Raw genomic sequence first — 251,177 nt, 5'->3', positions numbered from 1 at the left:
GCTGTATCCTTAGACTTGCACAAAGGGGGAAAATTTTTGTGAGATTCTTTATTCACTTTTATGTCTGAAATTCCTTGTCCCATCTTTTGCCTTGCCTGATCCAAGAGATCTGCTACCTCTTGGAGCAAAAAGATATGCTACAGAGCTGGTTTCCTGAGCTTACGTGTGCAAAGATGAAGAACAGGTATCTCTAACTGTCTTTGAATCACTATCATATTTTGAGCAAAAAGAGAAACTTCCCAGTGTTTATGCCAATGTGCAAGTACTAGAGGTGCTAATATATTATTTCTGATAAACCATAGCTTTTGAGGCTTGTAATATGCTCAGGCATTCTATATTGATCAATGTATTACAGCAGTTGTTCAGATAGAGGGACTAGCCTCATCAAGGGATACAAACAAATGTGGAGACCTGTCAAACCACACAAAGGCCATGGCAAGAGCAGCAGAAGCTCCCTACATATCCTTATCTTGCCTGCAGAGAATGCATGCTTAATCTATTTTGTAAAACATAAAATATGGGCTGCAAATAACACGGGGCTACCAAAGAATATGAATACCCTTAGGGAAAGGGAGCAACAGGTATAACTGTACTGACTCCAGTCCTGCCAATGTTTCTCCAATCCTGCCCCTTTCTTGCTAAGGTATGGCTAGGTTATTCAGCATCATGAGTTTTTTATGCCAACTCTTCATTTAGAGGAGACAGAAGCTGTACTATCATGGGTGGAACATAAGTCATCCCTGGACTTGGCCATTCTGCATCATTCCTCCCATTTTGGCCCATTTCTGCTGTACTTTTTCTCAGAGTTCAACTGCTGTTATCAAGCAGGAGTGGCTGGTATGACCATAATCTGAGACACCATCAACAGCATGAAAACTCTTCTTGAAGGTTTTTATCATTCTATTTCACTCTGTTCACTCAGATCTGAGAACACCATTTTCTGTTTGAAAATTCACTGGACAGCACCCATAAAAGTGCATGAATTGTGTAAAGTGTGGTCTTCACAAGACTCTTCATCAGTGGCATATTTTGCTCTCTATTTTAGGCCACAGCTATCAGAATCAATTAAGAATTAACCAACCATGAACTATGTTTCCTTTGTAACTATGGCTGGTGTGATTCACTTCATACATTATCATCTTTTGGCATTTGCTACCATCAGTGAGTAAGTAAAGTTGGAAGAAAGCACAGTTGATTATCCTTCTAGTCCCTAGAGAGATTTACCTTTTCTCTGGTACAGCTTGTGATTATTACAGCCAAGTTTAAGTCCTACTGCTGATGGCAAAAGACTTCCAGACTTAAGTGACAATGCACTTTATCTCTCCTTCACATTCATCAATAGCTGCAAAACTAAGACAAGTTTCAGAGAAGACTGTTTATATATCTATCAGTTTTTGACCTACCTTGTGCTGGCAAAATAATTAATGGACCAGTGCAGCTATAAACAGAACTTGGGTTTAGATAAAAGTTGTCATGGAAAGTTGCAGTAAACGCAACCTTCTAAAAATTCTCTTACATTTTTCATTTGCCTTTCACACTCATGGAAATCACTGTCTTAGCAATATTGGAAATTAAATCCTGTGTCCATAGCAAAGGTACTGTGAGGGCAATAACAAAAATAACACTCCATACTCTACTGCTCTGACTCAGCTATCATATAGGGGCAGGAAAATTAGACTGCCATGCCCACATAAGTTTTGACATATCTGTTGCAACTACCAACAAAGTTCTTGATTAATGTCACATGAAGAAGGTCTGTGTATTTATTTTCTATATCCATAAGTAATAGAGTCATCTTTCAGCCTCATCCAGTACAATCTGAAAGAATGATTTTTCACTTCCATTATGTAAAAATTTCTGTTATATTCAATGGAGTCACCTGAATGCTCAGATATTTCGCATCTGTTACAACCTACCTGGCCTGGATTTGAATCTTCATGTTAGATCTGGAAGGCTTTATAGATTTTTTTTTTTAGTTTACAATTATATTTTGCTATTTTAAAGGTGGTTTCCCATAGGCTGCATTTTAATATAATACAAACTCAAAGAATAAATTTTGAGTGTTGTCTACAGATGGCCATTCAGCTTTATAGGCATATATTGAATACTATCTCGTAGGGAAGAAATCAACTTGAAATTGGTGGTTTAACAGCTTTGTTGCTGGACAACTATCGCCAATGTGACAGAACCCTCCACCTAAAGAGTCTGGTATGTGGGATAAACACATAGAGGTTGGAATCAGCCTGTGCTACTGTGGGCTAAAGGCAGATTGTACTGGTTTGAGTGCAACCCTGGGTTTGTGGATGGAGCAAAAAAAAACCTGCTTGGCATCTCACCAAGGAAAAGTTCCTGGACTCAGTGCTGGCAAGAAGTGGCTTATGGGCACCAACACTTTCTCCTGCAATTCATCATGCAGGTCTTCTTACATTATTTGTTGAAAACAATGAACAAACCAAACAAGATTCTGTCAAAGTCGACTGACTTTTTAGTCATTCATTTTCTAACAGAAATATCCAGTAACTAGACTTTTCAAATTCAAAAGAAAAGGGAAATTATACAGGCTTTTACCATAAAGTACAATACGTTGATACATCTTTGAAAATCCATCAAAACCAGTAATAGACTAAAGAATCATGTGACTTGTAAAATTGTAATTACGGATTAATAATACTGGCACATCATAATAATATACATTTTAGGCATGTCTACTTTGTAGTTTGAAAATTTGTTTCTTCCACCATTTTTACAGTGCTGCTCTACTGTTTTAACTCCTGCAGAAGCTAACACAATTATAATTTCTTTTTTCCTTTTGTCAGGGATTTTCATGCCACTTTTCAAATTACAAAGATTAATTCTTCAGGTACATGCTGTTGGAGGATACTGTCATAGCCTTTTGAAATACAAATGCCCAAACACCATAAATTCATGTTTGTTTATTTAAGGACTTTGGACACTAATGTCAATGTGAGTTGCAGAACCTTGTAGCAGAGGTCTGTTACAGCAGCTGTATGACCTAACACAGACCAGCTTCTGACCTTTTTTAATATCCCAATGCACGAGAACCCCAGGGAGACCCACAGCACAATGGTGTTGCTGAAGAAGCAAGAAACCTTTTGAAGAAGGTTTTTAGCAAGCCTCTTTCCAACACAAAACCACATTGTGAGCCTGTGCCCTCAGCAGGCACTGTAGATTTTGCGGTGTTACAAGCTCCTTTCCAGATGAGCTTTCTTTGATGCCAAGATCCCAGAGAAGAGATGCTCCAGCCCCACACTACTGTGTGTGTCTGTAACAGCCCTATAGCATGGCTGAGCTGAACCAGCTGCTGTCAGTGCAGCTGGGCAGAGCACCAACTGCTTTCTCCTTCTTTGTGCCTCAGCTTCCAGCCCTGCAGCTCCCTTTGCCTATGCTCTGGTTTGGTGTTGATCTGGCTTTGGTGTTTGTAAGCCAAGTGAGCTTGCTGTACCATTTGCTTTGTTTTGCCTGCCTTCTTCTCAGTTATTTTTGTGTGATAGAGAGGCAAGGGGGGCAGCTGAAAGCGAGCAGTGACAGTGAACCTGGTGAGTTAAAGAGTAAAAGAGAGGAGTGAAAATGATGAGAAAAAAACCCAGAAGAGTTGGGCTAGAGGATGGTGAGGCAGGCTAATTCCACTCATGCAGGAGATGTGGCAGGCATTCAGACACTGTAGCATCAAAATTCCCATTTGCCTGTTACCTATTGCCACTACTGATTGCAGCCAAATATGCAAATGCGGAATTTGTGGGTATCTTAATAGTGTTTACACCCAAGATAATCAGTATCACAGATTCAGAAACAGTGTGTCTGTTTATATTTGTTTCATAACTTTTGAACTTTTTCAGGGAACATGCAAGTTTCTTGTGGCAAACACTCTTGGACACACAAACTTCTCCCCTAGTTAATCTGGCAGGAGCTGCATGTGACAAGGTAAGGGATGCAGGGACCAGCTTTGACTTCATTGTTTAACTCAGCTAACGGTTACTAGGTTTGACCTTTTAACATTTCCTTCAAGAATTACTCAAAGCAATCTTTGATTTTACCTTGTTATATAACATCATTGCATTGTTATAAAAGCAAATTTATGCAGGAAAAATACCAGCAGACCTCTGGAAACTGGAATGGGTTTGATCCTATTTTGCAGATATATGAACAATATAATATATGATACATCATATATAATATTTGTCCAAACACATTATAATTGGCCTGAAATGTGTACTAGTGAAATAAACCAGGTAACATAGAATGACTCAAGATGTATGTCCAGTTACACGAAGATTCCCACAATTGAGGAAACTGGTAAGATTTTGGCAAAGTGATAATGTTCTGTTAAATGAGATCGTGTTTCATAACAAAGCACGTTAGGACAACCAGCTGGAGAATATAGCATTGGAAGGTCAGCTGTGGTATACTTGAGCTGGTGTATGTCATACCACATATACTAATAGCAGATAAAGGAAAGGATCAGTTATTACAACAGGGATCATAGGTGGAAAATGGAGATAAGTGCTTCTCAGTATAGCCAGTAGAGAAAAAAATTCTTTCACAAGGTAATTCAAAGCTCCTGAAATCTTGAAGTCATGTAAATACTGCTTAGAGGTTTACCTCATTCTGTCTTGCTTTACCTCTGCCTTACCAGATAGATAGTTCAGTGAAAAGCAATTGCTTCATCTTGCCCTTTACTGCTTCTCAGCAGGACACAACTGTAATGGATGACTATATTGGGAACTGGGAACTGTAAGAGAGGCACCCACCTCCCCCATACTTTAGCTATGCTTGAATATATCTGAGCAGGTCTGCTCCTAAGCTAAATCTCCAACTATGTAGAAAAACTTACAAGAAAATCTGATTTATTAATTCTAAAGAACCTATTTTTCATTGAAATCTAGCAGAAAAATGCGTTTCTCCCACTTAAAAATGGGAGTTGGATATTTTGCAAGTGGCTCTGCTACAGAGTCAGATATCAGCCATGGGTGACAGTAAGTTAATTCTCTTTGAGAAGTGGTGTTTGGAAGCTGTTCCAGCACCTAGAGAGTCACATAGGGATTCTCCAAATTGTAGCATCTGACTACCTTTACAATATTTCATCCAGAATTTTAGGTGGGAAATATTTCCTTAACAGATATTATTATTAAAATATATATATATATATATATATATATACGTATATATACAAAAAAAATTAAAAGTGCATTTTTATCTTCTCAGACCCTTTCCATTGAAACATTCAGTCACAGGCTCAGCAACAGTTTAGGAGAAGAAAATAAGACTGCTGAGTTCAAAGCAGACCACAACTGTGTGTAGCCTGAAGCAGTATTGTTCAATAAAAAAAATAATGATAGCAAGGCAGCTTCCAACATTTTCACAAAGAAAATTTTCTTAACTGATGGGACTGTATTAATAGTCTTCCTTGGGTATTTTTCCCAACGTGAAGAAAAAGAAATGGACATGGTATATTTAGGTTTAGGGGAAAAAAGAAGAGAGAAGAAAGAAAAAGTGGACAACAGAGGAAATGTATTCCGTGGTCTTTGTATAAGGATTAGCTAAAGCTATGAAGAGCTAGTTTATCCTGAAACTTCCCATTGACCTATGATGATCATAATTCAGGGAAGCAAATGTGGCCCTTTTCAGTTATGAGATTCATGCGTGAGGTTGTGATGGCAGTAGATTATTTTCTATTACTCTCCAAATTTTACAGAAGCTCCAATGCTATATGTAGGGAAAGAAAATAAAAAAGCATTTGCTTCCCCAAAATACATAAGAAAACTTCACTGAAATGCTGCTTCATATCCCAAATTCACACCATATGGAAGGATATTTTTCAGATAAATAATTTCTTTATTTCTTTACTTTAAAATTAAACCTTAAGATTAAGCTTTTTTTAAAAAAAAAAAAAAAAAGAAAATAAGGTGCTAAAGTGAAACACAATTATTGGAATGCCTGTACAGAACAACTGGAACTGATGTGATTTGTATCATCTTACTGACAAGCTGCCATCACAGTAAGTGACCAGAATCAGTTTTGGCGGACTCGAGCCTCTTCAAATCCTCCTGAATGTCAAGTGATTGCCTCAGCCCCTTATCTATGATACTATTAAGGAGATAAACTGACACTGTGAAAGTTGTCAGTGAAGTCTTACTTACTAACCTTCTGTGAAAAGGGGATTCAAATTACCTGATAATCTTTAAATTACTGGCAAGCAATTTAGTTTTTGAGTTGCTGATTAAGCAAGGGTCATAGAAGCCTCAGTGTTCAGACTGAAAGGGTATTATGGTCTAATTCATCTGCATTCAAAAATATATCCAGTTTTGTACTTGAATTCACTTTGATTCACTTTCACCTGGTCAGTATTTTTCAGGTTCCACTACTGCTTTTTGGCTTTGGGGAAAAAAGTAGATTTTGGAGTCTGTTCTGAGGAAACTTTGAACTGTTTCTGGTGTTCCCAGGCTGAAAGCTCTGAGGCTTAGGAAATGTCTTTTCTCTAACTCCTGAAAGTTTCTTATCCTATATGGTATTATATTTGTGTTCTTGATCTCTGTCAATTATTTTCACCGTTTATGCATGAGAAGACAGTGTTTAATGTAACCTGTTCCCAGAGTGGAATGTCCAGGGTTTTGTTCCAACATATTTCTTGCTCACTGGTCACAGTCAGGGTGCATTAATTATCATGGTTGAAAGATCCTCATCTGAGTGGAAAGGATGCAACCTCTAGAAAAAATATGTGTAAAGTGAGATGTATCATTAACTGCAGATAGTTACAGATATGATTGTACATAACAGTCCAGTCTTAGGTTAACAGTTAACTAACTCAATTATTATAGTCAACATGTAAACCATATGTCTACACTTTATTTTTGCTGCATGCCACAACATGAACCACCGAACTGAGTGAGTTGTTACTTGCCAGCTTACATTGCTAATGCTGATTGACATCTCTGCAAGTCTCAAGAGATCCGTTCACATCCTACTGGCTCAATAGCTATTCCACGGTCCTGGTGTCCACATAGGGCAGACCTCTCTGTGGCTATGCTGGTCAGCCATCTGCCTCATGCCCATCATACATCACTAGAGTATGTGAGAGCAATTAATGACCCAGAGTATCATCCTTTCTAGTCCTTCCCTCTGCCTCAGAGATGCCACCGCTCATTGCTGCTGTTTTGCAAGCCAGGCTATGGCAACTGGCCTGATGCTGTTAGATCATGGCAAAGGGGATCCCAATATATCCAGATTTGATCATCATGCAGAAACTGCTCCTAGTGCAGCTGGAAGAATCTGCTGAAAAAATATTCCTTAAAGAGCAGTAAGTTGGGTCCCAGTCTGGCCTTTGGTTAGAGTCCACTGTGGTCCCCTCAGAGTCAGAAAAGATTTTCCTTCTATAAATCTAGGAATGGGACTGTATCACTGTAGCACAAGCAGACTATCGGAGGGGCAGAACTGAAAGCCTTTCATATCTGAAAGCCTCTATTTCTAGCTACTGCCCACGCTTCAGCACCTATATACTCCCCATCATTTATTTCTGTGGAAAAGAGTGAACATCAGCTTGTAGACTTTCACTACTGTCCAGTCATACGTGTTGCTGGCCAGCCAGTTTCCACAATAGTGTAGTCATTGCCATGGTGATCATCCTGGACAGCTCCTGCTACCATTTGGTCAGCATTGGCAGCATCCCCAAGAACACAGTGATGCTCAGTCATTGTAGAAATTCACAGTGGGAAAATCAGTAAAATTTACATTCTTACCCATGTTGTCTCCATCAAACTGATTCATTTATAGGCTTGTGCTGGCAAGTCTTCTGAAATTTTTAATTTTTCAGAGACAAAGAAGCTGACACCCTCTTCCCTCTGGGGTACATCAGCATCCAATGAGCCACTACCTGCAGCATAGGTCTCTCTGCTACAGAAGCTCTGCAATCTTATGTCCAACTTCCTCTAGAGCCAAAAGGGAGCATTTATTCCAGCACTTAATGCTGGAGGACTGAAGGATAAACTAGGTGCTGCTGGTCCAATCCCAGCAAAATCACACCTGCCTATTGCGCTTTATCTATTGCTACTTATTGGCTGCAGACATCCCTTCCCAAGGGGCTGCCCACGGCTGAATCTTAGGGCAGGAGCAGGCCTAAGGAGAGTAAATGTCCTTATACCACCCATGCAGAACTTTGACCCACAAAATCAAACCTTATGGTGTTTGGTACTTGTATAGCAAAGCCTTGGCCAACTCAGCCAGCAAGCAGTGCCAGGAATGTAATACCATACTCAATATTAGTGTAGTCAGCAGAATTAAAGAAAGATGGAACCAAACCAGCCAAGTAAAATAAACAAAGGCCTATGTGTCCCATGAACAGAAAAAGGAAAACAGAAACTTTCTTCTCAAAAGGATTTAAATATGTGTTATATCCTATGTGGCTTCCAAACAGCTGTTCTTGACTCAGTTTGGGCTGTGGAGTGCATGCTCTGGCATTGCCTCCTTCCCAGCTGGTGTGGGTTTAGAAACTTGTAGCAAAACTGTCTCTAGACTCTTGAGGGTCTGAAAGATCTGGTGGCTGCCCCAAGAGGAAGGCTAACACAAGATCAGATTAGGAATCTGAACCTGATGTGTCTTAGCCAGCAAGGTCATGAAGCTCATGTGTCTCCTTCACAACTGGCCTTGTTCTCTTGCCTTGTCTCCTTCTCTTCAGCCTCTTTGTGAATCTTTGCCATGAGTCACCACACTTAAATTTTCATCCCATCAGTGTACACACTGGTAGAGATGGATCATTTCGCTGAGATGGTCTGCTTCTATAGGGCCTGGCCCTTCTTTCATTTGAGATCCTTCTTTCTGTAAATCTACAGAGTGCTGTCTGGATGATGCCACCCAGACATGCCAAACAGCAACTGAACAGAAGTCGTGCAGCCACTAGAATCTATACAAAGGTCTCAAGCTTTTCTTCTGCTGAACTGCCAATGATAAAAGGACTCTGACAATATTTGTGTGACCCAGCTTTGCATTGAGGAGGTTGCCAATGTGACTGAACTGCAAGCAGATGTTTCCCTTTCTTGAAGGACTATGGGGAAAGATACCCTTGACTTAAGTTCCCAGGCTGATCAGGAAATGTTAGTGAAAACAGAGCTGAAAAGAAGGAGAGGTGTTGCAAATACTGCTTCACTGTGTTTTCACTCAGAAGCACAATACATGGCATTCCTTCCAGTTACAACTGGTGTGAGTTCTTCTCTATTTATGCAAAGCTGTTTTCTGTAATCCCAAGGTGCAGTGTCATGCTGGCAGAAGGACGCACATGATTGGGTTTGGGGGACGCATGCATGCCTATACAGACCATTTTTTGTTAGGAAATTACCAGTGTCACTATAAACTTCACCCATAGTCGCCACAAACCCAAGCTGGCCATGCTCTGTAAAGCACAGGAGACTGCCATTAAAGATTTCCATTCTTCTATGACAATGTGATGTCTATAGAAGAGCTAGTCCTGGAAGTTGCTTGAGGTATTCATGCCCTGCCCAGCAAAGGGTGCCTGTGTCTTCCCCTTTCTGTCCTTCCTGACTTTGCAGGGACAGTGGCTGGGGAGGAGGTTAATGATTCAGCTGCTGTGACAGCCTCTCAAAGTAGAAGACATCCTAGGTGGGCCAGAGTTGTGAACCCAGACCTTCACATAAAGATCAGGTGATAAACCCTCCAATGTAGTATCTTCCTTATTGCAGATATGGTATCACAGCTTCTTGTGCTGTGGACATGTTTGACAAGCTACCCCAGGATATCTTCTATGGTTCCTGACCTGCCTTTGTCTTCTTCACTGTGAATCAGAACCCCTTGGTGAGCCTGACATACCCAAAAAAGTAGAAAGCTATTTGGTTGTCTCCTGTCAACATCTCCAGCCCTTTCCTAACACAACTGAGGAACTATGTGACTTTTTTTCTAGTCCCTAGGTCACTCTTCTGTGCCCCATAGGTATCTTCTTTCTCACTGAGAATGAGCAGCACAGCATAGAAAAGGGCCAGATTCTGAGCAGGCTGCTCTCTGGCTCCGAGAGCTGAAGTTTTTTAGCATACTGTTTGGTGATTCTCATGAGGAATGAGGGCATCTCAGGGGTTTCCTGAGAACCGAATGCTCTGGGGAAATGTTGGGATTGTTTCAGAGGGGAAGAGAATAACACTTGGCAATACATATTTCCCCACTGTCAAGTAGTGCTCCACTACAGAGATTTGCTCCCAGGAGTCCCACAGTAAGTCTGAGGTGGATCTGACTCTGCTGTCTCTGATAACATCTGATGGGCAGGGGAAGAGGGAGGAAGAAAGTGCAAAACAAATTGCCAAAGTGACAAGATAGAAGTACTTTTGTGGACTGGTGTTCAGTGAACAGATTACCTGCCTTGTTTCACGTATGTTGAACTTCAGAAATGTCTGCCTGTAATGTTCTTTGTAATGTTCAATATTGCGAAATAGAAGATAAGTTTCAGAGAAAATTTCTCTAATTCTCCAAGTGTACAAGCATAGCTTCTGTATTACAGTCTCTATGATCTTAGAAAATATTTTTATTTAATTGAATTATATGAAGTCTGAATCATGTTGGTGTATTTTGCAAGAGTGAAAGTTCAGCAAGAGTTTGCAGAATCATGAAAGAAAATACTGGGATTCAAGATGACCTTGTCTCTCTTAGATGTTTTGCTTGTTGGTGTTCTCCTTCACTAGGTATCTACTTTTTGTTAGATAAACGCTTTATGGGTATATTTCCCCAAACAAAGGAACTAACTAATATCTTTCATATTCTAGTGACTTTTAAAATTTTAATTCTTAATTCTGTACTTGTGGAAAAATATAGTTATTTTGTTTGTTTGGCTTTTGTTTCCCTTCTCAGAGTAATGCAGAAATGAATAAAAGAAAGTCAAACTAGATGAGGGAAGCACTGAGACAGTAAGAAATATTCCTGTTACATGGGATTTATGAGAGCCACAAACCTCAGAAAATATACTTTGAGAAAAAAAGCTCCTGATATCCTCTGGTTAAACATTTATTTGAAGTGAAACTTCAAAGATCTCAAAGGTCTCTCTTCAGAATTGAACTTTTTTAGCATGACAATTAAAAATTTGATGAATTTAGAAAGATAAGAGGGCCTTCCATTGATTCACTCAAGACTTAGCTGATTAAACAGTGCAGAAACGCACTTTTAGGGAAGACATGATGTTTTTGCTAGGTTGTCACTTATTAACACCCAAGTATATTTGTGAAGGAGATTATAACATTGTGACTATTTTGTGACCATTTTAATGTGACCATCACATTGGGTAACTGATAGAAAAATGTAAGTGGAAGATATGACCAGCAGATGCCTAAATGAAACTACATAGAGTCTTCATTTCTATTTTCTGAATCTCTTTCCATATTTGATATTGGCAAATACATTACAGCAGTGTGTTTCCCAGTTTAAAACCAACCAAACAAAGCCCTTGAGAGCTTATTTAAATAGAAATATGTGAGGTCGAGTAGACTAGAAATCCAAGGTCTGTGTAATTTAGAACCTTGTGTAATTTTCCAGCTTTTAAATCACGTGTGTTTTTTCCTCGTGTCAGTGACCTTGGTTAGATTTTGATATGGCAATAAGTGCAGGAAAAAAACATAATAAACTCTATGCCTCATCATTTCTATAAAATAAAATATTAATGATCTACATTGATTTCCACTGTAAACTCATTTTTCCAGCATTCATTATATTAATAACTCATAAATTAATTTTATTTGCCATATGACACAATACATTACTTTTGACATGAGAAAGTAAATTACAGAGTAAACGGTTGGATTTTTTCAGGCCTTTGAGAAGTCCCCTTGTGGATGCCAAATTCTTCTCTATTTTATGCTCTTTGTTCATATATATTGAAGGGATTAGGAATTCTGTCTTTCATCTGGACAGTTTAACAGGTACTAATAAGTTGTTCAGTCAGAATTTTCTTTTCCTGAATGTCTTTTGTATTTTTAACTAGAAAAAAATTACAAGATTAACTGACTTCTGAGCCAGTAACCCTCTGTACCTGAAAAATGTGACAGCTCCCTCTTCACCAAATGGAGGAGCCAAGCTGCAAAAACTAAGAAGATGCACTGCTATCATGGCAATAAAGGTGCAAGTAGCAGAAGTCTTCGGAAAAAAGGTACACTGAAGTAGCATTATCCAGCAATAAAATGCCCGCATAGATATATATGTAAATCATACTGCTCAAGACTAAGCCCTGCTCCAAAAATTCCTATGGAAGGTCAACCTACCAAACCTTGTTGTTGCAACAAATTTGAGCATAGGTGAGCAAGGAGACATACAGCTTTTCTGCTCCAGCATGTAACAGGGTTATAACAGAGAGTGTTTCTCATAATTTCATCTGTAGTTCTTACAAGCATACTAAGCTTTACAGCACCTCAGTAACTGTAGATCTTGGGGCAGGTATTTTAAATACTATAAAGAAAATGGTAGTATGCCCTCCCCCTATGAAACTCTCACCAAGTTGAACAGGTCCAGGATTCCACCCAAGAAGCTGATTTCACAACACTGAATTAAATCTAGATTTCTACTTACTGTTTTTTGACAGATTGCAATGCTAGATATTTGTTGGTGCCTGGTACACATTATGAGCTTTTTTCCTTGGGAATTTACAGCTGTCATATCACTCTAAGGATGGAGAATGCAGTAGTCAGAGATCATCAGTTAGCATATCAAAAGAATAACAAAACTATGCTTTTTTCCCCATTTTGTAAAATCCATTATCTAGTACTCTGAATGCTGTGAGGTAGTGGGTTTGTTTGTTGTTTGATTTTGTGTGGGTTTTGTTGGTTTGTTTGTTTGTTTGTTTAATTTGCATTTAACAAGGCAGCTTAAGGCACGGGAGTTTTCATGTGCTTGGACTTACTGGCAGTGGTGTGCGAAGTAGCTGCTTTTTCTCTGTGTGATTTTTCCGAGCTATAAAACTTGAGACATTCCTATTTTTTAAAAAGAGAAAACTGGTAGAAAATAACTATATTTCAGATCTTTTCTGCCACTCTTTCTTCTTTTGAATGTAACCTCTGTCATAGAACTAGTGGCAAGTCTGAGACCCCTTTTTAAAATAACTTGCTAAAATTAGCCTTATTTGGAGAATGTGAATAAGAGCAGGATGAAGGCTCCTATTCAGCAGGAGTCATAGCAAGTGCATCAGAGTATTGCTGGGAGTACAGCAAAGTCTCTTCCAAGCTGTATTTTTAAAAAAAAAAAAAAAAAAAAAAAAGTATGTTAAGTAGTGCTAAGAATAGAAAATATGTTTCTGTTATTGTTGCTGGATGATACATTGTATAAGTCTGTTGCAAGTCTTCACTTCTCAGAACAATCTCACACCCTCCTTCACCCAAAACTACTCTTTCTCTTTTAATGAAAGACATTATTTCTTGATTAAGAATCTAATTCTGTGATACACTTAACTCACCCAGGCTCAAGGGGCTTTAAATGGGAGGTTTAAAGTGGGCCAGCACTTTCTGGGGTATGCAGCACCTTACAAGATTGAATCCTGAATAAAAGGCAATTTTTCTTCTCTTCAATAAGTTTGCAGTTAGTACGTCTGTTCCATGAATTAAAATTTCTGAGTTGGTACCTTCAGTGTTATGATACATACAATCTTCGACAACTGTGTCTTTTTATGAGCAGGTTTTACCTAATACCTCTTGCAGTGAGTGCTCAGTGATTGAACCTTATTCTTCAGTCTTTGCATGTCGTGAGTCAGAACAAAAATGAACTTCTCTTTGCAATCCTTACAGTGTGGGAGGTGGGGGCTCAGCAGTCAACTCTTCTGCTTCTGTTGTCACTACCACACTCTTTCCTTTCCAAAAAAAAGGGGCCAGGTTGGAAAGCTCCACAAGTACTCAGTGGAGGCTGGAGGATACATCTAGTGCATCTAAATTACACTGCTGCTCTGACTGACACTCTGGAGGAGCCAGAAGAGGAAGACTAGTTCATTCAGCATCCTGTAGGTCTATGGTATGAATGTCCCATGTACTGTCCCCTCTAGCTTAAAAATGGAGTAACATCCACCCATCTCTCGTGACGTTGTTAAAACACAGTCCTATGAAAGCATTCTGATAACAAGCTAGGCGAGACTTGGCATCAAATTCAATGGGAATCTACTCTCACAGGCTGGAGTGACAGTGACAGCCTGAGCCACTTTTGGATGACCTTCACCACTTTCATATTTCTCTGAGACAAGCGGGCTCCCACATTATTTTAGCATGAACTGCCAGATCCACCCCCACCCCATATGTGAGCATCAGTCCCTGTGGACAAGAAGACTGACACAGCTCGTAGAGGCTAACTATTAATGTGCAGTAACACTTCTTGCTTCTATACCGGGCATGGGAAAGTCCACGCTGAATAGACTGATGTGTTGGAAGCATGCCTAGCAATACAGAAAGTCTTAAATTTTTTTTAGCCTTTTTATTCTATTCTATTTTTTAGCAGTCTTTATTTTTTGGCAAATTTCTGTGTACTCTGGTGGTAGATTTTTCCCACAAAACTGGAGAGTTATAAAAAGTGTAATGGGCAGAAACTTTACCCTGTCTGATTTTTAAGGGTAATTGGTTTTCCTCACTAACATCTCAAGGCAGTGAATGTGGTAGTGGGATTTATGCGGTGGTGTGTGTGAGAGAGAGACAAAAGGGTAGAGCTCTGAAAAATAATTTGGTACCTGAAGTTTTGGCCACTGGGTAGAGGAAGTGAGAACCTTATCTGAAGTGAGCACAATTTCTACTAAAGACCAGAAAATATGCACACAAGAGATGATACAAATGTTTACAAAGCAGGAAAAGTCACACTCCATATTCACTAGGCAGGAACACCTTGCAGAAATAAAACTATAATTAATCAGGTACTGCAAATTTAAAGGCTTACTGCAAATTTAAACCCAGATTGTTGGCTGCTGTCTAGATGTCACAAGAGAAGAAAGCACTGATTTAGTGATGTGAGGAAATAACAGGCCCTTGCAAGAAAATTTTGCCAAATTGTTGGATGTAAGTATTTTTGGTGCTGACATAATGCCTCCTTTTCACTACATTTCACTGTTAGAAGTTATAGGCAGTTTTCAATGCATTTCAGTGTTTGAAGTTATAGGCAGTTTGGTATTGGACAGATTGTTGAATATCACAAAGTGGTTGGAATTTACTTGTTCAGTATGTTCAAAATCTAGCTTCATGCTATTTGGCAAGAAGTTGCTAGAAGAAACATGGCCACAAAAACATCTCCTCTATTGTTGAACCTCCTGAATCCTACCACTGTAGAATGACAGCGGGAGTACAGAAGCATCACACTGAATGATCAAGGTTATAAACGTACAATCTGAAGCAGAATTATTCTTTGTGCTCTAAGAGGACCACGATGAAATCCCAGTTTATAGCTTTTTAATACACAGCTGTCAATGCTACTCTCCTGCAAAATAGCACAGTTGTGGTAGTTTGTATGAATATTAATAAACTTTTGTAGCATCTTAGCTTGTTTCTTAAACACTACTGAGTGTCAGACAACCTTGAGGACATTTGGCTGGGTACTCATCATCTTGCTGCATCTGAGTCTCATTGACATCCACAGATTCCACTGGCTGATTCAGATGCCATCTTGTTTTTATTTTTTTATTTGGTTCCCTGCTCTCCCCACCTTCTTACACATCTCCTGGGTGTGGGCTCTTTTTCTTGTAATCCATTTCTGAGAGTACTAGTCCCCATTGGACAAGGGACTTTTCAGATTCTCCAGTATCTGAGGTACAGCTTTCCTAGAAGTACAAGCCTGGAGGAGTCAGGTTTTACAGTTCAACTGTTTAGTGGTACTTAACAGTTAAAATAGATAAACACAACTTTTGGGATTCTGAAACTAACCACTTCTTACCTTAGGTAGCATCAGGGACATGAAGATATAGATCATGTCACTGTCCAGATTTCCTGCCTCTCCTTCCTCACCGCAGCTGAGGACTCTTTCGACCCCAATAACATTCCTCAGAGCAAGCCAAGATCTCCCTCTTCCTGAACGTAGTTACTTTTTAAACCCAAATTGTCTATCTTCTCTTTCTTTCTCTCTCTCTCTACTGCAGCTAGTTTCCCTTTCACTTGGGTGGTGCCAGAGTTAAAACCTAATGGTTCCACTATGAAATCCTGTTTCTTTTTCAGTTGCCATTACTCAGGTTTTCAGCAATGTTTTCCTACCAAATTTCTGGAGTTCTATCATATTAAATGTTAAGTATTAGCAGTTTGAACTCTTCCATTATTTTAGCATGAACTCACAATTTCTCCCTTTAAGCAATCTTATCTGAAGCTAGGCTTCAATTATCCCCTGGTCTTAAGGTCCTCCTGCTTGAATAAAAGACATAAAGATTTAACCACGCTCCATTTTTCATACTTCCATTAGCTAGTTGTTTATAATATGTAAGAAATTCTCTGCAAATCTGAAATTGCATGTAAAAGGATTAAACCAACTTCCTGAAACTGTAGTTCAGACACAAGTAAGCCAAGGCAATCTTAGTTTGAATTCTGTGTGAAAATATACGAAGTATTAGTGTCCTGTACAAGGCCCTGGTGACCTCCTACATCGAGTGGTCTACAATTTTGTTCATTCACATTCAAGAACAAGATACTAACCTTGAATGGGTGTAAGAAAAGGCTATCAGCTCAATCAGGGATATGAAGAGCTTACCACTCCAGAGAAGACGGAAAGCTCTTCACTTATCAAGCTGGGCAAAATGAATGTGAAGAAAGTGTATTATTATCTCCTGCAAACATATTTGAGGAGGAAAGGGTGAGGGAGGGGGAAAGTTATTCAAGCTACAGAACAGTGTTGATACTAAAAAAAAATTAAAAAAAAATTGTCTGTGGATTCACCTGAGGCTGAAACAGGAACATCTCCAAGCATCAGAGCAGTGAGGTTCTGGAATACCTTTCCAGGGGGATAACTCAGAGCTTTTGTGCTCTGGTGACCAAGAAGCTACTTATATGAATCTGGTTGCAGCGAGTTGTTGTATCGTATCATGTAGCCTGATGTATCTATCTTGAATGCAGTTTCTCAGTTTTCTGGAAACTGCATAAATTCAGGGTTTCTTAGGAAAAGGAGAAGACAGAAGTTACAGGGAGAGGGTTGTACCTTTTCTGATGTGTGCATCTGCAGACATTTACTAGGGGTGCCACTACCAACTGCCTGATTACAAACTGCACTGTAGATATTGCCATTAGCTTTTGCCCTAGAAATCTGCTATTTTTAAGCAAACTGGATACCTCAAAGCTTGGGACTGGAAAGCCTTCAACACCAGGATTAATAGGTCACACTCTATATTAGTTCTGACAGTGAGCAGTGATGAATCAAATTACACTGCAAAGAACTGCCTTTAGACCAGTACAGCCAGTGTCCAACAGTCACTTGCAAAGGTGCTAAGTTCTACGTCTTAAACAGCATTTAGAGCCGAGCTGCTAATCCAGATAGTTACAGTGTTGTTATAACTAGTTTAGTTCTGCTCTGTGTTGGATGTCTTGCTTCTTCAGGTAGTACTAAAACAATCCTTTTCTCTTGCACTCTTTCTGATTGGAAAGAAATCCAATCCACGTGTGCTCATTCTTATAAAAGCCATACATAAAAAATAAAAATACAAATTGTCTCTAAAACCTTATGCTCAGGCCTAATGTGTCCTAGGCAATATTAGAAACATATACAGTGCTCTCCAAAACTACTTTAGTGATTAAAAATATATTCACCCTTTCAGAAAGACAAAGGACCGAAGGGGACCTTCTGGATCATTATGTTTAATCCCAGGTATTGTGAACTATTCTATTATATTATCTTCTTCATAAATTCAGTTAAGTCCATTTTAAAGCCAGCCGCTTTATTTCCTCCCTCCACACCACTTCAACAAAGAATTAGATACTGAGTCATATGTCCCAGTCAAAATGTATTCAAGGGCTTCTTGTGCCAACATCTTCTTTTGCCAATCTAAACATTTTCTGTCTCTCCCCAAAACTACCCTTTGAAATATAGGCTGCAATCATATCTCCCATCAGCCTTCAATTTGCCACGATAAAACCTCTCTTCTGGGAATATTTACACTACAGATTGCAGTACAGCATCTATACATCACAAGGCAGCTTTTGATGAGGGCAATCTTCCCGTGACAGCTGGCAGCTCTCTGCACTCTCTTTCTCTTTGCAGTTTCCATATATTTAGTATGCTTATTACACTGTGTCTTGTTCATCAGCATTTTAACAAATGTAAAGATCAGACAAAAAATAATAAATTCTAATGCAAACTTAGATATACACAAACGTATAATGTATATTATATTATAATGTATAAACATATTTCTTTGTGTTTGCAAGTAAAGTTCACTAAGCAATTAAGCAGGCTCAAACAGTGATTTGATAACTATGTGCAAGAAGATCCATATAAAATATTGCAAACTAATTTATGTACTAAACCAACTTGGAAAGTCAGTGTTGAGAAAGTTAAAATACTGGTGAGGCTTTTCCATATCCACATTTAAAGTCAAGGTTCAATGCTTTCTCCCCTATAGAGTGTTTATCCCTACTGCACAAGTGGCTACAGTCATGAATCAGCTCTGAGGGACACATTCTTCCCCTGAGTTTGACAGAGGTCCTTACGAACGTGAAAATACAGTATTACAGAATGTGCATCTGTTTGTACTGCTGTCAATAGGAAATGTTCCAAATTAAGCCTTTCTCTCTACTATTTGAGTCACTGGACACTTTGCCTTTAACATTAGTACAAGATAAGTGATGAAATAAATCTTATCACATTACCAGAATCATGTCCTCTCCCTTTTCAGTGCTTGCAATTCTGAATTCAAATGAGCTTCTTCCACTCTTGATCACACTTTACATCCAGCAAAACATTCTACTCAAATAAGCTTATTTGGTTAAAACAAGCACTCCAAGTTCTCCCTAGAGTATCAAGTCTTGTATTTGTTTCAGAGGCCAGTAGAAACTTAGGAGTTCACCGGAGTTACCAGGAAAAGATACAGCTCCTCCCGTTTCTCACCATTCTCTTGTATTGATTAATAAGTTTAATCAGTATTGATTAAAGACAGATTTCCCTAAGCATAAAGAATGACATTAGCTCCCCTCGTCCTGAAGGGTAGTAGTTACACAAGTGGGTGGTTAAAGGGGATAAAGTACAAGTATCGACACCATGAGAAAAATAAAGTGTTCTATCACTTGTTGCTCAGTTAAGCTCACCACATTTTAAGTATCAAAAGAAGCAAATAATAATAGGATACGAATCATACTCGTTATTCAAGAAAATCATTAGCAGTGTGAAGAAAGGTGGTGCATACACTCCACCATGTCAATACTACCCTAGATTTACCACTAGCTTTCCTTCAATGAGTTCAAAGAATTTTGCAGGACATATTTTCAATGATCATGTGTCGAGGTTTGATTACAGGGTGACAATAAAACCGTGGCAGATGTATTGTTAACGCTGTCTCCTCCCCCTTCCCCCTTCAGCTCCTCCCTCTCCCCCCTTCCCACTGAGGACAGGCAATCAGGAGGGAAAGAAGGACAGAGAGAAGAGAGTTGGAAAAATTAAAAATGTTTTACTAATGCTACTAATAAGAATAGAGAAAATAATACAAAAAATACAAAACCAATCTTCAAAGTCCCAGGAACTACAGAGCCGGCACCTGAAGTCCTGGACTGGTCCCTGCAGCCAACTGGAACTGGATTCAGTCTGTCACTAAGCCTCCGTTCACAGGGACAAATCACAAGGTCCTCTCCTAATGTCGGCCATAAGGGAAAAGGGACGAGATCCTCATGATCTCCCACTTTTATGTGAAGTATGATGTGAATGGGATGGAACACTTAGTTGGTCAGTTTTTTGTCACTTGTTTCTCGTTGCCCCTCTCGTGAGGTGTGCATCCATTCTTACCAATGACCTCGCATTCCATTGCTATGTCTACCGAAACACTTATCTGGTTCTCCAGGAAAATGCAGCTAATATGAAGGCTTTAGCTGACAGGCAAATTCACTAAAAGACAAACTTGTTTTTAACAAAACCAGGGCATCATGTCATCACTTACTGATGAATAATAATTGCAGGAGTGGAATAATCCAGCCATTTTGTTGGTGGCTGCTCTTACATGGTTCAAAAGAGGAAGTGAACAAAAAGGTCAAATGCAAAAGGGAGTGGCAGCTGTAGGAAGTTACATAGGTGATATTTTTATTTGAAGAAACAAGTTCAAAAGAGCAAAGTTATAAAATACAAAGAGAAATTATATCCAATATCCAAAACACATTGCATTATTCATTACCACTTAAAAATTTAACTTAATCTGATCATAAAGTAGTTTGAAATATGTTGTTCTTTTCATCAGGATCAGAGTACATACATGTAAAATATACACTTGTATAAGTGTATACATATGCAGGGGTATACATATGCAAACGCAGATGAGCAAAGACATAAGCAATGTACCTTGTCATAGAATCTGTGGCATCTCTGTAGTCAATTATAAGCCCCAACTGTAAACATTATTTTCCTCAGGGAATATTTCAGTAATTAATGAATGCTGTTGCTGCATGGAGGTGTAGCAGAGTGTGCTGATATTATGGTTTCCCCAGCAGTATAGCCAGGACTGAATCATTCAGACAACTTCCTTCCCAGCATGCTAGGCAAAGCTGAACTTAAAAATGTGTCAGTATATATTTATACTCCTTCTTCTCCAAGGTCAGAAGGGCTGTTTAAGTCTTCCACATCTGGCTGCTCTCTCCCACCCTTTTCCTGTGGGAAGTTCTCTCACATCGTCAGCCACAGAGAAGGGGAAGAATAGCTGTGTGAGGATTACACAGCAACCTAAAGGTCAGTGGAATCTTCCTGGGAAAGATGATTAAACATATCGCTTTAGTCTGAAAAGTGATTTTGTAAAAATTTTGATCAGTTCTCTGAGTGACAGAGACATGCTGAATCACAGAGGCTGATTTAGGAAAGCTGGAGGTTCTGATAGGTAGGAACTGTAGGATACAGTGTAAAACTGTGAAAAACTAAAACTAATGTCTGTTGAAAGAGCAATAGACTACTAATGAATAAAGACCAATGGTATTGATGTAGAATTGCCTTTTGCATTAAAACTAACTACATGGCTGAAGTGTGTGGAGGAGTTAATGTTTCTCACAATGTGTCCACACGGCACAATTGGCACATAGCGTAGAAGAGCCTGATCAAACTTTGAGAGATCCAAGTTTGCATGTCAGGAAAAGTCTAACAGCAGTGACACAAAGCTCCACATTAATCGTTACCAGAATCCAGAATCAAAGGCTTGTTTGTCAAAAGGTAACCTCAGTATTTTTACATAGAGGTTCATTCTCAAGTGTCAACTTCTTTTCAGGAATCCTGGAAGCTCAGTGAGACAGCATCTGTGTCTGGTTATCAGAGATTTCTTTATAAATCACAAGCAAGATACTTTTTCCTCTCTAAACTGAAAGTTTGAACTCTTCAACACAGCTAAGTGTCTGAGGACACTAAGTCACACAGTCCATGGGCTCTGTTGATGCTGGAAAAGAAGAACAGTTTATGGTTCAGAAGCTATTCTGAGCTTGCAGAACTGATGATGACAATGGTACCCAACAGCATCACTTTTGCAGGGCCATATTTAGAAAGAAGTTACAGTTTAAACCTTTGCATTTAACTTCTGCTGGAACATGCTATTGTTCTTTTTGCTGCTCCCTATACCAGACAAATTTCCATCGGCAGATGCTACTTTTGTGCAGAACTCCATTGAGTCATGTATATCATGCACATATGCATGAATAACGCATACAATTTCTGAACTCAGTAAGCCCTTCTGCACAGATCAGACTGCAAAATTCACATCATGCCTTAGAGAAACTCAAAAACGAAACTCACAACCCCACCCTAATTTGAGAGATTACCTCCTCCACTTTCAGACAAATTAGGGTGTCACTTTGGTGCACAGCTCATGTGGAAGAGTAGAAGAGGTGAAAATAAGCCAGCCGTCACAATCCCATAAGGCACATTTCACTCTTTAGGTGTGCCAAAACTGATGTTGTTTGGTTCAGCTACAGTAAGTCACCTAGTACTTCTTACTGAGGCAACTCATGCGATTCATTCTGGCTAATCAAACCTTAAGCACTTTGGCAAATTCTGACCCAAGAAGAGAATATGTTGAGCCTGTGAACAGTACCTGTCTACAGGAGACTGTAAAGCAGTGGTTAATATGTAAGCAACATGCTGATATCTGTAACAAAAAGTATGTTTTCTGTGCTGATGAGGCTGGGCAATTTTCTTGGCACGTGTGCCTTAGGAGTTTCATTGACGTGGCCTCAGTTGCTCAACAGCTGAGACTTGCCACAGGTTTGCTAGAGGTACTTTTTGGTTACCTCAACGTTGTTCCCTGCAAAATAGAAGATGATTGCAGCTCTCCTGCCACTCCCCATTACACACCCCTTGGTACACCCCCTTGACGTCTCAAATGGCAGACTGCTTTATGCAGCTGAAGACCAAGTCGTGCCAGAACTTTTTTCCTACTGTTATGGGAAAGCAATAATTCATTTCTGACTCTACAAAGCCAAGATCTCCAAAGAAAATAAACCCCCATAACTGTTGGAAAGAATAAAAAATTGTCATCCAATGTTCATGTAAATATACTTTTACATCTTCATACCTTATTTTTCTGCAAATGGGTAATGATTTATTTAGAGACACTACTTTTCTGTGATTTAAATGTTCTTTTTTTGTTCAGTCTAATAAAACACAGCAGTTTTTATTTATTAACCCAGATTTTAAACATTTATTGGTATTTTTTTCCTTTGCAAACGTTTTCCCCTCTGTGTTTGTATTTGAAAAGTTTAAAGGACAATCTGTCCTGCATAATAAAAACTCTTATTTATCTAGTGGCTAAATGTATTCTGGGCAGCTAAAATGTGAAGCTTCTGTTCTGCCAAGTAATTCTGTCATGACCTGATGGGTATTAACCTGTTTGCAAGGAAGAACACCTTCATTTTTATGACATTTGCATTTTGCACAGAGTTACTGGGTATGAATAACATTGCCATGAACTAGGTGGAGAGGAGGCTGGGCTCCAACCTCCTCCCCCAGAAATCACCAGCCAGCACAGCTCACAAGGACATTAAAAGTATCACTAAGTACCTTCCTTCATACAAAATTCCCCTGAAAATAGTGTTAATAGAATTAATTTACCTACCCCCACAGCTGAGTACCTATAAGCAAACTTTATTTTATAAGGTGTGATACCTCTGTTAGGAATATTGAGTTGCTTAGATAAATGAATGCTTTCCTTCTCTTCTTCTTCTTTGCCACCCTGTCTCTCTGTTTTTTTGAGCCTTTTTGTATAATGTATTAATGACCTATAAGTCTATGCTAATATCCTGTATTCTGCTATACACATTAGTTACAACCAGTACCCTGAGCTGTATCTAAAGGCATGTCAGACTCCAAAAATCAGGAGAGTTGTTTTAAAGTCATCAGGTTTTTCAGAGTGGAATTTTATGTTATTTATCTTCAGAGCCTTGTTTCCTGAGCCTCACTTGGATCAAGATATATATTTTACAGGTTTTTCTTTTAATGCAAGAGGATTATTTGTTAATCAAACCGGTCGAAATGGATATGTTATCAGTGGCTGTGAAACCTGAGCATATAACATGATATTAGTACATGCTGCCATTAAACAATGCAATCTGTATGTAGTCTTTGTAAAAATCTTGTTCCACAGATATGTGTAAAAGCCTAATTTAGTGTACCCTGCAGAACATTCAGTAAGAGACTGACAGAGATAAGGGCCCAGTTGCATCCTTGTGTTAAAGAGATAACGGGGGTCTTCAGCACAAAGCAGGAGGAAAACCAACTCAAGCCATTGGAGCCTTGGCCAAACCCAGCGTGCTAGGCCAAATATGAGAAGTGCACAACAAGATAGGCTGCAGCCTTCATCCAAAAGACCCCCGCCCATGACCACCCGGAGACACTGCGCAGGCGCAACAGGAAAGAGCCAAAGGTGACAACTATAGATATAATTCCTTGGAACTCATTTTAATAAGAACGGCCTTTTTGAGGAAAAAGTTATGAATATGTATAGGCGTTCCTAGAATAACCATGAATATGTAATCCTTTACCACATTTAACCAAGCTTGCTGCTACTGGAAAGGTGTGCCGTGGTGGAGCGGAGACTCCCCGGCCGCCCAGCGCTGTTTTGCCCGCTTGCCGCTTGCTGCAATAAATTCTAAGCAATTTATTCTGATGAGTGCATGCTATTTAACATGATCATCTATAACACTGATGTCTGTTAATACAGCACAAGTCTCAAAATCTCACAAAAATCTACAGAGCAGTCTGCTGTTCAGAGGAAAAGACATGGATATCTCTATACATGCCACCTCTACTATATGATTAATTTATTCTCCAGATTTATTTCCTATACTACCACATACATAGGTGACCATTCCATTCTCATTGACTATTATTTTTTCATACATCTATCTAGTTATATAATTTGGTGAAAAACATTTAATTGCAAACTGGCCCACTAAGACTGAAAACTGGGAAAATAAGGCTACTTTAAGTGTTCAAATGGAAAAGTACATGTTTAAACTTCAAGACTTCAAGTTTACTGCATGTGTTCATTAAGTATATTAATACTTATCTTTTCAGCATTTCCTCCTGTCAATACATTTCACAGGAAAATCAATACTCAGAATAGAAACAACTAAAAAAAAAAAATAAAACACACACATAAACCCAAACAGCAACAAAAAACTCTCACCACCTGCTGAAAAACAGAAAGGTGAAAGGAATATGTTAACAAGGGGTAAGACTGTAATTTACAGATAATTGTCCTGAGAATTTAAAAGTAAAAGTAGCCCAGCCACATGGGAATACAACAGGAGTGTTCAGGAGAATGGTCCATGATTTATTCTTCTGCAGATAAACAGAAACTTGTTAATGCCTCTGAGCCATAAGTTCACTTATGTAGTGCAAAGTCACTAAACAGTCACTGTCCAAATATGTTTTTGCCCTTTTGTCAGATTGACCCTCTGCATGATCACATGAAGTAAGAGATTCACAGTATAAGCGCTGAATCAGAGTTATAGATGCTTGACTTCCTACAGATTTTTGGTTCTCAAAGAGTTTCTTTCCCCATAGAAGAAGAAAGGCAAACCCTAGCCAGACTGGAGATGGAATTTGATGTGCTTTTGAAGGATCTATACAATGTGCCAGTCTCAACAAGGACAACAAAGATACTTTGGATATTTCCATACTGCATACCAGGCAGTATATAACAGTGTAGTGATAGCAGCAGAGATCTCATTCACCTGGACTAATTCTTGTCTGTTTACCTGTAGTCATGGCGATAGGGAGCTCACTGCTGACTCCAAACATGCCTAGGAAGCTTTGTTAAATAAACAAATAATTCTTGGGCATGTTTGTAGTCAGCACTGAACTCCATGACTCTACTGGTTTCTGGCCTAGCTGGTTTAAAGCTGGATTGTATGTTTGTGAGCTGCAGTTGCACATTTGACACATTCCCTGTGAGGCTGCAAAACCAGTAAGGACTTTCCACTGAAGAAAAGGAACGCTGTGGCTGTGCAGGGCTACCAAACCTCCCAGAAACATATGTGTCTGTGACACTCTGATGCTTTTTATAAAAGCAGTTGTGGATCTGTCAACATTTCAAAGCCACCGCAGTGACTGAGAGAGCAGGGTAAAGCCATTTCAGTTCTTAACAGAGCAACATAGCCTAATTAGACCTGAGATAATATCTGGCCATTTCTCCTGTTTTAGGTGGAGGCATTTCAAAGCTCCATTTATATTGGATGTAAATATTTAAATTTACATTTTACAGGCAGTATTGATGGAGGAAGACACACACACATGACCACTTCAGGTAGCATCTCCACAGAAGAAAAAGAAACAGTCCTTTGGTCTGATAGCTGAAATTTACACAACTAAATACAAATTACTTAACTGTAAGGAATATTGTTATTCATCATGTAAAGAACTATATTTAAGACAGACAACTCCTTGCCTGAAGAACAAATGGCTTTTAGACCCCAAAAATGAAACAGAAGAGAATATACTCAGTCTGCAAGTCCTCTTCTACAGAAAAGGAGAGATCCAGGGATGCTGAAACTGAGCCAGGTCTTCACAGGTTTTGCCTGGATCCTTGACAGAAGATGGCATTAGCCTCTTCAGGAAACCATAGGGATGTGGAGTGGGTAGAAGCACTGTAAGGCTGGTATAAAATCTTTATGGAAATATGTTAGCTTTATTTTTGGTGAAATGCAAGCTAAGTAACTGCCTTGAACTGATGACTGTTGGCAACAATGTATGATCACCGGTCTTTTACAAATATTATCTGAAGCTAATTTTAAGGCCTGTTCATAACAAATTATGTGAGAGTTTACCCCAGCAGTGAAATGTGAGTTATATGTGGCCCACTGATAGCACAAGGTTTTGGTATCATAATACAAAATTTGTTGGAAAGTTGTGATCTAAGCAAAAGAGTTAGGTTTCAAGATACCACATAAAAAGACAAAGACAATGAATAATTTTCTTCACAAGTCAGCTGTATTGTTAGTTCTGGTGTCCACAGATCAACTTCTGTTTTCTTAAAGACTACAGTAGGGATATATGTATGTGTGTACATGTGTATATAATGTACATTTGCACATATATATGCACATGTGTCATATACGGTGACGAAATACCACAGAAAAAAAGATGAGCAAATCCACAGCCAAAATTTTTGAAGGTATTCCCAGCAATTTGATATATCCAAAGGACTTATGTAAGTAGAATATATGCAGGGAAAAAGGTATTATGATTGTAAGATTTATTCTGGCTATTCTTAATATTAGTTATTCTTAGCATTAGCTATTCTTAGTCTAAGACTATTCTTAGCCCGAAAATGAGTTTTTTTAAGATATCTGGCCCAGGGGAATGATTTGAATTACTGAGGCTGAAAGAGAGGGACGCGCAAAACCTCTGCAACCTGCGGACAAATAGAACTGCCAAGTCCCAGGCATCTCAAACAAGGCTCGTAGAAAAAGGCAGCTTATTAAGCTGTTTGCGAACACTGGAATGAAAAAGAAACAGCATCATACATGTGGTGGTCTGGTGCTGTATCCCATCCTGTGGCACTTTTTGCTGCTGTCAGCCAAATTTTGCCTGTGATGTATCCCAAAAGCAACTTCTGAAGTGTTATCTGTTAGGACAGCTGTAGCGGCTCTTTCCCCTTTGCTCCCACCACTCCCTGGAGCTTCGCGGTGAAATCCCACGTGGAACAGCACATGATGTGCGGCCCCACCACACACTCCCAAAAGCCGCCGTGGAAAATACATCCAGCAAAGCGGTAAAGAGCATTTCAAAAGCATTCGGAACCGCCATTCCTCCTGCCTCCTAACGTGAGGACAGGGGAGGAATCCACTCACTCGCCCCCCATCCAAATCCGTGTGGAAAAGTGTTTCTGAGAGCGGATCGTGAACCTCCCGCAGGTGCTGCCCACGTGCCGAACTGCAGAGCACTCGGGGCAGAATCGGATTAGAAAAGCCCAGTGACTGTTGGGAATGAGAAATGGCAGAGAGTGGTAGGTGGGAGCTAAACGGTCGCTCCTTGACCGTTAGGAGGTGCAAGCAACCGCCGCTGTAACGGCCCTGTAACAGACACGAGAGTCCTGTAACGGCCGGGGCGGTGTCTGTACCGGCTCTGAGGCGGCACCAGTTCCAGCCGCGCGGTCGGGGCTGCCCAGGCTCCCCTCCCTGACGGACACGGCCCGGTCCTCCAGGGAAGACCCGCATCTCCCCGCTGCGCCGCCGCGCTGCTCGGCGGGAAAGGGTGGCCCGGCTCCTGGGGGGAGGAGAAGAGGGGAGGGCGGGAAGGGGGTCGGCGAGGCGGGATAGGGTTAGCCGGCCCCGCACGTGCATGGGGTCTTTCTGAGGAGAGGAGCGCCCCGGCTTTCGCCGCTGAGAGACTCGCCGCTACCACCGCACCTCCGCGCAGCCTGACCCGCCGCTGCCGCAGGGAGCCGTGACCCGGCCCCGTAAGTGGCACCTTCTGTTGCCTTTCCTTTCCTCGGGACCGGGTGGGCGAGGGGTTGCGGGAAGGCGCGGTGTGCGGTTGGAGGAGCTCTGATACCCACCGCCCCTCCCGAAGGGCGCTCCGAGGAGTTATTCTTAGTGCCAGGCGACTTGCAAGGGGTGGGCGGCCAAGGGCTTTGCTGCTGCCTTTTAAAGCCCGCCTGAGGGACGCGGCGCTGACTTTTCCGCGCTGCCCCCGCAGGGTCGCCGTCCCCGCCAGCGCTCGGCTGCTGCAGCCGGGGAGGGGGTGCGGGGGTCTGGGGCCGCGAGCAGAGGCAAGAGTGGGTGCTGGGCACAAGGGGAGAGGCGCTCCTGAAGGCTGCTGGGCGAGGGGCGCGGGTCGTGCTTGCTGGTCCTGGGGTAGGATCTGATACTACTGTGAAGGTTTGGAGGCATGGATGGGTGAAACAACCCCCCTGGGTTACTGACAAGCTCGTTCATGCGCTAACTTTATCTGAAGGTGCTATCCGTGCAGGTTTTTAGAGTCAAAGCAAATAATCACAGCACAACCTCAGTTCTTCGGTGCATTTCGAGAAGTTGGAGAAACCATGCTTCAGTGGAGAGCACAAAGTGGGTGCACGTCCCTAACTGTTGTGAACAAGTGTAGGAAATGTAAGCTTCTTCCCTTCTGCCAACTTTGCATGTTTAAATATAGAAATGTTTGATGTATATGTCATCCAACATGTAATGCTAGTGGCAGCTGAAGAAATCTAGTCCATTAAAATAATTTTTAAAATTTAATGTATCTGAAGCAGCAGAGCAAAATCCTTTCTTTTAAAATGTTAGTTATCACTTGAGATTTATGGTACTGTTTGGAAGATAGAGTGTTGTGAATCTGATGCAAGTCTTGTGTCTGGGTGAGCTCCAGTAAATCAAGGGAACTAAATTAGTCCTGGGGAGGAGGGGAAATCGCACCACTTGGTTCTGACAGTGAGTGGAGTTTCTGTGATTGTTATGCTGATGCTGAACACATCATTCCAGCAAAAGTAACTCACCTGTGAAAGGGACAGAAGTTTCCTGAAGTTTGTCCCAAGCTGTGAAAGGAAGTCCTTCCAGCCCACCCTCTGCTTCAAGTACATTAGTACCTAACATTTATTTATTTTAAAAGCTTTCAAGCACATTTATCTTTGTATTCTTCCAAATTAAAACCAAAACAAATATACTGAGAGGCATTCAGATGTTTCAGGGATGGGGAATGTAAGACAAGGGATCATGGCATACAGAACTTGTATATATTGAAAAAAGCTAATGGTAGTTTGCTTATGCTAGAAAGACCAAATAAAACAAATTCTATGAAAAGTTCATGTAGACACTGTGCAGATTCAGTACACAGTGGATCTTGGATTAGAATTTGTATTACACAGTGTGGAAAATGTTTTGAGTTCTGGTTTGTGTTACCTACTGGTATTAAAACATTGACAGTAAAAATAGGCATAAGGCCTATACAAAAACTAAACTGGTTTTCATTGGCATCTATAATGTACTATACAGACAGAAAAAGACATGGTGCCTGCCTAGCTCCTGTAAGCAGGTGTCCATTGCTGCAGTTGATTCCATTTGACACTACCCCTGTACACACAATACTTCTGAACCCTGCTGGGCTCTGGTAAAAATTGGAACAGGAACAAGACAACTCTACACAGACATAAGCAGCCATAATGATATATTTTGAAAGGTGCAGTGAATTTTGTATGTGTGACATACATTTTTAGTCTTTTGCAACATGTTGTAATTAGGATTATCCATGCATGGAGTATGGAGCATGCATCTTCTGTGTAACTGATGATACTAAAACACAACTTTTGATTCTTCAGACTTGGATGAAGACTGGCGCTTTATGAAGTTTTAATGCAATGAAGTTCTGATCCTGAAGCTCAGTATGTTGGCTAGTGTGTGCGTGCATAAATGGTCTGACCAAGATTCTTGACCTAGAGTAAAAATGTACTTGATGAGATGCATGAATATGCAGCTGCTTCTAGCTTTGTCCGCACTTCCAGATTAAATCAAAATCAGTTTCAACTTTCTTAATAGATTCATTTATTTAGAATTTTTTTAACCTATCTATGTATAAATCCTTTTTAAAGCTTAAGGTTCTAGGTTAACAAGGTACGTAAATACGACAACTAATTTGGAGTCAATGTGTTAAGTTATTGATGCCATTTATTAGCAGCTTTATGGGGATATTTTCTATGTGAATATATTGTCATAATGAGCAGCAGTGAGTACAAAAAGACAGGTAAGATAAAAGTGGAGTAATAATTTAAAACTTTTAAAAAACTTTTTCACTTTCTAAGTGTTTTGGAAACAATGTATTTTTACAGAGGGGGCTTCTGTTTGTAAATCAGTGGTTACAGTTGACTGTTACAGTGACTAAAACCAGAAGAACTTCTGGGTAAGTATGTTGGGTACAAGGATCTAGCAGCTTAGAATTCCTCTAGTTGGAGATAACTGCAAAAAACACCTGCATCTTAAGTGAAAAACATCAAACTTAATTTTACTAGTGTAAGGACCAGAAATGGGACCAAGATTAACTTTGCAACTGTGAGGGAAAAACACACAGCAGCTTAAGTCAATGTGGTCTTTAGCTGGCTTGAAAATGCATGTTGCCTCTACCTGTCAGCTTGCATGCATTGCAGAGTAGTTGAGAAAAGTTGTGACATGTGTTCATTGTAAAATGAGATATATTGAAAGGCGCTGTGAAGATTTAGTTCTTCCTTTTGTGCCTTCGCACATTTTTGTTCATTTTACAGTGGACTTTATATTTAAGACAGAGGCAAACAAAGGGGATCTTGAATTAGAATGCAAATGATCCAAAAAGACCGTAAGCTAAATCTCATTCTGTAAGTTGTCATAGAGCTTATAAGATCATAAAGTTCTTTCAGCTTTTCTCATAGCTTTTGATCATCTTCACCTGTGTTTGTTCTATAGGTATTTTGGCATCTGTCCATCACGATACAGGTATCATATGACACACAAAAAAACCCATACAACAAAACATGCCATGCTTTCCTGGTTTCCATGCTGTCCTGTTTTTAACCAGAATTCTTCCCAGCTCATAGAATGATGTGTTTGAGGGCAGAGGGTAGAACCATTTAGGGAAACTTTCTTTTACATAGGCAATATTAGGTAGGACATTAATGTAAAATGTATCATGCATTGTAGGCTACCAGTCCTGTCTGTGACTTATTGTTCATTTTTGATACTAGAATGAGCAATTTTCTGCCATTCTTTTCCCTTCTTCCCTCAGGTACTGCCCAGGCAGTTAGTGACCTATTAATGCCATGTAGCCAAATATATACAAAATGGTTTGCAATGCCATTTGTGCAAATATTTGTGACTTTAAAGAAGAACTTCATGTATTCACATTAGCTTTTTACATACTAAGATATTAAAATCATTTTATATGCTGCTTAAATTATTAAAAAGTATATAAAAATGTTTGGAGTCATGTTTCCATGTCTAAAAGTTTTCATATATCTGAAAGTGCCTACCTTCATGACACCTTTGCAATTTATCACCTTGTCTTCTATCACATGGGGCTCCCTTAGTGCGACAATACAATTATGATCCTCAGTCTTACTGATTCTTCAACTTTCTGTGCATTGTTCAGCTGAGGTAAGAATCACCTTCATTCCACTAGTTTAGTAGCTAAACAATTTAGTATTGGTAAGTCGAGTTACAGGGCTGTTAGAAGCAAACAGTTGAGCTTTCAGAAAATGACAAATGTGTCCTCCTATCTGCTGGGAAAAGCATTTGTGTAAGTCATCTGGCACTACAACTCCAGTGAGATTTACAAAGGTTACTAGTAAAAGTGGCTTCTGGGATTCCTAAGTTTAGTCATTGCTGATAGTCGTCCAACAGCCACAGTCTTATCTTGCTTGATCTCAAAATTGTAATTTGAGTGGACTTATTCAAAGGGGAGGGTCATTTAGAAACACCCTTAACGTTGTCATTGTCTTCACAACTTCCTGCATAGGATTGCATATGTATGGAATTAGAGATTTTTGAATGTATGTAGGATACTGATGGGAAATGTATCGCATGTGCTTGACCATATGCTGAACAGTTAGCTCAGGACATAGTGTGCTACACAGCTGGAGAAAAAATGTACCGTTCTCTTGAATAACTCATTCTACTTGTGAGATGATTATTGCAGATCTCTTAATGTCAAGATATGGTCTACAGGAACTTTGTACGCAGATATCCTGTAGATCCATCAGTCTCACTTGACCGTGAACCCAGGTAGAAATGAGAGCGGGGAGTTTGTGACAGTGTAAAAAGTCAGTAGGCTAATGGCTGGTGTTGAGTCGGCATTTATTGAACACAACTAGGGGAGAGGTGCTACTGAAGTAGCATACATAGACAATTCTCATATCTATGCTTTCTTTACTGTGACCAATAAGATTCTGTCTTGGACTGCAGAGACTCCCGTAGATGTGTGGTATACACACACACCCCCAACATATGTTATGAAGAACTCAGCATTGAACTAGAATATTAATTATCATTAAATTTAATGACAGAGGCCTCACAAATAAAGTATACCTTAATTTACATATCATAAAGTTAATAGAATCCTGACAGAAGATCTAGCCTCTCAAAATGTAGCCCAGACAACAGACTTGTGTGAACTGTATGGAATAGCAATGCGGAGGACATCACAGCTCTGATAACAGCTAGCTACTCTAGTTTGGGTTATGGCTTCTATGAACAGCATGATACTATCTAAAACTAGTTTATATAAGAATCCAGGCCACTCAATGACCTCTCCAAAACTTATTTTGAAAGAGTAGAATCTCTTATTATTGTCTGACTGGCTGCACACATCCGACAAGTAGAAGTAAATCAGCCACACAGGAAAAAAAAAAGGAGGAAACAATCATATGTAAACTACCGCATTACTGTCATGCTCGTTGACAGACTCTGGTTCTTCTTCCATCTCACTTTTTAAGTTACGTTTTCATACTACATGCAGTAGTTAATGTAGGGGACCGGTAAAGACCTCTGTGCAGGTGCTGTAGAAAGGTGGTGTTTGATGCACTCAGTTCCCTGTGACGACTCATCAGAAGTGCAGAGGAGTGCACACCACAGCTGCTGTTTCTGATAAGAAATCAGAACGGGCAGAATCAGTGTTGGTGATTCAGTGTTACACTGTAGTCCTCTGTGTCACTAATGGCAAGGTGGTTTTGCATCTTTGTGAGAGTAGCATCAGTTTTTAGAAGTCTTGCATGGCTTTTCTCACTAAATTACCTCATTTCTGAAAATTATTTTGTTAGATGTACTACCAAAAAGGGATGGTACTTGGTTAGATTCATCCAATTGTGCCGGTTACTAGACTTTTGGTGAGCAGCAGTTTGTGTGCTGTAGAAGGGTGTAAAATGTAGAAAGGTGTCAGCTGACAAAATCTACAGGGAATTTAACTAGGAGTCAATTGTCAGTTGAGATTGGAGTGAGGGAAAAGACAAACTGTACCAAGCGATTTTGCCAGACTTTACTACTATCTTCTGTGTTTAATGTACAATGTCACTTCATCTGTGCTTTTTGCTTTCCAGAATAAAGTGATTTTGCTTAAATAAATATGGAATAAATTTATTTTTGCTTTAAATAACATTCTTCTTTATGTGACTCTCTTTGTGGGGAGAGAGTTTGATTTAATGCAATTTAATCTTCATTTTCTTTACTGTGAAAACAGTGAGCAATGTGGATAACCTGTTCTGTAGCGGTGTGAGTTCCTGTAGCTAATCCCTGGTCCTAGCTCATTTTGTTTGAGGTTAGGTTGTCTGGAGTTTGATTGCATGCTATTTGACAAAATGGGAAAGCAATTGTGTTTATTTTATTTTGTTTGTGCAGTACCATGTGCATTGTGGTTATGGACTAAATAATAATTGAAATGGAATTTGGAAAGGATTATTTATTGTCCTCTTCTGAGTTTCCTTAAATTGAGAAACATCTCCATATTTGTTAAGGAAATTGTAACATTTGGATATCATGAAGATATCTGATTACTTCCATTAGGACTTAAATTCATTCTTCTGAATTCACTGTTTATGAGTGATTTGGTGTAATATGGATTTTATTCTGCCCTTGAATGTTTTTGAACTATCATGCAGTTGAGAGAAAACAAGGGGATGTGACTTGCCATGAAATACGTTCAGCACTGTGAATTAGATGAAAAGGCTTGTGGATATATATAATTAGCACAAATGTGTGATTCTTTTCAAAGGTACGCTGCTTCAGAGTGCCTTTTAGAAGCAACACTTTAGATGACCAGGCAGCATTTTCGAACCTTGTAATGACAGTTTGACTTGTTTTAAGGTTTAAAGCTAAACAGCTTTCAAGTGCAGTCAGTAGCAGAATTTAATTGCTCTGTTCTGCTGTAAGAAAAGGGGGAACTTTCAAGGGTCGTACTGAAGAAGTATGTATTGCACAACATCAGGTTTGTTCTGTGGAAATTGTAGGCCAGCAAAAATTCGTACATGTTTTTGCAATAATAGGTATATGGTAATTATATGTTCTACTGTTGTTGTTTTCCCTCAACAATATGTTTTTAGAAAATCTGGATGTGTTACATCTACGCACTACTTACCAAACTGGGTTCACCCTCTTTCTATATGTTGACTTCAGGAGTGGCCATTCTGCAGGTGGAACAAGGTCTCCTGTGTGAAGAGAGAATTCCTAAGCTGGGGACTTCCTTCAGGCTCATTTGTAGAAAGTGCCTCTTACATTTATGAATTAATATTTCAAAAAATTAATGTTTAATAAGGCATGAGTATACACTAGGTAAATTGCTGTGCTGACAAATAAGAGAAAAATGACGGTTATGTAGAACTAGATCAACAAAAAGATCCAGTATAAAATTCAGTGATATGAATTACAAATATGTACACAGTGCTTGATTAGAAATACTATAAAATTTGCAATTATAATATTCACTGCCAGATGGAAAAGTCTAGAGAAGTTGAAAGTAATACTTCTTAAAACACTATTGTATCTAATAAACCTGCTTTGAGTTTTCAGTGTTTTAAAGTTTAAGGTGACTGTCCTTTCCATCACTTGAAGCATATCTTAACCTTTCTGTTACATTCTGAATTGGTCCACATAGATACTATGAAGAAATATTAAAAAATCTCTTTTTAGTTACTTGATAAAGTACACAGACTCCTAAGGACAACTCAAAGACATGTTGCTGTTCCTTGTTTTCTCACAGTGCTGCCTTTCCCATTTCCCAACTTATTTTTCTGTGCATTAGAGGCTTCTATACTTCATGTATGTGTCAGTTCGTGTGGAGTAACTCAGTGGCCTGTAGAGATTTGTGCTGGTGTAAACAATGCCTATAGTCCAATATACTGACCATGCTGGAGCTAAAAACATCTTCAGAAATAGACTTACAGAGGTGAAGTATTTTTCCTAAGGTACATAGCTGCCTTCTCCCAGTATTTGTATTTTTCTGCTTTCTTGTCCAGAGCCAAGTGGATTAATTTCATTTGCCCACTTATGTGAAAGCTCTAAATACCTGACAGAAAATAAAGTCAACATCCTTATTGTTTTCCAGTATCCAAATGCTTGAAACCAAATGTAGCAGATATAGTCAGACTCTTCTTGTGGTCTAAACAACTGAGTGGGATTTCAGCACATCAGTCTTGTTTTTTGCAACGTAAGTGGCAACTAAATAAGATTACGAAGCTCTTTGTGGTAGCTTGTTTTTGGTAGTCAATGGTGGCTCAAGATGAGGTGTTGCATAGGGAAGCAATGGTGGTTCACATGCTGTTTGCTCATGAGAGCTGGAACAGGAGTGAGTGACTATCAGTAACTTGTTTAAGGTATATGGTAGAACCCAGATCATCTGAGAACTTTAGGTTTTCAGTCACATTTTGCATAAATTCTTGTGCTGCATAGAACTTGAGTTATGAGCCATATCAGGTCTGTGTTGCTCTCTGGCTTGTATGAAAACTAAGCATGCAATGTAAGTAGAACATTCAGTGCTGGCTAGTTCACATATTCTCAGAACACTAGGAAGAAGAGCATACTTTGTGGTATTTGGTTTTACTCTTGCTGACTTCTTAGCAGAAATTTGCTTGACAATAAAATAAATAGTTTAGAACAATCCCACAGTGGACACCAAAATTATTTAAATGCATACTTTTGCAGGAATGAGTTTTTCATAAATATATTTTCACATATGGAAAGTGTTGTGCCTTCACAATTAATGTGTTCTCTGCTTCTTTCTTTGTCAAGTGTATTTCTTTATATTTTTAAACTAAAAACAAAATAGTATTAGAGTTAGATATTGCTTGCCTGTTTGGCAACAACAATACAAAGTATTAGTATTAGTATTAGTATTAGTATTAGTATTAGTATTAGTATTAGTATTATTTTACTGAAGTACTTGACAGCCATATCAGGGCTTGAGTTCATAGAATCGTTTTGGTTGGATAAGACCTCTAACATCGAGTCCAGCTGTTAACCTAACACTGTCAAGTCTGTCTCTAAACCACATCCCTAAAGAACCTAATCTACACGTCTTTTAAACATGGAAGCTTTAGGCCAAGATCATAATGAAGACTATCCTGTGATCTTCCACTGTCCTCCCCAAACACACACATACTCTCAAAAATCATACATTTCTATTTTAGAGTTTAGTTTTATTGTAGCTGTGCCAATGACAATATGATTTTTATACATGACTTTCCTACCAGTCTTGGTTATTTGTTCATTTCTCCACCTCTGTTTAGTTTTCCCTGCTTTCTTCTGAATGTCTAACTTCTGAAATTGTATTTTTTGTGGGAATTATATTGACCAATTATTACTGAGACTCCTTTAGATTTTCAAGACAATAGGAAGTTTTCAGGAGTTGAAAAATAGATACTTATATGTCATTTAGAAAAACCCTCTCCTTATTTGTCCTGTGAAAATGCAACCATCATCATGGCTGTAGAGCCTGATACTGAAAAATACCACGTGGTAGCAAGTTATTTGCTATGAGGTGTTCTGGTAGAATGACTATCTTACAGCAGTGGGGTATTCACTATCTGGTTTTTGCATGTTCAAGTTAGAATAAACTGAGAGGGAAAAATCAGCTCTCTAACATACTTTCCCTAATGAAGGAAGTCTGTTCTAATTGTTTCAACATTTATTCCTTGGTGGGACACTGCTTCAGGGTAACCAGTCCAGAATTGTTTGCAGTCTCCCATGCAATGTCCAACTATTAGAAATATTTTATTAGACCATTTTAATTTATTACATGCATGTGCCTTACTCTGAGGCAACTAGTTGCAACAGCAAACTTAATAACCTCATTTTATATTTCTAATTATCCTGGGTATAAACTTTTATAAACCTTTCTGTAATTTTGTAGTACCCTGTAAAGCCTTCTATGGTGTTTAACTGCCTATATACTCCACTTCATTAGTTGTCTAAGTAAATAATTTTGGATCTGTATTAAATAAGAAGGAGGTTTTTTTTACTGTTTTTCTGTCCTGTGTGGTAACAGATGGGTTGCACTTAGTTCAGTGAACCAGATGCAAAAAGAGCAGAATTTGCAGTAAAATATTGTTGATGTTGCATTTTTGTCTGTACACAATAAATTAAGTCAACTTTTGGACTATGTAAAGCGAATGTTTACACTATTTCATTGTTACTGATTAAAGCGTATCCACTACTCCCTGTGAAACAAGTGGCTTTCCCAGTCTGGGTGGCAGAGCTTGTACGTTTCTTACTGAAGCCGTGTCAGCAGAAGCAGCAGAAGCAGCAGAAGCAGGTTTTGCTCCAGGCTGCTCTCTCTTGTTCCTGCTCCAGTAACCATCCTGCTATACCTGCACAGCTGTTTGTGGTACTGTGCAATGAACTGGATTAGGAAACTAATTCATTTTTTTCCTTGAGATATGTTTGTCCCGTCCCAACAGATGGGATGAGGGATGAATTAACTCCAAACATGACACACGCCCTGACTCAACAGATGAGAACAGGTGTGAGGCAACTCTGGGTTAATTCTGTGCAGTTATGCAAAGTGAATGACAGACAATCACTCCAGGGGTCCAATTCAGTTATGAGTTTTACTAAAAGTGCATGTTGGAATACTAGTTACAGTGAATAGTGGCTTGGCAGAACTTATCAATACATTAACAGCGAAAGTCCTACTATGAGTGATGTATTGGCAACCATTAGTAGCTATAATACAAGACTTAACAAGAATCGAACAGCAGAACTTAAGATAATGTTACTCTTGTATGTTCAAAAGGAAAAAAAAGAAAGAGAGTGGTAGAGAGAGAAGGAAATCTAAGGTATAAGAGAGAGTAATATATCACCACTCACAGAAGGAGAGACAAAGAAATGGGGTTATAGAAAAAAGGAGAGAAGGAAAGAAGGAAAGAAGGAAAGAAAGAAGGAAAGAGAGAAGGAAAGAGAGAAGGAAAGAGAGAAGGAAAGAGAGAAGGAAGGAAAGAAAGAAGGAAAGAAAGAAGGAAAGAAGGAAAGGAAGAAGGAAAGGAAGAAGGAAAGGAAGGAAGGAAGGAAGGAAGGAAGGAAGGAAGGAAGGAAGGAAGGAAGGAAGGAAGGAAGGAAGGAAGGAAGGAAGGAAGGAAGGAAGGAAGGAAGGAAGGAAGGAAGGAAGGAAGGAAGGAAGGAAGGAAGGAAGGAAGGAAGGAAGGAAGAGAGAGAAAGAAAAGGCTGAGAGATCCAGACACTCTTACGGCTCCACAGCGTGGATGACAGGACTTGTACCATGATGTATGGCCTCCGGTGTCCAGTGGTTGAGGATGCTGGGTTTTGTAGTTCAGGAGCGCAGCGTCGTCCGGTGTCTGGTCTAGTTCCTGTGGCGAGGCTGGTGGGCTGAAGGTCCTCAGGGTGGTGGATTCCCTTTGGCGAGGCTGGGGGGCTGAGGCTTCTCAGGGTGCTGGATTCTCTACTAGTGCTGTTTTAGGTGAGCTTTCTTATAGCTCTCCGAGTAAAGGAGAGTCTGAGGGGAAGGGGTGATTGCAAAAGATCGACAAGTCTCGACAAGCCCCGGGCCATGTTGTGTGCCAAACTGGGCATATCAGAAGATGGGGCTATGTGCCCTCCACATCTTCCACCTCCAGTGTCAGCCGGCCTGGGCTGTGGCTCGTTAGCTTGTCATTGATATGTAAATCGCAGTTCACCCTCTACTGAATGTGTCATCTCCTGTGGCTGGATGAACTAGTTTCACCACAAAATTTTCAGCCATGATCCTTATCAATACACAATAAGGTTGGATTAAGGAATAAGGCTGTGCAGCTGCAACTAGGGGATGGACATGGAGGAGAGAATAGAATAAGTTACTTAAATAGTACCACCAGTGGGAGAAACGATAGAATATACTACACAGAGCTGTAAAACATACAGTAATTTCTTTTATTCTGTCTGATACTTTCTTTTTTTTTTTTCTTTCTTTTTTTTTTTTTTTTTTTAACTGAAGAAAGTATTAGTTGCAAAACCTTTGATCATGGGAGTGCTTTATCCAAACTTTTGAAGTAAGTTTGGGCATTTAAAATCCTATTTCTCCTGCAACATAGGAACTCCCATAGAGTTCAGTTCCATAGTTTTATTTCTTCTAACAGGAGCTGAAAAAAGTAATATATTTTTGAACAAGAGAATGTCACTCACCAATTGCATTTTTGCTGCTGCTATCTTATAGCCCTGCTTAGTACATGACTTACACGTGAAACTGTTTTTTGATTAAGTATTTTGGGTGTTTCCTGCTTCACATCTGTTACATCTTTCCTATAACTCTAGTTCCATTACTGCATTTTTGACCTGATTCTGATCTCGGTTTGGCATTGTAAGTAGAGAACATTTCCATAGGAACCAGGGGAATTACTGAAGTTGCAAAACATCCCTCTTCTTCCCTCCCCCACAACACTCACTCAACTTTCATTTGCACATAGTAGTAGACTATTATAAGCTATCTGAATTCTTCAAAATGATCCTCTTGTGCCTGTTTATAAAAACATGTAATATTACAGTGTATTTGTCCCAGGAACTGATTGATGATTGGTACGAATCACTCCTCCTGTAGAAGATGGTGAGTGGGATAAGTAGCTTCCTTTAATCTAAATCAGGGAACAATGAAACCCAGTATTTTAGCACGGTTGAAACCTAGCTAATGAAAATGTGGGTTTCAATGTTGCATAGAGTTTCTAAGGATCTGATAACAAACATTGCTGATAGCACACAGTCAAACAGTGAGTTGATTTAATTGCAAGTGTTTGCAGATGGCAGAAAGGCAGCAGAAACACAGAATTATGTGAATGGTGCTCATAGTAGTCCCTGGAGAGACAGCTTGGGGTTGGAGCTGGTGGCTGGACATGAGCCTGGAACTGTAAGCAAAGGAGCTCCCTCCTTGTACTTTGACTCCCGCTATGTTCAGGGAAACAGGACTCTGGAAACACACAGCAGGGCATGCAAGATATGTGACACTGTATTTCTCCACCTCACTGTAAGATGTTGCAAATCCTTGAAAGCAGATCTTCTGAGTCAAAGAGGAAAATCGGTAGTTGGTGGAGCATCTGTTTTCCAGCAAGACAAGCTTGCAAGCGCTGTACATAGAATCTTCTTTGATGGTGAACAAACCCCATCAAAAATTCACCCAAAGTCTGGAGGAAGACCAGAAACAGTGGTGTATAGCAATTTCATTCACAGTGCTACTTCTGTGAAGTGGCATTCTCATAAACAACTGGCATGCATGCTGTCTCAAAAGTGAAGAACTTCTGCATTTCTCTTAGCAAATCTGGTAAGCAGGGTTTCAGAAACAACAACAACAAAACCTCCACAAAACTTGGGAAATAAATTTCTGAATTGCATAGGCTATAGAAATCATCTGCCTGGATGTGAAACTGGGTGAGCCAGGGAACTTGCATAAGGCTGAATATTTTACTACAGATTTCTACTCCAGAGGGCCAGGAGGGGAAAGGTTGGATTGCCTCATCAGAAATGCTGCGTCCTTGACATTAGCATTTTGTGCGACTGACACAGTTCTGCTGAAGTTTATTTGGCTTAGTTCAGTATTGCTGGTAAATTGGATAAATCACCTGACAGAACAGAAAGATAACGTTTTGAGCATGGACTCTGAGGTAGGAGCTATTGCACAAAGTGTTTTCTTGCCTGAAGTGGCAAAGCTTGATACTGATCAACCTTTGAAAAATGGAGAAGTGGGATATGCTTCAGACCAAGAAGAGCAAAGCTCTAATGTTAAAATCCCACTCCGGTTGCAAAATGGGAAGCAGTATATGCAATATGTTCAAACTGATGTTTCAGAATATGATCCTGCACTAGGCTGCGTAGTGAGGAACAGCTCAACACCCTAAGCAGTGAAGAACAGAAATCACAAAAATCTGCTTCAGTCCTGTGTGGGTTGTTTTTCTGGCCTTTGGTATTGATTTGACCATTTAGAGAGCTTCTTTTCATTCCTTGTGTGTATCATTGAAGACTTGGATCAAGAAAGCATGTCTGAACCTTCAGCCACTTCTGACACCTTGTTCACTAGTTAAGACAGTATGGCAGCATTGTATTGTGTTATAGACTGTGGGAACTTAGCAATGTGATGTTGGAGAACTTTACAAATAAAAGAGATCCTGGCTGATACAGAATGGGTGTGGTGGGTTTTGGGTTTTGTTTTTGTTTTGTTTGTTTGTTTGTTTTCTGTACTGAATCTTAAATTGGGAAGCAATTCAGCATCCAAAGACCCACCAATCCAAAGAACAACCAACCTTGTACAACCTTTTTGTACAAGGATGAGTGTGTGACTTTTATGTGTGACTTGTATAGTACACCAATTTGCTTTTTGATGGTAGGAAGAAGATACTTCCTGGATGCCTGCCACAGCCTGTTTGCTATACTGAGACATACACTATGTACTAAAAGGCATATACTAAGCCCTTTGAACCAGGTGGACAGCTATCAGTATGAAATACATGTTAAAAGGGAAGTGAGAGAAGCCTACTTAGTACTGATTTAGATAAATGAGCCCTAGAATTCAGCAGTACCTCCTACCTGAATTCCAAGGTCATGTATTAAGACCATATCAGCATGTGGTGGGGATGAGCTTTCAAAATGGTCTCCTGCAGAAACTGAGAAAACAGCTGTGGACAGTGAAGACTGAAACAAATAAGAAAACTCGTCCTACACAAATGCAACCTCTGTAGGTTGCTGCCCTTGTCTTTCTCAGCTACTTTTTTCCTGCACTTCATGCTGAAATAAGGGTATTCACGCTGAAATAAAGGCATGCTGAAATAGAACTTGTGAAGTGTTTTCTTAGAAGTAAAGCAGCACTGTATTACTTCTATAGAAGCCTCGTTATACTTTTAAAATTTCAGATCAAGTAACTTTGAGTGAGAGGTTCATTTGGCATTCCCAACCGGCAGTGAATGCCACATCAGAGTGCAGCAGTGTCTACTTCAGCAACTGCTGCAGCTCTGCAAGAGATCTTTTGGTGCTATGGATTCACAGACTGCGCCACTTATGTTTTGGTTTGTGTGGGAGAAGTGGGAGGACTTCAGCTTTGCTTTTGTCTAGTCCCATGGATTGAACTAGATGTTAAGAGTGCATTAGGTGCTGTTCTGAATCACATATTCCAAATTCTTTTCATCAAAAAGAATGGTTCAGGATTGCTCTGTGGAGTGAACCAAAGCGCAGTGAATGGCCAGGATGACTGGGAAAATACTTTTGAAAATATGCATCTGATCTGAACAAAATGCCAGTGTAAACATACCGAGGGTGATTCGGCTCTGCCTGTACCTGCTGGAGCTAGATCATTACACCGACTGTGGTATCAATGGAGTTTCACTTGTACATGACTCTTGTTCTTTCACATTGCATTTCAAGACTTGTCCTGGTGACAGTTCTGCAGCTAGTCCTGAGCAAAGCATGTCCCACTGTTGCTCTCTAAGCTCTGAGACTGATGCACTCACTCTGTGTTGCTTTAACAGTCAGAAAGAGAAATATGATTCTAGCACCATTTCATTACCTATCTCTACCTATCTACAGTAGTCTGTGAAAATTGAGCTAAGTATGGCACCATGAAGTGTAAGTCAAATAAAACCTCTTTTTACTGGGCTGTTCTTGGTGTGTACATGTGCTCTGATGAACTTTAGTACTCAAAGATGGGAATTTCTTATTCCAGACAAACTGTGGGTCTTCATTGATGGACCTTTGCTAAAAAGAGGGAAGTGTAATGACAGTTTTTGAAAGGGTTGCGTTTGATGCATAAAGGAAAATATTTGATCCATATAACCTAAGAAGCACTAAAGAAAGAAACCTGAATGTAAGAATTTAGGCAGGAAACAATCCTGTTGGATTCTACTTGGGCAAACACTTGACTATAGAAAAAGTAATTCCTCAGGAAGCAGCCAGCCAAGCTTGAATTGTGAGGTGAAAAAAAACCCCACAATTTCTGGCCTGAATCAACTGAACTATGTTTCAAAGATGAACTTACAAACTGTTTCCATTCTTGTTTGAAGGTATTAGTAGCAATGGCTATGTTGGAGCTTCTTATTGTTTTGACAGCATCAGGAAAATTTATCGCACATCAGTAGGAAGACAGATGAGCCCACTATACCACATTATTTGATTGCATTTGGTTGTTTTACCTCTATATTTATCATACTGTTGATTTTTCTTAGATTAAGCTCTTGGACAAGCGTTGATTATGAGCTGGATGTTACTGCAGTATGAATAACTGCAGAGATTTTTTTTTTATCTTAGCATGAAGGATTTTTTGTTTCACTAATTGGGACTCAAAGTGTATTTACAGAAATAATTTTGCCATGTGGCTACAATCTGTAGTACTTTTATAACAAAGCCCTTAATTTTGAAGGGATTTCAGTCTTTTTGATTATACATAACTGTTTGAATTTCTGGATCAAAGATAAAGAATTAAGTATTTTATTTTTCTTTTTTTCTTTTTTAAATAAATGCTGACTCTTCCTTCCCCTCCTGTTCTGGAGCAAAAACAGTTTGGCAGCAGTGTTTGAACATGGTTCCATTAAACCAGTTTGGGAACGTAGTTTGGCAGGCCAGAATGGAGTAAGGCCAAGGTACATTAGAACTAAGTTTTAAAGCCTAATTCTAAACTAAAATTGTAGTTGTAGTGAGAGAGAGAGAGATTGAGGTAGAACTCAGATACAATGTTTGTCTCTTCTCTCACCTCCTTTATTCATCTTTTTCTGGTTAGTGAGATTGCTAGGCTGCTAGAAATTGGGCTCAAACTTTTCATGGATCTTACAGCTCTTCTGCCTGACCCTCAGTCACTGTGGATAGCAAATTACATAGTTGACTTGTTCTTTGAGAAGTAGCTTACTTTTTAAGCATATTATCATTAGGTAAATTTTCACTTACCTTAAAAATTATGTTGTGTAGAGCCTGTAGCAATGCATGTACATAACTGTTCTTTTTCTTTGCTGTTTCATTTCTTGCAAAATAGTTGAATCAAAGGCTTTTTCCGTCTCCCTTGATATCTTCCAGCGTTGTACAAACACAGCTACTTTCAATTGCTTTGGTTGATCTGTGGTTGACTTTAGAAGTACAATTTGCAATGTGAAAGGATGACTGCAGGATATTATTTTTAAAGTTTGTATCAAAGTGATTGTGCATCTTTTTTTCCCACAGTGAAAATGTCTAGACTTTTCTGAACCTTTGTAAAGCTGTTATCCAGACAAATTAGTTCCATGAATTTGAGCCACAGCAGCCAAATAAATGTCATTTTAAAAAAGTCATTTAAAAAAGTCATTTTACTCTTAGCTATAATGCAAAACACTGCTCGTAATCTGAAAAGCTGACAGATATGAAATGAAAATTGCTTATCAGCCACAGCCCACCTCTCTTTTTAATTTTTTTTTCCAAACAGGAAGATTCTCAGTTCAGCTGAGTATTAAAAATATTTCCCAGCAGAGTGGGCATTCTGTCGCATAATAATATGGGCTGTCTCTGGGCATTAGTAAGTGTATTAAACATAGATGTCATGAGGAATCATTTGTGGCTAACATCTAATGCCAAGCCTAAGAGTCTATATAATACCCAGTTATATTTTTGGGAGATGTTAAATTCATTTAGGAGAGGGAGCGGTGTCATGCTCCAAACTGTCAATAGCTTCTCTTTGATCTTTTATACTGTTTCAGAATTCATACCAATGCCAAAAATTAACTCCTCGATATCCATGGCTTCTTATCTGGTTTTGATTATGCTTTCCAAATAGCCTTTTATCCAGCATGTCCTTGTTGCTTATGTTTTCTTTGTGTGCCATACACTCAATTTGATAAACTTTGAACAAAGAAATCCTCTGAACACCATTCATGTTCACTTAGAGTCCATCTCCTCTCTTTTACACAAGCTTCTCCAAATGTGCTTTGTTTTAGTTCCAAGCAGCTAATGTGAACATTATTTTGTTTGGTCTTTTGTCCCTTGTGGAAGAAAGGGAAAAAAACCCAAACAAAGAACAGTAGTATGAATCAATTGAGTTAAGCCGAGTTTAGGAAGAGCCAGACTCTTAGTTTGAACGTTTAGTAATACATTCATGCTCTGTTTATATGTCTTCTTTGAAGACAGCCTGCGAGCACACAACTTTAATCAGATGAAATAGCTTTCTGAGGTGCTTGCCCCCTCCCCTGATTTTAGAGCTTTAGGAACAGGTAGATGGAAACGTAATATGAAAATACTATAACTTTTCAAGGAGTGATGGCATCATCATTGCATCACTGGTCCCAGTGTGTATTCTATGGTAATAGGCATGAAATGGTCGAGTAGCTGTCTGTGCTTTCTCAGAAGCATTTTCTCCCTGTTTAGATGATTTATGTTTAGGTCAAGACAAGATTTCAAATGTCACACACTCACACAGCTGTCACAGTAGAGAGCAAAGTTATACCTAAAAAAAAAAAAGGAAAAAGGGTCTTTATTCTGAAGGAGTAGCTATCTGTGATCTGTTTGATCTCTGGGCTTGGTAGGTCTACTGCCTTTTTCTCCTTTTCTTATGTTTTGGCCTAACAACTGTCATCAGTTTCATTTGAAACACTGCAGTCTAGTGCTGAGCCCATGATGTCCTTCAAGAGTAAAATAAGTTTTTCTGCTCTGGACAATTAATCCATTTGCTGTTGCCTGCTTTAAACATCCTTTTAGAAGTATTAGAAGTATTCTTGGCTTTTGCATAGTTGCCTGCAGTTTGTGGTGAGTTTTGTGATTCCCATCAGAAAAATCCACTTCATAAGGTCACTTTTGAAGAAAATAAATCAGTTCTAATTCTTTGGGGATTTTTTTTCATTTCTCTTTATGATTGTAGGGAATTTCAGAGTAAGTGAAATACGTTCAGCTGTAGCCTTGTAAAGTCTTTGCCTTCCTACTTAGAATGTTACCTAGCTATATTTGACATGCAGAATAATTTCAAAAGAAATATCTATTTATGTTGTATGTCTAGAAGAGCACCACTTTTCTTTTTCAGACTTTTACTCTCAAGGTTTTCAAAGCTTTTTCTCAACATCTTGTCAACAAGAGACTGTAGTCAGTTACCATCCAGTTCATCTTTAAGGATAATCAGAGGGAGTTAGGATGACTACTGGCGCTACTGGCTACTAGAGAGTTACACATTAGGTTGAACCTCTACCATCATTCGGTAAACACAAATGTTTTCTACGCAACAGACAGTTTTATATGGCAGGTTTCCAAGAGTATCTGCAGTGCTACAGCAGAATATCGGGTTTCATTGATTTCTCTTCTGCATTCTCTTCATAAGACAATGCCAATTAATTCCAGTTGGATCATATGGCATATCTTCAAGCTTGATTTTTACCTTTTGTTATAGCAGGAAATTCTACTGTGCATATAATGACAGATTTTTTAAACTATATTTGGCTAGTACCAAAAACCATGTCTAATTTGGATATCACCAAGACTTTGCTAGTGAGTACAGAGTCACTCTTAATCCAGAAGATCCCAAGGAACTCTCTGCCCTTCATATCCTTTTATCAAGATCCAGAGCTCCCGCCTTGGATTTCCAAACTTCCATGCTATTTTATTATTTTAATTAGAGCTTTTTATTGGTATTTTAAATCTATGAGATTGATAGCATTTGAGAAGGATATTATTTAAAGCTGTTTATCACCTTAGACCCAATTACCTGAGCTGCATTTTATCTTCTTTTTTTCCTCTCTTAGCCAAAATATGCTTAGATAAGGTTTTAGGTAGTTCACTACCAGACATTGATCTCTGGATGCTTTGTCTGAGAAGCTGATATAAAGTTTGTTGAACTTTAGGTGCTTTGACCTATGATTTCTAGACTTCAGTGAAGAAATGCTGAAGTACAATAGTGGTTTTCCTTCTGTTATTATTGAAGTATTTCTAAATTGTTTTTCTTTCGATCATTAGAATTCTGTTAGATTTTTTTGAAACCAAAACAAAAGATTCTTAGCATAAAACTAGACGAAGTTTAAAATGTTTTAAGAACATTTTCATAGTGGAGCAATTACTGTAACTCAGTAGTTTCCTGTCTGATGAATTAGTTTACTTTCATTCATCTAGTATAGTGCTCTAAGTAAAAAAAAAAAATAGTAATAATTAAAAAAACCCAACAAAACTCTTTTACATTTCTTCTGAGGTGAGTTTTAATTTTGAAATGAATACTTAAAATTGATCATTTAAATGTAATGTATTATTTGATGGCTTTTGATATTCCAGTCTACTGAGGACAACATTAACATTTTGAAATTGCTTTGCTCAAGCAAATTTTCAAATTTATTAAGTTGCTCATAGGATTATTTTAATCTCTACTGAAGCAGATGGAACTCTACTACTCTTTGAAGAACACCCATCACATCAGACCACCTTTCTCTTCTTGATTTATCACAAAATCAACACAATTGCAGTTAAATAGAACAGTCAATAATGATGCATTCCCTGGCATTTCTCAGTACCTGTTGAAAATCACGTATTGCAAAATCACAGTGACGTTTTGTCTGGGTCTCATATTGCTAAAAATGCATCCAATTAACTTTTCATGTTACAAGATGAACCCTGGCACCAACTGATAATATGTCTGAAAGTTTCTATTGGCGTGTGATAATGATTGCACACCACTTCTGAAAAACAAGCTCAATATTTAGATGGTTATGCATGATATTTCAGTGCTAGAAGATATATGTTTTCATGGAAGGCTGTAAAGGGAAGGATATTTGGATACAAGATGAAACCACTCTAGTTGTTTCATAAAAGATTTTATGAGACTCTGTTCCTTGCATATAATAATTTAAGAAGGCAGAAAAGAATGAAAATTTGAACTTAGTATGTATGTGAAATGCAAAAAAAAAAAAAAGTCAAGATTAAAGAGAAATAAAAGAAAGTAACTGGAAGTTATGGGAGCTTGAGCACAGGGAATCTTGGGTTCTGCTTTAGCATCTTCAGCTGCTGGAAACTGGAGTTCTGCATAAGGAATGCACGTGCATTGCAGGCTGTGTTTCCAGGGACAGAAATAAAGGAGCAGTAGTTTGACAACTGCATGCCAAAATGGCATTTTGTGAAAGCCAGTAAAGCAACGCTTAGGTGAAAAAGGATCTTAGCCAAGGTATGCTTGCTGACAAGCTGATTATCATTTAAACTAGCTAAAAGATTTATTTTTTTTTTTTAGATTGGGCATGCAGAATTTTACATCATTCATCTTTATTTTATATAACAAAATTATTTCTATGAGTATCTGTTGCTCATGTAGTACAAGTAAAGCTTCATATTTTAATAGTGTTTCTGTGAGGAATGTGTAGTTACTCTTTGTGCCACAAAGTTTTTGCGTTATGAAAACAGATACAGTTTACAAAGGGTACTAACCTATTAATCAGATTCAATAAATATCAGTGAGTTAGTGAAATATTCCATCTAGTACTAGTAAGTGAAGTGGTGACATTTCAGAATTCGAAGTAATTTCTATGGCATTTTTCCACTCAATATTTTATGCAAAAGGGCATGTGTGGCTTCCAGTTACTCTCTTAAACAGGAAGGTACCAGATGTCAGAAGCTTTTTTTCAAACAGTTGTTAAAATGATATGTCTTTCCTGGCTGTAATTTCCCATGAAGTTACCCTAGATCATTGCATTTCAACTGTTAATAACAACCTGTTTTCTGGGTTTGGCCCTTGAGATAGTGAATCTGTCCTGGCCATCTTTTCCTTCTGGGGCAAGTAAGGAATGGTTTGTGGCCAGATCCTGCCTTTGCACAGACCAGCACTTAGAACTCAAGCTGCTGCCATTGTCTCCAGAGCTCCCAAGAAAGTGAGGGAGGAGGACATTTTGATTCCAAAATTGTAATCCAGCCATAATAATGATGAAGGCTGAGCCACCCAGAAATAAGCTATCCTTTTGCAGAGTAGGCACTGAGAAGCAATCCGAGAAATACGGTAGTTTGTGCACATACACACAAACTCGCATACACAATATGTGGAAGGATATGTCTTTGGTGAGAACTAGTCTAGTTATTTGCAGTGTCTGGACTTCCAGGGGCCTGGCTTCTGCATTTTGGCTGTTTTTTCAAGTGAACAGAATTGGCTGTATTAGGATCTAGTGTTTTATGGGATTTTTGCAACCATTTAGTCACAGCATGACTGGAGATTAGACTAATTTTTGTATACATTTAGAAACAGTGGTTGATTTAGGAACAAATAAGGGGAGAGGTATCTTGTTTCCCTTCAATTAATGGATAATAAAAAAGAAGGAGGATGTGAACATGCAGTTAAAGAACAAATATGAGATAATTTGGTAACTAAATGTACTTGATGTTGTCTGTTGCTAATGTTCAATACATAATAGTTAGAGATTGTCTGAGGGAATTCATAATTACCTGTGTGACACCCCCTGACCTTCTCAGTCAGAAGTTGAGCATGCAATTCAGGATCATTGGATGTGGCAAAGGAAGAAACTGACTGACGGGAGGAGGTGGTATAAAATGTTTATTGAGATGTCCTGTGTTCACTGAAGATAGAATTAAAATTTATAAATTTATGGAGCTTTCTGTTACCACAACAGAGTGAAACTGGAAAAATGGTTTTCACCTGATCTTCATGTGGGGGAGGTGATGGGCTGTCCCAACCATGTACAAGTTGCTATTGGATCCAAATTATCCTGAAAACACATTTGCGAGTAATTTATTAGAACTAGTGAATCGGTTCGTGCTGCAAGTATTTTACTGCAAGAAACATTTTTGTGGTTTGTTCCTCGATGCCGTTTGGTAGCCAGTGAAGTAGCTTCATAGGTACAATAAATGAAATTTAATGCTCAAATTACTTTTGATTTTTAGGAGCAGGGCAGCCTCCTGGAATACTGTGGAACTGCTAAGCTACTAGCTTTTCCAATACCCTCCAGACAATTTATATTGAAGATAAAGTAACTAATAAAAGAACATCATGCTGGCTGGCTAGGAATAGAGATACACACATGCACACACACAACTTGGGCTTTATCGGAGATGTTTGTGTTATTCCATATGTCATGTATTATTTTCAGAGTATTTATCACTTTATGAACCTGTGCTCGTGCTGTCTTGCAAGTTTTTTAATGCTCTGCTGAAATGACTCTCCTGCTATTGCTAAACTTGTTCTGGCTTTATACCAAGAGAGGATCTGGTTTCTTCAGGCTGACTTGCCAAAGTTTCAGGCTTTGTGCATTAAGTCAGATCTGCATAGATCTGCAAAGTAGCATCATGGTTATGCAAATGTCATGCATAGCTATGATTTGATTGAGACACAAAAGAATATTTCTTTCTTAAGAGAAGTTCACAAAGAGTTTTCCTCCTGGAAACTATGCTAAGGCACATGGAAAATAAATAGGTGACTGATGACAGCCAACATGGCTTCACTAAGAGAAAATCATGCCTGACAAATTTGGTAGCCTTCCATGATGGGGTTACAGCATTGGTGGATAACGGAAGAGCAACTGACGTCATCTACCTGGACTTGTGCAAAGCATTTTACACTGTCCCACATGATATCCTTGTGTCTAAGTTGTAGGGGCATTAATTTGACAGATGGACCATTCAGTGGATAAGGAATTGGCTGGACAGTGACACTGAAAGAGTTGCGGTCAACGGCTTGATGTCCAAATGGAGACCAGTGATGAGTGGAACAGGTTGCCCAGAGAAGTTCTGGATGCCCCATCCCTGGAAGTGTTCAAGGCCTGGTTGGATGGGGCTTTGAGCAACTTGGTCTAGTGGAAGGTTGGAACTAGATGATTTTTAAGGTCCCTTCCAACCCAAACCATTCTATGATTCTATGAAAGTGGAGCACTTCATTCAGCCTGTGCTAGTGTTAAGCTCTCTGGAAAGCCACAGTGCATGGTTAGGCTGACACAGGGTCACTTCCCATAGCTGTTGCTCTGTCAGTTGGAAATCTGTGATCAAGATCCCAGTGTGTGACTACCAAGGTCAGTGTTGGTTTTTGCTGTGTTTTGAAGTCTTGGTCATGGTTGTAACACACAATCTAACTGTTTATTGACTTGCTTAAAAAATACTGATAAATTTTAAAACCTTTCCAGAAAATTACCCAGTTGAAAGTTGCGATGTTCTTCAAGCTCTGTTCCTCATGCATTGAATGTAGTGGTGCTATTTAAAGCCAAGAAAGAAAAGGGAACTCTCTGACATTAGTTGCCTCAGTTATAAATAACGTTAGATGTTAGGATTTATATGATTTCGACATGGGCAGTGTATATTCAGAACGTCTGGCTGGAGTGTCTACAATAATGTCAAAGGGTAATGCTCTGTAATAGGGTTGCTCTAGTGACTTTGCAGTGACTCAATATTTTAGGGATTTCATATTTGAAAGAAGTGGTGTTTGATTTTGCAGGGTGCTGAAAGTAGCCCCAAGGAATGCAGGGCAATCTTAACACCACTAACTTCAGAATACAGAATGCTGTTTAGCACTTCTAGGATTAAGTCTCGCAGATGGAGCTTATTTATATCATGTGAACTAACTATTCCTGTTTGTATTGTTTTGGTATATCAGACAAAAATAAATTGCAACAGTGCACTTAGCACACTGGTTCTGTCTGGTTTGAGTGATGTCTACCAGTGATGTTGGGCACATCACTGTTCCATTTTCACACAGAATGGAAGTAAAATACTCTGATCTAACACTTAAAGTCCAGTACAGATCCAGCGATGGATTCTACTTTAAATATTTCACCATTATTTCAGAGCAATATTTGCAAAGGAGATTTGTCAAAACCTTTATGTAAGAAACTCTTAAATTAATTCCTACTGCCTTTCACTTAAAATAAATGAAATATGAAATATAAACAATTTGTGAATCTAGTTCTTGTATTTCTGTAAGCAAGAGAAAGCAAACTTGGCTTTTAAGAACTGTATTAATTGGCAGATAATGAATACATACATTTTAGACATTCTATTCTGAGAAACTTGTGACACCTTGGTTAGGTGACCTACTTCTTTTTTTTGTAACCCCTTTAGGATGGCATCTTTTCCATGTGCCATAAAAAGTCATATAGAAACAAGTAAGATGTGTAATAGGAATTCCTTCCCTTCCCTTGCTCTGTGACACTTTTGTAAGCAAACCTATTTCCAATATAATCCATTATTTCTTTTATTCTTAAGTTAGATATATTCATCCTTTCTCCTTCACTCTCTGTTCTTCCTTTCTTAGCCCACATAGAAATCAGGGGGAAAGTCTACTTCTTTATATTAATTGAGCTTTTTAAACAATTTTCAGTAAATTGATACAGAAAATTAATCGCACTTAAAAAAAAAAAAAAAAAAAGACCCACTGGAGCCTATTAGTGTATAGTGCACTGGTCAAATGGGCCAAGAGGTGCTGTGACCTGGGATGGGACTGGGCAACCTCAGCAGAGCAAGAATCCCTGGTTCTGATGCCGCATCTGCCATCAAACCAGCCAGCTGATGCTGGGTAGGGAGGAGAGAAATGAGGTCAATCATTAGTTCTGATCTTAATTGCCATTCTTATGCCATTGAGATTGGGCTACTTTTTGGGCTGTTGAGCTGTTCCCTTTGTGGCCCCCCTGTGGAAGCACACAGGAGCACACAGCCAAAGCCATTCAAAAATATGTAGATGTTTTAGATGTTTTAGAAGCCACCTCAGGATTTTAGGCATCTAGAAGGGCTCTCATGATTTCTACTTTTAAATCAGTGTCTAAGTGTCTAATTCCCTTTTAGACAATCACTGGCTTTTGTGCAAATAAATATAATTTTCATCAGGGAAAGGGCTGGGATTTAATTTTGATCCTGAAGTCATTACTCATATCTTCCTATTAGCACAGAAGAAAAATATTCCAGGATTGTATTTGTAAATACTTTTCTTCCAGTTTGTCACAGTTTGTTTGTTTCATTTTTTTTTAATTATTATTATTTTGCCTGGTTTTGAAAAGGACAGAATAGATGTGAGCTTGTAAGAGGCTTTCGCTTATGTCTTACACAACAGGCTGTCATGGAAACTTAGTAATCATGGGGTGAGAGGTAAAGCCCTGTTACTGATTAAAAACAGCTTAAAAAAGTAGTAAATATAAACAGCAACTTTTGTATCATTTTTGCAGGCATTTTCCAGTGTGGAAAATTATTGTTAGAGACATACTTCAGGAATGAAGCACAAATGGAGTTAATAAAAATTTTCTGGATGAAATTGTGTTTTATAGGAAAACTGGATGCTCATTAAAGATGGTAGCTGTAAAGAGTTCCCTTTTGGATACAGTAAAAAAATAACACTTTTAGTCATTCCAACTGAAAGATTTTTAAAGAAAACCAAACACCAAAACTCTCTCACAAGTATTTCCACAACAATAAAAAATTCAAGTAAACTATTAAAAGAGACTTGGCTGGGGCGGGGAAGTAAGTTGAAGGATGGCAGTTCTATAGTGTAGGAGGATGTAAAAATGAATTTTCAAGTTGGTTAATTCAGGTAATGAAGAAAGTGATAACTCAAACAAGGCAAGCTTAAAAAACTATAAAATAAGCGGATTCAAAAGAACTACAAAAGTATTCACTTTGTAAATAATGACATAACTCAATAATAAATAACTCAGAGCCCCATTGTTTGCGTAAAAAGCATAGTAAATTATTTTTTAATTTTGGGATTTGAATACTGTTTTGAAATAGTAGTTGCATTTACATAGGCTGTGATCATTACTATGAAATATACCTAATTACCTATCCGAGTTGCCATTAGAAGAAAAAATATGTGATCAGTAGTATGCTACTGCCTATTTGGCTCAAACATCTGTCTCAGACAGTTGTCAGTTTGGGTTTTTTTTATGTTTGCTTCAGTTTGAGATCTTGGTGAGTTTCATCAGCTTTATGGAAAAACAGAATAAGATGTTATCCAATAGGTTACATCTCAAAAAATGCACAATATCTTAATGTTTTGTTTTCTGGTAGTTCTTTCTCCTTGGTCTTATTGAAAGCTTTTAACTTCATGCCTCAGATGAAGAAGTGTGCTCACACCTTGGCCAATCTATGGTGCCTCCCTCATGGTCCTTCCCAAGCCACTGCGTGGAGCTGCGTCAGATGCTCCTTTCCCAGGACTCTGGGGAATCACAAAACGGCTTCATTTCAGTCTTAGCAAGACATGGCATCGCACTTTATTTTCAATTACAGATTTAGTATTAGTTTTGACTTTGATATGCTTGGCTCTTTTTTGTATATGTTAAAAAACTTTCTATCTGAATTTCCTATTTATATTTATCCCGTATTCAAGGTGTGGATTTGGGACAAAAAAGTATGTGTGGACTTTTTTTTTTTTTCTAGAGGTTATGTCTTTAAATAGTTGTGTTCCTTGTGCAAGGCTTCTCCAAAACTCTGATTTTAGACTTGGGGACAGCACTATGAGTCAGCACTACAAACATTTTCTTTAGACCCTTGGGAATATCTGGAATTCAACAAATGATAGCTAGTAGCTGCTTGGGACGTGCTTAATAGTAGGTTAAATGACTCATTCCTGGGTCAAAAGAACTAGTAGGAATTTGTGCCAATATAGCTCTTCTTGTTACATATGAAACACAGATTAGCAGATTTATTCTTCATGCCTGTATTAGTCTAATAGTATATGATTATTTTTAATAGGATATACCACATTTCTCTTACAGAAGGTCAGGATTTGAGGTATTTTTATTTCTTAAGTACAAAGTGAAAGAGAGTTGTTAAAGAAAAGTTGAGACAGTTGTTAAGTGATAATTTTACTTTAATCTGTACAATATTCTGTAGGAACTAGTTTCAGCAATCTGCTTAAACCATGAGAAGCAATGCAAAATATGTTTTAACAAATGAGAAGCATTTGTACAATATTCTGTAGGAACTAGTTTCAGCAATCTGCTTAAACCATGAGAAGCAATCTAAAATATATTTTAACAAATGGGAAGCCCTTTAAAAAGTGTTGATTGTAATTTATTCTTTTCAGAAATGATCCTGTCATAACATTATAGAGATAACCTGCATTACTGCTGAGCTTTATAAAGATTCTTTTTATCTCTCACATGTTTATGATCATCTTATGAAGATTAGCACTATTTTTTTTTTTTTTTTGTGGTAACCTAGATTTTTATTCTCAGAACCACATATCAGAACCATTAAAATGCTAATTACTTTATTTATCTTGACATAGAAAGATTCTTGCTGGCACTTGACGAATCCTTTTATGAATACTAGTACATCTTCTCAAATCCCATCAGAGCTGCACAAACTGTACAAACCACGTTATGTTTTTTTTCTTGTGCATGTCAAAAGGTATGTTTGTTACAGTTGGCTGCAAGGTCCTGACTTCCAAGGCAAAGCAGCACGCACTGGGCAGAGCTCCGTCGAGGGATTTCCATGGTTCACTGGGGCCCTGGTCCTGCAAGCACTTTTGTTCATGTTTAACTTCTGCACAGAATAGGTAGTTATATGGGCAAGCACAGGGATGTGCTTTTCCAAAGTTAGCACCTCTAGTTATGTAAAACTCCACAGCTTTTTGGTCCATAGCTGTGAGACAAGTCAGAATCAACAGCAAACTAACTTTTAATCAGTTTGTCATTTGGGCTTCTACAGTGTTTTGTTTCAGTCTGTGCAAGAGTTTCAGAAACTAATGAGGATTTTTTTTTAATTTAAAATTCCCTGAGCATGAATTTCCGCATAACTCTATGAAAATATGTTCATACTCTTTTGACAGTATAAGAGAAGGTCTTAAAGGACCTTTCCATAGGCAAATAAAACAAATAAAATAGTTTGTTCTTGCAGTGCATTCCTTATATTGTGATCAGCAGTTTCATGGCAAGAAGAGAATTTCCGATCGACTTCTTTATTGAAAGAATGTGCTGTGAAAGTCCTTGGAGTATGCAAGTCAGAGAGTTGTTGGATGAGGCACGTTAGATAATTCCAGTGTGATATAATTGCTAAGGAGCAGAAGAGAAGTCTCTAAAGCCAGAACATAAGCTATAAAATAAAGTTGTAGGTCGAAACACAGTTGGATTTGTAACTGGAAACAAAATGGGAGCCAAAGTGGACTACACAAAGTCTGGAGAGAAACAAGAATTTCCGCCAAGAGAGAAGCTGACTATCTTATTGCAGCTACTTGGCTCCGGACAGCACTGTGCATGCTCAGTCTTGTCCAAAGTGCCTCAGATCTGGTGTCCTTCACTGGTACACACCAGTCCCTGTACCTTCATGAACACCTCTCTGGTGCTGCTGTGTCACACACTCTCCGGCACACAAATATACCTTCTGGCTGAATGTACGATAACGTGCCTCTGCTGGGTGGTAACACAGTCTTCTTGTAGTTTCAAGTGTGCATGACTGAAAACACATGTGAAACTATGTCTGAGTGTCCATAGGACCTCTGAACCAAACACTACATAGTGGGGACATACTGATCTACCCCACAGTGCTCTAGATATATAGCAGGACAGATGCAAGCTATTTTATTTCACCTGCCAGTGCACTCCCTGCCTCTTGGCTGGGAGCCAGCGAGGGTTCTAGGTTTGAATGCCTTTAGCAGGGTAGCTGCTCTGTGCTCCTGTTCCCAGGATTAAGTTTTAGAAAGTCAAATGGACTGCAGCAGCGCTGCTCCTATCTGTCTTTGTAATGATTCATAAATTTACTGTTATTACCAGGGGTGAACTGTTATCACAGCCAGGTGATAGCTCTGAAGGAACCAGAAAGGAACCAGAACCATGATTACTAAATGGGCTGAAGTTGGACCAAGGGTTGGACTTGATGATCTCTGAGGTCTTTTCCAACCCAGTCCATTCTGTGATTCTGTGAAACTGTGAAAGTGCACTTGCAAGTGACTTTCTAGTCAGTAGTGTTTCTACTGTTAATTTAAAGAATGAGGATGAAATTTTGAACTGATTTATACAACTCCTGAAGGATTTGAACTTCTAGTGTCTGTAACAAATCTGTACCATTATAAGGTCAAGAATAAAAATGAAGAGAGGCAGGAAGCAAAGAGGGATCTGGTTAATACGAAATCTGACTTACTGTAATATTGTGTCTGGCATTTTCCATCAAAGGAAGATCCACTTTTGAAGAGGCAATCCCAGAGGACTTGGTGCCTCAGTGTTAGAAATGGTACCAAAGAAAGTTTTGGAGATGCTGTGGTTACCTGGAGGAATAAATAATTGCTCATTTTGCAGTTTTCAGTGAGATGTACTGGAAGTGGATTTTTGCAAACTCTAGAAACCTTATGGTACATTCACTGGATTGTTTTATGCTATGTGTTAGCTGAAGTTGTTAAATATGCTGATTGTGAAGTATGTTATGGCACTTGCAGACAAACTTAAACTAGAGAAATAATTTGCATGGTTACATTTCTATTCTGTTTGGAGACTAAATCCATGTAAGACGTAATGATGGTGCTCTACTGTGAAATAATAAGTGTTGGGTTTTTTTCTTCTTAATTACACAGTGAATAAAATTGGAAGAGTTCTAGAGATTGCAGTTGGTAGTGAAAAAAAGATCAAAAAAAAAAAAAAAGGTGACACCCCTAAAATTTATATTGTGGAAAAGTGTGAACAATCCTCGTCGTGGTGTGGTTGTCTATTGTTGTGAGAGGAAGGGTTAGTCCATTCTGGCATTGCTGTCTACTTTTTCCTGTTTCATAATTCAAAATCCTGATTTTGAATCAAATCCTGACCCCAGTGACATAACTTGGAATTTTGCTTTTGGCTTCAATCTGACCAGGTTTGTGTATTTAAAACCAAGAGTTGTTTGTCTTGCTGGGAATATGACAACATGTCCTGGACAGCTCTGTGTTAATTCTCCACAATGCAAAAGGTTTTGAAATGTGTGTATATACATATGCAAACAATGCATGTATATAAAATGTCCAGAAAATATTTTATAGGTGTTTATAGATGCTATAGAAAGAACTATGATTATAGGTAAATAATATGTTTCCAGGAATACAAATTTGAAATTAAACTACTTTCTTAAGCTTGTTCTACCTCACTGGAAATACAGAATTCCAATTCCCCTGTTTAAATTTGGGCCCATACCCCTGTTAAAACCACATCTATATGACCTGAATAGTCTTCAGTTCTATGGCCACATTTAGAAAGTAGTTGACCGTAGTTATCAAGGTTTGCTTTTTTGTTTGTTTTTTTCAGGGTTGGTTGCTTGCCATTAACCTGGCAGGAGCGTACCAGAAAGTGATCGAAGCAGAACCCCAGGCTGGCCACACACTGCCCTGATACTGTGGGAAAGGTATGCCTGAGGAAAACTAGCTTTTGAAGCCAAGTAGAAATGGAGTCTCTGTATTTAGCAGATAATGAAGCAATTACGGCTTCTACTTTTTTTTGGCTTTTTTTTAAGTGAAAGGGATGTTTCCCCATAATTGAGCAATAAATCGCTTAATTTATGGATTAGAAACAATTCCTAATGGATCTATATGGTTATAAATGATTCAGAACTGGCCTTGAGGATATCAACTAAAATCCACACAAGTAATAATCAGGTCATTCATGGACTTGCTATAGGGTGATGGTTTGGGGAAAAAAAAGCCCAGATGTTGTCATGATTGAGAGTGATGCTCCTTTAAAGTAAGTTCCATATATTTCCACACAAGAAACCTAACCTGTTTAGCAGCTTGCACCTCCATCATAATTTCTTCATAATTTCTCTGTTCTCTGACCAGGTACAAAATGCAAGAGTGTTAAAGTTCGCGTTGAACAAGGATGAGATCAGCTCAAGGGGAACAATGAGTATGTTGTCATTAGTGCTTCAAGGAACAAGACCTTTTTTTCTCTTCACAACTTTTTGCACTTTAAGGAAAGAATAGCCTTGGATAATGTAAGAAATGTCATCTGGATTTGGGGTCTTGAAACATGGCCTGCCCCTGTGGAGCACACTCTTTTTGGAGGCATCTCTCCTTGGATCTGGGAGAGCTGAGGAAAGGTTGTCTTTGTTTCCTCCATGTGGCTGCAGGACTTTCCACGGGGGAAGGAAGAGGAGCCTTCTGTGCTCCTGCAGCACTGGCAGACTTGACACTCAGGGAAAACTAAAAGCTGAGAGCAAGGTGCTGGGGGGTGCCATATGGTTTTTCTTCATATTTTCTTAGGAAAGATTTTTTAATGATGAAAAGCATAGGACTTTTCTCAGCAAGACTCATATTTTCAGTGTTCTCTGAAAAAAAAAAAACACAGGGATAGTGAAACAGAAGTGTTTTAAAGGGAACAAAATGCCATGAATAGTGTTGACTGGAAATGCTACTACATGTTTGGGCTGGAGTTGTCGGCCATTGGAAGTAAGAAAAATACAGCTGTATATTATCCATTGGGGTTTGGCTTATTCTGGAAGCTAATTTTTAAGAAACTGAGGATTATTTATTGGTTGTGTCAGGGGAATATTTGGGCTGTTCTAATTCCAGTCTTCAACTTTTTCACATTTCAAGCCATATAAAGGAGAACAAGATATATGGTGTATCTACCCTAGTTCAACAGAATGGGCTCGAACTATTATTATTATTATTAATAATAATAATAATCTTCTAAAATTTACTCAGCAAAAGCAGTTTTTATGCTACAGTACTGGATTCAGGTCTTAGAGTGTCGCAAAATATCCTTCAATATGATTCAAAGCCAGTTTATTTTTGACAAGGAGAGTGAACACAAAAGTAGGGAAGACTTTGCCTCCACAGTGGAAGCCCAAGTTTGAAACCGACAATTTTGCTTTTCCTTCAGGTTGTGTAAAAGAAGCCACCAGGGTGTGTGGCAGGTACCCTCACAACAGTGTGTGTTTTATATGGAATCACATATGTGTGTTTAAATGTAGAAAATGGCATTCCAGCAGGATTTTGTGTCATGAAGAGAGTGGGTATGATTTATCAGAGCAGCAGCAAAAATTTCTGTCCCTCCCCAGCTTAGCTGGGCAAATAGCTGTCCAGCTCACAGCCCTCCAATCACCCGGGCTGCCCAGCTTCCACCCCTCAGCAGCAGCAGCTCGCACACCACCTACAGATGGCTTTTAAAGGAAAAATTGTAATAAAATCACTTTCAGTCATTACTCTTCCATTTAAGACGGCAGAAGTTCGGGACTGGGTAAGAGGAGAAGTTTGCCTGGCAGAAGTTGCTCTGAATCAGGTTTGTAATGACGTTTACTGCTGAAAGAAGTAACCTGAAAGCAATGTAGTGTTCTCATAGGAACCTTTGCCTTTAACAGATGTGCTTTTTGAGGAGCAAGACTGGTGGTATGCAGTGTTACAGTTAGTGTACTTTACAGCATTATTGTGCCTCTGACAAAGTGCAAATTGCAATGTTAATATATAGACAATGTTTTTCTTGTTTCAATGTTTTCTTCAATGTTTATGTTTTTCTTCCCAGTCTGACTGGAAGGTATTCCTGCTTTTGGGTGATATATCTTTTCCATTTTATACATAGTAGACTTCTGTTACCGGTGCTGCTTGCCAGTTTTAGGGCTTTAAATATTCTTTAAATACACTATTTAAAATATTCCAAGACTTTAGAAATTTTGTTAAAGTCTTGGGCAGAACATCAACTTCTAAGACACTTGTACTAAAATCATGTATTGTCGGTGCATATGTGTACACACACACAAATCATAGACTATACCTAGTTTTCGCTTCATCTCTGAAGTCTTTTACTTTCATATATTGTTGCACAAGATCTAATCACAATACTGCAATTTTGACTAAGGTTAAATATACAGAAGTGCAAACAAAAAATTTCTCATAAATTCTACAGATACAAAATGTAAAATATAAACTTTTACAGTTTTTTTCAGGAAAATGAGGCTGACAAAGACTAAATTAATCTGTATATATTTATATTTTCTATTTTCAGTATGTTACAAACTTATTGGAGTATTTTCTCCTTAATTGGTATGCTCCTTAAAATGTCAAACCACTGCAGCACCTGACATTTATAGTATACTATAGTATAAATAATAGAAGATCAACAAAATAGTTTGTAAGTTAAATATCTTTAAATTACTTTTACTCCAGGAATCTTTAAACATACATCTCAGTAACAGTATTAAAACTTTCAGAGGTTTTATATTGCTTTATAACAGTGACTTTCCATAAGATATTTTTTATCTTTTTTATTAGAGCTTTTAACTGAAAACTTTGTAGGAGAAGTTGAATGGCAGCTGCTGCAAAACTTTTGGTTTTCCCACCTGTAGTTGGGTTTGATGTGTACTGACTTAAACCACTTATTTCACATAATTAAGATAAAATGTTATTTTAATGGAAGAGTGTGGTGATAGATGATGTAAGTTACTTTTTGCTACAATATCCACCTGTTATTTGTATTTTGTTTTGGGACAGGAGGCTGTTAGTGTTTTTTTTTTACTTGGAAACTACTTTGCAAAAATGGTAGTTTTTACATGACTTGCAGTAGTCAAAGCAACTTTAATAGAAACTTTGCAGATGGCAACTTTGTCCCTTGCATTGTATTTGCATTTAGAAGTTTTTTTATACCAAACTTTTCCTGCTAGAAGAGAGTGAACAATAGATGACCATTAAATGTTCCTGATCATCCATCTGAATGGAAAAGCTGGTATTAATTATAAGGCTGGATTAGCATTCAGATGCGTGGTGATCAAGCAATAAATTATCTGATTTACAGCTGACCAGGAAAGACTGAAATTAAAAAAGGTATATCAGGAGATACTGTTGAAAAAGAAATCCCAAGACAATAATGAACAAAAGGGATAGGAGAAGTATCTGTGCCTATTCAGGTACTCTGGCAAATATAATGAAATGTCCATGTTACATGAGGAAGCTTTTTTGTTTGTTTTGGGGTGTTGTTGTTGGTTTGTTGGTGGTGGTGGTGGTTGGTTTGTTGTTTTCCCCTATGTTAGAGGGGTCTGTCCAATTCTTTTTCTGTCTAAACTAAGTCCTTCTGTCCTGCCTGTCTCTTTGTCACATGTGGTTGAAGGGGAGAAACTGTAAACTGCAATGTGGAAGGCATTGCACTTCTTTCTAGGAATGTGTTCAAGGAAGGAGGAAGCTTGAATAAGGGCTGAACATAAGTCCTCAAGTCTAAGGCAGTTAAACTTGGGCGTCCCATTTTCAGAGGACTGTTGGAGGTGTATTCCATGTTATAGAGTAATCTGTAGCTAAAGAAAAACTTAGTCCAAAAGAGACTTCATAAGTGCAGTGACCCAGCACGTGCAGAGCCAGAGAGCTGCCACCTCAGTTGTACACAGCAAAAGGAACATGCCAAGGTCAGTGACAAATGGACATCATAGGTGTTTGTTTGTGACAAATGTCTCTGTAAAGCAGACTTCACGGAAGTGAAGCCTAGCACATGTTTGAATGCATGGGAGAAGGAACAGATTGTGTCTGCTCCTTATCCTAATTAGAAATAACTGTACACTGTTGGTCAGTGCAAGGGCATTTTCCTTTTTGGTTTTGTATCACTGATTTCCTATGTTTAAACTCTATATAATCTCGGGATTCAACCTTTACTCTGTTTAAACTGCATGAACAATTCAGCCCGCCCTGACTGGTGGCACTTTCAGGCTACATGCCCAACACTGCTGTTCAAAGGCAGGCAGGTACCTAAATCTGCCCTCAGAAACATAGGACAGGTGCCTCAGAAGCACTGTGAACTGTGTCAGTAGCAGAGCATTAAGAGGACTCACTTCCTTCTTGACTGGTTGCTCAATATATTACGATTATATATATTATATATTTATATTTATATATATATAAATATATGTATATATCATTACCATTATATATATTATATATATAACTCTTAATAGATAATTAATTATATCTATAACTCAATTTCCCAAGCTGTCAAGCATACCCAGGAAGGCTCAGAGAAGAGCCATTGCTCATCAGCTGTGCAGGAGGTTCATTGTGGGCCCAGGCCAGAGCTGGTGGATCTCATGGCAGCAGAGGCAGGGGAAGTAGACCACAGTGGCCTGCTAGGACAAAGGAGGCTTAGACTCCAACAGGGAAGGGAGGAAGTAAAAAGAAGCAGTTATGAAAACACTGAGACCTGCTGGTCAAAAAGTATGAAAGATCATTTTTTTCCATGTTCATTTACCCTACTTCATGTTCTTCTCTGTCCTAAAGATAACAGAAAACTCTGATTTGCCCAGTCATGCTGGCTCAGGAATAATATCCTTTTTAAGATTATGTGCTTGTAGTCAGTGTAAGTTTATCTAGGACAATGCTGCCACCAAAAGGCACACCCAGCTGTTACTTTCTTTGCTTCTGTAAGTTAGTATGTGAGCATGAGCATGTGCTCAGTGAGCATGTGAGCATGTGCTCAGTTAGCCACAGTACTACACACAATAAGCTGCACTTGTGAGTCAACCTGCCTTGGCACTGAGTCAGAGCCCAGGTTGCTCTCTTGCAGTGGGTAATGCATTAAAGGATCTGTCTTACAAGGGACACCTCAGAAAAAGGTTATGCTTGTCAGTGATTTCTGAAGACACTTTGCAGTCTCTTACGTATATTATTTAGTCCCACATACAGGCCAAATCTCTTCATAAGCTTATCAGTTCTTCCTGATGTAGCTTTCTATTGAGTATGAAGTGACCAGGACCAGAGTCTTGGGATATCTTGGCCAAATCTGAAAGGGAGCCATGTCTGAAATAGTGGTCTGCACTTCGTACACAGCAACAGAAGTTGTGAAGCAGTGTTCAGACACTATTTACTATGTATACATATAGGAAACAGGGTAAGATGTTCTGGATTGCACTGGCCATCATAAAAGGATGTGTCTTCATCAAGTACATGTTAGGATGGATATAGCTAAAAAGATAAGATTCTTATGTGTATGGGATATTTCTCTTTCGCCTACAGACACAAAGTTTGTATCTTGAACCTTGTTTGTGACTGGTGCTCCAGTTTTTAAAGGGTAAAGAAGAAAGCATGGGCTTGAGTCAGAAGAGGTGTTTCATCTTACTGGCTTGTGGCTAGCAAGAACCAGCCTCTTGTTCTCACCACAAGAATCAGAGAAAGCAGAAGCAGATAAAAACCTCCTAATTTGTCACAGTGGTTCCTTCTCAGCAGAGAAGACCGTAATACCAACCAACTGGCCACTTCGATAGACGACTTCACAACCTTCAGGACTTCCTGTCCCAAATTACAATGGAGCAATCTGAGATACCATTTGCACAATGAAAGTCTTGGAAACTGTTTAGTGTTCTGAGAACAACATCTGCCAGAGGAGTTTTTTCCTGTTAGTGACAAATGAACTATCATTTGGGAGGAAAAAAATCAATTCCTTAAGAAAATGCCATGTTTCTGCAACAGGCAGTGTTGCTGCCTGTCCCCATGGGCTACAGCCTAATGAGTATATTAATACATTGTCCTAAGTAATTGCTACAGCTTCAGGAGTGTCATATGGGAAACAAACAAACAAACAAACAAACAAAACAACATGGCCTTGGAAATCCTTGTCAAAGTACAGGCCAACCTGGCTTTGGGGGAGTGGAGCACCTCAGCCTCAGGCCCAAAGAAAGGCTGCTGTTACTGAAGAGTTCAGGAGCTACAGCAGGTGACTTTGCCTGAACAGTTCAATGTTGATTCCCCTCAGAAGAGCTTATGGTTGACATGCACATCATCTTAGTTCTGGAGCTGATGTGTGAAATCGCCTCAGTGGATGAAGTCTAGATACGATGGGCCGATACTGATCTCTGAGAGTCCAGCAGATTGGAAGGACTGCCTCATTGCAGCAGAGCTTTGGCAGTTTGCCTGTCTTGCCTTCTTCCACTGCCCTGGGGCAGCTCTCACCTTTCTAATGGGCGTTAAGTATCACTGCCCAGAGCTATTCAATTGCATTCACTATCATTTATCAACTTCCCTTTCCTTGAAAAGGAATGGAGTGGAGGCTTTTTTTTTCCTTTAAGAATGCTCTTTGAAGACAGAAGTGGCATGTACTTGGGGACCTATTACACGAATAGGGGAGAAATGTTTCTAAACAGAGATCTCTCTCAGACCCAAGGGGATGTTTTCAAGCAATCTCACATTCAGGATGGCAGTTCTCTTACTTCTGCCTCTTTGTTCTGGGATCAAATACTGCTAAGTGAGCTATCAGTCTTGTTGCAAAGTCATTGCTGTTAGTGGACTCAACTATTTTGAGTAGAAATGCCCTTTAGTGGTCTAGGAAACTGATACAGACCAAGGAGCAATCCACCAGCAGAACATCTTCATTTAAATCGAAAAGTTTCTCAGTTCCCAGGAGGGTTCCACTTAACAAATCATGATCAGAGTATAGACAGTTACTGCAAAGGTTGCAAAGACAAGTAGCAGTTTGGGGAGATGGCAGATAGCATCACTTAATTCTTACCAAACTCTTAGTTATCAACAACACAATTCACATGAATTCATGAAGAAAGACAGCACTTGTACATTAATGCTGCCTCTTTGTGTTATTTCCAATGGGGTGCCCATGTCTTCCCTCCCAAGCAAATGCTTTGGACCCTCAGCTATCATTTTTTTTTGAGCTGGGAAACAGGGTCACTGCTGCTCCTCCCAGCAGGAACCCGTATCACAGGCCAGAGAAGTACTGCCCAGCTGTCGGCCTCCAGGACGTGGCCGGTCACAAAAGCCTGTGTGCAAGAGCTGATCGCACCCCACTCTGTGAAGTGCCCTCAGAATATTGAATAACTGCAGTTAGCATGGGATGGGCAGTTTTCCCATCGGGTTTTGTTAGATGATTGTCAAGGAGAGTCATAATCCATTCTGAGAAATTCATTGGTGTGGGAAGGAGTATTTCTATTTTAATCTGCTTTCAAGCAGTTCTTCTGAAGCAAATTCTAAAGGCAAAAGCCATGTATTTGAAGGCAAAAAGAGACTACATTAGTTCTGTCAGAAGGCTACATTTTAAAGCTTTTAATGTTTATAGCCTTGGTGTTGGAGTTTTAGAACTTAAAAATCCTATTTATGTTAGTGCTGATCCTTATCTTATAAGTCCTTATGATATATGAGGCAACAGACATCTGTTCTGATTCTGGTTTAGAAATGGTTAAGAAGTGGCCATCAGCAGGTAAACAGAAACAATTTCTTCTCTTTTTACAACAGTGTAGTAAACCTAAAGATAATGGATATCTTTTCCTGGGGAAATAAATGCTGAATTTAAAATTAGGAATACTGAATCCCTAATGTGTTTCCTGGGAAAAAAGCACATGCCAGCTTATTTAAAGTCATAGAAGAGTGTAAATATATAAATTGGTAGGTGTGATTAAAATTCTTTATGCAAAAATGTTTTAATTATTTTTCAGCAATATCCAGGCTACCTTTTGTGTAAAATAATGATTTATTTTATTTCAGAGCTCTACATCCATCATGTTGCCCTGTGGACCAGCTTTGTCCTTCATTCGGTGTCTGGTGAGGAAGAAGAACATCAGTGGTGAAAGTCCTGAAGACGCCAACTTGTGCCGCTGTTTATCAACGTTAGACCTTATAGCCCTGGGAGTAGGAAGTACCCTTGGTGCTGGTGTTTATGTCCTTGCTGGAGAAGTAGCCAAATCCGATTCTGGACCTAGCATCGTTGCTTCTTTCCTCATTGCTGCGCTGGCATCTATGATGGCAGGTCTCTGCTATGCTGAGTTCGGTGCTCGCGTTCCCAAGACTGGTTCTGCGTATTTGTATACTTACGTAACTGTCGGAGAACTGTGGGCTTTTATCACTGGTTGGAATCTCATTTTGTCCTATGTTATAGGTAAGATTAAGAACAAACACAGGTCTCAAGGGTTTCTGAGACAGCAGAAATACGATACAGATTTGGGTCTGTCTTTTCTTTCTCTCTACTTAGCTACTATTGCTTTTTACTCCTGCTGGGATCAAATAACCAAGGTAATGTGTTTAGCGTATTTCCTCCTAAGCATCACCATTGTAACCAGATTTTTTGCAAGGTGCTTTTGCAAAAGTCTGTCTTCAGCATCATGGACTGAAGAACTTATATGAAGATTCTGTCAGTTCAGTGATGATGCATAAGAATAAACAGGATTTATTTGCTATCTTTGGTCAGCAAGAATAATTTCATAATATCAATACACTTTTTTTTTTTTCTGAATGTACGCAGCAAGGACATTTACAGGTACCCCATCACTATAGTATCTCACTTCAAGAAAGGTATGAAGTTTAAGTACTAACTTGTTACTATAACCTCGTGCTAATTAAATGGTGTCCTGTCATGTAATCCCATAAAATGCAAAGTTGACCAGACGGGAATAAAATCAATGCTTATATAGCAGATATTCAAATAACTATTTCAATGCTTTAGCAGAGACAACATTTTTTGATTCAAAACTATTTTCTTCCAGAGGTACGTGTTCCAAGCATCCATTGTGTTTTGTATAAGCATATCTAGCTGTATATGTATACCTACCTACAGGACTGTTGCCCAAATTACTACAAAATCCATATGCCCAAGTACTGGATTGAAGTGTATTTCATTACAGGAGAGCAGTAAAAACAAGGTTACCTTTAGCCGTTGCCACACACACACACTTTACCGAAGAAGTGCATTAGTCTTAAGTACTGCTGACAGCAATATACATCTTCCTACTCATTTTTTTGTTTTACTTCCAGGTGCACAAACTTCTCTTCCTCTTCTTTCTTAAACTGCTTTCTGACATTGCTTTATATTGTTTGACATACATCATATTGTATCTTTAGAAATAAGTGTCTTCTAGAATAGCATGAAATAGAAATGATACAGAAATAATTTATGCAATATTTGGGGAATAAATGAGGTACAAATTTGTATCTTTTAGTTGTAGAAATATTATCATTTAAGTATGTAGAAAAAATTCAATAATTTTAAAATCCCTTGGCAAAAACCCCACCATTTTAACACAAGCTCTGTTTTTTAAGTTGCAAGTAGCTACATACTTAATTTTATTTATTTTACAGTAGAAGTAACTGTATCCTTGTATGTATGCAAAACCCTGAATGTGCATGTATCTTATGAAGGTACATCAAGTGTGGCAAGAGCCTGGAGTGGCACCTTTGATGAACTTCTTGGAAAACAGATTGGTCATTTCTTCAGAACCTACTTCAAAATGAATTACTCTGGGCTAGCAGAGTATCCTGACTTCTTTGCTGTACTCCTTGTATTACTTTTATCAGGTGAGACACATATATGGCTTCATTTATAATGGTTGTGATGTTAGAGTGTTTCTTACAGACAAAAATGCTAAATTGTAGGTTTTGTTTTATGAGAAATAACCTTTATAATATCTGAGACATTTAGATTTGCATGTGTGTATTGACACAATGACTCTGGGTATTAAATTTATATAATCTAATTTTCATGTGTACTCTCTTTTTTTTTTTTTGAAGATGAGGCATGAAATAATCATTTCTCAGTAACAGATTGGTGATAACAGGAAAATTATAACATTTCCTGTGGTTTTTTTATTGCTTTATTGCTGGTGAATGCTTCCAGAGGGACCTTGAGTTCTGTGTTTTGGTAATGTGATGGGCTTTCCTTCAGTCATATATTGTGTATGCAGTGGGTATTTGTAAGGGTTTTTTTTCCCCTTTCAATTGTTAACTTATTCAGTATAAAATAACTTTCTCCTTTTTGAGTCTTTAAAAGAGTTCTCCAGCCTGGAACTAGTTTGAGCTAAAGGGCACTCCAAGGTACTGGCATGGCCCAACAGACTGGTTTGAAAGCTGAGTAAACCTTTCATCACTACCCCACTCGGTCATGTTTCTTTTACATTCTTACTCATGTATCATGTTTTTAAATCACAAACATTGACACCAGCTTTTGGAGGGAAAGCCGAAAAATACTGCACCTTATTTGCATGTTTGCATTCAACAATTGCTTTCCACAAGGGAACATTTCTTAGTGCCACTAGGAGAGAAGGAAGCAGTCAGTATGTTTTAAAGCACATAGTTTATTTTCAGCCAGGGCTAGAAGTATATCAATATTCAGTAGAGGTCTGACCCATATCTCAAATATTTGTTGTGTTCACCTCTCTTCAGATCAAACAAAAGCAGGATCTTTTGTTCTCTGGAAAGTGAAACTAATAAATTATATGGGTATAACCTTCTGTAGCAGATGATGTTTTACAGAAAACATTATGTACTAAGCACAAGGGAAAGTCCACAGAAATCTCATTTTGTGTTTTTGGTTTGTTTTGGTTTTGCTACAGAAAGGACTTTTAAAAATGTACATACTATGTTTCATACTGCATTAGGCAGATTGAGACACTGTTTTTTTCAGAGAAACTAAGCTAAAGAAAGCATACACTTATTTCCAATAAAAATGCACTTCCAAGAAAAAATGCCCAGCTTATATAACTTCTGTGCTATAAGAAGATACCAAATGTCTCATTAGCAGAGTTGGACATTTTTTGGGCATTATCCTGAGAGGCTTAAAATTTTCATACTTAATCTCTAAATAATGAGGGAAAGCATGTATGTGATACTAGTGGAAACACTTTGAGTGCAAAGAACCTGTGGAGGCTTTCCCATTGTATTTAATTTTTCCTGATCTGCTCACTGCCTGCTCTTCCATTAAACTATTAGTACACTTGCAGTTGTTACAAATCCAAAGACACGGTAGTATCCCGATGCAATAACTTTCCAATTGTTTAAATGCACTACTCTGCAACCTAAGGCATGTGTATGTTGTGGCAGACTTTTTTTAGAATCTCTGTGAATCAGTGTTTATGAACAGGAGGTGTGCATTTCTTTCAGAGGTTTTATTAATGCGCTAGGAAATGGGACTCTTACTCTGTGGTGGATATGACCTGAAAAACTTGGAGTGAACAGATCACATTATCAGTCTAATAATTTTGATTATTTTATTAATCTAATGAGTAATCATTCTGGACAGAATAGATTCTACCAATTTGTTTTTATTAAGCACAGAATTCTTATGCTCCATCACATAAAATGGAGGTATGAATTGGAATCTCAGAAAAGCAGTAAGTAACAACTGGTTAAAATACTTTTAAATGCTTAAAGAATACAGTTAAAGAAGCTTTCTGTTTTATGGTTTCAATCACCATGCTGTCAGAGTCTAGTGAATTTGTGCTACTGCTTTTTGAAAGTATAAAAGCTAGTGCTATTTTTTTGGTATTATTCACAGCATTTGCATGTGTATCTTCTTTAAAATTCCATTTTATTAGTTTAAGGGACCATTCACACCTATAAAATATTTTTGCTTTCTAGGTCTTTTATCCTTTGGAGTAAAGGAATCTGCATGGGTGAATAAAGTTTTCACTCTTGTTAACATCTTGGTCCTGTTCTTCGTTGTGATTTCTGGTTTTGTGAAAGGAGATGCTTACAACTGGAAAATTAGTGAAGAATATCTCATAAACCTTACTGCAGTAACAAAGTAATTACTTTTTAAAAAAATGTATTTACTTGCTCATCTTCCAAGCAATTTTCCATTATACTTGCTTTGTGGTATTGTAAGTAATGTATCAACTCATACCTTTCCTGTTGGAACGATAAAATATTATTCCCTTAAAAATAGTTTTCTATTATTAGTTTGTAGTTTCCTTTAAAAAATCATCCTATTTCAATACTTTTGTCTGTAGTCATTTGAGAGGTTACTGGCTTCTCACCCTTAAGCCATGTATTATATGAACTGCAGTATGTAATTATGACAGCAAGAGTTGACTACATCATTAGTGTTTTAATATGTTTTGCTGCCAACTGCAAAGTGAGTAAGATGATAGTTTCTTGATTCAGGTATTCTTCCATGTACTCATATTTTTGTCTTTCTTACGAGCACAAACATAAAAATGTCTTCTCATGAAATTTTGTAAAGCAGAACTCGGTCTTGACAAAGAGTATTTTAACATATTTTTCCAGAATGGTAGAAGAGGAGGATGCATGTGTTTGTCCTAGCAATAACCACAACAACAAAAGTTATTTTTCTGCTGTATTTTTGTTCTTTATAGGAATTTCTCATTCTATGAGAATGTGACAAGTTTATACGGGAGTGGAGGATTTATGCCATATGGTTTCACAGGAACACTGGCTGGTGCTGCAACATGTTTTTATGCATTTGTAGGATTTGACTGCATTGCAACAACTGGTATAGTACTTATATGTGTGTGTACATGTAGAAGTATATATGTATCACATGTTTTTTTGTTAGAAAACCCCACACAAGCAACATAACAATCTGTGTACTGTTAGTCCTTTGCTTTCTCTGAAACCTCCTTCGGTCCATGTAGAATGACTCTGAGTTCAGGAAGGAGATTTTACTTATTTTATTCCTGTTCTAGAGAAGTTTAATGGTTGCTTTCTAAGTCTGTGAGGTGTTTAGTATACGTTTTTTTCTGTCCAAATCATGTTAATCACCTGCTCACTTTTACAATTCTCTGAGATGAGGTATCTCTCCTAAAAGCTGGCTTATGTATGGCTGATAGGGAATTAGTTCATTTAACTTAGAAATTGTAGGTAAATAACTAGAAATTATGGGCTTCGAGTATTATAGATATAGAATGTATTTTATGTCCTTTGGTTTACCTCTCTTTTTAAAGCTATTTCTGGCAACAAAATATTGAGTTTTGTTCTGTGTCACTGAGCTGTTTATATACAGATTTTTAAAACTTCCATTACAAATGTGATTTCTAGGGCTTAGATGAACAAATGATTTATCTTTGATGTTATCTTTTAAAGCTGAAGGTGGAAATTATTAAGAATTTTTGGTGGGGTGCTTTTTTTTCCTTTTTTTTCAGGAGAAGAAGTCAAGAATCCTCAGAAAGCCATACCCATAGGAATTGTGGTGTCCCTGCTTGTCTGCTTCCTGGCCTATTTTGGGGTTTCAGCTGCACTGACATTTATGATGCCATACTATCTACTAGACGAGAAAAGTCCTCTGCCAGTAGCATTTGAATATGTTGGATGGGGTCCTGCAAAATACGTTGTAGCTGTGGGATCCCTCTGTGCATTGTCCACAAGGTAAAGACTTTGAAATACAAATTCTATTGGGAAAAGCTGATAGATAATATATGACATTTAATGTTCATGCTTTCATTTTGAAGGCTCAGTTCATGCAAAGGATTAGGAATAAGTATTACAAGCACGTTTTAGACTTGAGCAGGTCTTGACCACAGTAGGTGCATTAATTTAAGATCCTTTTTTTAAACCACACTGTTATTGAACTCTACCTCTTTGGCTTATCACCTAGAAGTTTTTTTTTATTAAAATATGTATTTTCAGACATATGACCTGCAAGTTACCTTAATAAATGATAAAGTAATCCTCACCCATTCTGGCCTTCCTTGTTGTCCACTCCCAATGGCTCAACAGCATTATGGGCTCTGTGTATTTGCAGGCAAAATTGAAGAGATGAATAACTATCTCTACTCCTCATCTTCTTTGCCTGTCTCTGTTTTCTTCCATTAGTCAGTCTTCTGACATGATCTCTTCCTGTGGTTTCTGTGCGGGTACTTGAGATGCAGATTATAGCTGTGAAAATGTGATAATTTATTCCCCTTTGTGAAACTGTGGATGTAACTATAACTTAACATGTTATTTTGATTAAAAAGATCAGGGAGGGCATGAGAGAAATTAGTATGTGTTCATATATATTATACCCCAATTGTAATATGGTATAAACACTTCCATAGAATAGAACATGTTGCTTGACACTTGAATTTAGGGATAGGAAAATGCTGATGCTGGTTTTCTACCTGAGCTTATGTAGGTGAGAAGTCATTTACATGAACTTCAGTGGAAAAAATACCAGCTGCCTTGTCACAAAGGAAAACAGCATGCCTGGTTAAGCACTAATGCAAACAGTGCCCTGAGATAACTCTGTAAGCATTAGTTTGAAGACCAACTGTGGACGATGATGTAAAGGAAAGGAATATTTTAATGTAGGATCGGACAGAAAAAGGAAAGAGTTCCGGAATGACATTAAAGGACTTGTAGGGCTGACTGGAGAATGTCATAGTTAGACAGTTCATCCTGGGCTTTTAGTTATTTTCTGTCTACCTGTCATGGTCTCCTCAGTTTTGAGCATTTTATTGATTTTTTTCCTCTATATTGATAAATAGTGGAAGTGATACATAAGCAGAAACTAGATTAAAGACATTAATACTGGAAAACAAAATGAACTGAGATGGCAGAATGCTTTTTCAGAAATTTGAACTGTTGGTCTCTTCTTCCTGTGTATTCGAAATAATTATATTTACTTATGTGGAGAGGTTAATCCTCAGTCTCTTGACTGATATCAGTTTAGAACAGAACAAAGAAAATTGTATTTGATACTCCTCAGTTTACAGGTGCAATTATGAAAAAATGTTGGGATCATTGCTTTTAGTACACATAGTTACCTCTTATTATGTTATGTTGTGAACTTGTTACCTCAGGGTAAAGGTGTTTCTTAATATTTCTGTTATTTATGTGTACTAAAAGAGGGGTAGGATAAATAAATTTTACAAAGCCACAACAACAAAAAAATGGCAGTGGGTTTTAACAGTATCCTTATTTGAAAAATCAATTGTCACCGTGTTTTAGGAAACTTTTTTTTTTTTAGAAGAGACATTCATACATCAAAATCAGTTCACGTACGATGAAACTTATGTGTGTCATGTTTGTCATGTGTGTCACATGTCTCACAAACATTACTGGAGGTACTTAGCATCTGTGGTATGTAAATCTATGCCTTTTGTAAGGGATATAGTCAATTCTCTATAGTAAGAAAGGCAACCATTCACCTGGCTAAAACCTAGTGTGCTTGCTGCAGAGGTTATACTGGCTATGATTTTGCCCTTCATCCTTTCAGCGGTTTTGGTTTTCTTAAATACAATATTTTGCTTTGAGGGAAAGAAACCACCTGATTTAAGAAGTATGTTTAAAAAGAGCTTTGAGTTATCAACATCTTAAAAGCTTTTTGTGTTCTGCTAATAACAAGTCTAAATTAATTAGCTTCATCAAACAAAGAAACAATCTTAATGAAGCTTGGCTAGAGGTGCTTTAATAAAAAAACATAATGTGCCAGGTATAACTGTACAGTGCTTACTTTGGATTACTGTTAATCAGCCGCCTCACATGGAAATGTAGCGTGTAAGAGATGCTGCTAATGCTTATTGGGTTGCTGCTGCTGTCTGATTGACTTTCTCCAGGAATACTAAAGCTTAATTGCATAGTTAGTGTGACCTGGAACATGTCCCTGGTCCACTAATACCCAAGAGCTACAGTGAAGGCATGAATTATTTTGCTAATTCTCTCTAATGAATTCCATTATCTAAATTAAAAAAAAAAAAAAAAAGCTATCGACTTTACAAAGAAACAGAAATTTCTGTTTGTGTCTGATCTGTAGTATCTTGGACTTTCTGGTTTTGTCTTACAATCATAATTTTTGTTTCTATACATGCCATTAATTAACATTGTTTATCTTGTCCATGATAGAACTCTGCATGAACTTTTGCCATGTTGCATGTGTTTGCTTTTTACTCAGTCTTCTTGGATCCATTTTCCCAATGCCGCGTGTAATCTATGCTATGGCGAAGGATGGCTTGCTTTTCAAATATCTAGCTCAAATCAGTTCCAAAACGAAGACCCCACTAGTTGCTACTCTATCGTCTGGTGCAGTAGCAGGTGAGACTAAGAGTTGATCCTTGTGAAGAAAGGTGCACTGCTAAACACCTTGCATATATCGTAATAGACCACTGTTGTGCAGCTTTGATTTGCTTTGGACTGAAATGATCAAATCTGATTGTTACCAGGTAAAGTAGGCTACCAGTAAAACTTTACCACAGATTTTGTATTTGTTGGTTAATCTCAAGTACTACAAAGCCTAGGTTCAAAATAAACAACAATCCAAAACCAAGAACATCTGTCAAACAAACAAAAAAAGCAGCAACACAGAGCCTAAACCAAAACTAAACCTAAACCCATTAACTCTTCCAAGCTTTCTTTTTGTATAGTTGGGTTTACCAGTAAAGCATTGTGCTCTTGATAACCTGTATTTGAACTATACATTTTTCTGTTCTAGTCTTCTCGGCTCTATGTTCCCTTTGCCCCGAATTCTGTTTGCCATGGCACGCGATGGTTTACTCTTTAGTTTTCTTGCCAAAGTGAGTAAGAGGCAGGCACCAGTTTCTGCCACCTTGACAGCAGGGGTCATCTCTGGTAAGCTCTCAAAGCCCGTGTTACTTAAAACTGAGATTTAAACACTCTATGCACGCGCATGGTACTTTATATTTTTTAAAAGGGCTGCTTGTTAACTTCCCTTGCATGTACAGTGGGAATACAATTACAGAGTAATCAAAGGGTGTAAGAACTCCAGATCATACCAATCATGGTGGTAGTGATGTCCTTAATGTCACAGAATTCAAAATGATTTGATTTTTTTTTTTTTTTAATTGGCCTCTTGTATTGTGAATAAACTTGTTACTTAATCTGGGTCCCTTAGGCTGATGTTCTACTTACAGGGTTTCCTTGTCTGTCTCTATAGCACACCTGTAAAGGGGGGAAATAACTGTCACTTTTATTGTGACACATCAGGAAGAGAAATCTACATTTGCAGCAGGATCAACTTCTGTGTAAAATACAAAGATTTTAAACATTTATTCTAAGGAAAATTATTCTGGTTTTGTGTAGGCTTACCCAACTGTGGTTGAGGGGTATGTGTGTGTGTGTTGGGGGGTTATGTGTGTATGCACATATGTGTATGCAATGATATGTATGCACATACATGCCTACTTATATTTTAGCAAAAGAGCATTTTGGGAGCTGTTGCCAACTCTTAATGTTTCACAAAGAGAAATTTATAACATAAAATTGTTCCACTTTTGTCCATACTTCGTGCAGAGGTACATGTAGCTGTGCCCAGATTTCATTGTCATTGAGTGGGATGTCTGTTTCCAGGAAAACCGAAAGCTCTAGAAATATTTAACTGAAAGGCAAATAAATAAGTCTTAAATGTAATTCAAATGTGACAAACATGCCTTATGACACCTGAAAACCCTGGCTAAAATTGATATCAAATAAAACGTTCAGAACTGAGAGCAGAGTATTATTCTTAATAGTCAGGATCATCCTCAGATACCACCAGACTGGAACTGCTCACACCATGTACTTGACAATAATGTGAGAAGACACAGTCATTATCCAGACAGTTCCCACATGAAGCATTATTATCAGTTTCCTTTTCTTAGGTCAGAGTACAAATAAATTGCTTAGAATCACTTTTATTGTTTTGACTTTGTATTATTTTAATTTATGATATTGACATACTCCCCTATGATAATTTGGAAGTGCAATTATTTGGGACAAAATTATCATCTTTATCTGAAATCACAGTAATGATGAGGAGAAAGAAAACCATTTTACTCAGCTGGTAAACTGACTGATATAGCTATGCAGCAGCCGTCACTTTTACTGCTTGTAGACAGTTTGGGGAATTTGGTGTGTCAGCAACTCACCTGAAGACAGCTTTATTTACTGCTGGAGAAGGAGTCATTTCTTCCTCTATTTAAAAAAAAAAAAAATTGCATATTTGGCAACTTGTGGTCATAAAAAGTTTTGCCAGAGCAGTTATGGATGTGTGCAACAGCTTATATTATATGACTTTTCTATTAGTTCGTAGCATGGATAGTTTCGTAGCTTTAGGAAATGTTAAAGAGAGTAGATGTTTAGGCCATTAATTAAAGTTATCAGGCCAAGCCTGCAGCTGAGGCAATTGACATGTTATTACTGTGACTTACCTTCTCACATGTGGTAATAACTATTCCAAAACTTCGCACATGGCAAAAAGTTTTGGTATCAGTCCAAGGTTTCTTCACCATAAGTTGATCTATCAACACCATTGTTTCTTGGCTTAGAATTAAGAGAGGTGGAAAAGCAATACTGTGTCTTTTTTTCTCTTAGTCAAAAACTTACAGGCATTTTTCAGTTTGGTTTTAATACAAAAAAAAATATTCTGGGCTACAAAGTAGCCTTTCAAGGCTAGGATTGAAAATGAAATACAGCTACTGTATGTGAGGATATAGTTGCTTCTGTTCTTTCTCAGCTTTGCTTGCCTATGCTCTTTTGAGCATGCAAAGCAGTGAGGTATTCAGAAATATATGCTGTAAATGACTTACTTGATTTAGAAACATACACCATCATTAAACAGGATGGTCTTCCTTCCTTCATCGGAAGACAAGACTCAAAGGTGAAATAAAACTTCTGTAACACAGCAGTCTTGTTTTCAGGAAATCACATTTTGCTTTCTCCTTCAGGGTCAAAAAGCAGGGGAATGTGTGTTTTTGTGCTTATACACTTGTCTACAAATATATTAACAAATGTAACATACATATTATATATAAGTATTTCTGAATGTAGAAAAAATTGTCTGTGCATATATGTACAGTGTATAAAGGCTACATTTAATAGTTTCTTTTAATGGTCAGATTACTGGTGATTCAAAATGTAAGCATTTTTAGATTCTTTATACATCTCAATAATGTTAATAAAATACAAGTATTTTAAGAGGTTCTTTGACCACATGTATTTCAAATGAATTAGCAGTAGCCTTTCATTTAGTGATGGCTTGTGCTAAATTCTTTATGAATTGTGTGTCTGTGTGCAAGCAGCATAGACAGAGACATTCCAGAGTCTCCACAAGAATGTGGCATTAGCTTTTAGAAATACAAAAACTGCTATGATTGCTCTCAGTATCATAGTAGTTTCTGCCTCTGATTTCAGTGATCTTAAGAATATTAAATCTTGTGAGATTTCGCTGGCCTTTCCTGAAGGCCACTTGAACTTAACTTTTTTTCTTAGTAAGATAAATTTTTAAAAACCCTACAAAACTATTTTTTTCATGACAGCTCCTGAAAGTCCTCTTCACATAGAACTCTTTCTCAGATCAATGGAAATTTTACGTACCGGTGACTTACTGGATCAGACCGTTGTCCCCCAGTTTTGCAGTGGGAGCCATCCTCTCAGCTTTGCTGAGATTCTGTTGCAGGATCTGAACCTTATCTATGAAAATGTACTTTCAATGTGGCCCAAATTCAACAAGCCACGTGTACAAATACTAATGGCCAAATAAGTCCAATATTTATTGATTGATTAAGCAGCATGACTGTATGGCTCATCAGTGCATATCTATATGAATGAGATTCCCAGTCTTAGGGAATTAGGTTTGAGAGTGTTGGCGATGACTTCAAAAATGTGTTTTCAATGATTACAATGATTGCACTTATACTGTTGTCAGTAAAACAATGTAAAGTTACACTGTGGACAGATTTTAAAATCTTAGCACTTAATATGTCAGCCTCATACAAATTTTGCATTTTCTTTTCTTTTTTAGCTATAATGGCATTTCTATTTGACCTAAAGGCTTTAGTGGACATGATGTCTATTGGTACGCTTCTCGCTTATTCACTTGTGGCAGCCTGTGTTCTCATTCTCAGGTGAGTGTCATGGTTCAACCCCAGCCAGCAACTAGAGCCACAGCAACCCCTCGCCCACCTCCCCTCTCCCCAAACGGGATGGGGAAGAGAACTGAAAGGGAAGAGAAGAACTCATCAGTTGAGATAAGAAAAATTTAGTAAGACTAATTATAAATATAAGTTTAAATGTAAATGTAAATAGTAATAGTAATAACGCAATTGGTCATGAAGTCCAGTTGCACTGAACAGCCAGTCCTGGAAGGGAAAGTACCCCTGGTCCTGAACAGCCAGTCCCAGCAAGAGAGCAAAAAGGCAAAAGGCAATTGGCCAAAAGGCAAAAAGAAAACCCAAACTTTCAAATGGAACAGAAGTAATGAGCTGGAAAAATGAACGGCAGCTATATATGGAGCATGATGCTAATGATAGGGAATATTTCATTGACCAACCTGGATGTCAGTCTGGGTGTTCTCCTGTTATTCTCCCCCCAGCTGCTATTTGCACCTGAAGCTGGAAAGGTCCTTGGTCTCCTTGGCAACAGCCAAAATATCTATGAGTTCTTACATTCATTTCATACCAACTCTAAAACACATCTAGCTACCAAAAGCCAAACAAACAAGCATTGACTCTATCCCAGGGAAAAAGCAGTGTTATCATATTATTCTCACACTAAATCCAAACCAAAAGACCATGCTAGCTACTAAAAAGAAAACATTCCAACTGCATGAAGAAAATTAACTGAATTTTAGCTAAACGAGCATGATGAGTCAAAAACATCCTTTGTATTCTATTTTGTTTTATTTTGCATTGGTCAGTATATAAACAGAAGTGACATTTACAGTGTATGTTTTTTGCTACATAGCTAAATGTTTAGAAAATAGCTGTACACATATAAACAATTACTAAGAAGCAGTGATCCATCAAAGAAAACACCAATATAGCCGTTAGCCAAGTCAAAGCCTCATGTGAAATCTAGACACCTTTTATGTTCCAGAAGATGTACTGGTCCAAGCGTTAGTCCCAAAGGTACTAGAAGTAAGCTTGTGTCCAAAACTCAGTGAATTATATTTTGATATGAATATAATCTATGTTGTACATCTGGCCTATTACATTGTAGAGTTGTATGTGAAAGATGTAAGTGTTCTAGGGAGGTCACAGAATGAACTAGTTCAAATAATTGCTTTGTATTGGCCAGGTTAGAAATGTAAGACCAAACAAGGGTTTCAACGTGTGTTAGCCCTAGAAGAGAGTGCAGATATTATCTCTCAATGAGTGAGATTATAAATACTTGTCAGTAAAACTCTGGTATCTGTTCTGTTTTTATAGCTATAGAATAATATCGATATATTGGTAGCTACAGCTCACTTTATTATGTATTACTCTTTTTAACTTAAAGGTTACTTAAGGCTAAGTAATTAACTTTGAAAAGTATAACGGCTTACATTCAGCTCAAATTCCATGTTGCCATAATTTACACTGCAAAAGAGAAGATTATTTTATCCCATAGTAACTTAGTTAACATATGAATTTAAAAAATAGACTTAAATTCTAACGAAGCAGATGCAAAATGTCAGTTTATGCCAGTAGGAGGTCTCTTACAGTATGGGAAGCAAGTCAGAATGGACTTGCCACTGCTGAAAAGCTCCCCTGCCCTTTCCCTGCCATTGACCACCAGATCCAGTCCCCTTTTCTTATACAAGACTGGTCATTTATCTGACCCACTGGTGCAGTAACAGCTTAAAAAGCTGCCCCAAAAATCCTTAAACTCAGCAAAAAAGTGAGTTGCCATAGTTTGTTTATATGTATAGTGACTCATAATATATGATGTTGCAGTGTGGTTATAAACTGGGAAATTCTAAATCTCTACTGCAAAGAACTTAGTATTTAAATAATTTCCTAGAGTCATATTGCTTCAAATCCCAAAGTAACCTTTACTTTTTTATTATGCTGGGTTTTTTATGCATAGGTACCAACCCAATTTAACCTACGAGCAACCAAAATATTCTCCAGAAAAAGCAGCTTTGACTGCATCTGAAAGGGAATCTGCAGTAAGTCAGTCACAGATAAATATGATACAAGAGAATCACTTCAGTCTTCAGGCCCTGATTAATCCATCCAGTTTCCCTACAGAGCAGACTGGAACTACTGTTAACTTTTTAGTGAGTCTATTAGGTAAGTATTCAGCTGTCCAAACTCATATAATGCATTAACATAAATAATGGAATTTTAGCAAAGACAAAATTTAAAATCCTGTGATAAACTGCCTTCTTTCAGTCATAATTAATGTATCATTCCGCAGAATGCTTTTATACTTCTTGATGGATCTAACTTGTAGTCTACTATATTTTCTTTTAATTAACCATTTTCATGATAACATTTCATACTGAAGACCTGCTATCATTCTACTTAAAAAGTCACTTCCTCTTCAATGCAGAGATCAAGTGACCTACCCATCATTTTTTTTTTTTTTTTTTCACATAGCTTTCTTGGTTTGTTGCTTGAGTGTCCTCACTACGTATGGGACTCATTTCATTGCTAACATGGAGCCCTGGAGCATCGGCCTTCTTGCTGTGTTGGTGGCATCCTTCATAGTTACTGTTCTCCTCATCCAAAGGCAGCCTCAGAACCAGCAGAAAGTAGCCTTTATGGTGAATAACTTTATGTTATTATCTAATGAAAGGTTTGGATGGATTTGGACAAGTGGGAGTGGGGCAGAGGGAGAGAGAGATGGTCCTTTTTCAGGCATTCTTTCATTACTGCGCTGCCACTGTTGCAGGGTTTTTGGTGAAGGGAAGTGTAGCAGATGCTCACAGCTGCATCACTGGCATGTGCATTCCAGTTCAGGTCTTCTCAGGACTCATGAAAGGGTTTCATTGCCCACAGACTGAATGTGTGACATGCGTTAGGAGCACGGCTGCAGAAAATGGCTGTACCACTGATGGTGTGGGCAGCTGCTATTACAACTAGTGGATCTGGCAACATAGATCTAGGTATTCTTTTAGTCACATCCACAAAGTACACATCACTGACACCCATGTAATTTTAAACCTCAATTTAAGCACTTAGAAACCAGAAAATAATTCAGAAACGGATTAGTGTGGAGTCACTTGTCAGTGTTGAGTGCAGTGGTTTGGACCATGGTACATCTTGGACCTCACAGAGTATAAAAAGACTTTCATTTTGAACTTTCACTTATGTTTTAAGATAATTTATTTAATAGAGTATTTAATGGCAATAATGGAGCTAATACTGTTGAAGGTCAAGGAATCTGGTGGAACCGCAGAGGCAGTTCAGAAACAAGTGATATATAAAAATATACAAATAATATTTTTCAGCTGTAGATTCAGGAATTCATTAGTATATGTTCAGCACAAACTGGAAAGATTTTGTGCACAGCCTTAGATAATGTATTTTAAAAGTAATTTTGTTAAAAGTTTAAGATACGTAGAAAACAGTGGGTAAACCCAGTGACAAAGAAAATTTCCCTGTATTTCAAGAAGAAAATTTTCCTATTGTTTTTAGTGAATAAATGTGTCACCTCTAGTTTGTTGTATAACTCAAGTGTGACATGCAAGAAATTACATTTAATGCTACAGACATATTAAATATTTCTTTTTAGGTTCCACTATTGCCATTTTTGCCATCATTAAGTATTCTGGTAAATATTTACTTGATGGTGCAATTAAGTGGAGAAACCTGGATCAGATTCAGCTTCTGGATGGCACTTGGTAGGTACTTCTGTTCATTTCAATCACCTCTTATGTTAGGACTGAATCTTAGAACATTTCTTATCTTGCTTTAAATATCTGAATAAAAGTCTGTGTTTTAATAAGTCAGCTGATATTTCTGATCAAAACAAGAGTATGCCTCAGAAGGGGTATATATATGCAGGCAAAACTGTAAATACAGTTTGCGGTAATCGGAAGAATCAAAGTTATAGGACTAATTTGACTAAGCCACGTTTTTTTCCTAATAAATATAGCTACAATTTTGCAGAGACCTCTTTGTAACAGTTTTTTTCCCAGTACATCATTCATTCTCCTTTAAGATATAGAAAACTGCATTAATTCCATCTAGACATAAATTAGAGATAGTAGTTTCCATGACCTGTTAGAGCATTCATTTACACAGCAGTGATGCACTGTAATCTAGTGCCTGCACTTTCCATAGAAACAGGAAGACCTGAAGCATGACTTTTAATTCAGATACCTGAAGAAGAAACATTTTTGGGAAAATATGTTCAGCCAGAGAGTAATATCTAGCTACTTTTCAATGCACTGCACGCCTGAAAACCTTATTAACTCTTCTTTCCTTTCACAAGGCTTCCTCATTTACTTTGCTTATGGCATCAGGCACAGTCTTGAAGGTCATCATAGCGATGGAGATGAAGATTCTTGTTCAGAAAATAGTGGGTTGCAAGAAAAGGACCCTGTGGAAGAAGTGGATGAACCTGAAAATGCAAATGAAAGTGATCAGTTTCTTGCACGTGAGAGGACAAGTGAATGTTAGTCTATACAAACGTGCAAGTCTTTTAAACCTTAAATTGACATTTTACTTGCAGACTGAAATTTCAAAAGCTTTCTGCCTATTGCAAGTGTTTACTACAAGGCCTGGCTGATGTTTTGGACAAGCTGCTAATCCATCTTCATCATTGCAGACCTGACAGCATGGAGATTAATATTTAAATTAAAAAACAAATGAGGAGTACCCTTTGGCCAGCAAAAATTTTGGATGCATTGTTTGAACTGTCATCCAAAATCACTGCCAATCACAGAATGTGAAGAATTTTACAACAGCCTGCAAGCATTTCTGAACATTTGACACTGCATTGTGAACGCAAGTGCCTTTTTTACCTTCTCCTTACCTCTCTTGGAAGTTTTGGTCACAATCTAATGGCTCTCTTTTTTCTTGAGAAGTAACTCTCACAGGAGATAAATTGCAGACAGGCCTGGAAAGTATTTGCAAAACAAATGGTAATTGTACAGATCTGATACTTCACAAAAAGTAGAGCATCGTGTATTTATATAAAAAGAAATAATTGCTTACCCTTACCGATCTGTAGTCATGGAGAACTCAAACAGTGAAGATACTTCAAAGGCTTTTAGTCCCTCTAAATAGTATTCAAGATTTCTGCTTATGTGAATTCCTTTCCTTTTAGAGATACTGTGTATATAAAATAATACTTCCAAGAAGAGCTGTGCTGTTTTCTGCAAAAGCATTTGGGAAATAATAACAGAATCACAGAATGGTTGGGTTTGGAAGGAACCTCTGGAGATCATCTAGTCCAACTCACCTGCTGAAGCAGGTCCACCTATAGCAGATCGCACAGGAATGTGTCCAGGTGGGTTTTGAATGTTTTCAGAGAAGGAGACTCCAACTAATCTGTAGGTCACAGTATTGACAGTGACATTCATATACGATTTAGCAAGTATTATGCTTTTGATTTCAGAAGGGCCAGGATTTTATCCCTGACTACATAATTGGGTATTTACATTCAGCAGTCATCAAGTTTTCCTCCTTACTACTCCTTTGTTCTGACTATACTTTCTTCTCCTTTATCATGAGCCAGAGTTGATAATTCTGAGATCAGTTGTTACACATTGCTTCTCCTCAGAAAAGTTAATGCACAAAATCCCAGCCTTCTTTTCTGATTGAAGGGGAAGTTAAAAAATCAGAGGCCCAGGCTTTGGAAAAAATCCTTGTCAAAACAGTATTTCAGCGCTTCAACTAAGCCTTAAACATACGTTAGCACAGCAGATTTTTGTAAGCCAAATCTACATCTACAAATCCATTCAAGTTGGTAGGAAGTTCAAATGCTAGTTTATGTAAAGAACCGATTTTTTTTCAGCAGTACTCTTTTTTTTAAAGCTAGTGAAAATGGAAACCTTCCTTCTCTCAACATAAAAGTAATGTCACTTGTCAAAGGTACCCAGGTATTTTAAGAGTCTTTCTTAGCAAGTAGCAGGCTCAAGTCCCATGAAGGATTCCAAAAGGTGAAGTTATTTTTCAAGAATGTATTTATAAAAATAACTTCCCTAAAGTAAGAACTGTCTTGGACTTTGTCATGGAGAGCTGCAATCTGTTGCCAGTACTAATCACTAGTATGTATTTCTGCTGGTAGGTATCATATAAAAACTTCAGATCCTGTGAGAGTTGAGCACAGTGAAAGCCATGTCACTATGTTGGTTGATAGTGAAAAGCACCTTATAATGACTACAATTTCACACACACACAAAAAATTTTAGAGGAAAAAAAAAAAACCCTAGTTAAGCTGCTTCTGTCTCCTGTTCTTTTTCACAGCAATAAATACATGCTTTTTAATCTTAAAACGACTTACGCTGTTGTAAGAGAGAAGCGTGCCTAAATGTTGAAAGGCAGGAGAAGTGCTTCTCAATAGAGAACCCTGCAATGGGCTGATATTCCACCGTGGAGCAGTTCGGAGGTTTCCAGCCTGGTCCTTTCTTCCCGGTTTGAACTGGGAGGAGAGGGTCCTGCAGTGCCAGCCGCAGCGGGAGCACAGACGTGTGCTGGTGCACCAGTGTCCTCTACTGGCTACTCAGAATTAGGAGAAGCTATCTGAAAATCTGAGAGGCATGAAATAGGTGTAGCACCTACCTCTTAACCTCTTAAGTGTATACATCCTCTAAATGCAACTGCATTTAGGGACCATTGTTCTAACAATTGGTGGTCCTTAGAAATGGATGAGACAGAGGATGAGGAGAAACTATAGTGTAGGTGGCAATAGGATACCGTTTTTTAATATATTTGAATCCATCCATCCAAAATTGATCATGTTATAGCCACTTTTTTCCACAACTCATCATTGTTTTACAAATGCCATTAAAGAAAGACTCAAATCTCATATTAGACTAATACAGGTAGATGCTATACTAAGTAAACATTTGGTTGATAGGAATGGATAGGAATTCTCAGGGCAGTTGCTAGACCTACTGATAATTTTCAATACCTCTATCCAGTGAATGTCCATGTCAGTTGGATCTCTTATTTTAATTGTACTTCTCCACCGAAGCCCATTTTTATGCCAATAATGAAAAAAAGAACTACATGTTCTTATTTGAAATACTAGAAATTTAAGACTTTTCAGGTTCTTGAAAGGAATCCAATATAGTAACTCTTAGATATGTCAAAACAAAGGTTTTACGTGTAAGTAACCAAAAAACTAAGTAAATGAATGTACATTATGTTGTTTTTAATCCCACAAGGATTTGAAATGGAGAAGCTAATGCTTTTCCTGATCAGCTGCAACTGTGTCAACAGCATGGCTTCTTCAGTGGTTATACTTTCAGAGGACATTCTTAATCTGTCTTGCCCAGTACACTTAAATCCTCAGCTGCAAAAAATGCCATTGCTGTGGGAGCAAGTCAGCAGTGCTCAGGCAAAGCTTTTGCATCACATCTTTACAAGCCTACAGTGAAACACAGCTCTGTTAAAAGTCCTTACACATCTTGGTGTCTGGGAAGCAGAGACTTATTTTTTCTATGGCTGCTGATGCTGCAGAGCAGGCGAGCCAGGCCCCAAAGATGCGAACTCCTGCTGTTCTGTGATGTGCAAGGAAGATGCCATTCCCTCCCAAGGCCATCATATAGAATGCATGTGTGCACACCTGTCTATGTGTTTGCATCTTTCTGACATTAGCATATAGTGATTTTGATGTACTGATTGAGATAATTTCTATACTTGCACTGGAATTTTCTTTTGAAGGGATACTGTCAATATACTAAGTTTCTGACTAAAGCAGGTGCTAGCTAAGGCTTCTGGGGATAGAGGAAATAAATATTCCAGCTTATTTACCTAATGGATGTGTCAGCACTTTGTGTATTGACAGTTTCCCCTTTTATTTGTATTAATATTTCTCCCCTTTGTTATAGAAATCAGTTGTATAAAAAGAAAAGAATGTGCCTGTATAAGCATTGCTAAGGGAGATGGGAGCAGCCGCAGCACAGGGAACTATCCACTTAACTAATGAGATATAAAATGTAATTAAATGAAAGTCATTGGGTATTCCTGGTTGTTTCAAATGTGCAAAGCTTATTTATATGTGTGTATAGTTAAAGTCATTATTAGTCAGTGGCTGAGTAAGAACACCACAAGCCAGAAGTAAGATATTTGTGGTAATCTGGGTGTGTATTTTTATATGCAGTCTTAAAATTCCAGGTGCTTTAGTGGGACTTTGCAGGAGCAGGCCATGTGAAGGACAGCCACGCTAGTCCTTACCCGGGTGTCATGTGTGGAACAAATCCTGGTTTTGTTCCGGCGTTTGCCGTGTGTCTGTATTTGCCAAGGGAGCAGCTAAAAGCACAAGTCCAGTGGAATTAAATTGTTGTTATTTTTTAACATAGTTGTTGATATTGTAAATTGTTCTGTGCAAATAATAATGGTATGTGTCAATACAAAATATCTTTTATCGGAAGTAGCTTATTGTTTTTTTCCTTCTTTTGTGGAGAAAAATCCCCCAAAACATGTATTCGTGTTTGTACATTCTGGATGTACCTTTAGATAGAGGAATTATTCTTACCTAGTTGGATTTAAGAAAGTAAGCCAAAGCATATTTAAGGGAGAATAAATAAATCTTTTCGTTCTGAGGGATAAGAGATAACATTTCTGTATAATTTAACTAAAGTGATCTTCTTGTGGTATTTCAGTTCTAATTCTGCAACAGGAACTTTTATGAGGCATCTTAGATTTCATTGTCTGCTGGATAAAACTACTCTATTAACAATAGTATGTTTTTACCTGTACAACAAATGCTGGTTAGATTCCTGAAATGTCATATTATGTTTATGTCACAATGTGTTAAAGCTATTTATATTACCTGCTGTCAGAGAATTATCACTAGTAAATGGCAATAGTAGTGATATATGTTTACTTATGTACTTACTTTAGAATCTAACACTGCCACCCAGAAACTTCAAATGATACAATGAATTTAGAGGCACAGACTTGGTAAAGCTTAAATATATATTCTGTATTTTATTAGATGTTAAATGTACGAGTCTAGCCATGTTTTCTTGAAAATTTTTAAGAAACAAAAGGCACGCTGTTTTCATTGATTTTTTTTGATAAGTCCCAATCTCAGGTGTGCCATAGGCATCCTGAGATACTGAGAGCTGAACAGCCTGGGTGAAATCCGTGACAGTGCAGGCTGGCTGTGTGGGACTGCGCAATTGTTTTAATCAGGTGTGATGCCTTTGACATGGAGATGCATTTTGTAAAGTAGGAATGAAATTCACATGGTGGCTGGCATGTGTTACTTCATTTCATTAAAAAGAAGAAAATAAAAGCACCTTATAATGCTCTTGGGCCCTAATTCTTCCTAGACTTGCCAGGAATTTTATAGAAATTGCAGTACACTCATTGAAAGCACTGGGATTACTCAGTGTTAGGCAAATACATATTTTACAGAAAGAAGTTGGTATTTCACATAGTGTAGGATCTTTGTATTTGATTGTACTTTTAGTATTCAGTTGTATTTGTGCTTTTAGGTTTTTTATTTTTTTCCTGCTATATGTTTTGAGGACCTCTGCATTTTTAATAGTTGGATCTTTCCAAACCTGAATATAATGCCTTTACCATCTCCTGATCTGTTTTCCATTTAATTTTAGAAATCAAGCTCCTTAACATTAGCTAAGTCAAAGGATTTCTGTGCACAGACATGCATTACAAAGAACTGTGTGTATATATAATTATTTTTATTGTCCATTGGACAAATTATTTTGTCTTTGTATGTTTTCATTGAGCCTTGTGCTGGGTAAACTCCAGCTTCACCAGTAGAAGTTTAGCTGGAATCAGGACAAAGGATAAAACGATCTGAATGTTCAGGATGGCTTTTTTCTATTGTGTAACCAGAAAGTAAAGCATGAAAGACGTGTTACAAATCTTTAAAAAGAGTTATGTGTGCATCATTTTAAGAAACATTATTGTTCATTTCCATTTTAACTTTTCCTTCTGTTCATATGTACATTGTAGTGATTATTTCTGTATTATATGCTGCTGAGCATTTAAAATGTAGATAGAATTACTATGATGCAATTTAAACCACAAATTTGTATTTCCTTGAACTGCTCTACAAAATGAAAAGTCTTGAATTTTTATGAATGTAAAAAATGCTTATATTTAAGAATATGGTGCTTCTTTTTTTCACTTTTACAATAGAATTGTAAGCAGCGATATTTTTAGTTACCTTAGTTCCAGATTCTGATGGAAATTACATTGCTCTTCATTTACTGTAAAATGTACTTCACAGGATAACAATTGTGCATTTGTTCTGTATTTTTAAATAAAGCTGAATCTCACTTTTATGTACTTCATACAACAGCTATAACTTTAAACACCACTATAGTTTTAGTAAACACTAAAATACTGTAATGACTTCATAACCATTAGCATGTCAGATATCTAATGTCATGACATTATACCAATCATTACTCATTTAAAATAAATAACATGATAGCTCATATGGATTTTATAGAGGGGAAAAACACCCATGTTTTATGTTTAAATCTTTTATTTTTCCATTGTTCGGGAAATGGGGTTAGTAGCAGCTTTCGTTTCATACTTGCTTCCAAACACTTCAGAATTCACTGACAGAGAATAACGCCCTTCGATTTGCGCATTTAGTCTCACAGTGCCAAACCAGAGATGATGTTAGGTTTGATTTCCAGAGGGAGGGAGTAGCCCTCAGCGTTCATGGTCTTCAACCTTCTGATGCACCAAGCCTTGGCCTGGCAGCATCCAACCACAGTGGGATGGATAAATCACTGTTGTCTTCTTTTTCCCTTTTTGGGAAAAACAAACAACCAAACAAACAACAAACAACCAAACAAAAAACTTCCTGGACTTTGAATAGTACTCTGGGTAGAGCAGGAGAACAAAAGCATGAGTCTGGGCAATGGAGATTGACAGCCTTGGCACTGAGAGCTACACTCCCAGGCCAGGCTTATCATTTGGCACTGTTTAAAGACATTTGAGTAGTCATCTTTGTTCACAGACCTAAGAGTAGCTATGACTCTATTATTTTGGGGTTTTTCCTGATGTATACTGCAACTCTTTTATGTAATTCCTTACGAAGTTTTCAAATGATTAATAATCACATTATTGTACATAGAGATTTACTAAGACTGATCTTAAAAGTCTTGACTCCATGAAGCAGTGTGGATATGGGCACTGGTTTAAATGAGGACAAGAGTCATCCTGCAAATATCACATTTAAACCGTCGTCCTGAAAAGACGTATTTAAGTATGTGGAGAACTGGGGTTATTACATGTAGGTTTACATTAGCTCTTCTGATGACTATAAATGTAACTAGTTCTTCATTAGTATCTATTTAAAACTAGGAAGCTTAAAATTCATAAAATCTCTTTCCTTGTTGTATATCTATATGGGAAAAAGTTATATGTCATCTTCAATATGTCTTAAAATTAATGCAGTTTGGGTGTTATTTCCAAGTGCTATTACAATATTTTCCAAAATATACTAATATTTGGAGCTCAGTCACCATTAGATCATTGACCTACCTTGTGTATGAAGAGGGAAGTTTGACCTAGGAAGGCCCATAAGAATTGCAACTGGCAGTTTTCAAACAACATGCTTCATAAGGAGGGGCTGTGAGTATTTCCAGTGCAAAATTGTAGTTTATATTACACATATTTTCTGAGTTATCTCTGAGACTCATTTCCTTTAAAACAAAGACTGACAACCTTTTCAGAACATAATACTTGGTCGTATTCTAACTGTTTAAAGGGGAAATAATCTTAGACTTTTAAAATACCCTGTAGCAACAAAAATACCATTTTTCTTAATCTGTTACAGGTAATGGACAAAATGTTTAGGACATGCTAATGTACACTCAGGTCACTGCACAAAGCCCCTTGGAAGTTCTAGGCAGAATTGTGATAAGGCTGTAGAATGAAAAAAAGGTGATGAAATTTCATCATCTTACTCCACACCAGGGCCCTACTGGTGGCTTCACTGCGTACCTACCTTCACTGTGTACCTACTTACGTGGGCAAGGGAGTGTTAGGTATATCCCTATATATATACATATTTAATGGATGCAGATGAAACCTAGACTTCCTTTAAGATCTGTAAGTGCTCTGTTCTCACATCTACTCCGGTCCTGGAGCTGTGGCCAGGGACACCATTTCCCCATTTATCCTGATTCACACTGAACTGTGGTCCTGTCTACAATGGGGTCTACCTGTGACTGCCATTATTTTTCCTTCTCCCAGTTCAGTGTCTTCACCTTGCCCTGCCATCTACCTTTGTGGCCCCTCCAGTCATATTTTCCTCTCCCTTCTCCTCCAAGGAAATGGCTTTTGACAGCTCAGTGTGGCCACAAACATACACGCAGCAAACATCAAGTTTACCATGTTCATCTCTTAGCAGTGAAGAGATACCTGCACCTTCTCAATGTGCTTCGCACATGCATCAATCACACATGAAGACTGTGTCATGGAACATGGAGCCCCGAGTAGCAACACACAGATACTGCCTCTATTTTTCCACTGTGAGGTAGCTTTTCCTGAGCAGGCTTTTGGAAATCTCCTTGCTGTGGCAGGCTGGAATGAGAGCAATAGTTTGACTTAAAGATGTGCTTTTGCTGTGCTAGGCCAACACTGATGCGTGCCTGACATCATCCATCTATCTGTCTGTCTGTCTATCTATCTATCTATCAAATCACCTGTACAGCTCACACACTCTGCCCCTCTCTTCAGATCTGGCTACCAAAGGCAACCAAGAGCTTGCACCTGCACAAAGCGAGATAAGGCAAAGAACAGCTGTTGCTGACAAGCTAATTCAAGCAGTAAACTTCCACAGGTGTTGGGATTGTTGGGGATGCAGACAGCTCTGTTCCTGGTCTGAACACGGATTTCTGGTGAGTGTGCTGGACCAGCGATGGCCAGGGCGACCTGGTCACCGTCCTCAACCGAGGAGCTGCGGAGAGGGAGACAGAGCCCTGACCGTAGAGGGAGAGGTTGAGGCTGGAGCCTAGGGGCTGAAGCCTTCACCATGCGAGCGGTGAAGCGCGGCAGCAGGTGCCTTGACAGGCAGGGTCGGCCCGCGGCGAGTTGTCTCCACAGGGCCCGCCTGTGGGCGCAGCGGTCCCCCCTGCCCCAGCGAGGGAGCGCGAGTGGCGGCAGCAGCGGTCCCTGAGCAGCCTCCCGGGCAGGGAGCCCCGGCCGACTCCTCCCCTCCCCCGCCGCTCGCTGAGGCGCCGCGGGGTCGCCTCCCGCCGCCGTCGCCGCTCCTGTCCCGCCTCAGACCAGCGTCCCGGCCGCTCCCGCCATGCGGCTCTGGGTGCTCCTCAGCCTGCTGCTGCTGCAGGAAATGCTGCCGCACGGTGAGCCGCGACCCCCGCCGCCCTCTGCCCCGCCGGGTTTCCCCGCTTTGCGAGCCGCCTCAGGCTTTCCTCACGGCTGGGCCGCCTCCCCCGCCCTCAGCGCGGCCGCCCCTGCCCCGCGAAGCCGCAGCGGGTGCCTGCGGCCGCCCCTCGCTGCCCCCCGCCATGGCAGCCCCGGGGCAGGCGGGAGCCATCTCGGGGGCGGCGGTGGCGGGGCGCCCGTCGTGCTGGGCAGAGGCGGAGGGAAGGCGGCTTGCTCTCCCGGTCTGCGGCCAGCGAGGCGCCGAGCCTGTCCGCCGGAGACCCAAAGTGTGGTGTGGGTACGTGCGGGGGGGTTCGGGGAGAGGCGTGTGCGGCGGCCGCCGCCGCTGTCTCCCGTTAGGCTCGACGGTTAAGTCCGTGCTTAAATCTCCGTGCTGCACCCCGAGGGAGATCAGTGCTGGACGGGGTGCTAGGATTAAAAAAAAAAATAGGGCACTCTTGTTCGTTTGTAGAGAGGGCCAAACTTTACTTATATTCAGTTTCAGGTTGTGATGGAGCCTTAGTGGGAGAAGAGTCAATTTTTTGACTGGGAATGGACATTCGTAACCAGTCTTTGATTTACATAGACTTTTAGCAAAAGAGAAACTTTTCCACTCACGTGAATAAACTTACTAAACCTTCAGAAGAAACAAAATAATTCTGTTGTTTTTCACCGCAGAAGGGCTTGGGGAACAAGGCCGGTGTGGCCCGTGGAAGGGTTTGCAGAAACATGGGAGGCTGGCTCTGAGGTGTGCACTGAAAGGCAAAGATGCAGCTACCGTAAGCTGCCCAGGAGATCATGAGGAAAAAATTAATGTAAGAACATTAAAAATCTTTCACCCTCAGAAGTGTTAAGCACAGAAAATAAAAAGTCAGGGGAGGCTGTAAAGTCTCCAGCCTTTAGGATGGTTGGAGCTCAGCCAGGCAAAGCTCTGAGCAACTGAACAGGGGCAGGAAGGGCCTTTCAGGAATCCTTCCCATCCCAACTTGTGACTATAAGCAAAGAAATTGCACTCTGGACCAGTGTGGTGTGGGAGAGGACATGTGGACATCTGCTGAAAGATCTGGTCTGTGGGTGTACGCTACCAGATCAAGAAAAGTGTTTTCTGTTTGAGAAATAGACAATAAAAACACATAATCAGAAACTAGTTGTTACTTGGGCGAAAAATTTTCCAGGCCAACTTTTTTCTTAGTTTGTCTACTTTATACCAAGGTTTGATGGAGTGCTTCGCACTAGGTCATCCAGAAGCTTAGCTATGGGAGAAACTGTCCTGGCATATTTAATGACAGTTCCTTGTCTAAAGCTAGAGGTGTAAGTCCTAATGTAGACATTGTGATTTCAAAATAGCCTTCCTAATTTAACTCTTATTAGTTTATGAACAGTGAAATATGTCCCTGCAGAATGTCTGCATGAGTGTTGGTGTGTGTCCCTGTATTGTCTAATGAGTGTTTGGATGATTAACTTTTCATTTGAAGTACCACGAATAGAGATGTGTCCAACCTGTTTTGTTACATTAGTTGTGATCACAAAGACTCTTTCCTCTCGTCTGAGTCCTCGTGGTGAAGAATTTTTGATGGTAACCTCAAGCTTCTTTTTTTTTTTTTTTTTTTTTTTTTTTTTTTTTTTAAGGAAGAATTCATCGTTGTTAATGAGGGTTTTTAAAGGTCTATGCTTTTGCCAAGTTGTAGTGTGGGGTCTGCCTCATGGGATGGGCACATGTGGCAGACAGTGAACACATGCAATTCCCGTGTCTGTGTGCGAGACTTTACTCACTCTCTGCTTCTGAATTTCTCTAGATGGACACTTGAAGAAGATCAGGGACCTTCCTGTGCAGCTGTGAAACCAGAGGAATGTGTATGTAGATATAGGTGATGTCTCAAGTCAAAACTGAATGCTTTTTAGCATTATGTGATTAATACTCATGTGAGGATTGTTGTGTGTGTAACATCTGCAAGAACAAGGGACAAACATTAAAAGACAGGATGAGACAAATACTGTGAGCCAGGAGTGAAAGTGCTGCGTTTTGTATTTTTGTGATGTATCGAAGCATAGTCTCCTACTTTGGCATGTTGAGTTAGTAGGGACCTTGAATGTACTGTTGGATGAACTGAGTACAGTGCATCTTAGAACTGCCATTAGAGCTGATTAGAGGTGGAAAGGAGGGTTTTTCTCAATGGATATTTTTCAACTAAGTGTGTGTTTGTTTGTTTTTATGGTTGTTTGTTTGTTTTTAATAAGAAGTGCTATTGGTGCATTAAAACGACGAGAGCTTTGTGCATAAATCTAGTGAGATGGTGAAAAATCCCAAACATGGCATATTGCTATACTTGCATAAATGGACTAGTTGAGTTTGTTCCCTTCCTTGGGAAGGTCTTGCAGTTTGGATAAGGAAATGGGGAAATAGGTGTGGTGGGTTCTGTGTTCCTGGGGGGGATTTGATTGTGTGTCCTCTTTATCTTTGGGTGACAGATTACTGTACCAGTTAATTTAGTTATTGGGCATACAGATACTTGATTCAGCCATGAGAGAAGGCAGGATTGCGAGGTGGCCTCAGTAGACACTTGGACAGACCTAGAGGGTGCGCTGGGGAGCAGTGTGGTCATGGCTTGCTAGGAAACTCACCTCTCAGAGAGGTGCATCAGAGAGGTAAAACTGGGTTTTCTGTGTTGGAAGATAAAAGCTTCTCTGATGGTGTTTCTTGAAATGCCCCTGCTGTCACCTGCAGGGAAATACAAGGTCAGACAGTCTCAGTGTGTACCTGGCAGTGTGGCATAGGAGGGCAGTGTTCAGACTCACTGGGAACTACAGAAACGTGGACCAGAGGGAGCTTGTACAGAGAGGAAGAACTTCATCTAGAGAAAATCAAAACCAGGCTTCTGGCACTTAAAATTGAAAAGCTTTCATAGGGAAGTCTTTAACATTTTCTTAAAGGCAGAGTGTCAAGTGTGGAAGAGCACACAGTCTGGGATGATGCAATTCCTTGGGGTGAGGTTTTAAGAACCGTGTGCCCTTGAACAAGTGTCAGGATTGAGGAAAGCTTTAGTGTCAAATCTGGGCACTGGTGGGTTTTGTCAGTAAAAGTCATTAGGACTGAAGTACCAGCCTTGCAGAGAACAACCAGCCTGGTTATGGACCGCCCAACAGGATGGCGGCAATGACCGCTCTGTTAAGGAAAATCAGAGGGGTAGCGAGAACTGGATAGAAAAGCTGAAAGAAGAATTGCTTACCCTTACACAGGCTGGATCACACATGTTGGGGTTTGACCCCGAGTGCAATTGTTTAGATGCCACAAATGATGACTTCTTAGAGCCGCTACTCAGGGAACCCCTGAGAAAAGCTGCAGTTCTTGACTTGACCTGGAGCAGTGCTCGGGTAATTGGATTCAGATGTTACTTTAGAACAGCCAGACTGTAGTTTTAATATTCTTGCAGGAATAATGAAAGCCAAAGAAATGACTGGTGCATTTGATTTTGGAAAGGGGAATTACATGAGATGAGGAGGCTCATCTCATGAGCCTTGTATATTTAACTCGCATATGGGTTAAATATAAAAAACAGAGTAAGGCAGACAAAAAGAGAAACAGCTTGCAAAAGGGATAAAACCAGCCATAAATCCTTTTCTTCGTCTGTTGTGCTGACGTAGGACAGGGAGAGATGGCAGCAAACTTTGTAAGGCTGATAGACACAGGGGATAAGAAAGAACACCTACAGAAAGTAGAACTTAAATCAAAAACTTAATTATTTGTGTGCTCCCATGTTCACTATGGAGGTGCTTAGGGAGGTAAATGGTGACATGATAAGCAAATCAGAAACTTCGAGTGCAGTGTCCTACTGAGCACTGTAATAGCAGGTTCTGAGACAGAATCTTTATGGGGAGAATCATTAGAGAACATGTCTCATTGATATGCCAAAAGAAATGGCTTTAGAAAAAATCAGCAAAATGAATAGTGTTAAAGTGCCATGATTTGATGATATAGACCTAAGACTTAAAAGGCATTTGAATGCGAAATTGTTAAAACCTTGACTCAGGTGCATAACGTATCACAGAACTACTCCTTTTGAGGGAAACAGAAATATACAAGTATTGTAAGATTTTTGAGGGAGGTACAGGCAGAAAGCAAGATCTATGTATTCTGTAAATTGAACTCATTAATAAATAGGCATGAATTACAGAAGAGTCAGTATGGTTTTGTATTGTTGCCTTTTTTTTGGCTATTGTTTTCCCCCCCGCCTCTCCTTTGCTTTCAGAAGTGTGTTTTGTTTTGCAGATCTGCTGAAGTTCTCTTGAGGACTTTATAATGTGGCATGGATGAGTTGGTTGTTGTACTTGGATTCCCAAAGGCTTTTGTTATGCCTGTTGTTAAGGACTCCATAGGGGCCAAGGTGCTGTGAGGCAAGGGAAGATCTCTTAAGGCAGTAATAACTAATAGAAAACAAGGAGTAGGAATGAGTTTTCAGTTTTTATAATCTGGAATTGTTTTTATCCAGTTGAATTTCACAGCAGTCTTGTAAGGTGTGTGCTTTTCAGCATAATTTGAAATCTGCTGAAACAAGAGAAAACTGACAGTAAAGAGTTGCAGAAGGATCTCTCCATTTTGAAAGACTAGGCAGTGAAAATAGGACTTGAAACTTTATGTTGGTAGGTGCAAAGGAACACAAATGATTCTAACTTTGCAAACACATTGATGGGTTTATACTTAGGAAGTTCTAACCAATAATTCCTATTAAGGAAAGTGGTCTCTCAGTTACGCTTGATTATTCTAGAGAAAGTCCGCTCCTAGTATTGCATTATTGAAAAGTAACAAGCTACTTAGACAGGCAAGAAGATGCCACTAATAGGTACAAGAGCGATTTGACCATATCTTGAACCTGGTGTACAGTCTGCTTTCATCTTCTATCCATTACCCAAACATGATGTAACTAAACTGTTGTAAGATGTGCGTACTTTACAAGGAGCTGTTAAATAGGGTAGGACTCACCAGTCTGGAAAGGATATGTTTAAAGGACACTTAGGTTCTCTAAAAGTACAAGAGACACAGAAAAAGTTGTGGCAGAAACAATGAATATTTATTCACTTAAATATTAGATGCCTCCTAGTTTTTGTGTTATGTATAGTTTGTGTTGTATAGAAAATTGACCAGATGAACTGATGAGGGAAGAATCCACTCAATGCAATAAAACAGCGGTAACTGTGGTTCACTGATCCTTTGAGCTAAAGGATCTTGGAAGGCAGGACACTAGTATCAAAGGAGCAGAGATGGTTGCTGTGTTCCCTGGTTGACATCTGACACTGGGTGGTGTCAGCGTGAAGGTGCTGGGTAGGTAGACGTTTGGCCTGACCCACTGTAGCATTTCTAATGAAATGGAAGGAAAAAGTTCTCCTGCACCAACTGCTTGCCCCTGTGATATATGCACAGTGTCACTCACTTGGCTGATGTTCTAGGAGTAACTAGAAAAACCCTACTTTGTGGTCTTCCGTGGAAGGCAGCAATCACTTCTCTCAAATTCTCCCTTGTTATTATCATTCCGCCTTTTTGCCAATTTTGCATGGCCAGTGGCATCACAGATGTGAAGAAAAACTGGAAGAACTATGAATATTTATTTCACTCTCCCTTCCAGAAACTATAAAATCTTACCCTCTTACCATTTGCCTCTAAATAAGGTTCTGTTTTCATCTGGACTGTCAAGATAAATGGCTGTTACAGAGAAGTGATGGATTAAATACTACTTTCAAGTGACTTAAGTGCCCTTTGTATTTTCACAGTAGTTACTGTAAAAGAAGAAAACGGCATCACTAACAGCATATTATAATTGCCACGAAGTTCCACACTTGCCAGTTTTTCTTTGTGTGTCTCTTACGGTGACATGGTGTGTGAGAAGGATGTGCAGAATTGATGGGTATGTGACATCCTTGTGGAAGGGGAGAACTTGGGTAGCATTGCATACTAAATGGCAATGACATGAGGCAGAAATGACAAAAGTAGCTGGGGACAGAAATGCTGTATTTCTTTCCCTTCCCATTTATAGAATTCTCATACCTTACATATTTGTCTGTTTATGTGAACTATAAGTATAGATTTTCCACATGTTGAAAGCTCTCTCTTTTTTCCTTTTTCACCAGGAAAATGGGTCATGCCATAGACTTCAAAAACTTATGAAATTAATTCTTATTCATTTTTGTGAATCCTTTATAGGAAGAAGAAAACTTCAGTTATTCTCTGTGATAATAAGGGCTGTTTTGCAAAAAGATTACATAACCTTTTTCTAATCAGTAACGTTGCCTTCTTTATCTTCCTAGTTATTGGGCAGCCTGCTAAGAGTAAGCATTCAAAAGAACCTGGTGAAAACAAAATTAAGCCTGTTAACAAAAAAGTAAAACCCAAAACACCCAAAATGAAGGAGAGAGAATCTGCTGACTCTTCTTTGAAGTCCCAGTCCATACTGACACAGGTGATGGATAAAGGTCGTTTCCAGAAACTGGCTACCACTTTAAGCCTGCCTGCAGGACAAAGCATAGAGCTGCGCTGCAAGGGGAGTAATGTTACTTGGAACTATCCTTCATACTTAGATACCTTTAAAGACTCCAGACTCAGGTAAGCTATTTTTCTTTTTTTTTCTTTTTTTGAGGCAAAAAAAGATCCAGACCGCTTTTTTTCCTACCACTTTCAATACCATTGTTTTTTGTTTGTTTACATTTTTACATTCAAGATGTTGCATCTAGTGGTTTCTAATGTCAGCAAAAAAGGATAAGCATCTTTCATTTGTCACCAATTACTGCCCTGTGGAATAGTCTTGTAGCATATAAACTGGATTTCCTTCAGATGAGTCTAAAATAGAAGATGTGGTCCAGTGGGACACCAGGGTGCTCCAGACACTAACAGGGAACCATATTACAGTTAGACTGACGTAAAACTCTCCCGGCTGGTTAGTGTGGATGTCAGGTACTCACTACCAATTCTGTTGCTCTACAGAGACCTCCTGGTGGGCTCTACTGGTTGCTAATGTAATTACCACCTGATACACTAAGATTAATTTCCTGAAGAGGCTCAAACCCACATCTCTTAACTAGAAAAGAGCTACATCAACAGCCATGCTAAGGAGCGAGTAAGCGTAGTCTTTAGTTTTTCAGTCAAAGCTACATTTGTGTGCAAAAGGGAGTTGCAGGATTTGTGGTGTGGCTGAGGATAGTCACCTTGGGTTTAGGAAGGCATTTTCTTTCATCTAGTGACATCTTTAAGGAAATCGCATAAATAGAGCAGGAAGAGTGACTGAGGACTCTCCCTTTCTGTGCCTAACCAGAGGCGTCCTGTTGCTCTAAATGTCATTCTCTGAAAACCCGTAAATTTTTTTTTTGCCTTCCCAATTTTTTGGGAATAGTACATGTAGCAAAATGTAGATGAAATGTAGTAATTTAGTTCTGGATTTGAAAGAGGAGTGGCACATGAGGAGCTTAAGGATGTCTTCCACAGGCATTTTTTGCCATTAGTAGTGTCTGTTTTCACTGGCTGTTTTATAGAGATTTATGTTGTCTATGAAGACAAGTAGTGAGGAGACTGTGGAGCACTGTGAATGATGCCCTAAGAAAAAGCTGTAAGTACCTTTTCTTGGATTGTTACGTGACAGAAACACAGAAGAATGAGCAAAGATATCAACTCCTATTGCACTTTTGTTCCTAAATGAAATACAAGTGTGTACACTCTATGTAAATAACTCAGATAATCTGAATCTTCGTGATCCATTTCACTTATTTACAGGTATGATGCTACCTTCAAATCACTCCCACCTAATTAATTTTTCAGATGTATTCTTCACCTTTCTGTATCCCTTTTCAAAGAGGTGTGTTGAAGATTGGCAGTTGTGCACTGTGATCTTTAGCAAATCCTCCTGAAATTTGTGAGCCAGTTCTTCTCCAAGTGTTTATTTGCTTGTCCCATGCCAGCTGAGGAGTTCAAGACTGCAGTGGTTGAATAAACCTCTGTAGCTAGTGCAGGGCCTCTTTCATAGTCAGTTACAGCAACAAGCCTATTTCTGCTGAGAACTTATTGCAACAACCTCTCTTAAAAGATCTTGTGACCGATTTAAACAACTACTGCTTTTTCTTTTGCAAGAAATAATGTTTTATCTGGATTTATTCCAGTAGGTGGCGTTTATCAGCTGCAATACAGATCTGGCCTTCCAGCAAATCAAAGCTGAACTTGCAAAGTAGTATCGACAGGGAGTGTCATTTGTCATTTTCAAGTGTATCCTATGTTTTGTGCATTTGCAAATAGGTTGCTGGCATGATTTGGTCCTGTAGACCTCCAGGTTCTGTTATCTGAGTATTAGCGTCTGACATTGAAGAAGGCAAGGCAAGTGTTGACAGTTTTTCGAGAGGAATCTGAATGTTCTTTCACTGTTTGACTGTCTGTTCCTCTCTTGCAAAATTAAGTACTTTTCTAGTGATGCACATGGGACAATATACAAGAATTTAAGGTAGTTTTGGGAAAAACAATATATGCGTTTCCCAATTGTGTAGTTTGGTATTTTGTAGTTTGAAGCAGCTTGGAATTCTGTTGCCTCAGCAATTAACCTTTCTAGTCTCACTCAAGTTCACAGTATTTGTAATATTTTAACCATATAACAAAAGTTAATAACGTCACACAAAATAAATGCTGTAAAGCATTTTGGCTGGGTGGATATTTTCTTTCAGAAGTATGTTAGGCTTATATTTAAGGGTCTATATTGAAATATTATGATCTTTGCTTTAGAACAATTGTTTTGAAATAAGTTATTGAAGCAGTAAGGCTGAGTTAGACTGACTCAACAATTTTAAATGTAAGCAGAAGATCCTATAATTAACTGGAAAACTTGAAAAAGTAGATTAGTAGCACACTTGAAGTCACAGAATAGTAGTAATTTATGGAGACACTGACCAGAAAATCTTGTGCAGTTGTATTTTTAACACAGTTTTAGTGTGACTTTGGTAATCTCCAGATCTTTGCTGTAGTGCTAATAGATGCTTATGAAACAAAGTTGCTTTACAGAATGTAAAATATGAAATGTATATTTCATGGTTTTAGAAAGCTTTGATTGACTTTAACTGGAAATATCATAAAGATAGTGTGTTATTTAGTTAGCTCCGTTGGTAGTGTTTGTAAGTGAATTGGCGGCAGAAAAGGTTATTAAAAATGTTATAACCTTTCAAGAGGAGCTTAGATCTTCCTCACGGCATAGTAAAGACCATGCAGCAAGCACCAGCTACAATAGGCAAATTTAAAAAAATTATGAATATATTACACTAATTATTTTAAAACAAAAATGCTGAAAATAGGGCAAAGGAGGGAAAATCAGAAAAAATTATTAGCAAATAAACTACAGCAAAAACATGTTTAATCAGCTAGATATATATGTATGTGTATGTATACATATGTATGTGTATATGTATGTATGTGGGGTTGCCAGGCCCGGAGGGTCAGTGAGGAGAAGGGGCAATGGTGAAGAGGTCCATGCAATTGCTGGGGAACAATGGCTGCCATTCTTTTGTTCTTTTTTAGGTCTCTACAGCAATGGATGCTCAGGCATCCAATTCCTGTTTTTTTCTTTAAACAACAGGAGGGATGTACAGATGCAGTGGCTCTGGGAATTTTAACAGTAAATAAGGTGTTTTGCATCTCCTGGGAAGTGCTAACATCCTCTGACTCTTGCAGCTTCAAGAGGAGGTTTTAAGCACCCTGGCGTCTGATGGAATTGCAGTTACAGGAGCCAGAAGTGACCTTAAGGTTCAGAGCAGTGAGGATGTTTGTAGCTCAGTTGGTCAGAGGGTTTGTCAACATGAGAGGTCCAGGGCAGGAGCTGACACCAAAGGTGCCTGCTCTCTGTGTTTGGTTTCCTGTCTGTTGTTCTGGGAGAAGAGGGTATTTTTGTTTGCAACTAGTTAAATTTAGCATCCACACAATGTATTTCCTATGGGTGGCTGCAAGAAGAAGTAAGGATAAAAGCCAGATGTTTTGTCTCCATGCCATGCTTATCACATTTTCAGCTCACCCATGTGGTAAGGAGAATGCAACAGCCTGGAGGACAGTGTGGATTTTCTAAGAATGGAGAGATTATAATTCAAAAAGCCATTTCTGTAGTATCAGAGGCTGTGCTTTCTTTGAGTTAGTCTCTGGAGGTTTACTTTACAACCTGGTACGTAAAATACTGTTGCTTGCTGTACAAGCAAGTTTGTTTTTACTAAGGCTGTAGCTGTTAACATATGCAAAAATTGTCATGAGTGGAGGGAGAGATGCTGAGTGAAAGCAGGAGGAGGACACTTTGGTTTCTTGTTTCAGAGCATAAATGATCTTTCCACTGTCCTAACTGGAGCAGGTAACAGTGCACACTGAAATGATGCACTTTGCTTTAGACTGTAGCATGCAATGCAACTCTACGGAGAAAGCTAGAATCATGGAAACTTGGGTCCTGAGTTAAGGACACATACCACCTTGCTTGCACATTTCACCTTTTTTATGCTTTATAGCAAAAAGCTTCTCTAAATGGGGGCAGTCTGACTTGACATAGTCTCTGCTCTGCCTGACTTGAAGCATGGTTCTCTCACTCCCGACGACCGGCTGTATTTATTACAGAACTTCATCTGATAAATAAACTCATGTGAAATGGAACTGCTCCGGTGGAAGAAGCTGGGGCAAAGAGCTGGATGTGCATCACATGCACATCTCTGTGTGCAGGGGGGTGCATGGGCAGGACAACTCTCACAAGTACTGAGGAAATTGTATGTTGTAGAGAGCAAGACCAAACTGCTTTACAACAAATGTAGGCTCCCGCTGGCTTAGTGGGGCATCGGTTGTGCTCGTGTGTGTAACTGGATTTCATTTTGTTCCATGTGCTCTGAAGTCTGAAAGCTAGGGATTTTTTCTTGTGTTAAACAGTAAGATGTTATGTTGTTCTTCTAGTGAGCTTGTATTTGAGATAAGCTCTATTTTGTCAATATGAATGCAGCTGCTTGAGAGGAGTTTGCTAGGTGCTCTTTGAGTGATGCTCTGTACACCATCTTTTTATCTCTGTTTTTAGCTTCTAAACTTGTAATAATTATTCTGACAAAGATCTTTTCAACTTCAAATAACTAAGGCTTACTAAGATGAACATGTGGATTAAGATTTTGGAGTAGATTTCTAGTTCCTTTAAACAGGCTTGAAATGTTTGTATATACAACATTTTTATTTTGTGATATGTAGAGCACAGCAAATTTTTGGCTTCTGAGACAGGTTTCCCAGAATCTAAAATACTAATGAAATAAAAGTTATCCTGGAAATATTGGTCAGATGTGGGATTTACCATTCATAATTTACTTTATATGGCCTGTTTTGTCTGCTTAATATGGTCATGTCACAAGTTTCAACACTTTCACTCTCAGTTGCCAGGTTTTGTTAGTGCATGTCTGTGGATGACTACCTCTCTAGGCTATTTCCATTGATTACTGGAGAGTTTGTTCTCAGTTAAGTAGAACACGCTGTACAATAACTAATTAACTCTGACCTTATTTTTCTGTCTGTTGGGATTTTGAGTTATAGTTCAGTGTCTGCATTAATGGTTGGAGACAAAAATGTTCTGGCATAATGGTTTCTCTGTAATGTTGACATTTAGTACTGGATACATGCAAAACTTTTTATGCTGATGTAGTCATGTAGCCTATGAAATGTGAACTGTGAATCTAAGTAATACAGAGTAGGACATGTTTTGGACTTCCTGTTGGGTGTGAAACACAACAGGATCACTTACGCGAATAGGAATCTCTCTTATCAAAAAGAACAAAATAATTGATAGGGTAAGGTAGTGTGTATATTAAAAGTGACAATGCTACTACTCCTTAATTACAGGATTTCAAAAAGTGGAATCAGATGAGGTCAGGTAGGACAAGTGCATTAGCAAGTAGGAAACATGATTTGCCTGTTTCCTCAGGCTGGCCTCAAAGCTGCTCCGTGGTGGATGAGCGGACTAGTGGTGTCTGAGGGCTTTGATGGAACAGGTAATTCTCAGTTAACCCTGTTTGGGTTCTGTGTTTGGTATGGTTTTCAGTTCTAAGCTACTGGCCTTGGCTGGAGGCTGAATGTTGGGTTATGTGAACTGTTGCTTATGATTGCTGGTAGTAGTGCAACCTGCTAGCAGAAAACCTAGGGAGTCAGAGATTTTGGGAGGTGCATGTAAGCTGTAAGTAGCGGTCTCTATTTAAGCAGCTCTTCTGCCTGCAATGGAGATGTAAGCAAAACAGCATTCAGAGCATACAGTACAGTCAGGTATGTCTATAGTAGCACTGTTACACTGTGACAAGGTGTTTTATGGGATAAGAACTTTTTCAAAGCATGCTAATCCCAGAAATAAATGATTCAGCCAGTCATCTGCCTTGCAGAATAAGTGCCACATTAAAAAGAAAAAAATAATAGGAGGATAATAAGTGTTCAGAGAACCAACAGTTGAATAAGAGTATGAGAGCTGTTCAGACTTCACGTGAGCTGTGTCTTTGCCCAGACCCCGTTTGAAACACAGAAAAGAAGTTTTTTGTCAAATGCCTGAAAGTGGAAAAACTTTTCCTGGCTTGGTTGCAACAGAAATGACCTTTCTTCTCAATGTTTTGCAAAGGAAAGTGGGAAACCTTCGTGTTCTAGATGTGCTACCACGTAAAGGCAGGCGGTTGACAATAACATTTTTAAGGGTCAGAGCTGCAGCGCAGTTCATCAGCACTGCTGCACGCAGCTGTCCTGACAGGGCTCCCCAAAACTGGTACTGTTGGACCATTGCTTTTGCAATCCATCAAAAGGCAGCAGAGCAGACTGCCAACTATAACACCATCTGTCTCCAAGAAAGAGCCAGGAAAGCAAACCTTAAAATAAAAAAGGAACAAGATGAGAATGTAGCTGCTGAATTTCATAGATAGGACCTTTAACCCTTAGTAACACTGTCAGTATCTACGTATGCATCTACGCTTTATAAATATTTGCACATTTACAAATGTCAGTCCACTGAGAAATGTATCTGGGAAATTCAAGAGAAGGTGAAAAAAGCAAATCAAGTCTAAAATAATCTCACAAGCTGAAGTTACATGAGGACACTCTCAGTACACCTGCAGCAGTTCTCAGGGTCATGTTCTGAAAGAGCCAAGGAGAGACGAGCAAAGTCCAGTGAGACGATGCCGGTGAGGTGGTTGAGGGCAGAGGAGCAGGCGACGCAAAATGACTGACTGGCAGAACAAATCCAAGCTGAGAGAGAAGCTCTTTATGATGGTGTTTGAAGTGGAAACTTGGACCGGTATGTTAAAGATAAAGCACTCAGAGTGAAAGCAGGCATAAATCAAACTCCTAGTAAACACCTACTCTTTACTACTCCTGAATTATCTTTGTTCTATACTATTGAAGCAGTGCTACAGTTAATGGTATCAAAAAAAGGACTGAGGTGTGTGCAGGATGACTTGAGCATGAAAATACAGGATATACATGGACAAACTGAGGCAAAATATAGATTAACACATTGTCTATAGCAGTCACAGCCTAGTTTCAAAATGGGGACTGAAAGGAATCCAAGAATGATGTACAAGACAAAAGCTTGCAAGTGCTTGTGTGTCATTGGAATTGATAAAACTAGTCATGTGAGCAGGTCTTTCTGGAGCAAAAGGAGAGTTGCAACATAGCTCTGAAGGCAAAGGATGGGCCGGTTGTAGAGCAGGAATAAAAAAAAAAAAAAAAAATCAAAGTAGAAGTGAGGTGACAGAAATGTATGAGGAAATACACCTGTGCTTGTCTGTGCCTTTTGTTTTTCTTCTCCCCAGTATAAAACAGCTTGACAGGTACAGTCAGCTGATCCTTGCAAACTCCACTGCAGCAGACACGGGTGAATATGGCTGCTGGCTTCAGCTGTGCAACGGTAACAAATGCAGGAAGGATGAGACTAAAACAGGTTCAACGTACATCTTTTTCACAGGTAATTAACTCAAAGGGGATTACTAATGGAAACTTATTTGCTAGTAAGACAGGAATAAAGCCACATTGGATATTTCACTGTCAAGCTTTTTCTTCCACAATTTTCATCTTGTTTTAGTGGGTGTTAAGCAAGACAGTGCTGGTGCGCAGAAAAACTTTAGTGTGATTTATGTCTGTCCTCCCTATAGATTATGCTAAATGTGTAGGCAAAATAAAGCATAATGCAAAGCAAATACCTTTGAAAATACTAACACACATTCTGAGGATCTTCTATAAAATCAATTTTTAAACAAATTTTGAAAATGTGTCTGGATAAATAAATCTGTGCAGAAGATTCATTGTCACAGTATTCAGATGACCACGTGGACTCTTCCTCCAGTTACCTGCACTGACTTAAAAATTTGACCTCATTGATCTTGGTAAGGCCACAATTTCTCCCAAGAGTCTGTACAGCATGCTGAGAGGCAAAACACTCTGAAGTACACGTGCAGGCCCACAGAGCTTAAGGTTGACTGTAGCCCCGACACTGCATGGACAGGGTCATGGCAGGGAACCAAGCACGCTTTACTGCAACTTGGTACAACGAGAGCTGAAATCAAATGGTTAATTTGTTCTTATCATGGAAAACATCCTGAGTGGTAAAACCACCTTTGCTGCCCAGTTAGAGCTAAAGCATTCTTGACTAGCAAATATTTCAGTACAAAATGCTAAGATGTTTTGGAGCTCAATGAGATCGTGCAGAAACCATTTATGGGAAGTGTTTTATGTTCTGAAGATACATTCCTTTAGAAAGGCTGGAATAAACTTTTCAGCCAAGTTATATAATAAATGCTCATGTTAGAAAGAGGAATTTCAGCTTTATATTTCTAAGCAGTATGCCAAATATGCAAATACTCTTTAGCTGTCATTCTAAAAACACTAAATATTTCAGTTACTTAGGCAAAATGTTTGATTTACTGCTCTAAAATAATATGTATAAAAAAAGCTATAGCTCCCAAAAGTATCTCTTTCTAGGAGTGCTTATCTTACCAGTGGTGGTAGGGCTTTTATGTGCATTACCCTTTAAAAGTGGGCAAGTGAATAGAATTAGGTCCAGATGAGTTTTTGGAAACTTGCTGAAAAGGAATTCCAAAGTGAAGAGCACTTTGTTTTTCTTTCTGATTTCATGTTTTTAATGCAAGCTGTGTAAATAGATTAAATAGATAGTCACACGTTAGAAAGGATTTGGCGTTTTTTTCTCCTTTTTTTTTCTTCTGTGTGTGCATATTTAAAGCAAAAAGCTTTGGGTTTTTTAATGTTGCTCTTAGCTATCTTCTCTTGTCATATGTACATTCTGTTCTTTCTGTTAAACCAAGAAGTATATATTATTCTAACTCTATCAACCCTTCTGCGCAGATAAAGAGGAACTTTTTGTACCTACTCCCAGTTATTTTGAGATTGTCTACCTGAACCCAGATAAACCTGCAGTCATCCCATGCCGTGTTACTACTCCTTCAGCTAAAGTAACTCTACACAGGGAATTCCCTGCAGAAGAAATTGAAACAGATGGAACTGATATTATTTATGATGTGAAGAAGGGTTTTGTCTATATGCACCCTACTTCTGATCACAAAGGTATCGTCTACTGCAAAGCAGAGTCACAGGGAGCACCTCAGATTTCCATCAAGTATCACCTACTGTATGTGGAAGGTAAGGTGCTGTTTTCTATATGTTTACACTGACTCGTTTCTTCTGCTGACATTGTTGAGAAAACAAATTTAAAAAAATAAAATAGGTAATGTAATCATAGTTTTAAAGCCTTGATCAAAAGTATATGTGATAAAGTTTGTAGGTTTAAATTCCAGCAGTTTCTCAGGGTAGAGGGGAGAGTTGCAGGTGTACATCACTTACCTGTTGCGCTAAGCAAACTGAGGCAAAAATTGACTTATAAGTTTTATCAGTATATTTTAACTTTAGAAACTAATTTTCTGTCAGTTCCCAAGGGCCCGCCCTCAACCACAATTGCAGCGTCACCCAATAGAGCAGAAGTTGGTGACAGCGTTCAGGTGATCTGCACCGTCCTTGGGGAACCAGATGTGGATGTGAACTTCAGGTGGCAGTACCCAGGGCAGGAGGTAAGAGATGTGTGCCCTGGCAAAACGGTTTGTTCTTGATGAAGGTGATGCTTCAAATGCCAGTCAGTGTCTAGACTTAAAGATTCTTTCAGACTGTGACGGCTGCCTTTTGCTAGCTGAGGTGTGCTGGCAGGAGGAGGCAGCACATCCCTTTGGAAGTTCAGCCCATCTTTCCCTGAGAGCCTAGAAATATAATGGGAATGAAGCTGGAGAGCTTTACCCATGTTAGCAAAAATCAAGCTCAGCAAAGCTCACTCCTCTCTCAGGTTTCTGTTCCAGAGATGGGAATGTGACCTGATAAAACAGTCTATCAGAGAATTCTCTTATGGAACAAGGGAAAAAAAAAAAAAAAAGGCTCATTATAACAACAGCAACAAAATCTAAAAAGCATCTTTCTAAGCATCACTGTTTGTATTTTGGCTTTGAAGTTGCCTTTAAAGCTATTCTCTGTGTTAAGAAAAGAACAAAGTAAAGCTCAGTCAACTAACTCCTGCCACTGCAGCCTTCCTCTTTGAGACTTGCTGAAAGCCCTGCACTTTGAGCCTGACCTCTCCCCAGCATACCTCACCTGTTTGATATGTACCCAACTGCAGCTGAGTTCATTGCAATACTCCAGGTGGAACTTTGGCTGCCCATCACTAATCTAAAGAGACACAGTAGAGTGGAAGAGCCATTATATTATCCTTATTTGTCATAACTTATTGGTACATCAATATTTAATGCAGGAATATTGCTGCCACTGCCAGACACCTTCAGTCAGATGCAGCTCCTGCTCTCTGATCTCTTGCTTCAGGGTTTGATAGGGTGGTGTACTACATACACTTTGTAGAATCACATTTTCTTGTATAGGTGTTTTGTTGTTGACTTTTTTTTTTTTTTAACAGGCTGAGAGTCCTGTGATTATCCAAAATTTCTGGAGACTGATAAACAGAGGAAGTGGACACACCACGAGAATCTCAGAGAGTGTTCTTGTTGTTGAGGATTTTGAAGCCAGAGATGCTGGAAACTACATTTGTATAGCTCAGAACCTCCAAGGAGAAACAACAGTAGCTACTAAAGTTGGACTAAATTAACAGGAGAGGCTGCTGGACATAGAATGAACTGTATGGTATTTGACATGATATCCATTTAATTTCTTTAATAATGTTTAAATGAAGCTTTCTCTGTCTCTTTTCATATGTTAATGCATTCCATAGGCACTAGCTTGACAGACCAAAACAAAGCTCTGTCTTGCCAGCAGTAATCAGTTGTGAGTTAATAAAATTACAATGAAGCATTAATGTTTAAGCCTGAACATGCATAGGGCTTATTATTTTCAGGAATAGGTGCTCTTGGGCTTTCCTTTGCATGTGGTGTCTTTCCTCAAACTCTTTCACAAGGTTAACCTGCTGTATGGTTTGTGCCTTTTTTATATATGTGAGAACTGAGAGGATATTAAATATCCTCAAAAACCCACCAAGCAGGTGTAACTCTTCTGGTGCTGTGCAATTTTAGATTACTGTACGTGTTTAAAACAAACAAACAAACAAAAACACAAAAAAAGCCCCCGCAAAACAAAACCTTGTTACAGAATTAGCCAACAGCAAGTGCTTATTTTGCAAGAATAATTAAATTTCTGAACATTACAAAAACATAAGTGTGTGTGTGTGTGTTCATTTCATATACATAGAAAGATGTAAACGCACAAATTACATTCTTACTCCTGGGGAAGATTAATAGTAACTCTATATTACAGTGCTAAAGAGCATGTCCAGAAAATTTTCCTTATGTTGTTGGATTCTTCCAACCTTATAATACGTAGCTTACTTAGAGCTCACTTCTCAATAGATGTATGGGTATTATGTTTACTAAATGATGTAGCAAAGTGTTTGCTAGGGTAAAACTTGAATTTATTTATACAGTATCATTTACAGAAGAAAAAAATGTAACCTTATTCTAATATTTAATTATACTGCAGAATTTTTTTCTCAGGTTAATAACAAGTTCAACTTAGTTAGTTACCAGCACAAGGAAAAGAGACTTTCCAGATAAAAGATAAGAACTTGATAACAATGTTGTTGGACATTTTGGCAATGTTTTTTCTTCCTAGGCTGAAGCATAGAATTCTTGTAAGCTAGAAATGCCAACACAAATCAACTCCGTGGTGTAACAAAAAAAGGCTTAATATAAGCCAGTTTATTTACAAAGCATGAGCTTACGAGGAAGTAAAGCAGGAAGCGGTCCCTTGCTTGCACGCTGCAGTGTGGCTGAACCCCCTATTGGACCAGAATTTGTAAAGCTTTCTTCTGGTATGGGCTTGAAGTAAAAGCCCTTTGCTCCAGGTGATTCAAACCCTTGAGCAGATGTGTACAGTACTGTTTGGAGTAGTGGTGTCTAGTAAGTAGTAATGTAAAAATGGCAGTTTCTCAATAATTTCATTAACCTGGTTATTAGCACAGGTAACAAAAGCAGTAAAGAAGTTTGCTGAAAGTGTTTTCTTCAGCATGCAGGAACGTAAAGTAATATAACTGATAAGATAAATATCCATGGTAAAGACTGAAGTGGCTCTGTGCATGTCTTGTGAAACAGGCTTCACAGAAAATGCTCCCCAGACACCTGTAGTATTGTTGGCCTCTGGAAACAATGTAGCTACAAAATAACACCCTAAATATACCAAGCATTAAGACCAACTTTGAAGGCTAAGAAGTAGTCCCCTTTGTTAATCTTCTTGCTCATTACTATTAAAAGCTCTAAAAAAATGTTACACTGTTACCCAAGTGACTAAATAGGTGTTACAAACTCTCATGGTAATACCAAAAGGAGGTGGGTTTTATTTACAGACATGACTTCAAGTCTGACTAAAGTAACTTTAACAAGGCCTGAGCTTCTGCATGAGGATGTGCAATGTTTTTGTTACTTTTTAGTATTTTCATTTATCAGAACAGTGTATTTCCCTTTGAACTACAGCAGCAGTGCCAACTTTTAAGTTTCAGCCTTTAATTTGGGAGTCCATTTCCTTTAAAGTATCAAGCAAGTGGGAGATTGTGTCACCTGCTCAGATTTGTTCAGCAGCACAGGAGTTGATGTGGTAGCATCACTTCCTTGATGACAACCTTGGCAGAAGAGGAAAAGATGAAGTAAATCCATTGCTGCATCATTGCTGGAGTAGTGTCCATCAGATGTAATGGTTATGTCTACTGATCACATGCAGTTCTTGAGACTGATGATAACTTCAGAAGCAGTGCCTTTAAGAAGGAATTTTTGGTGGCTTGTTTTGTTTTTTTTCCCTGCAAACATCAAAATCATTCTCATCATTGTACACTATAATTTTTTTACTATATATTTTACATAGTTCTTATTTTACTAAAAGCCTCCTGGGCAGGCACAGCTGTTTTTACATTGGTGTAATTACAGTAAATCAGTGACACAGGGTAACGGAATGAAACCTGGGAAATGAAATTTAAGTGATTTGTCAAAATCATCTGTCTAAATATGCCAGTATTATTTCTATTTCCATACCTCAGTCACCGCTCTGCTAAGGCAAGGCAGCAGCAAGGGACAGAAGGTATTTGCTTCATGACTGTTCCAAGCTGCTGAGCTGATAGCTCCAGCTCAGCCCTCAACAATTTCCTGGCAGTCAGGCAATGACAGTTTTAAAGACAGTGGTTACTTACAGTCTAGAAGGAATTTCCTGCATGAATTGCATAATACCAGTTTACATACAAGTATCTTTGGTGTCTGTAATGAGAAACTTCAAGTCTTCAGTTAGCATAAGGAAATGATTCACCTGAAATTTTACAGCAACTACTAGAAAGACCCTTACAGAAAGTATTGAAGGGAGGGGAACCATGTTGTGAAGTTTGAATTGCAAAATACTGTTTGGTATAGATACAAACATCACTGTGACTTCCTTTGAAGCTTATTGTTAGAATTGGAGCTACTGGTTAAGGTTGAGTGAAGAAAATCACCTGTTTAATTGCTTGAGTAGCACTAGATCTTCTCACATATAATTACAGTGAGCAAGTTTTTAGCTTCTCCTGAAGGAAACTTTATGCTAAAGACATGACCAAAAATATATGTAAAAGTAACTTGACTGAACAAAGCCTTTGCTAACATGTGGTATTTAAGTTACAGCTTGAAATACTAATACTCAAACAGAAAAATATGGAAACTGTGCTTACAGATAAACAGAATTAGTCTTTCAGACCAACAGGACAAACACTGAACAGGTATTTCTGTAGTCTGATTTCCATATACAAGGATTCTTCACTTCCTGTGAAGAGCATTAAAGATTCTACTTGCAGGAAGTTTAGAGGCAAAGAGTCTCCTGTATGGGTAGGGGGGAGCTATCAAACAATTTAACAGTCTCTGTATTTTTTATACCATACGTACTTTTCTGTACTGGTAAGCCTAGAAAAGCTTTCCCTTTCTCAGTTATATGAAGGGATACACTATATTTGATATTCAAACATTTGCATACACTCCTCTTGCATGTTTTATTTGAGGCACTAACATTGCAACTAACATGAAATTCTTACCACTGGCTACATAACTGCTTTTGTGACATGACCTGTTAGATTCCTAAACTCTGTGGCTTTTCTCACAAAAAAAACCCCAGTCTGAATAATATCAGCATTTTAATAAGATGAGTCCTGTAGGATGCCTTTCCTAGGCATATGCACACCAGGTCCCCATATTAAGCCAGCTGTACTGAAGTATTTTATTGTTGCTAATTCTGTAATGTTATCTTATCTCCATTCTCTTTTTTTAAACAGCCAACTCAAACTGAAGTGCTAATAATCACAAGCAAGCTCACTGTAACTTCTACCTACATTAGAGGAGCAAGGGCATAGTTAAAATTTTCTAAGGGTTAGCTAAACATTAATAATTTGTGCAGTGAAGCTTCACTATTGGTGTTCTGCTGTGCTGAGCAGGTACTAAGAGGTTTCAGTATTTGAAGGAATGTTCCTTTGTTGATTAAAGAACATTTGACTAATACAAGCAGGAGAAAACCCCTTCAATCAGTATGAAAAATTTATTTTTAAGCATTCAGCTCAAATACATGTGATCAAATCTCTTTGACCATAGAAAATCAGAACATTCCAAGATATACTTTATGCCAAGTTTTAGCCCACAGAGGATTTTCATAGTTAAACTTGAAACCCCTAGAAAACATTTTAAGTACTGACACCACTAACAGGTGGTATGTACAGTGCCCTAAAGAGGATTAAAAGCAAGTATAGTATTCTATAGAAATGGCACCCTTAGCTTTACATTACAGAAAGTTAAGTCAATTTAATGATGAAATAGTCAATCACAAGTTTATTACAAGTTTACTTACTGTATGAGCGCTGTTAACAGTCTTGTTTATATGTCTGTGTTCCTTATTACTAGCCAAGACCTTTCAAGTCTTGTGTAAAATGGCTTGAAGTGGTTCTCCAGTTGAGTTCCCTAAACACTGTCCATCTCCTTGATTCCTGTCCCCAGGCTACTGGAAAACACCAGAAAACTCAGCAGATACAAGTGGCCACACCAGCTAACAGCATGAGCTGAAGAGCAGCACAACAACGATCCTGGAAGTGGTTCTGTAAAACCCACACTAGATAGTAGTTTGTAATACTAATTTTAAGTTGAACCTGTGTTGAGTAGGTACAATGTAGAGATCTTGAACCGGTCTGCCCAAGGCACCACAATTAGCTGGTTGAAGCTGAAGCTCAGCATGTGACATTTTCAGAACTGCTGCCACCCTCAGCCTCCAGTTCCAGCAGCCAGGACAGGGGTTTTTTCGCTACTCCACAGAATCTCTTGTACAGGATGTTTTGACAAATGAACTGGCAAAACAACACTATCCTGCAGTCTAAGAGGGAAGGTATGGCAGAATTAGCAAGATAAATACACAGCTGCCACCTTCCCCTCTTCCTCAGGCAAATTTAGCCAACTCTGAAGAATGTTAATAAAAATGCTAATGCTTAAAAAGGCAAAGTGTGTCACCAGAGACATCAGAATTCACAAATTACTTAAGATTCTTCTGGAGAACCGAGTTAAGAATGCACCTAATGACAACTATTGCATTTTTCTCTTTGGCTTTCAAATCCACATTATTAATAGTTTATCCTCAGCAGACGGCCTCAGCAATGGACATGCCAGTTTGTGGAAATAAGTCACTTTTCAGCAGGTGACAAGTCCAGGTTTCTAAACGTGCTGATCTTGAGGGCTGCTGTGTTTCTGACTATGACCCTGTTGACTTCAAAGCCAAAATCCACTGTATCCTGCAAAAAATGTTTCCTCATAAATGGCAGAGTTGTGCATGGATGTGAAATGAAGAATCCATGCAAAATACGGCTGCAATTCAGCTTGTTTTTAAAATTAATTCAAAGTTGCATCCTCAGGTCGGCTAAGAAACTAATGAGACAGTTGACAAAGCATTTCATGCCATTTTTTTTACCTGAACTGAAGCCAGAAAGATGAAGGAAACTAAGCTACAGGACTAGTGGCAGCTTCTCCTTATTCCCAGGGAAATGCTGAAAGCATGCATACTGACAACATCATTAAGGAAGTACGTGTCAATGTATAGTCTTTAGCTTTTATCCTTTATTACGTACACAGCAAAGAAGGCAGCATTAGACACACGCACAGTGTGTTACATCCATTCCATCCACAGCGCACACACATACACACAGCCTTAAAAAAAATGTCTGCGATAAGGAACATCTTATAAAGGTTGTGATCTTTATCTCTGAGCCCCTGAGCTTTTTCTTAGAGTTAGGTGAAAAGGCAATGAACAAGTCTTTCCTTGCTCTGTAAGTGCTTTGTGCAACAATGTCCATAGAGGTCATAAACAAGTCTTTTTGGGAGGAGCAACATGAGTGTTTTTCTCCCATGTTCTCAGTCTCTTATCGCCATTTTTGCACGAAATAGTTTCCAGTTATGTTTAGTCATCATACTCAGCTAATATAGCTCTTGTTCCTGTGATTAAAATTAGGATCGGTTCTGCAGATCACCAGCGAAATGCAATCCCCCCTCTTTCTCTCAAGAGATGTCATCTCGGTGATACTGTGGGACTAGAGAAGTTACCAGAATTCCGTGGGGACTGAAGAGGCACGGATGGAGAACTGGGAGAGAGTTTTCTCGGGCTGCATAGGTCACCATTGTGCAACTTCCACAGAAGTTCCTCATTTTCCATTGACAGGCGTTTGTTTACTTTTGATTCTTTCTCTAGCGACTCCTGTAAGACGGCTTGCTCCGTAGAAAGTTGCCTGCAAAAGTAAGATTTACATCAGAACATGGAACCTAAGACAGAGACTACAGCACTGAGCTTAATTGTTAAAGAAAGGTTTGAAATTACGTAAACCCCTGCTTGGCTTACAACTACGCTGAATTACAGAGGATTTAGCATGTTCTCATTCTTGCTGGACTTGAGCTGGTAGCTTTCAGAAAGCAGGAGAAAGTACCAATAAGAAACACTCCTAAAGACCAGGAAAAGCATCTGAAAAGTGAGACTTGTCCTGTTTACAGTGATAGATGCTTTAAATGGCCACGCTGCAGCCTTTGGGTCCTGTTGCAGGCTCAGCTCGACATAGAAGCTGCATTTCTGTACTCTTCTTCAGACCACAAGAGTCTGCCCATCCATTTGGGCAATAGCTGAAGCTAGGAGAACCTCAGACCCATTTTATTCATGCTAAAAATTGCTATTATTGCTAAATAAAACACTTGTCTTTCCACTGAACTAAACTGGGCACAAATCACTCAACTGAAGTGGTTAATAGTAAAGCCAGGTTTAGCTCACAAACCACTAATACTTAAAAAGCCAATCTATGATGATATTTCTGAGTTGTTTTTTCTTTCCTGAAATACTGTTTTGGAGCACTGAAGATCATACTGCACCTTTTTACCCCCTTATGATCTGTTCCTGTTCTTGTACATAGAAAATTCTGTGTAAATATTAGTGACTCGGATGTTGAAGTACTGTCTAAGAGAACATGACCCTTTCTTCCCCACTTGGATCTCTACAAATGTGTATTTCTTTCTTGTCACAGGAACACCCTCCCCTGCTTCATCAGAACATCTAAGAGTCCATAGATATTTTTCACCTTGAAAGCTCCATGTGTTTGTCCATCCGAGCTTTTAATTCTTCATTTTCTTGCTGAACCTTCTTTAATTTTTCCATTAAGATTGTGTTGTTCTCCAGCTTAGAGAAAAAGGTCACAGTTTAAAATAAAACCCACACATGCACTCAAGATGCTGACTGTGCTATCACAGACTTTCATAATCTGGAGTTTGCAGACCTTGTTACAGTAAGTGCAAAAATCTGGAGCAATGTGAGACTGACCTGCTATCATGGCTTACTGCTCTCTAACAAATAGATCCTACTGACCTCATCCTTGTGTAACGGCGGCATTTTGCCACTTGTGCTGATTAGATGCCAACAAATGAGGACTGGATAAGGGAACTACTGGTTAGCCAGCATGTTCTAGTAACTTCTGCCAGTGACAGGCAGCAGTTTTAGAACCTATCTGTTGCAGACAGAGGACTGTCTAGAAATAACATGCTAATGTGACAAATTCAAGCGCTCCCCTGCATGAACAGCTCTCCCCGCTGCTCTCCCAATTCCCCTTCATTGTTGCAGGATGCTCTCAAAAGTCAAGGAAAAACTGATTAAATGTTGGGATGGGCTAAGGGCTCCTATACTAAAGCCAATGTCTGTCAGAAAAGGTGAAGGTTTACTAGTAATTTACTAGTAACTGTAGACCCGGGTAGCATATGATGCTGTACAATACTGAACATCTGACATGAATGTTTTCCTTTGGATCCAAACCTCTCTCTATACTTCCTCATTAAAATCTTGCTTAAGCAAGTATTACAACAGTGTTCAAAGGTCCCACCCAGGGTAAGTACCCTGTTCTGCCACAAATAAGAGCAAATAAAGTAATTATGAGTTTTGTCCCCAAAATTGCCTTTTCCTGTGGAATTATGCAGAGATCAGGAGCAAATCACACAGCTAAACAAGTAGCTTAAAGATAACAGCTAAAATGGTTGACCTAAGCTAATCAACTCTAGACAAAAAGATATATTCCATTTTTTATTTGATATGTTCTTGTTTAATTAGGATCATTACCACGTTTTTCTGACAGTGCAATCTATCTTCCATAACACTCATGCAAACGTAGCAGGTAAGGATTTGTCCCTTGTGGGAGGAGGGGAAGAGGAAAGGAAATGTGGAAAAGGCCCCTGGATAATCCTGTACTAACTTAGCAATAGTTTGTGTAAACCAGTAGTTGTCTTAAGAGGTTAAAAGGTCATTTACAGCATCTGGTGATTCTCCGCCCCTCTTTATGTTACAGCCTGATGCTGATATAACTGGATCTACACTGTGAGCATGTCCCAGTATAATTTCATGTTTCCTTTTAAACAACAGAAATTAATCCTTGCACATAAGCCTGACCAGCCCGAGTTCATTGTCAGAACGACTCAGAGACACGGTCTGAACCTGCCAGACCCCAAGGAAAACTCACCAGTTTTTCCATTTTCATTAACTTCACATCCTGCTGATGGAGTTTCTCATTCTTGATCTCCAGCACCGCTTTCAGACTTTCCAGCTCCTGTTCCAGATACATAATCTGCGGGTTTTTCTGAAAGATCAACAGTTTGCTTAGTACCCTGAATTTCAGGAACAATTTAACTGTTCTCTGCTACTTAGAAAGAGCAAGAAAATAAATATGGTAACACCAGTTAGCTTCTTTTAAGTGAAGTCAAGTCAAACCATTTAGAATAAAAAAATCTGCTACCACTTTCTCCCAGTTTTGTTTGTCCTTCAGTGTAGGTGGACAGTTGCAGTTTTCTTTAGAAGCTGCTCAGAAAACACCTTATGCACAAACTTGAAAAACCCTTGCGAGTCCGAGGAAAACACTAAAGCTGTCACAGCAAAACTTGTTTTCCAGGAGTGCCCAAAGGCTCCCTCTAAGGCTAGGAGTTCCAAAATTTATTTCATATTACTCATAACCCATCCCAAGAGGTAATTAAAGTAAACATCTGAAGAGTTTTCAGGTGCTGGAGTAGTTTAAAACCACCAAAAATGTAAAGCTATGAACTTGATTGTAGCTGATTTTCCCTGTTTTGAGTCTGAAGGTAGCTGGTTCATAAGCAGAAACTGAAACTTTTCATTGTTACATTTTTCTTAAAGCCTAGCACAGCAATTGCACATAACAATCGTGCACTGCTCTACGTCCATGACTTATCTACCATACAGCATGTATGCAGGTTTGTGGGGCACAGAGCCAGCACATTCCACAGGTAACAAGGGCCTCATCACCTCCGCGTTTCCTTCTCCCCCACCTGTTTTTAAGGACTGTGGCTTTAGTGATTCTTGTTTAATTTCTACTTTTGAACAGAGGTCCATGTGAGGGTGGGCTGTGCTGCACCACCTCAGGGGAGGAGGCAATTTGAACTTCCTGCTTTTTGTGGCTTTACAAGGAATCTAAGAGCTAGAGAGGAAAATGCTCCTGGAAAGTTTAAATGCAGCTTATAGTATGTTCAAAATGTCTGTTTTTTTTTTTTTCTCTCCTCTGCCCCAGTGGTCTTAAAAATGTCTCTGAAGTTAAATCTGAGCTACCACGTTATCTACTCATAGGAGAACACAGAGACAGACAAAGAGATGAAAGGCCTACATAAGATTTTAGTAAGAAAGCTGGGAATAGCAAGTGAAACTAAGTAATAGTGGAAGGATTGAAAATACACCTCTGTCTTCAACAGGCTTCTGGGAACTCTGATCGTACAGAATTTGTGTTTAGTACAGAAGAATAGAGTGGGTCAGATTGGTATTCTTCCACAGAGAAGCCTCAAGCTTCTGTCTTATGCTGTCAGGATGCAGAGTGCATTTGCAGCTGTGTAAAGGCACTTGACTATTGCTCCTGTAAATTAAACAACGTCTGAGCACACCTATGGAATACAGCTCCAACTCCCAAATGCAGCATTAAATACGTTCTCTTTTTGTTATCATCTTTCCCAACTACAGCAACATGCCGTGGTTGCAGATTCTTCTTGCGGCAGCTCTGTCCTGCCACTAGAATAAGCAGTAAGAGGAAAAATAAAAAAGAAATTCCAGTGAAAACTAGGGCAACTTCTACTAGAAGCATCTTAAGTGAGTTTTTAAGTGTGGAATTTCTCTTCATGGGATATGTGATACTGGTGGTATTCCAGGTATTTTCAGGTAACTGGAAAAATAAGTGTTTGTGTCTCATCCTCCCAGCACATGAAAGACCCTCTCAGAGCACATTTCTTATCCCAGGAGCATCCCAGAGAACAGCAGCCTTCAGAGGAAAGGCAGGATAAAATAAACGTTTACGTGAAGGATAAATCAGCAACAAGTTTGAATGGATGTTTGAATAAATGCATTAAAGACTCAAGGACAAGAAGGGAGTTTTGTAGAAGTGATGTAAGCCCACACTGAGCATTCAGAGCATTTATCAACTGTCTAGAAGAAAGCTGTGGTACAACTTCTGTGTACATGTAGGTGTTCAATTTAACTTAGGCTATAACTTACACCATTTACTCAGACATTCAACAGCCTTATAGATTTATATTGGCAAGTTAATATGTGACACTGTAGCGCTTGAGAAAAACTTCTGGCAGACAAGCCATTTACATAAAATATTAAAAATTATGGGAACCCTATCAGGCTTGATTGCAAACCTTTCATACTATGCAATAAAATAAACCCAGGCTTATAAGATCTGCTCATCTGCATTACTTTTGAAGACCAAGACTTACAAGACTGGCTCGCTCTTTGGCTATTTGTTTTTGCTCTTCTAATTTCAACTTCTCACTGAGAGAGTCGTTTTCACATTTTAATTCATCGATTTTTTTCTGAAATAAAAAAATATGGTATAGTTATGCCAAGAATTCAGCACACATCTCCAAACTGCCTTTTAAGTTTTAGACTGTTGCAATGACCCCAACCCTTAACAAACCTCTAGCAATTCTTGCTTCTCTTTAAAGGAATCTTCAAGCGACTTCCTTTCAGATTCATGAGCACTCTTGAGCTCTGCAACAAATTATTATGGCAGATTTTTAATACTGCATAAAACACGAAAATTCTTTTTGAAAAACAGCAGTATGAAAAGCCAGCCAATACTCACGTGCACAGGTGCGGAGTCAACATCATCATGGAAAGAACATTTATCATCCACTGATCTAAAGCATGCACAAACTGTTCAAAATTTATATGTTTTTTTCCTTCCCTCCTCTGCCCTGATGGTCTTAAAAATGCCTCTGAAGTAAAATCTGAGCCACCACATTATCTACTCATAGTAGATAATTTTTGCTGCTTCAGATTTGCCAACTGTCCCCTCACATATCCATTTCGGTAGTTGACAGTGTGTCAGTTTTGACAGCATTGATCTGCATGCAATGAATGGATGAATTGAACACAAGCTACATCTGACAAAAGCTGAGTTTCTGAAGGGAAACCTAGCAAAAACTAAAATTGCGTCTTCCACAAACTTCTAGAAAAACATTTCCTTCCCTACTTTGGAGATGCCACACAGAGGAGTTTGCTCTGATAGCAGTGGAAGCGCCACCAGTTTTAATGACACAAAAGTACCACTGGAAACTTGGCTATCAAGTGGAGTTGGAGGGAGGACAGAAATCATCACCACTTACATCAGTTAAATACAATGCCATTTAAAACTGAGCACACTCACCGTCCCCTTCCTGAAAAACAACCTCTGCCTCAGGATACTGTAAGCACTGTATAATATACTGTAAGTAGTGTCTAATATTTCTCAACATTCCCATGTCACTCTGGAAAGCACACAACCTTGCTTTTCCTCAAGTTCAGCTTCAAGGTGCTCCTTACAAAACTAGCAGGGTGGGAGCAATTACTCATTACCTTGAGATTTTGAGGGCAGACTGCAATTCAGACATCTTTTACTGAAAGAAAAAGACATCTCCCCTCTGAAAATGTTTCAGAAGTTTCATTCAACTACAATGGGATCATGGTTATTTCTGTACGTAAAATTAGACTTGTTCGATTCCAAAAGGCAGAATTCAGCTGTTTTTAAGGATAAAGGACAACCAAGAACAATGAAGCGGACGTGTTGATGAAAAAGCTTGAATATTGTTGTTTGTGACTAGCAGTACAACAGCATGTTTACTTGAATACTAAATACTTGCCTGAAAAAGAGGATTCATACTTCTTTGTCAGCTCCTCTACTTTTTCTGAGTGGCTGTTTTCAAGTTCCAGCTTAAAGTTTTCATGTGTGATATTTAAGTTGTCCACCTGCAATATGACAACATGATTTTTTCCCCTCCCGACCAGTGTCAACCCTTGTTTAAGTACTGTTCCAATGGCTTTATGCAGTACGTTGCGTACATTTTAAATGGTCAAGGTAGCGCTTAACAGATGGTCACAGGAGAAGCTATGCCACATACAACACTCAATAGATGAGGACGATGCCTTGCAGTTTACCACTACCAACAGGATGGCGTATGCATCTGTCACACACATGGAAAGTCACAGGCCAGGTTTCTCTAATTCTTAAAACTCAAGCTGCCTCAAATATCCAGTCGAGCTCTAGAAGTCATTGAAGTTTGCAGAACAAAAGGAATCTCCACCATGTTTAAACACAAGCTTAAGATCTGGACAGCTTTGCGTAGTCATACGTTTTATAGTTGCAACAAAGTGGAGTTTCACATTAGATAAAATAACTCCATTATTAGCAAAATCCAGGATTCTCTGAAGGCTCATTTGCAGCAGACAGCAACTGCTAGAGAACATTTCTACTTCAAATGTTACAAACCTGCTCCTGGAGTTGCGCTTTGTATTTTTCAGCTTCTTCAATGCAGATACTTTGGAGTTTCTCACATTCTGCAGTGTAAAACTGTTTAAGCCTCTCCTCCAGCTCAGCTAAATCATTGTGATGTTGCTGGTTTAACTTCTGCAAAAACCCTTCATAAGCAACTCGCAGTTCATTCCTGTCTCTCTCCAATTTCTCACAAGCTGCAGAAGTAGTTACTGAAGATGTCAACAGAAAAAAAAAAAAAAGAAAAAAGAAATTGGATCAAGGTCAATGCTAATTTCACCATCTTTATTACAAGTATTAAATATAGTGAACAGTCGGCACAGCAACACGGTTATACAAAGACAAATACAATTTATCCATTAAATGAATGCTACCTCCAAGGATACATGAAAAGATCTTTGCAAAATATTAAATTCATTGTTTCTTATGCTGAGAATTAATTGAATCTAGTTAAGCCAGGAACCCATGTAGAAAGCATAAATGTGAGTTTGTCATGACATAGAAGAATGAATGTCTCACAAGAGACACTTGAGTGCTCCAATAAAAAAATTAATTGGATTTGCTACTTCACCTAATTTGATCCCATTTCAGTAGCGTATTTGTGAGAGTACTTCACTTTTTGATATATAAACCACTTAGCTAAATTTGAAAGTCTCCATATCCTGATGACCATCCATTCAACATGTTATACTCAGAAACACAACAGAGAAGCAATTCTAGCCTGACACAGACTGCCTGATACAGAGCGATACTGAACTGCCAATCTGAAACATACCGCTAAATATGCATATGCTCGAGATATTTAAATATGCAAGATACACAATAGTTTCAGGCAGAAAATGCAGAGTATTAAAAAAACAGAAAGAAATGCTGTGTAATTCTCTTTATATTTTTATTAACACAAGTCAGCTAAGAAGACTGCCTAGGTTTGTCTCCCCGTATTTACAGCTGATAAAATGGCAAAACAAAAGTTAGTAACTCATACGTTTTGAGTTTGAAATGCAGCATTCCCAGTTCCAGACAGAAGGGCTGAATAGGAGGAGTCATTTTCCCACTGTTAATACAACTGGAGTGAGCGCCTCAGGCAGTTCCAGCTGCACCCCAAGCCTGGGAGCAAGGGGAAACGGGATGTCTAACACAAGCCCGTGCTCACTGACCTTAAGCCAAACTGCTTCCACGCAGACCCTAGTGCTTCAGTTTAAAACAAATTAGTCAGATGGGTGTCCGCTTAAGAGAGAAATGTTAACTAAAACGTTAACTTGATCTTCAATCACATACAGAAGTCATACATACAGACAATTTATAGCAGCTTAGCACGCCGCCCAAACACTATAAATACAAAGTTTATATAAAAGCATGGAAAGATTCAGGGATTTTAGTACAGGAATTTCTCACCACAGCTGTGTTTGAACCTTAAGATACATAAATTACAGTATCTTCAAGGAGCAGTTCCCAAAGCAGAACTGGGCTTGGCTCTGGGGAGAGCAGCCTGCCCCGGCACAGAGCCTCATGTTACACTTGTGTCTGATTCCCTCTGTGCTACAGCTCATCAAGAGCAAGTAACTTGATGAATGATACTTGCACTTGATTTTAAGGAAACTGTAAAGAAGTCCTGGCCCTGCTGCCGTCACTTAAAACCTGCAGTTGAACTAGAACACGTAAGTGAGTGAGCTGTACTGCGTGGAAATCAATCTGCATGTGTGTCTACCTGGATTAGTTCTAACAGCAGGCTTAGCTCTGCGCTAGGTCTATGTGAAAGATCTGCTGATCAGGACAAATTTGAGCCAAGCTGTTCATCCCATGCCTGGCAACAATGCAACTAAAGGCTCAGCTGAAACATACCACAACATTCTCTGCCACCCAAGCAGATTTCACAGTTTTCTATACTTTCTATACCACCAAGACAGACTGTTTTTTCCCTATCTTTATTAATTCCACAAACTTCTACTATAACTGCTCTCTTTAGGAAAAAAAAAAAAAATGGAAAAAAATAGCAAACTTTTATCACATCACATTGGCATAATATTATTGAATATATACTCATATTGTCATGCTTTGGAGAAGAAGAAACATTAAAGTTATGCGATATTATTTTATAATGCATAGAACCAGGCAGGGAGCCAAACCGAGACATTACACAGCCAACCACATGCAGAATGGATCTGACCATCTATAGCAGAGTAAGAGGGTTATAGCTGAGAGGCAGGTGAGTTACACACCTCATGTGAGATCACTGTAGCAAAGTTCTCCAAGTGATCCCTCTCCTTTAAAACCAGAGGAAGACGCAAACATTCAGTTCTTTATTTGTAAGGCCAGAGCTATTCATTTGCCTACATTTAGCTAAAAGAATGTGCTGCTCATCATTGTCTTATCTTTAAGCGTCAGCACACAGAACTTCAGATGATGCAAAACACTTCAGAAAAAAGCAAACAGCAAACCACACCTTTGTCAAAGAAAACAGACACCTCAGTTCTTGTTCAGCCAGTTTGCAATTCAGATTTATGAGAAGACTAATGTTACAAAGGGAAACAAAAACTTTAAAAACTTGCACTGGTAGTTGAATGTTGTGTTACCTTTAAGGTAACATCTGGCCTCAGCAAAGGTGGAGGCTGCAATGCTTCCTTGCAATTCACAAGCCTGACTTGAATCCTTGCCATCCAAACCAGAAGCAGAACCACCACACCACCAGTGAACTTCCAGAATCATGGTGGTGCAAGAAACTGCATGTGGGATGTTTCAGCAAAAGCACTGACTGAACAATCGTCATTCTGAAATTATGCTAAGTCCTGTAAACCCAAATTTGTCCCCCTACTCGAGATTCAAGTGTCTGTAGCAGGTATTTTGCACAGCCCTATCCATCTCCAGACTGAATAATCTAATTTATGACTGTCCACTGCCTAGTTTTAAGAAAAGGACAAGCCATGAAGAAGGCAACTAATTCCTTAGAAGAGAAATTTCTAAACAAAACTCAAACACAAAATCTCTGTTCTAACTTCTCATCCACCTCAGAGACACGTGAAGAGCATGCTTCTGTACATGACTACTGTGCATTCCTTCCCTTCTTAAAGTGCATCCCTTCACAATTCCACATCATTATGTCACGCACTACAACAGACCACAGACCTTGAGCAAGAAAAACAACAGGAGAAAAATGGTCCAACAGAATTTGAGAGAAAAATCAAGCCACAGAGGTGAAAAAAATGCTATCCATTTTTTCATTAAGTTTAGTGTTATAATACAGATGAGATAAACAGTTTAAAGCTTTAAGGACAGAGTGTACAGAATGGTGTGCTTGGCAACCAGAAACAAGATTCACTTCCTTAATCAAATAGCAAAGCCATTAATATTTTCCCCCCAATTGATTGTCCCAGTCTCTCCTCCCAGTCAAATAACACTGCCACTCCCTGGATTATTACGACAGGGAGCAAGATCAATCTGGATTTTTAGGCTCCTTAACACTTGTTTATTATAAACGAAGAGCCTGGTTCTTTTGGGCAGAACCACGACCTCTGGCAACCACAGGAAGGTTCTGAGATATGTTGACAGCGTGTCTTCAGATCAGAAATGCTGGTTTTGACATGTACAATTAACATTCATGTGTACTTGTTAACAATGGCCACTTGCATCTTGGGTATTTAATTGCAAAGCTTTGTATGTGCCAGAACCATAAACCAAATGCCTGCAGAAGTGAAGTGTGGGGATCCAGGCACATGGCAACTCGCAGCTCCAGTGCAAACGGCAGCAGATCCAAACCACACAAACAGTAGCACCAGCTGAAGGAAAGGACTACAAAAGCTGCCTCAGTATCCCCAAGAAATCTACTTCATATTTTCAGTAAGAGTAGCCAAGAGACAAGCCTTTACAGTTGTGCAATATATCCTTACAAAATTTAGTTTCTTATTCTAGTTAAAATCCAATTTATCATCCAATTCAGTATTTATGGCTAAAATGCTTACACAAAAGCATTCTTCAACATACATTTCCCTAAAAGTTACCATTAACCATAGCTCTAAGAAGATAAAACATAATGGATTTTTTTTTTAATCTCAAATTATTTTGAATCAACATTTATCTTCATAAAATTGTCTAAGTCACTCACTGGTCTAGTCATGATGTACAAAAAGCCATTAGACTGTCTGACATTTCGAAACCAAGGTCACTAGGACAGTAAACTGGCAGCATTCTAGTAGATATGGGGGATGTGAAAAGGGGATAATTACCAGAAAACACCAAGTATTTAGCATGGTGTTATGTCACAGCAAGTAACATGATTCCTCTAACTTTATATTTCACACCGCAAGATCTATTGTGTATGTTTCGTTGATCAGTAAGTCTACTGTAGACACAAAGACTCATTTCCTCCTCCATATAACATTTTTTTGAAAAGTGTTATCCATACTTAAGTCATGGTTTTGGCAGATTGTCATTATTGGAAATTCTAGCCAAACATGCTTTCAAATTTATCACCAAGCTTCTCTTGGTGTTTCTCCTATAATGAGACTAACGGTATAAGACGTTAAGCCACGTTGCATATTTTTGTTCTTGGGCAAGTTGAAATGAGGCAGGTACACCAAAAAACCCCATACTTTAAGCTACACTTAAGCGGGTATGGTTAAATACATCCATGAAGCATTCAGGTGTCTGCCAGGAAGTAAATTCCTATTCTCTACTGCTGCAAATGCTACAGTGTCAGCATGTAGACAAGTGTTTGGCTTGTGGCAAGTTAGGCTCAGCCTCAGATAATTGATATAATAGAAATGCCTACCTCCTATTAAGTATTTTTAAGGTCCATCAAAACCTGAAAACCAAATCACATTCACTTCATACACCTGTAAAACAACAGCCTCTTTTAATCCCAACCGCCAACGCATTTTAGAGTTAATTTATTAATAAAAAAACAGCACAAAGGTATTTTGAAGAATATCTTGTTTCTCAATTGCAATGCAGCACGTGTTGAGCAGAGAGAGAGGTTGGGCACTTGCCTGGCTGTACAGGACACGCAGAAGCCTCCCCAGCCCACTGAAACAGGCTGACAAACGGCAATTTTCAAAGGGCTCAGGCTGAGTCAGCGCTGCACCTGCTGCTGGGTTGCAGGACTGAGCTGGACAACGTCCAGCATGGTTGCAAAGAGGCTCCGAAACAATTTTGAGTGCAATTAATTTAGAAGAGTAGTTTTGTACCTCTGAAGATATATGCAGCTGTTGCAATTTCTACTTATGTAATTAAACAGGTAACTAGAAATAATTTACATACCGGTGTGCATCTTAAGGGAAACAAGTGACAAGCAGGACATCCATATCTGCTCCAAGTTCCCAAAACATTCAAACCACAACATTTAGTCTTTGTGGCTGAAGATTTTAAGGAAACCCAAGTTCAAAACCTGAGTGTTAATGAATTTGAACTCCTTTGGAAAAATCCATCCCCAAACACACCAGCACTGCCAACCCTCACTCACATTTCCAGCTACTGAGAAGAGAAAGCAGCGACTGGTAACCATCCGCCCCATGGTCCGCATGGCCACACCGTCACTGCCAAAGGCAGGTTCTGGGATCAAAATGCACATTTAAATCACTAAACAAAAAGGTATTTTGGTAGAACGGGTTACAAGGAATAACCCAGAAAAAACAGACAATTTGACAGCAAGCCAATTTGGTTTTGCAAGGTCAATCATGGAGCTTGGGATTGTGCACAATTAAACTTCAAAGCAAGAAACAGAGGAGCCCAAACTGTGCAGGGTAGAAGCTGCAGGAGGCTTCATATCCCTCTCAAACGTGGCAACATGCAGGGCACAGGCTGCCCCGAGCTGGGCACATCTGGTTCCTCTTCCTAGACTGCCCATTCCCAAACTGCAAACCAATACACACCAAAACCAAAGCAGCTGGGACTCCATGGAATATGTACACATGTTCATGTGACCAAAATAAGATTCAATTCAAACTGTACTTAACTTTCTGAGCAGACCTGTGCCTAGGTCACACTGTGAATCAAAATTGACAGTACTTAGTCTGAATAGCCTATGGAAATCCCAAGTTCAGCTGTATCCATTTAACAGTGGCAACAGAAAGCTGATTAGCAGGTGTGTATTTAAATAGATTATTTTCAGCTAAAGTTACCATTGCAAGCGTGCTTTTCTCACACCTTGTCAACAAATGAGGTCTGGCTAGATTTTTATTTTTTAAGAACCCAAACGTTTTAAAGCTAGATAAAATTGAAGACCTGTGTCATTTTTAATTTCTGTGATTAAATCTACTCCCTTTACATGCTGAGGAGAGAATTACAGACAAGCTAGGCGTGTGACGTGGTTAAGACAAAGGAGCTGCACGAAGATAAATGCTTCACTGAAGCCACAGTCTGGAAACCTTACAAAGGAAAGCGAGCCCCAGGCTGCCGTTCAGATGCTCCTGCAGCGCTGACCCAGTCAGACCAACTCTATGGGGGGAATGACTGACGTCCCGATCCAGCAGCATGCCGGCTGACAGCTCTGCGCACTCAGGCATCACACATCCATCAAGCTCAGTTGCAGTTGACTCTTTTTCTAGTATCAACCTACTGAATAACATTCTTGCAACAGGAATCCCACATACGAGCTCAGCAGGTTGTCAAAGCAGGAAGGTGACAAGCTTGTGAGAAGCTCATTTAAGAGTAAGGCACCCTTACAAAGAACTAAGCTTTCACAAAAAAAAAAAAAAAGGAAACAAAAAAACCCCCACAAAACAAAACACCAAAAGAGGTAACGGGCAAAAGTGCTGGCTAGCTTTTGGTCTGCCTATCTAAGCTGAATTTTCCCCTTCCTTGTAAGTAACAAACATAGCACCTAGGTTGATAAATAGAAAAAACAAAACAAAACAAAAAGATGCAAGCACATGGAAGAATAGATACTTTCTTACTCAGATGGGAATCCTTCTGAAGTCATTTTCATGATCAGGTAAGCAAATGGGTTTGCCCAGAAAGCCACAGGTATGTACATAAAAATAAATCTAGTTTATCATGTTTGTAAGACAACTTTGCAGGAGTGCAAGAAGCCCATTTCCGCAGTAAGACTCACTTTAGGGTGACCGAAGTACCGGCTGCAGCTGATGGGGGACGCAACCCCCCACCATGCTCTTCCAAAGCTGGGACCTGCCTGAAACAACTGCAGAACTGCAATCCAGGTGCTTCATCAGCAGAAAGATGCAGCTTGACAGATGCCAGAGCACCAAGCTCTAGAAAAGCCCCAGCTTTTCAGTACTAAGCTTCCAAGAAAGAAAACACTACCCATTTCCGCACTGTTATTGGTACTCTTGTCTATCTGTTCAGTCTGCAAGGCTTTCTCTGCTTGTGGGACTCCCCATTCACACATTTGCAATTTCATGCAGCACCAAATAAAACTCCCAGAAAGCTGCATCTGAGTATAACCCTTTAAATTGGACAAGAGTAACAGTGACAAGTGGCAAAGCTGTGCTCTGTTGCTTCAGCCGGGGGACACACAGGGAGACCCTTCCCTCCCCACCACACTTCCAACTCTGAGTAGTTGCCAGGGAATGCCCGCCCTATTAATCAGTGCTAAAAAATAAATCTGAACATTAAATGGACCATCTGCATGTAACAAGACCTACATTCACACTCATGTTTGGCTGACACGATACTAAACTTCCAAAGCATGTCAAAATAAGTATTTCAAACTTTTCAGTAATAAGTGACGTATCTGAAACTGCACCACATGTGTTGCTTCTGCTTTCGAAGTTTTTTTTTTCTTTTTTAAAGGAGCTTCATCATAACAGAAGTGTGCTTTTATAAAATGCTACCTTTACTTTTGAGTACTATCATTCTCAATACAATGATTTTTTGCACTCCACAAGATGATTCTGCTCTGAGTTCAAATAAATCGAATGAAGTTACCATTAAATGTGGTTAAATCAAGCTTCAAAGCTGGCAAAAACAGCCCCTGCACATTATAGCTCAGTTTCACATTATAGCAGTCCACTAGGATGAGTTCAAAGATTTAATCTCATTAGCCTGATGGCATTTCCTTCTGTTAATTTTACACTCATTCACCTACAAGCCACTGAGGCAAAAATACAGATTTTGTGTAGTATATTTTATAGATTTATTGTTTTGCCAGCAAACCTCTAGAAGAACGCGTTCAAATACATCAGGGATCAAAGATACACACTGTCAGCCATCCTCCCATTTTTAAGAAAGTGAGTGCTTTGGTCACCAGGCACGTGTTTTGCAAGGAGGCCCCGCTAAGCGCAGCCTGATCAGTGCCAGGAATTCCGTGAACCTGGGGTCACGCCGTCAGTGCTCCAGAGAAAATGCAGCGACTGAAGCATCTGAGCAGAATTCAGTCAGGGAAGTAAATGACTGCCATTACAACACCAGGGCATCTGTCTTTCTGCAGATCTGTTTTGCCGCATGTCTGTTCTCATGAAGAATAGAAAAAATAAATTCTTACCTAGCTCTCCTCGAAGGTTAACTAGTTCTTGAGATAACTCTTTACGCTGTTTTAGTGCTTCCTCCCTCTGCAGAGGAAAGAAAAAAAAAACAACCCAAACATTTGGTTACTAGTGATCTGAGCAGGGCACCTTCCAATAATTAACTTACATGTGTTCTGTAGGAAAACAAGAGGCAAGAGCAAGCAGCCAAGATATGAATCATTTAGGATAACAGTTCTGCTGTTACTAAATACACAGATGTTCTTCTGTTGTTAAGGAAGTTATGGTTTTAAACAAAGAATAGCTTTTTCCAGGATAACACTGCAATCAAACCCCTACTTTGCAGCAATTAATTATATATTTTATGATGGGCGTAGCAACGTAAGCCTCCAGAACAAATCAACTGATAGCTGTCAAGGGCACAATAGTAGGGCACATACACAAAAGAGGCATGCATTAAATATTTGTCTTAAGCTTACTCAAACACGAAACCAAAAACTTTGCTAAATGCTCAGCCTTCCATGAAGGAAAGGCACAGCTCTGTTCAAAGTTGAATCCAAACCACCCCACTGTTTGCAGTTCTTAAAATTAAGATAGATGATGTTTCTTACACTGAGAAAATCGTCACCAATCTGTGCTCAAAACAAGCAGAATCACCCATCTCCCTGCCCTGCCGAGGAGCTGCTCCTTGGCAAGGGGAGGCGGCCGGCCAGGCCCCTCTTCCCCCAGACCCCTACCCCAGGGAGGAGCGAGGCACAGCGCTCCACGCCTGGGACACCAGCACCTCACACCCACAGCATGGAGGTGACAGGGTCCAGGCTTCCCACTGCCAAGCCACCTTCACCTTGCTCACGGCCAAGCTCCGGTACAGCCCACCGTCGCAGGAAAAGCACTGCGAGACAAATCCAAATTACCCTTGCTGCAGCACACTGGGAATAAAGGCAGAGTTTGCTGCTGGAACAGCCCATCTTCCAGCCCCGGCAGCCCCCCAGCACTCATGGGCGAAGTCCAGATTTCGGCACCACCAACCAGCCGGGCTGGTCGGGCCGCGGCTGAGCGGCCAGGCTGGACCTTGCCTCCCCAGGTTATCCGGCTTCCGCGCCGATCGCTCCCGACAGCGGCAGATACTGCAGCTTCTGCAATTGGCACAAGCAGCCAGCGATTACTTAAAGCCACAGCCCTTCTTTTATGAAAGGCGAGCCCCAGACATTAGACCGATCGATCTCCGCTTGCTCAAACAGCAGCCGGGACCACGAAAGAGAACGCTGCCCTTCGCTGCAGATAATGGAGCTTATTTTTAGCCGTTTTGAGCTTGCTATACGCTGCTTTCACACTTAATTTGTTGATGCAAAAATAAGCCACAGGAGGCCTGGGCTGAATGGGAGAGCCACAGATAACAACAGCTTTGCTGCTGTCAATGCCCAGGGTTGTGCTCATTGCCCCTACACAAGCAAGGAGCTTGAAATTCATTTTGCATGCTTTTCCTTCAGCTGGGATACATTAGAGAAAAAATAATAACGCACTGGCCCAAAAATCTCTTAGACTTTTTCCATTAGCTGCTACACAGGTGACCAGGGTAGGGGAGTTCACACACTGGCAGGGCCACACCTGCACCTGGTTTTTCCCAGGGAACACCTCACCCTTACCGCAGGTTCCCCGTTCACCCCCGGTCACTCTCACCACAGCCTGACCCCAGGCTAACGTCAGCACTCGCTCACCACGTCCCCCCCGTTAGGAGTGACCTGTTCCAGAGATGGGCAATACTCACTGCATGACTGCAGAACAAGTAAAGCAGTAAAATACACCCTCCTTCAGAAAAAAACAGAGGGAATAAATACCCAGAAATGTCATGTGTTAATGTTGGACACAAGACTAATCAAAAGAGTGATTTTTATACTAAGCACTTGCATCTGCTGCAAGTTATAGGAAATTATTCCGCAGCTGAAAAGGCTGTTTAGAAGAAAGGTCAGCATTTCCCATACAAGGTCAAAAATACAAATATTTCTAGTAAAGATCCCCTTTTAACTACTATAGTTTAAGCAGTCTTAACAGTTATCTGAACACTGACACACTGGTAGGGGTATTAAGTAGCTGTGTTGCAGTTTTACATTAAACACTTAGAAGTTTTTTACAGTGACAGTGGGCCGAGATGGAGCACCATGCCTCGCCCTCCACCGTGAATTCTCAGGAGAGCAGGAAGCTCGGTTATGGAACGGACTTGCCCAGCTCTTCACTGCTCAGGAAGGAGAAATGAGTCATCTTGCTCCTGTTCAGCACCAGCTCTGGCTACGGACACAACATCTGATGATGCAAACGTGAGTGCTGCAGCGAGTTATGTGAGCTGCACCCCAGCACGCTGGCGCACGACCATGTGGTGGACTTGCAAGCAAGTTAACTACCAAAGCACTTTTATTTTTATGCTGAGGGCACCTGATGGGATTTTCCAAAGCTTTTACAGTAACCATGTCCATTACTAAATTAGTGTACAAACACACTCAGGGGACTTCTTTTAACGTCCTCCCCTTATTGGTGTGCATATGCATTCTTTACTCTAATTTTCCAAAAATCATCCTTGACACTGACTTCTTCCAACCCACTCTGTCAGAAAAGCATCTCAAATTTTTCCCCTCTCAGCCTAGTGGCTGGACCACGCAGCAGACCCTTTGGAAACACTAACGTTTTTGCTTAGTGTTTCTAAAGGCCTACTTTATGGTCCACATATTTCGTATTTGTTTTTAGTTAGAGGAATTTGATGAGAAAAGGGCATATGAGATCAGAATACATTAAGGACTGACAGAGGCTGAAACTAGAAACCCAGAATAAAATAGAATAACACTGCCTTGCTAGTGTTGATTGCTGTGGTGGTTTTCGTTTTGGGTTTTTTCCTAATGTTTCTTGCTTTGGTTAAGCAGCCACATTAAGCAGTCAGACTGACTAGCAGTTAATTTACCACACTTTTAAGTTCTGAGAGAACCAAAGCTCCAGGTACAGGAGTCTCCCCAGGAAAACTTCCAAGACCTGAAATCTAAGTGCAGTGAAATACCAAAGAGAACATGAATAATCCAGTAAGGGCCACCGTCAGTATTTAAAGACATGTATACACATGCTTTAGGCTTGAATATCAAGCAACCTTTTAGTTTATGCTTTACAAGATTCCAGTTGAAAAATCAATATCAGAACTTGAAAGAGCAGACCCAAGTGGGATCAACCAATTTTGGCATCACTCATTTATCCAGATAAATCTGGCAACAGGGATTGTTCTCAGCTGTCAGACTCAAGGAGGGTCTTCATACCAATTTAAAGCTGTTTCTGGCACAATATATGAGTTTATGACAAGATCATGTAGGATGACTGGGAACCTATTTTTCTCATTTCTAGAGAATCTATTGTAGATGCACAAGGAATCCAGTCAAGCTTTAGACAGAACACTCCCGCCACCATAAATGTGGAAGCTGTAGGAAAGGACAAGAACAGAATTTGGGGATAAAATCTTTGCCACTGGCAATATCAGGGAGGTATAGCTCTGCTATCGGATGCTACAAAAAAAAATTCTCTGCATAAAGAAGGAGACTTGGGCATTTCTTGTTCTGTGAAAGATTAGGCAGTTAAAAATCCTTCATGTTTTGAAAATTTGACAAGTGAGTTCAGAGGGATGTGTGCCCTGCAGCAAGGACACTTGGGAAGGTGAGGTATACCTCACTACAACTGGATGGAAAAAGAAGAGGTCCAAGGTAGGGGGTTGGAGAACATGACAGTTTCAAGATGACAAAAATGACCAAGTCAGGAATGGAATAAATTACACAATTTCTCACTTACGTTTGTTCTACTGGCAGTTACACAGCCCAGTTACAGGCTTAAGAGTATTTGTCCTGGCAACCAGCTATTTTTGCTAGAGCTTGAGATTCAAACAGGCCAGCCTTAGGATCATTTTAGACACAAATGAGGGTGAAAATGCATGAATATCTGAACAGTTTCCATTGCACTGCTTTAAAAGCAGGAATCTCTACAAAACTGCACAACCAAGAATGAACAAAAAAGGTATTTATACCAAGCATGCAAGTAACCAACCTTCCTGGCTACGTACCTATCCCAATTCTTCACATAAGTAAGACACAAGATGCCTCCAAGAGCTCAGGTCAAGCTGGAACGGGTGCGTATTCCTGAAGCATCCCACAGCTCCTTTGCAGACCCCAAACCCAGGAGCAGGTAAGTTTTATGGGAAACTGGAAATTCTTATTTCCTTGAGAAGATGTGCAACATTTCAGGTTTCACAGCACAGGGCTGCTGGCCAGGTGAGGTGGCCCTGTTGTGGGAGCCACATGTTCTGACTGCAAGTCAAGGCTTTGGGAGCCACAGTCTGAAAAGCCCTATTCACCTTTTCCAAGTTTTTCCTCCATGTTGAAAACAACAAGTCCTTCAACAGCTACTTGATGTAAAACAGCAAACCACAGCAGAAATGGGGTTTTGAGTACCCGTGTCTAAATAAGCTAATGCCACCCATCTGGTAGTAATTATCCACACATCGCAGTTCACATTTTAAACAACCATATTCCTTCTGGAAACAAAATGTGTACTCTTCTGGAACTATACTAAAGAAAGAAAAATTCACAAGAACCAATACTGAAAAGTTTGCATTTATTTACCAAAAATATGGAGGGCTAGTTTGTTCTTTTTCCAATTTCAAGCAGCTATGTCACACCCATATTCATGTGGTAAGCTCCCTACCACAGTTGCCTAGTTTATCTCATGCAACATCTCCAGGAGCTTCGAGCACTTCAAACTTCTTAGCAAGCTTCTGTCATTTAACAAAACCCACGCAATTTTTTATTCTCAGATTAATGTTTCCAGATCTTCCTCGAAATTGTACTTGTGTGAAACCTTGTATCTTCTATCCATTAACAGCTTTAGAAGAAGCATTATGCATTGCTCAAACCAAAAACCACAAAGCACTAACACATCACAAAGAAACAGACACAACCCACTTCTAGGTCCTGAAATACCTCAGGGAATCAGGTTGTGTCATGGGACTTTACCCCTGACACAAACATATAGCAACCATACTGCAACATTCCCCTCTTAATGCTGGGATGTGTCATGGTCCCTGCCCTGAGAAGGTGAAGAGAGGCCCAGGTGATGCTGGTACCAAGCACTTGGCAGCTCCGAGTCGCAGGCAAATGGCAGCACCTGCACCCATCACAGGCAGGACTGGCAGGTGGAAACGTCTCTTATCTGGAAGGCTGTAGATCAGCCTTTGAGTCTTATCAGCAATACACTTCATAAACAAGCCATTGCAAGGTTCAAAACTTAAAGGCCAAGAACATTAAGTGCTAAACATGAAAACATTACAATGCTTTTTTTAAAAAGCATTTTATTAGACCAGACTAAATAAAATTTGTTCAGAGGGCATAAAACTGAAATTCATCAGCGCAGCCGAGAACGGAAGCACTTAAATGTGTTTTACTGTCATGTACAGGGACAAATCAATTTTACTCTGGGAAAGGAAAGCCTGATTTTTGAAAGCCATTTGCTGTCACACCACAAGTACTTACTCCTAAAATCAAACTTAGAGAGAAATAATGAGCATCTTAAAAAAATAATAATAAATTATGGTTATTTGCAAGCACTTCTGCAACATGTGTGCTTAGATCTTACAGGAGATGAACTTTGTATGGAAGAAAAGATCATCATTTCAGTATTTTTCTAATACTGGTACAGTCTCAGTTGTCAATAGATCTCAACATAGGATGAGTCTTTCTCATTCGAGGAGATACTCCTCTTATGGACAAAGCATTAGAAACTGGAGCCTACTCCATCCTTGTGCCACACCAGTTATGAAACAATGAGCTTCACCATTGGCTGTAATGTAGAAACTGAGTCACATCTTTGCATTAACTTCAGCCACTCGTGTCATCAGCTGTAGCCTGGAGGTAATTATGAAGGGATAACAAAAGGGCCATTCATATCCGCTTTTCAGTATGACATTTACTCTGATTATTTTGGTCCTTTTACTACAGTATTTCTACCAGTCCCTGTTCCTTCTTTGCCAGCAAAACCCGATCCTCTAAATAATCTTCTAATTAGAAGTCAGCAATTTTAGAAGAGAATTTTTTTTAAATGCACCTGTGCCCCACCACACTTAAAAAAACCCCCTTGAAATGTCATTTCCCTCATATCACTCATATGCAAGAGCAAGCTAAAGAAATGAGCCAAGGAAGCAGCACAACAAACAGGATTTACACCCTCTGCTCCATGTATATTTTTGAAAGGAGCAGCAGACTGTTGCTGCAATAAAGCGAAAATGTCATTAACTATCTCGAAACAATAAACATACAGTGAAATGGCTGCTTCCAAATTACTCTTGGCCTTATTAATGTTACACATTGCCTTCTTACCAAATGAAACAAGCCATCAGTATTCACCTTGACTTATTACTTCAAACAGAATTCAATTAAGCTTCAGATTACAACACTTACATGATTAGCTGATAGAGACTCACTGTAGTTTCTAGTATTTTACTTCTCTTATTTGCCAGGTACATTTATGGAGAACCAGATGTTTATTCCCTAATGTTTAGTGTGTGAAACTCTAAAGCAGAGAACCAGCCAGACAAGATTCCTATGAGTCACTTGATGTTTAACAGGGATCTTATATACTTACGGGCTCTTTGTGCTTTTACAAGCTTTACACGGGATCTTATGCTCATATGGGATCCTTGTTTTCCCATTCAGAAGTGATGTCCACCCTCATGCAATAGCTTTACAAAGTTAGGTCCAGATGTAGTAGTATGAGCTATTTAACGCTACTCTCTGTAACGGCCTGTTCTCCACAGGGTTTCTGAATTCCAATATTAGTTTTCACTCATCACACAGAATGACTCCTTCCTTCCCTGTAACAACTCAGATCTCATTTAAAAAAATATTATCTTATTTAAGCAAATTACTTATTTCTCAGTATTTTCTAAAGTTTTTTGTCTCAGTTCATCTCAGCTGAGTATGTCACAAAATCTCCATCAGATACCATGACAAGTTATACTGTCACAACTTAAGTTCTCACATCTATAAAATTATAATTATCTTTATAAAGTCCTTTGAAATGTTAGAATAGGAGATCCTATGTTTGAGCACAATATTAAAGTATTTTCTGTCATTCCATTTTTAAGGCTGCTTAGAATTTCATCTGAAAATGCAATACAAAAGAGGGAAATGAGAAGCAAAGATGTTATTTTCTTTCTTGCACTAACTGCTCCCTTTAGTTTTTATTTTTTATTAGATATGCCTAGTTTGCTATTGTCATTAATTCCACATCTCCCTGAAGAAAAATAGGAGAAATAGCAAGGTAGTAATGAGAATCAACTTCTTCACAGAAAGAAACTGGTTGCTTGAAACACCAAGTTTGCTGCAGTCAAAAGTGTCTTTTCTCAAAACACCTTTTGCTAGAAGTAGCTACAGGACAGGGCTCCTGATTCTCTCCACCTGTAACCCATCCTGAATACCCAGGTGTACCAAATAAATTGCTTAATTGAGGCACCTTATAAAAAGTTTTTCAACCAGAGCTTAGTTTCACAGTAATTACTGCATTAAAATTCTTTTCTGGATGTCAAAGCTCACGAATCTTCAACCTGTTGCCAAAAATATGCTTGCCCATCAGCAACTGCATGTTACAGGGACTTTGAGAATCATTTGAGACTTGTTTTCCAAGACCTACCCCTCAGATGCAAACTCCTAGAGCCTGGGTTTACTTTACAGGGGGAAGCTGTTGTGTTCTTACTCAAATACTCTCCTTTACTGAACACAAAATATTTGAATTCCTCAAATGCAAGTTATCTTTTGACTTGTGTTGTGACTTTTTTTTTAATCTAAAGCAACAGAGAAACCTAAACTAAATATCCTCATACTTTCTTGTAAAAAGTTATGTCCATATTTTTGGAAGTCAGATTTGAAGAACCAAAATACACTTTGGATTAAAATCTTAATGAGAACCAGTGAAGTTTGACATTAGCTTCTAGAAAATCAAAACTATAAATTTAACTCACAGACAGCCGTTCTAAACAATAGTCCTGCCAGTATATTTTGGATTTATAGGCCAAAAATGTGACTGCCCCAAAACTACTCCTTTTAGTATAAATGGTTTTGGGTTTAGTCATGCAATGTATACTTCTGCTCTTTGAGCTAGATACACATTTCTCATTTGATAAATACAAACATTTTTCTGCTGAATTTCCACAAAAGCCAGGACAATTTTTTCTGATACATGTGTCTGTATATTCTAAGATGGAAAAAAACTGCCAAGAAGTTCCTAAGAAAACTAGTATCTCTACTCTTACAGTCATCCACATGTCAGGAAATGCCACATATAGTAGCTCATATATAAATACTTACGGTTAATTCCTATTTCTACCTAGAAATACTGAAGCCTGTTTCAGCCACACAATTTCCAGCGCATTCCTTATGTTACTTCCTGTGTCACATCCACAATTAGTGGTATCCACATCCCATAGCCAAGTTACTGTAGCCTCTCAAATGGCACTTCCCTCTATGAAGGAAACTCCTTGAAGATGTCACCACAGTCATTCCCAAGTAAAGTTTGAACTATAAATACCAGTCTTTCCATAACCATACCAAGAGAAGCACAACAGTGAAATTTAGTTTCTGTTCAACCCTGTAGCACCCTGTGGCACAGACACAAATTTGAAGCCACAGCAAAATCTTTTGAAAGCTCTTGAAACACTTAGATTCATTTATTAAACTAGAAGAACAGAAATGGGTGTTTATAACAACTAAAGCTTTACCCATCTGAAGTTTTTTTAAACAGACTGAGTAGTTCTGAATGTGGCAATTTATGCTTTAAAATAAGAGGATGAAAAGGTAATATTTGTCAATTCACACCTCGAACAAAGCCATTCAAGTCACTAACAATACATTACCTTTCCACTTGAATGCTATGTCTTCCTTGAACAGTCAAAACTAGATTCGAAATTAAGTCAGTGCTGTGGTCTAAACCAAACACTCCCCATCCCCAAACATAAGAGTTTATCCCTGGCCGTGAGTCAGGGGTTCAAACCCCACAGCTGCAGCACTCACGCGGCCTTGCAGGGGCAGCCCTGAGGCCCGCAGGGGCCGAGTGCCCCACAGGAGGCAAGAAGTAGAGGCTCACAGCCTGTAACACTAGACACATAATAATTTTTTTTACTTTTTTTCTTCCTGAATGGGTGCCCAGACTCGCTCCTCGAGGCAAGCGCCAGCCCATGCAGAGAGGAGGGCAAGGGCAGAGAGAGCAGGGCTGCAGGAGCGGCAGCCGCGGCCTGACTTACCACAGACCATGTGCTAAACCATGCGTTTAAAGCCTCTGTGAACACATCTGTTATTGAACGCACAAGAAATAAATTCAAAATTAATAAGCAAAATGAGTATCAGCGGAAGTTAAAAGACCAACTCAAATGCAGTGGTGCAAATTTCAGAGATTAATGCAGTTAAAAGTTAACGGAAAATGTTTTTCCTTGGCACTTCACGTACTTATTGTAAATGGCTGATTTCACCATTTCCTCTGTACTGCCACTTTTCCTTTCTCGTTTGAACTTGAAAACCAGGAAAACAGCGATGAAGTCACAGGAATTACCAGGGGATCAGGGGGAGTGCAGAGGTCTAGAAAGACTGAGTTTGCTTTTGTGATCAGCCCACAGTTTGACACAGGTTTCTAACATGACTGGTGCGCATAGCCCTGTCTGACAATGGAAAAGCTTGGTACCGCATGGTGTTCTCACCAGCCACTCTGTTCATTGCCATCAAGCATTCTGCATGCCATAAGGTTTCCATCTCATATTAACCCAGTGCAACAGTAGCTCCTAAGAAGTAAAAATTGGGTTTTTAGCATTTTTCAATTCAGAAGAGTCTTGGTAAAGGTAGTTAAGCACAGAAACCCTCTGGACGAACCCTGACAGCTCAAGTGTGAAGGTATTATCTGAGCCAGCTGTTAATATTGACAGCTCCAAGATAAGGATTGCAACGAACAGGTTTGAGCTCAGGCATAGTTTTGTGAGAGATTCCTGCTCAGCCAGAAAGAGCACAGCAGCATTGCTCAATCTCATTTAACCCTTCAACAGCAGCTTCTCAACTTCACTCCAGATAGGCTGGCCCCATCTTTGACAGAAGTCACTGCCAGCAAGTCCTGATTTCCTTCACAGCTATATCTCATTTCAAACGAGCTCATGAGAAGCAACTTTAAACTTTCGTGCAGAAATACATTGGGACCTCTTGGAAATAAAAGGAAAGCAAACTCAAACGCAACAGCTGAATCACATGCCAATAGCTTCAGCTTTGCAGGGAAAGTGGGAGAGGCTGGGGCAGGTTTTGCCAAGAGAGTCAGGCTGGGATGCACAGCCTCAAAGTGACCGACCAGCTCACCCTGGCTCTTTCCTCCACTTGGCCAGGGAACCTGTCCTCAATCCCATCTCACACTGACTCTGACCACACATTACGACAGTCCACATCACTGATATGGCAATGAAATGCTTTCTCTTTGCCCAAGTTAGCTTCCTGGGAGCGGGAAGGTGAATCAGCCTTCTGCAGGGACAGGCCAGCACCAGAGGAGTCCAGAGCAGGACCCTCCTCTGGCTCCAGCCAGCTGCTTCCTCAGCTCACACTGCATCCTGTCACTTCACACTCGCTCGACTCGGGGGAATGGAAGCACAGCTTTGTTCTTCATGTCATCAGCTAAGCATGAGTTTGTTTGGGGTTTTTTAAACAAAAAAATTGAAGCTACTTTCAGTTGGCTCTGCACAGTTAAGCTATGAGCCCCTGCCGTACAAGCTAAAACCCAACTCTTGAGTTTTGCCTTGAGTTTACCCAAAGAGATTGAAAACTACATCAAAGGTGTCCGCAAGAGATACTTCAGAAAAACAAATGTATGGCCAGTTGAGATTTATCTATACCAGACTCCACACCTCACCAGGAAGGAAAAACAAACAAAAATCACAACACAAATTTAAAACAAATCACAAAACCAAAACAAATCTTCAGTGCTCCCTAAAACACAAAAACCCTACAGGATGTTTGCCCCAGCTAACTACCCAATTCTGAGTATTTCTTAGGCCACCATGGCAGAAGAGTCCTTCTCACTCCTGGGATAAGTACACAAGAGTAAGACAGCGACTGTTCACCAAAGCATTGTCTAATCCTGGGAAAAAAACAATCGCAATACCAATAACTTGTATGAAAGTACATAGATATGTCATATTTAGCCTAGATTCGTGTGCTTAGACTTAGCTCTCCAAGATTACTAATTGTATACAATGTGACAGAAATAAGATTTTTTTTCTTCCCATCTGCAAAAGAATAATAAAATAGGAAGAAGCAAAATTACTAGTTTCCTCCATGCAGTTCTTTTCCTTTCATCTTCAACACCACTTTTTTTTTAAAACCATTCCCATGATTGAAAAAAATCATGTTTAGACTAAGTGACCTGTAAAACAGGCTGGAAGATGCAAATATGTATGACAGACTTCTTCTCATTAAACATTACATTGATAAAGTATTCCTGAATTTTGAAAAGTTGCAATACAAAATATTTGAGAGAAGAATCTAGGCCACGATATTTAACTATAAAAGATACCAAAAATCAAGGTGCTTATTATACAGTAATTGCAAGACTGCACAGAAGTCTAGCAATGAGAATTTCACATATAAAATTTCACTATTTCATATTAGATGACAGGCATCCAAAAATCCTGTATCAAGTTGCTTTGAAGATCTTAAACTAGTTCCTAAGCAGAGAAAGGTGTTCCAAGCAAGAATTTTAAAAAGTCAACCCAAAAACTGGCTAAGAGCCACTGTTCTTACTGAATTGAAGCAGACTTGGACTTAAATGCAGTATTTTTAGGTTAAATGAGAGCAAGCAGATATTACCCCACAAGAAGAGAATGTCATGTTTCTGGCAGCATACTAAGACAACTCAGTGCTTCTTCTTATACCAGACTATAAAATCACTGTATATCAGAACAGCTGAAATAAAATTAATACCAATCTCGGAACATTAGTTATAAATGCAAGAGGAAGTGCTATTAAAGCCTGCATCAACTGTTGCAGCATAAATCCATAACTTATAATTTCCTTAGCTTCAGATCTTTCTTCTCTCAAAAGTTTTCAAAGCAGACCAAAAGTTTCTAGTGTAATATCAAACTGATTAGGTCATTATGTACGTCAAACAGACTAGAACAAATAAAGATTAAATCATATCAGATTAATCCCACTCTAAAAAAAAAAAAAAACCAAAAAAAACCAAAACAGAAATGCACGTGGAATTTAAAGTGAAATGTTGGTAATTTTAAGACACCACCAATAATGCAAGACTCAATAAGCACAATCATTATAACTCACACTTTATTCTGAACAGCTCAAAAATGTATCTGCCCCTTATATACTGTTCTATCCAATGTCAGATAACAAAACAAGGCCATGCAGATTATCTGTTCAAAGTAGCCTTTCCTACAAGGGCAGAACTTGAAGTATATGCTTAAAAGGTACTCAAACCTGAAGGACTCTCTGACTACCAACATTTAAAAGCTTCTTTTCTAAAAAGGATGTGAAGCTACAAAGAGACCATAAAACTCCATGTTGGGGTTTTTATTTTTCTATTCAAATGATGCCAGGAGCAGGTTTACTGCTACCTCCACAGGAAAACAAAAATCACTGCAATAGAAACACAGATGTCATGCATTTGGTTTCAGAAACCTTTGTTGAGAAGAGTTCAACTAATTAAAGCTAAAATTGATTAGCTGCAAGTTTTTACCTCAGACTGTAGGTGCTGGATCACAACTGTTAAAGCTTCAAACTTCTGGTTACTGCTTGTCAGGAATTTTTTCAGCTGCAGGATGATTCCACTTTGGGTCTCACATTTTGTTTTGTACTGTGTCAGCTCGGCTGTTTTAGTGGCAGGTGGATGCACATCTGTGGAGGCTTGAGTCTGTATGCACGAGCTCTTGGGACTCCGCTGCTTGCCCTTGTCAACTAAAACAACAACAACAACTAATTAACACATGCTTTACACTGAAGTCTCACCAAAACTTAAAAGACACATGCAAAAGAAAGTAGTCATAAATTCTTACAAACTCTTCCTGAAGTCCTAACTAGGAGAAAGGGTTATTTCAGTAGCATGGCAGAGCAGACCCTGTCATGTGTCAGGTTCATTTCTAGTACCATAACTTTGTATACAGAGTTTTGTACTTCTGTGGCTTACTTTTCAGCATGCTGTCTTCACAGTGTGCTTCAAATAAGCATTTTCATAAAATGCAAGATCTGTCATCCTACCTATCTAGTAACGTAGTTCTAACAGAAGAATTAATGACTCTTGTTTGCAACATGGATTTCGTATTTCCTGCACTCTAAAGTATTGCTGAACACAAACCCTTTTTCCCCACATTTACTTGGTCCTTTTATTCCTTTCAAATTTTTCATTGCAAAAAAACCCATCCCTGCTCTGAGCTTTATTAACTAGAGGTCTTGCAGCACTTAGTGCCAGCAATTTCAGTCATAAGGATGAGACTTCAAAAACGCTCTAAAATGTAATGTACTTGAAGCTTGCCCTGCCACTATTCATCGTCCAAGAATGACATTGTTGATTCAATATTCCTAGTTATGTTGCAAGCTCCATCCCTTCACAGTACACAATCACCTAATCTCAGAGGAAACCACATTACACAACCCAGCGCTTGACTCGTAAACACCGCAGAGGTGACAGGTTTCTCTGCTGCCTTCAGACTGGAAAGGGAGCACAGTGCTGCTCTGCAGATAGGGACGGTCTTCCCTGTTTGATCGCATGGGGAGCGAGCAAACACTTTTGCAATAAAAGGGTGATGCAATACACAGATATCCCTTGGCAATTTAATGAAGACATCTAAGCAGATTACGTTGTACAGTTTCAACTTAACAAGATTTATTCAAGATAAGTGAAAAAAAACCTGAGAGGTGAGATATAGAGAAAAGAAAAATAGGAACACATAGAAAAAATGGGGGACAAACTAACCAACTAGAAGTAGCTGCTCATGAGTCCTTTCTGAAGCCCAAGAACCTGTTTTGAAGGTTGTCAAGTGACTCTGGAATAGTTCCAGCAGTGTCAGGTTCAATCATATAACTGGAGACAGTATTAATAACAAAAGCTTTGATTCTCAGTTAATGCAAGTTTGACTGACATCAACTCTTGCATTAATACATCAGCTGGGCAGAGCCTTCACTTGTTTTTTAAATCATTTGAAAACAAGTTTCCTGTTCAAAATACTGATGCCCTCTGTGCCTCTCTTACTGAGCTGGCATGAAGTACCTCCTGAGCCTGTTAGTTTTTCAAATAAATCCTCTCATGGCAAGATTTTATGTCATCATTCATAGTTAAGAGAATTGTCAGCATATCGCTTTATCATGTTCTGGTGCTCTTGTATTCTTGGAGATTTCACTACACTTCTGCTCAGAGATGCTGACTGTTAAAGGGTATATTTTGAACTAGAAACATACCATCTTGTGGTTTAATAATGGAGCAGTTATCAGCATGATAACCCAAATCAAAATTTAAATCTTTAGGGGGAAAAAAAGATCAAGCTTGGCTACCAGTTCTAGTTAGTTTATTTTTTACCACCATTTTAACTAATGTGAGCACTTCTTTTTTGACAGTGCAGACATTACAATGTCCTTTGAGTAGACCTCTTTAAATAAATGACAGTTCACAGCTGAGAGCAACCATGTCATTTCTAGCAATCTTATGGAGAATACTGTGTTTAGAAAAACATTCATTACCTTCTGAAGCCTTTTCAAAAATCACAAGAGATAATAATCAAAGAGAGAGGGGAAAAAAAGAGCAGGGACTACAGAATAAACATGTACAGCCAGTCCTTCCCTGCCCTACTGGCTCACATACTCCTTCCTACTCTCTCATACATTCCACCTCCCTTCCTGAATGCTCCACTTACAATAAACAGAGAACTAGAGCACTTCTCTCGATTTAAGGTTACTGGGTAAGTTCACTGATACAGATGCTAATGTCATTATTTAATTAACTATATGAAATTATTTCTACAACCATTTGCAGGACCCTGACAGATCTGTGTTAAACCTGAACAAATGCTTGCAAACAATTTTTATTCTGGGAAAAAGTTACATCACATACTGTTACCTAATGATGTTATTTCATTTAAATACAGTGATTTAACAGCTAACCACAAATGACACAAGACTCCAGATATCCACTGTTCCCAGAGTTCAGTCAGCCTTTATCAGTTTGCCAGTTTCACATCATTGCTTTTATTGTGGTACCCACACTATCAAGTCTTTTCCTAGAGAAGCTCATTCAAACTTCCAACTAAGCCAACCCTGGATACGAATCTAAAAAAAGCTGAAAAAAATGCACTAGAGAAATACAGTGACATTCCTGCTGGCAATTTTATCCCAGACATGCTATATGTAGCCACTTCAAATGTTGAAAAGCATTTCTCTGCTAGCATAAAACCTCTGTAGCACGAGCTGCCTCTACAGATTAACACCAGTGACACTCCAATGCTTATTTATGGCCCATGTACCTCTGGGCAATGACAGATTGTTTCCAGATTTGTATACAAGGCAGGCTGTGATGTCAAAACAAAAGCCATGCTTTCATTAAAGCAAAAGCATCATGATTCTAATTACTGATAGAACACAGTGATAGAATCTAAATTAAAGACAGTATTGGTTACCAGCCCAATTCCTCCTCAGTTTTGCCTTCTCACCTTTACATAGTCACACTTGTAAGGCAGAACACCTTCCACCCTTAAGTCAGGTCCATGACTCCTGTCCAACAGACTTGAAAACACTGTTACTCAATCTAGTTGAACTACTCAGTTTATGAAGACTAGAAATCAGATTCTCAAGTACGAGCACAGTAACTGGGCAGAATCACCACCTAATGTCCTAGTCTTCATATTAGAAAAAAACAAAAACAAAACACACCAACCAAACCTAAACCCCCATGATTTTGCAAAGACTAAACCTTGTGATACAGAATCATTCACAGAAGATTCAATATCTCGCTGGCAAAAAGAATACCACATGACCTTGGAAGAGGTTCAGAAATCCTCCCACTCCCTTTGCAGTCGCTACACAGATGTCACTGCCAACTCCAGTTCTTTGGGGAGAATATTAGACACATCCCAAGCTTTTCCACACAGCAAACTGTTTCCCATACATGGCTTCTCTAGTTAATAGGTGTTCAGAAGCAAGAAACACACAACTCTCTGTATGTGAGGCTGCATTCCATAAAGCTATGTTCAAGTGCTGGGGTACTGCCCAGTACTTAACATTGTACTTGACCGGCAGGCTACCTTGGAGCTTGCCTGGTACCACAGGTTTCCTGAGCCTCTCTATCTCGTGCACTGTTGCTGGATTACAAGATGAAACACCTAACACCCACTTTTTGGCTTGCAGAGCCAAATCAAAGCCTTCCTTTACTTATCATGTACTAGGGAGGCCTGTGTTTTAATGTCTATACTAGCTGTAAATTGCTTTCTTTAAGCAAGAAATTAAATTTTTAAGAAAATTCAATTTCTTAAAAGAATTCCAAGTAGCCTAAACAAACTACTTGACAAGCACAAGTAGGAACAACCTCACTTCTCTCCCCACACCTTTGCCATCGCCATTGTCTTACCCCCAAACACCTTCTTTCCACATTCTTCGTCCAAACAGTTAGCTTCCACAGGTTCTTCAAAACCCCTGTGTGTCTCATGTAAGCATTTTTCAAAGGAAAATCCTTGGTCAACATTTTCTCTTGTAGGAAGATGCAGGCTGGTAAAAACTTTCTGTCTCTCCTCCATTTTCTGGAAAGCCTTCTCTACACATGTTAAATTGGCACTCACTTCTTTCATCAGTAAGACCAGATCAGCCTGAGTATTTAAGCGAGCTACCATTTCTTCTCTTACTCGTTGGATTTCCTCAAGCACAGTTCTTATATCCAAGTGACTGGACTTCACCTCCGCTTTGAGATCTTCTTTCACCTGTTGCTGGCTCCTCTGCAGTGCTAACACTGTTCTGATTTCCTCTTGAGACATTTCCACATCACGCTTTATCTCCTTCTGTCCAGCCTGCATCACCTCCTGGCTAGCTTTGACTTCTGCCAACAGGGCAGCGAGGCACTCCATCCCGATCCCAGGGCACTCGCAGGACCTCTTCCAGTGTCCCAGCTTCCAAGCAGTCAGGGACATTTGCGAGCAGGTAGCAGATTTCCCAAGATAGCAAGAGAGCTGGCGCGTAGCCCTTGGTATTCTATCCTACCTCAATTTACAGAGTGCTGCAGTGAAGGTTCCAAGTATAAGTCTAGTACAAGGCGAGACAAAGGCACTAAATAAGATACTTTAACAGGCAGGGCCCTAGAGCCAGAGCTCCTTCTCAGGACTCAACCACAGCACTAATCAGTTTAATTGGCAGTTATGCCACACCCAGATTTTTAAAAATCTTTTGCTGACATCATTGTACGTGGGACGTCACCCAAAAGCCACTCCTAAGTCATTTGATCTGTGCATCAATCAAAGTATGCCTGGGCATCAGTAACCAGGTTTGTTGCAACGCAGCCAAACACTCTGTAAGACGCAGTGGCCCTTCCTTGCCAACACAAAGGCTCAAAAGGAGCCTGAGTTGCCTGCAGGACCTGAAAGCCAAACACTTCAACAGCACATAGTTATTTCTATTGTATATTCAACAAGGTGATTATGTACCTGTCCTTCTGCTAATGTTTGCAGTGAGGGCTCAGGAGTGCAACTGCAAGCACCTTAGACACTGGCCTCCTCCCACTGAATGCCCTCCCTGTTCCCACAGTTAGCAATGCTCTTTCAGCAATCTTTGCAAGAACCCAGATCCTGAGGAAGCCCTCTAGTCCACCAACAATAAACAGTTACCAGAGCAATACAGGAAAACTGACTAATGAGACATTTTTGGCAGGTTAAGGAGGCCAACCCTTTTACCTACCAGATCTGAGTGTGAACTTTTCTCTGTAAAAGCTAAGGCTTCTTACTTTTAAGGACAGAACTCATAACAGGTCTAGGCTCCATGTAAAACCAGGTAGATTAACACCACCAGGCTATCAGCTGTTTTGTTACACAGCTATTTAATTACCCAGTCATTGGATTCAGTTTGGAAAAAAATGACCAACACAACACAGATCTTGGTCTACAGAAGGCGTCAGCCTCTGCCTTCAAAGAGGCGACCTGGTATTCAGCACAACACCTGGCATTCAGAGTGGGACTTGGAGCAGCACACAAGTTGGAGTTCAGGACAGCTTTCACACTGCAATTGTGGTCCTGTCATGGCTCCTGGATGCTTGTGGAGACACTGATGATCCCACAGTCACCCCAGAGCAGAGGACCTATGTTATCCATCCAAAACCACAGTAACCCCTGTCAGCACTGTTTTGGGTTGGGAAGTGTTACAAAGAATGCCGACAGCCCATGTGTACACAGATGCAGGACTTCCAATGCACCACAGGACCACTGGCCAAAGGACCAATCTGGGGAGTCCTGCTGGCAACAAAAGGTTACTTCTCACTTGCCAGTTCACCTGCTACACCAGTCCAGGCACACTCATGGGACCAGGAAGGTAGAGACATCCTCCACACAGAGCACCTCAGGGCTTGCAGGTATCCCCCAGGTGTCCTGCTACGGCAGTGGTATCGCAGCCTCTGATGAATGCAATACCAACAGTGGAGCTTTCTTCCAAGTCTTCATATCACCTGACAGAACACCAGACAGTGGCTTTCTGATGAAATTTTCCTAGCACAGCTACAGGCCACAGATGTAGTTTCTTTCCACGCTCAGGCCTTTGCCCCATTTCTAGCTGGATAGCTATGCTGAGAGATCCTGAGTATTACTGGTCACATACAGTCACCACTAAGGACCAGCACACAAAAAGATTGCAGAAGCACAATCTGAAGTTACCTGAATCCAGGTAACATCTTTGATGCATCTCAAGCATCCTAACATTTTCTCCCATTTAGGAGAAAAACCTCCTGATTTCATAGATTAACAGAAGTCAAACACTAATGAGGATTTTCTCTTGAGAGTAAATAAAAAATTAGAGAAAAAGAAAATATTTAAAATAAAATCTGGTCTATTTGGTTGCAGTTTTGTTTGCCTGTTTTTAGGCAAGTATTTAGTCTGCTTCATGAAAACACAGAAATCCTTTACGCAATTAGCTAACAGCAAACACAAACCACCCCTGTTTCTATAGCTCTAATATTATGAGAATAAAATCCATGAAGTTAAAACATCTGAGAAAAGCACCACACGTGGTTCTGAAGTCAACACAGAAACCCACTAAACGACAGTTATATTTTCATGTTAAGTAAATATTTTAGTGTTAAGTAATACAGCACATATGAAATATAAACAAAAGAGTTTACACAAAGCTTACAGTGAATCATACAAAAAAATCCATTATTTTACCTTCAGGGTGGTTTCACATTCTGTATGGCTGACCATTTTGTACAGCTAGGACAGAGGTCAGACTTAAAACAGCAACCAGATATTTTCACTTCCCAAACATGAAAGAGGAAGCATCCAGTTGCCCCTGTGTCTTGACTATTCCCTCTTTCAAAAAAGTCTGGTTTACGCCTAATTATAATTGGTAACTGAACACGCTCCCCCACTGCCAAAAAAACAAACCAAACAAAAATGCCACCCCTGGACTTCTTGGTGTTAGATTGGCAAAGAGGTTGAGAACACGACAAACCAAATTGAAAACAATACCAAATAAAAAAGAGAGTAAGGACTAGAGAGGACTACAGAACAGAATAGTTGCTACAAATAATAACAGGGAACATTGGACAAGAATATATCCTTACACACTAGATATATACTCATTTATGTAATCAGCCAAGTTACAATTAAAAGACTGAAATAAAGATAATTATATGCTGCCAACACATCCCACAACAGACACTGAACCAACTTACGGAAAGCATTACAAAATATGTATCCTGTACAATATTAACAGTCATGAAACACTTACAGCTAAACTGCGTTCAGTGGAGTTTTTAGCTGGATCAAATTTCTCCAAATACACTGATAAACACTAAAGTAAACTTGATGGTCTACCTGTTTTTATTAGAGCCTGAAGAACACAGATGTGCTCTGCTGACCTTTAGATGCTTTATCTTTTCTTCCTGTGAGCAAGTTAGTCCCAGCAATGCAGAACTGCATGACCCATGGGTCTGATTCTGGGGTTTTTCCCTTCAGGAATTACCAAATCTCAGTCTCACATCTGAACCAGCCCATAAGTGAGTAAATAACTTCACCTTGTATGTTAAATCATTACACAGCTAGTTCTGAAGCCTCAAAAAAAAAAATCTCTACAGTTCTCCCACCATCTTCCCCCACTGCCCTCCCACCACCGCAATGCGTACAAGCTATTTGAGCAATGCAACAGAAAGACCCATCAACCATTTGATCTCACGGCTTTGATTTTAAAGTTTGCCTGGTGAGACTTCAGAGAGGAATACTTATGAACATCCACACCAATAAGGAAGTAGTTGAATTTAATCTCCAGTGGTACATACATTATCTTTGAGAGGACCTGGAAATTTGGCTAGCTGTAAATTACCACCCAAAATTCTTTCAAAACTCCTGCTCTGGGCTATAAACCCAGGCAATGGTTACAGACAAATATACAGGAAAAGCAGTCACAAAACTAAATTAATAGTGTCTGCAGAGGGCTTGACAGGCTAGACTTGGATGGAAGTCTTCCAACCCCCCCAAGCCGCTCCGCATCTTGGTTAACTGTAATTTTTGCCTGCATTCACCTTGGCAAGTGTCAAATGCACACGTTCCTGCTGTGCCACTCACAGTCCAGGCTGATGACTGTACCAACACACACTCCTGAAGAAGTGATGTTCTGTTTCTAAGCTCCGCCTCAGGCCTGTCTGTATAAGCCAGTGCAGAGAGCCCCAACTTGCTGTTTTTGTGTTAAGCACATCAGTAATGGACCAGTTCCAGCCCACAGGAAAGCAGCTTCACTTTTCAGAGTTGTGCCTAAACAATTTGCCCAACTGAAATTCCGAAGATGACACTGTACCTCAGATACTTATTCAGCTGATCTTTTCTCAAGAAATTGGGTGAAGAGAAACAACACTTCTCACCTTGCATCTCTTCCCAGCATCAGCATGGTCTGAAGCCCAAGACAACAAGTGAACGCTCTCTAGAGCAGAACCACAGCTTTCCCCTTCCTTTAATCTTAACCTTAACCTCTCGAGTTTCCCTTCTTTAGGGTCAGTCACTTGCCCATGTCCAGGAACATCAGCTTATTGTAGCTGTCTTCAAGTCATTTTCAAGCCGTTCTGAACAAAATAACAAGTAACCATCACAGAAACTTTTCAAAAGGTTGCAGGAATTGAATAAAATTTAACTGCAGGCAGGTAAAACCTGACCTAGATGCTTAAACTGACTCAGCAGGATTAAAACATACACAGCAGAAATCCCTTTGCCTTTCTTTGCAGGAGTACAAAGGTTTTTGGTTTTCAGCATATTTTTCCTTAAATGCTGGCACAGCCTGGAGGAGGAGTGCAGAATCATCACATATTTTTCCAGGCATTCAGTCTGAAGTACTGTTTCTGAAGTCTGTGTCTGTTCTCTTGTGCGAACTCATCTGTTGACTTAGTATTATGGCACTGACTTCTAGCCCCAGTACAGCATTTTAAATCCATCCCTTTTCACTCCTCACTTCTAGCCATGTAACGGAATCTTTATACACACAATGGCGGAAAGGAAAGAGAAATCTCAGACATATTTACATACTTCAAAGAGCTCTATGCCCGTTCAGTGCTTTAATCACATGCTTAAGACACACATATCTTGCAGCGCTGGCCACATGGGGTTTCACGCCAGTAGGGCAAGTCTCTTCTGAGGCAGAACCCATTAGCATGTCAAACACTTCCCTGTCCATTACAATGCTATTAGGTAAGAAACCAATTGTTTACGGACCGTGTCAGAGTCCTGCAGCCTAAAGCTGTTACCTAGAAACTATAATATACCACATGCAGCTCTTTATTAGCTTCCTGCTTGTTGACAATAGAGCAAGAACTAAGGGCACAGTTTTGTTACAACATACTTTATACAGAAACAGGAGTGGAAGAGGAAACCTGTGAATATAGTCAACTGGGAAGAAAACAAGAGATAGCAAACAAGGCAAGTTTTCCAACCGCAGATCTCTCTAAGCAAGCTTTTGCATGATCTCCACAAAAGGCTAAGCAACCCCAAGCAGTCTTTAACTACTTCTGCACAAGAGTTCTTCAGAAGACAGATGTCAGCCTACACCTCGCCAGTTAATCTGAATCATATTCTTTCAGGCCCCAAAGTGATAACCCACAGTGTGTAGCAAGCCCTCTGCCCTGAACTTTTTCTTTTGGGTTATGATCATACCCCTGTCATCTTCTCATGAGGGAGAGAGAGCTTCTCCTATCACCAGGAGGTACTGGAGGCTGCCATGAGTCCAAGGCAAGCAAAATACCAACAATGCGAGTGTGACATTGCACTAAGGCTCCTAGATAAGCCTCAGCACTAGTTCCTACCCCAATAGACTCTTCCCCACATGGCAGCCTTTGAACTGGGTTCTCTGTGTACGTGTCTATTAAAACTAACCATCTATTAAAGCCTCAATATTTCTCAACCAAGAACATGCCTTGATCCAATTCATTAACACCCATGTGTCTTTGTTTCCCTAAAATGTCACCTGTCCTATGGAATATGGCTCTCAAGCCTGTACAACTGTTTCAGGATGTTGTCAAATGTGCTAGTAATGACCTGGAACACAGTGCTTTTCCCCCTAGAGGAAGCATGTTAACGACATGCTTAACGACACATTTTCATTTGGCAGTAACTTGATATGATCTGTTACTACACCAATTAAGTATAAAGAATCCCAATGTTGCATTAGCCTTACTCAGAGTTCTGAAGATGTTTTAAAACCTACATTAACCTTATACTGAAGCTCTGCAAGGAGCTAGATTATTATGTTTGTAAAGATATGTGAACTACAGCTGAGAAAATGCATTATCTTCCAAATTGCTGGTGGCTTCCAAAATAAAAGTACAAAGATGAGTGTCAGCTCATCTCATGTCATCACTGCAACTGCCTGACCACCCAGCCTGTGCATTTTTTTGAAGAGCAAGTTTTGAAGGAAAGTCTGGTGATCAACACTCTTGAACTGTACCCTACCGCTGTCTTAGCATTACATGTCTCTCTGTCATTCCACCAGTAGCTGTTTCTTTTCCAGTCTTGAGGATGACAAAGTTAGTATCGGGTGAGACAGGTGAGATGATGTCAAACAGACACACACTTTGTCAACCCTACTAGTGGTACACTGACAAAAACAGTGATGATGGCAGGAAAGAATTTAAACACACACTTCAAAATAGCAATGCGCAAATTTTCTAGCAGATTAGTAGATTGGAAGGGATATTCTTTACAATTCAAGTTTTACAAAGGACCTAAAGGAGTCCCAGACTTGAACACTAAGCATGTAATTACTGTATCAGACAGATGTCTGTCTGTTAAATGCATAGTACACATGCAAACCTGACTAATACTCTGGAATCTCAGCATTGTACCTGTAACACTTTTTACTTCATGTACCAGAGGCCTATCTTACAGAAGCTCTAGCTCAGTTTTTAACACTTAATAGACAAAGTTATTTTTCTTAATATTGCATGTATAATATAGTCAATTTTATTGGAACTGTAACATCTAGAATTGAATTATGTTTTCATCTAGCCAGTATGTATCAACTACAAATATCAATATATTAATAAGCAACCATACATTCAGAGATAACTGCAAACCAAACAAACAAATTTACAGCAGACAACTCTAACATCCACCAGCTAGACTAGCAGTAGATCAGGCTTGTTCTGGTTATTTTCTAAACGATGAAGAGCAATATTGATGCTTGATTTCTTAGCTTGTTCTGAACTAGGACAAAGCCTGACACATGCTAGTTAACCAGATAGTGCTACAAACCACTGTCTGAAGAAAAAAAAAAGGAAGCGAAGATGGTAGAACCAGTTTATCGTACTAATAATGCAAAGCCTAGAGCATGGATATTTTTATACGAGAGGGACTGGCCATATGTACATGAAAGAAACAACTTTTCATCCACCTTAAAAAAAAAAAACACTACCAGCAACAACAAAACCACAGTGCAGTGAGACATCCAGTTTTTAAGGACAAAGATGACAACAGAATGGAAAGTAATTGCATGAGGATGTGTTACAGTGTGCTGATGCCTTAAGTTTGTAAACTATGTCTCGATCTACTATGCTTGGTTTAGGTATTTGAATTTTGCTACAACAGTTCATCATATACACCACAGTCAACCTTTGAGTTCTGTAGCTTTTCAACAAAAAAAAAAAAAAAAAGCTATATTGGAAGCTAACAGCAAAGTTTATATAAGGGGTTCATGTTTAAGTAAGTTTCTAGTTCAGGTATTGCTCTGAGTAGGCAAAGAGGCATCTGAAGCAGTCTTCTCTTTTCCTGCATACCTTCTTATAGTTGCAGCTGTGCCTTGTCACCCCTGAAACTCAAATCTGTCCAAAGAACCAAGCACAGAGTGTTGTTGAAGTGTGAGGCTCCTCACTCCTCTCTGCTTTCCTCTTCCTTTCCACCTCCTATACAAGAAGTTGCTCATTGTTGCCTGGTGCCCTCTGCTGCTTCATCACAAGTACAGGACACAGCATGTTTTTGCCCTTCATTCTGCAGCCTCTGTCTACGAAGTCAGGACCCAGACTAAACTGGGACAGGGAATCCCACCAAGAGCAGATCACACCATCTGCAAGCCCTTCCCAGATCTCATTAATTGCCTCCCCGATGCAAATCCTGATCCCTTCTTCTCCCTCCACATCCTTCTTGGATACACTCAGGGCTGCCAGTTTCCCTGTTTGCAGATACTTAGGCATGGATTATCTTCACATCTGGATAAACAATTTCAGTTGGGACAGTGTGTGTGTGGTGTGACAGAAGAAACCCACTACATACCCACATGTGCGTAGGAAACCCTCACACACCACCAGAGAACAGAATTGTCGGACCAACTTTCTCCTTTTCCAGCCTTTTTGAAGATCCCAGTTCTTAGTGTGATTGGGAGTGAAATGGCTGAAGCATGGCCAGAAAGAAAGAAGCCGTTTCAGTTGCAATGCTTGAACCCATTCCTTCATACCGTAGTCCATCCTACCATGCTCAGCATCACAAACACATGGCTGGAAGAAGCCTCCAGAAACCATTTACATCACTCCTTGTTGAGGCAAGGTAAACGCTACCTAGACATAAAAGGCATTTCACCAGACTGCTCAACTGCTTCAAGTCTTACCACAAAACACCATCCCACATTTTTTTTCATTATACCTTTTCTTCCAGCTCAAACCTGATCTGACTCACATAGATTAAATCACTGACTATAATCTCTCTACGTGCCACATATTTCATACAGCTGAGAAGCTTTGTCTTCTGCTCTCACACATGCACAGCAGTCTCCTATGTTCTGTGAAGCCAGATATGTAGACAGCTTTACTATTTTTCAACTATTTTTTAACTTGCTTCTAAAAGGGCTGGTAAGCATTCTAAGTATGCTAGGGATAAACATCAAGTAACAGGGAGAGACACCTACTTACAAATCCAAGTAAGAGAAGTTAACAAACAATTTTTTGCTTCATAGATTTATTCCAGATCTACGTATCAAACTTGGCTCCAACAACCCTAGGTTTTAACAGCTAACTGTAAGAAGAACTGTATTGTAGAAATTGTAGGAAGAATTAAGCCTTTAAGTCTGAAAGTCACTTTTTACTTATGCACTATGGAGGTGCACTTCACATTGCAATGAAAGCAAAAAAAAAAAAACACAAAACAACCTACAACCCAAAACTAATTTGGAACTTTAACTGAATCACTGAGCTTTGTTTTATCAATTGTGCCTGCCCCTAATTCAATGTAGCAATTCTTCCTTCACAACCAACACATGATTAGTTATCTGACAGAAAATTTATGGCCTCAGCTTAATGTTAGATTCAAGAGTCTGCTGTTTCTCTCTAGTTTTTCTGAACCACTCAAAGTCTTTCAGAGTAAGAGTCTATGTAAGGCTCAGAAATTTGCAAGGAACCATCATCTTTCCTTGAAAACAACTGTACAGAAGAGACCTGTAAAATACATTTTTGCCCACAAGATTAGCACATTAATATGCAACATCATCTTTTGTGCAGCATCTGCAGCTATCTTGGATGGAGAGGACAGAGTGAATCTATTTATTCAATCACACTAGCATGAGCTGATGTTACATGACTATAACAAATGTCACTGGACTTAAGTGTGGCATTGTAATGCTGCCTAAAGGATACTGTGAAAGAAGTAGGACACGCAGTGGGAATTTAAAGAGTCTCAGCTATATTTTGTATTATTGCCCTTGGGCCAAAACTGTTTCTGAAGGTATCTAGCAACAGCTTCCTGTGTTCATGAAGCTCTACATCCATTTAAACACAAATAAATCCAGATTAGACTAAAATTCACTTATGTTCTTTAAAAAGAGAGGCAATAGCACTTCTAAGCATGTAGAAAGCACTATAATCAGTGCTGTTATGCACAATCATATTTTATCAAAAGATCACTAAAAAGTTAAATTCTAACATTTTCCTCATAAAATAGATGACTGCAGTTTGCAATTTCAAGTTACAAAACATAGCTAACATCCAAATTCTGCTTTTAGTACACATGGCTTTTTAGAGAAGTCACAGATTTATGAGTATAAAATAGAATATAAAACAAAAATGAAAGTTATATTTACTTTTCTATTACTATTCCAATTTACACTTTAAGCACCTGTGTTATTCATCTGTTTGATTACACATACCACCACATTGACATGAAATAAACTCTCTGGAGAATGAAGGAAAATTTAAGCAGCTACCAAAATTAGAGATAAGCTCACAACTTTAAGAAAATGTATTTTAGGACTCAGCAGCATGCCATCCTTTAAGGAATACCAACATAGTTTAACATATGTCTAAAATTAACTTTGACAGGGTACTTTAAAGCTACCCTAGCGGTGAAACTCAATTTGCCGATTGGCCACATAAAATAGCATCTTAACAGAACCACTTTGGTTGCTGCTGGTTAGTCATCCATGTAAACTCAATACGGTATCTCAAGCGTCCCATACCAGCTCTAAGCATTGCTGGAAATGTCCCCTTTTCAAAAGACACGCAAAATGCACTTATACAATTCCTGGCAGTCACTGTGCCATACTTAAGGACCTATTTGTGTACTTCCTGTTTTGTTAAACAGCTTTCCTGTTATTAAGCAGCAAAGATGACTCCCCAGGGACACGGCTAGAACATTGCACACCATTGTTTCAGGAACAGCCTGAGCGCAACCCAGAGCCACTGAAAACAGAACAGAGAACAGGGCAGCGCCCAGCACTTTTATTAGCCACAAGATACATCTCCACCCTTTGAGAGTCGCACAGTCCTTCCACCACTTGCTGACCACACCTGGGGCCTAAACACCTTTCATATGAAGAGAGACAGAGAGCTGGGTCTGTTCAGCCTGGAGAGGAGAAGGCTGAGAGGGGATCTCATCAATGTTTATAAACAACCCAAGGGTGGATATCAAGAAGATGGGACCAGACTCCCTTCAGTGGTGCCCAACAATAGGACGACAGGCAATGGGCACAGGCTGAAGAAAAGGAGGTTCCATCTGAATATGAGGAGAAACTCCTTTACTTTGACGGTACCAGAGCACTGGAACAGGCTGCCCAGAGAGGTTGTGGAATCTCCTTCTCTGAAGACATTCAAAACCCACCTGGATGACTTCCTGTGCAATCTGCTCTGGGTGCACCTGCTGTAGCAGGCAGGTTTGACTAGACGACCTCCAGAGGTCCCTTCCAACCTCAACCATTCTGTAATTCTGTGACATCTCTTCCCAGTGAACCCTAACCAAACTGTGCAATAGAGACTCGGCAAAGGCTGCTGCTGAGTACCAGCGCTGTCCTCAAGGAGGGGGAGACCAAACAGTTCCTGTTGAGGAGATTTAAAACATTAATCACACCATTCTTTGCATTTAACATTCCCCCGAGTCTCTTCTGTTCAAGCTAACACACTACTACAATGACAGCAGGCTTCAACTTTTGCTTAACTGGGTGGTGGGGAGGGAGGGAGGGAGGGAGGGAGAGAAGACTACAGAAACTGTCTGGAGGAGCTGATACGTCAGGTAACTGCAGTGTTCACTGGCTATACCCATAATTACTGCAAAGACCAAAACACATATGTGTTATGTTAATCCCTATGAAAGATCTCTAACTACAAACACCTCCACTTGTGCCACTAACAAATACAGTGAAAAAAATATTCACTGCACACTACACATGCATCTTGTCTTCCTTGACCCTAAGTCCTACCTGAGAGGTCCATCCTGAGACACAGGAATTCGGGTTTAATAGGGCGATGCTACTCATTTCATATTAGGATTTTTTTTTAAGTGGCAAACTGTGTTGATTTGATGAGTAGAATAATTTGCAACTGGCTTTATAAGTTCACTCATTCTCCTGCTGGAAACATTGCCAATATTCCTGTTTTACTACTTCAAATACTTAAAGCATCACATTTTTAATACTTTAAGTTATTCTGATATTAGCAATATTCACACACAGATAAAATGAAGTCCACTGAAATATGAAAGTCTAAAAATACTATTAAAGAAGTCATTAACGAGTATTATTTGTAACACTTTCCAAACTTTTCTACTGAAGGACTGCTAGTTCTCTTTAAGAAAAGGATGAGCTTGCTTTAAAAGAATTTCACCACAGATGTTCCCAGCTGTCCTGCTTCCTGCCTAACTAGGAGTATTTCCATAACATCACATACAAACTGTTTACACAAACATCTTGATGAAGAACCTTTACTTGCTAGAAATGTGTAAGCAGTATACTACCATGACAAGAAGGAGCAAAAATAAATTTAACCAGGAGTTGAACACAGGACTCAGGTTTATTATTGCCCTTGCTACAACCACTAGACCGCAGTAAAGATGATACCAATGGAAGGTTCATAAATAGTAACTGTGAAGAAATATCGCAGCCAGATATATGCCAGGTTATTTAAGGTGAGTTATTTCTACATTGAGTATGTGAACAGTTAAACTGAACAGGAGCTTTTTTTTTTTTTTTTTTTTTTTTTTAAGATTTATAGATGTAAGTTATACTGCTGATGCATTCATTTTTTCAGAAGATCCAATGCTATTTTCTGCTCCCTGTAGGACAGAAAAAGTACTCCATGACCAGGAAAAGGTAATGGGGAAGAACACTGTTGGTGGACACTGTTACAGAGGTGCTGGTGATCTCACTAACTCTAATCTAAATTATTAGTAATTCTGCAGCACTATTTTACCGTATTATCATGGTAAAATAATTGTTTAAACTCCTCTCAAAAATAAGATTTAATTCAATCAAATCTTTCTGACAATATCAGTACCCCACTGGACCACAGACAGCAGGTATGTGTAAAGACGAACAAACAGAGGTATAGGTGAAGTCAGCAAGCTAACCAGCTTGGCCAATGCAGCCTTCACCAAATGTTTTTCTGGGGGAAGACAAGAAAAGAGAGAGGGAGTTTTCTTGCAAATAATCTTCCAACTAAGTTAGTTTTTGGTGTGATACTTGGTGAAACAGTCAAGAGCTGTTTGGAAAATCAGCACTTTTCATAAAGGCACCAGATCTATCAACTTCAGACCTAACGTTATTCCTGTGCGTCTTGCCACTCTGGGGTTAGATTTTTTTTTAATAATAAGAGCAGTGGAGACACTGCTTCATTACATGACAGTAAATTAACAGTCTATAAGCACAAATTGCCATCCATTGCAATGAGAATGGCAAGTGTGGTGTCAATCTATTCAGTACTGCCTCCATAGTACTTAACATGTAATTAAATTTGATTAGTTGATGCAAAAAACTTTTTTTGTCTTCCAGCCCCCTCCCACATCAGAGTCTTTGTGCCAACAAAGAAAGAAGAATAACACAGAACAGTGAGCCCATTGGCTACAAATACTCCAAACGTTGTGTTCTGGCACTGAAATTTCACAGTATCATTTTCCTCACAAAAGCTATTGCTTTATAGCTTAGAAAGTTCAAATTAAAAGGACTGAATAGATAGCAAAGCTTTATTTGTCTGAATGCTGCAACCCATTTCTACTGTGGTAACATTCATTTCCACAAGGTGCAAAACCAGTAGAGGCAGTTTTTAAATGTTTAAGTCCAGTTTTACCACACTGGAAACGCCCCAAAGTAATTTAAGAGCTATTCAGGTTTTTAAGTGCCATTGTAACTGCCTGTTACTTCCAAACCTCAACCTACTTCACAGCAACTGAAGTTGTAGCCAGCTTCTCTTAATCTATTAGACATATCAAGTGGGAACAAACGCACACTTGGAATATGCAGTGATATTAGCAGAGATAATTTGTTAGGTCTTCTATATCTACCCTCCAATTAACTATTCTTCTATGAAGTTGAGCTTGAAGCAGCAATTTTACTTACTTCATGTTGACAAATACTTGACGCATCCTTCACATATAATTAATTTGTCCAAGTGAAGGAATAACAAAATACAACATCACTCACTACAGTGGAGCCAGAATGCAAAAGTTGCCATGCAGCCGCTTTTCACAGCACTCCAGTTTTTCTTTCTCTGAATTTTTTCTCTTTTTTTAGCAAAGCCCCTCATGTAGGTTCATTTTCATGCTTTATTCAGTATATGCACAGTTTAAGTGTTAACATCACATGTAAGTTACTGTTTTGACTTCAGTGTGGGGTTTTTTTGGTGCTTTGTTTGTTTTTGATTTGTTTTTCCTTAGCAGCTCCTTCCTGCTATCCAGGCTCCCTTTGAAAATAACTAGTGTTATCTTCATTTCATACCTATCGTAAACGCATCAACTGGATGAGATGTGTACGGAGTACAAGTGTAGCTTGCAAACTTCAAAACACAGAGCCCTACCATCTGAAAATAAGAACCTCCATTTAGCTATCACCTACATGCCTACTGAAGCTGTTATGTGCTACGAGTGAAATCAAGCACATCAGGCAGGTCCTTTAATTTAGTCTTGACTAGATGAAGTCAGGAGCAAAGAGCCTAATTGACTTCAACAGGAACATGACTAAATCCAAAACACCCCATGATGTGAATGGGTTTCAGCTATTCAACTTCTTTTGCTCAGAACAGATAAGCTGGCTTTGCTTCTGAACTATATTTTTCCTTGGTAGGTGACATAAATATTTAACATACTCATCCTGTATCAAATCTCTCCAGCAGACTTTTAGATTTAGAACAGTTAGTAGGGTTGAGTGTGTTGGATGTCTTTCTACAGCTCTATATTCAACTGTAGTGTCAGATATTAATCAGTACTTCAGTTATTTTTTGGGGTGGGGAGCAGAAAACATATGAACAGTTAAGCAACTTGCGACAGCCAAGGCTTGCAGAAATCTCCTTTAAGAGCACTGCTTTACAATGCAAAGAGGCAATTTCATACTCCAAATGTGATCTGAAGCAGAATTTAGGGAAGAAATTGTACTGAAAAAGGACACCATCTGCCTGTTACTAGCAAGGCAAAAGGAAAATTTTTGAAATTGGTATTGTTGTACTGACACTAGCTACTGTTTTTCCACTGAGACATCTCTTGTTTCCAAGGTAAGGAGAGAGTAATTAGGTTTAGTAAACACCAGAAGTCACCAGAGAGATAAGAGTACTAAGTACAGTTTAGGGGAAAAAAGAGAAAGAGCAGTAAGAAGGGCTGGCTGAAAACATTTAGACACAAAACAGTTTACCACAAAAGCAACAGTACAGATCAGTATACAATCCTTGCAAAAAACTCTGAAAAAAAGGCCAAAAAGCTTTGAGCTCCATTCGCAAAACTAGTTCCTCATCTAGAATTTTATCTTTATGCAAGAGAACACACAAATAACTCAAAATGACTATTTTGAATCATTCATTACAGTATAACTTTCTCTGGCAGTTTATAGAAAGTCATCCAGAGATGATGATTTACTCTGTCACACCACTGATGCATGAAGAATATAAGAGCACTTTAGTCACTCTTTGGTAAAAATCCTTAATGGTTTAAGGAAGCAAATGTTTTTATTTCATCAGTGAAAGCCACTGGTTCATATATAATCGTATCTATCATATATAGGCAGTTGTGAAGCATTGAGATTTTTTTTGCAGTTACTTGCTACAAAGAAGTTTCACAAGTCACAGGACAGGTAAATAAAATATTTCCTGATGTGTTTCAGTGTTCCTGTTTTGCTGAAGAGGACACTTGTTATATACAGCTAACAATGTAGGCGTACCATACTTTCAGTAGCTGAGAAAATGCCACTTTGATGTCTGCCTGCATTCAAAGGAAGAAGAAACTTCTGGATATGACAACTGTGAAGCAGCACAGAGCACACAGTGATGGAAGTCAGGCAAGGCAACAAGATGAATGACCTTAAGAAACACTTTAGATTTTACATCAAGTTGCCTCTGGATTTATTCCATTCCTAGAAAAAAAAAACTCCAATTTTATTTGGTTTGCCCCGACCAGGTTGCATACTTACAAGACATTTCAACTACTCCAGTTAGTTTGACACCTCTACACGGACAAAACGTGAGCAGTGCAAACACACTTTGGCCCAAGGATGCATTTTGCTACAAATGCACTAACCTAACACCTGCGTAAACAACTGTATGTTCAGCCATACCACAGACTGTGAAGAAACTGCAGCAAGCTGTTGAAAAACATCCTCAAGTCAGAAGGAAAACCCAAGAGCACGTTCTGTCCTCTTCCTCCCAACAGTGCACAAACCCTCTAACTTCACCATGTTCCTGCATCACAAACTGCCAACCAGGACATGGTGACAGAAGAATCCAATCTGACCTGTGCTCTGCACTTTAAAACTCTACTTTTCAACAACTACCATAAGTATCTCAAGTATGCTCTATAGTCATACAAGGTGGTCAGTCTATGCTATTATGAAGTGAAGCAAAGGATGAAATCCATGATACTGCTTATGAAAAGCACACTCTAAACCAAAATGGGAACTGAATGCTGCTTACATAACACTTGTACATATTCACGTTCCTGCATGGACCCCAAAATTCCTTCCTTCAATTACTCCCTCACTTACTTGTTGATACAGTCCCTAGTATATTCTGTTTCTCATTGCTTATGTGACCTTGGAAAGAAGCCAAATGTATTTTTAATCCAGTTAAATCACTATAAGAAAAGAGATACTCATACTGGCACTACAAAAACAAATATGGCTCCTCCTGGCATTTAACAAAAAAAATAACCTTTTATGCTTGTGATATACATTGTCATTGCCTGATCTGCTGCTGCTGTTTTATGAACCTGAAATAATCACTAACAAGCTTCAATGCATTCCACTGTTTCTAAAACCACAGTATATTTTATACATACTTGCATTCTCCACTACAGAATATGACCTGGTTTTCAGATGCCCTACTTTTTGGTACATTGAGCTCTAGCTAACCACTGGTCAGCTTTCTGCTAAGGCACTGAATTCCTACAAGACACAGGGACAGCAAAGCTGAAGGGGGAGGCCAGGCAAAAACCTCTCGAAGCTTTCAGTGCTAAACCATTAGCCTGTACAGACTGCACATAGAGGAAACACACAGAAGGTCTGTTCAGTACTTCTTATTTAGTGAAGTGCTGCTTAACTGGAACACGGGGCTCGCAACCTATTTCATATTCTGTATTTAACGGAGGCATCCTGCAGGCAGGTTTTGCTTTCACATCCACTCAAACAAAATAAAACCACAAATGGATTCTCATCATTGCAAAACTCCCTTGAGACATGCAATGACATCTGTTTTTATCTTTCAAAACTATACAGATTTTACCAGCAATTAGTAAACATTCGGAAGATTTAACATTATCTCCCCCCCTTTTCTTTTAGGATTTTAGTCCCTGGAATACATTCTACGTGGAAATTCCACACTGTTGGCAACATCAAGGATGTAGCTATAAATACTCTGTTACATAACAATTTTGAGCATCGAGGTATTTTACTCCTAGCTTAAAGTCATGCAAACAAGCTGCAAACAGAAGCCTATATTACACTTGGATAGTCAGCCTGTATTATGTTTAAAACTGAATTTATCACCCAGGAGGAGTTCAGAAACTGGATTGACTTTGCCAGAGAAAAGTAACGATAAGGCAAATGGTTTAAGCTGCTGTGTGAGATGCCAGGAGAGGAAGGAAAGCTGACTGGTAGCACCGAACTCCAAAAAAATAAAAGCAAAGAGGGTGGTGTTCAAGAGAGTAAGGAAATGCCTCAGAGGAAGACCTTCTGCAAAACTAGTTTACATAGCTGCTTGCTCCTCCCCAAGTAAAAATGCAAGAAAATTACATATAGTGCAGTAGAGAAAGAGACTTATGTAATATGCAGGCTGCCATAATTTTCTCTAGAGATCATACATCTTAGCTAAAACAACCAACCAACAAAAAACTGCCACCCTCTGCCAAAATAACACATGTATGTTCTGGAATAAAACTCAGCTGCTATAATTTTGTTCCCATTCCAGATACATGCTTTATTTCCTTCACCTACCACTGAAAATGGAAATCAGGTCAGATGCTGCTGAGAATTTTGTGGTGTTTGTTTTCTTTGTTGTTTTGGCATCTGTGGGTTTTGGTGGGTTTTTTTTTTGACGGGGGTTATCTGTTTTTTTAAACACACACACTTGTCTTGAATGTCTCTAAAACTTCATACTTTTTAGGTTTGTATTGACACAAGCGAGCATAAAAGTTTGCTTGTCCTACTTGCAGATAAGAAATGTTTAACATGATAGGTATGATAACAGATATTTACAAGTATCGAAATATTTCTCACAGACATAAAGCCACATAGTGACAGCCAGTATTCATTCCACTTCCCTCTATGTCCCCCCCCCCTCTGCCCCCCAGTCAATGTATAGAAAAGAGAGCGCTCCCAGGAAATAAACAGAGTGATCAGATAAATATTTAATAGCATAGACTTCCTGATACTATTTTTGGACTTGTGGGAGGAAAGAGCGAATTCCAATTTGCATTTCATAAACAGAATAACCATCTTCCAAATGAGGAGCTCAGTGCGGGTACATGCACACACACTTAGAATATGAAACTACTTTACTCAGAAGTCACACTTCTGTATGAAATTCAAAAACTTTCATGCCCAGTACAGCTTGTGTTTGCTAAGAATGCTGTAGTTGAAGTAAACAAGATATTCCCTCAATGCATGCTCTAATCATCATATTAAAAAACCCACAAACCTGTATGAAAGATAACTGTGCTTTTCTTGTAGCCAGAAGGTAGACGAATGTTTCGGAGCAAGCCCTTCGCTGTCAGCCTTACACGCATGTTGGATAAGGAAAATTTCGGGGACCATAACATGTCTTCAGTGCAATTGGAAGATTAACAAGCAAGAAATAGCCTCCATGTACTGTCACATACTATGCTTTTAAATAGCTACTGGCAGGAGTGAGTAGTTCTTGCTAAAGAAAACAGGCTTGAAGAAATAAAATAATCAAGTCTCCATTCCCTTGCTCTTACTCCTTATGCACAGACAAGCATAAAAATCAGCAAAAGCAGATATCCACGGCATAAATCCTGCTGGCAGCTTCTCCTCACCAGATGTTGTGGAAACAAAGCTTGTCCTCAGAATAAAACCGACTTAGTGACTCGGAAAACCAACAGCCTCTGAATTGCATCACAGTGTTGATGCTCAATCTGCTACAGGACCCCGTGTGCTGGGAACTGGAAAAGGAGAAAAGGGAGGAGGAGGATGAGAAGGGAGGAGGAGGAAGAGGAGGAAGTGGGTGGTCTCCCCAGCTGAATATATCATCCAGCAGTGTCACAGACCATGTAATTGTTCTTTGGAGACTGTTAGGGAGATTATTTGAATATTCCTGAAGGCATATTTCAGCTCTCCTCTCTCAGAATCCTTTCACGGTGCAGTTTTGTGGGTTTTTTATAAAACAGTTTCTTTCAATTGACATAAGTGTATGAAAACAGATTTACCAGCTAACATTTTCTACCAGAATTTCTTTTGGCATTAAATATCATGTCAACATTTAAAGTCTTCACTTCACAAACACATCTGTTCTCTAAGAACAATTCAGTATTTGAGAGCTGCTTAATGGAAATACTATTTAGCTTGGCAGCTCAACCCTGCAGATGCTTTCATTTACCAGAAAAGGAGCAAGGAAGCAAGCAACAATTTCATATTAAAACAGATCTCTGCCAGCTGGGTTTTGAAGGCACCCAAACACTGTAGCAAACAGGCAGTGTTACAGGAGTTCCTTGAAATTAGATGTCTCCGTATTTAATTAGCCCTCTTAAAAAATATTTTTCTTAGTATTTAATGAGCTCAGAGGTTTTGCATATACCTTGGTCCCTTTCAGCTGTCACTAGTAAAAATAAAATGAAAAATAGAGTTAGAAACTAGAAAATAGAGAGGTAACTGCTTTACAGACATTAGAAAATATCGCATTTTACACGCACTGGCCACCTTCCTGTGTAAAAAGAGACATTGCACTAATTTGCCTACAGGCAGCAGCTGCCTTGCCCAGCACCCAAGTGTCTCACAGCCTGTGCAGGAGATAAGACATTAACAGCTCGTACCTTCTTCTGGGCTGGCTAAAGAGCTGCCCTCTACAGCCTTTGTATCTTTTTAGAGACAACAAAATTAGTTCCTTTTCCATTGATTCTGTACTTTACCATTTCACCAAACCACAGCTAATGCTCTCTAGCACCTCTCCCTCTGTCAGTTTTTCCAGTTCCAGAAACAACTAACCCAACTTGCTCTGAAGCAGGCTTAACCCAAAGCAGACACAATCACACTGACAGGTCTCAACCCAGCAGTGCCTTACCTGTCCCCTCCTTACCACAAATTATTATATTTTAATTGCATGCCTTACTTGCTCAAGACATTTAAGTTGTCTAGTGCTTATTTACCACATCAGCTAGAACCGAAAATAACATTTTGTTGCTTTATCCTGATTTCTTGGTATTTCTAACATCACACAGGCCAGTGTCGTGACAATAAAGCAGTTCACTCTAAGTAGAGCAAGAGAGCTGCAACCCAGCGTTGAGACTGTCAGACCCATCACGTCAACCTCCACAGCGTCCTGCCTGATAATACTGCTGAATGTTTTATGATCATGTACCAAAATATTTGTTTCCCAGTATGGTGATGTATCACCAACTCTGAATTACTACAATATGTCTTCAGCCCACACAAAACCATTCAAAATAAGTACAAAGACAGTAAATTAACCTTTTTTGTTTGGTTCCCAAGGCAGCCTCTGCACACAGAAGGGCATGCATGTCATTACTGCTGTAAAATCCTCATCTATTCCTTCTAGTCTGAAGACCGTTGGCACTAGCAATGGCAGTTCATCTATCTTGCCAACAGCCTGCAGATTCAGACCCTTACCTAATCCAACACCACTATCAAAGACATCACCTCTTCTCTGTGCTGGAATATTATTATGTTTGGAAACCACACCCAGCAGTAAATCACAAGGCTTACTATAGTACATTAAAGTAGCCTTCCATATTCAGTGTAGTTCATTAGCACATCTCTTCCAATATTAGATCACTACTGTCAAATCCTCTCTCAATGAAGCCATCTTGAGATTTTGACTGGGCCTACAGTCAGTTCTCGAACTCCATTCAACACCCAGCAATACCAGGTTTTACCCTTCTGTCAGCGCACCCACAGGAACTGTATTTTCTTTTCTATTCCTCCTGTTCCCCACAGCTCCCCAGGGGAAGAACTGTTCCATGCAGGAAATGTTCTCTCACCATGCAAATTTGATTCTCTCACAAAGGCAGAAACAGTCCAATCAGGTTCAAAAAAACTCCCAAACTCAACAACAAAACCCCCACGCCCAAAACCCAACCCACCACCTCTCCTCATCCTTACAATAGTGCCCAAGAGAAACGTAATGAATTTTCCAGCTGCCTGTAAAACCAGAGAAGCCAAAATACCCCAATGAAACCCGAACTTCTTTCCTAGGAACAAGAGATAGAACAAAGAATCTCTAGGCGGCAAGTGTGATGTAAGGAACCAGCCTGGAGACGAAGGAAGAAATGAATCACCAGCCAAAACATGAGCAGATAAAAGCTCCATATGGACATAAAAGTCCTTGCAGCAGAGGCCAAAACTCCTCTTATTAAGATATACAAAGAATACTTTTACTGATTCTTCTTTCCCACCCCTAGTTTGGGTGGAAGCAGGCCATGAGGAAACAGATACATCATGGTGTCTTTCTTTTTAAAAACCCTCTGATTTGAGGAAAATGCCTTTCTAGCCTCTAGGGCAGGAATTCTGTTAAACACCAGAAACCTAAAACAAGTCTGCTTTGTGACGAAGCAGAGCTGACAGCACTAATAAAAAGCATTAGATGCATGTCAGTCCCATCTAGCACCCAGCACTCAGAAAGCTGTCACAGCAGCCCGCAAGAAGGCTGCCCACCCATATCTGAATAGCTCCTAGGGGAGGTTTAACTTAGAGAGAGGTTCCTCCAGCGCAGCCTCTCCAGTGCTCTGTGTTACACCACAGCACACTCCACCACTGTGGTGGGTTGTGCATCTGCCAGCATTGCTTCCTCAGCTCGGAAAACCACCACACCTAGGGCTGTGTCTGTACTCCTACCATGACCATCAAGCGCCTGGTGCCAGCAGGGTACAAACCCAGGACGCAATCCATGGCATCCTAACACAGCCTGCCAGGAACATGCACTGTCTACATTTCATGCATAACATAAGGATCACAGAAACATCTTTTTCTGTCTTGACAGTGGATAAGAGGAATGGAAAACAGCATCATAAAACAGCAGAAAAAAAAATAGGAAGTGATGCACAGCCCAGAGAGAGGACAAAAGGACTGCCAGATTTACTAGCACCTCACTGCTGGCTTCCCTCTAAGTGCAAAACTGGTGATCAAGATGAACAAAGGGGCTCTATCCTGTTATGATGACAAAATTCAATCTGGGTTGCTAAATGCATCAATACGTGATGACACTATCAGATGGATGGTGGGGTTAGACCTCAGCAGTTAGCATATCTGCCGTTCCCTGGAAACATTAGCAATGTGACAAGAAAGCAGCAAAGGGCACTGGCATCTGCAGGCTCTAAAATTCAGCCTCATGAGGCCAAGTCCACGGTATCTGTACGTGTTTCTGCTGTCTCTGTCCCTCTTTCCACATCCAACAATCACTAAGAAAAACATCGGAGCACAGTTAAGTGTCTCATTGCAAAGAAGTCTGAATCGAGGCTAGATCTTCAGATCTGCGACGCCCATGTAGAGGACACCTGTCTCCATGTCATAAGACAGCATGGGCAATGTGGAGCAGATGGATTTTACTGGCATGCTTCACTTCAGGAAGAACTGAGAGTCGATTGCCTATGCAAAAAGAGATACAAGAAGCAGAAGGCGATTAAGAGTCAAAGAGTCATCTGTGTCCTCATTTTTATTTCTGGAAAACGACCGATCCCTCTCCACTTTCCTGTGATCACCTTGCTCTAGCCAATGCTCCAGTTTGGAAAGCCAGCCTTCCTGCAGGCAACAACACCTGCTGCCATGCCAAGTGCAGCCGGCAGCTTTGGGACTTATTTTAAGCTCTAATCCTCACCTGACGAAAAAAGCAAATATCTTCCTGCCTCAGAGCAGGCACTAAGAATCCTAAATAATTTAAGTTTCTTCTAGTAGTCAGAAGCTGTTAACCATTAGAAATTCAGCAGCCTGTCAAGCAGGAGGTGATGCCGCAGTGGATTTTAGGGCAAACAGCTACAGGAATCAGGCTGATCTGTGACTCACACAACCATGGTGGTATCTGCAGTGTCTGCACTCTTTCGGAACTGAGAATGGCAACAAGCCACCACAAGAACTGCATTTTAACTTATGGGAGCAGGAAGTTATTTTCCATGTGTAGAATGTCCATTCCAAAAATGGCATTTTTTTTAGACTGCCACAGTCAAAATCCTACAGTGCTTTGAAGAAAACTTACTTAAAACAGTGAATAATGTCACTAATATTTCAACAACATGCCTTAAAATGTGAAATTTCAATGATCTAGCCAGATGTGTCAAAAAACCCCACAACCACCTCTGCACTAGAGACTTCTGCTGTTCAGTAACAGGCTAGGTGTGTATGCAAATCCTTGTGAGATCAGGCCCCACAGAACAGAGGAAAAATAAAAGTCTTACTTAAGGCCACAGCTTACAGATCTATTAATTATTTATTCACACAATACTGATTTATATGTATTGCGTTTACTGTTCTTCATCTGTGGCCTCAGAACAACAATAACCAGTACTCAGGCAGACTCTACTGAAAAACAATATTGCAAATAAGGACAATTTAGGCAAGTGCATCTCCTAAGATGTGCTCTTAGTTTATCAACTCTGATTACAGCTCTTGGGGTTCACAGAGCAAATTAAAGACAACTCACAACAGGTGTTTCACTTCTCTCTGCGGGCTTAGTATGCTCTTCATAGCCCCAGGTATAAAGAAAAAATGCAGATGTACATTCAGTTTACCAGCTGTTTAAACATATTTGACACAAGATCCATGAGTTTCATGTCTCTGAGACAGTTCCATCATTTTTCAAGTATTACGTTAACTTTCCTTCCTAACAGGGGTCCATGACAACAAGATGAGCAGCTACTGTATTTACTGAAAAATATCTTAAGAAATATGATGAAAGAAATGGCTTACAGAAAGCTAGAAGAAACAAGTCAGAGGACTTCAAAATAACTTTAAAAAAAGATTGTAAGAGGACATCAAGAGTCAGCTTTAGGAAACCTCATACACCTCACCTCAAAGTTAAGGAAGAAATCTAGTACAACGACATGCAATTATTCACTGTTTACTGCAAACACATAACACAATGCGTACAATCTAAGGAATTTCAGACAAAGAAAATAAAAAGTCTGAGAACATGGGAAGAGATCTGTATCTAAGTTTAACTGGGGAGTGAATGGACAAGAAGACAGTAGAGAAAGAACCAAGTACTAGGATGTCATTTTCAAGAAGACAATATAATTCAGCACTGCACACAGCAACTCAAACAACAAAATGAAAACTGTTACTGGTGTGTGACCCTGATGGTCAGTCAAGTCCCTAAAGTCTCCTAACAAAATAAAAATTTCTTGTCCTCTGAATTACTGAAAAAAATAGTGAGAATTTAGAAGTTTTAGAATTAGTTCAGATGGAATAGGATTAAAAGCACCACCTCTGGCTAATCCTCACAATGCAGTCTATTATTTGGAGCCCTTAGGACAGACCTCCATGCTAGAAAAGCCTTGAACTCCAGCTCCTAACACTAGGAAATTTTCTTTAAGCATCCCTGCATATGAGCTAATACAATCTGTGGATATCCATTTCAGTTGCCCTCCTACTCGTGCAGAGGCTGACCTACTCAATATTTAGACAAGTGTAAGAAAACCACAGCTCTGTGTTCTTCTCTTGTGTGGCTTGTTATTGTGAAACATCAAAAAAAAAATACTATGGAACAGAACTACAGACATTCCTCCCAACATCAGAACGAACACCACAAAAGTGAACTACATACATTCCCTCCATAGGAAGTCTGCAGGCTTCTGTGTCACCAACAGTTCGGAGTGTGGCTGTGTGGAGCTGGAGAGTAAGTTTCTCACAGAAGTTTGGAATTAAATAATAATAAACATCTCTGAAATGTCTATACTTAAAATCCAGAACACAGGTCATTCCTTAAAAGCACCAACAGAAGAATCAGACTCTGTAGTGTGAAAACCATTTGGATTATGCTACAAGAGGCCTTAATGATGGTCTGTCACTATAGGAAAACTGATAGGACCCACATCAAACCCTAATTGCTGGGGTGGCAATAATAATCCCAACATTTTTAGTCCCCTGTTTTGAGAAATTCCCAGAATACCACCATTTGAACAGAGTTTGCCCATATGTCCATAGAATACTTCAGGTTGGAAGGGATTTTCAAAGATCATCTAGTCCAAACACCCTGCCATGAGAAGGGGCATCTTCAACGAGAGCATGTCGCCTTCTAAAAAAGTGTTAATTTTCAGAAGATAAAGTTTGGGAAGAATGCTAGGAACATGCATGCAAATACACTGATATACTTACTGACAGCTGAAGCAACCAGTCTGGAAGATATTAAGACTCTGTTGTCATGTGTCTCAGTTTTTTGCATCTTGTTCTCTACTGTGACAAACTACCTCAGGAAAACACCACTTATTTAAAAAACAAACCAAACAAACAAAAAAGCCCACAAACACACTTAAAACAGATGACTTCAGAGTTTAGGGTGACATTCTCTGAACATTAGCATCAGTTATTTCACTTTGAAGACTTCTGGAGCATGGTAGTTCTCACCCAAGGAATTAAATTCTTAGATCCAGCTGTTGTACTACACTTTATTTGGAAACACGGAAAAATCTGGCTAAGAAAGCAGCAGCTGCTGGGTTTCAAAGGTTATTTCAGGTTTATAGATATTACCTTAGCATTCCAAAATAAAAATAATTTTATCTCCCTAAGGAACACATTTAATAAGAAACTCAAATTCACATAGATTTAGATTAAAGCTGCATTTATTTATACAGAGGTGGCATAACGAAGACCTGCTTTTATAGTCAGTTAACATGTAATAGCTACACCACGTAAGCAGCTTTGCTATCTGTTTATAAGAACATTCTGTATTAGCCTGAAGGCATTCTAAGGCTAAATCATGAGACAAGTAAGTCATTCAGATAGTCCTCTTAGTTCACATGGAAGAAAACCATCTAAAAAAATATTATAGTTGGCTTTATATCACAGCTAGAAAGGCAACAGGATAGTCCAATGCACAGTACCAATATCTGCAAATTAAGTGTAAGCTTGATCTATTTGTTCCCTTTCAAGAGATAAAGGAAAAAGGTTATCTTGAACTATTCAACTCATAGAATTTTCAATCTGTAGAATATTATCTTCACTAAACTAATAATGAAGTTAATCATGTTTCTTCTTCACCCTACAGATTTAACAAACCGTTCAAGTTCTTCTGCAAAATTTCCAGGCTTGGCTTTTGGAGAGAGGGGTAAATACAGAAAAACTGACTAAACTCACAAAAGCTGTAGCTCTTAATACAAAACATCAATAATTCAGTCTCAACACATCTATATTGAAGTTCCTGACTAGAACTAGCCAGAGATGCTACTTCTGCAATGTGGAAGACCTGGAACAAAATCCTCCCTGCTTTAACAAGCACTTAAAAGCTCCTTTTTCTACGCCTGGAGTGCTTTAAGCACTGTACAAGCTACTAGCTGTTAAAAAGTAGAATGTTCCTCCTGGTTTTAACTTCACTGCAGAAGATGCCTCATTTATTTCAGTGCAGGACAGGAAAGAGCTTTAAAATGTTTAAGGTATTTACCCATCAAACTGTTTCCTGTATGATTCTTAATGGAACTTATTTCCCATGAGCTGCAGAGTACAGTATTCAACGATGTTGAGAGAAAAGTAGAGTTGGTTCAACAACAAGAGAATTTTTACCTCATGAAAAATACCCAAATACTACCATAGAACACTTCTTTTTAAAAAAATGGATACATGAAAATTAAAATTACTGTTCAGATGATACTGAAATACCGTTTGTTTGAAAACTGTTGAGCAGTTTCTTCTGAATTGAAGAAAATTAATTTTACACTTAACTTTGCATCTGCAAAATTGAGTACTCAAGAAAAAAAAAAAATCTGTCCATATTCTCTAGGAACAATCCTAATAATAATCTTTATGTTATACAGCAGGTAAAGCATATTAGAAGTGAACACTAAGATAAAGCCATCAAAAAAGAATGCTCGAAGTGCTGAGACGGAAGCTGTTTGCTGCTTTCTGAACGTTGCTAGCACCATGATTTACCCTAAAACTGCCACCAATGGGACTATCTTTCCTACCTTGTTTTAAACTCAGGTGAATTCCCCAATCTTACCTGCTCTATGACCAACCACACAAGCACTTACATTCACATATACACGAAGATCTTTTCAAGTCTCCATGTAACAAGAACACTGCTTGCACGGTTGTTTCAACTACCCAATTTTTAAAGAAAGTTTACATATTTTTGTGTAGTATCATGACAGATTTTAAAACATCAATGACTTTTTCTTTCTGTAAGAAACAGACAAGCACAATGAGATATACATTGATCTCTTGTTTTCCAGACATTGAAAGTGCAAGTAATTTTAGGGTAACCTATTCTATAAGGGAATCTACAACATAAGAAGAGATGTTTACCCTGTTTCCCCTCATCATCAACAGTGATGACGGAGTGCATAAAAGAAAGGGATGTTAGCTGAACCTTAAAGTATGCCTCCATAAACTTCTGTTTGAACCAGAGTACTCTGCTTGTAAAAGCATCCTATCCCAACGTAGGAGTTTGAGTGAGAAGCCAGTATCCACTTTAGCAACCTGTTCCAAGGGGCAACTTCATGACTGTAACATTTATGCCTTATTTGTTCCATTTGAGCTTGATCAGCACTACTATTCTTGCAATAAGCCACCTGACGTTACTCCCTCTCCTGGTGTTATATCTTTTTCACAGATGATTAAAACAAGTAGCCTTTTAACCTCTTGAAAAGGCTAAGACAACAGAATACCATCTTTCACAATGGAGCATACGTCATTTTCAGATGAAGCTTCTTCAATTTTCATGGCTTCTATAGCCTTTAATAATGACTCCACTATGCATGTTCCATCACAGAATGAAGAGAAATTACATAAATCACAGTTCTTACTTCATAATACATTACAGGTATACCCAGCAGTTGTTCTAGCTTTCCCAAAACCAGTGTTGTGCCACAAGCGTAAGTGTAACTTGTTATCCATAATACACCACGCATCCCTTTCAGGGTCACTGAACTACAGGATAAAGCTTTCCAATAAACAGCTGCATGCCCTATTCCTGAAATGACAGCTTTACTTTTGGAACTGCCAAAACGGATATTTGCTTTTGTTTGGCTTATGCAGCACCAGGGATTACTGTATTGAAACTTATTCTTAAACTTCAGTCAATAATGGAGACATGAGACTTGAATACCACTGCATATCCACACATACTATAATACACTGCACAGGAGTTAGAAATAGGTCACTGTTTCTACAAGGAGGATTGGAGAAACAAATGAAAGCACCAACTTTTACGCATTTTTAGAGGCAGTTTTGCATCTAATTCAAACTTCCACCTCAAGAGGCAACATTTTTAATAATTTTTACATTAAGACATTATAGTAAGTACACAAGTACATTCTTACTTGAAGTTAGCAAGTTAAGAAGCATAATAAAAAGTATCGTGCCCAAGAAGGTAACTTGGTCTAAGCAGTAAAACCAGTGCTGAAGCAATATGCCACAGAACTTGTAGAAATTACTCAATCCACTTGAATATCAACCATGAAAACTACAGAATTCACAAAAAGGAGCCTTGTGAATGTTTTCATGCAAATGAAGAAAGGACAGCTGCAAATACGTAAGTCTCTCCAGTTCTACAGGCACACTAGCAGTATGTTGTGTCTGGCTTTGCATCATTGCTGTAAATGAATGGAAAATGGATAAAGAGCACAGTCAGAACAGAGATCATATCCTAGAAATGCCTGCTATTTTTTCCACCCTTGAAGTAATGCTAAAAGCAACATTAACAACTCAGCTATACTTAATTAACACATTAGTATTACAATCAACGTATTACCAGAGTCCTGCCTCATGAAACTAGTCCTGACTCTTCAGATGGAGCACATGGGCAAGAAACACGGTGAGGTGGATCTTGTCACTAAATGAGGCTAAAAACTATAGAGTTAACTATGGCACTGAAATACAAGAACAAAAGCTTTAAACTGGCTAAAAATCACTAGAACAAAGCTTCACTTGAATATCAAGGCCACTACAAAAAAAAGAAAAAATAGCAGGCCTCATTCTACATGGTACCAGCTGGCATTATTTCAGTACATTTCAAAAAAGATCATTTGTCTTTTCTTAAAATGCAAGACATTGTACTGCAAAACATCCATCCAAGCAGCTAAACGATATTTTTATTCTGTTGTAAGAACTAACTGGAACTGTGAAGATGGGAGGAAAAAAGAAAAAAAAAAAAAGAAAAAAAAAAGAAAAATCTTTCTTAGAAAAGCAAAATACTCCATCAGAAAGCTTTGCATGCATAAATGGGAAATTATACTAATGCTCTGTGTAACTTAGAAATGCATTAACTTGGAAGTCTAACATATCATCCAATTTTGGAAGCTGACTCAGTTCAGGAAACAGTTCAGGTTTATTAATACAAACACTGCAATGTAGCTATTCAACTGCCAAAAGTATGATGCTAAACAGCATTTGCTAAAGAATCACTAAATATTACAGCCAGTTTGGAGTTTTTAGCCATGTTTTTACAGTATCAAATAATACTTCAAGTCTATGTGACTACATTCTTTATTAGATTAGAAAAGATTAAACAGAAAACAAATTATATTAAGCTAGTAAAAAGGGGAGGGAGTACTAATTACTTTTCCGCATGGAAACTACAGACAGAGTGCCATGCTGAATTAAAGTAAAAATAAAGCTACATTTGAACACTATCATAAGTAAATGGAAGAGGAACTTCATTTTCTGTTTCTAGTCCAGAAATGGACTTTGTTGCTTATCATGAGTTTCCTCAGCTGAGCTAATCAAGATATTACATTGCTAGCTGTATCATTCTCTCTGTTCCTACATAGAAGGACCACGTATGAGCTCATGAAACTCAGTATCAGGCTCTACCTAAACTAACATTAGTTCAGCCAATTATTAATAAAAGCAACAAACAGAATAAGCATTTTGTGCAAAGTCTTATGCTTGCTGTATGACTGAGTCTCAATAGGAGATATCAAGCAAGGGACTTGGTCAAGATTAACATGCAGACATTTGTCATCCAAGAGAGTAAAAGGTAAAAGCATTAGATTCATGTTATGACTACAGGAAATTAAAAACATACTGCCACAGTACCAGAGTTACAGGTCAGAACTGATTTACCCAGTAATTCCAGACTCAAATCTACAACATCTGCTTGGCTACAGCACCTCTTTCAGAAAGACATCTGCTATTCACTCGGGGGATATAGGGCTTTCCAGTGATCTTCAGTATCTTTCAAAAAGGGCCTTTCAATGAGTAATTAGTTACAAGCAGCTTTTAATTCATCAAATACACACTGATGCTCAGGCAACTAATTTAGACTGCCAGCTCTCTTGAAAAGACCTGGAAATCAGTGCAAGTAGAAACATCATCCGAAGACTTTTCTGTCTCCTGGCAGATAGAGACTAGCACCAGGCGTCCTGACTGGCATAAACACTAAAAACAAACCAAATATGGAGTCCTTAAAACTCTGCCAGATTTTGGAACGCCATCTGTCACTTAATCAGTTGTCATTCCTCCCCTTGCCATACAAACAGACATACACATCAACACGCTCAGATAATTTCCACTTCTTATTGAAGTGCAGTCTGCAATGATAAACAGAGACAGCTGACACCAAAAGGCTATCTGCCATGAGCCTTCCAGAAAAACCTGTTATTCTGTGTGATTCTTCTGTTTATTTTTTTAAAGCCACAACACATGAGCTTTAATCATTACTTATCTCACTGTGGCTAAACAGCAAAATCTGCATCCAAGTTTAATTTCCACACTTTTTTTGGTTATGGTTGAAACCTGCTTATGCTTCGCTGGAAAGAGAGAGTGCCAGATAGCACAGACCGTATATTCTAAGAGCTTGGTAGTCAGAAGACAGTAGCAGAAAAAAAACCAAGACTTCTCTCCATATCCCTTGAAACTGGAATCAGTGATGTTTTACAGCATTATCTATTGCAAAGCTGTTATTCCAAGAAGAGAACCAATACACTAATATCATGTACAAACCTAACGTAAGTTGCACCACAGAAAATATAAAAATGCATTCAGAAAACTCACCAGAACCCAAACAAGATAGGCTTTGGTGTCCATTTCTTCCAGGAGTACCTATGGTGTTAAAAAAAAATAAAAATAAAAAAAAAAAAATTATACTTCAAGCCACTAAGGGGCAGTGGGTGGGCTTTTTTGGTGTTAGATTCTTTCCACATAAGCTCTGCAAACTTCACAATTTCAGGTTTTTTTCTTTCTTTAACATCATAAGGTTAAAGTATTTGGAAAATTCCTGATTAATTCCCAATAAACCAAATATATTTTTTTCCCCCGTTACAAATATCATACTACATTTAAGCCAGGTAGCACCGTTTCACTTAACTCATCCATAGAGGACCACAGATAATAAAAACCAACCATCTGTACTGGCATGATAGTAACTTTTTTCCACCTACATGCTCCAGTTATTGTATTTATATGAAGAAGATATAAATTAGCAGCACTCTCAGATGTGCTACCAATCAAGTTAGATACGAATGAAAGCACTGAGAAGGTTCATCTACCTTTACTGTATTGTTTTAGAGTGACGTGAAAACTGACTCAGGAACCTCATTATTTCAAAGGATATTAATTAAATGAAAGCACTCTTTTGGACTACTAGGTATAAATGCAAAAGTTATGTCCAGAAGTTTATGAAAGGTCTGCTGACAACACCTATCAACTTTTTTCAGGCTTTACATATAGTGTTTAATCCTACAGCAGGTATTTAAACAGGAAACAATCTGCTTTGTATTGTTACTGTACCTGTTTCGCTCACCTCAGCCATGCAAACGGAACTTTGATCCCAAAGTGAAAATATTGTCTTATAAAGGTTGCCTGAGGGTTCATATCTATTATTTTGATTTACTCTGGTAAAAATTACTAATTTCAATGAAAGTTAAAGCAAAAACAAGCATCTGATATAGAAAGATAAAGCGCAGTAAATATCCCCAACAGCCAAAGCTGATCAGCACAATCTCACAAGAAACTTGTTTAAATTAAATACAAACTTGGGAAATCTAGTCTGTGTTGTGTCTTAAAAGTATACAAACTTATAAGCAGGTAACAGTTGTTATCAAGTATTCTGAGCCCTCATGGGATCCAAGTTTCAATCAGATAGTGGACAGTGAACGCCCTGATGTTTTTCCCCCCAGATAAAACAAATACGTAAGGAACACTGTGCAAAGCCAGTCTCCCATACTATTAACTACAAGGAAAAAGAGCAGACTATTTCAATTACTCTGAAGTCATAGAGCATAGCTGGTCTTTATCAAAACAGAGGGATTCAAGAGTACAAGTGAAAAGTTGATGTTACCCAACAGCTGATTACCTCTAGCCTCACTGACTTTCCTTGCTGTGTGCAGCGGCCCAGATGATTTCGGTGTGCACTGGTTCAGCAAAGCATACCTGGCCTTGGCTCCTAGAAGTAGAAGCTTAGATCAGGTTTAAAAGTAGTCAGCTATTAAATACTATTTAAATAGTATGTCAGCTATTAAGGACATACCTAATATTACATATTTACAGTTAAGTATAAGATGCATAAATCTACTCAGGTAAACACAAAGCGAGACACCTTCTAGAAAATTTAAGCTGTATTTAAACTTATCTTTCATGTACCAGAACTCATATTAGAAGAAATAAAAAGATAGTTTTAATAAAGCTTCTAAGCAGAAGAAAATGTTAGGAGATACTTCACTTTAGCACTAAGATGTAATTACTTAAGTCTCAAAACAACAGCAAATACAACACAGCTATGGGAACACTGGCTGCAAGGGACCTCTGGAGACGAGCTATCCAGCCTCCCTCTCTGGGCAGGGCCACCACCAAGACAAGATTAGTTGACCATGCTTTTGTCTAACCGAGCCTAGCAAAGCTCCAGGAAGGGAGGCTCTACAGCCCTGCTGGGCAATGCTGCTTCTCCCACTCCACAACTCGCAATCATTTCCCATTGCCACATCACCTGGTACTAACTGAGAAGAGTTTGGCACCATTACCTTTGTAGCTATGCTCTTCAAGTAACTGCACAGTATCTCCTCTTACTCTCCTTTTTGCCTGACTACACAAGCTCAACTCCCTCAACCTCTCCTCACAGGTCATGCGGTCAGAGACCCTAACCACCTTCCTAAGTCTCCAGCTGACCTTTCCAGTTTCAAAACAACCCCCTTCATTCTGGAAAGTCCCAAAACAAAACAGAGTAGTCCCAGTAACGCCAAGCAGAAGGTGGAATACCACTCGTGCAGGTGCTGAAGGCACGTTTCCAGCGCCCAGGCCGCTCAAGATGTTGAGCAGTGTAGTTGTGTCGCATGTCTTGGACCCCAACAGAAAACATCAGCTTGTCAGACAGCAATACAATTTGTGTTTGTTTCAAAGTGATTTACAGCTTGTGGCAAATTATGTTTCTTTCAATTGTTTACCATTTTAATGCATGTCATTATAGAGTGGCATTTGGCAGGCATCTCTTCTATTTATTCTCAATTATGTCAGATACCAGCTTAAAACTTAAGCCTAAAGCAGAAGGATAGTATTTAATTAGGTTTATCCAATTACAATAACCAGTTCACCACAAAGATGTCAGAAGCAAGCTGATTATAACTGGGATTTAGGAGAGAGAGACAGCAAGCTTATTTATTTGCTCCCATTACGTCTTTAGTTTTGGCCAGAGACTGAGTTGTCAACTGCTGGTTGTGGCTTGAGAGGAGAAGCATTGTTGGCCCATCAAGGGGTCCTGGCTTAAATAGGAACCAGAACAGTGATTAATAAAAAGCCAGAAAGTACTTTTAAATTAATGTTTTCTTTAGCACCAGATGATGATACACCATTTCCTTATCTCAATTAAAAAACAGAGGAAACTTTTGCTTCCACTTCAGCCAGTAAGATGAATATCAAGAAAAAGCAGCATGAAGAGCAAAGCTGTTTCTGAGATTCTTCCCTTGGAAAGATGGGACAATGTCATTCATCTATGAAAGAAGACATTCCATCTAATAATACTTCATTCAAAAAAAACATCCCCATCCGCCAAGGTCCTTTGTGTCCTGAAGGGGGTGAGGATAATGCAAAGTCTGCATTAGGACTAGGAGAACCATACAGCTCAGGATAAATTCAGGGTGGGTCTACCCTGCAGATCACCAGCAGCCACAGAGTCCATGCCTGAGCTTTGTGACTCAAAAGAACTCTTATTAAAACAATGTAAACCCCACATGATGACACCTGCCTAAGAGCAAAATCCATTTAGTCCTTTTACCATGCAAACCTCAGCCATATCGCAGTCAGACTTCCTCCTGAAACACCCCGGTCAGTTATGACAATACAAAGGACATTTGGCCTTCCTATGAAGTCTTACAAAACTTGATGCACCACTGATGTGATTTTACTTCCTGACACTGTTTTCCCAGACCACTGTTTAATAAACACTGGTTCAGGAGGCAGCCACCTGCAAAAGGTATTGTACCCTAAGAGTAGTAACTGTAGTTTCACTCTACAAAGCAGACCAATATACCTTTTGGGGTGGACTTCAAGGAGTGTAATCTAGGTCTTGGTACTGCTTTCAAAGGGACAGATCCTGGAGTACCATTCTGGCAGGCTGGTTTTGAAGGCCATTCTCCATTCTTGATGATGACTGTGGCATTTGCAGCTGCAACACAGAATGACAAAGAATTTGCTCTAGGCAGTACCTACTTTGGGTAAAGTTAAATCCTAAAACAAGCCCGTTTTAACCAAGGCTATTTAGGACAAACAAGTTGGAATAAAAACATTATGACCACCTTTGATATCTTCAGTACAAACAGACTGATGAACAGATCAGTCTATGACTGTTATAAATACTTGTCAGAACTAGACAGACACCTTCAAACTATGCATAAGAGGGCAAAATATATATATATATATATTTATATAAGTATATTGATGAAGATACAGAACTATAAGTCTGATCTTGCTGTACAAAGCAAACACAGAACACATTTCAGTTTAAGCCTAGAAAAAGCATCATCAGTACACAATGACCTTCTGGGCACAGAACTGACTGTTAAAAAAATAACACTCAAAACTCCGACAACTTCCTCATGCAACAACTTCCCCTGCTCTCTCTAGTGTGAGCTGAGCACACTGTTGCAATGATACGATGCACATGCCTGCAGGAGACTCTGCACCCCTTCCATCCTCCTTGTGGGGCACTAAAAAACATGTGAGCCCAACCACATTCACCTGCTCCCAAACAAGTTTTAAGAAAAGTTCCCGTAGCCTCTGTTCATAACAGTGACCTCCTCAGTGACAGCAGAACTCAGAAAACTGTCCCTCACCACCTATGAGAGAGCTGTATTCATACAGCAAAATACTCCCTGCAATAAGAGGCAGATAGGCTCAGACTGGGAAAGGCAGGGCAATAAACAGCTGCCAACTCACATCAAAATCAGGTTTCCAGTTAACAGGGCAGTTACTACAAAAGATGTTTTGTTCCATTTCAAAGGAACCTGGGAGAGGTTTGTTTGGTCTTAGAGTCACAATAATTTTTTTTCAAGGAAAAATTTTCAAACTGAAATTTGGAGAAACCATTGTTTTATTTTTCCAGAAAAAATAAGATAATACTGAAGCATGCATAGAATGAGTACACTTTGGTTCAGATACTAAAAAATTATGCAAGGTGACACATTAAAGACTAAAAAATTGACATTGCATTTACTACAGACAAGCAAAAATCAAGTCACACTGCAATAATTTGTCACATTGTTGCTTTTTTCTCCAGTCATTTAAAGAAAAAAAAAAAAAAAAAAAGCAGGGGGTCATAAAAGATGAGGTTTTCCTCAGATTCCTGTTCTAACAAGGCTTATATTTATTAAAGGTAATGTGAACTACATATGTAATACTGTTCATTGAAAGGTGGAACATATAGCTCTGAAATTATTTTAGTGCCTTTAAATGCACTAGCACAAACCACATATGTTAACTGCTTCCAAAAGATGCTTTTTAGCCACAAGTCAATACATTTTCAGCCACAGAAAGAGGGACAGAACTGCTTTCCCTTTTAGAAACATACACAAAGGAAGTCCTCCTTTTTTTTTTTTTTAAAATAAAGTTGGAGCCTCACTAAAGGCACAAAAGCTAAATATCTTCACAAAATCTATACATGAGGAACAATTTTATAACACACCAATGACAGTTATTCTATGGGAATCTGATCCTTATCAATATTGGACGATTCAAACTAATTTGTTCTAGTAAAGCATGAAGTCTGAAGCAGCCCTTTTTTTGTAAACCACTAAATTAAGGATTTTTGCCCAGAGATCACTGCAAGCAGCTAATAACAGCCTACAAACTGCTGTGCTACTTTATCCTAAACCAGAAGCATAACCATGGAATTAACATCCTGGGTAAGTGAGCACATTTCTAGCACAGGACTGGTTAGGGCACTGCTTTGTCCTATTAGAAGCTCATGACTCAGTGAACCAGGCTGTGTGAGGAAAAAAAGGCACATTTCCAAAGTTTGGTCACTATATGATTCAAAGATGTTATTCACAAAATTAGGAATAGCTACTGTAATCTTGATGAAAGATGGACAAGTATGAAGCGATCTCACTCAAGTTAAGATCTAAAGGGTTTAAAAACTCAACCCATTAAAAAAAAAAAAAAAGCGAAGTAGTGACTGTACAGAAATGCAGCTCCAGGTCAGTTGCTAGAATCAGCTTTTTAAATTCTGAAACACTATTTTTTTTTTACATGCAATTATCCTAATGCAATTCAAGTTTGGATTCGTGTTTTTAACCTCAGAGTTTAAACGTTTCAGTATGTTCGACTGACAGTATTTTCAGCTCAGCACTGAAATTGAGATTACTGTTAAAAAAGGTCATTTTTTTAAATGCTCAAACTGACAGCTTGCATGCAAAATATGCTTTTATTAACAGCATTTCAAACTTCATTATATCCAAACTTCTCAAACAGTAAGGTTTTTTTAGAGAAAATAATCATAAAATGCAAGTGCTCATTAGACAAAATACCCCAATGCTGCCACAGGAAATTACCAGTCCAAAGACATCCCATAACAAAGGGCTGAGCTGACACAGCAGGAGAAACGTCCTCTTTTGTAATTTTTTTTCTCCACTAACACAAGGCAGACTCCTTAAGCAACACAAGCCAAGCAACTCTGTCGATTTAATACTGTTGACAGGACCACAAAAGTTTGTCATAAAAGTCGCAACCTCAACAACATAAGCTTCCTATCTTGATCTCTGTGTGTCCCACCAACCTAACGAGAACATTTCAGGTTTGCAAATACAGATTTTTTTTTTTTACATTATTGTATAGTAGACTAAATGAATGAATAAAAAACAAGAACAGCACTGTACTTAATATTAGAATACAAAGTAAATCATTAGTTCTTTCCAATTTGATCCAAAGTCATAAAATCTTCACTTTACTAACTTATTAATTATATGTAACCTAAACTCTCTATACCTGAAAAACCTGACCAGACAGAAATCATTCTTATCAAGTGTAAGAAATTAAAGAAAAATCACCTCACAGAACATCAGCAAGTCAAAACATTGCATACATTTACGAAGCTCTACAAAACAAAACACATGCTTTAAAATAGAAATAAAAAGGAATACAACCTACTTCTTCTCCCAGTAAACGTGGCTAACAAAGAAATAATGCAAAAGCTGTAAGATCCCACTACCAGCAATGTCAGTAAGGTAAAATCATAGTGGCTTCCTGAGTCAGTCGGTGGTGTTAGTGTAGAATTTATGAAAATAAAAGGAGAAAAATTAGTTTCTGTGCAACTGCGGAGTCCTCCTGGTATAGTCATCTAAAAAGGATCAAAGTAAGCTTAAAGCCAGAGACACTGCAGCCATGTTCAACCTCTCATATTGCTCTTGCTTGCTCTTCGTGAATCGGAGTGGAAAAAATCGTAAGCTTTTGTAAGGCAGTGGACAAAACAGATTAAACCAGCTAGCAGATCAGGCTAAATAAGGAGTCATCTGTTTGGATACTTAATCTGAATACACTTCTTTGTTACAAAGCGATGAGCCTTTCCTTTGTTACACAAGGAAGTAAAACAAAGAGGACAAAGCTGCTTATGAATTCCAGATACAGCCCTAAACCTGAACAGCAAAAGTCAACATGGCTGTCACAGTAACCGAGCCGACCTGATTACACAGGAACATGCACTGCATATTTTATTACACAGACTCTTATTCCTTTGACGAATATGTTAGGTCTTAGCTTTTTAATGAAGGCACTACAAGGGAACTTTAAAAAAAAAAAAAAAAAAAGAACAAGAGACAATTTAGCTATACACACATGCATATGTGCATACATAAACTATAGACATGTTAAATCGCAGTTCTCTTTTTAAGTCCACTGAAGACGGCATCTGGCACAAAGGAGAGGCCTTCACCCAGTCTCCAAGATATAACAGATGATGCGTTCGTAACAGAATATTTTAATGAACTCATTTGCATATGTATAGCTGGGAATGCTAGTATGTCTGACAGTCAATTGTGTGTTATTTCCTTCATATTTTTGTCCCTAGAACTCCTACAATTACTGGTACGAACCCTATATAGAGCTTCAAATCAAAGCTAGTTCTGTGATTTTTCTCCCTAGTTTTCAATAAGATGGATTTGGTTCAGGTCATATACCAATGCTTACAGTTACCTTAGAAAAATATAGCAGTCTATCCATGCAAAGTTTTACCTTCTGAAAGCAGTTTCACTTACCTGCTTTTGATCTTATCTACACATTTTTGTCTTAAAACTTTGAAAGCAGACATAGTCTAGTTCAAAAAGAGCATTTCCTATCAAAAGCCTCTAATATGCTGTTCCAAATATTATGACAGGTTATCATTCGCACTGTTCAGACTCATTTGTTATTGCACTACATGTAAACACAAGAAAACTTTTACTCAAGAAGGCCCCCTGGCTCTTTAATATTTCAGGATGGAAGAGGACTGTACTGCAATCTCTACTCAAGCCAAAATCCAAGGGTTGAAGCTTCTTCAGGTGGCATGTCTCACAGAGGAAAGTTGTAAATTAAGAGGCAAACAGAGTAAGACCTAGAATTAATAATAAGGACTACAATGAGAATTAACACAAGCCTGTGTCAGACAGGAGTTCCTTCAAGGGGATTTTTTCAGCAAGCAGTTTACGCTGGCTATCAGTTAAAACCCATAACCGTGATAGATACTTACTGCCGAAAAGACTTCGCTCACTCTGAGTGCTGCTGACAGATGAGACGCTTGGTGTTCTCTCAAGCACAGATCTTTTGACAGGCACTTTGGATTTGGCGAGTGGTTTACCGGAGCTAGCCCAGGAGGCTGGAGAACTTTTCACAGAGACATGCTTCTCTCCTGGCAAAGATCCTACACCTGTCAATTAAGGGGGAAAGGGGCGGGAGAGAAAAGAACAAAAGGAGTTGGAAAGAAGCTTAAACAGTCGCCGCTTCTACATATATGCCTACAAATAAGAAGATTTACATGTTAAAAATACACACAAAAAGGCTTAATGTACCTCATATTGATATGGTATTAAAAAAAAATGCTGTAATGCAGTAAAACAGTTCCAAGGATTTAAAGGATGCATTTTGCCTGCACATTAGGAACAAGTCACAAGCTTTACAGACTGGCCTTCAAGGAAGACATTCATACACACACACACAATCTTTCTAGCATTCTCCTACCTCTGTATTACGGTTAGCTGTACAGGTGATCTCATAAAACTAAAACCTCCAGCTCAAAGACAATTCAAGAAAGATTATTTTGTTTGTTCCCACCCTCAAACCAGATTCCTCCTTCCCGCCTCTGCCCCCCACCACTTGACAGAGCACACTAAAAGAGAACATCCTTTCAAGGACAAACACAGCATAAGAATACCAAATTGTGTTGCACTCACATAATAATACTGAAAACTGCCTAGTTCTGCAGAACTGGTTAAACAGCACTCTCCAGAACCAAGCTCTTATTCGACCAACGGGTGCAGACATATTTTTGCATGAATTGTTGTTTTCATTTGAGATTGAATACAAACGCCCAGTACTTATGTTAATCAAATAGTATCTATTATATATAGGAGACAGGTGTGCCATCTTCAGACAGGAGCTTACTCTTATACTACTAACAAAGCAACTACAATTTCTGTAAGTAAATTTAAGTTCAGTTAAATTAAGCTTTCAGTTTATTTCTGAAAAGTGCACACCCAGATTAAAGCTACAATGGCCCAGTGGAAGTTATGTACACACAGACTTGTCTTTCCAGCACAGCATCGACTCCTGTCAGCTCTGATGTCAAGATCTTTATACATTCTCTGAATAACTATGGAAAACTGGTTTCCATTATTTTACAGAGACAAAAATAAAGATATGGAAGATACACTTTTTGAAAAAGATTTTGTCATTTTTTACAAGAAAAGATATTTTACAAAATATCTTAACTTCTGATGTCATTGCCATTTTCAAGTCTGACAGATGTAGTTTATCTTACTTGAAAAGAGATGACTACAGTATTTCAGATTTCATTTAGAACAATCAAGTTTCTATTTAAAGGGAATACCCTTCCCCTTATTCTTGTCAGTATAAACCACACTTCAATTTTGCTTGAACTATGCAAAACACCGCTGAAATACGACAAAATTAGCTAGTAATTCCACTTTATTTGATATAAGTTTTGCTGCAGGATCTCCACACTTAGATACCGATGACCAAGAAACCATCAATTTGCACTAACAACAAGAAAGCATGACATTAAGGGGATTACATTAAGATTTAGGCAAGAAAAACATTTACACCCAGTGGCTGCTATTCAACAGTAGGTGGTGTGGCAGGATTAGATAACTTGTCTCACGTTATCCTCTATTACGTATGCAAGAACAGGAGCAGCACTAGTATGTCCAAGTATGTTCCTTCATATCAACTCAGTAACAAAAGAGAAACCCTACATACAACATACACTAAACAAGCATTAGGGTATTATGTAATACCGGTCACTAAATATAACCAACAAGCTTCAGTGAGTTATTAAGCATGCTTTACATCACACGTCTCTTCAGAGGTGCACATTTACTATTTGTTTGACATTGCTATGCAGAAGTGTGATTCTATATATTGCTTTACCAGAGCCTGGTATTAAATCTCCAAGACAATAACAGCCATATTTTAGAATTTTTTGTAAGTTACTGCAATGGACACTTGCATATATCTAACTCACTAAAGAGCATCCAGCTTTTGTGCTAAGAGAACACCACAGACAACAAGTTCCCACTTACTGAAAACACCTCTGAAACGCAGCACTCCAGAGAACAGATCTGAAATCATTTGTGTGTTTGACTAAAACAAAACAAAAACAACAAAAACAAAAACAAAACAAACAAACAAAAAAAAAACCACCAAAAAAACCCAAAAAAACTGTGACATCTGAACTTCATACAACAAACCTAACAGTCTTCTAAAACTTTCCATGTTGTTTTCTAGAGGCTTGTTTTATTAATGGATCAACATACCAGAAAAGTAATTAATCCACACCAGTCAGAAATTCCTTTTCTAAATAGCCTCTCAGCAAAACAAGGTACAAAAACCAAATGCCACCCCCTCAAAAAAACCCAACCAAAACCCCACACCAAACAAAAAACAACACCGCAACCCCCTCCTCCAACAATAACAACAAAAATAACAAAAAGGGCTGCTGTACAAAGACATGTTAAATCTGTATGACTTAGTAAGTAGAGACGAGGGTAGCACGCTTGATTGCTGTTGTGCTGGACTGATTCATCCGGTTCAAAAGGTACAGGAATGAAATCCTGGTTTATTCACAGTGATTTTGCCTCAAGAGGGGTCGAGGCAGACACATGAAGATGCTCTGTCTCTTCTGGTACAGCATGTTCCCTATATATGACTTGCAGCCAGCCCAGCTTCCCTGCAGAGGCGGAAGCACTGGTGCTCTGAACCAGCTGTGAACACAAACCCCCTCATCAGCACAGCAAGTGCCAGGATGCCCAGTGTCACAAGCACGTCAAGCCGATGACCCTTGGTCTTTTCTTAGTTCTACTGCCCAGTGCTTTCCTGTAAGGCGTCTATTAAAGTAATTACTCAAGGACCCAAACACATTTTTAAAACTTCCAGCTCGAGGGAGAATTTCTTTTAAGTCACAACACAAGATCATTAAGCAACTACTCTAGGTGTCACTTCAACTAACAATAATGGTTTTACAGAATATTTTTATAAGTACTTTCTCCCTAAGAAAGAAGTCGTGCAGAATTAAATGCAAAGGTTTTGAAGACAGAAGCAGGAAGATATGGTATATAAACAAAAGTACTGGAAACAAGCACAAAAGCAGGATATTTAGTGAACCATTTTATCAAGACCACAAGCAATAGCATCAAAGTAACAGGCTTTCATCAGTTATTTAATCTAGTCACTGCAGTGGAATACAAGAAATATCACATTCCTCTACAGTGAAGTAATGAGTTGGCAATTCTTAAGAAAAAAGTCTCTATGCAACAACCACATTACTTCAAGTATGTTAAAGTATCTCTTGTATTGGAATGGAAATAAGCAAAGAACAAAGCTCATTTTTCAAGAAGCTCTGAAGTCAAATTTCATATCCTTACTCAAATAATCATCCTCTCATGTGAATCTCTCATAGGTCATTATTGTCAAGAATAAATTAAGGCTTCCTCTAAATAGCACTGGAGCCTAAAAAATTCAAGCTGAGAGAATAAACATAATCTAGCAGTGGTGAACTCAGACTTTTTTGATACCAGGCAAACTGTAAAGCTGAATATGTATTCACCAATTCCAAAATTCAATGACCACAATTTCATATCATATCAACACATTTCACATCTAGAACTGAGCACAGAGCAAATGGCATTCACAGAGCTATATGACACATGGAAATGAATGGTTGGAAGCCTTTCCCAAACGGAAACGTAGGGCAGACTAAGTGCAAAAGGAGTCTTTGGAAGGATGTTTTCATTGTTGCTGTTTTTGTTTAAACCTAAAGCTAACGCTAATAGTTAGTTTGGCCTTTTATTACCTTTTCTCTTGAATATTTTTTTATTTTTGTCTTATGCTTTCCTGATTTTTTCCTGCAAGTTTAAAAATCCACAGGGTTCTATTTTAGAAGTGCTAAATTACTTAGCTTTTTTAAAAAAATAAAGTACAATGAAAAAGCCCAGTCTGAGTCTAGAGTATAAGGTCTTTATAAAGTGGATAAGACTTCAAGAAAACATGTTATTTTTTTTGGCATCTATTCAAAGGAACAAGTAAATCATGGAAAGACAAACTGGAATTTGGTATTTTTTTCCAGCAGACCGATCTTAACAGATTTGCAAGAGCACTTATGGTTACTATTTTGAGCACCGTAAAACAGCAGCAATACTAACAGATTACTGAAGGCTGCAAGCTTCCCAGGTTGCCTGATTAGCTATTCAGCAATATTAGTTATACTATATTATGCTACGCATGTATCAGTGTTCCTTCGAGGAATAAAGAGTAATTACAGCATGTTCCATAATTCTACTGAAGATCTACAGATAATCTCTTTTTAGTTATATTCCCCTTTCAAAGTCTCAAGTTACTACCAAAATTGTGAAAGAAAAGGCAAGACACAGTTTTACCTTATGTTGCTAGTAATGCCTCAACAGCTAAACATAAGCACAGACAGAGAATGTTAAGTTACTGCTAGGTCTGGAAATATTTACATGAGAGCGATTCACTTGTTTAGGGCACAACAGCTGATCAGAGAACACTTTACATATTAATGCAAGACCCAATTCTCCACCTGATGCAGACTTCCACAGTATCGTTCACATTCACCTACAATGCCTAGGAAAGTGCTCCTCTCTTACACAGGCACCAAGGAACCAGCAGCACGCTGGTGCCAAACACATAACCGGGCTGCCAGCAGCCATGAGGGTAGGTATCTGTGTGCTCCTCCTCTTGCAGCTCAATATTCTCAGACTAAAACTGGAAAAGTGATCATCAGTGCTACAGAGCATTGTAATAGCAGCCAACAACAACCAAACCAGCCCTTTTCGTTCTCTCAAACGCTCCCACTGTCAGAAGAGCAATTGGGGCATTTTCAGCTGGGGGGAGAGAGATGACAACATTTGTGTACGCCTACTGTTAAATTTAACTTTTTTTCCTTCCTGCTTGGCCCAGTTATGAAATCTGGCAGACTTCCTCCCAGTTAAACCCTTCCACAATCAGAGGGACTCCTCCCTTCCCAGTCTTCCCTCAGGCTCAACTCCTTGCATGGGATCTCCCCAGCACTTTGAAACAGCCCTTCCTCTTCGCCAGCCGCAAGCCTAAAATCACACCTGCTCTCCCACCTCCAGTCCTGTCTGCCTTCACGCCACCTCTGCTGGATTTATGCAGTTTTAGGTTTTTACTTTTTAATAGAGAACTTTTTCATAGTTTTCAGCCTTTACACCCATGTTATCTATAAATATTATTAAGTTTTCTGTTGCAGGAGCTCATGCACTCCTTGCATGAATACGGAACCTCACAGTAACAAAACATAAATACAATTTATTTCACTAAGGTAAGGATTCCTATTTCTCTCCTGCTTTAGCTCCACCCCAAGAGAATTCAGAACTAACCAGTACAGGTAAAGAGTTATTTGAAGACACACCAGCATGTCCTTGCAAGTAAATGACTAGGTACCAAGAAATTCCCCTGCAGGGAAGTGGTCCACACCTCACTCCTAAAGAAGAATATTCTTATAGATGCATCCACATTTCTGACAGCATTGATATGGGGACTGTTGGTGTCAGCCTCTGCAAGTATGATCAAGTTTCTTACCACAGCTATAACACATTAAAACCCTGAAGTGGCTAGCTACAAGTCACCTGTAAAAAGTCTGGGAACGTATGTGAAAACTTAATTCCTTGAGTATGGTCAGAAACAAAGCCAACGGGATTAAATGCTCCCTTTTAGAAGCCGGCAGTCAACAGAATGCTAAAAAAAAAAAAAACAAAAAAAAACTATGCTATTGGTATACCAAGAAATCTTGAATTATCAAGTTTATTTACACTTCCAAATGTGTGAAAATCCATTGAAAACATTTGGTTTCAATTTCCCATCCGAAACCCCTTTCTTTGTGCAATAAACAGCAATAACACTCAATAATGAACACAATCTGTTATAGACGGGTTTTAACTTGGAAGCCTCCCTGAATTACACATTTAAGTGTAAGATCAAGTCAAAATGCAACAGAAAGTCCAATAGAAGGAATTTAGCAATTACAAACTAACAAGCAAATCAGTATTCCAAAATATCACTAAACCTTTTGTAGTCTAACGCAACTTAAACATATTTCTTATAGAAGATGGTAAATTATTTTTCCTGTGTTTCAGTTAGTTGCACAACACCAGAAAAGTCCTTCAGTATGATCAACTTTTCATTAGGAAAGGGTCTCACATATCCAAAATCTTCAAGGAAACACAAAGTTCAGACTGTTGAGTTTCTCCCTACCCAAGCTTTCATTACACTTGCTAGTATTTTTCTAGAAGTTAGCTAGGGAAAGAGGGAGTACCACTGAACTAGACTCATGGAAAACATAAGTGTAGCACAGGGCTTTACTTAGTTATCAGTGACTTAAATCAGAGACAAAATGGACCTAAAATGTCAGAAAGCAACTGTCAAAGACATTTTGGTTAGAAAGATTATTTACATGGCTTCCATTAACTTCTAGAAGTCTTTAACAGCAAGTAGAAGAAAAATATTTTTAATGCTTTTATATCCCCAAATCGTTTTAATTACACACAAGGCTTGACAGAGCTCTCATAGCTAAAACATCAACAACATGAAGTTTCACACAGTGGGAAATAATTGAAAGCAAAGGTATTATTTTAAGACAGAAGTGTATGTGAAGTATTAGTAAAAGCTCCATTTCTTTGCATACTTGACTGGGTTGTAGTCAGCACTAAGAATAAAATCACAGTGGCGGGCTTTTACATTTTTAGATCTAAACTAAATCCTTTGTATCCCTGTTTTACACTGTTCAAACACAAACAAAACAACTTCCAGTTGCTTGAACTGTCACAGTTTCCACCCAGCTGTATGGGTGGTAGGACACAGTTGCTGGGGCAGGCAGGACTGATGTTCCCTGGGACCACCAAACCTCCTGGACCTCTCCAGTCCCCTTTCCTTCAGTTGAAGGGAGGGGTGAAAGACATGACTCTTCCCAAACCATAATACCTCAACTATTAGCAGGCTATTAATCCTCCACAGTGGTTATGTACATCCAATTACAAGGCTGTGTGTGTTTGCTGGGAATTAAAACAATAGCTGTTTTCCTTTCTGGACAGGTTCAAAGTCTTGAACCAGGGCTCCAAAATTACACATGCCTTCCAGTAAGAACCAGGTATCTCAAATACTTTATTCTCTGTCTTGAATTCTAATAAATGTTTTCTCTAATAGAAAACTAAGACAGCAAAAGGTAGCCTGCCACCCAGAACCACAGAAGTCTATGCACACCACCATGGAAAGATTAGCTGTAGAGAATGAAGATTTTTTTGTCCAATAATGATCACAGGTCATTCTCTCTTATAGAGGAATGGAGACAAACAGTTACAGAAATAATTTTGAGCTATCTACCTGGCAACTGGGACCCAATTTCTATATTTGCTGCAGAAACAGGGCTTCACCATTTCACAAAGCACTTTGGTACACTGAATGAAGTTGGGCTCACCCTTTAGAGAATCAATTTCTAATTCAGAAAAACTCCAAGTTCCAGCCAAGATACACCAATATTGGTAAACAGCAGTCAGCAACCATTTTGAAATAAATAAAGTTATTTCTAGCTTAACTTGCTCTGCAAATAACCTCTCAAAAATATATTGCTTGAGATATGAGTTTCCCCTCCTTCTGCTCAGGAGAGGATCAGGCAATTTCCTCAGAAAACAGGTTTCCTATTGGGTTAGTGTGCTACCATTGAAAATGTATGGTTTACATTTACTAGGGAAAAAACATTACCAAAATCTCAACTCCTGCCAAGTTGCAAAGATCTTAAAATTGGTGTTTTATACAGTGCTTTTTTTTTTTTTTCATTTCTTGGTTGTAGGGGAATTTCCTGCTTGTCACTGGAAATGACAGCACATGATACAATTCTCTGATCACAAGCTCTTAATTATTCTGGGAATAGTACACATACTAATACATTTTGGACAGATGGACTGCTTCTCTCCCTCAACATACACATGTGAGAGATAACACAGAGCTATACCATCACTTCTCTGCTTCATAGTATTTAATGGACTCACTACAGTGATTTGTCATCCTACCCAACAATCCAAACAGCCAGCAACTGGTTAAGAATTAGTTGCACTTATGTTAGTACCTCAGAAAGCAACAAGGTAATTAATATTTGGACATTTTTAAGACTTGGCTTAACAAATGCCTGAACAAGCTAGTCTGAATTCAGTGCTGACGCAGTTACACGCAAGGGTGGCTGGACTAGGTGACCTCCAGAAATCCTTTCCATCCTGGATTTTGCTTGTCTGTCCGTAGTCTAGAGAAAACCTGACAGCAAACAACTGTACTATTTATCTGCACTGCTGGAATTATATCAAGGCACAAATTTAATATCAAATTATTCAGATGATATAAGTGGAAGAAATAGTTATTCCCTACAGGAAAGCTTTAGCTAAAACAGGTAACTGGGTTTGATTCACAAGCTGCCGCTTGGCCACAGTAAGTGTAGGTACAGTTTCACTTCAAAAACTTTACAAGCAGCAGTGGATGGGGTTTTACCTGAAAGGTGTGGTCACATAATATCAGGGAGCTTTGGTAGCAATATCAAGTAACTCTTACTTTTTTCCCCCCATCTTTGCTTCTCCCACCCCACTCCCATCCTCTGATTTGCATCAGTACTATGTTTACCAGGGAGCAAGGAACCATGTTTAAGAATTCCCTTAGCAAGGGATGGGAAGTTAACTTGATAGAGTTTAATGCATCGAATCCTACTTAGGAGCACCAAAACATTGCATAAGCAAAATGAAAGGTCAGATTTGCCAGGAACAGTGGGCACTGATGGGGGGATGGAGAGAGGGCATGAAAAAAAGTTCTCATGGGCAGCACTAGAATTCCAGTCTCATCAGATCATACCATGAGTTTGAAATGTTGAGCTGCTGCTTCATGCTTTTATCTTGAGCAGATTTTTCCAACAGGAAAAATTTCGAAGGTATTCTACTGACTACTGTAATTTCAACATACAATGAGTTAAGGAGTGACAGCTTTAGCTAAAGACACTTGGAGAGTAAAGGTTTTTATTTTCAACAGCAAATGAATTTTGCTTCTGAAAGGGCACCTGACTACTTTATGAAAGAAAAAAGTCCTAAAACCCAGCTATGCTTACATCTCTTTCTAGTGATGGTGTCATAAATCTACTTTGGATTAACAATCTAAGGGACAAATACACATCTCTAGCTACATCCATCTCAGTTCTACTAAGACAATAATTACAGACAGGAAAGCTCTAAACTGGTATTTAGAGAGGTGATGAGTCTGCCAAGAAACTGGTGGCTTACAGGTAGGTATCTAGTTCACTGAGCAAGTCCCTCATGTTAGCAAGGATCAAGACAGAGAACAGCCTACATCCACTTTCTTTGAGGGACTTATCCCATAAAAGACTACAGACACAGATTTTATCACGCTTCACCACCTCTATATAATTAAGAGGGGTACTTTGGACTGTTTTATAATCTTAGATTGAGTGGGTTTAAAAAAAAAGAACAGGTTTTACTGGGTATAGCTGGGTGTACACACTTTCCAAATTACAGGGTACTGTAGTGCAGTCATTTATAGCCAGGCTACCTTTGCAATTAGCTCTATTGCCACACTTAGTTAAAAAAAAAAACACACAACAAAAAACACAACCTGCAAGAGCATTTCTGAATCGCTACAGTGCAATTACAGAATATAGTTTACAGTCACCAGATTTGAACAGCAGCCTGCAGTCTAGTTTTGAGAATGCCCCACGCCTCACTCCATCCCTTGGCATTAATCAGTCTGAGCTTAATTAGCAGCTCAATCAGTAGCCTCTCCTTCGATTATGTTCTCTCCTTTCTAGAAACTACACAGCTGTACCAAAAATTAGGTTGAATAAAATACACTATGTCCTGAAATAAAGGCTATTCCCGTTGGGATAGAATACAGTGGCTTATCATAAATGCGGTGTACCTGGGCTGTGTATTTTCTCCTCTTGACCTTTACACCTTACTTTTACACCCAAGTAATTTTAGTTGTAATTTGGCAAAGTACTGTTATATAACAGAACTATAAATACTAGTAATATTTAAATATTGTTTCTTCTAAGAGTACCACAGTCCCTTCAACACATTCCTTACAAGATAAGATTTTTGCAATGACAGGGTATAACCTGCCTTTCCGTGCTGCTGTATTACCAATTTGCAATTTACACAGAATCATATTTAGCACCAAAAATACAGCTCTGTATCATCCTAAAAGGTTTATCAGAAAGTACAATAAATATGACATTTTAATTCTAAGAAACCGGTTAATTAGTGGAATTACAGTGAAAAATTCTCTTACCAGAGCTTGATGACAGAACAGCTCCTTTGTGAGAAGGTGTTTTAACTGTACAAATAGTTTTATTTTCACATCCTCTCTTCAAGGGCAACACGGATGGCACTGATTTAACCTTGGGAGCTGATATACTTCGTGGTGTGATTTGGCCTTTCTTCGGTACCTTTTTCCCTGGTGTTGTCCCATCTTTCACAGAAGGTATCTGTTTTTTTAAAAAAAGACAAACAAACAAACACACCACAACCACACACCACCACTGTAAGAAGCTGAAGATCTCCCTTTCCAGCATTTGTAATGAAATACTGATGACACAAGTAAGGGATATGCTCAGCTGTTTGTCGTCACACCGTCCACATCTGCAGTTCAGAATTTCAAGAATCAACTCCTGAATGGCCCTCAGTAACACAATACTATAAGTTTGAAGCTAATCACTGGTAATGACAAGCATACTAAAGAGGTTACAGAGGTCATTTGACTTTGGAATTTCTTCCTCTTCCTCCCCAAACTCTAATTAAGCCATTCAATTACATGACTGCACCTAATCTCAAGACAAATTCTTTACTACACAGAAACAGGTTAAAAATCTTTCACATTCAGGTGCCATAGATAAAGTATCAGTTCAGGAGTGGACGCAGGACAGGTTTAAAATAACTGGTTTATATGTAGCAGTCATCTATCTTTCATACAGAATTCTTGCTCCAGTTTATACAGGCATGAATTCATATTCATCTCCATATGCTTTTCTGTGACTCAAGCCAATATGCAGTGATTTGGTCATATTAATGCGCTTTCCGCTTTGACTCCAATCCTCATCTTCATAAGCTGATCTGTACTTTTCAGAAGATCACTTATTGAGTCCAGCTGATTGGTCTGCTGCACATTCTTAGAAATTGCTCTATAGATTTTTCAGGTACCAGCAGAAAAATTAATATCACAAAGATTTCCATCTCTGTGACGGGATGAATTAAAAGCATTCTCTCCTACTCTTGGTGAAGCAGAATCCAAGTTCTCTAAGAATCCAAGACTCTAGAATTAAAAGAAGACTATCCCTGCTTTCATGTTAATTTAGGTTTTCAAGTTAAATTATTTAATATAATAAATAAATAATATTTATTAATTCCTTCTGTAATGCTTCAGAAATGGATAGCTGCTTCTGTTTTACCTGAAGAAGCTTCCTCCATATACTGAGCTTTACTGGAGTTTTTCTAGCAAATCAGTAAAGCCTGACAAAAACTCAGACAATGCCAGTTTTACCAGTAACAGCTTCTGCCTTTATTTCACCGATTTAACATAAGCTGTTGAACGCCCAAGCGAACAACAGCGGTGGCTCCATACTATGAAGACTCCAACTCTGCATCCTTACCACCTCTCCCGAGATCCCGGTCAACCCAGCCCTGAAGTTCTTCCTTTCTTTTGCACTGTTCCTTTTCTTTTAATGTTCTTTCAGAGTATTTGAAGGCAGCACGTTTCTCCTGACAGGCAGCTGAAAATATTTCCCAACCAACCAGTGCAGGCATCCCTCCCGGCCAGGAAGTTTGCACCTTCCAGCTGGCTGACAGCCCAGACCAGGTATATGCCCTCTGCATGAGAAATATTTCCTGGCTACTTCACTATTCTAATGAGCCCCAGCTCTACTTCAAACAAACAAACTCCCAAATTATTCAAAGCAGACAGTTAAATTAATATGTTAAAGAGAAAATGCTTGACCAACTTTATTGGTCTTCAGGTCTTGTGTGGCTTAATATTATTGTTAATATATACACAATATTTCTGTAAGTAAATGTAAAAAGAGTAGTTTGGTTCTAAAGCATGTTTTGAAAGAAAATGAAATAATGAAAACAGCAGTTTTTCTCTAATGCATATTTAAAGTTGGAGCACCACTAGAATTATCTTGATAAAAGTGCACATTAAAACTATATTTAGAAAAACCTCACCAAGTTATGCTATGCAATTTTACCAGTTTGACTAAATTAAGACTCTCTTGCTTTTTTTTTTTTAGAAGTCGTATCAACTGCATTGTCTTAGAAAGACTTCATAAAAAAATTACACCATGTAATAAGAGGAAGGCTGAAGATACTAAATACTTGAGGTCAAGTGCAATCAGTTTGTCAAATGACATTTCTTCACTCACTTTACTAGGGAGAGACTTCAGCTCAGAAATTAACATCATGGTTACCTTTGTAGACACAAAACACACTCCACAACTTCCACTCAGCACTGTGCGATGCAGAATGCCCCTTTTCCAAATGTACAAAACATTACTCAGTATGTAAAGAAAAAAGCTTACCAAAGGATCAGGGTGCAGGTCAAATGTTTCATTTGCCACATCTTTTACCAAGGCTGCTTCCAGCAGAATTCCCACATTGTTGCTTTGCTCTTTTTCACCTCTGGTCAGGTAGATGGTTTGAGCACAAGGCTGCATTAAAGAGTGTGAACTTTCCATTTTATCATTCAGCATCTCTTTCGAGTTCTCTTCTGGGGCTGGAAGCACAACAGAAACCGAGGAGCAGGCCGACTGGGCAGAGCTTGCTTTGCCGATGTCTTCCGGACTCTGCTTGAGCGCAGGTGCCTTTGAAGCCCTGTGGGAAGCGTTTCTGGGATGTGTTGTGGCATGTACGACTTGGCTTGTAAAGAGGTGTTTGTTAAGATGTAGCTTATGGGGCTGATTTACAGGCAATTCCACCTTGGTGTCTTTAGCCAGATCTATTTTCTTTCTCAGCACTTTTATAGAGGGGGACAATTGCCTCGGGGAGGCAACCGGTGAAGATGAGGAGGCAGCTGATAGTTGGGGGGACTGCGGAGACTGTTTTAATGCTGCACTGCCTCTTGACTGTAGCACAGGCCTGGACATAACCTTTGGCTTAACATTTTTGAAATTAGGTTTGGGAAAATTAACAATCTCTGATTTCTTCGCTTTGGTTATTGTTGATGCAATAGGAGACCTGTCCACTAGTTTTCCTGCAGTTTGACCTGAACCAGCTTTAAGCAAAGGCCTTCTATTATGCCCTCCTACAAATGCCTCATTTGGTTTCAGTTCACAAGTCTTGTCTCCAAAACCTGTCAAAGCTGAAACAGAAAAAGTTCTGGTTTTTGATCGTTCATTAGGGGTTGAAGTACATAGACCAGAATCAATTTCATCAGCCACAGGACTGAAGACCAGAAAAGTTGCTTCACACTTGAGGTCAGGGGTAACATTCCTCTTTGACTTCGGTACACTGTAAGATATGAAAGAGGCGTTGTGCATATCCTGAAGAGCAGCATTTCCAGAGACACTTTGTTCTTTGGTTAAGGGTTCACTTGTTTTCTTTGATACTTGTTCTCCATCCGTTTTATCTACCGGGAGAAGTTGCACATTATTTACAGGACTATCCATGCCTGTTTCAGTATTGCGATTCCCAGTTTCATCACGGTCAGGGGTATGCTGCAAGGATTTCATTTGGTCATTTTCACTGATAACAATGCATGGTGATAATGTATCTTGCCTACAAGGACCTATACATCCAGCGGTTAGTTTTACAGACTGTGCTTCTGTTTCCTGTGATTCTTTATCAGTCTTGTCCATGTGTTTCTGATAGTGTTCAACACCTGCAGAGGCAGGACAAAATACTTCAAGTTCTGAATAAGCATCTGAGCTTTTTGAAACCACTATTGTAGAGGAGAGATTAGGTGTTCTTTCTGAGCTGTTTCTCTCGAATTTCTCTCTCGTATATGCTTCAGAAGAGATTAGTGTTTCTCCTAGATGCATGTCATCATTTTGATCAGTTCCCAGAGCTTCACCTATAACATAAGTAACATCCAATGCACTCAAGTGGCATTGTGCCCTGTCCTTTATCAGGGACTGTGTGTTCTGCTCTGAAGCAGGAAGAGGTAATTCACTCTTAGAGTCAGTCTGACTGTAAGGCACAGATGGTTTCATACTCTGATTTTGCATTTTTGTCAAAGCAATGTTACCTTTCAATAAGTTTGTTGATTCTTTCAAGTCACAGTTCAAAGGAAACACACAAGTCTGTTCCATGATGGAAGAAGACTTGCATGCAGCATCTGCATCTCCCAACGGAGCTCCTATGCAGTTGTACTTATCAGGTGCTTCAGTATGCTGTTGTTTTAAAAGAATACCTCTTGAGTCACTTTTATTTTCAAGAACAGTATCATCTTGATGCTGAGTCACTATATTTTGGTCAGCTGAATTACCATGTATCTTGGTGGCACAGTTCTTTGAGGAAGGTGTAGCTCTGTCACATATGTAGTTACTTCCATTTCCATCCCTTCCAAGAAAGGAAGACTTCAAGCCATTCTTTGCTTTGTCATCTGACTTCTCAACATTCATTTTGAAGGCTAAATTTTAAACTGCTTTCATTTTATACTTATTTAAAATCCCAGGGAATGCAGATTCTACTGAACTTTGCAGAAAAAAAAAAAAAACAAAAAACACCTTTTCCCTGGAATGTGTCAACTGTCCTGAAAGATATTTAAAAAGTAGTTCTTTGTTTTCATGTTCCCCAAAAAGATGCAAAAGTTCTGGAAATCAAAAAAAAAACAAAACAAAACACCGCAATTAAAAATTATTAGCCAAACTAGGACTTTAAGACAGTAAGCATTCTTAATTCAAAGACTAATTGTTTAAGTGCAGCCGTTTTGTTCAACTTCCTCACAGAAACAAGGCTTTTGCAATGATGCCATTCAGTCATGTTTACCTCCATAAGCCACTTCCACTTCCCTGACTGACAAGCAACTTTTGAACCCTTTGGTCAGCTGCAATTAGTGTGACTTTAGGGTTGCATTCTCAGATACTTGGCTTGCTTGGCTTCCATGCAAGCAAAGGAACAACCCAAAACATTTGGGTCCTCAGCAGGGAAAAGGTATCAGAGGAACTACATGATAAAACAAACTTTCATTTTTTCCCTCTTCCAATAGCAGGGAACCCAAAAGGACACGGTTCCTCACACTGTGTAGTCAAGCTATGAATCTTCTTACTGCACGGTGCTTGGAAGCCAAACGCTTACACAGACTCAAAACCAAGCAGCTTAAGAGCAACATAAGAAAAATCTGTCCAAAACTGAAGACCAAACTGACTCCAGAAGCTCCCAGTCACAAGCTGCAAGCAGCTCAAAGAACTCTAGGGAACAATCACCACACACACTCATCCTGTTCTCACACACTTAGCATTCAGCCCTGCCTGCTGCTGGAGATGGGACATGGTGATAGGCAGATCTTCAGTCTGACCATGTCTGGTCACGCACATATTCTTATGTACAAGATTGCATGAAGATAGGAAATTTAGAGAGATCTAAATTGTAATAACGATGAAATGCTGCTACATAAGCTCAGGTCTAGAACAGACACCAGAGCAGCAACACGAGAGCAACACTAAGAATGACAGTAAAGAAAAACTTCAGTGCTCACTCCTTGATGTACATAGCAAAGACCAGTAACAACCCCAGACAGCAGTTTTTCTCTGCTCTGAAGGCCCTTTTCCTGCCTTCCAAGGAAGCAATGCACAGCAGAGATGGCTCAAGATCTTCCAAGAGCTGTCTTAAGACATGCAAACTGAAATAAAGAGAAGATGGGGAGGTCCATGATCATCTCTGGGGTTACATGAGTAAACTACCCCAGTACTGCTGGGGTAGATGGACATGGGACCCCTTCAGAGGCACTTGAGAGCAATTCCCTACATAGCAGCAGGGAATCTGGCAGGTAGAAGAGTCACTTTCAGAGCAATAAAGTCTAGATATGAGGGAAAGAGTTCACTTCATCCAACGAGGGAATCAGGCTGAAGATTCATTGACAAAGGTCAGGTTCCCAACTGAAGAACAGGTAAATTGGACAGGTGCTGAACAGCACCACATGTTTGGAGTGACAGATTCTACTCTCCCATCAAAGAAGAGGAAGGAGGATACGTGTCATCAAAAATGATGAGTAAACAGGTCAGTGGTGTTTAGGTAAAAATGCAAACACCAGAGCGCAGTGTCCTCAAATGAGGATACTGATATAATATTTTTGAAATTTGGTGGGAAGAAAGTAGCAGGACATGAACATCAGAATTATCTATATAGGATGGGCAGAAAAATGCACACTAATACAAGAATTATATTAAAGTCTGAAATTATTTGACTGTAAGGTAATCACCACGAGTAGCAGTGTCACTAAAGACTAAACATTCAAGCCTAACAGAAAAACAAAATATTTGATCTGCACTATCAAATGTCTCAAGTAGGGTGACCATACTGGTTGCAATACACTGAGACAGGTCAAGGAGGCTAGAAAATCATAAAACATAAAAAATAATGGGAGATTTCCACTATCTCAATGTTGATTGGGCACGTTGAAGAATAATTCCTTGATCACATCTTGTACCAGAATCAATGACTACTTTGGGAGACAACAGAAGCAACTCTTGATTTGTTCTCTAACAAAGAAATCTAAATCCTCACAGAAACAATAAAAGCCATTTGGAAAACCACAGCAGGAGAAAGAAAAACTCTTATCAACAAGTACTTCAGAAAGCACGAGGAAAAAAGGAAAAAATAAAAAAAAAACCAGCACACTAAGTATTGAAAGGTAAGTTACTAAAAGTAAGAATACATCATTCAGAAACCTGACTTTTCTCCTTAAGCTGGAAACATAGCTTGAAGTAAGTACTTTAAAAATAAATCCTTTTTCATACCAATGAAAAGTATAAAGGTTTCCACACAGGTTGTAGGGCCTGCAAACAGTTTCGAGTACAAAAGCAACCCCCAAATTAAGACTGTTGCAGAACTGCAGGAATTTGCATGCTCACTATGGACCAAACAGAGTGGCTTCTGGTCCACAACCTTGTCTTTACATTGGATTTTAAACATCTGTCTCAGACTGAGGGTAAAAAGACCATAGAACAAGGAAACGACAAGCTACCAAGATAAAACAGCACCCACCTCTGCCTTCCACAAGATGAAATGGGTTGACAGTCTTTAAACCTCCTGCTTCCTTAAGGCTGGTCTAGATCCTTTGCCTACACAGTATTATTCAATCCCTATAGAACTGTGAACAATTTCAGTACTCTTACTTTCATTTTCTATTAGAAAATGTAAAGCACAGGCAGATTCAAAAATTCTTTAAAAAAAAAGTCTTCCCTGGAGGCAGGGCAGGAACCTGTCCTGAATAATTTTTCATTGATTTAAGTCAATCACAGAATCAACTGCTGAAAAATATTTGCAAACTTTGATTTCACTGTTGTTTTGACAGATTAAAACTAGTTTCTGCTTGTCTGGAGCCTAGCCCATAGCACAGCTTGCTCACCGAGTCAGGTAACAATAAGTTAAGATTCCATTTTGATTCAGCATCAGCTCAGATGCAACCAGCAGTCTTCTCTTTCAAGAGCCTTCTCACTCCAGAAAACAGGGAACTCCAATATGCCAGGACTTAGCAAGACCAAGATCCCAGGAATTTTAAAAATGACATGTTAGTTTGCAGTATGCATAGCTAATAATGCCAAAATTTGAAACACAGGCAGCTAAGCAAACCTTGACCCAATCAATGCTGAAGAAGCTCCAAGAAAAATAAAAGTAGTTTTGAGACTGAGTAGACAAATGAGGAAGTGTGTTAAAGTTGCATATATGAATGTGTACATGTACTTAGAGAAGTCTGCTCACTCAGTCCTCTGAACTTTCACATAACCAGAGAATATACAGAAATAGGCCACTGATTCAACTATTTTTAAAGCAAGTTTTCACTTCTGTAATCAGTACTTTCATCAGCAACTAAATCAGCTTCAAGTACAGCTTCATATCCACATCTAGAGTCCTAGAAGTGTCCTGTATAAAAAGCGAGGTATTTCTAAGGATTAATTGTAGCGCATAAAAAACCTGTTAATCTATATTAACATTAATCCTCAAAAAAAATTTGCATTCTGTATCTCTGCAGGTACTAACATGTTCATCAGCTTATCAGAAGTCTTCCTGGTGATGAGAAATTCTCTACATCTAAGACCTGCCATAGAAGGCTGATGAAAAATTAACCTAAGACACCATCTCCTCCATAGGAGAAGTCAGTAGCAGCTGCACAGACACAACAGTTGCCCTTCCCAAGAACATTCTTTCCCAAGAATACACTGTTCCTGGCAACTAGCCACTTTGGGAATACTCTAAACTAAATACTACTAATAAACTTGCTTTGAGTTTATCTTATACCAACAAGCATTATGCGTGCCTGGCCCTCACATCACCCTACAGTGCACTGGAAAATAGTTCAGCTGTTTTGTGCCTTCAGTAAGGCTCAACTTGCCAAATTTCAGTTGTATATTTCAAGTGCTCACACACTGCAAAAAGAAGACTCAGTTAACAGAGATCTAAGCTTTGCCCTTCCTCAAGAGATATATGGGCTTGGGGTAAGAGAGCATCACTTCAATAAAAAAAAAGGGAAAGGAGCTTGGGGAGCAGGTTCTCATAACAGGAGAAAAGATCAACTGCTGGCAGCCCCAGATCCAGGCGAAATACAACACACAGAACTGGGCTCAGAGTAAGACCGTCTCACTTCTCCTAACCTACAAGGGGTGTCCAGGCGTGCCGTAAAAGGGCAAAGGGACAGACAGTGACTCATTTTGTGCTGGGTAAACAGAAATCAAAACAGTATCAATTACTATAGAGAATGCAAGCTACAAGTTAACAAATCACTACAAGAAGGCAAAGAATGCAAGTCAGTTTGTGTACGTGTCACAACATAGACAGTAATGATTTACACTTTTCCTGGTACTCCATCTGGAACTTGGTTCCTTCACCCACACCATCACACAGTGTTTACTCAAACCCATCAGCTGTGTTTGTGCAGCCTGTATGAGGCAGCAGGAGGAAAAATCTGAAAGGAGAGGTTGTGCCCAGACATGCAGGAAATCTAGAAGTCCTCCAATCAACTGAACATGCTTTGATACCAGACAAAACGGACTGTCAGTAGCTGTATTTCAGCAGAAAACTGTATTGCACAGTCAGGATTTACTACAGTCACTGAAGTCAGAAACCGTTTAAGGCATTTGTCAACGCATTACACTACAACCAGTTTACTTGACCGTGTTCTGGAACACAACACAATCACTTAAGCTTTACTTTTTCAGCAGGTACACCTGAAGGCAGAGATGGCAGAATCCAGGAGGGAGTCTGCACTGACCACGCATCCCTCCCAACATGTTCTGTTTGGTGCTGCTCACATGTTCCATCAGAAAGCATTGGGAAAATATGCAGTTTAAGGTAAGGGTGCGTTTGCACAGAATTGCCATTTCAGAGCTCCCTGTGCAGCCCCAGTGATGTTGCACCCTGTTGTGAACGAGCCTGTTGCCAAACTAATTCAAATTATTAGAAGGGAAGAGGAGTCAAGCTCCAAAAACAACTTCACCCAAACATTTAGCACATAACAAGTACAACATACTCCCAGAAGTGAATTACAGGAAGTGGTCCTGTGCTAATTGCATTGCTCGCTTAAGAACATAGTGTCATCAGTGCTGGCACTGTGAAGATTCTGTGTTTATAACAAAAAAAAAAAAAAAAAAAAAAACCACAACCAAACCCCACAGTGTAGCTAAGTGACATCAGTATGCTTCACTCAAAGCCATTTCAAAAATCAAACTCAATGTGAGATACTTGCTGTGGTAAGCAGAAATTACATGCAAGTTACATTTGCAAACAATCACAGAGGCACATTTGACTGAAGGAGCGGTATTCCTTTCACAGGCATGAACCATCAGGTTTTGCCTCCTACTTGGCTATTTGCCACCCAGCTTCAAGACTGAAGCACCAGCATAATATATACATGATAGTAACCAGGGAACAAGAATTTTAAGCAGTTATATGTTGGCCGTAAGACATTGAAGAAGTAAAGTGGAAAGGTAACTGAGCATACAGAATCACAGAATGTTAGGGATTGGAAGGGACCTCAAAAGATCATCTAGTCCAATTCCCCTGCTGGAGCAGGAACACCTAGATGAGGTTACACAGGAAGGTGTCCAAGTGGGTTTGAATATCTCCAGAGAAAGAGACTCCACAACCCCCCTGGGCAGCCTGTTCCAGTGCTCTGTCACCCTCACTGCTAAGAAGTTTCTTCTCATATTTAAGTGGAACCTCCTGTGTTCCAGTTTGAACCCACTGTCCCTTGTCCTATCATTGGTTGTCAACGAGAAGAGCCTGGCTTCATCCTCCTGACACTCACCCTTTACATATTTATACACATTAATGAGGTCACCCCTCAGTCTCCTCTTCTCCAAGCTAAAGAGACCCAGCTCCCTCAGCCTTTCCTCATAAGGAAGATGCTCCACTCCATCACCTTTGTGGCTCTGTGCTGGACTCTCTCAAGCAGTTCCTTGTCCTTCTTGTCCTTCTTCTCTACACACGCAGAAATCTGACATCCTACAATTATGTGTTCAAAACATGACACAGTACCATCAGACTATCCCAACACCTATGACTGCTCATGCTAACAGGTACAGCTACCCAAGTAGCTCACTCCTACTAGTGACTAAATGGTTGTCTGACAGAGACAGCAATGCTAGCACTTTCCCCAAACTCAGGGTCTCAGAGCCCTGGTTCAATGAAAAGCTTCAGCTGCTTTCACACCCTTCTTTTCTTTGCCCACAGTCACTGCTTTCCTAAGATGAAGAGTCCTTGTCTATTTAATTATTCACAAACTCTGGACATCTTTGTTGGCCTGTCTTCAAGGATATTAGGCTGTTTTCTCCATCTTCAAGTTCACGCTATTATTTGTGAGCACATAATACACTTAGACATTCCAGTGGATTGAAACAGTGTCTTGATAACACAATCTTTCTTCCTTTAATAACTGCCAACTTCTGATTTCTATTGTAAGGTAAGTTCCTGAAGAACTCTGTTTTTAGGAGCAGAAGACTGGTCCAGTGACTTTTCTAAAAGTAAATTAACTCCATCTTTTAATTAGATAACCAAGATACTTGAAAACAGTGTCTACAAATGGCATCTAGTATTTCAGGGATTCGTAGGTGCAATCCCTAGGCCAGGAAGTTCTGCAAATGCACATGCCCTTCCTCCATTCTGATTTACAGCAACCGACAATTTGAAACTCACGGAAGTAATCGAGATAAGCACACACAAGCCAGGGACAAATGCTAGCTATAAAGGCAGTGCAAGTAAGCAAGTGTGCTTTATTATTTGAGATTAAGTGCATGATCAAACAAAACCAAAGCTGCCTACTTGAAAGTGCAGAGGAGAAAACCAACGAGCCTCTCACTTGGATATTCCAGCACTCTCCATTCTCACAACTTAATCAGGCTCTCATTCGTAGTTTCATTAAGACAGCATTCATTGCTGAAAGTGGCACAGAATGCTCACAGGGTTTTCAAAGTACAGTACAGTACACAACTGCACACGTGGTCAGTTATATACTTAAAGTCATTTATTTATCCATTGCTACTATTTTAAAAGTCTGTGTATGGTTTTCCATGAGATCAGTATTCAATCTGCTACTCTTTAGGAACTTTTAAGAATGACATTAATTTATTACTTCATTGTTAAATTAGGCATCAACTTTTCAGGAAGACTCCCCATCTCTCTACACCTGTTTATATTTAGCAGAAGCATAAGTTTTTGTACAAGGAAGGATAAACTTTCAGGTCAAAACAAAAGTAAGTAGCTGCAATGTGGGGAAAAAAAGAAAAAAAGAAAAAAAAACCACACACAAAAAAACCCCACCAAACAAAAAAACCCCCAAGCAATAGTACATTTATTATGGCACTGCCTTGGAAGTTCAAGGTTCAAGTCTGTCTTTTGAAAGACTTGATTAAACAGCTAGGTACAAACAAGATAGAGCGTCAGAGCCCCATGTTCAACAATCCTGATCAGTGTTCAGGTGCCTTGACTAGATAGGGGTTACAAATACTGCCCACCTTCTCTGCTTCCTGGAATTCAGCTAAACCAATTTTCTCCACTGCTCCCATTTAAAGGGTACATTCATACGTTTTGATATCTTCAAGTTACAAAACAGTGAGCCGGGATTATACACAAGAATTTTTCCTCTAAGACTGAAATATTATCAGTGTAGGAAGAAAGGTGGTAACAGATTACAAAGAACAAAAATGCTTTGTGAATTCATGCTAGGTCTGCCCAGACACATACAGCAAATAAGCAAAACTTTAAAGTTAAACAAATAAGGTTCATGCTCTTCAAGAATGTCCTCAAGTTTCAATATAGTCTTCAGATATCTAGCAGCTTTCCTGAAGTGTCTCATCATATGTTCTTTATCATAATTTTTCATTTTTTAAGGATATTCCGGCCATCAGCACTCTTGCTGCCCTTCTTCCTTTGAACAAACTTCAAACATTCAAAGTATAAGTTGGGCTGACCAGTTCTGAACTAACTGGTCAGTCCTCTCAGCAATCTTTCTACTCTCCATTTCACATTCCTCCTCTTTTACGGAGCAGTCAATCCTCTTAACTTGCCCCCTGTTCCTCTCTTGCTTCTCTCATCCTAGCTGAAATCAAATCTAGCACAGAAGCAGGTACACAGGGAAGCAGTGCACAGTTATACCATTAGGCCATTATACCTTGGATTTGGGGGAGTGAGGTGGGTAGGGGGTGTTGCTGGTGGTGGTTTTGGTGTTTTCTGTTAAATTTTGTTTTAAAACATCCCCTCTGAGTATTAGGTCTACCTAATTAAGTGAAGACTTTTTGTCTGCTGCTAATCTCCTCTAGACTGACAAGTACAAAGCTTTCAGAAAACAGCAAGTACAAAAATGGCAGAAACACTCTGCAGGAGCAGCACTGTGCTGCATAGGTGGTGGCCAAAATGCCAGTCATAACCCTGGAAAAAAAAAATAATAGTTCTGATTTCCTAACAATGAGCCACAACTTAGTCATTTGTTTGGCAAGTCAGAGCAGAGACAGTTTTAACTATTACCACTGAAATAACTCCTGCATTAAATATTTGCCTTTACAATCAAGTTTTAACGCCAAGCAAATATACCACAATGTGCTAGGCAGCACACACTGAGACTACTTAAGGCTATGTGCTGACTCAAAACTTTTCATATTCCTGAACTATTATATGTGAATCATCTGTGTCCCCCCACACAACACATAGCTGACATTATCAGTATTCTGGCTAGTAGGGTAACTGTGTTGATGGAACTGGATAGTTACGGCCACAGAAACTCATCTGCTCCCATGCACTACATGTCCTTTCAGATCTTCACCTAAAACAGAGTTGTTCAGCAAGTGGCTATATTTAACATCAACATGAACATGAACTAGTTTACAGAGCATCTGGAGTACTCCTAACATCACCTGCAGCAAAGCAAGGTACAGCAGCATTACCTAGCTCTAGTGGATTACTCTGAGTAACAAATTTACAACCTGATTATCTGAAAAAGCAGATCAACATGGCTTCTAGTGACTGAAAAAGCAGCATCTTTGCCATGATACCCTTTTGCAGTACAAATTGAAGAATTAATGAAGTTGCTTAGGATTTCTCACATTAACCAGGTCAAAGTTTAATCAGCTCGCAGTTTTTGCAGACTCAAAGATGCTTGCTATGCAGAAGTGGTCATTCATTCTGAAAAAGATTACAGCCAGCCAAGAACAGTTTCCACTTACAAGAAATCCTACTACTGACTTAGGACTGCACTTTTGCACAGCAACACCATCACAGAAGGATTTGATTCTGAAGCTGTTGCCAATTAAAGAACTGTTGTTCCTACACTTTTTTTCTTTAAATATTCAAGGCTACTGATTATATGTAGCTAACAAAATCTAATAAAACTGCAATGAACTGGTTACAGGAAATAATATTTTGGTAGCCAAATAGGAAACAACCACAACTCAACTATCATAAGTCTTCAAGATGCACTGGTTGTTGAGGGTTTTCAGTAAGTGTTGCTGAATAATAGTTTAAATCTTATCAGACTTCAAAATTTCACAAATATTTCACCTGCAGTGCTGCACAACCGGCATCTGGAGCAACCAGGCAATTCACAACCATTGTTCCAACTGTTATAGTCTCAGGAGGAAAAAAAATTAAATACATTGTTTAAAAATAAAATAAAATACAATAAAAAGTTGTGTTTCCTACAAAGGAAACTTTCTCACAGTGAGATCAGAGTTTATTTTTACATCTTATTCTTTTCACATTTTTTATTTGTTTGTGTTTCAGTCCCAACACACACAAGCCTCTGAATCCATGAGGAACTAGGTCTGCAAAGCTAAACACAGCACCGCACACCAGCAGCAGACAAATGACAAGAATAAGACAGACACCATGACAGTTTTGTAGAAGTGTTTGGAGAAACCACCTTGATCTATGCAACACCATTAGGCTGAAGGCTGCAGTTGCTGCTCTATGGAAAGCACAAACTCCCCGTGCCGCCTGACGCGGCTGCCAACAGGCTGCCTGCAGCCCTGTGAGGATTGAAATTCCACCAGGACCTGGTGGGGGAAGGACCAGAGAGAAGGGGGAGCTGGGTACATGCTGCTGGAAAGGCTGCAAGGCACAGTTATTGGTCTCAGACAGGTGATCTGGAAGGGATCCAGGTGTGCAGGCTGTTCCCTGCAGATCCCCTTGGCTCTGGGGAGGGGGCTTCACTCAAGCCCTGAGCAGCAGCACCCCTGTGAGGGGTTCTGCATCCAACAGGCAACAGCGGGACTCGAAGCTCCCGTCTATAAATCATCCCCTCAGTCCCTCCAAGAGCACTCAGAAATGCTGCAGTCTAGCAAAGAATTATATATTTCTTCCTTAAGAAGCAAGTGGTGCAAATCAATATTTTAACAGTTTTTCCTGAATCAAGTCACTTAAAGTTAGGAATCAAATCCAAATGCTGCTTATCATAGTCTACATTTGTTTTACAGTACAGCTAAACCTCTGCACCAGAGCTCTAAAGCCTCTCAAACAGTTCTCCCCATTCACCTATCCAGCTGACTCAACAGCTTCCTGCAAGACTACACTGTATATGTAATGTATCACTAGACCGTTGCAGACATGCTGAACTACAACTATACATTATATAGGAACATTAGCTTTGATTTCAAATAAAGACAAAAGCCATAAGCAGTAACAGAAGTGTTATAAACCCAATGCCACATGCATACCTGATGTTCCCAAGTGAGTTTCAACTTCTGCTACAGCCTCCCCTTGAGATGGGGGATGTGCACAACTAGAGGACACTGCACACGCCAGCAAAGTACCATCTCTGAGCTACACAGGAAAAAAGCAGCACCATGGTTTTATAATAAACTAGATTATAACCCTTGAATAACTGATAACCCAACAGGAGTTACATGTTCAACAGGCAAAAACTTCCTTGCTCTTCCTTTGGCTGTTTTTTGAAAGGAACTGATTACACATTAACTTTTACCATACAGCCCCCTCGGTCCGAAGATTCACTTGTGCACACGGACTGGTTCTCTGGAATCTCTAGACTTGGTGCCATGTATAAACTACTCAGTCTGCAATACAACTCATCTCACATTTAACCCTTCAGGCTTTGACTTCACCAGCTTTATAAGCCTGATGGAGGAAAAACTCAAACTGCATACAAGCAGTGCTAGCAGCAGGATGATTTAAGACAACACTGGTCTGATCTGGTACACTTTAAGCAGTTATTCTACAGCCAGACACTCAGTTTGTTATCAGGAACCTATAAAATTCTGTTTCTTGGGCTAAACCACATTTAAAACATGTAAATATGCAACAGAAAATAACCGGGAAATCACACAGATAAAGGGGCTCTCCATTACCACCATTTTAAAAAGTGTTAATGGAAAAAAAATTACTGCACTATAAATTCTGCAGAGGGACCAGCAATACAAAGATTCAAGTCAAATGGTGCCTTTATATTCTTATGGTCAAGACTCAAAGGTTCCCCAGCTCAAAACTGCATAAAGTCCTAAGCTGTACAGATACCCTATGCGCAAACTTCTCCAAAGCTGCGCTTTCCAGGCCGTTCCTCCAAGGACATAATACACATCCATCATTCAGATGGCAATGGAGACAAGACATTATTTCTGGATTTATGTTGGTCATAGACCTTCATTATTTCGTTCTGCTTAGTACCCCCAACAAATGACAGCTGCTGTGTCAAAGAGTCACTTAACAGTACAGAAAGCCATGAAACTATCATCCATATCAGAAGCGAGTCAGAAACACTAGCATTTCATACAGCAAATACTTCACTTCTTTGCAATGCAGTTGGAAAACTCCTCCACAGTACATAAATAAGTGTACTTGAGTAACTTCATACAGCTGATGTTAGTTTGGGACACGGATAAGCAACTCTGCCTCCTGTGTTTCAGCTTAAAGAAGACAACAATTCTCACGTTTGTACAGATATTTGGGCTGCACAAAGCTTAAGTGGGCGTTTTGTGGGAATGAGGAAGAAACTCTGTTGAAAAACAAACAAGAAAAGAAGTTGCTTAGGTACCTAGTAAAAGCAAATAGAGCTTGCACAACTGAATACCATCCTGCGAAGGGTGACCAATGGTTGTTTTTTTTTGAAAGCAATCTCATGAGGTAAGTTTAAGTTTGCATAAGATAATTATTTTATCTATCAGCATCAAGTTTACCAAAGCACGTTAACAATGCTGTAATTTCTAGATTTCCATCTAGAAATCCACCAATTCACAGTGCACAAACAAGGATCTTCATGCCCTGCTCAACCAGGACTCAAAATCCACAGTTTGTCAATACAAGTTCTCTGGTAAACGAAATCCCAGAATGCTGGAGCAGCCTGAATCGAGAAGGGTTGCTTAGGCAGTAGAAGGGGAGGAAAAAATGAACAAAACACAACAAAAACACACACCACAAAAACAAAAAACAAACCCACAACCACAGAAAACCACATACACACAAAACAAAAAAACCCCAAACCACAGACACATACCCAGTGCTGAGTAATCTTAGAAAATAAGAGAAAAAGTCACAAAGCTTCTCCTGCTAGAAAAATGGATAGGAAAATACATAGCAATAACTGCTGAATCCTGAGGGAAAAACACTGAGCTGAGCAGACCATCCAGAAAGAACACACAAGACATCTCCATCCCTCAGATCTCTTGTTCCCACTTCTCTAATTTTAGAGAGTATTCATTAGAGCACTTTCTCCCTCCTTTATCAGGTATTGAGGGATGTTGCTGAATAGGAGACTGTGTGTGCCTTGATGTTTTCCCTTCAAATCCACTGTGGGGGTTGTGTTTTCTTTTCACAAGTCATTTAGGTAGTTTGCTGCTCAGAACTTCAAGCAATTAATGTTGGGAACTTTCTCCAGAGGAAATTGCCCCATAAGATGCAGGTGTGAAAGGGATTGGCAGCTGGAAGCCACTTGCTTCAGTCCTCTGGGAAGTTCATCTACAGCTAAGCCTTCAGGGTTGCAAAGCAGTTTTTGGTGGTTAGACTCAGAATTGTTCAAAGGTTGTTAGACTGAGTCCTTTGACCATTTTCTTCACAAATCACTGTACTACAGAGAACAGCAGATGTGAAAAGTATAATAGCAGAAGTAGCCATCTTCATAATATTAAACTACTAAAGTCTCCTGAATTGTTTCATGCAATCCTCTCCCTATCCAAGTTGCAAAAGCAACTGTCTGCTTAATCTCCCAGTTTCTAAAGGTTTTAATTCTTACCAGTTTAACATGTAACTCTGCCTTAGTTACACAGAATCTGCTCTTTCCCCCCGTCATGCCCTTGAACTCCAAATTTGCATACTAGGACTGAGAATTTGGGGTTTTAGATTCTTCTCATCCACATTTCAAATTAGAAGTTGGCAACTAACAAATTTAAATGCCATGGGCAAACTACACTCATTCCCAATACAAACCAATAATTCCAGCTACTACAAGGAGACTGATTTCACATACCAGGTGGCAATACAAACCAAACCCAAGCCAAGCACATGCTATAGTAGAGAAGCAGCATTCAGGATACTATATGAGAATCCTCTTTTTCTCAATATATATTTGGGAGATTCCCGAAGATTCCACTGAAAGAACCTTACATCTTAAGAATAAAGCAGCATTCACATACCAACAAGCCAGAGAGCATGTTTTGATTTAAGCTGTCATCTTCACCAACACAGGAACCACTGCAGACATCAGAGCCTCCTCCTGTTCAACTCTAACCTCAGTGCACCAGCTTAGTAGCCTATTTTTGCGTCTCTGTCCAACCACATGGTTCAGTTATTTTGCACAGAATGGGCTGGACACAAGATACAACACTATCCTACTGTGCTTACTTCAACAAGCCTTCTCAGCATTAGCTTCCATATGCAGAAATAAAATGGAGTAAACCTCTGTATTCAGGTTCATTTACATGTTTGCTCGTAAGACCACACAATGGGAAAACAGATTTTAATAGCTATTATACGAAGCAATCTCAAGTCTTATCATAGCCACAAACTTAGTGCAATAACACATTGGAGCTCACTGTTAGGATAGCTTGATGAATCAGATGCCCATCCCTAACTTATTCTTTGGTGTAAAGTCTAGCTCATTTATATGCAACAAGAATATACCAGTTCTGGTATATAACTATAAAATACTAATTTTTTAAACAACACAAAATATATTTACTAAGATACCTGTTTGATTAAGCATTTAACATAAGTATGCAAATCAACAGTTAGATCAGTGAATAATTCTGATTCTAAACCAACCACAGGGGAATTACTTCTGTTCCCAATCACACAATGTAATAACAAAGTCCAAGTCAGGCTGTGCTAACTGAAATCGAAGCACCAGCAACCATGAGCATCAGCAATAGTCCATACTTCCATAGACTCACCCCATGGTGTGGGCAGATTCATCCTGCATGTACTCAGAAGGTCAATATGTTCAAAATATTCAGTATGGAAGGGGAAACCAAATACCAACTTAGAGAACATTCCTGTGGTCTCAACACCAGACCTCTCTCAAATTGAGGCTGCCAAGTTTCATGTATCTCATGTTACATGAGCCACAAGAGTTTGACAGCCATGCCGTGCCATCCTACCTCTCTGCCAAGATGCACAGAGCCAGCTGAGGCCCAGGAGAGCTGACAAGTCCTCCAGCACAAGAGGAACCACCTCAGCAGCTACTAACAGCTAAAGAAATGCAATTGTGCCAGTCAGAGCTGCTCAGTCACTTAAACTGCAGCAACAACTGCAAGGATTGTATAACCATCAAGATGGTGGGACACCCCAAAAATCAGACTCTCCTGACTACAAGCTGCCACACATTTTCACCACAACAAGAATAAATTCAATAAAGTTCACACGCTCCTTGAGAAAGTTTAGGGTGCCTGAAAACAAACAACAACAACAACAAAAAAACACACATAGGAAGAAAAATTAAGATCCCTCCTGAAAAATGGTGCCTGAATAAGAGTCCCCATGCAGAGCAGAACAACAGAGATGGCTTTTAGATTACTGCCTGGGAAAAAAAAAAAAAGGAGGTAAGAGTCACAAGATCACTTTCTGCTTAATACCCAATATATTCAGAAAGAAACTAGATGTCAGTGCTGTCATGCTTATTTACAGAGAATATATACAGAGGAATACCAGTCACTAGCTCCTTCTCTTGACAGAAGGTACTTGCAGACTTTGAGGTATTGGGTATTACACAGAACAACACTCAGCCGCTGTACTGATGCAAATACTAATGACCTGCTTTCACCAACTAATGCCCCATTGCTAAAGTGGAGAGCAGCTGACAGCTGGTAGCCAGGAAGCCCTGGTTGCAAGACACAGGAGGGCACATTTGTTTTTCAAGCATCTGAATACAATGTCACAGACAGCCTGGTCTAAGGTAGGGTGACCTGGAACAGTACAAAATATGTAAGGATTATGCAACTGCCTTTTTTTTTTTCCTCTATGGATGAAAGCCTGTTCCTGGGTAGCAATCCATACTATGTGATCACTTAAACCCCAGGCTCCCTCAGGTCACAGTGACCATGCTCCTTCATTCCACCTGTTGAGGACAGAACCAGTTTTGGAGAGTAATGAAAAGCAGCACATTAATCAGCTGTGACAACAGTTTCCCCTCTTCAGTTTTAAAAATGGATCTGTTCACACACAAGACAGGGGTGCAGGTCACAGCCCACAGCAGTTTCACTGATCCTCATTGTTACACATTTAAGTAGATTCAGCTTAATGCACTTTTCCAGACCTTCTGGTTGGAGAAGTTTTCGCAGTGTGCTGCAGGTCACCCCTGCCTGGCTGCGCAGGACACTTGACACCACCAGTTTCCACTCTGACTGTTCCAAGTGTATCAGACACTGCTTCTCACAGGCACACGCTTCCGTGTGTGCACTTTTCACCTTTCAGTAGCAATAACATAAAGGAATTATTAAGAAAAATCTCAGGCTTTTTAGAAAAGCGTTGTTACTAGTCCTACTCTACCATAACACACAGACACAGTTGAAGATGTGAGAGATAGAAATGCAGACATGAAACTAAAACTAATTCCTCCTCTGCCATTTCAGGGTTAGAATAGGTAACACTAAAAGTTAATATTATTCTCAAAAGGTTGTTAGGTAACCTACGAAATAGTATAATAAATTTAAGACATTACCACTGCACTACAATCCTTCAAAAGCTACTTCTGGGATTTCTTTAGAAATAATTACTACTCTTATCTAACAGAGCCCCCTGCACAGGTCTGACTGCCCCCTCCAGCCTTTCCTCCTGCCTGTTTCAGAAAAAAAAGAAAAAAGCAAAAAATCACGGCAGAGCTAAAAGCTAAGGTGAAGCCATGGCTATCTGTTTGCTTGCCCAGACCCCCTGAATCACCAACAGAGAACGATCCCAAGAGGGAAACAGCCAACTATCACCTGTCCTGCAGCTTTTTAAACAGTCAGTGATTTGCTTGTCCCTATGTTGGGCTCTGTCCTTGAGCACTGGATGCTTGTTTGTAGGTTAGTTAATCCTGCTTACAAGTTCAGCTCTATTAAGGCCGAGAATTTATTATAATAATATATTCAAGTCATAACTGTGTTGGTTTAAACAAATTTTGCAATACCACGTTTATTTCCTCTCTTTCCCCATTCTAGGTACAGGCCTTCCCCCCGCCTTAAGGAGAAACAGGTTAGATTTCCTTTACCACCTTAAAAGTTTGACTGATCTTCCCTTCTATTAGGTTCTATTATTAGAAATCAAATACTGGTAGCTCCTGTTTTAGTATTTTAGCAACAGATGAAAAAGCAATGCCTTAGCATGCAAAGATCAATGACTGAAGATCACCTCAAATACCGGGAATACCAAAAAAGCCACTAAGTGAAGGCCTTTTCTCATCCCCGACTCTCCATTTTAAGAACTGTAACTTGATTGTTCTTCCCAAACTTTAACAGAAAATGGCATATTACACTAGTTTTGCCAACACATCAACCAGCCTTCCAGGAAATACTGTGTCAGCAACATATGGAAACTACTTGCAGGGATTTTTTTTGGCATTTGTCTCTCAGCCTGGCATGTTTTTAGCATTAATTGTGGAAGCCACTAATATTTCTGTTTTAGCTGTTAAATTTAAAACACCAGGGAACATTAAATCAATGACAGTATGCCGTTATGGTTTGATAGAAGTTACCAAACCTTCCTCACAAAGATTACCAGCTTCTATGTAATTTTTTCAACTAAAAGGTTTACTTTGGACTACATTTAGGCACACAGCTTCAGAAAGTAAAAGTAATCTTATTATTCTCTAAGTAGCAAAGAGTAAACTGTAAGAGCCACATATAAGAGTATACATCTGTATTTATGGAATAAACAACATCAAGTAATACATTTGGAAAGTTATTTGGAATACAGTAGCACCTCACAGTAAGGCACAGGTGAGAGAAAGATGCACCACAAACTACTCACCATAATCAAAGCACAAGCCTTTTGAAAGAGATGAGTTGAAGCTGAGTTAGATTAGTCATCAAAAGCTCTCCTCAGTGGTACACACATCAGAGCACAAGCAATCAGTGCAACTCGGGGGGGGGGGGGGAACACAACAAAAACACACACAAAAAAGAAAACCACACATAGAAGCCAGAATACAGAGTCCTCTTAGAGATTTCAACTTTCAAAGATCAGTTCAACCACGCAGCAATAACAGGCTCAGGCTGAAGAATTTTCCTTCGACACTCTGCCAGCGCTGCATCAAAAGCTCCCTGCATGCTAGAAACACGTCCTCAGAGCAGGTTTGACCATGACTTCACAGAACTGACAGATGATACTTGCGAAGAGGTATTTTCCGTAACATTTCAGACCTTATTTACAGTAAGGGACAGGAGCTCCGTTCAACAAAGCAAGCAATTTGTTTGCCTGGCCAGGCATGAAGCGAGAGGAGGACAGACTTGTCCAACCCCCCTGTTCTGTCACAGAGAGGCTCAAAAGACTTATACACAAACTACTATTTTCATGAAGCTGTGGGTTACCTCAACTCAAACACAGAGCCAGCCTACAAACTCACCGCACAGCAGCTCCAGTCCCAGGAGTTTTTGGCCAGCGCCACCTGCACTGCCTGCATAGGGCTCCCCAGAGCTCGCAGGGCACAGGCGCCAGGTAGGGAAATATTCCCCCTGCACTCTTCAAGTCGCAAAGAGAAACTCCCGCGGACATGCAGGTGTTTCCCCTCATACCCCGCTGCTGTCCTTACACCGTGCATTACAAGTTACAGAAGACAATTTTATATTATGAAGTCTGCAGAGCAGCTTTGGCAATTTTAATCTTAGCCTACCTTCAGATAGCCTGAGGAAAGAACAGTTGTTTTGAAAAGTCATATTGCAACATGTCAAACAATTATTCATTTTCGCCCTGCAGAACTAACAGTTCTCCCTCACCTTTTTTAGGTGACATAAACTGCAGTCTCTTACTCCTGACTTACAGGCAAGGAAAGACAAATATGGTGCTTCCAACAAGCTGAATGGGAGACTTTCCTTTACTCAATTAATTTAAACACATAACAGATTTGCTCTAGAAATGTATAATTTGCTGGTACATCTATTCACTGGAGCCTTCTCAATTAATTCAGCATTGCAGAAAAAGTAAAAAAGAACAAAAAAAGGAAAGCTAGGATACACTAGCTATATAAAACAGTGTGAAGGTTACTTTCACCCTCTGAAAGTATTTCTCCAGGGTATAAAAGAATTGCAATAAACAAATACATTTTAACAAAGTCAATTTAAATATGAAATTATGACAGCTATATTAAGCACCACTGTAACATATTCATCATTCAAATTAAGACATTTGAGTGACGTGCTCACTGACAATGTTTTAAACACAGACAAACCTCTGGCTTTGGGTATGCAAACTTAAGAGTTGAAGAGTTAAACATTACGGAATAATTTCTCTTTCTGAAGAAGAAACAGAACTTTCTCTGCATTCCTTTAATTTATCCAGTTCAATGACTGGGTTTTCAAGCTACAAGAAATGAAATAAACTTGAAGTCTATCAAAAGGTCACAAGTTTTTTTTTAAAAAAAGCACACCACACCAACCTCTAATACTTCTGAAAAAAAGATGTTAGGGATCTAAGGTATAAAATGCATAGTGTGCACAGTCTCTTGGTGATACATAATCTTTCATTATAAATGAGAACTGATAATGCACCATTGCATCATCTTTTAAAGAAGGTACAGATTATGCACTATTTTTCCTACACAGAAACATATGAAAACTCCTACACTGCCCAGACATCTGTTAACAAACACTAAATGAATAAAATTATTGCTCCCAGAACAGAAATCTTTAAGTATCCCATGTTACTAGACAACAATCTCTACCAACGAACTTTGTAGCATAAAAGTGCTTTAAGATGCCAAATGAACTAATTGAGCAAATCCAAGTCTCTTTCTGTTCTTGAATGAGCCTTGCAAAAGTTATCTGGATGGCAATAGGCTCCAAACTCCAACACACAGCATACTACTGTTCCACTAGTTTACCAGTGCAAGAAGACAATACTGGAAGAGCCAAGACTTTGGCACTACACAGGTTGTCATTGAGATCCCATCTCAGTGCCTCCAATACTGGCTCCCAGTTCATTATGTTTACCATCAAAAAAAACACACTGCACCATAAACTTAACAGAAAAGCATAGAGCTGAGAACCTGCAGAACAGGAATTGCTGCAGGATATAATCATCTCTCAGAGCAAAAAACCCCACACGGAAATCAGAAGGAACTAAAGCAGTAAGTATATAACCATTGACTAGGAGGACACCCAGTATGAATAAGCTCCCCTCCAGCACCACAGGTGTGCTCCATTCACAGCTTCACTGGGCAAGTCCTGGTGCTGCTCAGCTGTCACACAGGACACAGCAGGATACATTAAACGTAGCCCTCTAACAACCATGTGCTACCAGCACCCCCAAAATATCATAAAAACATCTCCAGCTGAAGCCTACACATCCAGGCCACCCCTCCCCAGCTGTGCCGAGCCTGCCATCACCTCACCATTATCCCAACTTCCTGGGTTGCTACTCAAAGTCGATACAGCTTGGTCATGACATTCAGGATTTCTGAAAAGCTGCTCTTTAAGGTATGTACCTACCTCAACACTGAGCTGTGGGCAGATGTTCCTCCTTCATTACTCCTCACTTCACCCATGACACTCTCCCTCATGGAGATTTAAGTGCTCTCACTCTATTTCAATACAGCTCAAACACCTCCAGGCAAGAAAAGTGATCACCAACAACCTTCCCTCCATCTCTCCCCTTCACAGCATCATAGGTCCAAATTTATCTTCTCTTTGATCTATCCATCCGTATTTCATCAACTGATTAAACTGGCGCTTTCTTGGACAGGTTTCTCAAGTTGTTTCCCCACTACTTGGGCTGCCAGAGTCTCATCCCTTAACTAGGGACACAAGGAGGCACAGGCAGAGCAAAGGGGCTGCTCACAGCAGCACCAGGCAGAGATCACCACAAGCTTCTGAGAGTTGAGCTGACAGTCTGAACACATTGTTCTCTTTCATCCAACTTAGCATGTGAGGGTTATAAAAGAGTTTTTCCTTCAGAAGTAAGATTTTAAAATTCCAGCATAAAAGGAAGGTGCAGTAAAGCTCCTACTAAAAGTTTTCTAGCTGAAGTATTTACCGTCATATGTCTTGGACATAACACAGATTATCATTTTATCACCCATCTGTAAAGCACTCAAAACCAAACTCTGATTTCTTTAGCTTGATCTTCCCTTTCCTCTGAACCACCAGCAGATGACACGGAAGAAGAGGCTGGTCAGCCAAAAGCATGTCTGCCTTCCCTTGCTGTGATGGCAAGTGAAATGGTTGTTTAAGTAGAAATTTATTTCATTTATCATTAAATCCCCAAATACATTAAATTATCATAAAATTTTGTCTCCAACTATTGACACAGATGATAGAAAGGAGTAAGTATTTCATACTAGTTAGAGTTGTAGCACTCACGCTGCCCATAGGAAGATGCTTTTTGGCAGTGTGCATATTTCATGAACATTTACTGAAGCACCACCCCTTCAGGCCACACAAATCACATTATAATATGTGATGTATTAATCCTGTGGTGGCCATTTTCAGTATCATTCCTCTCTTTAGGATATGCAAACACGAGATCCCGCAATTAACTGCAACACTGGCCCAGAGTATTTAACTTCTGTGCTGAAATACAAACACAACAGAACAATCAGAGTTAAGCAAAATATTAGTTTGTTTAGGAAGTTATTGCAACCTCAAATATTTCTTTCATAGGCTTGAAATTCTGTGATTTATAATTATTTTCCTTAATAGTTCTTAAGTGTGAGGTTTCACTTCTATACGTTAAATAATTCACATACTTGTTTAACTTGAACATGAGATTTGTATAATGAAGCAAGATGAGGAATGAAAATTGTCTCCCTCTGCTCAGCCAGGCTTATCTCAGCACGCCTTGTACGCTGCTTCATTCCCTCAGCTTCCAGAGAGCATCCACTCACCAATGCAGCATGGCTGCGACCTGGCCACTAACAGAAAATACTTGGGATACTTGGCAGAAAACCTGAATTTGCATCATCTGGCACAAGAGGTGGGAAGTGCCCTCCCGAGAGGGATGATTTCAGCTGAGTTCTTGCTAAGCTTAAAGTCAGAATAAAAACAGATTAGAGATGCAATCCCAGGGTCAAAGCTCCATTTATCTTCCAGACACAGGCACCACAGTCCTCCGGATTGAAGAGCACTAGCCATGTGAAAAACGCCAGTGCAATTGCTCTTGGCTTTCTTCTTCAATTTTTTCCATTTCAAGTCATAAGTACCAAGACTCCCAAATTAAGTTTGAGCTTTACTCTCATCAAATCTTTGCTTAACCCTGGCATTCCAACCTAAACAAAGAGAACCAACAATAAAGTTATCTGAATTAAACAACTTACCCAGTTTTCAAATTTCAAATTCAAATTTCATGCAGATCAGTATCTTTTATGATTATTTTTATCAGAGTCTACACTAGCTTGCTTATCCTGCACTTTGACCCACCTAAAAAGTTCCAGTATCATCTGTAAAAATTTATTTCCCCCCAGTTAAAAAGGAAAATCAGATTGATCATCTTCCTTTAGGAGACTGTTGTTCAGGATTAGCCTTAATTTATAGTCTTTGAAGTTACCAGACCACTGCACTATTGAGTAATATTTTTTTTTTTGGCTTCCTAGCAAACTGTTCGAGTCTCAGGGCTAAGCACATGCTGTTCTACTTGAATGGCAATATGCCAAATCTGTTTAAATATTTAAACATTAACCTCAAAGTCACTGGTTTGTAGAAAGGCAGCCATTAGTCCAGAGAGAGTAAATCTGTTCTCCAGGCAGTACTGTTGAGTACAAAGGCCATTTTGCCACTTTCTGAAAGTGATTTCTGGAAGAGCTGAAAAGCATGGAAAAGTTGCTGGAGTATTCATAATCGCTTCAATGACAGATCTTATCTTTTGAAGTATGGACGCATGCACATTATGTGACATTTTCAACTTCTGGCACTACATATTCATCTTTTGTGTTTAAAAATGCTACTGTTTTGCATTAGGAAAGTAAAAAAGTTTCAAAGATTTCATAGGCAAGTTTTCTTTTCAGTTATTCTATGTCAAATCCCAGCTACCAAGAAGTAGTCAACGTGAATACTGGTTAGAGTTGAAAGTCAAAATGAAGCAAACATTACATATTTCTCTGTGACAATGAAAAAAGTGAAGAAAGTGCAAGGGCTTAAAAGAAAAAAAAAAAAAACCACACAAAAAAACCCCACAACAAACAACCCACATACCCCTACACACCAAAAACAAGCAAAAAACCCACAACAAAAAAATACCCCTATACTGGTATCTACATTTACAAAACAAAACTAGACAACTAAAAGCTGAACAAACAATGACAGGGTTTCTACATTTACTCTTCTTAATAGGTTGTATGATTACCCTGTTATTTAATGTTATTTTGAGGCAAAAAAGAAGTTGAATTGCCATTTACAATTTCTCTGAAATTGTGCTTCTCTCAAACAAAACCAGAAAACAAACCACACACACTGAAAGGCCAGTAACATCTAAGAGCTTCAAGGATCCACACCTTTGTGCACCATTCCAATTGTTCACTCACAACTAAATAAGAAATGGAATGAACACAAATATTGCAATTTTTAATGTATTTTTTTGGAGAGAGAGAGAGAAAAATCAGCCAAAGAGATGCAAGGAAGGAGTCAGCACACCACTTTTGCAACTGTTTTGTAAACCACCTTCTGCTACACAGAGGCCATGATTAGTCCGGGAAATTGAGAAACCTACTTCTTTATAGTATCTGGCTATATTTGCATTTGACAAGCATAAGATCAGTTTTATATGAAGCCACTGGTTGTCACCAAAAAAAAAAAAAAAAAAAAAAAAAAAGAACAGCCATCAAGAACACATTGCACTTGAATTTTTTTTCCTAGAAACGTTTTCCCCCACAATTTTTTTTAAAACAAAATTCCAGGCTGTCCCTTTGCAGGAAGGTGGCATTCACTGTGTGTTTATAAATAAATAAGCAGGTTGTAACAGCAGCTTTACTCTGACACAAATCAGCTCTAAATATAACTTATGTAGATACTATGGAATGACCTCTACCAAACCAGACTTCTTTTATCAATTATATGCATCCCACTAGAGATTAGAGACCAGAAAGACTGACCCCCAAGTCCTCCACCCAACTTCCACATCATTTTCAATAAGAAAGCTAAGCAACTGGAAAAATCTGAAAGCCTATGACGGAGTGACCTTGTAGAACACAAAGCTTCCCCACTTACTTTGCACCGAAAATAGCCCATTAGGAGAGAAAAAAACCCTACCACACAGGCTTACTATATTTAGATGACAACGTACCTACAGGGCACCCCACACGAGTGCAGGCTGGAGACATGCCCACATGCCAAGCTGCACCATTAAAGTGTCAAGCGTCCTGCTTGAAGGGCTGCTCTTACCGCTGTACTTAGTTACCTTTGTTCTTCTCAGTTTTGGGTACCTAATGGTCACTCCTCTCAAGGCTCTGCAGCACATATTTGTGTAAAAAATATGCATTTTTGTGACTGCACATCACTGTGGAGTAAGGTTTACACACCAGCACAGCAGTGCAGTGACCTGCGGGACGCCAACAGTTCAGCTTACAGGAGACACTGCTACAAAGATAGCCAGGCACAGAGGGAAGGAATTAAAATACCGACTGCCACTAGCTTAGGACAGGTGGAAAAAGCTGCACACTGAAAAAATTCCAGAAACCCCAACTAATATGGCAGGCATCACTGCCTAGTGCTTGAAACACAGAGCCAACAGGCTACGGGGCAAGCAGGGGAGGTACTATCCAACACAACAACAGCATGGTCAGTACTTTTCTTGCTAAAGTAATGGCTAAAGCTACAATCTGTCTGTCAGTAGAGGCAGCTTTTAGTAAGACTTCAGTAGGTCTAATGACACAGCCTCCTCATCTGCAAAACTGAAGACAGCTGCTATTCATTTATCACCTTGCAATTAAGCTATTAAATGAACCACCACCTCAAGCTGGCTGCAGTTTGGACCCAGATTTACTAACATCTTAAGCGCTGAGACACAGGACTATTAGAGCAGAAAAGCATGAATAAATACTAGTCATGCCCAATACAACCATTATGAAACCTATGAGAAATGTGTGACGCAAAAGACTTGCTTTATGCTATTTGACTTTGGAGCCCACTTGCAGAGCAGCAGGACACTGTATTACATGAAATCCATGGCACACAAACCCAAATGAGTGCAAGGCAAGGAAAGAAATGTAATGATGAGTCCTAACCACATACAGAAACTGCTCAGTTATCTTCATCTCTGTGTTTGTGTAATAGGGCAGAATCAAACTTTTACCACAAGCAGCACACATAATGAGGTAGGTGACCAAGAGCGTTTATAATCTCCTGAGAAAACTGTGAAGCTTATAAGGTTTGTACTGCTTGGTATTGGAACATCAAGGAGGTACAGAGGACAATGAAACCTTAGGTAAAGCAGCGCTCTGCACAACTCCAAATGAGTATCAGAACTCATTAGATGAGTTGGCGCAAAGCAAGAACGTTTATTCTGGAACTACAGATTCAAACACGCTACGGTAAGTGAGCTTCCAAATTGCTTGGCAAGCCTCTGCCATCCTTTTAGGCAGATGCTGAAAGTGCAAATGCCTAAAGGCATCCAGATGCCCGATGCCACCAGCCCACGCTGACTGCAGAACCAGCCATTATTATCACCTGGCATCAAGGCTCTGGCTCATCATATTATTATAGTAGGAGACAACACCCAGACAGTTTAGTTTCATAATCCTCAACCATAACAACTTGTGAACAGGTACTATGAACTGTTTACAACCATGAAACAAAGCACAGGCAACACAGATGCACTACATGGGAGATCTGTAGCTTTGCAACATTTTTATACTAAGATACAAGAACAGTAAGGACACAACCAGACCAACATATCTGTAAGCAATTCCTTTCTTTCAATGAAAGCTTGCAAAAGAAGAACTCCAGTAATCCAACTGTAGATACAAACTTGGCAAAAATCTGATTACCTGCAACTGAGCATCAAATAAGACAACCTTCACTGCATCAAGAAAGTGTATGTTAAGTGTTCAGTTGTGTGAGGGAAGAGTACTTCTCAGAAAGAAAATGGCAAAAAATCATTAAGTTGAGCCACATTAGGTGATAACACATGCTGCTCTATCAACTATGAATTGTAACAGCAGCTTTTTTTCCAGCACTTTCACACTGTTGATGGCAGCTGCTGGTAACAGAGACCTGAAAAAGCTAGGATTCCATAAGACTATCAAAACCAGGTCATGTTCCACACTGTTTGAAAGATAAAAGAATAAAGTGCTGTAAGACTGTCTTGTATCACTAAATGAGGAGCAAATCAATTACACAAAATAGTATTTCCTTTAGTGGAAACCTGCAATAGCACTTAGCTCCTGCAAACTTACACCTAAAATACAACTGAGATTATATGAACACCATATAGGCTACCCAGGTACAAGTATGTGGTAGAGAGCATACTTGAAACAGGGAGTTGTCCAGATATTACTAGCATCAAGAAGCACTGAATTTCTACAGATATCTCCTAGATACCTACAATGCAATAAAAGTATCGAGTCAGCATTAAGGGTGTCTTGCAGGGGCAAAACTGGCTGACAAGCCATGCAATTAGGTAGCACTGCAACAGTGGAATACTGCAATCAACAGGCTCCCCAAGATTAGATAACAATCAAGCACAGAGTAGTGGTTTTAAGATCCTTGACTACTGATGGGAGGAAAGCAATAGCCAGTGCACAAATCAGATGGCAGTGCTGCAACAGATGGAGCCTACTTACAGTGCCAAGAACCCCTAAGACAGTACATCCAGATGTGGCCTGCATCAAACAGACACAAACAAGCAGAACCACAGGTGAGGTTTTCGCTGTCATGCAACACTGCTGAGATAGATTCAGTGGAGACAGCATCAATGGGAAACTCTTCATATGCTTAGACCGTCAGCATCAACAGCAAAGCCATAGGACCATCAAGAGCTTCAGCAATGAGCCAGAAATAATCACATACACACAGCATGGAATGACCTATGTCCAAAAGGTGGAAAGGAGTTGCTGAACACAAGCATTCCTCTTCCTCTTTTTCTGCTCCCCAAAGCAATTACTGCGAGAAGGGGGAGCCAAAAAGAGCCATACAGTAATGGTTTGAAGACCAGCACATTTGCAAAACCAAAAGCTGCCAAGCCTCTTGGAGGGACTCACAAAGTCAACATTCAAAGATGGACAAAGCACCATCTAGTTTCAACCAACATAGCTATACAAAAAAACCCAACCCACAACAGGATAGGAACACCTGTAGCAAATTGCACTGAGCCTTACACAGAGAACTGTACATGGCATTAGAGACAACAGGGGAGGCTTTGTCAAGCACACCAAACACGGTGTCTCCGCAAAGAAATTTCTAATGGGCCAGATTAGATCTCTGTGCTGAATACCACTGTGAAAGGATAATTTCAGTGCTAATTTCTTAGACCAGCTGACCAAGCTATTTCAGTCCAATGCTGTGTGCAATGCAAACTCCCAGGAACGAAGATAGAAGATCATTAACAAAAGTTTGTTTTTACATTCCACAAAGTGGAAACCCTAATACTGCATACACCTTGCTGTCAGAATTAGCTGTTCTTCCATGCTAGTGTGTTTTGGTTTTATTTGAGCTTTAGCGTGTTAAATTGCCAGCTCCTCTACCAACACAAGTTACCTGTTAGACAGATCTGGGCCAATAAATCCAGATGGAATACTATTTTTGGTTGCATTTAATTGCTAGTTTCCAGGAAAATTATAAACCGATTTAATTGATAGGAAAGGACCCACTAGAAGCGTGTTTTCAGAAAAGCATGACTTTTGGGTTTCCTAACCTGAAAGAACACTACTCAAGTATGAACAGAACCAGTGCAAATCAGCAGAAGACTCATCAAGCATTTAAACAAAGCCTAATAATGAAGATGTCAGGAAAATTCGTGCTCTGTGACGGGTAAAATTCCATCAAAAGAAGAGTTCAGCCTCCAAGTGACATCATTGCAGATGACATGATACTCCAAACAGAGTGTGGCAGAGTGTTAAAAGTCTTTCAAACCAAATTTCAAGTTATTCTTCAATTTTTCTCAAAAAAAAAAAACACCATCACAAATTCAAGAACAGAAGAGTGTCCTGGTATTGTTAAAGGAAGTTCTTTGTTGATTCATAATTTAGATTATTAATTAATGTTTTAATATTGCTATAAATAATCTTAACATTGGGATGCATGCTGCATGTTGGTTTTGTTTAGGGATCAACATCTCCCAAAAGGAACACCAACCACAGTTACTTCCAAACGTTCATGATTAATGAGTTTGCCAGAAGCTTTTTAATTAAGCAATGCAAAGGCCAAGACAGATACGAGAAAACTACCAGCAGCTACAGAGAGGTGACACTAAATATCACAGAATTCAAGACATCAAAACTAACAAAATAAGCAAGAGAAGGAAAAAAAAAAAGTGAGAAGCATGTCCAATTTTGACAATTTCCAATTAATCCTTTATACTTTTCTAAAACTGGACAGGCAGTTTACAAGTAACAACCAGCTGTGCGTGCAGCTTTTGCCACACAGAAACTGTACTGACCACCACCTAGCACAGGTTAGCAGAACTCCAGAAACTTTAGATAAAGCTTGCACAGACAGACTTCCAAGTCTACACATTGTATATATGCCACTTTTCTGCAGGATAATTATTTATCAAGCTATTGATACTTATATCCACAAAGCAGCCTTCCAATTTCTCACCATTTCCCCATATGCCACTAAAAACCATCCAGTTTCCTGCTAATTTCTACCAGAAAATTCAGGAGATTTCCCCTCACCCCCCAAGCTAAAAGCAACTCTAGGGACATCAGACACATCACAGCTTCAACTGGATGAAAGGACAGGCAGGTCAAAGGGGAGGCAACTAATCTCTAAGGGAACATATGAGAATTTCTCACAGCAGGAGCCAGCATTCAGGGAAGTGCACAGCACCCACAGGCAGAACTATGATCCTCTTGCCACTTGGAGCTCCAACAAAGAGCCAGGGCCGTGCACAGCAATAGGATGAATAATCTGATCAGCGTAATTTTAGAGGCAAGGGGCACCAACACCTCACTTTAGAGCAGTTTCCTTCAAGGTCTCTGCATTTCATCTGACAGAGTGCAGTACCAAAACCCAAAACTGGGTACAATTGCTAAATGACTTCTGTAACACCCCTTGCCTATAATCTTGTAAAGGTTCATCAGCCATTTCATTTCAAATCTTTCCTTGAACAAAGTTGCTTGCAAGAATATCCAAAACAGGTTACAGAGCCTCCTTTCACAGAGATTGTCAAGGCTCAGGCAGACCCTGCCATGGCTGAGCTGATCTAGCATGGGCAGTAGTCCTACTTTGATCTGGAGGTTGGAAAAAGCAACCTCCAAAAGTATCCCCCCAGCCAATTTGTAATTCTGTAAATTAAAGCAATTTTTTAAAGAAAAATGCAAACTTGGAGAAGGTATTCCGCAGTCACTTCTTGGCTTCCCTTTAAAAGTCACATCACTGTTATTTCAAGTATCTCTAGTAATGACAGTAAAGGAAATTTTTCACTACCACTAAAACATTTGAATTGACTATTAAGAGCAAGCAACTCAAACTCTGTCCAAGAACTGATGACTCTTGTAGACTGGACATTAAGAGGATGCGTGCTATGCATAAGCCAGTGTCAGCAGTATCTTCCATCTATTCCTCCAGTTTAAAAGTGGTCCCACATAATGGTTTTGAAATACTATAATATCTTACCTTTAACTTTCTCAAATAAGAGTAATCACTTTTGACTCACTAGGAGCATACAGGTAAAACATTAAGTAAAATAAAAAGGTACATGGTGTTTATTGTGATAATGGGCACACAAACTGTAGCGGATAGATGAGTTCATAGCATTTCTTGTTTCACAGATGTTTATTTACCAGCCCATACTCTTTACCACAACTCTATCAGACTGCCCATTAGTAAACACATCCTTGGTTCCCAAATCCTCCTGTAATAATGGTGCAGCAAAATCCTCCTATTTTCTAAATTCTTCAGACAAGAGTTTTCAGTCTGCTGCAGTTCAACACTAGAGACACATCCAGTCAGCATCTCTCTCCAGTATCCTGAGCTACAATTCCAAAAGGGGATGAACAGAAGCAAAACAGAGGCCTCTAATACTCTTAGCACCAAATACACTCATCCAAGAGTACACACTTATTCAGGAGCCCAATGACTAAACGCATTTCTGTTTTGGCCAGTTGCATAGACTTATAGCTGATCTCACAGAAGAAAAAGGAACACCACTTCACCGGTCACTGCACCCAGACCTCACAGATGTCAGCTGGTGACACCAAACTAAACTACCAAGTCCAGGACACACTATAGGGACCCCACACTTTGCCAGAAGATCGGGGAAAAAACAGTTCATCAAAACTCAGTGTGGGTTATGACATCTCAAATCTCAATGCTTTGCATGCACTAGTTTCCTTTCCCTGCAGAATTCCCAAGAACTCTGTCCCGTACACACACTACTGCATGGTAACGTATCCACATTTAAGTTAAATGTAAAAACGAGCTGTTGTCCATCTTTTAATAAGATATTTAAGATTTTTAAGATTGCAATAAGAAAAATAGTTGTGAAATCTCAAAATATTCAAAGATGGCAAACCTAGGGGAGCCAGCTAAGGAAGAACAACAGAGACTAAAGAGCTGGTACAAGCTGGCAATGCTCAGATTGCATCATACCAACTACTAACAGCAGCTTTGGTTCTTCCTGACATAAAAACTAAACAGAAAACTAGCTGAAGCAGTTTGAGGTAAGTAACTTAAGTGGGAAACAGCCAGAATCATTAAGGATTAATGCAATTCATCCAAGGGAAGGAAAATTCAATGAAATAAAAATGGAGTTAATATTGGTGCCAGGAACGGAAAAAAAGGAAAATCATACTGTTCAGTGGAAATTTAAGTCCTGACATACCTTTTTGGTACTGGAAAAATCCCACTTACGTAAGGCTTATAATTAATATTCTTTTGTCACTTAGACAACAAAGAAAATTATCAAATAGCATGGACTTTCTTTCAAGTAATAAAGTCTACCTGTGCATAGCCAATGTGGGATAATTCCAGTGACAACAGAGAGAGTAGGAAAGCAGAAAACAACTCTTCCCACGGCTCTATCAGAGCAACTGCTGAGCCTAAAAACATCTTCATACATGAATTCAGAAAAGGAACAAACTCTACAGTGCAAGTACTCCCTCATAAAGAATAAGGCTGTTATCATTCTCACTTGTATGTTTGCTTAAAACAAACTGTACAACAGCCAGTTACACTTCATAAACACCAAGGAAGCACTAACTCTTGTTTCCCCTTCCACAAGAAACCAAGTAAAGTAGAATAAAGAGCATGAACCTTGCCCAGCTTTAACTCCAAACTACTGCACAGTCTGAGCACTCCACAAACTCACCAGGAAACCCTCTGAACTCATGGGATAAAGGCAACTCTAAAAGGACTTGATTTTCCCAGTTGAATAGTAAATCAGGATATACCATGAAATTGAATGAGTGTAACAAAATGACCTAAACAGAAACAGGGACTTCAGGGCCAGCAATCATATCAGCATTTTCTGCTAGATAATATCGCACGTGCCACTTTTACTCACATAGGTATCTCAAAATCACACAATCATGATCCAGCAGTGGCACACTGTAGCATCTTATATGAATGTGTAACACACCACTTTACATGTAGATAGTCTATACATTTAGATACATATAAAATGCACATATATGTATAAAATATGTATGTTTTTATTTATATATGTATAATATCAGTCCCACAGTCAGGTGGCTAATCTCCATTCCACAGTTTCTATTACAAGTCTAAGTAATTATTTTGCTAGACTACTGAGATAATTAGCTACTTGACACGTTAGATTTCAACTCAATACTAAGTCCTACAATTATTAAAAAAAAGTGCCTCCTGGTGCTTGACATTTTTCATAACAATTCACCTATATGCAGGAATCTTGGCTCTTCTAAAAAAGAAGCCCACTTCTTCTATACATGATTTCAGACAAAAGTTTGAAAGCATAAAATGCAAGAGTTAGAAATGGGAGCCACAAATGCATTTAGAGTGTTATTACTCTGTCAATTCTTGACTTTGTCAAGGCCTTTGCATTGCATTTTTGCAGACTTAGTCTTACAGCTGACATAAATACCTGAGAAGTGACCAAGTAAAATATGTGAGAGGTAGGAAGTTACGCATCCACCAGTGAGGCTTGCTATTTACTGAATCTAAACTGGTAAAAAAGTACCATGAAACAGATTTTAAGGTGCTAGCTACTAAAAGTTTAGCATTTGTTCAAATATTTTTAAGTTATGGAATCTTTACATACACAAACAACTTTACCCTGGATCGGAAAATGCTGCTAGGTAAAGTTCTAGCATCAGAGTTATCAGATTATTATGACCACCTTAATCACATTTCTGAGACAGCCTGATCTGAGCCAGAAATCAGAACTCTGCAATAGTTTAAAAGTGACTGTGTGAATTTTAAATACAGCCTTGTTGCCGCAGGTACAATTAAGCTCTATAAAAACAGAGCTCAAAAAGCAACCTATTGCTCAGCCACGATAATTAGCACTAGGAGAAATAAGTTAGCCCCAGTGGTTGGTCACGCGAGCCAGCTGCTACAGTGCATTGCTGTAGTTCCACAGAAGCATGATGCACCTCACAAGGAATAAACAACTGTTAATACTCGTCTTACTTAATAATCCAGACAGTGAATTCCATCACATTGGTCACCACTATCCACCTCAAAAAACTGATATAAACCAAGCAGGTTAAAGCTTTTCTGCTACCCCCCAAAATGTTTCATTATATGAAAAGCTTACCTCTCCTCAATTTAGAGAGAGGCGTATTACTGCGCATTGAGTTTAGAAAAAAAAAGAAGGAAAAGAATCATTAACCATGAATACCTATTCGGTAAAGTATCACCTGATTTGTTAGACTCTGTATTAACAATATTTTACATTATAGCTACTTTTAGATGGACACCAACCTTAGAATTCATAGGCAACAAGCAATAATGATCAATTTTACCTGCCTAAGTGGAAATCATGTATCTGCCACAGTGTGAGACTTCATCTTTTAGATAAGCCCCTGGTGTGGGGTTTAATCAGCTGTACGGTTCACCACATCATAGGCATAAAACAAACAACACCCCCCCCCCCCCGCCCCGCGCGCACAGCCTTAGTCCTGATGGCAGACTGGCAGAGCTGTGTCTGAAGCAAAAAAACTAGATATCCCTAACGAGGAGATGCCCAGTTCTCTGCTTTGATCACATACCAGAAAAAACAGGGGGAGGGTAGATGGGGAAACAAGGCTTGGGTTGTTTTGTGGGAGGGTGTTTGCTGGGGCTTGTTTTATTTTAAATATCTGCACTCTTGCCTTGGCCTTGGAACAATGGTATCAAGTTTAAGCTCAATGTCCTTTTCAAACACAGGCTCTCCTTGCCAACCTTGCATGGTATAAATAGCAGCAAGTGGAGAAGCGAGCATTAAAGATATTATTTTAAAATCTCAAGAGTGCCAGTGCCCTCACTGCAGGACTGAAGAGTCTGGGTGCAGAGGCGCGAGCTCCATCAGGCTTGAAACATTTCAGACACGATGTCAGCATTCAACTAGCTAAAAAGCGACACCAGCAATGTACAACTTCTGTATCTTAAAACCACACACAAAATACAAACCCTCCTCAGCCCAAGCGAGGGCCCCTCAGCGCGGCTCCCGCTGCAGCCGCACCTGCACTCCCAGCAGGGGCTCCGTCCCACAGACCCACTCCGCGCGCAGCCAGGAGCCCGGCGGGCGGGACGGGAAAGTCCGAGCAGCAGAGAGCGGCGGCCGCCCCCGGGCCGCGGCACTGACCCACTTCCCCGGCAACACACCTCGGCGCCCGGGCGGATCCGGCCCCGCTCCGCGCCGCTCCCGCGCCCCGTTATCCGGCCGCCCCCGCAAGCCCGGGCTGAGGTACCGGAGAGGGTTGCAACTAGAACTTTGCTAAAAGAAGAAGTCGGTACTCACGCCGGCGCTTACACACCACCCCTCACTTGTAGCTGGGTTACACACGACAAAGCTGTTCCGGACCGCAGGCACCGCGGCCCCTCCGCCCCCGCGGAGGCCCCAGCAGCGTCGCGTGCGCGGCTGCACCCCTCCGCCGCCTCCCCGCCCCTGCCCAGGCCAGATCGTCCCCAGCGCGGCCCCGCAGCCGCCCTCCGGCAGCACCTGCCGCACCGCGGGTCCCGCGCTTCGCTCCCCTCACCTGGCGCCGGGCCGCCCCTGGGCGGTGCTTTTGCCAGGGGGGCGCGGGGGCTGCCGCCCGGTGCGGGTGGGCCGGCCGCGCTGCGGCGGGCGGCGAGGGAGGCGCAGGTAGCTGAGCGGGCGAACTGGGTCAGCGACTAAAAATACCGCGCGGGAGTGAGGAGAAGGATCTCTCCGCGGCGGACGGGGAGGCTGTCGCCCCTCCTGGGGCTTCTCGGCGGTACCGGCGCCTTTCTGGGCGGAGCGGGGCCGGGGCGGGGCAGGTGGTCACGGGCAGCCGGCGACCTTGCCCCGGCCAGGCAAGGTGCGCTAGTTCAAAGTCACAACCGACGACGACAAAACCCTCCCGGATTTCAGTGTTTAAACCGCGTGCGGGTTCACAGGGAGCGTGTGGGGTGAGCAGTCGGCCGATGTGCCGTGGCTGCAGGGCCGGGCCGCTGCCTTCCCGCCCCGCGGCCCGGCCGGCAGTAAAATCACCCGCCTCGGGGAGCGGCAGGTCAGGACGGGCCGCATTCCCCCGGCACGGCCCGAGCTGCGCCGCGCTGCCCCCGGCCCGGGGCTCCGCGGGAGGTGGCTGGCTGGCCTCGCCATGCCCAGGGCTGCCGTCCCGAACGAGGGAGTGGGGAAAACGCAGATTGTTCCTGCGAGTCAGCTGAGAGGTGTCGCGGGTCTGCGGTTAGCGTGATGGCACACAGCAACACTGAGGCAAGATCCAGGGTGCAACAACAAGAAATCCCAGGAGGTTCTGGCTTAATTTCCTGATAGCCTAAGCACAATGCTGGGCTTGCACTAATCTTTGCATTTATGCAAAACAGTTTACAAATGCAAACCACATAGCAAGTGTCTGAGTTCAGTAGTGATGGGCCACAACTTCACCTCTACCTTTTAGCAGCTTGTCTGCAATATTGCTGCTGCTTCTTTGTGCTTGACATCCTGGGTTAGAGTGGCAGTAGGGCCAATGCTTCACTCTGGAATCCATCCACTTGGGGGTGTCAGCAGGTACCCTCCATGCCAGCCTCCCTGACCCCATGGAGTAACTTCCCGGGATTTGGCACTGAAGTGGTGTGTTCAGCTGGTGGTGCTGCCCATAACATGAGGCAGAAAGGGCAAATCTGTTTTCCCGTCTTTACAAAGCCCCAAAAAGTAAGCTTTGCCTAGGTGACATGGAAGGAGGAGAAGCTTTCACATGCCAGCAAGGCTGGAGACGCTTACCTGGTGTGTCTGGTGCATGAGGGCACAGCAGCCCTCAGGCTCACAGTGTGCCCATGGGGGAGTTTGTATCCAGGACAGATTGGGTGACTCCATAGGAAATACTTTCTTGACATCAAGCTAATTCCCTGACCTTCCCCTCCACCCTCCGGTACTATATACAGTTGTTGGCTATTTATATATGTGATGAATATGATTCAGAGTTAAACATCCCAGGAAGACACTGAATCTCTCAACCTAATAATTAAAAAAGGAATACAGCATGATTGCTTTGTTTCATCACCACATGAAAGAGCACTATTTATTTCTGTTGTGGTTAGCTTAGTAGTAACAAACAAAATATTTTATTCCCATCCATGAAAAGCAATCTTGCCCATCTTTATGGGCTTCATCCCAAGCATGCTGGAGTCAGTAGTATTACACACGGGCTTTCGGTTAGCACATGATTGCAAATCTAGTGAGCTGGATTACAGCAAGAGCGCTTTTGGGCTACAAGACTGGGCATTGTACAAGACTTGGCCACCCCGAGAGGGAATAATGCCAATCTTTAGTGAGGGACTCCAGACCTTGAGAGGCAAACCCTTCAGTAGCACAGCTGAAGCACCCTGGCAGGAGCCCTCTGCTGTGGCTGGACGTGTGGAGCAAGGGATATCGTGAGATTTTTGTGGTGTCATTGGATTACTGCTCATGTGGAACTGAGTGATAGATGGTTTACATAGCCAGCCTTTTAGCAAAGTTCACAGGCATGGCTCCAACTGTATATATCGAGGCTAATCTCAATTACAACTTAAAAATGCCTCTGTCTTTGTCACTGTGGGGATGGTCTGGAAAGTATCGACTGATCGCTACAGCTGAAAGCTTGTCATGTTGATCTTTATCCCACCAAAGATCACAGTTCATTCAGCGTTCAGTGCAACCACTCCACTCTGATGGCTCTTTCATTTTTCTTGGGTTTGTTTGTCTAGGCCTTTCATATAGCAGTAATCAATGGTAAAAATCAATTTAAAAAATAGAGACTTGGATTATTTTAAAATGAGGTAATAACAAGCAAATTCAGGAACAGTTGCACTGGTGTTCCTTTAAAATCTTCCCACCTGGGAAGTTGGTATTCATGTTGATGGTGATAGTTGAAATCACAACATGGTGGAAAATTTTGTCAAATCTAATCAAAGAGGATTTCAAAGTGGCCAAAGACTCTCACTGCAGAAGAAGGAACTAGAGAGGACACTGAGGTCTGTATGATTTCCATTTTTTGCATCGTTTGTCCTTGGAAGTCCCTTTACTGGGATTCTAATCAAAAGCTGTTGGAAAACAGTTGTTCTGATCAAAACCTCGTGACAGCCTTTTCTTCTCTTGCTAAGTAGTCATGAAATGACTTTTGCTTTTCTGCCTTTTTTTTCCCCTCCTCAGCTCTTCTGGTCCATGCATTTTGAGTTTCATGAACTCATATGAGGAAGACTGCAGTATCAGGTCACTGAATGTTGAAAAAGGAGGGAAGGAAAAGATAAAGAAGAGGGAAGAAAAAAAAAACTTGCATGAGGAAGATATTAGAAGACAAAGGATGACAAGGGGGAAGGTCACCAAGACCACAAAGAGGGATAAAGCATGGGAAATAATTGGAGAGACCAAAGCAAGGGGTGACTATCACAATAGGTGGGAAAGAGAAGAAATGGAGTAACAGATAGTGTTTTGTATCTTTCTTTACTTCTTGTAAGTAGGCTCCATGAATGCTGCTAAAGGAGCTGGAAAGAAAAACTACCCCAAGATGGGTGTATGTCTGCCTTTAATAATAGATGTGATTGCAGCAGGTATAAATAATTTGAAATGGTACTAGGTAATGTGAGTATCAATAACAGTAAAAATGCAGCAGCACAGGATGGCCAAATCTGTGTCCTGTTAGTATCCAGAGTAATGGATGGTTTTGAATAGGTTATTAGGAAACTCACTCGGTTTCAGATCCTGACTCTTATGGTTGCTTGTGTACTTTAATATTATATGGTAATCGGCTAGAAAAGCAGACTTGTAACAGGGATTGAAATTCAAATTTCTCCACTCCCAGCTAGGAACCTCAATTGTTGCACTGCAAAGTGATGCCTTGCTTCCCTGGCCCAATGAATGTGGATTAGGTTGTTCAGAATAACAGCCTTTTGGCTTGCACAATGAGAGGCATTCCTCCCAGCTAGCCTCTGGCCTGGTGACGAAGGGGATTTCCTTGGAAGTGCCAGACAGGGATTCAGTGTTGTCCTTAAGATCCACCTTTTTAGCTGCTGAGAGGACCTCTTCTTCCTCCTATCACGCTTTTGAAAAATGCTGAAGTCTAGAGTGCAGACCCTGCTCCAGCATAACTCAAGCATTAAATGTTTTAGATGCCAAGAAGGTTGTAGTTGCAGTGTCAGTAACTGGTAACGCAGGTGCTTCTTATGCTGGCTGTTAAGAGATTCTGGTCCAAGGTACCAACACTCCTGGTGTGGTGGGGAGTGGGAGCACCTGGCCCAGAGCTGGGAGCTCCTGCTAGAAAACCAGTGCCAGAACGTGGGGGTTGTAGCTCTTAACGTTGCAACAGCTTGGTCTGTGGTGGATTTATAGACTTTGCTAAGTCTTGGTTGTATTTGGGAAAACGCTATGTTGTGGATTTTTTCATGTTACACAGCAGAGTGTACACAGGTAATTCTTGGTATGGGGAGGCTGACTTCTGTCAGATAACACTCCAGCAGGCTGGAGGTTAATGTACTCTGTTGTGATTTTTTTTTTTTAATTGAGGTGGAGAGGGGGCCAGTGGAGACATGTAATGAATGTCAATACCTGCATTTAATTTCTTTGGCAAATGGTAGGTACTGTTCCCCTTTGCTTACACAGTCTACATTTAACGTACTGCATAAGATAAAGCAAACCTTTCTGGAGGCCAGTGCCAATTTTGGTTGAAGAAAAGTATAGCGCTACAGTTGAAAGTCTTCATTATCTTCTGAGGCTCAATTACTAATGAATATTCTTTGATTTTTGTTACCACACACTTCACATTCATATGACTTATTTTCCGCCCAAGGCCTATTTGAATAAAATTGTATATTTCCTGCGTTGACAACATACTAATGATGTATGGTAGAGAACATCATGAGGAGTAGCCCTGCTGAAAATGTTGAAAATGTCTTTGGATGGTAATTTGAGCTCGATCATGTAATTTTACTAGTGATTTTACCTGTCATGGCTACAAATAAAATAATTCTAAGAATTCCTGGTACTTCTCCTCCACAGTTCAGAAGATAATTAGTCAGACTGTGTATCCCCACAAAAAATATTGGTGGACAGATCAGAGATCTCTGGGCTAAATTAATCCTGTAAGTAATTTTTTTTTATATGCTTTTCACTAAAAGTTTAGTCCTCTGCTTATAAGGAGCACTGGTGGAGAACTAGAAAATACTCTTAATGCTTTAACTGTTACACTAATTGTAGTTCACTTGATTCCCTAAGGTAATAAAACTCTTCCTATCGTGGGCCATTATCTGTTAGATAAACCCCCTACATTGTATCTGTTATTAATTATTTATTCCTCCATTATTCTTAAATGTACATTAAGGAATTGGCTCATGGTTTCTAGCACAATTCATAAGAACAACTGTTCAATAAATTTTTTGAAACATTTTCTTATGGCAAATAAAGTAATAAGGCAAACATTAAGTTTAATCTTCTATGAAGTTAAGATATCACTTTAACCATTTTATTAATATTTTGAGAAATCTAGAGATTTCCTTCCCAATATTAGTGATTGAGAATATGTATATTATTCTTCTAGACTAATTACTTTTCTATTTTTTCTAGTTAGAAAAAAAATTGCCTAATTTTCCCCATTTACTTCTTTAGTATCATTTCAATGAGCTTATGTAGCCATATGAAGAATGACAACTTTGCTGTTCTGTAGCTACAGTTATTACCCCTTGGTATTTTTCACATATGTGGTTTCCTAAACAAATATAACTTCACATAAGTGGATTTATGCAAAAATACCAAATATGGTTATTTGTCTAAGAGGAAAAAAAAGGAGATTTTATAGTGAACATGACAACCCAGTAGACATCTTTAAAACATTATTTTCAATCCATGTGAGTACAATTGAGAATTTAATTGCCTTTGCCAAGGCACTAGGGAAGGGATATTAACAGCAAGAGAGATGCTAAACTTTGAACAAAGTACACTGGCTGGGAGAATGGCTGATAGGAAAGGTTCAGTCACAGATCATGTGAAGAAGATGTTTGAGAGATTCATATATTGCAACAATGTGAGGATTTCCAGTCAGTGCTATTCTTTGTAGATGTCAAGAAATGACCGAGCAGAAAGAAAATTTAGAATTCTGTTTTTCAGCCATGCTGAACTGGAGCTGATGTTTAAATAACCACAAGGGAACTAACTTGATGAATGACTTGGTCAGAGGAGGGGGAGGAAGAGACTCGTGAAAAAAGTGCCTAGAGATGCTGGCTGGATCTCTCTGCAGGTGGGACTAGTTGATGTGATAAAGGGACAATGGTTGACAAATTTCTGTGGCACTCCATAGCACATCAGAGTAGACATTGGAGGAGATCTCCAAACACGACGCTGGCAGATGAGTCGGAAAGCTGGAGAAGGAGTGGAGATAATCTGGCTGTTAGAGACAGTAAACAGGGAATGGAGTCTTCCAGTCTTGAGTGCAGGGTGAAAAGCAGCCAGCACAACACATTCTTACTTTTTTCTATTACTGATTCTTTCTTTGCACTTTTATTTTTTGCCTTTGGTTTTTTTTTTTCTTTAAAGGAAAACAGCTTTTCTTCTAAAAGTCTTAGGATCTTTCTGTTCAAGGAACCATCTGTGGGCAAGAAATGAAGGTGAAGATAAAATTCCAATAAAACACCTGCACAGACCTATTTGAAAGTGTTTCTTCCCAGGAAACAAGTGCTCCTGAGCCTTTAAGGGCTATGCCTCAGCAGCAGCTCCAAGATACACACCATCAGCTACATGAACAGTGGTTGACAGGGGCCTGCAGAAGAATTATTGGCACTAAGACATATTAAAGGGAAACTAATAGAGCAGGGGTATCAAACTCATTTTCGCTGGGGGCCACATCAACCTTGCAGTTGCCTTCAAAGGGCCAAATGTAATTTTAGGACTGTATAAATGTAGGAGTAGTATAAATGGGAGGCTGATGTGGCCCCCAGTGAAAATGAGTTTGACACCTGTCTAATAGAGAAAAAGGTTACACACTCAGTTTCCTTTCCTACTTTTCAGTGGTTTCATCACTAGATCACTATAGACTTAATGTTTTGAAGAATTAATGTTTTGATGAAGTAAAACCAATTCCATTCTTATCTGTAGCAGGTCAACTGTTTAAATGGTGCTGAATATTATTTCCTTCTGTCACTCTTCTGTGATTAAGGAACACAAAATCATATTGCTATTGCACCTCCCCAATGTGAGGTCTGGATGTGAGAAACAGCAGGGTTTAGCAAGTATCCTTCACACAGTAGTAAATGTGGACGTGGGGATGAATAGGCTGTTAGTCAGCAGCAAATACACAATGATGTGACTTGTTCTGACAGGAGAGAAGGCAAAGCCAACTCGGACATGGTTTGCCTATAGCAAATGCAAAGTAATACATGCTGACAATTCCTGCAGACCAGCTGATGTGTAGTTAAGTTGTTAATAGGTACTAACTTGATGGTGCTTCTGAGCTCACAAGACCATGTAATGTAGTGTACCATGCTGCTGTTTGCTTAAACCCTGTGCCATCACTAATGGGATTTTTCCTGGTCTTTCTGTAGGCTTCTATGAGTTTCAGATCTCTATGTTTGGGAATGTGTATTGCATTAGACACACAGCACCTTAATGCTGCAAGTTACGCCAGTATTCATACTAATTAGAAATAGGTATGGTGTATGAAGAACAGAGAAATGGGAGTAATTCTGTGTGATAAAGGTAGTGGGTACTAAACAGAAACCTGCATCAACAAAACAGAGAGGAAAAACCTCAAAGCTGGTTCTGTGTGGCAAGGTGTCCCCATCTGAGTCTCACTGAAACAGAATGGAACAAAGCAATGTTGTGAGGAGGCTGCATTGCAGCAGCCCATGGCAGGATTTAGCACTGATTGCTCAAAAGGGAACTGCTAAAGGTGAAAAGTCAGATAGCTGGAGAATGAAACCCTTTCCTTTTCTCTTTCCTCATCATTGCTAAAATGGACAGATGAATTCCAACATTAATGAAGGGACAGCATGTGCTTTCGATTTGGTGATTGAAAGTGAATGCTGTTCTGTATGCATGAAAGGTTACTGAATGGACAATAAGAGACTCAGGGAAAACAAGAAAACACAAAACAAGCCTTTTCTGCATGTGATTTTTAAGAAATGGTATGCATCCAATGGGAGCAAGAAAATTAATGTAGATTTAGGACTTCTTCCCTCCTGGGTGGTAACACAAGCCAAAGAGAAGAAGATGAGAAAACACATATGGAATTTAGAGTGAAAATAATTCAATGGGGAAAAAAATACATTTTTTTAAATTTGCACTTAATGTGTTTTAGTCCATTGTAGCATAGATCACTTAGAGGTCTTACATGAAGTCATGTCTGACCCAATCCTTAGTTTGCTTAGAACAAGTCTGATGTGCTATTTTTGCCCCCCCCAATACTCATTCTAACTGACCAAAGTAACTTTGCTAGGGAAAAAAAACCCACAACTTAAATGCAACACCCTGGAAGACTTGTTCTGGGCATAGTTTTAATGGCTGGACAGGCCTTATGTAAGAAAATTCAGTTCTGTCTAGGGCTTAAGCCACTCGACTTTACAATTTGGACAAGATTACTGTTGCATCAGGTGTTCCTGGAATAAGAATATTACTTTGTTGGAAAATTGCAGGTAAATGAGAAAGGTCACACATGCATTGTCTGTCTACAGCACTCCTCTCCTAGGATGCAGTAGGATTTATCTCGATATTTCATGCTGTAAAGACATTGTAAATAAATGAAGTTATTAATAAACCAGATAAATTTTGAGTTAATATTTTAGATGTGTTAATTTTGGCTATTGTGCAGTCTGAAGGATTCATTGGAAATATAATGAATTGTAACAAAAAGCCAAACATATAAAGTTACAAACTCATTAACATTGCCTCGGCAATCTACTTCTTTCTTTGTTTTCACTTCAGTTCCTTTTTCTGATAAGCCAGTAGTCCTGGATAGGAGGAAAAGTTAAAGTGGAGAAGGAATGAACATGTTCCTTTCTTCATTGCTAGCTACTTGCTTTGTCTTAGCTGAACTCAAGACTAGCATGTAGATAAGCCACCAAGATGCAATGTTGGGATGTTTTGAAGACATCAGTTTATTTGCACAAGGGATTATAAAAACATGTATGTTTTCTATTGTGACGAGCTTCTGAGTCAGAGCTGGAATGTGCAGCAGCAGAGGACTCATCCCTGCTGTCCCACATGGCGCCCTCCTTAACCACAATCTCTTGCTCAGCCTCCTATTAGTGGGCATTTGTCAGTTTTTGTAATTTTCCAGTCTGAAATGCAAACTGTAGTAACAAATAGCATTTTCTTAGCCCCTATGTATTACTAGAATTCTCCAAGGAATCCTTTTATGCCTGACTTTTTTTCCCCACTTCGTTATGTATCACAGAAAACTGACTGAAATACTGTACTATGCACATTGATTTGTACTTCTGGATTTCATTTGCCATTTATGATGAGCAGCTCGCAGAGTGTTTAAAATGGCTACAGGAGGCAGCACTTTTATTAAAAGTTACTGATCCTGTCTCTCTCTGTGAATATTGATATAACGGATGGTGGTGTCAACTAAAGCCAATTACTTCCTGCTGTTCAGCGCTGCTGTCTCTGTGGAAGGTGAAGCTGCAGACTTCCTTAATTAATCATGCCAGTTTAGAAATTGAAGACAATAAGGGCTAAGGATAGTGAAGCCTCCTGCTATAGTCAGCACTTATTTCCTTTAAATACACAGCTTCGATGTAAGCTAGCAAAGATAATATATTTGGGAGAACTCTGGGCATTTTAAATATACCCTCACACACTCGTGCAGTGCGCCCCTCCCAGAATGAATTCATCACCGTGGAAAATGCTTCTGAAACGGAGCCATTCTGCTGCCTTAAACCAGCATGCAGACAGTGCACAAAAGCCTTAACCTTGCTTCCTATGTTTATATAGTTTAAGAACTGCTGCTAGTAAGGTTTCATCCAAGTGAAAAGGCTGAAGGTTCCTGAATATAGACACAAATCAGACAGAACTAGTAGCCTACGCAGGTAATAGATTAACACATAGTCCTTGAATTACATGTTTCCTGAGGAGGTTTCAAAGAGCTCTGTAAAATGGTTATTTCTCTCATACATGAGGAGAGTATCAAAGAGTTCAGCGACTTGATACCTTATACAAAAAAAATCAGAGGTGATGGGAAAAACATTTGTTCTCACTCTTACACAAATTCTAGGTTTCACTTCTTATGAATACATGTGGTTTATATTCTTCTTCATATTAAGAAAATGAGATCATGGGTCAGAAGAGTTCCAGATTTTTTCAAAATCTATATGTCCCAGAGAAGGGATTTTAATTTTGGTCACTTATTCTCTTCCCACTACGACTAGACTCCTTGATGGTAAAACGGGCAGTGAAATAAACGGCACTGCAGTACTCTTTTCTTTCAGAGAATAATAGAGGCTTTGCTTAAAATATTTCTTTTTATCATATAATCAAAGAAACATGTTTGTAGCTGAAGATTTATGTCACATTTCCAGGAAGCAGTCTGCTGAAACTTCTTTGTTTTTAATGAGTAAGCATAAATACACCCCAGTGAAGGCTTTCTCTGGTATGACATCCGAGTCACTTGCATTTAAATTAGTGGGTCAGCAAGAAAGGACAGTGGAACCTTTATTAGCAGCTGACTTCTCTTGAGTCTCATTTTACACTTTTGGTTCCAGCACTGTTCAACTGAAAGGAGATACTGTAGGTAAAATAAAGGAGGTGAATAACAAAGACAAGGCAGGTGCCAGACATCAGCTTCCACTGCATTCTTCAAAAATATCTGTATCCTCACTGATATTATAAAGAATCATAATGCAGCAAGTGTCTTTGTGAATCAGGTAGTCTTTTGTATTCTCTGGTAAGAGCTTTACATGAGCAAAGTTTATGATAGAGTTCAGTATTGTTTTAAAGCTGTCTTAGATGAAGAAGCTGCCCATCAAGTAAGAAACAAAGGCAATTATCTATATAAATTCTGTTTCACCTGCTGAAGTTGTTATGGTGGTGCTGTTCTCTAAGGAAATCCATATTTTCTGTACAATTGCTTTGTGATGCACTAGAAGACCTCAAGCGTTCTGTCAAGAACTCTTCCTGTGTTGGACGGCCTGATGCTCATTCCTCATCTTTTGTGACGGTGTTCTTTGAAAAGCTGCACGATGTCTTAATTTCTCTTGAATTTTGATTTTGAGGGTTAATTAGTGTACAGATGACAGAGATACTGTGAGACCTATATAGAGAATGTATATATAGCTTGTTATCACATGCATCAATAAGTAAGTCTGAGATGTCATGGGCAAACTCTTCATTGCTTTCCAGCTCTTTCCAGCTCTAGCTGGACATAAGTGCAGATATTTTTGTTGTTCTGGTAACAAAGGAGAAGGTTGTTGATCATTTGTATATGATCAGTTACAGAGCACATGCAGACTTACAGGGCCATACTCTTGATAGAATGCTATATAATGAAAATGGCCAATACCTTTTTAATGAGAAAGTATAATAATAGAAAGGCTTTGTTGTTAAAGTTGTGTTTTCTTCAGGATAGTAAATGATCTGTGTGAGGAGCACATGACAAGCCTAATTGATCCCCAGTGTAACTTTACTGGACTGAGTTGATTTGTACAAGACTATTTTTCTTCATTCTTTTGGAGAGAGGAAAAAAAGAAGTTAAGAAATACATAGCTGGGAACGTGTCTGGTTAGTATCTTATATATGAAACTTTTATGCCAGGTTCAGAGGCTCAAGTGATTTAGTTTAATGTTGGGGAGTCAGAGACATATAAAGTGGAATCTAAAGTTGTCATTGCTTGCAAATACTAATGACTTTGTGTTACTAATTACTTTTTTTCAAGTTGTGTAAACAGAAAAAAGAAGCCCTTCCTTCAATACCCTAGAGCTTTTTGCTTAGAAATTTTAAGTTTCGTGACTTGTGTTCTTCCAGATGGGTGTGATTTTTCTGTTTCCTTTATTTATGTACTGAGTCAGAGGTGGTAGTGAATCCAACTCAGAAGCTGTTAAGCCCCTTATTAGAAAGAGTCGATGAGAGGAATAGATGAGAACTGTGCCGAGATCTTTAATGAAGCATGCTGTATAACAGAGGTAGAAGATTCAGTGACAGAGGACTGGAACAATTTGAATCAACATTCTTTAAAAAACTTCCATGGGATCACAATCATTAAAATCCCCTTTATTGCAAGATATAATGTTAGAACATCTTTCAAGTCTTAATAATTCAAACTTAGATACTATCCTGTAGAGTGAGACTTGCAAGACTTTCTAGTGCTTATGTGCAGAATGAATTTTAAATTTGCTGGGTACCACATGAACAACCCACTGATTTCAGGGAGGGTGCTTTTCCCAGATGGGTGTATGGCATCTTGGCAGGAGATGGATTTCCTGCTCTCCCTTGCAGTGAATTCACCACACCACAAGCACTTATTTCATCCTTCTGGTGCCACAAGCGTTCATAAAATCTCAGCTTCTTGATCATGAGAAGCGTTCAAATGCGTTATTATTTATATTATGATATAAAGATGGGCCTCACTCCAGTAGAAGTTCCCTTGAATTTCATGGTAGTTGAGATGTGAAAAATAGAAAGAGATCACATCAGACAAGAACAGCAGAGGAACCATTGCAGGAACGCAGCAGTGCAGATATGCTAGCCCAGGTAGTGCCGGGAACTTGCAGAGTTTTGTTTCTGTTTGCATATCACCAGAAGATACAAACCACTCTTGTAATGTGAGGCTTTTTAAATTAAAGAGACCACAATTGAACTGCATAAATGTGCCATACCTCGAGATAATTAGATGCTGTGAATTTTCATAGGGTTTAAGTAACCGCAGAAACTCATGTATGATTTCAAAAGTCAGCTGAAACATTTTTTTACTTATTTTTTATCATTTAGTAATTAAGTTAATCACAAGAAATGTTTGTACTAGTCTACAAATGTGGTATTGCCTAAGAAAATACATGTACAGAGCACCATCTAGTGCAGGATATCACTAACATAAAAGCCCTTCTGTTCATATGTGACTTGTCTGCCTTTAGCTAATTTAATATGAACTATCATGTTGCAGAAAGTGCCCGCCCAGTGGCTCCTATGGCAATAGAATTTTGCAATTACATGGGAGACTATGGATTGAAAATTACTCGTGACCTTTTGCAAGGACAATAAAATTGGATGCACTGAAACTGAGGTAATCATTTGAGAAAACCATACACTTTTAAGAGTAATCTGCTTATCTTTCTGCCCACGGTGTTGGGTAATATATTCATTACAATAATTCAGTCTAACCTGTTTTATAAACTAGGTTGGACACTGATTGTCACAATAGATTTAGAGACCAAACTGTCATTTTAGGTGCCTTAAGGACACCGTCTAGCTCCTCACAGCCTTTGCTCAGCTCCTACAGAACCTCAGAGCCACCCAGATTTCTCAAGCCAGGCATGCACAGGTACACCAACCATGACTAATGGGCAAGATAAAGATCTGACTGTCATAAGGGGAGAAAAGAAGAAAGGATGGAAGCTGAGATTCTATAGGAGATGGGTAAAAGAAACATACAAAGTTATTCGTTATTTGCTAAGGAAGGGCAGAAAAAGGTGAACTACAGTTTTTTTGTTTTGTTCTGTTTTGTTTTGTTATGAAGGCCGTATTTTGGTTCTTCTGCAAGCAAACTAACATATGAACTTGGGCCCCAGGGTTGTTTCATCAATATCTGGATATCAACATTATGTTTCTGAAGAAACCTATTTAGCATTAGGTAGGATTAAGAGGAACTGTCTTAGTTAACTGAAGATGTAACAATGACCTGCTGGATTTCATCCTCCAATAAACAAAGGTTAAGATGGCCTTCAGGTACTTGGAAAAGATGATTTTTGGATAAACACTATGTATTCAACAAGAAACTAATTAAGCATGAAAGAGCCACTATTACTGTAAAGTTTTACATTATATTTAAACAAGCACTTTAACTAATAGAAAATTCTAACTCTTCTTTCTCTGGGCATATATTGCATACAGATTTTGGCTGAATGCTTGAAACCTTTTTGATTTCCCAATTTTCAGACCTACTCTGAGAGAACAGCAAGCATATGCTCATATTAATTTCGAAGTACCACCTGGTTTGAAAAGCTCAATTTTTTTGCTTTCTAAGTTGACCTCTTAATAAACAATTAAAAAAAAAAAAGTCAGAAATAAGTCAACATTTTTGAAAATTTAGATACAGAATACCTCACTGGATATTTTTTCTGTTCTTTCTACCTCCTTCACAACTGCCAAAGAGAACCTACTACTGAAGAAAAGAAAAAAGAAGGCATAAAATCTGTATTTTTGTTCTTTTTGAGCTAATGAAGAAAAAACTAAATGCACATGATAGGAATGTCCACAGACTTGGCAAGCTGTGGTTCAGTTCCCCTTTCTGGGTATAACATTTTGCTAGCAGCGAGAAGTAACTTAGACAGAACAAAATGTTATACTTACAAAAGGGGCTCAAGAATTGGTGTCAGGAGTAAGAGTTTTGGGAATGGTGTGGAGAGGAAGGCTCTAGCTGGGCAGCAGAGCTGAAGAGAAGTCTCCACTAGAAAGCCATAGGCCAAATGGCTGTACCTTAGCTCTGTCAATGCATACTTGACATTCTAGGGAAAACAAATGTTGTAGCATATAAGGCTCTTTTAGTGCTCATTTAATTCACCTGGGCTCGTGGCTTCCATTCTTTTAATCTCCAATATTTTTAGCAAATGGAAGAAAACAGAAATAGACAACTGAAAATATAAAGGTGCTTCCGTTGAAGAAATATTACACAAAGATGCATTTCTGATTACACGTTGCTGGTAGCTATTATTAAGTTCTTTATTAAATCACAACTCACAAAACATTTTCCTTGTTATTTCCTTGATTCTTATTCTTCTGTTGAGTTGTATGATTTGTATTGAATGATATGCATTCATTTGCAGCTATTTGGGAGTTATTACATTGTTCTGTCTAATGCCTGAACAAATAAACTAGCCTTTGTTCTGCTATCTTGTAAGAATAAAGACTACCTTAGAACATGTTCATACCTGTTGAGGAAATAAATTAATATTAACAGGCAAGCTAGGAAGAGAAAAGAATTCTTTTCCAAGCTGTACTCTCTTATCTAGTAGCCATTTAAACTTGCATTTTGAACATAAAGCATTTGTATATTTGAGAACAATTATTTGACCATTTTGAATTATAACACTTCACATGTTTTTCATGTGGTCAAAAAGATTTATTACACAAAGAAAGCCCACAGAAAGATGGTGGGAATTAAATACTATGTCTGCATATTGCTCATAGGTAGTATGCTAGATGCTTTTCAGACAGCTAGGATATCGAAATCCTTGTTCTGAAGAACATTCAATCCAAATAAACATATAAACGCATAGTAAAATATACAAAGAAAGAACTTATCCTCCTTCATTTTATAATTTCCCATGGAGAAAGGGAGTCAAGTTTTACATCAGAATATGACAAAAGCACCCTAACTCAGTGTGCTGGTTTTGGCTGGGATCAAATTAATTTTCTTCACAGCAGCTAGCATGTTTTGGATTTGTGATAAAACCAGCATTGATAACACAGGGATGTTTCAGCTACTGCTGAGCAGTGCTTACACAGAGCCAAGGCCTTTTCTGCTCCTCACACCACCCTACCAGCGAGTAGGTTGGGGGTGCACAAGGAGCTGGGAGGAGACACAGTCAGGACAGCTGACCCCAACTGGCCAAAGGGCTGTTCCAGACCATAGGACATCATGTTCAGCATGTAAAACTAGGGGTATGAAGAAGGAAGAGGGGGATGTTCGGATTCTTCCCAAGTAATCATTACACGTGATGGAGCCCAGCTGTCCTGGAGATGGCTGAACACCCGCCTACCCATGGGAAATAATTAATGAATCTCTTGTTTTGCTTTGCTTGTGTGTGACTTTTGCATTACCTATTTAATCTCAACCCATGAGTTTTATCTCAACCCATGAGTTTTCTTACTTTTACTCTTCTGATTCTCTCGCTCACCCCATCGGGGCAGTGAGTCAGTGAGGAGCTGCCTGGTGCTTATTTGCCAGTTAAACCACAACACTCAGCTGAAAGGTTTCATTAGTGTTCTTGTAAGCAAAGAGGATGGATTTGTCCTTCAGCGAACAAAATAATTACTGCAGATTTTATGAGCACAGTTTGTACATATTTAGAGTCTTTTCTGTGTGCTAGAGATCCAACTTGCTGTATTTAAATCTTCCATGTCTTTTATTTAAATTATGTGGAATATGACCTGTCTTGGTACTCTACAAATACATGAGCCAATGTTTCCATTTTTCTTGAAAAACTAAAAGTGTTTTTACAATTTCTACTAATGTCATCCATGTTTTTGCAATGAATTAAATTCTTCT

General features: G+C 39.4%; 3 protein-coding genes across 14 annotated transcripts; 2 read left to right on the top strand and 1 right to left on the bottom strand.

Annotated features, from left to right (window-relative positions):
- Positions 1-27,799: 27,799 nt before the first annotated feature.
- SLC7A2 (solute carrier family 7 member 2) lies at positions 27,800-89,349 on the top strand. 6 transcript variants are annotated; one of them, XM_082050504.1, is made up of 13 exons: positions 27,800-28,060; positions 58,667-58,763; positions 66,814-67,204; positions 68,461-68,616; positions 70,675-70,840; positions 71,412-71,548; positions 72,198-72,420; positions 75,464-75,600; positions 78,770-78,872; positions 80,815-81,020; positions 81,330-81,496; positions 82,468-82,576; positions 83,170-89,349. In XM_082050504.1, exons 3-13 carry the CDS (start codon positions 66,829-66,831, stop codon positions 83,355-83,357), a joined length of 1,968 nt encoding a protein of 655 aa, XP_081906630.1. In that variant the 5' UTR covers positions 27,800-28,060; positions 58,667-58,763; positions 66,814-66,828; the 3' UTR covers positions 83,358-89,349. The 6 variants fall into 6 exon arrangements, with proteins under 6 accessions (XP_081906630.1, XP_081906626.1, XP_081906627.1 ...); XM_082050500.1 differs by lacking the exon at positions 75,464-75,600 and adding an exon at positions 74,927-75,066; XM_082050501.1 differs by lacking the exons at positions 58,667-58,763; positions 75,464-75,600 and adding an exon at positions 74,927-75,066.
- Positions 89,350-92,052: 2,703 nt separating this feature from the next.
- On the top strand, positions 92,053-109,930 carry PDGFRL (platelet derived growth factor receptor like). Its single transcript, XM_082050410.1, has 6 exons — positions 92,053-92,209; positions 98,529-98,823; positions 106,029-106,180; positions 107,575-107,868; positions 108,154-108,293; positions 109,178-109,930. Exons 1-6 carry the CDS (start codon positions 92,155-92,157, stop codon positions 109,364-109,366), a joined length of 1,125 nt encoding a protein of 374 aa, XP_081906536.1. The 5' UTR covers positions 92,053-92,154; the 3' UTR covers positions 109,367-109,930.
- Positions 109,931-114,843: 4,913 nt separating this feature from the next.
- On the bottom strand, positions 114,844-235,394 carry MTUS1 (microtubule associated scaffold protein 1). 7 transcript variants are annotated; one of them, XM_082050403.1, is made up of 16 exons: positions 235,308-235,394; positions 199,300-201,530; positions 197,019-197,214; positions 186,661-186,837; positions 181,975-182,109; positions 179,809-179,898; positions 178,509-178,556; positions 143,269-143,486; positions 130,506-130,572; positions 122,069-122,283; positions 121,443-121,548; positions 120,239-120,312; positions 120,039-120,134; positions 117,785-117,901; positions 116,363-116,460; positions 114,844-115,528 (listed from the first exon to the last, which is right to left on the bottom strand). In XM_082050403.1, exons 2-16 carry the CDS (start codon positions 201,337-201,339, stop codon positions 115,312-115,314), a joined length of 3,894 nt encoding a protein of 1,297 aa, XP_081906529.1. In that variant the 5' UTR covers positions 201,340-201,530; positions 235,308-235,394; the 3' UTR covers positions 114,844-115,311. The 7 variants fall into 7 exon arrangements, with proteins under 7 accessions (XP_081906529.1, XP_081906531.1, XP_081906532.1 ...); XM_082050405.1 differs by lacking the exon at positions 235,308-235,394 and adding an exon at positions 235,070-235,136; XM_082050406.1 differs by lacking the exon at positions 235,308-235,394 and adding an exon at positions 223,311-223,358.
- Between the last annotated feature and the right edge of the window lie 15,783 nt (positions 235,395-251,177).

Source organism: Streptopelia decaocto (genome assembly GCF_964273445.1).
Source record: "Streptopelia decaocto genome assembly, chromosome: 4".
Taxonomy (NCBI): Eukaryota; Metazoa; Chordata; class Aves; order Columbiformes; family Columbidae; genus Streptopelia; species Streptopelia decaocto.
Note: the sequence above shows the minus strand (reverse complement) of the source record. Positions and strands in the feature narration are given on the sequence as shown.

Coding starts and splice junctions, on each gene's coding strand:
- SLC7A2 (XM_082050501.1), top strand. CDS start 66,829: ATGTTGCCCTGTGGACCAGCTTTGTCCTTCATTCGGTGTCTGGTGAGG. Junction 70,841..71,411: donor AACCTTACTGCAGTAACAAA/GTAATTACTTTT, acceptor TGTTCTTTATAG/GAATTTCTCATTCTATGAGA. Junction 75,067..78,769: donor ATCGTCTGGTGCAGTAGCAG/GTGAGACTAAGA, acceptor TTTCTTTTTTAG/CTATAATGGCATTTCTATTT.
- PDGFRL (XM_082050410.1), top strand. CDS start 92,155: ATGCGGCTCTGGGTGCTCCTCAGCCTGCTGCTGCTGCAGGAAATGCTG. Junction 106,181..107,574: donor AACGTACATCTTTTTCACAG/GTAATTAACTCA, acceptor CCTTCTGCGCAG/ATAAAGAGGAACTTTTTGTA. Junction 108,294..109,177: donor GGCAGTACCCAGGGCAGGAG/GTAAGAGATGTG, acceptor TTTTTTTAACAG/GCTGAGAGTCCTGTGATTAT.
- MTUS1 (XM_082050403.1), bottom strand. CDS start 201,339: ATGAATGTTGAGAAGTCAGATGACAAAGCAAAGAATGGCTTGAAGTCT. Junction 182,110..186,660: donor TGAGCGAAGTCTTTTCGGCA/GTAAGTATCTAT, acceptor TCTGTGTTGCAG/CTGCAAATGCCACAGTCATC. Junction 120,313..121,442: donor GTATGAATCCTCTTTTTCAG/GCAAGTATTTAG, acceptor AATTTGTTGCAG/AGCTCAAGAGTGCTCATGAA.